Source organism: Thunnus thynnus, chromosome 18 (genome assembly GCF_963924715.1).
Source record: "Thunnus thynnus chromosome 18, fThuThy2.1, whole genome shotgun sequence".
In the NCBI taxonomy this organism is placed as follows: domain Eukaryota; kingdom Metazoa; phylum Chordata; class Actinopteri; order Scombriformes; family Scombridae; genus Thunnus; species Thunnus thynnus.
Window position 1 is genome coordinate 25,041,008 of NC_089534.1, and position 245,550 is coordinate 25,286,557.

General features: G+C 40.1%; 10 protein-coding genes, 1 long non-coding RNA gene and 5 other non-coding genes across 27 annotated transcripts in view; 7 read left to right on the top strand and 9 right to left on the bottom strand.

Annotated features, from left to right (window-relative positions):
• arv1 (ARV1 homolog, fatty acid homeostasis modulator) overlaps positions 1–2,559 on the bottom strand; it is a 6,953-nt gene extending 4,394 nt beyond the window's left edge. The window contains exons 1-4 of one of the 2 annotated variants that reach the window (XM_067572384.1): positions 2,381–2,557; positions 1,323–1,442; positions 939–1,092; positions 190–414 (exon numbers count right to left, since the gene is read on the bottom strand). In XM_067572384.1, coding sequence (XP_067428485.1) covers positions 190–414; positions 939–1,092; positions 1,323–1,442; positions 2,381–2,476 — 595 coding nt within the window. In that variant the 5' untranslated portion in view covers positions 2,477–2,557. Of the gene's footprint in view, positions 1–189; positions 415–938; positions 1,093–1,322; positions 1,443–2,380 lie in introns of both variants that reach the window. The other variant, XM_067572382.1, reaches the window with a different exon arrangement.
• Positions 2,560–4,859: 2,300 nt separating this feature from the next.
• Positions 4,860–5,738, bottom strand: LOC137169914 (trace amine-associated receptor 1-like). Its single transcript, XM_067573342.1, has 2 exons — positions 5,516–5,738; positions 4,860–5,443 (listed from the first exon to the last, which is right to left on the bottom strand). Exons 1-2 carry the CDS (start codon positions 5,736–5,738, stop codon positions 4,860–4,862), a joined length of 807 nt encoding a protein of 268 aa, XP_067429443.1.
• Positions 5,739–11,563: 5,825 nt separating this feature from the next.
• Positions 11,564–12,442, bottom strand: LOC137169915 (trace amine-associated receptor 1-like). The gene is made up of 2 exons (XM_067573343.1): positions 12,220–12,442; positions 11,564–12,147 (listed from the first exon to the last, which is right to left on the bottom strand). The coding sequence occupies exons 1-2, from the start codon at positions 12,440–12,442 to the stop codon at positions 11,564–11,566; spliced, it is 807 nt and encodes a 268-aa protein (XP_067429444.1).
• A 1,378-nt stretch (positions 12,443–13,820) lies between these two features.
• Positions 13,821–16,323, bottom strand: LOC137169614 (tripartite motif-containing protein 16-like). Its single transcript, XM_067572885.1, has one exon. It carries the CDS (start codon positions 16,277–16,279, stop codon positions 14,525–14,527), a length of 1,755 nt encoding a protein of 584 aa, XP_067428986.1. The 5' UTR covers positions 16,280–16,323; the 3' UTR covers positions 13,821–14,524.
• Positions 16,324–26,515: 10,192 nt separating this feature from the next.
• LOC137169563 (adhesion G protein-coupled receptor F5-like) lies at positions 26,516–50,429 on the top strand. 2 transcript variants are annotated; one of them, XM_067572833.1, is made up of 27 exons: positions 26,516–26,722; positions 32,930–33,036; positions 33,254–33,305; positions 33,679–33,822; positions 33,934–34,107; positions 35,346–35,384; positions 35,704–35,853; positions 35,945–36,112; positions 36,375–36,404; positions 38,413–38,451; positions 38,718–38,867; positions 38,959–39,126; positions 39,389–39,418; positions 41,947–42,492; positions 42,576–42,664; positions 42,793–42,854; positions 43,299–43,420; positions 43,564–43,782; positions 44,344–44,544; positions 44,720–44,848; positions 44,953–45,134; positions 46,367–46,543; positions 46,657–48,027; positions 48,166–48,207; positions 49,134–49,190; positions 49,294–49,360; positions 50,157–50,429. In XM_067572833.1, exons 2-27 carry the CDS (start codon positions 32,935–32,937, stop codon positions 50,213–50,215), a joined length of 4,569 nt encoding a protein of 1,522 aa, XP_067428934.1. In that variant the 5' UTR covers positions 26,516–26,722; positions 32,930–32,934; the 3' UTR covers positions 50,216–50,429. The 2 variants fall into 2 exon arrangements, with proteins under 2 accessions (XP_067428934.1, XP_067428935.1); XM_067572834.1 differs by lacking the exons at positions 38,413–38,451; positions 38,718–38,867; positions 38,959–39,126; positions 39,389–39,418.
• Positions 49,200–52,001, bottom strand: LOC137169564 (uncharacterized). Of its 2 annotated transcripts, none has more exons than XR_010924485.1 (3): positions 51,060–52,001; positions 50,070–50,216; positions 49,200–49,343 (listed from the first exon to the last, which is right to left on the bottom strand). It is a non-coding gene; the product is annotated as an uncharacterized lncRNA (long non-coding RNA). The 2 variants fall into 2 exon arrangements; XR_010924486.1 differs by lacking the exon at positions 51,060–52,001 and adding an exon at positions 50,954–51,037.
• A 3,528-nt stretch (positions 52,002–55,529) lies between these two features.
• Positions 55,530–55,601, bottom strand: trnad-guc (transfer RNA aspartic acid (anticodon GUC)). Its single transcript has one exon. It is a non-coding gene; the product is annotated as a tRNA-Asp (tRNA).
• Positions 55,602–58,410: 2,809 nt separating this feature from the next.
• Positions 58,411–58,483, top strand: trnav-aac (transfer RNA valine (anticodon AAC)). Its single transcript has one exon. It is a non-coding gene; the product is annotated as a tRNA-Val (tRNA).
• A 358-nt stretch (positions 58,484–58,841) lies between these two features.
• trnad-guc (transfer RNA aspartic acid (anticodon GUC)) lies at positions 58,842–58,913 on the bottom strand. The gene has a single exon. It is a non-coding gene; the product is annotated as a tRNA-Asp (tRNA).
• A 766-nt stretch (positions 58,914–59,679) lies between these two features.
• On the top strand, positions 59,680–59,751 carry trnad-guc (transfer RNA aspartic acid (anticodon GUC)). The gene has a single exon. It is a non-coding gene; the product is annotated as a tRNA-Asp (tRNA).
• A 571-nt stretch (positions 59,752–60,322) lies between these two features.
• trnav-cac (transfer RNA valine (anticodon CAC)) lies at positions 60,323–60,395 on the top strand. The gene has a single exon. It is a non-coding gene; the product is annotated as a tRNA-Val (tRNA).
• A 342-nt stretch (positions 60,396–60,737) lies between these two features.
• lbr (lamin B receptor) lies at positions 60,738–79,022 on the bottom strand. 2 transcript variants are annotated; one of them, XM_067571977.1, is made up of 14 exons: positions 78,863–79,021; positions 74,538–74,712; positions 73,637–73,858; positions 71,964–72,062; positions 70,125–70,314; positions 68,415–68,611; positions 67,664–67,718; positions 66,679–66,873; positions 66,432–66,535; positions 65,929–66,054; positions 65,562–65,730; positions 65,350–65,430; positions 64,828–64,950; positions 60,738–63,159 (listed from the first exon to the last, which is right to left on the bottom strand). In XM_067571977.1, the coding sequence occupies exons 2-14, from the start codon at positions 74,700–74,702 to the stop codon at positions 62,999–63,001; spliced, it is 1,887 nt and encodes a 628-aa protein (XP_067428078.1). In that variant the 5' UTR covers positions 74,703–74,712; positions 78,863–79,021; the 3' UTR covers positions 60,738–62,998. The 2 variants fall into 2 exon arrangements, with proteins under 2 accessions (XP_067428078.1, XP_067428079.1); XM_067571978.1 differs by lacking the exon at positions 71,964–72,062 and having other exon boundaries at positions 78,863–79,022.
• Positions 79,023–83,316: 4,294 nt separating this feature from the next.
• On the bottom strand, positions 83,317–213,803 carry enah (ENAH actin regulator). Of its 7 annotated transcripts, none has more exons than XM_067573169.1 (14): positions 213,413–213,803; positions 150,233–150,398; positions 146,120–146,297; positions 121,003–121,075; positions 107,309–107,616; positions 100,290–101,102; positions 97,582–97,916; positions 96,655–96,788; positions 96,367–96,415; positions 95,292–95,343; positions 94,938–95,004; positions 91,459–91,543; positions 88,537–88,594; positions 83,317–87,479 (listed from the first exon to the last, which is right to left on the bottom strand). In XM_067573169.1, the coding sequence occupies exons 1-14, from the start codon at positions 213,415–213,417 to the stop codon at positions 87,442–87,444; spliced, it is 2,361 nt and encodes a 786-aa protein (XP_067429270.1). In that variant the 5' UTR covers positions 213,418–213,803; the 3' UTR covers positions 83,317–87,441. The 7 variants fall into 7 exon arrangements, with proteins under 7 accessions (XP_067429270.1, XP_067429274.1, XP_067429271.1 ...); XM_067573173.1 differs by lacking the exon at positions 213,413–213,803 and adding an exon at positions 202,623–202,714 and having other exon boundaries at positions 100,290–100,442; XM_067573170.1 differs by lacking the exon at positions 213,413–213,803 and adding an exon at positions 192,483–192,619 and having other exon boundaries at positions 100,290–100,442.
• Positions 213,804–221,272: 7,469 nt separating this feature from the next.
• srp9 (signal recognition particle 9) lies at positions 221,273–224,820 on the top strand. The gene is made up of 3 exons (XM_067571494.1): positions 221,273–221,452; positions 221,587–221,655; positions 223,942–224,820. Exons 1-3 carry the CDS (start codon positions 221,381–221,383, stop codon positions 224,059–224,061), a joined length of 261 nt encoding a protein of 86 aa, XP_067427595.1. The 5' UTR covers positions 221,273–221,380; the 3' UTR covers positions 224,062–224,820.
• Positions 224,821–225,219: 399 nt separating this feature from the next.
• Positions 225,220–231,263, top strand: ephx1 (epoxide hydrolase 1, microsomal (xenobiotic)). 2 transcript variants are annotated; one of them, XM_067571492.1, is made up of 9 exons: positions 225,220–225,470; positions 226,910–227,124; positions 227,347–227,527; positions 227,650–227,868; positions 228,243–228,372; positions 228,558–228,772; positions 229,102–229,210; positions 229,327–229,449; positions 229,542–231,263. In XM_067571492.1, exons 2-9 carry the CDS (start codon positions 226,942–226,944, stop codon positions 229,753–229,755), a joined length of 1,374 nt encoding a protein of 457 aa, XP_067427593.1. In that variant the 5' UTR covers positions 225,220–225,470; positions 226,910–226,941; the 3' UTR covers positions 229,756–231,263. The 2 variants fall into 2 exon arrangements, with proteins under 2 accessions (XP_067427593.1, XP_067427592.1); XM_067571491.1 differs by having other exon boundaries at positions 225,221–225,490.
• Positions 231,264–232,466: 1,203 nt separating this feature from the next.
• Positions 232,467–239,327, top strand: LOC137168763 (transcription factor 24-like). The gene is made up of 4 exons (XM_067571493.1): positions 232,467–233,292; positions 234,150–234,302; positions 234,590–234,754; positions 237,393–239,327. The coding sequence occupies exons 1-4, from the start codon at positions 233,125–233,127 to the stop codon at positions 237,528–237,530; spliced, it is 624 nt and encodes a 207-aa protein (XP_067427594.1). The 5' UTR covers positions 232,467–233,124; the 3' UTR covers positions 237,531–239,327.
• Positions 239,328–245,550: the final 6,223 nt, after the last annotated feature.

Genomic DNA, 245,550 nt, shown 5'->3' on the forward strand with positions numbered 1-245,550 from the left:
TCATAGTGATCCATGGATTATCCAGAGTAAAATGGACTTTGTTTTAGGAAAAATGTTGCTGTTGAATATTTTAAATGTATTTTTCAATGCAGTAAGTGCCACAAACTAAACTCCACTGACCCCCGTCGTACTGAGGTGGATGCAGAACGTTGGATTTATCAAAACCTGAGCAAATAAAATAAAACTAACCTCTGATAGCCTGTGAGTTTGAGGTGAGCACAAACAGCTTGATGAAGCCCAGACAGAGCGGGGAGTAGTCGTGCTCCCAGATGACAGCAGGGATGAGGAGGACCTTGCCGTAGCAGGACAGCAGCAGGGCTCTGAGGAGCAGGCTGAGCTCTACGGTCCTACCCTGAAGACGACCCACCACCACCCAGAGGAACCACAGCACGCTGCAGCAGAACGCTGACAGCTCTGCAGGACCAACACAGACATTTGTGAAACTCACAAACCACATTAAACAGCATAGATAGATGTACTATATGTATACTGTACTCCTGTTCCAAAAGACATCAGATAAAGACAAAACTGTAACTCTATATGGATACGGAGCACTGCTGATAAGATTAGTCCATTAATAGAAAATGAATTAATTCAATTTTTTTTAATTTTACAAAGCTATTTAAACAAGCAGAAATGCTGAACTTTCTCTGGTTAATGTTAAGACATTACTTACTGCTCTGGGAACTTGTGATTGGATTTTTTAACTATTTTAGATTAGATTAGATTAATGTTCTATATTTTACTCAAAAATTATCAACAAATTAATGAATAATAAAAATAATCATTAGTTGGAGCCCTACTGCAGGTTTAACAAAAACCATAGATTGACAAAGACTATTCTGACATGATCAATTGTTCTATGCTAACAGCAGCGCACACTGTGACAGTGTAACAAACAGCATCTGTCTAACAGATCTGCGGTCTTATTCTCTTACCGAGGGCAGCCAATCCAAACATGCCGTAGAACTCCCATTCCTTGGTGTACCTGATGATGTCAGCGGGGTCGCTGCTCTGCTCAGAGCCATGGAGTGAAGACCACCTGAGGTAAGCCTCACACAGCAGGCAGAACACACACAACTTCCAGTGGATCTGGGGAGGTGGACAGAGAAAAAATGTACAATCACGCTTATATGTGAAATATATCTAAACGTATGTAAACAGCACATGTGTGAGTGTGATACAAACACTGACAGTATAAGATGATTTGTGCTTTTGATAACTTCCTCTAAAGGCCATGTTATGAACACAGAACAACCCTTTTGAAGTTGTAGTGACTAGGTTAGATGGGCAAGAAAGTTCAAATCATTGAGGATACTTACGTCCAAGCTTGTGTTGAACAAAATGTGTCTGAAAGCCTGCGTCTTGCACAAAATGGCATCAATCAGGATGATAACTGGATCATATTCTATGTACTTGTCCACTGGCTTCTGGCAAGACTCCTACAGAGAAGAAAAGACACACAGGCCAACGTCAACTGCAGCTACTAAATAATTAGTCCATCTGTAATTTCCATGTTGCTGCTTGGAGATTACACTAGTAGCATTTAAGTTATTGTCCTAATACTTTATGGGACTACTGACTATTAAAAGATCCCCTTCAAATGTGCTTTCATATAAGTGATGTGGGCAAAAATCCACAGTGTGTAATTTTGTGCAAAAATGTATTTCAAAGTTGATGTGAAGCTTATATGAGGCTTCAGCAGTCTGAGTTAGTCATATCAAGTGGATATCTGACACATTTACAGTCTTTTTAGCATCAAATTCTCTCTTTGTGTTTCCCTGTTGAGCTGCAGTGGAAGTAAAGTAACAAAAAGAGGGACTTTGGCACTAAAAAGACTGTAATGTTGAGAGACATCTACTTGATTTGACTCATTTGGATGCTGGAGCTTCATATTAGCTTCAGATAAACTTTTAAATAAAATACATGGTCTCAATCACTTACACTGTAAATGCATTATGAAGAGTTCTTCTAATGGTCAGTATGAACAGGAGGAATGATTTCAGCAAGAAAAACCTGTTTCAATGTTCATCTGGGCTCCTGGCTGTTTTTTTTTCTTTAAGACAGACTTGAAAAAATGTGAACTCGTCCTTTAAAGCATGTTGCCCAAGTTGCTTATTTCCTGTAAAGCTACCACATTTAACTACGCAATATTTTGACAACCCGGTGACCTCTGCAAGGAATTTCGCTGGACAATGACTACATAACAAAATGACAAAATTATGTATTACATGTTATGTACATTAACCTAGCTAGTTGTATAGCCACTAAAGGCATTTTGTTTTAAAAAGGCTTAACAAGAGACTTCGGCAGGTTCGGTACATCTTAGCTAGCATCCCTCTCATTAACAGTAATGTTACACAAAGCAACTCAAACTCACACATATAGTTATCTTCAGGATCCCGTTGCTGTAATCCCTGTGCAGCTCCGTCGCTTTTTCATTACATTCAACACACCTATAGACAACTTTCCCCATTCTTCCCTCTGCAAACAGCTACGAAAAGCATGCTAACCATGCTAACCTGTTTAGAAAGACTATCAAACAGGAAGCAGAACAGGTCACAGAATTCTGCCTCCAAAATTAAAGCACAGATGTGTCAGCTTTACTTCCAGCTCAACGTCTGGTGATTGAAGCTGATTTTATCTATTTCTTCTTTGCCGAACTCAGATATTGTACAGTATGTACGGTGAAAGGAACATTAATCCCTTTGCTATTTAATATATGTTTATTGTGGAGCTGTATTATCAGATTATTATACTGCTATGCTGCACAATACTATACTATACTATACTATACTATACTATACTATACTATACTATACTATAAGGCTACAGCTAATGATTTCTTACATTATTCATTAACCTGACAATTATATCCTCATTGCACTATTATTCATTTGGTTTATAAAAGGTCATAAAATAGTGAAACATGGCAATTTTATTTATATGACATATTTCAAGTTTTACAAGTAAGCTCAATGTGCCTTACATTGTAAAATAAAATATAAAAAATATAGGTATAAATATGACAACATAGGTAACATAAGCAGTATAAATATAAGAATACAAGCATGCATCATACACCCAATGTAAACATACTACAAAGCAATTAAAAACCCAAAAGCAAAAACACCACACAAACAAATAGAAAGTCCTGCCCTATCCTGTAACCAGCTGCATAAGAAACAAGTGCTACCATACAGGTGCACACACACACACACACACACACACACACACACACACACAGTAATTAACCATAAGCCTGGGAGAATAGGAAAGTTACTGAATGTAGACACAGCTGTGATGGACCTCAGGTCAGCAGGCAGCTTGTTCCAGAGAGCAGGACCACAGTGACTGAAGGCTCCCTCGCCGGATCTGGATCTAATTTTGGGTACAGCTAGAAGACCTCTGCTGATGACCTGAGTGGCAGGTTCTGTTGGTCTGCTGTACAGAGTTCCAGCTTTAGCTTGTTCATGTGCCTCTGAGCAAGACACAGTACACATTTTAAATAAAGAATACTGCTTTTTATTCATGTGCAGGTGTTTGTCAAACAAGTAACAGGCTGCAGAGAGAAAATACTGCTGCTCGGGTAGTGATAACTGCGTGCCTTTAGTATTAGAACAGAGCACATGTGTACAGACACAAACTCCATCAGAAGTCTCTGCAGCTGTGAAAGCCAACTGATAGCTGTGATCATCAGAAACGTACACCGCTTCTTGTGAAACTTCAGAGGAAAGGACATCTGATTTCTCTTAAAACATTTCCTTGTTTCCTCCTTCCTCGCCAGGAAAAGACACAAGTGAGGGAACAATGTGCTGAATCAATCCAGAAGATGGAGCTGTTCTCCACCATATAACTTAGAGCCTCTGACAGGTGAGGGAAATCTACCACCTCCGTTCACACTCAAAAACAGTGGCTGATCATACGGTTGGGCAGTGGTTTGTTGGTCCGTTGTAACAGTAACAGATGTCTCCGTGTCTCATACAAGGTTACAGTGTTCAAACGGAAAACAAAACAAGCGCTCCTAGAAGCTACAACAAAAACTGCTGAAGGAAACCGGTGTGAGCTATTAACAGCTGTAAAGTGATGAAAGTCTGCGTAAGTTAGACTATTTCTGAATTTGAGAGGTGAGGCTTACATGTAAATTATATGCGGGCCTGCACTCAAAACGTTCGGGGTTTAAGCCCTGGCAAAATTGACCTGGCGATGCCTATGACCCATCATGAAACACACCTGCTGCATCCTGGTCAATTAGATAGCTCAACGACCAGTATTGCTATGGGTTTAGGTTTTATTTTTAGAGTGGTTAGCACACACTGCCCTATCCATAAAACATAATCACAACTTGTATTTTGATTATCGTATTATTTTATTTGAATTTTATTTATTAATATATTTGAGACCAATCTTTTTGTCATCACTTTGGGCTAGTTTGTGACAAATGAGCACTGTTATGGAATTTCAGTAATAAAGGTGGATTCACAAAGAGCAGTTATTGTCAGTGTTTTATTGAACACATGCCAAGCAGTCATTCTTACACTTGTAGTCATGCCTGTCACTGTATGACCTGTCTGACCTGTCAGTTACATACTTTCCTGCTGCGCTCTTGTCTGTCACATCAGCAACATCAAACCACAAGATTAAGAGTTTTATCCTAAACACATGTGAGTACAGAACATCAACAGATATGGGAGTACACATCATCTTTCGTGTTAAAATTGTCCACACACATTTTCGTTCTAAACACATATATCAGAAAGTATTACCAGATAAGGAACTGATTTTCTAGGACAAGCATATACGGCACATTTCTCAGTATCGGTACATCCACAGACAAATTCAATACTCCAAAGAATCTGTCAATGCAGTTTTGAGTTGACAAAATCACCTTGGAATATTTTTCCTGAAATGATTATTCTGAGAGCTGATCTGAACCAGCTGTAAAAGAAAGCATAAATGAAAGGATTGAGCATTGAATTTAACAGTGCAAGCCAATAAACTGCTTCAGTCACAAGAACCATTGAATCATAACCAAGAGAATTAAACATAAAGCAAAGAAAGAATGGAGTCCAGCACATCAGAAAAACTCCCATAACTATAGCCAGAGTTTTGGTGGCCTTGCTCTCCATCTTACTGACAGTTGCTCCAGACTTTGTGCTCTGGATACTGCGTGCCTGTCTCTGTGCCACAAGGAAAATCTTCAAGTAGATACAGAGCATTATGATCAGCGGGAGATAGAATGAGAAAATCATTCCTATCATGATTGCCAGTGCAACATCAGTTAAACACTTTTCTTTACATTTATCTTGTATTGATCCTGCCATTAAAAAGCCAGTTGTAACAAGACCAGAAACACTCCAGCTCACCAAAATCATAATCACAGCAACACGACCATTTATCTTAGTTCTGTATGTCAGAGGCTGACATACCGCATAGTATCTGTCAATGGAAATACAACATAAATTCAGAACGGAAGATGCGGTCAGTGATATGTCAAAGCCGTTTCGTACCTTACAAAACAAATCATCATGATACAGACATGAGCTAAGAGAGAATGCCATGCTGAGGGGAAAGACTACAAGACCTACAAGCAGGTCAGCCACAGCCAGAGACAGGATGAGGTAGTTTGTAGGAGTGTGGAGCTGTTTGAAGTAAATGATGGAGATTATTACAAGAAGGTTTCCACATATTATGACAACAGATAAAGAGCTGAGGCAAATATAAAATAAAATACACATTGTGGAAGCGTTACTTGTCAGTATGTAAGAAACATTATCTATTCCATAGCAGGGATGTACATCATCAACATAAATCCTGTTGAAAGTAGATTCAGGTATCATACTCCTAAGATCCTGAAAATGAAATCATTATTTCAGATTAATGATACACTGGAATATATAATAATAATAACAATAATATAATAATAATAATAATATACATTCAGCAGTATTGGAAAAATACAGACATTATTTTTCTAAAAACAATGAATGTTTCGCCCATGTATACCTACCTCGTATACCCTCAGGTAGTCACTGTGGCGTTGCAGGATGTAGCCTTGACATTTATCTACACTTTTCTCATTACCATAATTTAGACAAACTTTAGTCATCCAATCAGATGTGGGGAAACTGCAGCATAACAAAGATGAATAAAGAAGTGTGTGTTTCTAAAAGATGATGTAAGATTTGATGTATACACTGCAGAGTGTGCTGTATTTCAGTGTTCATGTATTTTTGTTTGTTTTACAAAAACAATCTTTGACAGTGTTATAACTGTCAGATCACTTAACTTTTTATGTAAGCCTGCAAGACATTGTACATGTTTAGCTTCATATACGCACATATGAGGTTTGACTTCCAAATGGCCTCAACTGACCCAATGGGTTGTGCTGTAATTTCTTAGATAAGATAAGATAAGATAAGATAAGATAAGATAACATAAGATACAGAAAGATAAGATATTACTGCAGTGGTTCCCTGGCTTGTATTCTGTATTTCGAGATTAATCTTTTGTGCGTTTTTTGATAACATTTCCCCACATTACAAAAAAATGGCTACAATTACTTTTATGTTAGGTTTTTGAACATATTAAAACAGAATAAATAAGTAATAAATATCAAATATCACCATATTAAAAACTCTTTAATATAAAGGTAGTCACAGCTGACATGACAACTCACTGTTGCTGGTTGTCATAGTAACATAGTGGTGGAAAGTGACTAAGTACATTTACCCAAATACTGTACTTAAGTATAATTTTGAGGTACTTGTACTTTACTTGAGTATTTCCATGTGATGCTACTTTATACTTCCACTCCACCACATTTCAGAGGGAAATAGTGTACTTTCTACTCCACTACATTTATCTGACAGCTTTAGTTACCTATCAGATTAATATTTTACACATAAAATATTTGATCGGTGTGTTATATATGTATTGTTGCAGATTAGACTATTCAACAGTATAAGGTGTTAAAATTAGCTCCATCTTAAAATGCTTTAGTGAAGAAAGCTGAAAGTACAGAGACTGACTGACAAACATCTGCCTGCTCTGAACATGAACTCAGTACTTTGTGGTGTTTCAGGAGGAAAACTGCCTCAAATAAACTCTCGTTTTAGTTTCACAGGTTCTCCAAAAGCTTTGAATGAGATCCTAAGATGAAGACAGAAGAAAATACTTTGCTCATTGTTGAAAAAAACATCTTTATTGATTATGTAAAGCTTCAGTATTCTTATCATTTAGTATTAGCACAGTGCACATGTGTGCAGACACAAACACCATCAGAAGTCTCTACAGCTGTTAAAACCGACTGACAGCTGATCCAGCTGTGATCAGCTGCCACCATCATCAGAAACGTACACCACTTCTTGTGAAGGTCATCTGGCAGAGAGGAAAGGTCGCTACCCAGTGGAGGTTTGCAGAGGGAGTCTGGATTCCAAAAGAAGAGGATTCAAGTAACATCAAGCAGTTTCGCATCATCTCGCTGCTCAGTGTTGAGGGGAAGATCTTATTCAAGATTGTGTCCCAAAAGCTAACTGAATTCCTCTTGAGGAATGGCTACATAGACACCTCAGTACAAAAGGCTCCCCCCTTTTGTAGGAGTACCTGGATGCCTAGAGCACATCGGGGTGGTGACTCATTGATCCGCAAGGCAAGGGAGAGCAGAGGACATCTGGCAGCACTCTGGCTAGACCTAACCAACGCCTATGGATCCATCCCCCACAAGCTTGTCGAAACAGCCCTGACAAGACATCATGTGCCCGAGACCATCTGAAACCTCATTATGGACTACTACAACAACTTCCGCTTGAGGGTAACATCAGGCTCAATAGCATCTGCCTGGCAACACCTGGAGAAGGGTATAATCACAGGCTGCACAATCTCAGTGCTGCTCTTCTCCCTTGCCATGACACGGCAACCCCCTATAAGGGCATTTATGGATGACCTCACAGTGACGGCAACCTCTGTTCCTGGGTGCAGATGGCTCCTCCAGGGGCTCGAACGACTCATCTCATGGGCAAGGATGAGCTTTAAGACAGCCAAGTCCAGGTCTCTGGTCCTGAAGAAAGGCAGAGTGGCCGATCAGTTCTGCTTTGCCATAGGAGGGACACCAATTCCAATGGTGATCGAAAAACCTACCAAGAGCCTGGGCAAGATTTTTAACAGTTCCTTGAGGGATACAGACGCACTCCAACAAACCAAGAGCAACTTGACATCCTGGCTCACAGCAATAAAGTCGGGGCTCCCAGGAAAATTCAAAGCCTGGATGTACCAACATGGAGTCCTGCCGAGGCTCCTTTGGCCCCTGCTTATCTATGAGGTGCCTATGTCAACTGTGGAGACGCTGGAAAGAACCATCGGTCAGTCTCTGCAGAGGTGGCTTGGGCTCCCTCGGTCCCTTAGCAGCATTGCCCTCTATGGGCATTCCACCAAGCTTCAGCTTCCTATCAGCGGCTTGTCAGAGGAATTCAAGGTTACGCGTGCCAGGGAGGTGATGATAGCCTGACTCCTCTGATGCCAAAGTCGCTGCAGCGGGAATCCTGGTGAAAACTGGAAGGAAGTGGAAGGCACAGGAAGCTACAGCACAGCATCTTGGTCGGCAATGTGGCAGTGGGACGGGCAGGACTTGGTAGTTTTCCCAAACCCTGCTATGACAAAGCCAGAGGAAGGGAGAAACGTCAAATGTTGCAGGATGAGATACGAGCAGAGGTGGAGCAAGACCACCGGACAAAGATAGTCAGCATGTACCAGCAAGGCGCATGGACAAGGTGGGAGCACACTGAACAGCGTAAAATCACCTGGCCAGAGCTCTGGAGATTTGAACCCCAGCACATCAAGTTCCTCATCCAATCCGTATATGACGCTCTCCCAAGTCCAACCAACCTGCACCGTTGGGGCTTAGCAGACACTCTGGCATGCCAACTGTGCCAGAAGAGAGGCACCCTGGAACACATCCTCAGCTGCTGTCCGAAGGCATTGGGAGATGGTCGGTATCACTGGCGTCATGACCAGGTTCTCAGGGCCCTGGCAGACACAGTTAGTGCAGCGATCATCAGCAGCAAGTACCAGCACACCCCCAAGCAATCCATCACTTTCATCAGAGCTGGGGAGAAGGTACAACATCAGCCAAGTTCCTCCGGAGGGCTTCTCACCACTGCACGGGACTGGAAGCTCCAAGTCGACCTGGGAAGGCAGCTCAAGTTCCCAGAACACATCTCAGCCACGTCACTCCGCCCAGACATGGTGTTAACATCAGAGTCAACGAAGCAAGTGGTTCTAGTAGAGCTTACTGTCCCCTGGGAAGACCGGATTGAGGAGGCTAATGAGCGCAAGAGGGCCAAATACGCTGAGCTGGTGTCGGAGTGCAGGAGCAAAGGCTGGAAATCCTGCGGCGAACCAGTTGAGGTGGGGCGCCAGGGTTTCGCTGGCCAGTCATTACGTCGAACCCTCAAACTCCTTGGAGTAAAAGGCCAGCTGTGCAAAAGAGCCATCAAAAACATCATAGAGGCTGTGGAGAAAGCCTCAAGATGGCTGTGGATCCGGAGGGGGGATCCTTGGAGTAGTGGGCCATTTGGACACAAGTTGGGGGCTGATCACCCCTGACTGGGTCGCCGGGGCGAGGGTGTCTGATGATCTAAGACCCAAAACACCCTATGACCTCAGGTTCATCACTGATGATGTGTCCAAGTAGCACCAAGAGGTGTATTCTAGAACTGTGTTTCTCTTTCCTCCTTAATCTTTTTCTTTCAACCTTAAATCAGAAGCAGAACTTCAACTTGTATGGTGTTAATTACAGTATTTATGGACAAACAACACAGCAAGAATACATCAGCAGTCAAGCTATCCAAACTATCGAGCTACATTAACATTACTGTAACAGCAACACCAGGTAAACTGGACGGTTAAACAATAATATCAATTTAAAAGACTTTGGCTCCACTTAAGAGTTTTGCTAGCTACTTGTATTTTTGTTGTATTTTGTCTAACAGATTATTATTTGATGCCGTACATGTCAGTTAATACCATATATGATCCTCTGAACTGATTCATTCATCTGTCTCATGAAAGCAGCTCCAGTCTACCTGCTAGCTTCAGCACGGAGGATTCGTTTGTTTTATGACCTGCCTAGCACGTGTGAGCGGTGGTTTGTTGGTCCGTGGTAACAGTAACAGATGTCTCTGTGTCTCATACAAGGTTACAGTGTTCAAAAGGAAAACAAAACAAGCGCTCCTAGAAGCTACAACAGAAACTGCTGAAGGAAACCGGTGTGAGCTACTAACAGCTGTAAAGTGATGAAAGTCTGCGTAAGTTAGACTATTTCTAAATTTGAGAGGTGGCTAAATGGCATCAAACACATAAAGTTTTTTGTCGAGCTTCACATAGGCTTACATGTAAATTTTATGCAGGCCTACAATCAAAACATTCAGGGTTTAAACCCTGGCAAAATTGACCTATGACCCATCATGAAACACACCTGCTGCATTCTGGTCAATTAGATAACTCCACGACCAGTATTGCTATGGGTTTAGGTTTTATTTTTAGAGTGGTTAGCACACACTGCCCTATCCATAAAACATAATCACAACTTATATCTTGATTATCATATTATTTTTATTTGAACTTTATTTATTAATATATTTGTGACCAATCTTTTTGTCACTCACTTTGGGCTAGTTTATGACAAATGAGCACTGTTATGGAATTTCAGTAATAAAGGTGGATTCAGAAAGAGCAGTTATTGTCAGTGTTTTATTGAACACATGCCAAACAGTCATTCTTACACTTGTAGACACCTGTCACTGGATGACCTGTCTGACCTGTCAGTTACATACTTTCCTGCTGCGCTCTTGTCTGTCACATCAGCAACATCAAACCACAAGATTAAGAGTTTTATCGTAAACACATGTGAGTACAGAACATCAACAGATATAAGAGTACACCTCATCTTTCAAGTTAAAATTGTCCACACACATTTTGATACTAAACACGTATATCACAAAGTATTACCAGATAAGGAGCTGATTTTCCAGTACAAGCATATACGGCACATACAGTACATATATAAAGCAGCTTCTTCTGTTAGATACAATGCACAATATTGTCTCTGTTATAAAGTGTGTTTAAGCTATTTCCATGATTACATAAACTGAGAGCTCACTATGATGCACCTCTGTCGGTGACTCAGCCAATATTTCACTGCACAGAATACAGCCAGAATGTTAGGTGTTGCTTTCAGGTAGTGGAATCAACATATTTTTTAAATTAAAATTTGATATTTTTAAAGCTTCATTCACATGTAGAATTTTTGCAAATATTTCCTATAACATTCATTTGCCTTATTTATTCTTATTTAAACCAACTGTTGATATAATGACAAGAAAGCCTCTGTAAAGTAAAATTTCATTGGTAATTTTAACAATTCAATTATATATATGTATATATATTTATGTTTCTACAGTGATGATTACAAATAAACCACAATAAACAAACCATTTATTTACTTCCTTTTTTCAGATTTTTAATTGGTATATCCACAGACAAAGTCAATACTCCAAAGAATCTGTCAATGCAGTTTTGAGTTGGCAAAATCACCTTGGAATATTTTTCCTGAAATGATTATTCTGAAAGCTGATCTGAACCAGCTGTAAAAGAAAGCATAAATGAAAGGATTGAGCATTGAATTTAACAGTGCAAGCCAATAAACTGCTTCAGTCACAAGAACCATTGAATCATAACCAAGAGAATTAAACATCAAGTAAAGAAATAAAGGAGTCCAGCACATCAGAAAAACTCCCATAACTATAGCCAGAGTTTTGGTGGCCTTGCTCTCCATCTTACTGACAGTTGCTCCAGACTTTGTGCTCTGGATACTGCGTGCCTGTCTCTGTGCCACAAGGAAAATCTTCAAGTAGATACAGAGCATTATGATCAGCGGGAGATAGAATGAGAAAATCATTCCTATCATGATTGCCAGTGCAACATCAGTTAAACACTTTTCTTTACATTTATCTTGTATTGATCCTGCCATTAAAAAGCCAGTTGTAACAAGACCAGAAACACTCCAGCTCACCAAAATCATAATCACAGCAACACGACCATTTATCTTAGTTCTGTATGTCAGAGGCTGACATACCGCATAGTATCTGTCAATGGAAATACAACATAAATTCAGAACGGAAGATGCGGTCAGTGATATGTCAAAGCCGTTTCGTACCTTACAAAACAAATCATCATGATACAGACATGAGCTAAGAGAGAATGCCATGCTGAGGGGAAAGACTACAAGACCTACAAGCAGGTCAGCCACAGCCAGAGACAGGATGAGGTAGTTTGTAGGAGTGTGGAGCTGTTTGAAGTAAATGATGGAGATTATTACAAGAAGGTTTCCACATATTATGACAACAGATAAAGAGCTGAGGCAAATATAAAATAAAATACACATTGTGGAAGCGTTACTTGTCAGTATGTAAGAAACATTATCTATTCCATAGCAGGGATGTACATCATCAACATAAATCCTGTTGAAAGTAGATTCAGGTATCATACTCCTAAGATCCTGAAAATGAAATCATTATTTCAGATTAATGATACACTGGAATATATAATAATAATAACAATAATATAATAATAATAATAATATACATTCAGCAGTATTGGAAAAATACAGACATTATTTTTCTAAAAACAATGAATGTTTCGCCCATGTATACCTACCTCGTATACCCTCAGGTAGTCACTGTGGCGTTGCAGGATGTAGCCTTGACATTTATCTACACTTTTCTCATTACCATAATTTAGACAAACTTTAGTCATCCAATCAGATGTGGGGAAACTGCAGCATAACAAAGATGAATAAAGAAGTGTGTGTTTCTTAAAGATGATGTAAGATTTGATGTATACACTGCAGAGTGTGCTGTATTTCAGTGTTCATGTATTTTTGTTTGTTTTACAAAAACAATCTTTGACAGTGTTATAACTGTCAGATCACTTAACTTTTTATGTAAGCCTGCAAGACATTGTACATGTTTAGCTTCATATACGCACATATGAGGTTTGACTTCCAAATGGCCTCAACTGACCCAATGGGTTGTGCTGTAATTTCTTAGATAAGATAAGATAAGATAAGATAAGATAAGATAAGATAACATAAGATACAGAAAGATAAGATATTACTGCAGTGGTTCCCTGGCTTGTATTCTGTATTTCGAGATTAATCTATTGTGCGTTTTTTGATAACATTTCCCCACATTACAAAAAAATGGCTACAATTACTTTTATGTTAGGTTTTTGAACATATTAAAACAGAATAAATAAGTAATAAATATCAAATATCACCATATTAAAAACTCTTTAATATAAAGGTAGTCACAGCTGACATGACAACTCACTGTTGCTGGTTGTCATAGTAACATAGTGGTGGAAAGTGACTAAGTACATTTACCCAAATACTGTACTTAAGTATAATTTTGAGGTACTTGTACTTTACTTGAGTATTTCCATGTGATGCTACTTTATACTTCCACTCCACCACATTTCAGAGGGAAATAGTGTACTTTCTACTCCACTACATTTATCTGACAGCTTTAGTTACCTATACCTATTTTACACATAAAATATTTGATCGGTTTGTTATATATGTATTGTTACAGATTAGACTGTTCAACAGTATAAGGTGTTAAAATTAGCTCCATCTTAAAATGCTTTAGTGAAGAAAGCTGAAAGTACAGAGACTGACTGACAAACGTCTGTCTGCTCTGAACATGAACTCAGTACTTTGTGGTGTTTCAGGAGGAAAACTGCCTCAAATAAACTCTCGTTTTAGTTTCACAGGTTCTCCAAAAGCTTTGAATGAGATCCTCAGATGAAGACAGAAGAAAATACTTTGCTCATTGTTGAAAAAAACATCTTTATTGATTATGTAAAGCTTCAGATTGTTCCCACATCCAAACAGTAAAGTCTGTTAAATGACTCTTGATCAATGATTTCACGTACAGATTCACTTCATCCACACAATCAGTTTGTTTAACCCAGAATGTCAGCTATGTACAAGAACATAATAAATGATCCGCTCATTGATTATTATCATGATAATTACAGTTTGATTGTACATTTCCTCATGAATTTACAAAGTGGTGAAAACAAAACATCTATGATGAAGGAAGTTCTGCGGTTTTCTCTGTTTAAGAAACAACAGCACACAAATACATCAGTACAAATATGAAACTAACATTTAGAACAAAGAGAAGTTTACATTTTCATCTGAAGAAATGTCAGTGAAGGTTAAATACATCCTCATGAGCAGTGATAGCATCCATGGTTAAAAAAAACACAGGAAAAAGTGACATTTTAAGAAAATTATCAACATCAACAGAACAATAATTGAAAAGAAAACAAGCGTTAATAATCCCAGTTTGACTGACAGCTGATCTCTGTGCAGTTCAGAAACACCACATCAATGAGCTCTCAGGAACAATGGAGACAAAAAATGACGAATTACAACACAGAAGTCTGAAATGACTTCTGTCTATTTGAGTTTACACAACTCAGCTGTGTCTCCATCATAACAAAGCCAAAGTCCAGCATAGAGAGGCTGAGTGAATGTGGTCTGGACTCTGTGGAGGAGAGTCATGGTTTCAGAGACGCTGTAGAAGGACAGAATACCTGCTCTGTGATCCAGGTACACTCCTACTCTGGAGGAACCAGGACCTGAGACAGGAGTTTTGATGTTGTTGAACCAAAATTCATAACTGTCAGTACCACAATTTAACACCCAAGATTTGTCATTGTATCCAAATCCACATTTATCCGAGTATCCTGCTCTGCTGATATTCTTGTATGCGACTGCTACATGAACTCCTCTCCCTCTCCTCTCCACCTCCCAGTAACAGCGTCCAGTCAGACTCTCCCTACTCAGGACCTGACCATATACAGTGAATCTGTCTAGGTGACTAGAATAAGACTGTTGTTGACTCATTCGTTCTGCTTTTCTGTCCCCCTCAGACAGTAACAGCCATGTGTTTACTGTGTTTGGATCCAGAGTAATTTCACGTGAATATTTTAAGAATTCAGCTCTGGTCTTGGGCTCTGGTTGTGGCAGTAAAACCTCCACTTCAGTCACTGTCAGTGAGATGTTTGTCCATTTCTGTTTAAGGATGTCCTGTAGTTTATCTCTGAGCTCTGACACAGCTGCTGTCACATCCTCAAAGTAGCGCAGAGGACGGATATTGATGCTGAATGATTCTGTAGATGCACTTAGTTGTGATAGTGAGGGGTAGTTGTGTAGAAACTGGATGTGATCCTCCGTGTGTGAGAGCTGCTTCAGTTCAGCGTCTTTCCTCCTCAGCTCAGTGATCTCCTGCTCCAGCTTCTTCTGAAGCTGTTTGACTCGACTCACTTCAGTTTGCTGCTGGGATCTGATCTGCTGCTTCACATCAGAGCTTCTTTTCTGGATGAGACGGATCAGCTCAGTGAAGATCTTCTCACTGTCCTCCACTGCTTTATCAGCAGAGCGACTGACGACCTGCACCCTCTGTTGAAGCGCCCTCACATCTTTTTCTCTGCCCTGGATTCTCTGCTGGATTTGTCGTCGACTCACCTCAATCTCTCTCTGCCTCTCAGTCCTTTCTGCTGCAGCTGAGACTGTGTCATGGCCTTTATGTTCATCCGTAGTGCAGAGATAACAGATACTCTGCTGATCAGTACGGCAGAACATCTTCATCACCTCATCATGACGAGAGCAGATGTTCTCCTGGAGTTTCTCCGAGGGGTCAACCAGCTTGTGTTTCTTTAATGGAGCTGCATCATAATGAGGTTGAAGGTGATCCTCACAGTAAGAGGCCAGACACTGCAGGCAGGACTTGAAGGCTTTCTGCTTCCTCCCAGTGCAGACATCACAGGCCACATCTTCAGGTCCAGCAGAGCAGTGATCAGCAGGAGCAGCTTGGAGTCCAGTCTCCTTCAGCTGCTCCACTAAAGCTGCTAACATGGTGCTTTTCACCAGGACAGGCCTTGGTTTGAAGGTCTGTCTGCACTGAGGGCAGCTGTAGATCTTTCTCTGATCCTCTTCATCCCAGAAGCGTTTAATACAGCTCATGCAGTAGCTGTGTCCACAGGAAATAGTCACTGGATCCTTCAGTAGATCCAGACAGACTGAACAAGCGAAAGTTTCACGGTCCAGCGGATCTCCTTTCTGTGCCATTTCAGCTCTCAGTGGCAACGACTTTCGGAGTTTCACTTCCTTAGAAAGTGAAACAAGTTTGAACTCTGATCTGAACAACATGTGTTTCTGCAGTAAATGCAGCCTGACTGCTATTGTGCTACATTACATGTTGGTTACACCCATCTTCAAACTGTAGATCTAAAGGGGAGGGAACAAGGAAATAGGAGCACAGAGTGGAGCTTGTTGCCTTTGAGAGCAGGAAAAAGAAGGAGGGGTTATCAAGCACTGATTCACTTCAGGAAGAGGAGCAGTTTTAAAAGGATACTGGGTGCTTTTCATTTGGCTAATGTGGCTCCTCGGTTCCCTCACTCACATCTCAGCTCCTCCAAGCGAGGATGAAGGAATTTCATTCACCAAAAGGGACATCCTCACTCACCCCGGCATTATTTTGAGGAGAGGACAATGACACATAGCATCTCCACTGACAAATATGAAGAAGTCAGCTATCAATATGTAGAAATGATTAAGTAACAGTTTAAACTCTAAAGCTTAAAATTAAAATTCATGTACAGTTAATTAACTCTTTAAACTGTTACTTAATAATTTTTACATATTAATGGCTGGAAGGAAAACAGCTGATAACTGCTCCAATGTTTTATCATTTGATATAGATCTATAGCAGTGTCTGTCACAGAATAAGACATAAACTGTCTCTTTATAGGAGACAGTAATGTAATAAAAAATATAATGAAATTGCTTTATTTGATAACATTCTTCAAGTATTTGTGAAAAAATCAGGTCAAATTCAGAATGTAAATTTGAGTAAAAGGTTCATTTTTAATATTAGATGCATTTAAACAAATAGTTATTTTTTGCAGCTCTGAATCCCACAGAACATGAATGCATAAGATTATTTGGCTCTGTGGTTCGGTTGGTGAATGTTTTGGTGAATCTAGAATTAATCTGCTTTTTTGACATTATAATTTTCTAACTTTTGCCAACAACATGTGATTATCTCCATATCTTTCTTCCTAAATTAAATCATATATTCTATATGTGAATCATTGCAGCTCTGTCCTTTCACTGTTTACGTCTTTACAAATGTCCACAATTTATTGTGTCCAGTATGATTTTGTTGGAGTGATATGACATATAGATCAAATCAGATTTTAGATTTTACTTAACCATACCATAACAGTCTAGTTCATGAAAACTGTCTGTTTTACTGACATAAATATTTCTACTTGTATGGAAGGATCAGAGTTCTTGTTGCACCACTTCTTATGGACAGCAGGGTGAGTCTGGCTGCTAAAGACAAGTTAATATGACTCCAAACTCCTGAATGTGTTCAGTTTTCATGCATGGACACGTTTGTTTACATGTTAAGTAAATAAAACACTCAAAGTGCTCACAGTAGTTTTACTTTAATACTTTAAGAACACTTTGATACTTTGATGAATACTTTTTCATTTTTTCATGCAGGACTTTAACTTGTAATGGGGTATTTTTACATTGCTGTATTGGTACTTTTACTGAAGTAAAGGATCTGAGTAGTTGCCTCCATTTATTTTCCTGACAAACTATTGCCTGAACTGTACATACACTGCAGTGCTACGTTCACCAGCCTCACTATCACACTTTCTCTCTCTCCCTCTCCCACTCGATACGCACACAAAATACGTAATGAGCTGTTCCTTAAAGGAGCTATGCTACTCTTATAACAATGGACATCAGTTAGTATTATAGCATTGAACATGCATCATGTGATTTACCTTCAATGGACTGCATCGTCTCATCTGTTTACAACCCAGTGCCATGGCTTACAGAGAAGTGCCAGAGAAGGCCGGCCTGTGGCCCAAGAATGCATCAAGGGCGATCATACCGTCGGAGCTGTTTCTCCTATTGTGATACTTCTGGAATCTAGCTTGAGCTTTTTCAGCTTCTCCCAGCACTGTTTTACATTGTGATCAATGTTCAGCTCACCCAACCTAGATGAAATTTCCATGGAGACCTTTTTATTCTGCCTTTAAACACTCTTGTCCAATGCAGAACAACTGTTTGCTGACTACATCATATGCAACAGAAAAAAGATCAAAAACAGTGTTCTCTTTCATACAGACAACATCAGCACATGAAAGCAGGTAATTTGTAGTAACTACACACACATTGAGGTCATAGGTAAGACGTAAAACTGCATCCAGGCGTAGGAGTCTGCAAGAACTATGAGGAAAATGGAGTGCCTCTTAACTGCCACCAATACTTCCAGGCTCTGGATCTGAGGAACAGGGAAGAGCAGGTGTTGTGTTCATCTTGAAGCAAGCATAGCCAAAGCAGTACTTGACTACAACCCATTGAATGAATGACTAATGGCCATCCGCATACAGTGCAAGCCTTTCCCATTCACACTCATTGTTAACTATTCACTAACAAGCAATAAAGAGGCAGAAGAACTTGAGGGGCACCACAGCAACCTGCAAGGCCGAAACTGACGTTTGCTCTTTCTAGGTGATTTCAATGCAAAAGTAGGTCAAACATCAGGAAGTCATGGGAGACAACAGTCTAGAAATGCCAAATGAATGGCTAGTTGAATTCTGCCAAGAAAACCTCCTCTATATAATGAACACAATGTTTGATCAACACCCTCGACGCAAATACACATGAACAGCTCCTGATGGTAAAACCAGGAACCACATTGATTATATCCTCACCAACAAAAGTTGGAAATCAAATATTCTGAAATGCAGAACATATCCAGGAGCTGACTGTGGCACTGACCATCAACCGCTGATGGCCAAGATGAAGCTTAGAGTTTAGAATGTAAAACAATCAAAATCACCAGTCAGATATGATCTCTCAGATATACCAAACTCTTTCAACATATAGGTTTGCAACAGTTTTGAGGCCCTGCTGAATTCACAAGAAAGAGGTTGAACCAGAATAACTTTGTAATGCAACAAGAGATGCTCTGACAACAGCAGCAGAGAAACATATTTCAAAGCGATGTAGGCACAAAGGCACAGAATGGATCACAAATGAAACACTAGATGCAGTAGAAAAGAAGAGATTGGTGAGTGGTCAGAAAGGTCAACACTAGAACATGAACCAGAGCCACCACTGTCAGAAGTAGAAAGAGCAATGGAGAAGCTCAAAAAGAAAAAAGCACCTGGTCCAGACAACATACCAGCAAAACTGCTAAAAGCAACAGGATCCTCAGTGGCCCACATCTTGCACCGCATCGTCTGTGCCATCTGAAAGACTGGCAAATGGCCAACAGAATGGTGCAAATCTGTCTACATTCCAATATCCAAGAAATGCCAGCGAGGTTCTACTCATAATCATCTCTGGGAGTATAAAGAACTACGTTGAGAGAGAAACTGCACTTGAACTGGCTGGCTTCAGGAGTTGCCAAGGCACCAGGGACCAGCTCTTCAACATGTGTCTAATGATGGAGAAAATGAGAGAGGTCAACACCCCTTTGTACATTTGCTTCATCGACTACTCAAAAGCGTTTCACTGTGTTCAATACACCAAACTGTGGACGACAATGATTCAACTGGGCATGGCATCACACCTATTGGCTCTTCTAGAAACACTGTATGCTACGCAATCCTCCAGTCTTCAGACCACATCTGGTGAGACTGAATCATTCTGCATTGGGAAAGGAGTCCACCAAGGCTGCATCCTTTCTCCACACCTTTTTAACATCTACACTGAGATGTCCATGATCCGATCCTCAGGATAACATACATTGAAAGGAAATCCAATGATTTCATCCTACAAAAGATTGGCACGAAACCAATACCTCTGGAAATCGTTATCAAAAGGAAACTTCGCTATTTAGGATACAACTTAAGAACTGATGACACACTGGAACATATTGTGCATGAAGGCAAAGTAGAAGGAAGCTTCAGACAGAGAACAACCTGAATTGACAACATCAAGAAGTGGACCAACCTCACTGCCACAGATGTAAGATGTTTGACTGCCAACAGATCTCAGTTGAAGAAAGGGGTCGCCAAGGCTCTGGCAGAGTACAGCACATGATGATGATGAATGTGTGTTTCTTGTACGTTTGGTTCACAGATTGTAAACGCTGTTCATCTGAAAGTCAGAGGTATGAATACAGCTGACATATTTTTCCGAGTCTTCATTCCACTTCCCTCCTTTTTCTTGTAAAACTGTAGTTAACACAAATTTATAATCCCTGGTTACAAAAGGTTCAGAGATTAAAGCACACTTGAATTAACATTGTTTATAGAATTTTTTCTATGCACCTAGTATATGTACAAGCTAACCTTAGATTAGCGTAATTATTTTTTTAGTACTATTAAAGTTAATTTTTAAACACAAGCACAAATTTTTACTTAATCTAATTACTAATTACTAATCTGCACATTTGCACAAAACATAGGAAAAAAGTAAAAATTTAAAAGCAAAGGCACTCCAAGGCACAAATGTTTAGGAAACATTGTAGAGGAGCTCTCTACCACATGGAGAATTTCTTGCTGGCTCCTAACCAAATAATTACATGATCCTAGTCAATCAATCAAAATACAATTCACAGTAGGCCCTGCTTATATGCTAAATCACCACAAGGTGGTGCTAATACAACAAACTTGAAGGCTGTAGGAATAATGTTACAACACTTCTCCTTTCGTTATGTGTGCTTACATATGCTACCCAACAGTAGCTCATGAAAAATAGTTACATAGTTCCACCTTGACCAACTGCAACACTAAAATGCTGCTTACACATATGAATCAATAATAATAATCACAGGGGCCATTTTACTTTTGATACTTCAAGTACACTTACACTTACACTGCTATAATACTAAGAGACATTTTCACTGCAATTATGTGTACTACTGTATTGGTGTTTTACATCATTAAAAAATCTGAATATGTCCTCCATTAGTGCAGCTGTTGCATGTGTTAACATTTTGTCCACCTTTGTTTTCTTCCTGGTGACACTTCTCCCCTCTAGCTTGTAACTGTAAAGTGTCATCATTTTCAGATTTTTTCTTGTTCACAGTCGAAAAAATGTGCCCTGGTGTGTTTACTTCCTGTTTGCATTCGTGTGTGGTTTGCTACTATCTATTTCACCTTCTCATGAAACTCGTGGGTTATGGAATGCAGCACAGCAGGAACATTTAATCCACATGTTGGAAAATTATTTTACCGGAGTACTTATGTTCCCTGGAAGAGGGCACTGCCATGACTAAAGTCACGTAACAAAAGTCTCCTGCACACAGTTAATGTCACAGGCTATATGGCAGATTAAAACATGATTGTCCACAGTTTACTCTATAAATTGTGAACTGATGCATATCTGTGGATATTTTCATGGAGATATACACTGAAAAATTACAATATTTACATTGTACACATTCAAAATTATGGCATTTCTGAATGACCTAACTATTTTTAACCCTAACCCCATTGAGGGCTCAAAGGGTTAAAGTATCAGGCCTAAGGTGTTTAGTACTAGCCTAATCTCTTTACAAAGAATTCTCAAGCTGAAATACCTAAACTGAATCATCAGCATCACTGATTGTATCAGTCATTTTCTGCACCGGAACTCATGTCAGTGGTTACTGTGAGTGCCTTTGCCAGCTCAGTCGTGAAATACAATATATTACTTCCTGTTTAACAGTTTATTGAAAAGCTACAAAAGCCAGAGAAACTTAATACTAAACTGAAGACAGTCAGAAGTAGCATTGTAGTGTCACAGTGTCATGAACAGCAATGTGATCACTTACTAATGTGCATTCGAAGTGATAAGTAGGCTTAAAGACAATAAACCTATATAGCCAGTGACCAGATCAAATCAGCAAAGTAATTCATAATTATCATCTCCAGCAGGCCTGGAAGGCTAAAGTGGGTAACAAAAGTTCCCTCATTAAAATGACTCAGAACAGAACTTGAGACTATTCTTACAATGTAAGAAGGAAGACTGTAATAAAATATTAGGGGATAACAAAAACAGCATTAAAGGCATATGGAGTGTGTTAAACAGCATCCATAGAAATGGATCTAGAAACTCAAGTTACCCTCAGTATTGTATTAATAATGATAAGACCATAAATAACATGGATAATGTGGTTAACAGTTTCAATACATTTTTTGTAAGTGTTGGACCAAAATTGGCAGAAGAAAACTATGACCCAGAAACACCAGAAGGGGGGGCTGTTAATAATTATGGGGTTTGAAATCCAAGTTCAAATTTTCTTAGAGCAGTAGAGGAAAAGGGAATCATTGGTATTGTTAGCAAGTGTTAGAATAAAACGTCCACCGACTGGAATGACATTGATATAACAGTAGTCAAGAACGTCTTTGATGGTATTGCAAAACCACTAACTCACATTTGTAACTCGTCCTTCCAAACTGGTAAATTTCCAAGCAAAATGAAAAATGCGAAAGTAATACCATTATATAAAGCTGGGGATAGACACCACTTTACAAATTACAGGCCTGTTTCTTTACTTTCCCAATTCTCTAGGATAATGGAAAAAACCCTTTATTGAGAAGTTAGACAGTTTCATTGAGAAGCACAATTTGCTGACTGAAGAAGAATATGACTCAATAATATGTACAAAAAAATTTTTTAAGAGATTTGTTATTCTTGTTCTGTTTTTGTCTTCTTTTACTTATTTGTTACATGTTCGAAATAAACATAAACAATAACTTTGTTGACTCTATTGTTGTTTATTATTTAACTGGATCTGTATTTGTATGTTATGGCGTCACACTTTGTTTCCCTTTTCCCTTACTTACTTTTGTCACTATAATGTTTGTGTTAAAAAAAGCAACCTCACTATTTTTTTAAATCAAAAGTTTAATGTACATTAATCCAAATGCTCACTTAATGTCTTCTTAATTATGTCTCCAGTTAGATGATGTGATGCAACAGCCTTCAATTAGAGGTGTGAATGTATGGTGTGGTTATTGGTCCCTGGGCTACCTTTGTCACAAACACACACACACACACACACACACACACACACACACACACACACACACACACACACACACACACACGCACACACACACACATACATACATCCCTGTGCCTGCATCATCTCACCTCTTCAACCTGGGGCCTCATTGTTTTCTAGCAATAACAAAACTAATAGAGCAAAACATGATCAAGGCAATTTAATGACCTTAACAATAACACAATACACCCTTTGGAAAACACAGAGTCCAATTAAATGAAGAACAAAGAACAAACAAGAAATCTGAGCCATCTTTCCAGGGAATATCTAAACTCAAGTCAAAAATTACTTTGATAGTCTATGTTATAGTTATGAAAGCACATAGCTAAAATGATGCCATCTAGTCACATCAAAGCAGCATCATCCTTTACTGACCAGTTGACAATGAAAAAAGAGAGAAATGCAAAGAATTTTCATCACCAGTAATTAATAAGAACTAATCAGAGAAACATGTCAAAGTGTACATCTATATAAGATGTCAATGTCTATGTACAATAGAAGCCTGGGTTCAGATTGACATCAGCACTGCATAAAAAACCCTGATTTATTTCAGTGAGACCATGGCATAAATCTGTTGTCTCTCTTTAGGTAGGGAATCTTGCCCTTGAGTGAAAGTGTGGTTTCTCCAGTATGATTAACTATCTTTGGATCAAGTATACATTTGGATCAAGATCAAGTTCACGTATTTAACACATAAACTTAACAAGACCTAAGTAATCGACAATCAAGTTCAGTCCCAAATGAGACTTGTTGGAAATATACAGTAACCAACAAAAATTAGCCACATTGTTGCCCAGTACCTCCAGCTTTAGATCTTTAGACCTATAATACTATAATACTTTCTCACAGATCATTTTTTAATGTGTTGACTATAAATGGTGCATATAGTAAATTTTATATAGTAATTTTTATGGGGTAGAATGAAAGGCCTTGACGAATAAGTTAAGCACATTTACAAGTGACATTAGCATGATGTGTGTAGAATGTAAGATGAAAGCCCAGATTTCAGCATTATTTTCAATCATTAACAAATATAAAACTACACCAGGTGTTTTCCATCAGCTGTCAAGGATAAAACAGTTGTTGCGGCATCACTGATTATGGTGTGTCCAGAAGAACGTTCCTGAAAGTTTTAACCTTTGAAGGACAGTGTTTTCCCATGTGACCCAGTGTAGATTTTATCTTATTCCATAAAGCAATTTCCCATGATATTATGATTAACTTATAGAAGGGACTTGAATATTCAAATGAACTTTCAGATCCAGCACCGCAACGGTTTAAGTCTCATTAAGTTGAGGAAACTAAAAGAGCTTGGTGACAGTTATGGAAAGATTGTCTGCACGGTTCAAAGAAACCAACACTGAATGTAGATAAGAGGAGAAGGGACCTGAATCAACCATTAGCTAAACCTTTCCCTTTGATGGTCAATTATAACTTATCAGTGGTAACAAGACACAGGATTGCCCACCTTTGGATTTTTAAACAAGCCGAAGCATTGGAATGGGATCGTAATAAGAGTGATATTTTAGCCTAAAGTCAATCCCTCCAGGATTGCAATTGTAATAACTAATGCAAATTCAAGAAATGTCTGCAATATCTGTAAGAGCTTACAATTTTGCTGAATTACCACAACTTTTCCACATGAACTGGATAAATCAACAGACCGCTTGTAATTTGGACCAATTGTCGCATTTTCCTGTCATGGTAACTTGCGCCATCGCAGCACGCTTTCAGCAAGGATTCAAGGATTCATTCAAGTGGAAGATGGACAAATCTCACCTGCCAAACATTTCTGTCATAGACCGTGCAAACAGTTCCCAAATGTTCCCAAATGAGGTTTGTATTCAGTTAGTCAGAGACATACAAGTTGATGGATTGTTCAGACAGCAAAGATGGACATAATCTACCTCAAATATAAAAATGGGCATTTTAGAAATGAAACTATATTTTTTAATGGCTTTATTATAAAAGGCATTATTGACTGATTTTATTTGCTGCTAATGTTGAGGTGAAAGTTTATTTAAATAACTTTGAGCCTATGATTCTCATGCTCAGAAAGGACATTTAAAACTTAGCACTGAAATATAGTTGTTTCTGTGATATGCAGTATTTTTTTTATCCAGGAAAGTGATTACATATGACTCTTCATTGGTAGTGTTTTTTTTAAAAACACATTATTTTTCCTTTGCTAGCAATTTTCCAAATTCCTGCAATTTTACCGCATAACACATAAAACATTGCAAATTGTATTGCAGTTTTTGAGAAAAGCCACTGCAAAATCAATAATCACAAAAAAGCTCAGCAAAATTCTGGAGAGACAGTGAAAGCTCCAAAGTAAGCTGCAATCATTAGCATATCCAGCTAACTAACTAGCTTACTACGTAAAGTGGTGAGCTACTATCGGGAAACACATTGTTACAAATACAAATAGGTAACAGTTGTGGGATTACTGGTTGCATTGACAAACGATGTGTAGTATTTCCTTATTGTCTGTAAACAAGGAAGCTATCAGAGTTTAGGGTAATGTTAGCAGCTGTCCCACTCTTCATTGAATATGAGGAAGTTTACACTCTAGCAAGCCCAGCCAGACTCCATACCAGAGATGATGTAACACAGATGAAGATGCAGCTCTCTTTTGCCTGTTGTTGTATACAACAGTCCTTTCGCAGATGCACAAACATACTGTACACTGTCAGCACAAATGCCTTAAAGTTGTTCAGTACATCAAAAATAAAGGATATTTTAAAAAAGGATGTTATTTATACAATCACAAGTGGTGACATGTCTTGTAGCAATTGGAACAAATTACTAATGTTGTCATTTTCTGATGAAAACAGTTTCTTGCATGTTTATTGTGACACATGGTTACACTTTGATAAATATGTGTGTATGTATGTATATACATATATATATGTGTGTGTGTGTATATATATATATATATATATACACACACAGCAGGGTCCAAAAGTCTGACACCACTTTCCCAAATACTCTCACTTTTCTCAAGCCATCCCAGGCCTAGTTTCAGAGAAGGCCCAATATATAAAATGAAGCTTTTTGTTTGTTTGTTTGTTTGTTTTTCTTTTTAGTGGAAACAGTGACCAAAATGAGTCACCTTCAGAGATACAATACTGCTGACAATCTAGGTCATTACTACAGGCTTGGAGGAAGGCCTGAAGTGCTTGGGTTAGGGTTAGGATTAGGATTAGGTAGGTTTGGTTTGATAGGGACTCAGATAACTACACAATGCAAAGACAATGATTCAAACAACACAGCAACTATGTAGTTTCAGTAATAACAAAGTCCATAGCAACTATCATAACAACAGCCGAAAGCCTGGAAAAAATCTTTGTAATAACCGACAAACTAAACATCATAAATTCACTGAACAAAGATTATGAAAATAAAATGCAAATTTCTCGCTAGAAGAGTCAGATGCCGCCTACACCTTCAGAAACTGCAACAGAGACTGCTACATAAGAACTGGGCTGTTCAGCCACAGCAGACGCTGCAACTCAACCACAGACTAATCCTTGGCACGCACTCCATTGTCTTGTGAGACAGAAGTAAGCCAACCATTTTGTTTTGTTTGTTTACATTGCTTTTATTGTTGAGTGTCTGTTTCCACTTTATTTCTACTTGCTGTTTTCATGCTGTGTACTGTTATGCATTTTTATTATCAACAGTGTAGCACTTTAGAGTTGCTGTTTTGAATAGTGCTAAATAAATAAGGTTTACTTTTACTTACATGGAAAGAAAAATGCATATAAAACTTGGAGACCATGTGTCACATTTGTTTATGGGAGTATATGCCCTATTAAATTTTTAGTGTACCTAAAAGATCACCATGGTAAGCACTGTGTGAATACAAAAATGGGATTACAATATCTAAAATGCCCGCCTAACCCCACACTGACCACCTGTCAGCTTTTTTTGGATGCCAAACAAACTGAAACATAAATCCTTCCTTGTATATACACAAGGAAGATCATTCATAGCACTCTATGATACAATCTGGCAACAGTCAGGTCACTTAACTTGCCTGACAGGTGTGTGACTCAGTCAAAGTATTCCAGGAAGTTGACTGGCATATTCACATGTTTAATTACAGTACTGGTTCATGTTCTGGTCTATACATCTTTGACATTCAGTAAAATGACCTTGCTGCCTTGACAAAAGCTGTTTTAGGAAGCCAGAAGTCAGTGAAAGGTAAATAAATACAAATATCTTTTTAAAAATGTATTCTTATCTTATATCATATAGATTGTTACTACTTATTAGGCAACCTGTACCGGAGCATGTTACATATGAAAGAGAAAACTACATATTTATGTATTTATGTAAAGGAATGTTTTACACATTTATATTTAACCACTTTTACTGAAGAGATGGAAGCATTTGGGAGCTAATTGTGGATAAACTGGAATAATTGGAACATACTTTTTTCACATTATTCTTCATAAATACTAGAGATGTGTGCCTTTATAGCAGATTTTGTAAGAGAGACTTGTAAAAATGTAGTAACAGACAACATTGTGTTCTGCTATTGACTGTTGTCATTTTGCTGTGAATCTTAGTAATAAGTGTGGTCTCAAAATCTCACAGGAGCTGCAGATAAATGCTGACAAACAGTTGTTGTTTTAGCGTGGTTAAAATGATTAAATGTCTAGGTGCTAGGTTCATTTAGAATATGAATAGAAAAGCCCAGTAGCATTTTTAGCAGTTTTAGCTTTTTAGGATGTCTAGTGCATGCATCATGTGGCTGAGACAAGTGGAACAGAGAGTAGCTTAAAATGTAGCCAAACTTCAGCTGACTTGGAATGTACATTTGAAAATTTGCTTTTCGAGCTTAAAGTTAACTCATCCTTAAACTAAATTCATGTTAATTATATGTTATTAAGTCAAGTCAATTTTATTTGTATTGTACCACTATTGTACTAAAAGCGGAAAGGTTTTACGTTTTCTTTTAAAAGTGAAAACAGTAGTGACCATCTGGTAGTTTGTTCCAGAGAGCAGGACCAAAGTAACTTAAAGCTCCCTCTGAACACCTGGATCTTATTCTGGGTATATTAGGAGTGTTAATCTGTAAATATCTCTTTATTAACTGGAAACAAGAGAACGTTTACTTTGTGCTGTGTTGACTGCAGCTAGGTTTAACTAAACTCCTGGTCCTGGGCCAGTTTACCACACAGGTTATCAATTAGCAGTAGTAGTAGGAGACTTTAGTCTTGAAAAGATCCTGTCTTTAAAGATGGATCTCTCAAACACAATTGAAATCATTTGGATTACTTTTACTGGGAAAAATTACATTAATTTCAACTAAGTCATATACACACTGTAATTTTGAGGCTTCTCATATTTATTTATTTGGATCCCCATTAGCCATTACCATGGTAGCAACTACTCTTCCTGGGGTCCACACATAAATGAAGGAAAGGTCCACAAAAGGTGATAATTTGGTTGAACTGCAGGAATGAAGACAATGAAAACAGTAAATAAATAAATAAATAAATAAATGACAAGTTCAGAATATTTCAAGTCTGTCTTAAAACAACAGTCAGGAGCTCAAATGACCATCGAAACATGTTTTTCTTGCTGTAATCATTCCTCCTGTTCATACTGACCGTTAGAAGATCCCTTCATGATGCACTTACAATGTAAGTGATAGTGGCCAAATTCTACAGTCCTCCCTTTGGGCAAAAATGTATTTAAAAGTTTACTTGAAGCTAATACGAAGCTTCAGCATCCAAATTAGTCAAATCAAGTAGATATCTTTCAGCGTTACAGTCTTTTTAGTGCCAAAGTTCCTCTTTTTTTTACTATACTTCCACTGCAGCTCAACAGGGAAACACTGTCTGAGCAAACACAAAGAGAGAATTTGATGCTAAAAAGACTGTAAATGTGGCAGATATCCACTTGATATGACTAACTCAGACTGATGAAGCCTCATATAAGCTTCACATCAACTTTTAAATGCATGTTTGCACTAAATGACTGTGTGGACACACTGTGGATTTTGGCCTCCATCACTTACATTGAAAGTGAATTTGAAAGGGATCCTTTAATAGCCAGTATGAACAGGAGAAATGATTACAGTGTGGAAAACCTCTTTCACTGTTCCTATGGACACCTGACTGTTGTTTTCAAACACACTTGAAAAATTGTGAATGTGTCCTTTATAGTGATCAGAAACACCCTCTCATATGCAACAAATTGTAAATAACTTGCAGGAAGCAGTGCAATATTAAATGAAAATATTAATATAATAATAATTATCCTCTTTCATAAAAGGGCACTTTTCAAAAAACACAGTGCTTAACAAACTGAAAATATGGACAGAGATGAGATAAAACTGTAATCAAATAGAAATAAAATAAATAGAACGCACATTAAAATAGACAAGAAAATGGGATATAGGAGACAAAAAGGGCAAAGTATGCAAGTAAGTCTTTAAACAAGATTTAAAAGTATTAACAGAATCAACTATTCTATAATGATAGGGTAAGCTGTTCAAAAGTTTATGGGTCATACTTGCGGAGGCTCTGTCCCCTTTTAATTAGAGTTTAGTTTGAGGGCACTATTCTGATGACATAAGACATAATAAACAATTCCAGGAAGTAAATTAAAGAGTGTGGTCTAGACCTGCTCCATGTGCAAAGTGCCCTGAGATGACCTTTGTTGTGATGTGGCGCTATGTAAATAAAGTTGAATGGAATTGGATTGAATTCTGAAACAAACTGGGAGCCAGTGTAATGAGGCTAAAATAGCAATGTGAGCGACTGTCTGGCAGGAGAGTTTTAACAAGTTGGAGTGGATCAATTAGTAACATCATTCCAACTAAGACTTTATTAAGACTTTCTCAGTATCATGAGGTAAATGGAAATATGACTGAACCCAAGGGCGTAGGTTTGGTTTGGTAGTGACGTTTGTTGTCAGGCAGCCAAAATAAACAGAAATAAAGAGCCAGACTCTACTTTAATGAATATGTATGTGATGATTTGCGAACGTCAATATTTTTTGTTCTGGGGAGAATTTACAGCATCTTTTGGAGGTGATCGCAATGGAAATTAGTGAATTAAAATGATGGTTTGACATAAACAAATTATCATTAAATATAAACAAAATAAAGATTATGCTGTTTGGAAACTGTAAAACAAACTCATATAGTCTTACTTACGCATGTAAGTGATAATAGACAACGTTAACATAGAAAGAGTATATGACAATACATTTCTGGGTGTGATATTACAATTTACTTCTGGGTAACATACAAAAAATGCTCTTCGACAGAGAGGGGTTTTATAATTTTAGAGGAAAGTTTAATTCAAAAAAACATTGTGTTCGTACCACTTTGAACAGTATGTGTATTTCAATTTGTGGGGTAAGTTTGTGGAATGGTTTGTACATAGAACTCAAGCAAAATTTGGGTTGTACATAATAGCATTGGGGTAGTTGGTTGTGAGTTGTATATATGATAAATATTGAGTTAATTGTTTGAGTTATGGAGAAGAGGTAGGACCATATAGGTGTATACTTCTTCCTACTCCTTTTCATGTAATACATGTAATACTTATGTATGTTGTTTATTTATGTTTATGAGAATTTGTTTATTTAGTCTGAAGTATATGTTTTCTGATCATTTTATTTGTTATTCTTGTTTTATTTTTGTTTTTTTACTTATTTGTTACATGTTTGAAATGAACATAAACATACTTTCCTAAAACAGGATTTTTCATGATCTTGTCTGTAATATTAAACAGACACTTTTACATTTTAACTTATTGAGATAAATCTGAGACTAAAATTAATATTTAAAAATTGACATGATATTCTTTAAAATATGTATATATATTTATATGTAATGACATGTAGGTCATGTGCTCTGTTGATAATTGGCAGCTGTGGCTCAAGAGGTAGAGTGGGTCGTCAACTAATCGGAAGACTGGCATTTCGATTCCCACATGTCAAAGTATCCTTTGGCAAGACACTGAACCCCAAATTACTGAATGTGTGTGGGAATGATTAGATCCTACTGTGTTGCAGGTTGACACTTTGCATGGCAGTCCCCACCATCAGTATATGTGTATGAATGGGTGAATGTAGCTTGTAGTGTAAAGCTTTGAGTGGTCAGAAGACTAGAAAGGCACTATATAAATGCAGTCCATTTACCATTTACCATTTTAAACCTCACTTGAGATTCTGTAGCTCTGCCCTTCTTTCAGCTTGTGAATTTGGGCAAACACAACTCAGGACACTTCTGCTTGTATTATTTATGCCTCAAACTTTCACTATGACATCAGAGCTCACCTGACAGGCTGCAGCTCACCTGTCTGTGTGTCTCTGTGCTGCTCAGGCTGCTGCTGACAGGATTTTGATAATAAAATGATGCCTGACATTCACAAACAAAACAGTTAGATAAGCTGTGACTAATTTAGCTTATACATAACACCCATGTCATAATGATCCATATACAACTTGACTCTCCTCCTGATGCACTCATGGAAAAGGGGATGGATGGGTTTATATAAATTTATTTATTGCTCCTAATAATGTAATAGAGGATTAATGTATGTATTGATTACAGAACATTCTTAATTTAGGGGCAATTAGGCAACACTTAACCTACCATTCATACCCGAATCTATACCTGTGACTGAACCAGTTTTGTGATGTGACTAAAACACAGTCCTATGTCAGAGAATAGAATCCTAAACTCTTGCAAACAGACATTATGGCTAGATAAGGAAGGACTGAGGAACTGTTTTGACTATCTGAGTAGCAATGACTATTATCTCATTTTTGTTGACATTTAGCTTGGATGAGGTCAAGACATCAGGACTATTTAAAACAATGTCTCAACACATCAATATATGTTAATCTATTTTAAAAAGACACTTGTCTAAAACAAGACTTAATCTCTTTCTGGGAAACCAGCTGTTAGTCATATACTGCACACACACATAAAGGCAGTGCATTAGTGGCCAGTAATGTGATACGTTCCCCATGTTTAACGTCACATACTGCAAACTTTACTGTAGCTGCAAATCTAATTTCTAGTGATAGGCGTCAGTGTCATGTTGACACACACATTGAGAGAAAGAAAGAAAAAGTGGTTCACATAGACAAAGAAATAGTTCCTATAGCCGATAGTTAGATGAGAAGATTGATACCCTTGTTTGCAAGCCATCAAGCTAGCACCAGGAGATGGTTAGCTTGGCTTAGCATAAAGACTGGAAACAGGGGAACACAACTAGCCTTGCTCTGTCCAAAGATAACAAAGTTTACCTACCAGCACTTCCAAAGCCCACTAATAAATGCATTGTGTGCTGTTTGTTTAATCTTAAAAAAAAAATTTTTTAAAAAGTCTTTATGCTAAGATAAGCTTTTAGGGGAAGTTTCACATTTATCACACAGACAATAGATTGAAAGCAAATTTGTTTCTGTGCTGATATGTTGAACAATAAAGCCTGATAGAGGTTATATAAATGGAATGCCAGCAGGCCCTCAAACCTGAATAACAACCATGACTTTTCAAACCAGTAATCAGGAAGCTACTGCATGTTTAAATTGTGGACTTCCTTAAAGCATTTCGAGCAAAGCTTGAACCAGCATAAGATCCATGTACCAGCATAACTTTATATAACACCTTGTAGATTCAATACATCAAAATGTACAAGATTTTTTTTTACTATTAATACCTAAAAGGAATAAATGTATACATCACACCTGATTGACTGAATAATGAGAAATTGTTGTGTTGATTTTCCCTCTAGTTGGGATGGCATTACCAAAGGCAGTAGGGTACATGATCGTTCTTCTGGTTGTATGCTATGGTCTGGAGAATCAGGGATACAGGAAGTCTCTGAAAGTATTCTTTGAGGTAAGAATAAGAATTTATACCATGAGATACTGCAAGTGGTGTGATTTGATTGCATCACTAAACATTTTAAAGATAATATTGTAGTATGACTGATCAATAGTGAATTTGTATGAAGTTACAGTTGTTCTATGTAGGCAGCAATAAGGCTTACTGTGTTGATGCAGCTGATAATGAAAAACTGCAGAATTGAACTAATCAGATACAATTATTTTTCCAGGAATGGATGGGTACAAAACCGTCAAACAATAATGCAAGAGAAAAAAGAGCGAGTGAGTCACATTTTTTTATAGTATCAATAGATTGTATCAATTTTTAGTGAGAAGTCTATTGTTGAAGATCCCCTCCAGACATATTTAAACATACATACTGTGCTTTGAATAACAATTTGCCTTATATGGTTTTTGCACAAAGAAAAAGTCAGCAAATAAATATGCAAACTCTGCATATACATCATTCAGAGTGAAGCTCTGAACATCCAAGTTGAGGAACAAGAAGCAGGGGGACTTGAACTATTTACATCATCTACGTCTGTGTGCTCATTAAAGCAAAAATAATACTGACAACCGAATTTGTCCTGTATTGTCACTGAAGTATGATCTATCAATTCACTATACTGAGTATGTCTGTTTCATGTCTTCACAGTTACCTCAAATTCCTCTGAATATGTACTCCAAGCGGTTATGACCCTCTCTGACCTTGACAGTCTCAGATTGTTTTTGGACACACTTTCTCTTCCATTGCTAATCAACAGCACAGCTGAAATTACCAGCATTAACACCACAACAGGTATGATGTCCTTCCATTTTGGTGGAAAGTTCCAAAGTTAAATATACCTTATCCCTAACAGTAAACATTTCATTGAACCTTAATGCCGTGTGCTGCCATTTGTTCATATAGTGTGCTCATCAAATGTGACGGGATACCAGTGCAGATGTGAGGAGAGCTTTGCTTGGTCATATAACAGCTGCATTAACCATGGAGCATGCGATGCCATCATTGGTGACACATGTGGATGCATCAATGACCTTCCAGCTGATGACCAGTACTGTCAGCTAAACACCAGTCGAGCAGGTAGACTCAAGTGGTGTTTGCAACACAACCAGAAGAGACAATCGCTCATTCTATGTCATTTTATCATGCACTGAGGAAAAACATACATGTTGATTCAATGTTCATCAATAAATAAGTAACTTTTCTTTGCTCAAATACTGTTAAGAACAATTTTAAGGTATACGAGTATTACTTTTATATGATACTTTATACTTATACTTTGGAAACTGTACTTTCTACTCCACTACATTAATTTATTCATTGTACATACAGCTGTAGCTAATAGTTACTTACACATTCAGATACATTAAGGATCTGAATACTTCCATTCCACCATTCATTATTTGTAATCCTGCTGCAATAGAATCTAAATGAGGCCAAACTCTATCAGCTAAAGAAATGACTCTACTTAGGCTGAATTTAGACCAGCAATCACAATTACCATGATTTATAGATTTATTATTGAAATATTATTCTGGACACTGTTGATGGACTTAATCTCACCACTCATCAAAAATAAGGTTTGCTATAAATCAGGAACATTGGTGGGTAAATGTTTATTGTCTTCTATCAGTTTTTTAGGGCAATTTCCTCTTTTGGCCATCAAATCCCCAACCCAAATGCTCTGTTTGTGGCTATTTTATTGGCTGAAAGCATTTTAGTTTTAAGATTTTGATTTTTGCTTGAATGAGGAGCTTGCAGTCTTCTTCCATTCTTCCATTTTCAATCTTCCATTTTTGGCAAGAGGGTAAGAGTGAAGTTAATTCAATTCTCTGGTGAAAGGCAAGACAAACATGTGATTGCTTCTGCAATCATGTAAGAAGGAACCAGTGACAAAAAACTAAATGCTTCCTCACATTCTTCGGCATGAACTTTAATCAGATACGTAGTTGATTAAGGTCTTAAGAAAACATCTGTTACATCCAGACAGATAAAACTTCTACCATGTTTTTAGTAAGTGCATACTACAGCATTGAGTGAAAAGGTTACGACAGTTTTGCTTCATCCTAAAAGCCACCTCTTGGTAGGAGTAAAATCAAGTTTTGCTTTGCACTAATAAAGTACAATAGATTGCTTAGTTGTAGTGTAAAATATTAACATATAAGAGACATTTAAAAGCCTCTTCTATTGTCTAGCTCTTAGAGTTATCTGCTATAGAAACAGCACTTAATGTCTTCCATATACAGCATGTAACTGAAAATATAAAAATGCATTTAATTTTCATAAATGTGCTTCTGTTTTATTTTGTTTTTTTACAGTGACACCAACACCATCACCATCACCTACATCACCAATTGGTATGACACATGAAATGTAGAGATTGAAGCTTTGTGTGTTTCTGAAGATTACACTGGTACTGAAAAAACTGAGAAAAGTGCACAGCTCTTGAACTATCTGTTGCAACAAACAGCTATTTCAGTGGTTTGGAAATACATATATTTTTCTTTAGGCTCATACAGCCTCAAGCCATAGACATACATAGACCTTATAAACTCCCAATTCAAGCACCAACTGAAAAGTTAGCCAAAAAGTTTCAATTCATGTCATGATGACTGTATTACAGTGTTGTGAATATAGTTCTATGATGGTGATAGACTCTCCTGTTCTCCCCCACAGACCCGGTGAAAATGGATTTAGTCCTTGACTTGCGCATTCCAGTCTCCAGTGTGCCATCAAATTTCATTGATATATTAAGGAACACAAGTTACATCTTTCCACACAACATCACTCAGTCTTTAACAGTAATAAGTCTAAATTTGACCACAGGTAAGAATTACTGTTAATTTGAATAGCTGATTCAATGCTGTTTTATTGAATTGTGTATAATTTGACTACTGTGGCATGAATTTCTTTAAAGTCTGTTATCCAAACTCCACCGGAGGACTGCAGTGTCAGTGTGAGGAGCAGTTTGGTTGGTCGTGTGACAAGTGTAACACCTATGGCACATGCAGCAATACCACCACTCAAACCTGTGACTGCATAAACAGCCTTCCTTCTGATGGACAGTTCTGTGAATCGCTCACAAGTAAGCATGGATAGTGTTTGCATAGATAGTGTTTAGCAGTTCCTATTAAAGTTGTTGAAAGTGAAAGACAACAAAAAAATATCTGACATATCTGCCTCTCTACCCAGCATGTATTTACATATATTTGCTTTTGATTATGTTTAGTCATCCATTGAACATGAGGCTATATCTAAATTTATGTGATGTTGATTATTATTTAAAGTATACTGTTTTCCTGGGAAAAAACTGCAATAATAATTGAATCTCTGATGTTGCTCCACAGGTATCACGCCATGTCCGACCCCAAGTACTGGTATGAGAAAAAAGTTTGTTTGTATTTTGTAGCAACTGAAGACACTTAGAGTTTATTCAAGGAAGCAGGTTTAACAAACTCTGAGCCTAACTCTGACCTCTGAGTTGATGAAACCCAAGATGGGAAACTCTGAGTTTTATGTTCCAGAACAGCCAATCAGAGTCAGTTCAATCACCTCTGAGTATGTTCACTGTGAGATAAGAGTGTGCATGGTGAATGAAAAAAAAACTGTCACTAATGGAGCTCCGATACTACGATTCATTCACATTACCTATGATTGTAACTTCACTGTCCAGTCCAGTAGCCTAATATTGAGTTTGGTGATTTGCAGTTGAAGTTAGAACTAGTACATTTTCATTATACAGTATTTCAAATAAAGTACTTTGGCCAGAAAATTTAGACATCAGCATTGAAATGCTGTCAAAACCCATTAAGACCTGCAGCCTATTAAAAAACTCACTTTCAAACTACATTTAGTCCAGTTTTAAAATCTTAAATGCGACTGGACTCCCCATGCAGCTGCATTAACCATGGAGCCTGTGATGCCATCATTGGTGACACATCTGGATCCGTACTGCACAAAACGGCTATTTATTCACTGAATTAAAATGTGCTATATCGGGATAGGTATCGTTATCTGGATATGAGATTTTGGTCATATCGCCCAGTCCTAATGTGGATGCATTAATGACCTCCAGCTGATGACCAGTACTGTCGGCTAAACACCAGTCGAGCAGGTAGACTTAAGTGGTGTTTATAACACAACCAGAAGAGACGATCACTCATTCTATGTCATTTTATCATGCACTGAGGAAAAAGCACACGTTGATTCAGTGTTCATCAGTAAATAAGTGACTTTTTTTTGCTCAAATACTGCTGATAAGAACAATTTTAAGGTTTACAAGTATTACTTATATATATATATATATATATATATATATATATATATATATATATATATATATGCCTATACTTGAGAAACTGTACTTTCTACTCCACTACATTAATTTTTTTCATTGTACATACAGCTGTAGTTAATAGTTACTTACACATTCAGATACGTTTGTTAAGGATCTGAATACTTCCATTCCACCATTCATTATTTGTAATCCTGCTGCAATAGAGTCTAAATGAGGCCAAACTCTATCAGCTAAAGAAATGACTCTACTTAGGCTGAATTTAAATAGACCAGCAATCACAATTACCATGATTTATAGATTTATTATTGAAATATTATTCTGGACACTGTTGATGGACTTAATCTCACCACTCATCAAAAAAAAGGTTGGCTATAAATCAGGAACATTGGTGGGTAAATGTTTATTGTCTTCTATAAGTTTTTTAGGGCAATTTCCTCTTTTGGCCATCAAATCCCAAATCCAAATGCTCTGTTTGTGGCTATTTTATTGGCTGAAAGCATTTTAGTTTTAAGATTTTGATTTTTGCTTGAATGAGGAGCTTGCAGTCTTCTTCCATTCTTCCATTTTCAATCTTCCATTTTTGGCAAGAGGGTAAGAGTGAAGTTAATTCAATTCTCTGGTGAAAGGCAAGACAAACATGTGATTGCTTCTGCAATCATGTAAGAAGGAACCAGTGACAAAAAACTAAATGCTTCCTCACATTCTTCAGCATGAACTTTAATCAGATACGTAGTTGATTAAGGTCTTAAGAAAACATCTGTTACATCCAGACAGATAAAACTTCTACCGTGGTTTTTAGTAAATGAATGAAAAGGTTACAACAGTTTTGCTTCATCCTAAAAGCCACCTCTTGGTAGGAGTAAAATCAAGTTTTGCTTTGCACTAATAAAGTACAATAGATTGCTTAGTTGTAGTGTAAAATATTAACATATAAGAGACATTTAAAAGCCTCTTCTATTGTCTAGCTCTTAGAGTTATCTGCTATAGAAACAGCACTTAATGTCTTCCATATACAGCATGTAACTGAAAATATAAAAATGCATTTAATTTTCATAAATGTGCTTCTGTTTTATTTTGTTTTTTTACAGTGACACCAACACCATCACCATCACCTACATCATCACTTGGTATGACACATGAAATGTAGAGATTGAAGCTTTGTGTGTTTCTGAAGATTACACTAGTACTGAAAAAACTGAGAAAAGTGCACAGCTCTTGAACTATCTGTTGCAACAAACAGCTATTTCAGTGGTTTGGAAATACATATATTTTGCTTTCAAAGCACCAACTGAAAAGTTAGCCAAAAAGTTTCAATTCATGTCATGATGACTGTATTACAGTGTTGTGAATATAGTTCTATGATGGTGATAGACTCTCCTGTTCTCCCCCACAGACCCGGTGAAAATGGATTTAGTCCTTGACTTGCGCATTCCAGTCTCCAGTGTGCCATCAAATTTCATTGATATATTAAGGAACACAAGTTACATCTTTCCACACAACATCACTCAGTCTTTAACAGTAATAAGTCTAAATTTGACCACAGGTAAGAATTACTGTTAATTTGAATAGCTGATTCAATGCTGTTTTATTGAATTGTGTATAATTTGACTACTGTGGCATGAATTTCTTTAAAGTCTGTTATCCAAACTCCACCGGAGGACTGCAGTGTCAGTGTGAGGAGCAGTTTGGTTGGTCGTGTGACAAGTGTAACACCTATGGCACATGCAGCAATACCACCACTCAAACCTGTGACTGCATAAACAGCCTTCCTTCTGATGGACAGTTCTGTGAATCGCTCACAAGTAAGCATGGATAGTGTTTGCATAGATAGTGTTTAGCAGTTCCTATTAAAGTTGTTGAAAGTGAAAGACAACAAAAAAATATCTGACATATCTGCCTCACTACCCAGCATGTATTTACATATATTTGCTTTTGATTATGTTTAGTCATCCATTGAACATGAGGCTATATCTAAATGTATGTGATGTTGATTATTATTTAAAGTATACTGTTTTCCTGGGAAAAAACTGCAATAATAATTGAATCTCTGATGTTGCTCCACAGGTATCACGCCATGTCTGACCCCAAGTACTGGTATGAGAAAAAAGTTTGTTTGTATTTTGTAGTAACTGAAGACACTTAGAGTTTATTCAAGGAAGTAGGTTTAACAAACTCTGAGCCTAACTCTGACCTCTGAGTTGATGAAACCCAAGATGGGAAACTCTGAGTTTTATGTTCCAGAACAGCCAATCAGAGTCAGTTCAATCACCTCTGAATATGTTCGCTGTGAGATAAAAAAAAAAGAAAATGTCTACATTTGATTGTGAGTTGAGGGTGAGTTCAGGCTGTGTAATATCTGAATGTGAGGTCACAGATCGCTGTATAAAGAGATGACTGCACATAAAGGTCTGACATTAATAAAAGTGGTCTTTCAATAACTAGTATTTAAGTGGGATTTTAAATCTCCCTCTCTTGATGTCAACCCCTGCTGGTTAATGTGTTTTGAATATGCGCTTTATCAACTATAACAATGAGGAAATAAAAAACTTTGCCTGACAGCTGCTTCAGGCTCTACAGGACAGAAGAGACAGATAGAAACTCAGGGTTTGTCAAAGAATAATAATAATAATAATGATAATAAACTTTATTTATATAGCACTTTTCAAAAACAATTTTACTAAGTGCTTCACAGACATAAAGAGAGAAAATAAATTGCAAATTAGAATAAGTTCAATGCAATCAACAAATAGATAATAGACAATGGGGGCCGAGAGCAACAGCTGGGGTCCGTTTCACAAAGCAGGTTTGGTGAAAACTCAGGGTCTGTTAACCCTGAAATGAGGGAAACTCTTGAGTTTTCCGTTTCAAAAAGGGAGGTAACTCAAACCAGAGAAAGAGGGATAACTCTAGCCTGTTTCAGAGAGAGGGGTAACTTAAGCTCTCGGTCAGTTACCGTAGCAACAGACTCTATGAACCTAACCTGGTCGGGACCAGGTTTTTCTCAATGAACCTCGAGTTTCTCTCAGTCTCCGCCCTCTTTCAGAACCACACACTCCATTTGATTTCCTCATTCATTCAGTCAGCAGGCGAGTTTTGGCGTAGCCTAGTTCTGCCGTCTGTCATTTAAAAAAATAATTAAAAAGGAAAAAAAATCAGAGTCAGTATATTAGAAGTCCATTAGGCACAGTAACAGGCACAGTAACATTTTTCACTAACATGGCATGTCCTTTTGATAACGATCCCGTGGATGAAGGTGCAGAATTACTGCGCAGAGAATTAAATAGGCCTATTCGTTGAGAGATGGTTATCAGACCGTGCATAGATGTTCTAGCATTTCCAGACAATTATCTTTTTGAGCGGTACCGTTTCACGTCACAGTCCATCATCTACATACACAACCTAATCCGTCCTTACATTTGCAACATTACCAATCGTAGTCATGCTCTCACATCCCAGCAGATATTGTGTGTTGCGCTGCGTTTCTTTGCAAACGGAAGTTTTTTGTACAATGTCGGAGCCAGCCACTGGCCTTCCTATAGTCTGGCTTATGGCCAGCTCCTCTGCCTCCGTTAGAGGTGGCGGTGCTGGGCCACCACCCGTTTTATGGACATCTGCCTTCTTTCTGTTGGCTGAGTAGAAGTCTGTGTTAGTTTAAATAGGATTAATTATTTAACAGAACATGATGTAGATGAGAAGACATTTATGTGTGTGAAACCAGCATTATGTTGGGGATAAAACAACTGCACAGTCAAACAGCCACTTAATATTTACTTTACAATGTAAAACATGATCAAAATGAGGTACCCCCATGAGATTATGCCGAGGTCTCACCTGTTTGAACAATGTTTTTATATTTCACCCTAAACTGCTGCCAAGTGCGCTTCTCCCTCGCGGGATTGGACCTAAATTAAATAAATTAATAGGCGACCAATCAAGCAGTTTTCCTCTGTAATATTATTGTGATTGCAAAGGACTACATTTAAACTTACGCATTGACCCGAGCATCGATGTTCTCCCACGCCGTCTCCCTCTCTTTTGCAGCTGCAGCGGTGTTGCACTTCTTTTTGAAAACATGTTCAAACTCGCCGTATTATCGCATTAAGATTTCTAGTTCTAGTGGGGTGAAAAACGCAGCCCTCCGCTTCCCTGTTGCCATGGTGACTCGTTGAATCGGGGCTCCATTGATGCTGGCTTTTTATAGTTGTGGTGCACGCGCTTAACTCCAGGTGAAACTACTCCGAGTTGAATAAACTGACTCAAATCAGCTGTTCTGGAACCGGAAACTCAGAGTTTCCTATCTCAGAGTAGATCAACTCAGAGTTCAGGATTAGACTCGGAGTTTGTTGAACCTGCTTTGTGAAACGGACCCCTGGTCTGCTGTTCAGCTCACTGGCAGGTCAAAGAAGACCTGTCAGGAAGCAGGTTAGCTTCACAGAGTCAGTTACCACAGTAACTGGCCCAGAATTTAAATCATCTCTAAACCTGGAACGGATTCCCACATCTAACAACCTTAGAGTTTTCACTAAACCCACTTTCTGGAATAAACCCCTGTTGGAAAATAAACAAGCATTTATTGGCATTTAATGATGCCTAGTGTTGCTTTTTTTTTTTTTTTTTAACAGCAATAACGACAACACCAGCAATGACGACAACACAACCAATGACGACAACACCACCAATGACGACAACACCAGCAATGACGACGACAACACAAATGACGACGACAACGATGCCAGTGAGCATGACAACAACGCCAGTGATGACAACAGCACCCATGACAACACCAATGACGATGACAACACCAATGATGACGACAACAATGCCAGTGAACACGACGACAACGCTGATGACGACAACACCAATGACGACGACAACAACGCCAGTGAACACGACAACACCGCTGATGACGACGACAACACCAATGACGACGACAACAACGGCAAAGAACACGACAACACCGCTGATGACGACGACAACACCAATGACGACAACAACAATGGCAGTGAACACGACAAAAATGCCAGTGATGACAACGCCAGTGACGACAACGCCAGTGACGACAACAACAATGCCAGACAAGACGACAACAACGCCAATGATGACAACAACAAAACAAATGACTACAACAACAACAACAACAACAACAACAACAACCACAACAACAGAGGGTATTACACATTACAAGTAGAGAGTGAAGTTATGTATTTCACAGGATACTGCATTTTTGTGATAACAATTGTCTCTGTTGTAGTGAGACAATTGTCACTTACCATGGACATGGATTTTGACCCTGCATTCAGTAATACAGACAACGAAGTTTACATCGATACCAATCAAGCTGTAAGTCTTAATGTGTCTTCTGTGTCATTCAGTTTTGTCACGACGTTGATGCAATGAGTGTATGTAATATTTCATCTTGATTTCATTGTACAGACAATAACAAGCAGACTGTGTTCTGTCTCTAACAGATTCAAGAACAATGTATGAAGTTCATCACAAATCTAATATCAGCAACAATAACTGGGTTCAGGTAAGTTGATTCTTTTGATTTTACTCCTTCTTAAATCAGTTTAGGAAATGAAATACTTTTCTACTGAGAGTTTGACAGTTTTTAAGCATGCTATATTAGCATAGTGTCAGAGTAATTATTATTATTTTATTTAATTTGTAGAAGAGTGGTGGCACTGAAGTCTAGATGCCTCAGTCTGATATTTTGGGGGAATAGTTAGGGTGTGCATTTTCATTTTGGCCTAGTAATGTTCACTCACTTATTCCAAGTCAGAAGTGTGTTTCAAGCTTACATTGCCTTTGAGCAACAGATCTTAACTGAGCATTAACCAATAACCATACAGTATTCAAGACCCGTTTGTATGTAGATAGTTGACAGCAAGTTTCCAGAGCAGATATAATGTGGTCTTAAATGGATAATATGATACCTGCTGGTGGTTTATTGGGATCCATTTCTACATTACAGGGCCGGAAGCACCATCGCTGACTATTCTGTCAGAGCACCTGCTTTTAATAACGCGGAAATTGAAAACGTAAAAACAGGGATATTCGCAGATCTGGGAGAAAAATACCCTATGATATATGAGAGTAAGACAGTTTTACACATTTTTCAAAATAATTTAAGAGCCTTTTTTATTATTGTCATATTACCATCATTTGCCATATCTGGAAAATCATTGTGAATAGAAGATTGTCTAATAATTGTCTGACCTTTGTGTTCATTTTTAAAGGCACAGAATCCTTAACGTTTTCACGTTCTGAAGTATTTTCTGGGGAAAGCGTGACTTTGACATGTGGCCCTCCACCACCGAATCTCAATTTAGGTAGCGACTGGATTGCGGAGTGGAGACGTAACAACAACTTAATACACTCAGATGATGAACACAGCTTTTCAAATAATAATGGACAGGCCACACTAACTGTGTCAAAATCCTTTGCTACTGACAATGGTAAGAAAAACTGTAGATCTGCGACAGTGCAGTCAATTGGCGATTTGTATTCCTACATCATTTACACATTTCTCTCTGATGTCTTAAATCAACACTGTCACTACTTTCAATGTTTAGCCTGACCTACCAACAAAATATATGTGGTCATGGTTAAGGATTTTGACCAAAGAAGAAATGGTTTTACTCCACCTGGCTATAGTGAAGTATAAGGCTGAAATAGCGTCATAGAAGTGGTAACCTTTATTTTTGCACCAGTCTCTCAGGACAAAACTGAAAGTTAAAAGTGAAAAAAATGTAAGTGGAGAGGGGCAGAGAAATGATTTTTCTACTGACAGAAGCCTCAATAGACCATGATGCAGTGCAGCCTGTAGACGTTGCATTTTGAACAGTAGGAACAATTACAAAATTCTCCAAAGTTTACAGCACAAAATATTTTTGAAATTGTACAAGCATTTTTTTTTCCACTATGTAACAACTTATATGCTGACTGAGCTTGACACCTGATGGTGGTGTCATCCCATATATTTTCATACCTTAATTTATGATCACCTTTAATTTCAGGACGTTATGAATGTAAGCTGAAGAAAGGCAATTTGGCTTTCCGACAGAAATCCAAAGGAACATTTACAGTCAAAGAGACACCTGTGATCCAAGTGAAGCCAATCAGAATAAAGGTTAAGTGTGACGGTGGGAAAAAAGTGTTACTGCAGTGCTCTGTCCAAAGCCCTTACAAGGTTAAGTTTCAAGACACGCCTGATACAGGTATACCTCAAACAAACAAGCACCAAAAGACAGATCAGCTATTGTGAAATAATTTGTTAAATAATTTAGTTCTGCAATAACTGTTTGAAAAAATGTATGTGCCTATTGATTATTTTAAATGAATTACTCTCCTACTTTCTCCAAATTGAGTGCTGTTCTTTGTTTTTATGTTTAGGCTCAAGAAGGAATATCACCCATAATTTCACAATCCCCGACTGTGAAAACCCGAATGAGATATTCACTTGTCAAGTGGAAAACTATCCACAATTTAAGAAAGATATAACACTGGATTTGTCCACAGGGAGTAAGTATTGATCCAGACGTTACAGAGCATTTAATACAATTCAGTTTTAGATTTTTTTTTTCCTGTACCAGTGCAGAGGTAATTATCTACCTCTTTCTCTCCAGACTTTGACTGTAGTGATGATGAGTTTGGTGCTGGAAATGATGGTGACATGAGTGAAGCTCCCTGCGGAGCGGACAGGGTGGGAAAGAAGACAGCAGTTTGTAGAAAAAATGAGGGTCAATGGGTAGAGCAACAAGACACGTGCATCCTATTACCGGTTCAGCAGCTGTTCGAGCAGTCTGAGGTGACACCAAATGATTACTCTCTTAGGGCCTTAGGGCATTCAGGGGTGGCAAGAGAAATTACAAATTTGAATTAAAATTATGTAAGATAATTATGATTATTTGTTCAAAGTCAACCTACCATACATATGTAGACCTTACGTTTTTATGTGTTAATTATTTTGTAAAACTACAACGTCAAGAATGAACTTTCACACTTAAACACACTTGTATTTACTGTATAAGCATTATTTATTGATATTTGCGAATCTTTGGTGAAGGTGATCCTGTTTAATAGTTTAAAAACATGTAACCATTATAATAACTGGATCCATGCTTTTAAAAGAATGTATATGTACAGTACTGCAAAACACACAAAGCTGTCCATTATGTTCCAAATTTCAAGTTACTATAGGCAGTTACTATAGGTTTTTTTGATTCTGATTTCTTTTTACTTTGGCACCATCTGATGGTAACGTCTGTGTACAATTTATACACAGGTGGCCTGTAACTTCATTAGTTGTTCAAATCACCCAACATTGCAGCAGAATTGATCAGGATCTAAAAATAATAGACCTTCTAGGAAACAGTCAATAACAATGACTGATTGTAATATTAGTTACTATAGTTCTTCCCTCATTGCAGAGATCTATCATTCTCTATGTTTAGGAATTTCACTGTTTTCTGAAACACAAATGCAGCTAAAGGATGCATCTGCCACTGACAGCACATTTGGAGTGATACAGAATATTAATTAACATTTGGGAGGATGTACAGCACCAGTCAAAAATTTTGACACATTTTCCCATTCACTGAATGGGAAAATGTGTCCAAACTTTTGACTGGTACTGTATATCTGTGTTTTGAGACCTCTCTGTTCTTTGTATACTGTAGGTGGACTTTTTAAAGATAACCTGACATCTCTCCTCCCGCAGTATTTAATCTGCTTCTTTTAAAGGGGATGAGAGGAGCTCAAATGATTCATGAGTCATTATTTAAGCCTACCAGAGGATAATGTATTACTCCTTATAATAATGTCTTCAGCCTCACTTCCACACTTTATGTGTGGAAGTGTGCCAGGAATGTGCAACTGCCAATGACCAAATCTCAGCAGGATTGTTTGATTTCTATACAAACAAAAACTCTGCTGTGTGAATAAATTTAAAAATACTATAACTTAGTAACACTTAGTAACTTTAATTTGAACCTTAAATTATTGTGTAATTCTAATGTATTTTACTTTTAAATCTCACAGTCCTTGAATAACAATTCGCTGCCAGGATTCTTGGAGCAACTCAGCAATGTCACTAGTGTCTTCACGGCGGAAGTGGTTGAATCTCCCAATGACATTAATGCCATTGTTGACATACTCAACAATGTAGCAACCTTAACATCATCATCACACATCACAATAACTAAAGATTTAATGGAGGTATGTGTATTAGTCAGCTGAGGGTTACACCTGTCCAAAACAATTCATGTTAATAAAAATATTTACTGCATTTCATCTAATTTAATCATCTAACATCTTTCCTTTCAATTTAGGATGTTCTATTAACTGCAGGTGTCCTCACCACAGATGAGGCAAAACGTTCATGGGACAATCTAAACACAAACACACCCACCACAACCAGTACAGTAAGAAGAAGTAACAGCTCCGAAGCTCAAAGAGCCAGCTCAACATTTTTGTTCTCTATTGAGACTATAACAAAAGCCCTTGCCAATGACTCTTTTGACATTGTAACACCCTCTATTCTCTTGAACAAAACTGCAGTCACAGGCACTTTCAATGCCGACTTTAATTCTTCAGTGGTGGTAGACATACCTGATGGAGGAAGCAATAATATCACTGTGATTACATTTGCCTCTATGGATAATGTACTCCCTGCAAGAGACGAAAACAATTCAAACTTCACCGTCATCAATGGGAGAGTCGTACTTCTTCAGTCCGGTGACACCATCAATAATGTTTCATTCACATTTGATATCATAAATAAGACTATAGGGAACCCTCAGTGTGTTTTCTGGAACTTCAGCCTCTTCAATGGTCTCGGAGGATGGGACAATGAGGGCTGCGAGTTGGTATCCGATGGTAATGAAACCGTCACCTGCAACTGCAACCATCTGACCTCGTTCTCTATGCTAATGTCACCCAGCATTCCAAAGGACCCTGTGTTGGATTTTATAAGCTTCATTGGTGTTGGCATATCCATGGGTTCCTTGGTTATATGCCTCATCATTGAAGCTGTCATATGGAGAAAAATAAGGAGGAACAACACATCATACTTGCGCCATGTTTCCATTGTTAACATCGCAATGTCTCTCCTGATTGCAAATATTTGGTTTATTATTGGGGCCGCCATTTCAGATGCAAAGGAGGAAAACCCACCAGCCTGCAATGCAGCTACATTTTTTATCCATGTTTTCTACTTATCCCTGTTCTTCTGGATGTTAGCCTCAGGTCTGCTGTTGCTCTACCGCACAATCAGTGTCTTTGATGATGGTTTGACTAGAAAGTCTATGTTGGCTATTGGATTCTCTCTAGGCTATGGGGCACCACTAATTATCGCAACCATAACTATAGCTGTAACTGCACCCAAAGAAGCATACATCCGAGGAACGGGGGTCTGCTGGCTCAACTGGGACGAGTCCAAAGCTCTGCTGGCATTTGTGATCCCTGCGCTGCTAATAGTCCTGATAAACCTCATGATCCTGCTTGTGGTGATATACAAAATGTTGAGGAGAAGGGCAATGTCTGCACAGGCAGATGAGAGACATGTTCTGGTGGTTATTGCTAGGAGCTTGGCTGTCCTCACACCATTTTTTGGATTAACTTGGGGACTGGGAGTCGGAACCATGACCAACCCAAACAACAAAGGAATCCATATTTCATTTGCATTCTTCAATTCACTGCAGGTACAAATACAGTAGTTACTAATTATGTTTTGTATGTTATACTGTGTAACTTTAAATTATTTGACTGACTTTTGAACAATTAGTTTGCTTTTTGTCACTGAACCCCTCTTAGCTGTGCTACTCTGTGTCTTTATAAAGGGTTTCTTCATATTGGTTTTTGGAACACTGTTGGATAAAAAGGTATGTATGTCTAAACATTTAATATGTTATTATTCACATATGTTAATATGTGAAAGACAGCAAAGACTCTAGAGTGAGTAATGAAACAAATCCTAGGATGTTTCGGCTACCGTCATGATTTTTCAAACAAAAATCTGCACAATTAGCAACAAAAATCGCACTGCATTACAAAAAATGCAGGTAGCTGCTAGCTGGTTGTGTTGTCACACGTACTAGTGGAAAGGTCAAATACGATTCAGAAAGGCCATTTTGAATAATCCATTAATTTGTTTAAAGGTTTATGAGACACCAAAACATGGTTTACAATTCTATGAGACAGGACTTAACTCTGTAATGCTGTAATAGCAAAAAGCTTTTTATCCTCTGTCTTGATAAGGAGAGATAAATATTAGAGTTACATTGTTCATGTTACAAAGTAATCTACCAGGGATATGTGCTTGCAGGTATTAGACTAGCCAACACAATTCTTCTAACTGATCACTAATAATTTAAACGAGAATTAAGTACACCCTTAATCAACCATCTCCTATACCAGTGTGAATTGCAATAATGCTACTGCAGAACGTTCTCCTACCCAAGTCAAGCTTCCACATCTTTAAGTCATAGTTTCCTGTAATAATCATAAACAGTAATAATGAAATTAAATGGTATTTCAGCATACAGTAATACTACTGTCAGAGGCTGGCTTGATAGCTCGTGTGTTAGCACTTGTTGCTAGCTGTATTTATCTCTCTTTCACTGAGCTATTTCTAATGAAAGTAAATTGGTGATAGTGGTGAGTTTGGAACCTAGAACATTGGTAACAGTTCCTACCTCATATAACTACATAAAATAATACTCATTTTCCCTTTTAAACATGTTTTCATTTAGATAAATCTATTTGTATTTTAAAGCAGAGTGCTAACTTTTGCATATTAACTTTTCAGGTGCGGTCAGAAATTGCAATTAAGTCACAATTTTCCAGTGGAACCAGTGGAACAAAGGTAAGAGCAGTTTTCTTAATCATGTCATTTTTTGTAAGCAGGTCATCAGTCCCTTTTCAAATATTGTGGCAATTCATGTTTTCGCCTTTATTCTTGATATTAGACCACCAGCGCTGGAATCTCATCATCAAGTGGATTGGGCTTTTTCCGGAACTGGAAAAAAGGAAAAGGTATAACAACAGTTGAGAAAAGAAGGACAGAATAAAAAAACAAAGCCTTGATTTCTAAATGCTAGTGAAGAGGTTTTTTTTGCCTCTTTAGCAACTTATAGTCTATCAATAGTACTTCCACCACTTTAGTCCAGACAGAAATATCTCAACAACAATTTGATGGCTTATCATTAAATTTTGCACAGACATTCATATTCCTCAGAGAACAAATTCAAACAACTTTGGTAATCACTTGACTTTTCATCTAGTGCCCTCAAGATGTCAACATTTTCATAAGACTGAGCTTTATGGTTAGTGCTATTCAGCAAATGTTAGCATGCTAACACACTGAACTAAGATGGGGACTGTGCTTGACATTAAAAGAGTACTGACCTGATTAAGCATTGTACTCCTATGATTTTGTCAGCGTCAGGATAGACAGTTTTTTCATTATCAGTATCAAAAGCATTGTAAAACCAGGAATATCGTCTTTTTATGCCATGGATTTTTCGTCCTCGTCAAAACCTGGTGCCAACAGTTCAGTTGGAGATTTGGTTGTATTATTGTTATACTGTAGCGGCTAATGTAGCCTCAAGCGCCTAACCGAGGTCACTGCTTTCACACAAGACCTGTAAACTTTTGTCACTTTGGTCACTGCAGTTACCCTGTAAATACTAAATATCAGCATGTTCACATGATCATTGTGAGCATGTTAGCATTCTGACCTTACCATTTAAAAGTACAGCCTCTTCTTTTAGTATCAGTTGTTTTGTTTTGCCACTGACTGAATCATATTGTTTTGTCACTGTTTTTTCAGATGGTTACAATACGTCGTCCAATGCCTCCGGTGCATCTCAGTCCTTCATCAACACTTGATCTGTACACAACACAAAAGATATTTTTGAATATTGCACGCTGTATGTTGGATGTATATTAATTGTATTGTAGTAGTAATTGCATTTAAGTAACTAATTTCTTTCTTTTTTATTGTTTTTGGCAACAATCATGAAGTTATATGTACTTCCTATGAAGAGCACTTGCAGAGGATAGATTTTATATCTGATGTCATAAAAAAAGTGAATGGAACTATTATTATTAAATTGTTGTGTGTGTGCATGTGTCCGTGTGTGTTTGCTCACAGGAAGGGGCAAAGGCATATCAATAGATTCCTTTTAGATACTCATTCAAAACATAAGAAATGCTTTGTTTGACCATTTTTGACATTTAAAAGTATTCATCAGATCATTTTCAAACATCAAAATGGCCACAAAGTCAATGCAAAAGGGCTCTCGTTTTGCTTTACTTTGACAACTAAATCAGTTAGACATGACAAGACTGTCTTAAACAGATCAGTGAACTTGTTTACTCAGGGGGTGCATCATAATGACAAATTGACTTAGACAGGGCAAAAGAGTACCAGGAATTACACAGGTAAAGTATCAAAATCAGCTCTAGAGCCCTTTTTCACACCAGACATTTTGAGCTGTCATTGCAGGAAAGGTACGTGTTACTAATAACGTGACAGTGAGCCAGCATGCGCAGTGCCAGGACCCTGAAACTGAAGCAGCTAAATGGAATCCACACATAAATTATTTACACCTGTGCTTTTCTTACTGTGACATGTCAAAAAGTCTTCCATGAAAAAGTCCTATTGATTCAGTTTGTTTTACACATACAAGTTGTCACGATGAGCAGCAGGAACAGACCCAAATGCAGAGACCTAAGGTGAAGTGGGTCTGAAGAGAACTCTTTATTTGGAGTGAGCAGCATAAATGAAAGCTGACAGAACAGCAAACAAGAGTGCAGGCAGGCATCTAAACAGAACAAAACAGAGGATCCAACAGAGACTGAACAGAAAACCAGGGCTAAAATTGGAAATTTTTGTATCGTAAAATACAAACTGAGCTAATGAGCAAATGGGGAACAGGTGACTGGACACAAGGGCAGGCTGGGAGCTGATAGGCTGAGGGAAACACAGGGAGCAGGGCAGGACTGATGAGACTGATACAGGACAGGTGTGGGGAAGACAAAGAGCAGGATAGGGCTAACAAGGGTAATGCAGGTCAGGTGAGAGGAAGAGCACATGAACACAGGAGGAGTGAAGGAACACCCAAAACCCAGAAAACACAATAATCTTAATACAACCCAGTACATTAATGAGCAAAAACCATATGACTAAAAGGCAACCAAAGTCATACATATCAGTCCTTCAAAAAGTCCAACTCAAAATAAAATAAAATAAATATTCAGAAAACAGAAAAAGTCTGAGGGCATCTAGTGGACAATGGCAAGCAAGGAACCAAAAGACAGACCCATAAGAGTATCCAGAGTCAATGACACAGGGAGAAGAAGAGGCCTCAAACCTATCGTCCTACAACTAAGATCTCAGCAAAACTTTCTGGATGTGTGAAAAAAGAGAGCTGAAGACAGAAAAAAAAATCAAAAACTGAAAAAACACTTGGAGAGCACAACACCGAGGCAGCCATCCCTGCCACCAACTTGGTTGATTATAAAAGTTCTTTGGGGATGGAGCCACTGATGCTATTATTAGCATACCTGGCAACAGAAGTAAATCTCTCAAAATTGCTCAGATTTTCCACTCCATTAAGCCCCACAGTTAAACATATGGACATGTTTTTGCATATCCATAGTGCCAATATAAATCCCCATCCATGCACTGTAAAACTGAGTAAGTTCAAAATACTCAAAACATTTCTTGTAACTGATTATCTAAGAATATTTCAGTAGCTGTAATCATTTTATTATGTAAATGTTAAGTGCAAAAAATACTTTCAGTTAGCTTAATTTGTTTCCTTTTTAAAAAAAATCTTTAATCTATCTAAACTTAAATCTAATACTTAAATTGATTCATTGATAAAGTTCAATTCTACCGACTCATCCTTAACTCCTGCCTGGAGCCTGGAGCAAGTCTATTGAAAAGATTAAATTGTGATAAACTCAAACACTGATGGAAACTTACTCAATAGAATTACAACTAATCAACTAAATGAAAAAAAGATGTCATATTTTCAGTTAGTAATACTCATAAATATGAATACAATGGGACTGTTACAATACAAGTTTTCTTTATTAAATTATAAAGCAACATTCCTTTTCAAAGGCATTGATCATCAATCATTATCAGAGCTACTGTCTAAGCTACAGTTTTTTTCACAGGAGCAACCAAGTGGGGCTACAACTAACGATTATTTTCATTATCAGTTTTTTCAGATCAGTTTTCAGTTGTGAGATTTGCTACTTATCTTGTCTGTCCATCTTGTTTTTTAAATATCTTGGGGGTTTGGATTGCTGGTCAGACAAACAAGTTTGTGATAGCCATTTTTCTGACACTTTATAGACCAAACAATTAATTTATTAATCAGGGAAAAAATGGCAATTAATACTAAAAACAAATGTTAGTTGCAGCCTAATGAGTAGTTCCATTAGAATAAGAAATTAAAATTAAAATGTAGTAGCCTGATTTATTTTAACAACCAGATAAGAAACCATTTCCCTCCGTTTGTTAAACAAGAACTCAACATCTGTACATACCTACAATATCTACACTTTAAGTTCAACTTTAAGATTACAGCTGATCATAATTGAATACCAGCCACAACATCCAAGGAATTAAAACAGTTTGTGCATTTTCATAATACAGAAACACGTGGTCAACATCACCTAGTTAAATGAGCAGGTGCAGCAGGTGTGTTTTTATGATGAGTCACTTCTTCTGACATATGTGAGTGTGAACAGAGGTGGTAGATTTCTGTCACCTGTCAGAGGCTCTGAGTGGAAAACAGCTCCATCTTCTGGCAGCAGATCATGTCTAAATGATGGGATGGATTCAACACATATTGTTTTTTAACTCATTGAAAAAATAAGTTAACTGTTTATTTAGTGGCTCTTTATTCAAAAATGAAAGTGTCTGTATTTTTTATCACTTTATTATGTTTGTTATAAATATAGTACATCAACATATTGCAGTTTTTTGCAGTCAGAGGGAGGGTCAAATGAAAGTATTAATGCTGTGGAGGGTCTTGCTTTTTCATAAAATGAAATATATTTTGTTTCATTTCAATATAAGAGTGTTTCTGTATTTTCTGCAGTGGTGCCTTCAAGGGAGGTAACATGTGTTTCTCCCTGAACACTTCCATCCACCATGTTATACTAACGACAGAGAAAAGCAGACACAAAATATCATACTACTAAATACTTTAAAATATCAGTATATTTGGAAGAAAACTAGTTTCAAGGTACGAGGCCGAACATTGTGCTGCTGAACAGACACAACAGAGTCTGGAAGAAGAATCAACCACCAGAGCGACATTACAGTCGTGGCTAGCTGCTCAAGTTTCTCACCAACACAAAAAAACAAACAACGAACTTTTAAAAACACAATTAAGCTTCCATCCAGTCAAAGTGTTTTGTCCCATATAATAACTTATGACTAGATATTAATATGACTGACTGTTAATATTATTCAGGGATTATCCCAGCTTCTTTTTGTTTTAAATAAATCAGTTTTCACAGGACAAGATACAAGATAGAGATAGAGTGTGTTTGCATTTCTACTCAGTTTGGTTCAACCACAATATATTTATTATGATCTGTGTTGTGTCAAAACAATCATCTGGATTACTGTGCATATAACAAGAGGAATGGTAAATAATACAACTTACTGTCACACCTAATTTGAGTTAGTACTGCATACCCCAAAGTATGTTTAAAGTTTAAAGTAAGAACAAATGCAATAAAACGTGTCACTGTACCTGACGTATATAACTGCTGCAGGTAGTGTTTAAAGTAACAAAGCCATATATATAATTTTTTCAGTCCTCGTTAGTGTAGTGGACAGTATCTCCGCTTATCACCCACAGAAAGGTGCTGAATTTATATAGCGCTTTGCTAGTCTACCAATGGCTCAAAGCGCTTTACCCACAAACACAGAGTTGGGGCATCAGGAGCAATTTGGGGTCAGGGTTCAGCATCTTACTCAAGGACACTTCGACATGCAGACTGGAGGAGCTGGGGATCGAACCACCAACCTTCTGATAAGTGGACGACCCGCTCTACCTCCTGAGCCACAGTCGCCCATCAAGATGCTCACTTGATGAGAGCTCTTCAAAAAGAGACGATTCAAGTCCCACCTTAGCCAAAGAAACGTCCCATATTTATTTGAAAATATTTTGCTACATTATAATTGAATTATAAGTGTTCATGAGGATGTGTATTTGTTTGTTTATTTCTATTTACAGCCTGGCTAGATTCACAGACTTGTTAGCTTTCCTGTGCTGGTTGTAATAATGTGAATGTCAATTATATTCAGAGGAGTTCCACTGGGCAACATCCTGATCGTACCCTGGGACAGAGGCTGCAGGCTGGTGTGGGGTATGTGAGGGGACAGAGGCCTCAAGTTGCGCGACAGGAGGGGCTGGACATGGCAGAGCTGTAACACCACAAACACAATACAACACGAAACAAACGCTAAATATACAATGGAAAAAAAGACAACTCCATTGATTGATTAATTTGTGTTTTAAAGTTTTTGTCAGACTGCATGTTGTTCACTGATAAAAGATTTTACAAATCCTAATTCCTCATTATTAACTAAAGCTCCAAGGTGACTGAGCTGTCAACAATAATGGCTGCAGGATGTCAACAAGATGCTTTTATCTCACATCTCTTATAGTTTCATGCATGTCCTGCATTTGGTTGTGGTCTCACAATTGAAGTGAGACCAAAGTGGTTTCCATAGTGCACCAAAGTGGTTTCCATAGTACAGTGGTTATCACACCTAACACATTTCTGCCTGGTTTCAAACCGGGTTTGAAACCAGGCAGAAACACATTTCTTTGTCCATGTTCTGAGTAATAATAAGACAGTACAATTCCAAATTTGTAATAAACCAGACAGTGAACAACACTGATTAAAACAGTAGAATAAAACATGGTCACAGAGGCTAACAAATTTACTCAAACATTTAGGCTAATCATAACTTTTATCTGTTTTTCACTTATCTGCATATATTTGACCTATTTATTGATTTCTGCACGTGAACGAGGCAGGTTCACGCCCTCGCCGTATTACTCTGTTGGACAGGAGGAGGAGGAGGAGCACGCATGGTGTTGCTGGTGTATTGCTTTTGTCTGTCCCGATGAACAATCAGCAGCTGGCAGAAAAGTTAACTCTCCCCGTCGGGGAATCGAACCCCGGTCTTCCGCGTGACAGGCGGAGATACTGTCCACTATACTAACGAGGATTGGTACACAGAGAGGAATGGCACGTCAACAGGCCGGATAACGTGCCTCAATCTTCTAGTGTTCCTTTAAATACCAACCAAGGTGATTGTTGGCATGTACGTCTTGAATTTGGGACACTGACACTTTTTATTGCATATGTTCTGAACTCCAAACCTACTGGAAAATCCAACCTGCGTAAGTTGGATAACCAACTGGTAACCAGCTTTACCAGTTTGAGCTAGTTTTTTGACAGCTGCTAGGCCAGCTACTGGCTCCCATTCTTACCAATTACCAGCTTAGATTCTTACCTGTTACTATCTCAGATTCTAACGTGTTACTATCTCAGATTCTCACGTGTTACTATCTCAGATTCTCACCAGTTACCAGCTCATATTACCAGTTACCAGCTCTTGTTACCAGGCCCAGCTAATATTCTTACCAGTTAGCAGCTCCTATGGTTACCAACTGCCTGTTCCTATTGGTGAGATCAGCACCTGCTAAAATTCACCAGCTTGTAGGAACTAGTTTCTGGTTTGCAGTTGTTTACAAAGGAAGTGTAATGCCGAGCTTCTCAAATATCTTTAAAAATGTATTTAAAATACATTCTCTAACATACTAATTTGCAGCAAGATGCATGTTTTATCTACAATATACCACCTAATGTTATTTAGAAAAAAACACAAACTGTTGAAAATTCTTTGAAAATCTTTATTTTCTGTTTCAATTATTTCACTATCAAACATCTTAAGTAGAACAAGTGAAATTAATATAATGTTTGGTTCTGTTGTGGTTCTGTAGGTTTATGTACAAAATCATTTTTCAGGATTTTTAAGGACATATTCAGGACATATACATCTTAGTTGTTGCTCACAGAGGGTCATCTTAGAATGATTCAAACTGGACAAATTGGCTAAAAAGTTCTAAACTGTGAAGCATTTCTCTCAAATCAACTTTGTCAAGATGTTTTTGTGTTGTAGGCCAACAGAATTTTTGTATGTAGAAAAATGAACATGCTAACAACAGGCTAACAACTCACAAATATGTTGATTACGCACTGGTGCCGTGTCAATCAAAACATTGTTTTGCATGTTTTTGACCTGTTTGGCCTTCCATAAACATGACACTGTTTACTGGCATCAGTAGCTAAAAATGTACATGAGCTGAGGAAAATATTTGAATATGTAACCTCCTCTGAACTTTCCAGAATCTCTATAAATATATCCAGGACATTTTATCAGTTTTTGAGTTGTCCATGTGTTTTCCTTGACTGGAAAACTAGTCCATAAATTTCCAGGATTTCCAGGTTTTACAGTACACATAGGAACCCTGATGTAGGTTCAGTTAGGTGGACTTATTTTTGTTGTTGTTGATGTTCATAATTTTTTCCGTTAGGTATCTACCTGCCTTTTCAGTGTCTTTTTTTAAATTCCTATCCTGGCAGATTTCTGGCCTGTAGCTATTCCTGAAAACAACCTAGAGAGAGAGAGAGAGAGAGAGAGAGAGAGAGAGCGAGAGAGAGAGAGAGAGAGAGAGCATAAATGATATTTATTAGATAAATGAATAAGGTGCAGGTTTAAATGACCTTTAATTTTTGGTTTTAAATGAGGCAGATACTGAGACCTATCTGCATCCCTGTGAGAGGCACCTCTCAGCAGGAGGCCTTCCTCTTTCACCAAGCCTAGTGGGCGACAGGCAACCAGGTGTCTAGGGAACTTTTCCAGGTCCAGGTCATGACTGGAGTGGTGCGTTGGAACTTCCAGAGGCTTGTGGATCTGACGCAGCCTGGTGCTGCGGTATGCCAGCTGTGTTTGACCCTCTGTTAATCACATAACTGAACATGTCCTCTGTAAAAGCAACAGGGAAGGCAAAATATCCCACTCTAAATCAGAAATTAGCCAAGTATGCATACAAAGAATACAAAGAATTTGTCTTGGTGTTTCATCACAGGTTTCAAACAGGCACATGGGGGAGAGATTTGGACTTAAGGAGAGGAGAAGAACACCAGTTCAGATTTAATATTTATTTCTTTATAATATTTGTGTTCATTTTTTATTACTCAGCAGCTCACTGCAGACCTGGGCTACAAAGAACCTACATTCAATTTAGTAAAGCAATTTAAATATATTTTACAGCAGGACAACCTGCATTACAAGTTTGCTTTCATGGTTTTCTATCATACTCTGTGAAGTAAGCTAAAGTGTATCGGGGGAGAGGAGTGTCAGTGCGGATTTGCCATGGTGGGGAGCTTTAGCTTTAAGATTCAACCTGTTTCCATCTATAGCAAGAACAAAATACTTGAGTTTAGTTTAGATCTTTTTCAGCTAACAGCATAACTTTAGTGTTCAGGTTAACCTAAAACCACAGAAAAAGATGCAAAAAAGAAAAGAAAAAAGAAAAAGAAAAAGGAGAGCTAAGGGGCCTGTTGTCTCACAATCCATCCATGGACATTATTATAAACATGCTCACCTGCTGTTCATGCTTGCATATGACTACCAGTGCAGTGGGGTTGAGTGCAAGGAGGATGTGAATTACTAGCCAGGCACATCACTCCTCTGCAAAGGTTATAGTGTCACTTTTGCCAGACTAGATGCTGTTCAGTGATAAAAGATTAAAAAAAAACAACTAATTACTCATGGCCAACTAAACCTCACAGGTGACTGAGCTGTCAACAATAAGGGCTGTAGGATGTGAACAACATGCCTTTATATCGCTTATAATTCCGTGTATTTCCTGCGTTTGGATTTGGTCACACAATTGGACACACCTCTTGATTTCAATTTATATCAGTGATTTTTTTGTGTCCACGTGAATAGTATTGGATTCACAACAGTTTCCGTAGTGTAGTGGTTATCACGTTCGCCTAACACGCGAAAGGTCCCCGGTTCGAAACCGGGCGGAAACAATTATTTGTTTGTGTCCACGCTGAGCAATAATAAGATAATGCAAAGTCAAATTTGTACATAACAGTTAACACATAACACTGATTACAACAGTAGAGTAAAACATGACAGTGACATAATCGGTACAACAAAGAGATAAGCAAATTAAGTCATATAAACAATCAGGCCAATTATCTGTATTTTATTTCGACATTTATTTACTTATATTTGAGCTGGTTAATGATTTCTTTATGTGAATTATGCAGGTTCATATCCTCGCTGCATTGCTCTGTTGGACAGGATGAGCACGCATAATGTTGTTGATTGTTGCTTTAGTCTGTCTCGGTGAATAATCAGCAGCTGGTAGAAAAAAAAGCAACCCTCCCCGTCGGGGAATCGAACCCCGGTCTTCCGCGTGACAGGCGGAGATACTGTCCACTATACTAACGAGGATTGGTACACAGAGAAGAATGGCACATCAACGGGCCGGTGGCGCAGTCCTCATGTCTACAGTGATATTTAGGCGTTTTATTCATCTAGTTTTCCTTTAAGTACCAACCAAAGCGACATACACCTTCACCGACCTTACAGAGCTTTTTTCCCGTTTGTTACCAACTTCAGGTGTGATAGTAAATTGTATTTTTACCATTCCTATTGTCATTGGTTTGACATAATAAAAATAAAACTGAACCAAACTAGTCTTCTCATTCTGACTACAACTTCTCATATGGTCACTATGCTCTGATAAATGACACCTAATCAACAGTAAACCGCAGTGACTGAATCCTCTGTAAATCCCTCATCTGATTTCTAAGAGTCACGAATAATATGTGCTGAATCCGTCCCATCCCTGTTCCTGGCTCCAAATCCCACAAGACTGTCAGCCTCCGAGGCCGCTGGTGCTGCAGGCTGCCTGGAGAGTAGGTTTCCTAAAGTCTTCAATGTCCTTCCAATCTGGATTACTATAGTGCATATAAGAAGAGGAATGGTGAATAATACAATTTACTGTCAAACCTAAAGTTAGTGATAAATGGGAAAAAGCTCTAGAAGGTCACATCCACGGTGTGTTGGAGTTCAGAACATATGCAATAAAATGTGTCAGTGTCCTGAATTCAAGACGTATATGCCAACAACCACCTTGGTTAGTATTTAATGAAACACTAGAAGATTGAGGCACCTGGTTCTTCACATTGATGTGCCATTCCTCTCTGTGTGCCAATCCTCGTTAGTATAGTGGACAGTATCTCCGCCTGTCACGCGGAAGACCGGGGTTCGATTCCCCGACGGGGAGGAAAAACTTTTTCGGATTCCATGCTGAAAAGATGGGAAAAAAGACACAATACTGAACTGCTGAATGTACAGTTTGTTCGTTATTGTTTTTTTTAAATGATGAGAGGGGAGGGGACAAATGACAGACAATAGACTCGGTTCTGCCCTAACTACTAACTACTTGGCAACTACTACTACAGGACTTACTCTTCCCAGTCATGGCCTCTGTAGTGCTCATCATTACGGATATAATACGCTTGCTGGCCACAGTGTTGACTGAGTGGCGCTGTTGTTTTTGGGGTTTTTTTGGGGGGGGGTTGTTGACTTTCTGGAGAGAAGAGGCTTTAGGGCAGTAATGAGGCCACTTTTATTATGAGTAGAAATAATAATACATACCAAGCCATTTGAGACATGGCGCGGTTTTTATTGACGGTTTTTCTGAACATGGAGCGCTCACGATTGTTCAGGTGTGATGTGTGATCAATCGGAGCGATGTTTACGCATCTGCATGGATACAGGCTTGGGTCCATCAGTCAACACGTTTTCTGATCGTATACTGTAAAATAAAATTGTATGCAGAACTATGGCACAACGTTTCCGTAGTGTAGTGGTTATCACGTTCGCCTCACACGCGAAAGGTCCCCGGTTCGAAACCGGGCGGAAACATAATTTGTTTTCTCACATAGCAGTAGTGTTAAAGGAACTCTAGATGGCATTGTTTCTACACGGACCGACAGCAAAGCACCTTTCATGTGTGCATCAAGCACACCTTCCGAGAACCCATCATTTCTCCCATCATGGAGCTTTGGTGAGCAGGGAAACACCGTCTCATTACAGCTTCTGTCCCGTCTGATCCTCATACAGCCCCTTTCAGTCATAGTGACGTCATTAATATAAAGAGCCAATGGACACTGCGCCGTGTTCTGCACTCTCAACGTTGAGAAGCATTTTTCACCACAGGGCCCGTCAACAAGCCTACAGATGAACAAAATCCACAGAACACAGGAAAAGGAAATACTGTAAATCTTTATTTTATGCTGCGACATTTGTACAGATAAGCTCCTTCCAGCCACTGTCACACATTTGATCCATCCTCACTGACAGCCTGCTGGACCTGTTAACTTCTCATTCATTGTTGTCATAAATCAAAGTACATCCAACTTATTGCTTTCCACTGACAGACTGCCAACCTAAGGAGAGAAGTTTACCACCGTAATATTAAAGAAAGGGGGGGAAAAAATCATAATGTGTCCTGGTGGCATCTCAAGTATGAAACTGTTTTCTCTCTGATGAGGAAATGAGTGGCAGAACATTTTACATTTGTTTTAATATACTTTGAAGCACTGTCCAGAAACATGGCAGATCTAGAAACATGGTGTAAACATAACTACAGTGGTCAAAATTAGGTAGTTAACTTAAAAAAAAGAAAAAGCAACATTAAATATCTACTGAGAAACATTACTATAATTACTATTGTCACTTCTTTTACCCAAAATAACATGATTTAAAGATCCAGTGTGCAGTATTTAGTGTCATCTAGCGGAACGTACTTGGCAGAAATGGAATATAATATTCATAAATATGTTTTAATCGGTGTATAATCACCTGAAAATAAGAATTGTTGTATTTTCATTAGCTTAGAATGAGCCCTTTATATCTACACAGGGAGCAGGTTCTCTTCCATGGAGCCTGCCATGTGCTACGGTAGCCCAAAATGGACAAACCAAACACTGGCTCTAGAAAGGGCCTTTTGTGGCCACCGTAGGTTTTCCTAAATGCTTGGAAGAGGAGGGTGAGGGGATTCAGTTGGTTGCAATCAGCAACCTCACCGCTAGATGCCACTAAATCTTATACACTGCACCTTTAAAAAAAAAAAAAAAAAAAAAAAAAATCTGATATTTACATGGTATTCAGTCAGCACAGCATAAAAAAATGCTACCTAGTCTAGTTAATGAATTGCTACTTATGTACTCATCTACAGCTGCACAGGCATAAAAATACTGTTTTTGGGTTTGCAAATGCACTGGTTATAAATACTAACACAGTTAACAGCTCCGCATGTTGTCACAGTATAAACTTCATCAAAAGAGTCACTGTCATATGACCTGGCAAATTAAAGCTTAAATAGATGGAAACCAAATTCATGTGGCAGTGGTGGGAAAAATAAATTGATAATAAGAGAAATGTGCTCCTGAAACTAGCAGGACAAAATAAAGATGGTTTCGTCAGCGCCACAGAAATGCAGGAAACAATTGAGGCAAAAATACAAGCAGTAGGGAAATCCACTCTAATAGCATGACACATCTGTGATGTGGATGGGTGCCACTTGTTCATAACGGATACTAACATTATTGTGATGAAAAACAACTCATTTTGCTTTCTTCAGCAGTGACAGCACACTCATAATTACACACACTGCCTCCCAGAGGGCACAGAGGAGGAAGAACTGGACAGTGAGTGAACCTGAGGTAGCAAAGCCTAATCAAATACACTTTGGAATTGATAATGTAAGAAAAATATGCCTTACCACATTAGTGCATTTTTCTTTAAACCTCCAAAATCATTTTACACTCTCAAGTCAAAAACTAGATCTCTATATAAAATTATACACAACATACTGTAATTATTAAGACAAAACTTTTCTAATTTAACTTTCTGACAAAGTCCTAGGTCCTGAGAAAGAACATGAGTCCTAGTTCCACTGTACAAGTCATTTAAATTCCATCCTTCACAATATACACAAGCAGTATAATTATAGTAGGAAGGCGTACTTACAAAAATTATTTCATAACAACCAAGCTGATATTGTGACATCTTGAATATGGGAGCAAAGAGTAAAACTTAACAAAAGATTATGCAAGTGGTGAGTTTTTCTGGAAGTATAAAAACAAATGTGTATATACAAAAATATACATCCTAACAAGACATTCCTAGCAGAGGCTTTTTTCTGTTTTCTCCATTTTGTAAACTTTTGAAGTTTATATTTTTTAAGTATTTCGTATTAAAAAGGCAATTCTTCAAACAGTTCCTGATACCAATGAAAGTCCGTTTTTCTTCCATCGAAAAAAAAATTCATGAAATGTACCACAGCTCCTTCAGTCCTCAATCGAGATTTTTTAAATTCCTGGTTTAAAATAGTAAAATAAACAATTCATAAAAAGTCAAATCAGTCAGTCAATCCATTCATATTTGGGTTTGTTTGTGAGCCCTCACAGCCATATTATTGGGTCAAAAAAGGCCTCAGCTCGGGAGTGTCCAGCGTCGGTTCCTCAGTAGACGCGGGGAATGATCCGGTACCGAACAGTTCGGCAGTACTCGTCCCACGCCGAGCCGTACTTCCTTCTGCACTCGTTCATGTCGCGAGAGTCTCGGTGCACGAGCAGGATGATGAAGTAGATCATGTAGTACCACGGCAGGAGGTGGCTGAAGCCTGCAGGTGTGAGTGATAGAAGAGCAGAGAGAAAAAAATCATCTCAATTGCTCTAATGTTCATTCCATTTTTATCCCATTACACAAAGTAAATACAGACAACCTGCAAAAATCTAGACCACATTGTATTTGTGCTTATAGTAGATTTAACTTGTTGTACAGTATATGTTTGTAACTGCAAATGTGGTTGTTGTGATTCTAAATTAAATTGTCCATTAGGGCTGTGCAATTAATCAAATTTTATTTTCGATTACGATTTTGGCTTCCAATGATTATGAAAACAAGATAATCGAGATAAACGATTGTTTATTACTGTCATCTAATAAAGATGCTCTTGTTTTGTCTTGTGTTGCAAATCTAGCACACGCCTTTCCTTTACAGCGGCGCGCTTTCGCTCCTCCCTAAACGCCTCCGACAGGTGTTGGGCGTCTCTGTCCACAGAACCAGCCGGCTAACCTGCCTTCACCAGACTGACTGACAGCTGAAATTTACTGAACCAAAATAGTTTGCATGTCAGCTCCACAAGAAGAAATTAATAGTGTTTGTACTTATTGATTCATTGGTTTTATTTCCTCGCCCACTGTAGCGAGTGAATCTGCCTGTAGTGAAACCCGGGCGAACCGGTGTTTCCTCCACAGGCTCCACTTCACTCAGCTGCCCGTCAGACCCTAGCTAGCAGAGCGTTAGCCGCAGCATGACCGGAGGGAAGCACAGCCAATTAGCCTCCACTAGCTTCCCAACTAATGTTAGCCCCAGCTCTCCATTTGGATCCAACCGGACCACCGATCCCTGGTTTTTTATTCAGGTTAAAGTGGGAAGAAGCAGCGGGTCTGACGGGCAGCTGAGTGAAGACGAGCCTGCGGAGGAAACACCTGGACCATCAGGATGTAATAGTCTGTGGAGGTGCCGTGGTGTTCGGCTGCACAGATAGGAAACACCTCGGCTGACAGGATGTACCACTCTGTTTCTTCTTATTTTTAGTTTATAACAGCAGTTGACAACCAGCATATTAGGCGCATTATTGCCACCCTCTGCTTCAGACTGTGGACCAGAGATTAAATCCTACACATTAATCCTGTCTGTCTAATAAACTCAAAGAAAACTGCTGCTCCACCCACTTGGCAGGTTCATTAAAGTTTTAATGCTGAGCTGCTGAACTCCAGTCTTCAGAAGTTCTTCCCTCATATTTTATCTTTCTTGATCATTAGTACAATCTATGATTGAATGTGTAACAGTCTCTTCAGCCAGCTGGAAAAATAATATGTGCATATATTGGCAGTCAGCAAAAATGAGAGTCAAAAAGTAATCGTGTTAAATAATCATGATCTCAAAATTGACCAACATAATCATGATTATGATTTTTTCCATAATCGAGCAGCCCTACTGTCCATGTTACTCACAAAAAACAATGTAACCTCTCAAATGTCAATATATCCAGAGGAGAGAAGCTGATGTGAAGGGCATGATTGTTACCATCTACTATAATACTAACATATGATAACAGATTGTTCCTTTTCACACCATGTCTGCATGTGCACGCCTGTAGCCATGAAAAACACTAGAAGTACTTTGGGCGTACTTAGCTGTACTCTTCGTCCTGCGCCTTGATTTATGAAATAGGCACCTTTCATGTTTGATTACTTGAGGTGCAAATGTTAAGCCAACTCACCACAGGGTAGTGACCAGGCCAGAGCCATGATGAGGTCTCCCAGGTAGTTAGGATGGCGGACTACACCCCACCAGCCAGACACCAGCAGACTCTTCCCTGTAGCTGTGGGGATGGTCTTCAGATCTGAAGAGAACAGAAAAACAGATAACCAATGAGAGACAAAGAAATCTGATCTTGAAATATCATTTTAGCATCAAACATGGAAAAAATCAGTGTGGAAAAAAAGAGGATTGTGTGAATAAACAATATCTATAATTGAATTACTTAAAGATATAACAAACATGAGATATTAATGTGATGTAACGCATCTGGAGTTACACACAACATTAAACAACTAAATATTGTTCTTTATCAACATGTATTTGGTTTCCACCACTGTTGACATCTCACAGACATACTCTAACACTAGCCAGGAACCAAGTAGAAAGCTTTTATAATTTTTCCCTAATAGAGCAATAAATAAATCTGCTCGGAAAATCATAACCATGACATAAGCTGCTCTACGCCTGGAGGAGAACTTACGGGACAGTTTGGGGTCTGATGGGTTTCTCCTGAAGGCGTTTTTCTCAGAGTTGGATTTCCTGAAGATGTAGAAGCCGATGACTGAAAGACAGAAACCAAAGGAAACGTTTTACTATCACAACGTTTGAAATAAAATCACCACCAACATGTTGAAGGAATAAACGTCATCATCTGAAATAATCCGATCAGTGAGGATCTCTGCTCCTTCTTACGTTTGAGTGAGACGATGACTGAGAGTGCCAGCGGGCTCAGCGGGTTTGGGTGGTTGACAAGGTAATAGGCCTGCAGGGTGTAAGTAAAAGGAACCCACACCAGATCACCGAATGCCAGCATGAAGCCGAAACCATCGTGCATCAAGTCAATGGTGGTCAGGATGGCCTCCTGAGAGAAGAAGGAAAGAACGACATGTGCAGTCATCACTCGTTAGTCAGCTAAACCCATTTTTAAAAGATGGTTTAAGATGTATTTAATTGTTTTTCTTTGTCAATGTGTTTCATTAAATCCCCTTTGAATGACATTTGTGAGAAAAAGTCCAGGTTATAACACGTGTAACTGTTCATTATTGTCTTCTGAGCGTACCTCGTTCCACAGGCCGTCCACCACATAGAGCAGCTGGAAGAGGTTCACCAGGATCATCGCGTGGGATGGAGCATCCAGGTGCTGCTGCTTCATCTCTGCCAGCGCCATCGCAAAGTTGATCAAACACTGAACGACACACAACAAATCCAGGATCATTATGAAAACTTTCTCGTTTGTTTAAATACAGAATGTTTTATATCCTTTTACGGAAATATCAGCCAACTTTCATTCACAGCTTCAGAGAAACAAATCAGTGCAGCCCTGACAGCGCACCAGACCTCCACACGTCTAACGTTAAACCTGCAGAGCAAATTACATTAATTCCACATACGGCCACCAGAGAGCGCAATATGTATATAAAATAAGCACACTTGAAACAGATCAAGTGAGGACTGAAGTTATTTGTGTTATACAGCTAAGACCCAGAGGTCATTTTCAGTTACAGGTATTGTACAGAAAGAGAAGTAAATGAAGTCTGCCCTAGTTGTCCAATGACGACTCACCCAGCCAATCAGTCCAGGGCGCATCTCACAGAAGAACTTCAAATCAAAGTCTTTGATGCGAGGGTTGAGCTCATGTCCTTTGAAAAAGTCATAAATCACATTACCTGGAGAAACAGAAGGAGTGAAAATAAATCACACAACTGTGCAAATTTAAAGCAGACAACAATTAAAAACAATGACAGAACAAAAGAGGAACAACAGATTGCATCTGATCAGTGAGTCAATGACTGTGGACGTTCTCTCTTACCGGAGTTTCCCCCCAGTGCCAGCTGGTCTGGGGCAGCGTAGCGAGAGCGGACATACAGGTAGATGCTGAGCAGGACGGAGATGAGGAAGGTGGCCGCGGCTAGCTGCAGGAAGTTGCTGTGGATGTAGGTGAGGTCAACACCCTGATAGACCGCTGCTGCAACTGCTACAGCACTCACTGAGATGGCAAAGAAACCTGCAGGGACACAGACAGGTTTAAAGCCTCTGCAAATTTGGCTTGAAATAGTAAAAATGCATGTAAGATATCAAAGTTGAGCATCTCATTAAGCATCCACAAAAATCTGAGCAAAAATAAACATTCCTAACCATTAGAAAACCTAGTTAAAAAAACAGCTCATTTTACTGTTTAGACAATTTCTCAAGACTGTGGCAGATCACGTTTTGATTGACATCTCTCTGGCTACTTGGAGTTACTGTTAGTTGGGCGGAGCTTGGTTTTGGCTTGTCTGTTTTCAACATGGCAGCTGGGTCACAAACTTTCTCATATTACAGCTAAACAGTCCACGAAAGTAAGCTTCTGATTTGAGGTGAGGAATAGGCAATGCAGTAACAGAATTTTGATTCACATTTGATCAGCACTGCCTAGTTTGACAGTTTGATCTGAGTTTCATGAGCCATGTGTTCAGGAGCTGCTTTCTCTGTGAACACGTAACACGAAATAATTGGATTGCGGAATTAAAATGAATGAAATTAAATTTAAACTACAAAGAAAGGAAGTTGAAAGATAAATGTTTAATATGTCAAAACTAACAGCATTGTACCTTAATACCCCAAATAATCAGTTCAAGTAATAAATCTGCCAGCACTTCATGATCATTTGTCAGAATTGATGAATGGTAACGATAACATGATATCAATGCATCTGAGTTTACTTGACACAACAAAAAACACATTCATTCATTCAACTTTAGCTCAAGTGTGGTTACAGACACTAATTGATTGAAATGAAATAGGCGGAGACTCACCATTGGTTCTGTACTTCAGCTTCCCCCCAGACCTCAGTGGCATTCCTTCACTCAGCTAGAGAGAGAAACAGGAAAAAAAAAAAAAAAGGAGATTAACAGCTGACCAAGAGCACATTTTCCTTAACTGTGGGAGGAAAAGTCATGGTGGGAACAAGTCACTTACTCACAAGTAAACACATGCATGCTAAAACTTATGGACCCCACTGGATAATAATAATAATGCTGCCAGAGGGGGGCTCAGTCAGGAATAAACACCACTAACATTCTGTTCATAAGTTTAAGTTCAATTCAGATGCCAACTAAGATTTTTATAGTAAAGACACACATTGGACTGAAATACCGGACAGAAAATTGTAGATGATCTATCACTTAAAGAGTAATCTTAGATAGTGTTAGATATCAAGAGGCAGAGATTATGAATCAGGAGGGAAAGAACAAAGGCTTCCTATTTCCTGTGGAGTATCTCATTAACTGTTACTCCTGACCTATAATCTAATTTCTGCTTCCTGCCAGAGCTAACAAACAGAAAAAGTCATGTGCCAGTTCATGTGTGTCTTTCCAGTACTAGTGAATACAGAGAGCTAGCCAGTGACCACCTTACTGTAAGTGTTTGTACTGGGTTCAGGAGAATACTGTAGTATTACACGCTACTTTATAGAAGAGTAGGGGGAACATGCTGCATTTGTGTACAACTTCACTGATTTCTTTAATTTCTACAACTCATGCATGCATCTTTGTGTGTATAGTTCACCTTTCCAACAGGCAGGATGTAGAGCAGGGCCTGGAATAAGATCCACACGATGACACAGCCAAGAGCCTGAGCATCCCAGAAAGCCTCGAGAGGAGGCAGAGGAGGGGGGAAGTTGGTCAGTCTTGGGTCATCCTGTTTGACTTGGAGTATCAGGAGAAGAACGCAGACGGGCAGGAAGAGCAGCCAGAAGTACGCTCCTGGAGGCAGGGGAAGACACAGCAAGGTTAACAATGTCATCGGTTTATTACAACATGTATGCATGTCTAGATAAAAACCACATTGATATAGACAAACAAACACACAGATTCACTCACTGACTGGTTTTGCACTGACAACATACAAGGGAGTCTCATAGCTGAGCTAGTGATGCACATGTTTGAAAAATCAGCATTAACCGCGTTTCAACCACGTAAACTTTCCCCAGGGAACCTTCTGCGGAACTCACTTCTACTTGTATTTCCACTGGAGGGACCAGGGTCTAAATTAACACCTTGACCACACGTATACTTTTCTAAACTGATATTTTTTTAAAAAAATAAAAAACTTCTGCCCAAATTATCATAGTTCTACAAAATATTTCCATACAGACGAGAATGCACAAACAACTACAAACACTCAAACAAGCTTGTTGGGCCAGTAGGTGGCGACAAAGTCTACATCAATGATATGTCAAAAGCCAGAGTGGAACATTCTGAGCATGCGTATTGAGCTTATTTCCTTTGGCGGTAGTTGTTGTGTCAAGTGCATGCTCATTACACAAAGCAACAATGGGCACGTGCAAATTGAGGTGTGACATCATCGTTTCCTAAGTGCTCCGTCTTGCAGGGATGACCGTCACTGATTAGTCAAACACACACAATGCAGCTGCTCTCACTTGTGTAGCGCTTCATTCATAAAACAAGAAGGTATTCTAGTATCGATTTAGGACCAGTTTAGGATGAGGGGAGGATGTTTCTCTTCATTTGTTAACGTTAAAAGTAAAGTTAGATTTATTGTTGTCTGCTTCCTGACACGTTAAAAAATACCAAGAGAAAAAGAGAGAGAGCGTGAGCAAGCACGGGTCGAGCGAGCTAGAGATTGGATGAAGAGAGGGAGCGGTGGTAGGGAGAACACTCAGCACATGATTTACTGTGGAAACGCTCTTAGCTTCAGTTCCATTTTCCTCCTCTGCATTTCTCCTTTTCATTCATTCTTTACATCCAACTCACGCAGCAGTAAGTACAAAGAACAACAGGACAAACCCTTTCAAGCTGCTGTAATTTTTTAATTCCTCATGGGTCTAATTTGCATGATCTGGTTCCTCAGATGCAGTGGAAATGCAAACAGGACTGCCCTACTGGGACTTTTAGTTCCAAATTTAGTTCCTGGGATTAGTTCCTGTGGTTCCAAAGTGTCTGATCTTTTAGTCAAAACAGGGCAATTGTGTCATAACTAGATATAACTGTTAATTGTTTAGACTTTGTCAGACAGGCAATTCCAGCTCATACTGTCAAACTTTTTGCGATTTGGTGAGCAGACCCTTTAATATGTCAATGGAAAATGTATACATTAATTAACTGAAGTGTGACTAACAATAGTTTTGTGCACTTTAACAGCACTGGACTTGTACAAGGGTGTAACTGGTCTGGCCAAAAATCGAACTGTATGGAGACTTTGCTTTAAAGATCCTTCTCAGCCTACTAGCTGCATACTGCACATCCTGGAACCTACCTATCTTCCCTCCAAAGTCAAGAGGGGTGGAGAGAGCGGCAGCAGGAGCTGCAACCAGCTTGACCTTCTTCTCCTCCAGCTGCTCGGGTTTGGCCTCGACAGCTTTGGCATCTATGTCGTCCCTCCTGCGGCGCAGATTGTAGCGGCCCTGGTTCTTGTCTGGCTCTGCCTCTGTCTTAGCCTCAGACATCTGAAGAAAGATGTACATTTTTTGAGGATTATTAAAGCACATAAGTCAACAAGACAAACTCAAAATTTGTACACTAAATGGGGAGAAATTTTTAAAAATTCTGAAAAAAAAATAGCTTCATGTATGAATTGAGATTTTTCTTCAAGTGTTCTAAATTAGTTCTCCAATTCCAAAAACTAATTATTGCAAAGTAATACGTATGTAATGTCCTCACTAAATACATATATTTGATAGAAGAGAAAAGAAGTGAAGTGGAGTCAAGTGTGGCTGCTAACTACAATAATAATAAGGGGGGGGAAAATCAATTCAAACAGCCAGACCACCAACGCAGGTAAGCACTTTAACACATTTTTGATTGAAAAATCTTTGGGCAGTAAGGAGCTTGACTTGACTCACAATACACAGCTTTTATGGGTCATTAGTCATTTTCAGCTTTACTGAGGGCCTGTATTAACACTTTGCACTGATACATGATCCATTTACTGTGTTTACTCCACAACAATATAAAATATAAGCAGGACTTAAGATAGTTGTTCTTCATCAAAATCATTCTGACTAAAACATTAAAAAAAATAAAGCAGATAAAAGTCTATGAACGTTTTTTAAAATTTTGAAAAATTGCATACGGTACATATACTATACATTGCAAAGATAAGAAAAGTAAAAGGTCTTCTAATGAAAGAAAATCAATACATCAAATCACGAGTTCAAGATTCAAAGTCAAATCTAATACTTTAATAAATTACAGCAACTGCTGATGTATTCTGATTACTGAAGCTTTTTGTCACTCATCTGTTTAACTTCACTCAGCCAACTTTTACTTTGTATTTCAATCTGCTTACAATGTAACTTTACCTTCATAAGCCCTTACTGTTCCCATAAACTACAACACTTTCACAAAGCTATAACTGTGCTCCTGTTTGTTCTACAGAAAGCTTCTTACAGAGGGTATACCTATCCAGGATTAATGATTAAGCCACATAACCATACAGACTAACAGCAGCTTTGGGTTTGTAATCCTACTGAGGAACCTGATTTAAACAAAACAACAAAGATGGGAAAGTACACAAAACTAAGAGAAACTGAATATAACTTATCTGTACTATTGAAGGGAGTTTTGTATCTTAACTCATACAAGAAGCAAAGATGTCTACCATTCTAGGAATGTATGTGTCTGCACATAGACCCTGCAAAGCTATCAGAAAACTTTAAAAGCCGGGAAAGTAAAGAGGGAGCACATGTTGGTACGCCATGTGACTGGCTAAATGAAGCATGATCTTGTGAAGGGAGCCTCTCTCCGCTGGAAAACACACACGGCCCCCAACGTGCATGCATCATGACATTCCATTAGCTCCAACTTACCTCAAAGCCCATTCACAACTAGAAAGAGAGTAGCGCCTGGAACATCAGTTGTTTTTTTTGTAATACCGTCTACCTGACAAAACTCATTTGAACTCAAGAGAGATGCAATAGTAGAAATGTTTGTGCATAAATGCTTTCTAATGCAACAGTACAGATGTGTTGAGATGTCTGACACACTTTAAATTTCAAATGTTATTACTTTTTATTGAGTGCATTTAATGACTTCGGTCTGTGTTGATGTTCATGTGTGTATGAGTAGCTTTTTTTAATTGCAAGATGGAACTCACCTCATTTACTATGTTAGCAGTGTTATTCTCCTCTTTTTGTTTCTCCTCTCTCTTTTCATGCTTATTGTTGCTATTGTTCTCAGCTGCCTTTGTCTGTTGCTGCTCATGAAACAATAGAGGGAGAATGATGGAGATGGAGAGAGACAAAAAGGGGAAAAAAGCAATGTGAGGAATAGACAGAGGGAATGTGACGGTGTTATGGTCAAAATCCAGAATGACAGAAAAACAAAAACAGACATTTCCCCACGATGGTGAGGTCCTGATAATTATTGGACATTTGAAGATGAACTGATTCTTTCCAGAAGAATGTGTGCACTTTTTCAAAATAAATCAAAACGCACACCTTCAATTCAATATGTTGTACCTAAGCAAAACCAAAGGACAGTCTTTGCTATCATCATAATCATAAGTACATACATACATACAACTGACTTGGTGCTGGTGCCCTGAACTTATTGCACTGCACCGACTGCTGAATCCAGGGTATTTCTGCAATCCATTTAGTGCACAGGATCTTATATTTATCTTACGCGCAGAGTGCCACATTGTGATAACTACAACCCTGTAATGGAATATGTTGTTTGGAAAAAGACCAATATAACATTCAAGTGTGTGTGTGTGTGTGTGGAGGGGGTTGGGCACCCTGGTTGATTTCATCAGCTCTGACAAATTCTACTAGTCTGTGGTGAATGCAGGGTTTCCATACATTCATTTATTTATTTGTGGCGGCTCGCCACAACATCATCATTGCCCACCACATATTGATTTTCTATTGAGCTGGGCGCCCCGCCCTCATTCTCTCTGAATAGCATGATGTAACACACTCCGGTACAGTAGGTGGCGGTATGCACCTTTAACGGTGGTTTGTAACCTGCCAATAAAAATATATATATGGTTGTTGGCTATGACCTTTTCCTGCAGAGAAGACGGCTGGTTGAATCAATCCAGAGATCATGCATGGTTAGTATCATGAACACTTCTGCACAAATTTGTCCAAAACTGATACATTCAAGTTAACTCTGATGTTAGTCTATTTTCTTAACACAATCTCAGAAACCCAACTCTTCAAATAAGTTATTAGCAAGCATGCAGGGTTTGAGCGGACAAGAGTTGGAGAAAAAAAAAAAAAAAAAAAAAAAGGACAACACAATGTGCTTTACATAAAATGCCAATACAATTGCAACATAACTCATTCTGTTATTTATTTGTCTCAAAATACTTGGCAAATAAAATATTTGCAGTGGTGCACCTTATTTGCAGTATTATTTAATAATTATATGTATATATTTATTAATGATAGTGACACTCCATCTGCATAAAACAGTCATGTAGGTATAAGAGGTGAACAGTATCTCCATTATGAAATTTACTGCCAGTTCTTGTTATTACTTATCTGACCTGCATACATACACTTTTTCTTATGATATCTTTCTGTCTGTCTTACTGTACATCAGCTGACAAGAGAATGAAAAGTTGGAGCGCTCTGGTAGCTGAATGGTTACTACGTCCCTGGTTCGATTCCAGCCAGGGACCCTTGTTGCATGTCATACCTATCTCTCTCTCCCCTTGTTTCCTGTCTGCCTCTTCACTGCCTACTTTCCAATAAAAGGCAAAATGCCCAAAAAATAATCTTAAAAAAAGAGAGAGAATGCGAAGTCAGCTGGGCCACTCACCAGGGGACTGAGCCTGACTTCGAGCGCATCCTTCAGCTTTATATCCCTGCGGGAGGACGGTGCACTGTCTGTTGTAGTTGCAGCAGCGACAGCCGCCGCTGTGCGGGAGGAGGATCGCCGTGAGGTCCTTGCTGGGGAGCGTGACCGGCTGCGACGGCGGCCTGGTGATCGAGAACGAGAGCGGGAGCGGGAGCGTGAACGGGCCTGGAAACCAGCAGCACTCTGAGGGAAAACAGCAATTCAGGCAAAAGAGGAGATCGCAGTCATTAGTAACAATTGGTTCTCAAAAAATATATATGTATAAAAAATTTGACCATCTATCATGAGTATAATATAGTAAGCACACATAATGCAGAAACTGTACACAGCAAGGTAGTTTGCAATTCTTAAGTAACACAACAGCATTCAAAGTGTGTGTATTATTTCAGTGTTTCAGTCCTTCATCAGTCTTCCTGTTCACTGGCTATATGCCAGCCATATGGACTTAATAATGAAAGGAAAACTATTTTCTGACAGTATTTTTAATAGGAAAGATTAAAACTAGCTTCATATTTTTAAGCCAAAATGAGCAACTTTGAGATCTACTAGTATTTGGCTGAGTAGTCCACTTTGGCTTATCAATAGTTACACTAACATTAGCCATAGAGTGGCATGAAAATCTTGTGTCTTCACTTAACTATTCATAACACCCTTACTATCCACTTTTTTAAGGTTTAGTTCCATTTTAACCTTTCTGTAAACAATCTGTGAACTGATCAATAACTCCCATTGGTTGGAGCCTGTATTCTACAGATCCACTGGAGACTTACACCAAAATACTGCCAAAGAAATTATGATATAAAACTGTGTGGAGACCAAGATAAGATTCAGTTTGGAAGTCTCACTGTGACTCTGTTCCTACCTTGATGTCCTGCTCCTTGAGCTCCAGTTCAGTACCATCCTTGTAGATGACTGTGTAGAGCTGACTTTTGGTATCAAAGCGTAGCACCTTGACCTCATAATACAGGCTGCTGCCGGGCCAGCGGCCCATCACCTTGTCCCCTTTCTGGTACTTCACAGTAGGCATCCTAATTGACCTGAAAAATGGGTGACAACAAGAGATGAAGTGTGAGAGCAGGAAAAACGCTACAGAGAAGGAAGAAAGAGAAAGTGAAAGAGGGAGGACAGGAGGTGGAGGCGGGCGAAGACAACAGATTAGACAGATTGGAGATATGAGAGAGCAGAACAGGTAGGACAGGAAACAGAGTAAAGAACAACTACGGAATAAACAGCTTTCTGAACTAGAGTTTACTGGACCGTAAAATACTCTTCCCACTTTCATCCAAACTGTAGGCTGGGTTTTTCTTCTTTTTTTTTTTTAAGAATTACGGTTTTTTAAGAAAAGTAAAAGTAAAGAAGACACATACATTGGGCATCACATGTACTTGGATTTACAAAGAGAATTGTCACTCCAGTGCAAATCTACTTTGCTATTGGTAAGTACAGTGAAGAAGGATAATTTGATACAATGACAGCCATTGTGATCATATGCTGTCCTTTCTGTCTCTATACAGTACTGATGCACAGCATGAGCTCAAACTTCAACAGTCTGCTTGAGTGACAACAATAGTGGCATCTCAAAATCTCAAAGGGCTCATTGTCACTCACAGTGTTTTGGTGGTTCGTTGACTGCTACTTGACATACAACTTTCTGTCTGTCCGATGTGTTTACATACCGTTTAACTACAGCTGGACAGTACTCAGTGTTTACCATGTGATATCTTTCCAAAGAATCATGCAATACTGAAATTTTGACACCAGTTATAAACAGTAGTCTAATTAAAATGAATCACAAACTGAAACAATCTTACAAAATGTGTTTTCACAGATTTATAAAAAGCAAGCATGTACAGACGACCCCACTCTGTTGAGCGCTATGAAGCAGACGAGAAAAATCTCCCACTAACTCCTACGACATGACTAGAGATTAGTGGACTGTTCTGGCCACTCCCCCAGGCATTTACTCTTCAAAATAATTTACTAGAAATATGTTTTACCCCAGGACAACATGATACACTGCTACATCATCACAGCCAAAATCCCCTGGGGGGAATCCCTAAACAGCACACACACAAAAAGTCTGAACTGAATCTGTGCTTCCGATTTAATTTGCTTTGTTGATGTGTGAAACTAACTTGGCAGATGAGTGGCCCAGCGAGATAGGGTCATCCTTCCCCTTAAAAACCCAGGAAAATAGCTTTGGATTCATGTAGAAATTTAATTAGACCATTAAAAATTGCATTTGAATCATTAAAAGTATCAACCACCATCTGTGACTGTTTATCTTTGTAAATGGGTGTTCATGCTCCTGATCAAATTGTATACATTTTTAGGGTATGGATGGACCTACATTAGCAAATGCTACTTTAGAAAGGCGAAATCCTACTGCAGTGTGCACCACTGGGCACAATGAGGTGGGCCAGGCAAGGTCAGCATTATGGAACATTAGTGACCAGGGAGGCTCAGTGTCTAGAAAACCACCACACTACTGCAGAACTGCTGACAGGTCTGTCCCTGCTAGGTTTACCCAAAGCCATCTGTCTGAAAGAGTTGTGCCATTCAAGTCGCAGCCAACCAGGCAAGGAATTTAACACCAGCCACTGTACAAATAATCAAGTTTGCCAAATCTAGCAGAGACATTGAGGACAACCATAAAATTTAACTGGGATCATAAAATGGTGATAAGGTGGGCTGGTCAGTTTTATTAGTGAACACCCACTCAGTTCTGAGTTCCTGCTGCAGAAAGCAAAACCTTACAGTGTCCTGAAAAACTTATCAATGCAGTAATTGTCAGCTAAAAAAAAAATAATACAATGATATGAAGCCAAGCCCATATACAGGCATACACAGCTCATACTAAAATTAATATTTATGGATAAATAAAAGAATACTCCGAATCACTTCTCAATCACAACTTGCTACCACAAGCATAAGAATACAAAGAAAGAATTGCAATGTAAGTGATTTTTGATTAGCAACACTTTAACAAGAACATTAAATTACTGAAACTGGAAGGAAGGAAACAATTTAGAACATATTCTGAACAGGTTTTAGTTTCAGCACAGCAAGTTGGCTCCAGCACTCAACTGGTGACAATTTCAGCCACATACCCTAATGACAGCCTCCTGTCAGCAGTCTTGCTAATTAAATTTCCAGTGGTTACAGTGCCATGCTTCAGTAAATGGCAGGTAGCATACTGAAACTGCTTTGAGGTTAGGATAAGTGATTCAGGTTGTGCGTTTTGCCATAAATGGTCCGTCTAATGAGAAGTTAAGCATCACATAAATATCAAAGAGCCCCTTCAGGCTAAACTTGACAATCATAGAAGACTAAATGGGTACTAAACCTCTCTGCTGTACAATCAAATCCGATGTGTAACTCCTCAATCTCTTGTAAGCTTTTATAAACACAAAATAACTCCAGTGATTTACAGCAAACTCCAACAGTCCATTGAGAAGTTGGCTCAGTAGGATTACTACAAATAGAGGCAGGGAGAGTCAAACATATGTACTCAACTGCTAATCCTCTGGTAACTGATCTAATCTTGTAAAAACACAAAAATCCACAACATCTGAGGGAAACCCATCTCAATGTGACACACCCAAAGTTAGTCCCTGCGCTGGTCTCCTGGCTTGCCTGCAGAGTTCCATATGGGATGTGGAAGCCAGGGCTAAATCGTGACTGATGAGAGTTTCCCATCAGATCTGAGGCTGGGCTGATGAAAGGATACGAGCTGTGACGTGGGTGGAGTTTTAAACAGAAGTCAGGCTGACATCCCCCCATTGTGCTGAAAACTGCTGTTTAGCTCCACCTGGTATGTAGCCCCTTTGAAATGTAACGCGTGAATCAGATTGTAAACTCCCACCAAGGAGGCGATAACCAGATGTGTTGAGATAGCGTGTTTATGCACTTCATTTTTTATATGGGTAGGATACATCTGCAAGGTTGCCTTTAGTCCACAAAATAAATATGGAAAATAACTGACTACAACACAAACTTCAATCCATATAATGCGCCATCAAATGTCAAGTTACTTTACTATTAACTCGCAACTTCCACGAAAGCGATAATATAACGTTACTGTAACTTATAGTTAATGTACGTTGTAGCCATACGATTGTGTAATGTAAATATATATCTATATCACAATCTACAACTGTGAACTACAACTATACGTTAGTATAGTTAATATACGGTGAATTAACATTACGCTTTCAAACGAGCCAAATCAAAAGACTTTTCCAACCCGGGACAACCTATTTGGGCTTCACTTTTATAACGATGTGATTCAGCGTAGATTAATTATTAATAGCTTGGAGCATTTTTATTCATTGACGTTATATCGTTTAGTTTACCTTCCTGTTTTTGACTATTTTGAATCTAAATTTAGACTCTTTAAGTTAGTTGACACATCCGTCACTGTCACTGCTTGACACACGAATACGAAGTTGGTTGTCTTCTTCAATAACGTCGACACCGTAACGTTATCCTCTTTGTGCCATAACGTTAAACTCAGATGAAATGTGCAGTCCCTGTTTCTTTAACGGGATGCTCCTAATGTTAGCTTTGTTAGCTTCAACATCGCCCAGATGCAGCCTGAAGCGACAGAGAGGAAAGGAGGGAAAACGTCATGCATTCAAATACTGATGGCGAAGAAACCAAAACACATCCGCCAAACAGTCAAACCGGGAGTGCAAATGAATAAATTTGACAAAACTAATTTCAGCGTCTGTATCCCACCAAAATGTGTTTAAATATACGGTGCGAAGGCAACCGACAAGCCGACTGGGCTCAATGTTAGCGATACAATCATATAAAGTCTGTCATTGAGTGACGGCAGGCACCGTCTAATTTCTGAACACTATATAGTTGCGTATCTAGATGTTGGCGTATAGCACGTCCGCAATGTTATAGTTACACGTTAAAGAGCTACTGGAGGGCACTATCAAACACTTCTAATGGTTATACGAGCTACTCAGGGGAAAAGTTGCCAGCATAAGTATAATCCAACAGTTCCTTCAGCATTTTACTTCGACCAGCGGGAAGAAGTTAAGATTCCAGGAAGTAGTCGGAGCCTACAGTCTCCTTCAGTTAACGTCGGCTTAGCCCCAATTTCCCAACAAAGAGAAACGTAATGCGATTTGCTGTCTTGCACCATAAACATAAGCGTCGGACGAATGCACTTACCTTAATATTCCGCGAATAATTCCAGCGAGTAAAACTGATAAGATATTCCTTAATAAACGGAGGAATTAATACATTAAGCTTAATATTTTTAAAAACAGACTTCGCTAACGTTTGACGTAGCGCTCGTTCTCCCTCCCTCTCTGGACAAAACCCACCAGTAACTAGGAAGGCGCGAAGGCTGCTGATTGGCTAGCTCAGCGTTCATTTCAAACAGTTCTACGATCTCATTGGTCGTTGGTGGATTTTAACTGAGTTGGGATTGGCTATGAGGGAGTCACGACTACTTTGTTTACTGGTGTCAAATTACTGACAGACAAAATGGTAGGTTAGAGGAACAGACACCACATTAAAAAAAAAAAAAAAAACACTATTTTTACATGAATTACAAGTTATGCTTCATAATTTACACTTTCCATCATAACACAGGGGCTATGATAGAAAATAATTCATATTTAAATGGACATTATTGTGTAATAAGAAAATAGTCAAATATAAAACAACCTCAGTATGTTATTAAAATACTAACATTACATTTGATATTTTGTAGCATTATTATCAATATATCATCTTTTTACTTTTTTAAATTTTATTTAATAGTGTAGCCTATTATAAATAATTTCTTACATATTAATTTAAAGTATTTATACAACATAGGCCGCACAACACCTAGTGAAATTTAATGGAAATAAACAGAATTAGCCCAATGAAGTCTGTTTACATCCCTTTTTACATTTTATGCTCAAGGCAAAAGTGTTCTTTTTCAGTGTGTTAATATAAATTGACACAAAGAAGGGAGGAAATTGATATGTTTCTGAAGTGAAGCTGTCATCATAACTGTACTGAACTACCATTCTGTATTAATCAAGCTCATTAAATCCTTTGGTGGGGTCAGTTAGCCTGCACTCGTGTTGCACAGTGTTATGATCTGATGTATATTTGATCGAGCCCGCAAATGAAAATTCAAAACAAATATTAAAAAGACACATGAAAAATTTTGCATAATTCTGAATAATGCTATGAAGAGGAAAACATGCATTAAAAAGTGATCACAAGGTCATCTTAACTACAATTGGAGAGTGGAGCCTATACATCCAATATGTTCCCCACTAAAAACTACAAAAATGTAGATAAGTCTCACTGTATACTGAATATTTTCTCATTAATCTCTACCCTTAAAACCTTACTTTATTATATATCCATTTAATTTGTTATTAAGGAGCATCTCTGAGGGAAATTGCACCCTGAGCTGAGAGTAATTGCATCAAACAACCTTAGCTAAGTGAACCACACTTAAAGTTTGCACAGATGAGAATCAGTAAGCCATCTCCTATTTACATAAACGTATGTGCAAAGGAGACCTGACTGTTGTGATACATTTTTCACACCTGCCGTTCGAACCAAAATGTCATGAACTGATTTTTGAAAATTCAAATTCTCCAATCCAATTACAGCATCAATGTTTTCTCAGCTTCCTCCTCTGTCTCTCTGCAGCGCAGGGTGTTTTCCTGTCTTAGTGCAGCTTTCGCCACAGCACGGCCCCTTTCTGACTAGAAGTCAAACAAAACCTCAAATGAACTGCAGATGCACTGCCAGACCTCTTTCGCTCCACCCACAAGAAGTTCTGCTGCAAAGACACATTTTTACAACCAATAAAGTGCGGGAAGTTTTCTTTAACATTACACAGACTCGAACCGGTTTCTTCTGAAGTAGCTATAAGGATGTGTGTGTAGTGTCACCCAGAAACTTTTATTCAGGTTAAGACTATGTTGTGTCAAAAGTATCAGCTTTTTGGTTTTTAGAACTTTTGATGCAATCAAACAGAAAGAAATACACACAATTTAATATTTTATTGGCAATATACCATATTCACAAACCAAATTAAGAACTTTTATTCTCATTATTCATTAATTCAACAAAATATTGATGCAATCCCTTCTTCAAATAATAAGAATTTAAATTATTTTAAAAATACATTTATTTAAATACGTCACCCTGGCTGATGTATTTAAAGAAAGTACCTGCACGGAAACAGTCTCTACATCCTTTCTAGTGTATTTCACATTTCCCTTCTCTTTTCTCGCTGCTAATCTCTCTACTGTCTATATGTACATAGCTGAGTAAAAGGAGAACTGCATTGGATGGACAGCTGAGCAAAAACCGGAATCTTCTACAAGTCGCCCACTCAAAACCAGGGGTTCCTTTAAAAATAGGGTGTAACAAGTTGCAAAGCCTTCATTTTACACAATTAGAAAAGATTAAACGTTGTAAAAATGTGACATATCTGACTCTGGAGGGTTTGTAAAAAAAAAAAAGAAATGTAAATCCAAAGACTTGGCAGCAGTCAGCTCACTAACAGTCGCATTAGAAGGGAAGATGACAGAAACGGTACACGCATCAAGCAGGCTCAAAAAAATACGTTTCATGGCTTCGATTTCAGTTAGTCTTCCTCTTCCTGTTCTCCTCAGCTGAGGGTAAGCGTGGGGCACTGTGGAGCAGTCGGGCATGTTGTCACAGTTAATGGGCTGTGAAACAGAGGCTGACCTGGTGTAACAACAGATGTGGGCACACCAGGGAGGGAATTAGGTCTGCAGGGATCTCAGAGAGTCATTATTCACTTTAGATGAGACTATTTAACTTTTGAAAAAAAGAGATAACATAATTTTACAAATGAAAAGTTGAATTCATCAGAAAAAAACATATGACTCATTTCAGTACAGTCAGAGGGCTTGGTGAAACAGTCTGATTAGCTTATGATGGCTAATGTTAGCTGGCTTTCAATGGATATTGCTGTGTAGCTGATATAACTGAGTCAATTCAATGACTTTCAGTGGCTATAATTAATATTTTTGTATTAATAATGAATCACATGACTACTTGCAGGTGAAAGGGTGACACTTGACACACTTCCCCTCAGCTCTATGAAGCTTTATAGTTTCTTTCAGTTCTTTGTTTTGATTTCACAGCCCTTCTTTATGGTTCTTTATGGTTATGGCTAGTCTTTATGGTTTTGGAAAAAGCTCTGATAAACTAACTGTACACTATCTACCCAAAATCAAATTGCAGACAAAGTTCATGTCTTTAGCTAACTTGGCCTGCAATGGTTGGTTGCTAAGTTAGCGACAGGTGAATGATGTGAATGCTAATGTTGCTAATGTGTCTGTTTGCCGTTTGGTGCTGAGTAGGTAGGGTACAATGGGTTTTCAGAGCTTTTTCTCTGAAAAAAGCTGCCTGCTGCGGCCAAAAGCGACACTATGAGAGTTCTGAGAGTGAACCAGAACAGCCGGACAGCTAAACAATGAGCTGAATTTCGCTATAAAGCTCCATAAAGCCGAGAAGAGCTGCAGAGCCACTGATAATTCTCTGTAGGTTCATCACTACAAGCCTTGTCACTGTCATTTGATACATTGCTATTAAAAAATACAAAATTAAAGAAAAAATATCAATTAAAGCCACTTTAAGGATATAAAATTGGTCACTGCATGTCTATTACAGAGATATTTCCAGGATGTGGTTAGCCTAGCTTAGCACAAAGACTGGAAGTAGTGGGAAACTAAGCTAAGTGTTGCTTTGTCTGTAAGACTGTTGTTGTTAGCTAGCTAACTACTTATAAATACATCCCAGTGTGTTGTTTTTAGGGTACAACATGCATAAAAACAGGTTAAATGGAGGGACGTTGTAGATCTGTACTGTCAGATCTGTGAGGGGAAGGGAGATTTTAAAGCTTTTTTGAATATGTAGAAGGGTACGTCCAAGCTAAAACTATGTATTGATTTATTCTTAATGATCTTCTGGTTAGGCTACATTTGACATGGCATAGATAAACATTTTAAGAGTTTTATGATGAAAGTAAAATAAAATGTGAACACACCTAACCTCACCAGTAATGAAAGTAAAATTCCATGTCCCATCATCCTGTAATTGTTCTGCAAAAGTTATATAGTCTCACTTAAAAATAGAATTGATGCCTAAATAAAAATTATGTGAGGTGTTGCTATGATCTAAAGTAATTCAGTCAATACTTGTACACACATTCAAGACTCAAATCAGAAAACTGTACATGTTGGAGCCTTTAATATAATTGGCTTTATTTCTACCTAAAATTGGCAGGTTTCAGTCAGAAAAAAATCCTTTTCTTACAAACCAAACAATTCACCTGGAATATTAAAATGGTCCATAAAGTTGGTATTATATTTTTCATCAGTATCATTATTGAAGTCATCAAGTCTTGATTAAATGCTGGCCCTTCATGATCCTACTTAATTCTGTTTTTCAATCATTTTAATTATTGACTATACATTCCTGTGTGTGTATATTACTGTGTTTTATATTCATAATCAAAAGTCTGAAAAATGGATAATACAGTATGATAATGACAATAACAGATGATGTGTGAGACTTCAAGCTTTTTCAATGCTCAAAACAGTGAACATCATTTCAAAAGAAACAACTTCTGGTCTTGTATTGCAATTTTTATTTAATTTGCTCAAACAAAACAATATGTTAGCATGTAAGAAAAGACTAATTAACATGAGACAGTATGGTACAATGCAGATGATAAAAGAATAAGTCTGGAAACCCATCCTCGAAACTTGCTGCGCCTTTCAACAAATTCTGCTAATATTCCTGCAAACTCGCTATTCCTTCAGTTCCCTCATCTGAAAACCGGACAAAGATAAATGCTTCCACCAGCGACCTGACAACAACATGGGGCAGACCTCACTGCAGAGGACAGAACAGTTTTTATCTGACATTTCCAAGCGTGTAAAGAAAGCTAAGCTGCTGAACACAAACAGTCTTCTGCGACATTTAAATGGCATGAGGGAACACATAACACCGCAGCCAGACTCATCTGGACTTCCAAACAGGGCTAGGTTTAGAAAAATCATCTCAGAGCGAAGATCATCTTTGAACCCTTGTAGGCCTCATGTCTCAAAGGTTTGATTGTACTTCTGAGCTGTAAGAAAAGCAACCTCACAACTGTATGGAAAGAAATTATGTTTAAAAAAAAAAAAAAAAAAAGACGATCTTGGTGCAAAGGTGTTTTCTTGGTGGGGAACAGTACCAAAGTCACTGAACTCTCCCTTCAAAACATGATGGGAAAAAAAAAACAACTGCATGTGATCATAATGACAGTCCCTTGATATTATTACTAGTCATTTCTAAATCTTTGACATATTAAATGCAACTTCGGAACAAGGCACAAACCACATAGCTTTCACAAAGAGATAAACGTTTCTTGATCATAACATTTCACCTGCCATCACGTCCAAAGACTGAATATATAGACAGACATCTTTCTGTTTTTAGATCTCTTGACAAAAATGATACAAAAATAAGAAAGGCGACTTTGTTGAGAGAGATTATGTTTAGCAGGAGACTGCCGAGTTGAATCCTTTGGTGAGATAGCCACACTGTTGGCGACAGAGGCTCTGAGCAACTGTTGTCAGAGTATGTTGGATTGCTCTGTGGGTTGTTTTTTTTTTTTTTTTGTCATAAAGTGCAATCAATGCTGTGTAAACACTCAGTACAGGGAGCCTCTTGGCTGGATGTTTCCATTTAAAAAGGTGGATGAGAAGATGAGACAACTTTATCAACACAGACCTGAAATCTGACCTTGATGCCAAAACCTCCTGTCCACACTCAAACCAAAGGGTTATGGCATCTTGTACAACATTTTTCTCATCACAGTATTTTTATAACAAATGTGACCCAATCCCAAACAAATGATGAAAACATAATTTTCTCAAATCTGTTATTTCTCATCTTTTGTAGCAAAGCTGCAACATCCAAGCCCTTGGACATGAGATCCAACAGCCACCTATTAACAAACCTTTTGCTAGGATTCCAAGGTTTACAAGCAATGTATGACCAAAACTCCTTAGCCAGTTCTCCTCATCATAATTTAAAGGGGCACTCCACAGATTTTACCAATACGATCACTTTACTAGTCATGCTGAGCACTACTCAGCCTGTGAAAACAACTTCTCTGGTTGAAAATAACTCTGATGATGTCATAGTGATGTCATCAGGGTTATTTTATCTTGACTTTAGCTTGGAGACTACACATTTTTTTTAACAGAGAGCCTGCGTTACAAGCCTACATGGAGTTTTTCAGATGTAAGTCTTTATCAGACATGGGGGAATCTAATGAATCTTGTTGCATTATGGGAATTGTAGGACTGAGCTTTTTTAAAGCTTGACTCAGTCTAGGGACTAAAAGTCAGGATATCTTGGCGTTGGCTGCTTCAATTTTGAACATTCTTGTTTTAATCTGTCTTTTGTGAGTCCCCCAACACTATGAAAGTGTGATATAAAATTGCTGGAGTGTCCCTTTAAATTGCAAATACCTTCTTTTGCACTTGTGTTCTCTTATGAGGAAGCCAGAACAGTGACATCAAGGGTGGATATGTATGTTCAGTTCAATGCTTGTTAAAATCAATTGAATGTAAAATTTATACTGTGGATGCTAAAGAACAAAGCATCATTTTGAAAGGTCAAAAGGTTGTTTTTTAGGGCCATTAGTTTGTTCTACAAACCCCACTGTGGGTGGCTGTTAGAAGTCATGAAGTTTTATTGTATTAGTGGAGCTATCCTTCAGGACCTCATTTAGACAACAGGAGTACAGAACTGTATTGTGGACCTTTATCTGCTACCTTGACCTGCCATCAACAGCTACAGTATTTGGACATCAGTCTCAGCTCCCAACATATTCCTCTCAAGTTGATTGTACTTCGAGCTTTTAGAGAAACAAACTCAGCACTTAAATGAAAAATATTGAAAGAAAGGTGTTTTTAGAATAAAGTGACAGTTCTCTTGTGTAGGTCAAACCTCTGGGAAAATACAGTTTCTCATTTGAAGGATTTGACAGTGGCAGGAGGAAAAGGCAAAGAAAAAAAAACATGACACACACATGTCATCAGTAAGCACTGGTGAAAGAGTAAATGGCACATTCATGTCCTAATGGACACCATCTCTTACACACTTGGGTTATCCTGTGCACCTTTCAAAAGTTTTAGTTTTATAAATGTGCTAAAATAAAAAATAAGAACAGTTCAGCTCCAATGCAGCTAAAGATACAGTATCCTTGGATTTTATAGAAAAAAAAATCAAAAATAAAAAAAGAGTGTGGTGATTTAGAAATAGTGTTATTCCATGAAATCATGTCTTACAGTGTTGCTCTGATGTTCTTTCATGTCAGCCTTCAGTTTCACTGAAAATCTGCAAACAAGAGGTTGTGTTTTGTCACACAGTAACATTGTCCAAAGGGGGCTCAGGAGGGCCAAAAAGGACAGACAGACATTGAAAAATGTTTGGTGGGGTCGGGACTGGGGCATGGGGCCTTAAAATAGATGCTACACTTATTGCTTGTAATAAAACTTGTGACAGTTAATGCAATTTCGTGGCAAACTTGTGACCCTCACCGTATAAAGAAAACAACCGTTCATGCACCAAACGGAGTACCTAAACATGACAAACATGACAGAGACCGAGAGAGAAAGGAGGGAGAGAGTCAAATCAAAACATACAGGAAGGAAGAGTCAGTTCTATCTACATGTCTGGCCATGGTCAACTAGCATGACGGGTATTAGCGAATCAGCACTTTTTGTTGACAGGTAAAGTCTGCTAGAGAACTACGATGACTGCCGTCTGACAGGCAGCTACCCTTCATGTCTCGTCCACCTGCCACTCAACACTGATGAAGAAATAAATGAGGGTAAAACGTCTCAACAGAGCGATCACTTCAGGAGGTAAACATCAGTTCTGATTATGAGTCCACAGACGAAGAGACAGACGAGAGAGCATCCTGTTTAAAGACTGGATTATTGAGCTACTTGATATGGCCATAGATCTACGCTGAAACAGACATGGTTGATAGATACTTTTGTTTTTTTTCTGAATAACTTTTTCTCTCTTTTGTACATATTCAGGTTAAAATAGTATTTGAGGAAGACGAGCTTTACAGTGTCCTGCAGTGGTGGACTTCGCCAGAGACTGTCAGTCCCCCATACGTACTCACACACACCCAAACACACACGCACGCACGCACGCTACCCCTATGGCATTATGGGAAAAAAGTTTTTATTTTCAATCCCCACCTTCTTCCTGTCTCCAAACTCTCTTATTAAAACGTGCCTTTTGATAGTAAATCACAAGAACATGCTCAGAGTTCTGATTCTCTGTTCACTTATGCGCCAATAGTTAATACAGTATCACTGAAGAGTTCGATATTGGGGGTTTTTGTGTGTGTTTGTTCTTGTTGTTATAGGAAATCATCTTTGCATAAAGACATTTGCTTCTCTTTCAGACCGGGAACTGTCCTCCAGGATGCGATGCCCTCAGCGGGAGGGGTGGGGGAGGCTGGGGGGGGAGTCACAGCTATCAGAGTTACAAGCCTCCCACCATCACCCGCTCCTTTGTTGTTCAATAATGTCCCCTCTCAGTATTAATGTGATTATTATCATCATCGCCGTTATGTTGTTTTTTTGTTTTCCGCTGCTGTATTGTCATGTCTTAAAATGACCGAAGTTGTCTGTTGGCTCACGTGGGTGTAGATGTTGTGAACAGGGAGTATGGATCCTCTACGCCGTGCTGGACTTGCCCAGCTCCTCCCTGATCGCTGAGGACGCAGAGGGAAAGACAGAGAAAGAGAAACGTGTTATGAACACTTATTCACAAGATAAGCTCAACTTAATTGATCCCACGTATGGAAGGTTCAGAGCAGTGAAAGAACATGAACACATCCATAAATAAATAACTAAAAATTAGAATATTACTTTATATATGGCCATCTACAGTAAACAAGCAAGAAAAGAACTATAAATAAAATATAATATAAAATACACTGACATAAATAGTAAGTATAAAGTGTATTGAATCAGAATCAGATATGGGGGGAGGGGAGGCATATTGACAGCCTGCTCTGCCAGTATAAACTGCTCCACTTGGTTTGCAGTCAGTCATGAGTCGGGAGTCAATGGCACGTTTCTTGAACAAACTTTTATCTTGTTGTCTTTTTAACGACCAAGCTAGCTAGCTTAAAAGCTATCATTACAGGCTATTGTGGCTTGCGAGTTAGAGCATGTTAGCTTGCCGGCCACGGAAGCTCACCATTTGGTTGTGCTAATAGTCACCGAGCTTCCAGCATCACCTATTTTCCAAGGACACACAGGTGAAATTTGTTGTGTCACTCATAAACCATCTGCTATTACTTTTTTGTAATTTTGGGTGAATGTGTCAATGAGAGGAAGCAGCTCATAAAAACAGTTCACACATCTATATTCATTCAAGAGCTACGCAAGCACCAACTTCCCTCCAAAAAAGGATGGACCAACATAGGAACCTGCTCCCCAGTACAACACAGTCTGTGTGGGGCTCCAGACTGACTACAGACAATAAATGAAAACACTCAGGTTTTGCACATTTTTGTACAGAAGCACCTCGCACAGCTGAACATCCTGCCTACTGCAGGAACTACATTAGTGCTGCAGCAGGTTTCACTCTAACTACACTGATGCATGTGAATTGCTATTAGAGCTGTGAGTCATCACAAAACTGTACATATGACGTCAAGACACTGATTAGTGTATGTTTCTGAGACGAGTTTCTGCTATTAGTGTTATTTCACTTCCTTCATGGAAATAAAGAAATAGAGCGCAGGTTTGGGTGTGAATTACCATCAATGAGCTCTTCTTTTAGCTTCGACAGCTCCTTCCTCATCTCATCCAGAATGTCCTAAAAAGACAAAACCAAAACAAAGTCACTTTTCCAAACAAATGTGATACATGTCATTCAACCTCAGAGAAGAGACAAACCAGGCTGTTGCAACCTGGAAGCTTTCATTTCCACCCACAGTTTCATTTGGCGTTTTTGAGATGCTAAGCAGAGACATGTGTTGCACAGGGAGATTCTGCCTTCTTTACAAAGTAGCTAATCCATGTGAGATTAAGCTTTAAGACTTGCTTAATGACAGCCTGATGTAACCAAAGTGACAGAGTATGTGTGTAAATGAGCATACACAGTTCAATACTGTCAGCTACAGTCTTTTGATTTCCAAACACACTGAGTGAGACACTGACGGTGAGTGTGGTGGTGAGTTTGTACTGTAGGGTGTCATCTGACTCCCAGTGCTGCTGCTGTGCTGAACAGTTGTGGTGACAGATAGGCAGGACTCTGGGAGTCTAGTCTGTACTTATCTACCAGGCTCACTCACTGAGGTCAGAGGGAGGAGCTGCCTTACAGTAGGACTTGGTCACTGCCCACACCCACACTGTTCTACTACTAACAGGGCTGCATAATTAGTAATGAAAAATAAAATCGACCAATGAAAATTCCTGACTTCATTGTAAGCTAGGCCTTGTGCAGGACTCTATGTCACCATGATCACAATGAAATGTAAAACATGACCATTTCATATGTGCATCATTATTGAAATCAAATACTATCTCAGACTAGCATTACATTGAGACTTCATATTGTTTAGAAATGTATCCCCCACGTACTATGTGTCTCATGCAGCAAAATAGCAAAAACTAAACAAAGGCTGTTTCAGCTGAGTAGCACGCTGCTGAATCAGCACCCAAAATTGTTGAAGACTAAGACTCAGTCATTTTGGAAATGTCCACCACTCCAACCTTACTGGCTAGAGATAGTGACTGAAATGAAGTCAGTACAGTATATTTAGGTAATGTACCACCCAAACCTAAAGCTCATGACAAATATCTTATCAACTTGTGTCTCAAATGGATGGTTAAAGAACATCCAACTAAAGTGCAGCGGACATTGATTGTTAAACAAATGTATAAACTTGACTTTTTCTTTGAGAATCTGCATTGATATATTGATATATTAAGTACTGGACAAAATGGTTATTGTGAATATAGATATAGTACAATAAAGATGAAGAGTAACTTGTCTGTATTTCTTAAATGTATTTGTTGTGTTTAATAAACATGTAAAGTCATTTTCCAGATCTGTTCTGTTATTGTATTCCATGTATTTATTTTGCAGTCTCTACTGTATACTTAACTAAAAATAAAAAAGGTAAAATAAAGGTTGAAAAAAAAGAAAATGCAAAGTAGAAAAAAAAAAAAATGGTGAAAACATGAGACGTCCATTGTTTCTGACCCAAAAGAGGAAAAAAAAGCACTGAAAAAACACCACAAGTTATTCACGAGTCATTTCATAACAAGGATATCTTCAGATTAGCTCTGTGTTTGGGAAAACTCTGGAAGTTATTTGTACTTTACAAAATATGGACACTGTAGATTTTCACAGGATTAAGAACACGGACGACTTGTGCAATTATTATAAATCATATGAAAAACTCAGGCAGTAATAGTCCTCCGCAAATAGGTCCTTAAAGATTTAAAGAGCTTTAGAGGTTTATAAAAGAAATTAAGTACTTTATAGTCATTAAGTACTAAAAATACATTTAATGGAATTAAAATATGACTGACACTAAAAGATTCAATTAGAGACTACATTAACCATTTTTTATAACAATAACCTCCAACTGGGAAGCCAACCAATTCCATTCCCTCAATGGAGCAGTAAAGAGGTTCACACTCTGTGACATTTATGTTCCTGTGGGCCTCCGAGCATTTCAAGACATCCAGAAACATTTCAATCTACTTGGCACATCTTTCCTTTTCTATCCCCAACTCGGCGCAGTGCTGCGCACATCCATTTCATACGGCTCTGACCAGCCCCTGCGGACTGGTCTCAACAGTATATTCCATCTTGCATAAGGCCTCCTGTAAGCCCCTATCTAATGACAGACTGTGGAAGGCAGACCTCTCCTCAAATAGCTCCAACCCAAATTGGAAACTAATCTGGCAGAACATCCAACTATCTTCCAGGAACCCCAACCATCAAGTTACAGATTTTAATATCATAAACAGAACCTCCCTGCACATTGCAGAAAATGAAAACTTTACCGTCACTAAACTGCACCCTATGCACTCAAAAAACATTGGGCACATTTTTGGATATGGTGTGGGAGTGCCCAGTGGTTGCAGAGTTTTGGAAGAGGGTTTCAGAAATACCTCAAGCATATTGTCCAAAACAACTCCTTACTTGCCAGAAATCCTGTTACTTAATGACAGCTCCTACTTGGAACTCTGTGTTAAGCAGAGACGTCTCTGGCTAGCTCACCTTACAGCTGCCAAGCGACTAATAACTTGTAGATGGAAAGCTCCTCATTCTGTCAACATACAAAGATGGCGTCTTGACTTCATAGACATAACGAGCATGGAACTCTGGGCTGCCAACATGCACCAGGCGAAAATTGAAAATATTTCACGATCACTATATTAAAATCCTAGTAGTAGACCGCACTGACTGACAGAATGTACATGTCGGGAATGATCTCGATGCACTGGTTTGCAAATATTAATCTGGTTGGTTGACTTTTGTGCCTCAAAGAAAATTTGATATCACTGACGAAAAAGATCTGTTATATACTGACAATGACAGGTACAATTATGACAGTATAATATCCCACCTATCAAAACAACAATGACAAGAAAAAAAAAACATTTTCAAAGCCCTGAATATATCTTGAAATCTGCGAGCCGTTGTTCCAAGTGTTCACCTACCTGTTTCAATCTGTCATAGTCAATAGCTTCTGTTGGCACACCGTTGGCACTTAAGGATGCAGTAGGTGTTGGAGTGGATTTCGGTCTGTGAGGACAGATGAGTGAGAGAGTTAAACTCGGTGTAAAAAAAAGAATCAGGAATGAGGTGGAGAAAAACAGGAAGATCGAAGAGCAACACAGGTTACATTATTTTCATGTATGTGAAATCAATGCACGCTATGGATTTAGTAAGATCACTCAAAACCACATAGGATGGATTCATACTAGCACCACAAAACAGCATGAATTTCTACTAATATTATGATACAACATTAGACTGTACTTTCACTAGACCCTGACTGATGGAACACAACTAAACTAGTATAATTGGATGAATACAGCAAACTGTAGATCTAAAATTCACTAAAAATGTCACCATTGAGAGAGCATCTTGTTATACCAGCCACAAACTTGATATTTTTCCAGCCATGATCATCATCCCATCCAGGAAGGCTCTTTCCCAGATGTATTAGTTAGTTGCTGTGGTATCTTTGTTGTGGATTGTATCTTATTTCAATGTTGTTTTGGACAAAAGTGCCAAATAAATACAATCTGATGGCGCAAACCTGTTAAATTTACTAATTTGTTCAGTTATTCTAGGATTCTTTGGTATTCTGTGCACATATAAAAGATGTTGCCAAAAATTGCAGGTGCGAATGACATCCTGGTTAAAGCATGCACACGTATCTGGGGAAGTGCACGCACCTAGACATGCATGTAAACACACAGGAAAGCAAACACACACACACACAGAGGTCTTAATAAAGAAAACATTATTGTCAGGAGGTGAGATCACTCTAGGTCTGTTGATGATTCATCGCACCTTCTCTCACATAACAAAAGAGGATCCTGAACTACAGTTACTGTCCATCTGCAGTTTATTTCAAGTGTTATAATTCTATAGGATGAATCTTGTTGGGTGCAACCTTCTTGTAGCGCAGCGTGTCTGAAGAAAAGCGATAAGAGAGGAGGAAAGAGCACGTAGATCCAGCTACTATACACTGAGAGGGCTCTTTATTCAATGTGAGACGCATCAGAGGAAAAAAATTTCACAGAGAAGCCAATCACTTTCAAGAGAGGAAGTGTGACAGGAAGGAGAAGTGAAAGAAAAGGAAATGAGTTTGGCGGAAGGTCATTGAGTAGTTGTGGGTCGGAAAATACTTTACCGGCATACGGAAATTATGCTCGTGACCCTTAGGTTTTATTTTTCAGGGTGTTTCCGGTGTAAAAGGTAATGTGCACAATAGTGCAGAACAGTGAAAGTCTGATTGCATGTATATATTTGTAACTGCAAACATATAAAAGTCTACTAATGTAATATTCAGATGTTGAGTTGTATTTTAGGATTTAATCAAGATCCTTAGGAGTCAACAAAAAGTGTTAATTACTGTGAAAACATATGTTCACATGTGGTCTGATGAGCCCAAATATTTAAGCCACTTTTAATAAGCTGGAATCAAAAAACGCCCATCTGGTCTCCCCGCTTGTGAGTACACACACATACACACACAGGCCTTATCAGTGAGAGCCTGCTGGATCTGTTCTGGCTTTACAATGATAATACCGTGCCAAGTGTACGCTGCACTGGGCGGACACTCATTTTTGTGTCTGCGAGGATGTGTGTGTGTGTGTGTGTGTGTTTCTGTGTATGATAGGGTGGGTGTATGTGACGCACATATGGATTTCCCTGTTTAGAAAAAAAAAAGAAAAAAACTGTTTGGAGGGCAGCGAGCAGAGCAGCATGCAGAAACAGTGACTAGCTTTACATTAGAAATCCATCACACAGACAATGACTGGTTTAGAAAACACCGCATGACGTATTGCGCCACATGGCACGTATCAAACAACAGATGAACAGAGCTGGTCTCTGCATTTTGGGAATGAACACAGAGACAAAACAGGATTCATTCCAAACTTCCAATTCTTCCAAGCATTCAAAAGTAACCCCTCTCTGAAAAAAAACCACTTCCATCACAGCAAACTTTGCTTAAAAGAAACAGGAGATTGTTTTAAAGGAAAGGATTTCTCAAACTCTCCGGGGTCGTCTCTCTCTACCTGTTGGAGGAATCTGCTCCCATGGGATTTCTCCACGGAGACTCTCGTCTGTGTGAGCAGCAGAGACACTGACTTTACAAATTACAGCTTAGTATCTATCTATCTATCTATCTATCTATCTATCTATCTATGTCTGCTGCCTAATAAGATGAGCTTTAGGTTTGCTGACAGGTGAAAACTCCTGTTGAAAAGGCTATCATTAGCTAATCTTCCTACTTCCACAGGGCCAGAACCTTCATACTAAAGTATCTTTTCCAGACCTTACAGAGGAATTCCACCAATTTTACACATCAAAGTGTGTTTCCAGGTGTCGGGGAGTACTACAGCATGTATAAAAGTAGTATAAAGCCGTTTGTGTTTCCAGAGGGAGCTGTGTGAAATCTAATAAATTGTCTCACTTGAGGATAGGTTGGGTCGGAAGACTACAAGTTTGAAAAGTACAAAAATTCTGGTGGTGTGGAGTTAGAAAGAAGTGAGGTTACCAGACCTCTGTAGCCCGCTCCTCATCCCTGCTGGAGGCTAGCAGCTCCAGGCTACGTTAGCTGCTACTAACATGAAACAACAGAATCTCCGGCTGAACTGCCAGTGGTCAAGTTGCAATGTGGGTAATGTAGGTGCCAGGTTTTGGCAAGGGAGAAGAATACAGGGAATAAAAAAAATCTCTTTAAACTGTCCATCATGAGTCTGACATTGCTATAGGAGTGCAATGCTAAATCAGTGGAGTACTTGGTTAAAAATCAACCTAACTGATAGAAAAGTAGTGTTTGAAAGGCAAAAACTTTGCCTTAGCAGCAACAACACATGTTGCTGAGCTACAGTAATGGTGCATTATTGTCCAGATGAAGCAGTGAAGTTGCTGACACCACAATTTAAAATGTACATAATACACATATGGTGGTGATGCACTGACCCAACTACCGGTAAAGTTGTCGACAACATCCAAAAAGAACAGTAACCATGTCACTAAATTTGACAGCATCTATGTTTCTCCTCTCTTCTCCTGCTCATTCTCACACAGACGCCTCAGCAGCTGTAGTTCCCACAAAGTCACTGAGTGTGTTGAGTGTCTGTACATCAAACGTGCACATGAAGGCGACATAAGCTTTAGTGATGTTAGCTAGCGCTGAACGGCCCCAGCAGTGCATCATGCTAAAGCTAGCTGATGCTAATGCTTAAGTATGTTCCTGTAGTCGTTTTCACTAAGAAATGTACATTTAGTAGCATCACTGCTAGCATTCATGAATGATGTTGTAGGCAGAAAAATACTTTTTACTTTTGAATCAATTTATAAGATAAAATGTACTTTCAATGTAACAATACACCACAAATGACACAGTGAGATAAAGTAGAGAGACTCTACTTTTTCAACAGAGAAGATACCGTACCTTCCGATAACTGGAGATTTGCTACCGTTCATGGTGTTTGTTCTTTCCCATGGCTTCCTGGGCATGTCTGGAGAAAAAATATAAAAGAAATATAAAAAACAAGTTTCCTCCCATGTGATATGCAGTTCAGCTGTTGAATAAAGTAAATTCTCTTGTTATCCTGTAATCATCATAGGAAAAATTAAAAAGCTGACATCCAATAACAGTAACATTAAGCAGATTTGTAACTGGATCGATGCTAACTTGGATCCTCGTCGTCTGTGTTGGGAAGATGCATATTAATTCTTGTTGCTGCTGATGTTTTTTTGCCTCAGTCTTCAGACTTTGACTGCTGCTCAGAGGTCTGACACTCACCTGGTGTGCTACAGGCTGACACTTTAGGGGTCGTGTTTATCTCGCCCTCCTCCTGTTGACAGACAAACAGGGTTCAAAGGTCAAACATGAGTCAGACTCGGAGGGTCACAAATGTGACTTGTGGTGATAATCAGAGAGTTTCTACACAGAATCAGTGGATATCTTTTAGACAAAAACAGACAGATGTCATTGTCTGTTTCGCAGTTTTGAATTCTGTATTAATATAAACTGAAACCCCTTAGATGAACAAATAAAGGGACGAATGATGCACTGATAACATTTCTCATCATTTCTTTTCAGTGAGTTTTAAGTTAGAAATGTAAAAATGCTACTAATGTCACACACATTGGTGATTTGTGATGTCCTATAACTCAGAAAATATGCAAAATATGCAACGTGAAAAGTGAAAACTCCTAAATTTAATTGTTGTAAAGTAATGATCAGTGAAACTCAATACTTCCTACATATGTTTCACATTATAAGGTAAGGAATGTGTGCAGAAGCGTTGAGTTTCATTGACATTGGCTCAACAGCTATTAAACATTTACAGAAGACTGGAATTTATTAGTGAATGAAAACAGTATGTCTGTTACAAAAAAAGAAACTCAGCATAGTGAATATGACTGATGGTGTTGTAGAAACTTACATTATACTGAATTTATCAAGACAGCAAGTCAACAAGGAGGAAGTGTTGAGTTTGGATTAACAGCAAATTTAAAAAAAACATCTTACTAAAATACGATAAACATACTTTTAAAACAAGTGAAAGTACAAATCATCAGTTCTCTATCTAAGAACTTATGATAAATGAATATAGTGAGTACAGACTGGAATGTAGTGCAGGACATCCGTACAAGGCATGCAGAGTATCACACAGATAAAGCACTGAGTGATGGACGAGTCATTTCAGAGAGGAATGTACTGAATGTGGTGCATCATGTATGTGCATTATCACACAGAGGAGCTATTGTGTGATTGAGCAGTGGGGGAAAGGACTGATATTTTGGACCTGAATCAAACAAGATGTAGATATGGGAGATGTGAAGGAAGACAGAGCGGCTCTAATGACACTTACTGATCTCTGGTCGGGTTCAGGTGATGAGCCCTTCTCTGCAATTCTTCTCCTGTGAGGAACAGGTACAGTGAGGACATTGTCTATGTTTCTCAATGTCAAGAATCACTGACCACAGCTCAAAAGAGTTTCACAATCTGTGAAAAGCTTTAATCCAGAGCTCCCTTATTTTCATAGTTAAGGTGATTTGACAGCAACAAAATACAGCTCTTGAATCCATCAGAAACAGTATGTGAATCCATCTAGCTTGAGCTATACTAAAGCTAACTATAATATGTGATGTGACTCTACCTCCTAGCCAATAGAGCACTCATCTCCTCCATAAGCCCTCCTCCGCCGGGCAGAGGGCCGTTGCCTCTGGTCTCCGATTTGGCCCCTGCAGCCCCCGACAAGGCTGCTGCCAGAGCTGCCCCTGCATCATCACTCTGGAGGAACAAAAGCAACATCTCCAGTCAAACACAAACCAATGCGACCAGTACTTTATTCTGTGAGGGAAGCTTTTTTTAGGAAAACAATTCAATTGTTGAAAGTTTATTACTGTTGCTCTTTTATATCAGTAAAGTCATTTGTCAAAATCACTGAAACTCAAGCAGAACATGGATCTGTTTGGAATAAAAAAACAGCGACATGAGCAAAATATTTTCAAAACCGGTTAATTCCACTTTTCTTCACAACTTTTTTTATGAAACATGATGTCAGCTGATTCCCTCGTGTTTCTTACATCTTGCTGTAATCATGATATTAACAGTATAAGTAATACAACATGTTTTTTTGTGAAATGTGTAGTTGATTTCTGTGTTTTATCATTATGAACAACAGCAGACATACAGTTTTTCTCAGGGAGGATTTACATATAAACCTCCTCTGCATCTGAGATGAGATGTGACAGATGGCGACTGTGTGTGTGTGTGTGTGTGTGTGTGTGTGTGTGTGTGTGATCATGCGTGAACATGTCGTATGTGCGTGAATGTTTCAGTGACAGTGATTCTGTGTGATATATTAACATACTGTGTAAGTGGTGTGTGTACATCAACAGTGTTTGGACACAAAGGTTGACAGATAAGTATAATTGTGCTACGCAGCCACACTGGAAATAACTTACTAATACTTTTATATACTACCATCTTGTATAATTCAGATTTGGATATGAAGAGATGGCTCAGTGTGGGAATGGCCTGTCAAGCTTTCCATTGATCAAGTAACCAATCAGGCGCTCACCCTTGGCACTTTGCGCAGCTTGGCTCCGGCGAGGGCGGCGGCCAGGCCTGAGATCGGGCGGTCCTCTGCGGGAGAGAACAGGCCGACGGGAAGGGGAGGCGCTGGGGGAGGGGGTGGGGCTCCGGGAGGAGGAGGAGGGCCGGGTGGAGGAGGGGGGGTCCCGCCTGGAGTCAGTGTAGGAGGCAGGGGTGGAGGCGGAGGCGGGGGAGGGTGGCCGGCCGGGGTGGTGGGGGTGACGGCCGGGGTGGCGGCCAAGGAGGTCACAGTGGAGCCGGGTGGCAGGGGTGGAGGTGGGGGAGGGGTGGGGGTGGTCAACCCCGTTGTCTGCATCACGTCTGTTGAAGAGGGGGGGGGTGAGGGTGGGGGATGGGCAAAGACACAGGGAAGGAGAATAAAGATCAAACTGTCATTTTTCAAGAATCCATCATTGATGAAAACCTGTTGACTTCAGGCTCAGTTTGTATCATTTCATCATCTATAGATCTAACAGGCTCTACATGTTGGGGGACGTGTCTCTAGACTGGATTAGGATTATTCCATGACTGTGAAATTAGCTCACTAATTTCTCATGTATACACAGAATTCACATCAGTGGAGACTGATGACTATTGGAAAATAACGTTTTGGGGTTTTTTTTCCTCCCTATCCCAGGTTTGACAAACCTGCTACAACTTAAATAGCCTTCAGCAATGTTTTAGCCTGAGTAAGTCTTCTCGGGCCTATCAGCAGGCAACAACATCATTGAATCATTGAATCTGTAGAGCAATAACAGTGGATGTAATTTTTCATATGGGGCAAAACATGGAATACATATATTAGGTATGACAGCATGCCACAGCAAATCATGGAAAACTGTATTTTCTCCACATGCAGTGTTAGTGAGTAGTAGTGACGGGTTCATGGTTAGAAGTAGGGCTGGGCAAAATGAGCTGAGTCAGACATCTAAATTGCTGTTCATTGTTTATTATAATAAAGAAACACATACTGATTCAACTGAAAAACAATAAATATCAGTTTATTCATTGCCCAACCCTATGAGGAAGGTATACATGTAAATAAAGAGAGCCCAGACAAAGCAGTTGACATACAGCATTATATCGACAAGACGCACATATTGGTGCAATGACACACAAACATTCATAATAACACATAATGAGCTTTTGGTTAACACAGGAACTTGGGCAACAGTCGTATTTAGGTCAATACCATCTGCCTAAATATGACTTTATTCACAGACTGCCAAAAAGATGATCATATTTCTGATCTGGTCACTGTGAACTAGTTCTCTCCTCTACAGGAAGATATGATGATAAGATGGATAATAATTGTGTTGCTCATGTTCTCATCGCAGACCTAATGCCACGATCAATAATCTATGATGGAATGTGAACATACTGAGCTGTGATCAATATGACAGCAAGCAGTCCGGCAGTCCCTTCCAGTCAATCAGTTTGATGATCTCTGAGGTCAAAGGTCATTAGGACACCTCCTGCGGCTAATAAGAGAATTGCCAAAGGATAAAGGTCACTGGGGCGTATTTTCACTGAAATGCAAAGCTACTCTACTGTTTTAATTTAAGGCAAAATGACAACAGTGAAAGACGGAGCCAGGGACAACTGAGCTTACTTTTTTAATCACTTTTTCATTTTTATCATCATAAATCTAGACAAATGCATATTTTAAGTGAAATATTTGTTCTTGCATCCAAATTTCCTGACAAAAAAAAGCACCAACAGGTGAGAAAGGATGGATGCATATCATATTGTAATTTTACTGGTTGACTATGACTGTTGTTTTAAAACAACTAACAGGGAAGTGGATCGAATTGTGTTTGGATGGGGAGCTGTCGTGCCACTCTTACCTTTAAAATACCAAACGGCAAGACGGATGCACACTGAAACATTATTTTGGTAAATTATTCAATCAAGATAGGAATGAGAATTTGATTGAATCTAGGAGACAGCTGATGACTCAAACAGAGCGTCTCCTGAGTGACCGGATGCGGGAGGGGGGATAACAGTAAGTTTGACGGACTGCGCACTGACTAGAGGACACACAGTGAAGAATCAAATTGTGGGGGAAAAAAAAAACGTTGAAGTTTGGTTGAGCAATGTATTGACAAAAGAAAAACAACCAAGAAATGAAAGAGGCAGTGGTTCTCCACAGACTTAAGTCAGAGATCTGTATCCACGTACAGTAAGAACAGATTTCTATTTTAGCCAAGAGACAGACATGCCATGCTCAAAGACCAGACATAATTCATATCCAATGAACAGTCAGCCAGCCAGACCTTTAAGCAGCAAGCACATGGACGTACAGTACATGGAGTTTATGAGAAGACTGACAAAGAAGTTAGACAGGCCTGAGCTACAGTGACTACTACACCAGGAGATCCCACAATAGTCACCATAACAGCTGTTTTAAAGCCATAAACTGCGGCCAGGATTGGTGATGAGACTAAATCTGGAGTCAGGTTACAGCAGCCAGGACCGACGCTTTCCTCTACAGAAAGGTAAAACTCCTCTGAGGTCAGACTGTATTATGGGACTCATTTTGTGGTGCGGCCAGTTCAGTAGCAAAGTAACATATCCAACACTGTTGAACAGCCCCCCACGCCCCCCGATTAGTGTGTGAGTGGAAAAGCAGTGAAAGACAGAGGGGAGAGAGGCAGTGAGAAAGAGAGAAGAGTCCGGACTTGGAGGCCTTACCCTGGGGCTGGGGCTGAGAAGAGAAGCCCCCTTGAAGTGGGTAGGGCTCTGGGCCTGCGGCTGTGTCCGGCTCCCCCGGCCCCGACAGGCCCAGGCCCACAGGGAGGGAGAGGTGCTCAGCAGAGGCGGCGGCGGCTGCAGCAGCAGGGGGCGCTGTGGAGGGAGAGGGCACACCAGGAGCATGGGATGAGGAGGGGGGAGACGAGACGGAGGAGGAGGAGGAGGACGGAGGGGGAGCCACGGGGGAGGGGAGCGGGGGCGGGGTGGGCGGGGGAGGCGGGGTGGGGCAGGCGATGCCGATAGGGGTGTGGCTGTGTGAGATGGTGACCGGGGAAGGTGCGGGGAACATGGGTGGGCCGTTGGGGGACGGTGACGGTGGCTTCTGGGTGAGAGGGGAAGGTGCTGCGATGGGGATGAGCGGTCGCGGGCCTGTAGCCTTTCCTGGGGGACTGCTTATCATGACGGGGGGTGAGGGCGGCAAGGGCGTGAAGTTGGACGCGGACCACACCACGGACTTGGGTGGAGGCGGAGGGGCTGGGTTGGGTGCGGGGACAGGAGCAGGAGGCGGGGCTTGAGGAAAGGCCTGCTGTCGCCTGGGTACCGTGGCGTAGTGAGGGAGGACTGGGTGGAAGGCAGAACCGAGCGAGGTGGCGAATCGGGACGCCGAGTGCCTTAGAGGCGGGGTCGGGGGTGTGGTGGAGGAGGGCGATGGTGTCCCGGGAGCCGGGTAGTTGGGCGTGGATGGAGATGCGGGTGTGGAGGACGTCCTGCCGTACTCCTGTGGCGTGGGAGTGTACAGGGTGCTTTCGAAGGCTAACCGCACACCAACAGACAAACCAAAAGGTGAAGGACAAGACAGGACAGAAGGGAAGGAAGGAAGGAAAGAAGGCAGGAAGGAAGCAGCCGTCGTGCACACGGGAGAGAGAGACAGCAGGTCAGGAGAGAGAGAAGGAAGGAGGGAGGGAGGAAAAAAGAGAAGGGGGCAGATGAAGCAGGAAAAACCAGCACAGAGCTAAACCACAGTTTTATTCCAAGGGTGTGTGTGTTTTTGGTGGGTTGAGGTGATGCTACTATGTTAGTGGACAGGTGTTAGCGCTGTGGACAGAGCCAGAGACACAAAACTTTCACAGTCTTGCTCACTGAAAGAAGAGGGGAATGGACTGAGGAGGAAAATTCAGAGGAGCAAGAGTTAACCACACAGCACACACGCCCATTTTAACATCCAATGAGATGCACCTCATCCCCAACGTCAACGTCTGTTTAATGAGTAAAGGGCCATAACACCACAGAATGTCTAAACTGAACTAAACTCATCCAAAAACCCGACATGCATCAGTTATTGATTCACTTATCAAAATAAAATGAGCGCTTTAAACAGTTGAAGCTGTGTAAAGTATAACACAACCAACAAATCACCCTCGATGATGAAAACAAGCTCTTCATGTAAATCAAAGGTGGTGTGTTTCTGCTGCAAGGCTTCCAGTCTCTCAACACTCCAGTAGAACTCCTGGTATGTAGCAGGACTGACAGCCAGCACTTCAAGCTCATTTAACTACTTGCAGCTGATTTTTGACTTTTTGTTGGCCTTATTTTTACATTAATTGTCTATTTCGACAATGACGTTTATTGACGATACTGAGGATTCAATGCTAAAAGCTACTTCTAGTTTATTACAGCAGGGAGAAGAATTAAATTGAAGGTACAAGGTCTTACTTGTACAGATTTCAAAAAAGCTGCTCACTTACAAAATGCCACTAGCTGTATATTGAAAAAGATAGGAAAAACAAAAAGTCCAGGACCAACAAGTTTAGTCAAAGAATACATGCGTTTTCATTTGATAATCAACTTTTTAAAACCCCCCTTTACTATATTTCATAATCCTGGGAGCTGTGAAGACACACAAAGGCAGCAGCATGTTTCCTGCTGGCTATAGTTCCTCTTTGCTATCTCATGTAATGTTTTTAGTAACGTCAACCTTCTACAACAAGACCTATTAAAATAAAGTATGGATGCCATCTGTTGTCCTCTGTGTTTTTTCATACGAACTGGGTGTCCTCATCTTTTACTGTAACCTGCCAGTACAATGGCTCCAGTGTTAGAGCTGGTTACCAGTGTCAGGTTCTCATGCTGCCAGAGCCAGCTCTCTAAGGGATGAATAATTAAAGCTCTGTTTGGTTATGTTGATAGCAGCGTTGTTAGTTTGAATCTATTATAAACTCTTTTTGTTATGTGGCATTCTTGTGCCATTAAGCTACAGATCTTTAGAGTATTCAACAGTTCCTTGTTATTCTTTGTGATGAGGGTAACAGAAGACAACCTTGGGGTTATTTTGTCTTAAATCCTTGATCTGCTTTTTAATGTGTGTGTCATGGCTGAGTCTAACTCTCTAAGTAATTACCTTGATTGTGTTTGTTTAAGTGCTACTGAAGCGCTTAGCGTAGCCTGGATGGTGTTGTATTGGCCTGCCATATGTTTTCTGTGTGTTAAGTTGTTAATCCTCTCTTAACCTTCTGCTCCACTTCTCCTTGCGAGTGATGTAATGCTACACAATTTTTTTCAGACCTTATTCTCACACTGGATTTAATTTTTTTGTTCGGGGTTCAGTTTGACACTGTATGCTTTTTGGAGATAGAATATGTACATAACATTCCTTACAGACGTTGTATGGCTGCTTGTCTTTTTTCATTCCAATTAAAATAGTAAATTAGCCTCCGTGATCCAGACTATTGAGAAATGAATAGATTTTACTTGAAAGACTTTTTCAACAGCTAGAAAAGTGCCATTTCATTGATTTTCCCCTCTTGCAAGGGGAACCTAACATACATAAATCATACATTTACTCACAGACATGGGTCAAACGCACGCACACACACACATACACACATATAGCAGGAACACTACTGGAATGAACACCTAACCAACAGTCACGAGACAGTGAAACCGATGGATTGGTAAGACTGTCTGGCTCTTTTCCAGCTTCCTCTCCTCTGTGCGACTTCTTTTTTGCTTCTCCCAGCTGACATCTCATGCTGCATTTACCATTTATCCTCTTTAACTGGAATCAACGCTCATCCAGACTTCCACTCCACTACACACACAATCTCTCTCTTACCATCTGATTCATTAACCCTGACTTTCCCTTCACGCTTTGCTCTTTCCTCTGTCTTTCCTTTTCTCCTGCCAACTATTTCACTTTCATTTCCATCAGCTTCGCTCCTCCCTTTCCTCTCGTCCTCCGCATCTTCCACTCAACTTTGACCTTTTCCATCCTTCTCCGTACTTCTTCTTCATCATTCCACCACCCCCTCTTCTTTCATTCTCTCTTTCTCCTCATCCGTCTGTAGCTCTGGGCCGGTCATGTGACCGAGAGGCCCCAGCTTTGTTCTGCCATTCCACAATAATCAACACACGACCAGAACACACCGATTACACGGAGAGCTGGACACGTGCACACAAGAATATTAAGCGTACATGCACACACATGAGAAGACAATAAAGCCATAATGCAGCCAAGCTCCTATGTGCTAAACCGACTGGATTCTGGGACGACTTTAACATTTATATATATGAAAAAACAGCTAAAAAAAGCCAAACAGAAAGAGCCAGGTGGTCGAGTAGATCCACCTAAAAAACTTTCAAATTTAAAAATTTTAATTTTAAAAAAGTGACACCCGTGTGTGCCTGAAAACACTCTGTGCAGCAAAGGTGAAAAGTAACATAAATTCTCACAATTATGGGCCAAAAAACTAACACACACATACACACACACACACACACAGCTGCTGTGTGAAGCAGATGTTTGAAATGTTTGAAAAAGATTGAAAAATCCTTGAAAAGTGTCACTTTCCCATTTTCACTGAGCGGGAAAAATATGCTCAAGTTCCTTCTTTTCTCTCAATAACAAAGACAGTGAAAAATTTTGAGAATGTTAAACTACGACTGTGTTTCTAAAGGAAGATGCTAAAAATGCTAATTAGCATTCTCAGACAACAAAATGAAAAATAGAACAAAACAAGGAGTCGGTTCAGAAAAATGGAAAGTAGTGAAGACATGTTGAAAAAACACATTTGTCTGTTGATTTCTTGATTTGACGAATAAACAGCGAACGAGCAGCTTTCACAATTACTAAGACACTCAAGATCACCAGATGTTAGTAGCAAACACTTTTTCAGAGTAATGTGTTCAGTTGATTTATTGGTTTCCTCGTGCAGAACTTGTGAATGGCAAACACTGCATCTGCTGATGTTTGAAAGACACATACTGTAAAATACACACAGTTATCCTGCAAGAGAGAAACAGAGGACTAAAAAGTGTTACATGTTAAACATGACCTCACATCAAACCCCACAGCCTCATATGTTCAAACAGAACATGCATGTGAGTGTGTGTGTGTGTGTGTGTGCTCCTGCATTCCTGTGTGTTATTGTGTATGATGTGTGAAACAACCCCTCCCTTTAATCCTAAGGCTTTTGCATGCATGCGCACACACAAACACACACATTCATCCCTGGGGGTCTCACCAGCATTCTCCCTGATGATGTATTTTTAGTCTCTGAGTAACACCACCGAACTGTGTCTGCCTGCCTGTGTGTGTGTGTGTGTTTGTGTATGCGTGTGTGTGTGTGTGTGTGGTTATGCATGCATATGCTAATAAGCCGAACATGGCACTGAAGCGTGCCACACAACACGGCCTTCCCTACTGACCCAGTCCTGAAACCGACTTATTTTCCTATATAACCAAACCCTGATCCATGACAGCTCTGGTTTACAATCAGAGTGTCTTCCCACCTGCTGAATGCGGCTTGTGTGTTAATTACATTCTAAAATCTAGCATTCACTCATAAACTCATGTGCAAAGACTAATAACACATTCATTTCCCCCCAGTGCCTTAGCAATCTGTTCAGAGCTCTTGTCCAGCCTATGGGCAGAGGAGCAGAGTGCGGGCCATACTGTAGCTTAACAGGAGTAGCTGACAATGCTAGTGTGAACTGGAAAGGCTTTCCAGTCAGAGGGAAATACACCTGACATGCCTCCAGTCCTGCATCCACAGCTCTCTGTGTTGGAAGTACGTTGGTTGCTAATTCATGGTTTAACTAAACTGAGTGTGAGATCCTTATTTTACCCAAGTAGCACCTTCCTGAAATCATTATGCTCAGAGGGTTCACCAGACAAGGAATAAACTTAGATGTTTTTCATTTGATCTCAGTTGAATCTTGTCGTAGTTACGACTATTAAATAACTGACAACATTTTTAGAGTTCAAGTCCAACCTGCTGCCATAGACAGATGCTGTGTCCCAGTTCCATAATACACACTAGAGCTGAAACCATTAGTCGATAAGTCAGTCGACAGAAAATTAGTCGACAACTATTTTGATAATTCAATAAGCCTTTCATTTACTTTAGAAATGCCAAGAACTGGCTGGTTCCTTCAATGTGAGGATTTGTTTTATATCATTGTAAATAAATGTCTTTGGACTGTTGATTGAACAAAACAAGACATATGAAGACGTCACACTGAGCTCTGACAAACTGAGATAGAAATGTTTCACAATTTTATAAACGAATAATTGAATGAGAAATGAATCGAGAAAAAAAAAATCAGCAGATAATGGAAATAACTGAAAAAAACTCAGTATACAGACTAAAAACTAGGAATGCACCATATTGGATTTTTTGCTGATATCCCATATGCTGATATTCTCCAACTCATTTTTGCTGATTGCCGAATCTGATATATGCACATATTTAGTTTCCACTTGGCTGAGGAGACTATTACGCATGCGATCATAGATTGTACTAAGTATGATCTAGAAAGACAATATATGAAGGAAGAACTTAGGAGGACTGGAGTTCAGAAGCTCAGCATTAAAACTTTAATGAACCTGCCAAGTGGGTGGAGCAGCAGAGTTTTAATGGAGTTTATTAGACAGACAGGATTAATGTGTAGGATTTAATCTCTGTTCAACACGCCGAAGCAGAAGGTGGCGGTAATGCACCTGATACGCCTGTTACCACCTGCTGTCATAAACCAAAAAGAAGAAGAAGTTTCTCAAACAGCGGTACATCCTGTCAGCTGAGGTGTGCAGCTGAACACAGCAGCTCCTTCACGGACCGTTTCACCCTGATGGCCTCGATGCGTCTTTCACAGCTTCCACTTTATTCAGCTGCCCTACACACCTGCCGGGACCGTCAGGGTGAAACAGTCCAAGGAGGGAAGCGTAGTCAGGCGGTGGCGGAGGAGAAGGCGATGAAGCCACCTGTCATATCAGCAGAAATGTTCATTTCGGGCCGATATTTTGTTTTAAAGCCTTTATCAGCTGATACAGATGACGTGCCGATATTATCGTGCATCCCTACTAAAAACACTTGAGTGTGCTGGTGATGCACACTGTTGTCCCACATTACAAAGGAAATAGAGGAACTGATCACAGCTGCAAAGACATTAGAGCAAACTGTGCAAGGTGCTAAAACATCTAGATGGAATATCACAGAAAAAACAAAGTATTAAATTGTGTACCTGTTATTATAAAAATGTAAAGTTTGTGTACTAGCTGCAGAAACAGTCGACTAAAACAGTAAGTGTATAGTATGTACTGTACAGTCAGTATGTAGTATGGAGCTGGAACACACTGAAATTCAACTCAGTCCAAATTTCCACATCACAGTTTTTCCACAAGATTAATACCAGAAAATATCTCAAAGAGAAAATCAAGAAGGAATTAAGTTCCTAATTAAAACATTCAATAGTCACTAATGAGATTATTAACTGATACAGTCTTCATGGACCACACTAGTGAAGCTACTCTTCTTACAGGATCAGTAAAACAAGTCAAGCAAGCATTAAAGCCTTCTTATCATCCTTTTGCTTTATATTACAGATAAGATGCAAATCCTGAATTCAGTGCAATAGTCTCAGCACTGGCCTTCAAAAACCAACCAAAAAACCCCCAAACCCTGGTACATATGCAAGTGTGTGTGAATGTGTGTATAATCAGTAAACCAAAGTGCACCACTCACCGGCGTTGGAGATGCGTCTCCCTCTCTCCCAGTCCTGCTGCTCTCTGTCCAACTGCTCCTGCTGCTCCCTTTCCAACCGCTCTCTCTCCGCCTTCTCCCTCTCCATCAGTTCACGCTCGGTGCGCTCCTGCTGCTCCTGGCGCTCCCGCTCCAGTCGCTCCCTCTCCGCCTGCGCCTCCCTCTCCTGACGCTCCCGTTCCTGACGTTCACGCTCCTGTCGTTCACGCTCCTGCAGCTCTCGCTCCAGGCGCTCCCGCTCTAGACGCTCCCGCTCCATCTCCTTCTGCCTCTGCAGCTCCTGAAGCTGCCTGGAGGAGAGGAGAAGAGAGGAAAAGCAGAAGAAGAAGTGAGAACAATGTTGCGCAATTCACAACATATCAAGTATTTTGAAGATTCACATCAGTAAAACAGATCTTCATAAGTAGAAAACTAATAGTTGAGTAGGTTAAAGATTTTTTTTAAATGAAGTGGAGACAGAATTAGAACAAAAGAGGCAGAATAAATAAAAAGGAGTTCATTAATTTGGAGCCTGTCTTGACCTCCCTGACCTACAGGCAATTACTGTTGTCATTACATAAGACACATTATTATATAATAATTGCTGCTGGGCATAATAGCCACGCTGTTATGCAACCACAGCCAGCTTGGCTAAAATTTGGGCCCATTAAAAACACACACATTGAGTTGAGGACTGCCTGTGGCTTCCTCTGGCTGCAGTGAAAAAACAAATCAGCAAAGAGTGTGAGTACAACAAAATAGAGACAAGAAGAAAAACTTTCATTTGTTCTTTTTTTTTTAAATTTTATGCTAAATCATTCCATGTGATGCTAATTATCTTGACATATGGTGTGTTCATGGAGGTTTTTCCTGCAGGGGTTCAGCACAAATTATATGTGCAGTTCCGGGTTTGGTCACTAGGTGTCAGCAGGAGATAGAAGTGGACTGAGAAGTGTGTGAAACTGCACTAGCAGCAGTAGAGAGAGAGACAGAGAGAGAGATGAGAGGATACTGACAGTGTGAGCAGTATATCCAATTGTGTGTGTGTGTGTGTGTGCGAGTCGACATGTGTGACAATGACTTAAAGCATAATAGAGAGAGACATCCATTTCCAAGTACTGTAACGATCCCTGTGGGGAAACTGGGCTGTTGTTGCAGCAGTTTATATAAAAATACAAGAAAAAAAAAAGACATAAATAAGAATAACTGCCAACAGAGTTTATATCTGCAACAGACTATTCCATGGAGAGATGTAGGACTGACTGAATAAAAATGTGAGGACAGATTTCTGTCTTCACAGGAAAAATGGCGGCAAAACAGCAGAGCTTATAAATATACAATATATAGCAGAATAGTACACTTCCATACTCACATGAACAGATAGAGAAGTGTCTTGTAGATGTATAAATGAAAGCTACATGATCTGACTGTAATCATAACATCTGACAGGGAGTGTGAAGGGTTTTATGAACAAATGTAGTACAGAGAGGGTGTCTGTGTTGGTGTGAATGAGGGGGACACGAGAGAGAAATGAAACACGAGGGGGGGGGGGGGGGGGGGGATGATGCAGGTTATAATCTGTCAGGTTCACACAGACCGGGTTCCCAGGAAATCTTTCATTTAATTGGAAAGCATCAACTGTCTTGTCACATTCTGTGATTTACCGGCTCATAAATTGCACTGGCTGTAAATGAGGGAGCATTACATTCATAAATCACACAAACCAGGAGAGAGATGGTGGAAACTGTAGCCAACTTTCTCCCTCTCTCTCTCTCTCTCTCTCTCACACACACACACATACATACAGTGATATCATGGTGGTCACGGTGTGTTCAGGACATCACACTCATGAAGTTTATGTTAAAAACGCTTCAGAAATGCACTTTGCACAACATTTCATTGTCTTTTTGCAAATCAAAGACTGCAGGTGACTTAAAAACCAAGAAAGCACCACAGGTTTAATGCCAAATTTTAGCCCTAATTCAGCATGAAGGTGATTTTTAAGATTAGACAAAGTTGGCACCAGTTGGCACAAACTGGGTCATCATTGAAAGGTGGCACATAATGGGATAGTTTCCCATAGAGGGTATAAAATAAACCAGCAGTAGGACTTCATATGGACTTAATTCTGGTTTAAAAAGTGGCACCTGTAATGTATTATACATTTTTATTATTACTCGTTGACAGGGCTGGGAATCTAATCTAAATACTGTTCATGAACTGACCAAAATTCACCCAAATATCAAGTGTTGAAGTGTCGAAGGTTTGTATCAAATGCTTAGTCAGAGGCTTGTTTACTTCTCATTTGATCAGACAGCTCCTCATTTAAAGTAGGAATCTTTTATGACTTCAGACTATATTTATTTTGGTAAAGTTCATTGAGCAGTTTGGCATATTTTGTGTTATGTTTTTGACATAGTCCAAATAATCCATGTTTCTCCACTGACAGCATTAATCTGTAGTTGAATCTGACACACTGGTTTAAAGGTTGATTTTTTTAACAATTCAGTATTCTAACCAAAACACATCATGTACACATGTCCTTAATACCCAACAAACATATTGAATGCATTTCCTTCAAAAGAAAATATCTGCAAGGCCATTTTTAGAGAATCAATCCTGCATTGTTTACATCACTGCTTGTTAGCTTCACCACTCACAAAACACATTGATCCATATTGATTTAAGCCTTCAGTTAGTCCTGGAGTAACTCTGATCTTCCTTCAAGTTGATACAACTCTGAGTTTATTCTCTGGCTTTTCCAATTTCACTTCAAAATCAGTTACATTAAGAATACATTAAGATGTAAAAATGTGCATATTTTAGATCATATTTGCTTAACTGACATGAAAAGTCTTTTAGGATGTTACTTGCTCAGTACTCCTCAGCTCCATCCAGTCTACCTCTACTTTGTCTGAATTTGGATTTTCTGGCTGCAGAAACTTCCAAGATGGCAGTGAAGGATACAACAAAAACGTCCTTGGGATGTTTTTCTCTGGAATGAGTGTCAGATAAGTCTCAGCTATCACAAATATGTAAAAAATGTTTAATTTCTAGCACCACCAGAATCTAAACATAATCAAGTAGGTAATGATAGAATTCAGAACAAAGAAAAAGTCGGTCATTAAATCAGTCTTTTTACAATCAAGCAGCATTTTAAAAGCCACCTTTACACACTTTTCCCCCCGAGGAGAAGGATGTAATCAGTGAATTTACCTAACGCAGTGTTTGGTTGCATTATGACTCATTAAAGTGAATATAAGCAGCACTCAAGTTAATTCCCATAAAACCCAGGAGCTTAGCCGTGATATGGCTGCAGAGAGCTCAGAGGCTCAGATCCACCTATCTGCTCCACCAGATTATTCCAACCAATAAGATGCGAAAAAGGAGAGGTGTGAAGAACAACATTCTCTGTTTATGCCTGATACGCCTCGACCTCCCTCACTCTCATGTCCTATCTTTACTAGAGCGTATTCATCTAACTCTCTTCTTTCTGCATTGGCAGAGAGAGAGAGAGAGAGAGAGAGAATTCGTGAAAGCGTGAAAGAAATAAGAAATAACCTTCAACATTATCCACACCCTGGCACCGTCCTGACCCGATATACAGGGATTCCCATTGGTGTAATTACAGAAACGCAGGGTTAACCTGGATTCAGGGCCGATGGAGGCGCGGCAGGGCCATGCCTCTGTGGATTACAGCAGCTCCTCTGGGGGCTTCCCTCATCTACAGTAATATATTCTCTCTGATAGCAAATGAGTCTCTGCGGGATCCAACAGCAGCAGAACATCCTCATGATTAAATACAGCACATGATGTAATGGGGCGATGGAAGTAAAAATCAGTGTAATCGGGCTGATCAGAAGGGTTTCACATCCTTTATTCATTCAGATCGCTGTGCAAAGATGGCTTCACCGCCAACAGCCAGCAGCCAAATGCTGGCAGGCCGTAGCCGGGTGCAGCTGGTACGATTTGTCTACCAGCGACGTTGGCAGGTAACCCGCCATCTTCTCTGTTCAGAATCCATATGTGGTTTGTAAAACGGTGAAAGAGGCCGGTGGAGTTTACAACCACTCCATTGTGGTTGCTGGGGGATGAAAGAGGAGACGATTTTTCCGGTTAGGGAGTCGGTTGTTGTCTAAATGGAGTGAAATGGTTGTGGCAGCACACACACGAGTTGGGCGGAAGTTCACATGGGGCAGTGGTGATGCAATCTACAGGCAACGTAGACTTGTCTTTTACTTAAGAGCCCAGTAAATCTGTTGAGAGTAAACTACAGAGGAACTTCAGCTGTCAGAACTAAAACCAGAGCTCAATGTCCCAACCTGTGCTTTAACATCATCACTAACTCACTGTACTGCAATAGTTAGTTAAAAGTTAGATGCCAGTACTGAAGTCAGCAGTCATCTAAAGACTTCAATGTGTTGTATTTATTGAGAAATAATGAAATATTCCCTTAGCTTCAGGCATAATCTTTCAAAAATATCTATAGAACCAAGAGTATTTGTTCAGTGAGATAATCCCGTTTCCCTGTGTTTATATATTATGTATCTCACAGACATATAGAAATATTTTGACTTGATTACAAATCCTACTTGCATTTTACTGGTCTAATAAATCTAACCTGAGGGGTAATTGATGGGTTTAGGTGGAACAGAAAATTGGAGAATTGTGCAGCATTGGTGGAGGTTTATCATCATTAAATCAGTAATTGACTATTTCTTAAATTTTAGATTCTAATCGCAGGTTTAACATTCACAACTATTTTTCACCCTGGGCACAGTGAAAACAGATACAACTCAAATTCTTCCTATATAGGAGATACTGTAGTAAATCTGCTTACTTTGGTGTCCTACAGCTGGTGCTCTTCTTCAGAGCATCTTGTACTGAGACATGCTACCTTTCAGTCTCCTGAACACTTAAACTACCCTGCTGTTGATCTCCAGTGAGACTTTTGCTGTTGGAACAAATTCTGACAAAGAAATGTGAACTAACGCAGTCAGAGTAATTTGTCTTGTGCACCGTCTCATTTTTCTCATTACACCCGTGGGTGAAGTGGGTTTACTTGCTGAATCTGTCCTAATTAGAGTAGAGACCTCAGCTGTACTGTGATGTCTACTTGCACTGTTGTTTTCTGTGTTGTAACTTAATTTCTCAGCTGGCAATAAGGAAAGTCTTTCAGCTCGGAGGCTTTTTAAACCCTTGACTATTGGCCAAATTAGCACTGAAAGGACAACAGAGTTGTGAATCAGTTGTTTTGGGATTCCTGCTTAAATAAAAAATGTTCAGCACTGGTTGAACCATGTAATTCATGATGTAACACACACATACTGCATTCCCCTGAGCAGTAGATCATGACATTCCTAAACAATGTGAACACAAACTTAAAATAACCTGTCTGGAGTGACCTGTCGGTGTGTGTGTTTGTGTGTACTTGCAGATGACTTACAGTGGGACAGCCAGTCTGCAGTTGGGAGGGGGACATCTCTGAGCTTACAACACAGCGCAGCTTTTCAGGAGATGTCATGCGATAGTAATGCTCACCTTCACAGCGCTCGCATTACGCTCACATTCCTGTGCAGTGAGCGCAGCTTCTCTCACTGCCAAAACTTTACAACACACTTATATTAAAAATGGTACGTACATGAGAAACCTCCATCCTTACAACTCACACCAGCCTGAACATATGATGGGAATGAACCCTCCTGAAGTCACTTTCATTTATGTGTCCGTTATTTAAGATAGTAATAGTTTCTACTTCAGTTCTTATCAGACATACTGGCATATCTAATGCCAAGAAAGTCTCAACATTAGCACACAGTCTTAAAAGAATGTCTTCTTAAGGCTACTTGTTGTGTAATAATTCATTTATTGTTATAGCTGTGATCTTTATCATCCTCAAGTTTTTCAAGGACAAGTGCACTCAATTTAACAACTCAGACAGGCCAAATATGGAGGCCATTACAGGGGCTGCACACTTGACCTGGCAGAAGAATATGGAGTTGATTAGAACTTCTTCACGCAGACATTTTGACTTGACAAATACAGGTGTAAAGGTTCCGACACTCTAGCATTTCAAATGGTGACATTTCAAAGCAAATTCATTCCAACTGAATGGAATTCCAATCAAAAATGTTCAAATTGAGCTGTTCTTTGGTGAACTTTGACACGCAAATTTGATCTTTTGACCAATAGTAAACCGTCTAGACAGCGCTGACCTTCGAGGGAATGGAGAGCCGGCAGGTCCAAAATGGACAAAGCTACTGTGACGAATTAGCTGTGTTGCACCATCTACTTAAAGTCTACTAAAAAGTTAGTGAACAACTGAGAAAGGCTATTGCATGGTTGTAGAATGGTTTAATCAAGATGGTCAGTGTACATGAAATCCTGATAAAGTGATACTCCCCCTACAGGCTTTACAGACAGCTGTAAAAAGTTAGTGGAACAGCAGCTGTGGTCAGTTGGATTCACGTCACTTGCAAAGGAATCCAGTAGTGATCAGTCTCACCGTCTTTGTGTCCATAGAAACTTCTCTCTGCCGTCCACCTGTATGCTCAGTATACTTCTCACTGGGCTTCAGAGGTTTCAGAGGTAGTGGAGGTTTTGTATGGACATCACTTTTGTGCTCTTTTTTTGCACTTGCACATATGTCACCAATGGCATTCACCTTAACTGATAATGACAAATTACAAACTTGTAGTTAGGAGACACACTTGAGTGGAGGTTATCTTCTTATTAAAAAAAAAATCTTGTGTCTAATGACAATTCCAGAGCTGTGATTATGAACTATTGACAATAAGCATTTCCTGCCTCTCATGGGTGAAACTAAAACAGCTTTCTCTTCCTTCCACGTCCCTCTCTGCCTTGCAGGAAAACGTCACAGGATTCAAAGCTGTGAAAAGCCTCCTGCACCGTTTAACCCGCGTCTCACTCGCCTCCTGACAAGAGTTGCCGGGGAAACCGTTGCTATGGGAGCGTGGGTGGTGGCACAGCCTGAATCCTTGCACGCACATACACATACGTGCACTTGCATACATATTCCTTCCTCTTTGCAACAACTTACTATGACTGAGTTAAAGACACTGTGAGGCAGAGTCAGAGAGGATGTGGGGTAATATTGGAAGCACCAAATGGTTTAATGTCAAAATAAAGAGCCCTGAAACATCAGCAGAGGCAGAATGCAAATAACGTTACAATAGGATTTGCTGTCAGGGTATGATGATCAAAAGGTTTGGCAAAGGCACTTCATACTTGTTAATTCATTCAGTTTAACAGTTAAGAGTGTATTTTCAAGATACAAAAAATATACATAAAATGATAAACAAGAATTGAAGAAAACTGCAAATTGTGCAGTGAATATAAGCCTGGTGGATTTATCCAGCCAACCATTTGACTTAAAACAGTCATAATAAACCAAAATAAGACTGAATTAGATCTTAGAAACTAAATGATAACAAAACTCAACAAGGAGGAAAACAGTATCCCCCCCCCAAAAAAATAGACCAAGGGCATATGGAAAGAACGAAAATGAAACACCTTTTACAAGAAAGTGAGAATGTAGTGTGGTCAGTTTTAAAATACACCATCATGCTCAGCTGCAGTCTGGTTGGAGAGGTGTCTATATTGCAGTCACAGCCAGGAGAGGCTTTCCACGCTTGCATTGTGAGCCGCCATCGTCCCGTTTCCACCATCAACCCACCACTTATCAACACCACAAGAGCCTTGTATTTTTAACCAGCCAAGATTCTTACTGGCCTCTACTATTTCTAACATCCATCATTAGTTCTTATCAGCTATGGATGTCTGTTTCCAGTCAGTCCGATGTCATGAACACCATATCGACCAAGTCTTATTAGCAGGTACGTAGCATCAAACACTCAGAGAGTCCTGCACACTGTTTGTCACTTGTACTTTATTAACTGTGTTAGTCCAAAGACGTAAAAATGAAAGTTAGAAGACCAAAAAAATGTGACTAAAAAAGAACACAGGAAATATCAGTGTTACCGATTTTTCCCTACGTGAGACAGACGAGCTCGACTTCACGTCCACATTTTAATATTCGACGCGGGAACGCATTTCATACAAGTTTTTAAATATAACCTTTTTCACTGTGGACATTTTGACATGTCGCAGTATGAAAACGCACAGGTGTAAATAAAATGAATTATGTTTGGATTCCGTTTAGCTGCTTCAGTTTCAGGGTCCTCGTATTGCACACACTGGCTCACTGTCTCACTATCATGGTTTATGGGGACACTTGAATAGAACAGAGCTGTCGTTAAATGTTATTAGTAACACCTGTGCTTCTCCTACTAAATAAAAATGACTGAATAAAAAATGGAGTGCACATGTTGCTCCACTTCTGTGCCTATTGTTCATGAGTTTAAATAAAACAATAGTCACAAAAATATGAATTTATCGTTTACATTGAACACTTTAGTTGTTTTTGGTATGACTGGTGTTGTTCATCAGTTGTAAGGCTCATTCAATTCAGTGTAATATTATTTCTTTTATCATGAAATATCACAATGATTGCAATATACTCTTCAGTTCTATATGGATTGTTTTTCCTTGGGGCAAAAATTATGTCACATTCTGCTTTTGCTACTTTGCCACAAGTGACAACTGTGCTAAATCTCCAGGGACACCGAAGGCTGGCAAAATCTGTTGGCCAGCTGGACTCAGCGGCTCGCATGATTGGCTCGGAGAACCAGGAAATGTCGTCTGAATGGACAGGAGCCTAGATGGACCATATGGGCCTACTCTAGTGGGGATCCAGTCCAAGTGTGCGATATACACACTGTTACGCACACACACACACACTCCATGTGTCGTGTGTCCCACTAACATAAGACCTCAACCTTGTTATCAAAGCCAAGTAAGCATATTGGTTTTAGAGGCGTGTGTGTGTGTGTGTGTGTGTGTGTGTGTGTGTGTGTTCGTATCCACAACTGTGCCTCTCATTTGAGAATATATGCAGATGTCAACACGTGTTTGTGACAACAGAGCACATGTTGCCGTTAGCAGCTGCTGGTGTTTTCATCTTCATACCGGCAGCTAAATGCTAACAGCTGACAGAAAATTTAACATACACACTCGCTCACATCCGTCTTTACCACATCTACATCTTTCATTCAAGACGATGCGACACATTTCCTCTCTCCCTCTCGAACGTGCTCGCACACCCCGACGCACACTCCCTTGCTCCCACGCGCTGTGCGGCTATTTATACCACAGCCTATTATTTCCAGCTCATGTCTTTTTAATCTGAGGATAGCACCCTGCATTTCTGAACAGGTGGTTTATCCACACACACACACCCCCACCTCCCCACCTCCCCAGCCGTCGATGAATCCGCTCATACATGCAGTGAATATTTCCATCAATCACTCAATCATCCTCGAAGCATCGCGGCCAGGCTCAGCCTCTTCTTCCTCTATCCATGTTTCCATGAAAAGGAGGATTATAGGAAGAGATGGAGGAGGAAGAGGATGAATAAAGAGGTGGAGGACAGACTGAGAGAAAGAAAAGGGGATCATATTTTCCTACTGTCATGTGATCCTGTGGAAAATCCCATTCCAGAGACATTTAGATTTTCCAGCCTTCCCATAGATGAATGATCTCAATGTTTACTCCTCTCAGGGAAAGGAGGCCCACAAGTGAGCAAGAGGAGGCTACACACACACACACACACACACACACACACACACACACACACACACACACACACACACACACAGATGAGTGTGTGTTAAAGGAAAGAATGTGTTTGGGTGAACATGTGTGGTGACTGAGGTATGAGGTGGTCCACTCACTGGTTATTTGATCTTCTTTAATGAGCCATTGAGGAAGGAGGAGAAGAGGAAAGTTGCTCTCCCTCCCATTAGTAAACACTCATCCATATCACAGATTCTTTACTCTCTTCCTTTGTCTCCATTTCAGGCTACATAGTTCAGTATGACACACACTCCTGATAGAGAGCATTGCAACAAAATGATGTAAGACAGCTAAAACAATAGCTGAGTTCAAAATCGGAGTCAAAGGGCAGTTTAGAAGTTATTTTGTAAAACATCGGAGACGGAAAGACACATATTTTAGGCTGTTTCTCAGACTGTAGACCACATCAGAAATATACTTTTTACACATTAATGCATTTAAACAACAATGTGACCATTGGATGGATGGATGGATATTGCATGTCATAGTCCAGACGGCCAGAAACTAAAGCTGGTCTATCCTTACACTTTTGATGTAAATTAGTCTGTACAGAAATGACCGAGATCTGCTGAGATATTAACGTCAAAGACACGCAATGTCCTACAAAATCTGGATATGTGAAACCCCTCACCACAAGTTTCATTCATAAGTTAGAAACCGTGGAAAGGTGCAGTGCTATGAGCTGTTCTCCTCGACCGCACTGAGTAGGAGGTCTACAGTCTACTATGAAGGCTCGTTGCTGTAAACCAGGCACGGTGGGTGTACACACTGCACTTATTAACTGTCTCAGGCAGCCTGAGGCACGCAGAGCAGACCTGTTGAAGATTTTCTTAGCGCAGGTACAAAGGCGAGTGCCAGAATCTCTATACTACACTGCCAGAGACATCTTACCAGTTGTGTCAGCCAGTAGCTGGTGTACTAAAGAAAAGAGAGAAATTATCAGGGCTAATAATCATCAAGCCAGCTAGCTCTGACTAAGCGTTTGCAGCGAGGCTTGCAGGTACCGTTAGCTTGCTAGGTGTAATGAAACGTAAAGCCACAGCTAAGCGACCTTACCTACAGTGACGGTTGTCAGACAGTTGGAGTCAGAAATTCCAGCTAACTAACATCTGGTGGCTAAAGATAACTTTGCTTCTGAGGAGAAAAAAGGAGTTTAAATGATGAATGACATTGGTCGCTGCCTTTATATACATCAGATCACTACTGCTAGCCACTCAGCGCTAGCATAATGGAGTATGTGCTTCTGTGAATACGTGAGGAGGCATATTCCATAGTGCAAATATCAAAATGAATGTAAGAAAAGAGAACATGAAATGGTAAGACTAATTAGATGTGATTAGATGTGAAACAGCCGTCTGATGCTCAAAAATAAGATGAAAATGTTCGTTGGCCCAACAGACGTTCCGACGTCTTCCAAAGCTTATAGCATGTTAGCTTTCCTTTTAAAGAAGCAGAAGGCTTGATATGAGAGTGTGCTGCCAATTCATTTCTACTCTACTCTCTCCCTCCTCCGCTTCTTTCATCCCGCTCGCGCTCTGCTCCACACACCCCTCACTGGCTCCCCCCACCCCCCTCCCACCCTCTCTTCACACACTCCGGCTGGGCTGATATTGGACTGCGCATCAGCAGATGACCTCAGTCACTGATCCACTCGCTGCCTGTCTGTCATCCGCTGCTAAGTATGGATTCTGACCGGAACCGAGGGGGGAAGAGGGAGGGGACGGGAGGAGGGGTGAGAAGGAAAAGAAAGATGAATGAAGCCAGACAAAGACAAAAAGGTCGAAAGTGAGAAAGCACAAAAAAGGGAAGGAGGAGATCGGGGGAAAAAAAAGAAAGAAATGGAGAAGAAATGAGGGAGAGGGGTAGAGGGAGGAGGAGGAGGAGGAGGAAAGGCTGGCAGCCAGATCCATCAGACCAACAGAGTCTGTAAAATTCCTGGCAGATCCGAGTTCACCTTAAACAGAATTAGAAGCATTGACTCACACACGAAGAATGCTTTACTACTCATGTGAGAATGTCAAGAGAAAGACAGAAACAGAGCACACGGGTTGTATTTTAGAAAAATCTATATTTTAGTTTGCTGATCCAGAAGGAAATCTAACCTCTAACCCCGGCGGTGTCAGTGCTTTGTTCCAGTTCCATCATGAATCAACTATTGAGCAGGAGGGCAGGACAGGACAGAGGTACTAAACAACAGTGAGTGTGATGGTGCATGAGTTACAATATGTCTGATTAGTTGTTCATTTTCTCACAGGCACGCCAGAACAAACAAGGGGTCATCTTGCAAGGTGAAAACAAAACTCAGATGGCTGAAGCTTCATATCAACCTCAGAAATTAAAGATGTATTTTTGCACAGAAGGAGAATTGTAGATTTTGTCCCCCAGTCTCCCCTAGTGGGGATTCAGACTGTAAACATCTCTGCATTAAAACAATATAGGGGGCGTGCTGTACTGGCGTGACATGAATTATCAACCAGGAAGTCCAGACTGAGTTACACATATGTGACTTTTAAGGCTTATCAGTCTCCAAAAGGCTGTACAGCAGTTTATAATACTCAGACAGGTTATTACAACTCTGGAAAATTAGCACAGTGGCGACTATTTTATCTTTCACTGCAATGATGGTGCAGTAACCGGTAGAAATACAAAGTAATCCACCATGAAAGTGGACTTGCGTGTATGTGACTGGCCAACGCAGCGCCTTGCTCGATGATGTCACAACGCCTTGCAGCAAAAACTGAAACAGATTCAACTTTTTTGCCTCCGCGTTCACCGCACCCGCTGAGTCAATGCACTGCTCTCATTGCATGTCTCTCAAATATAAAAGATGACTGTTTATACAGTAACAGTTTGGGACTTTCCTCTTCATCATTATGAATCATTTTGATTTCTTCTTTCTATCCATTTACTTATCCAACGCTATTTTAGCACTAATAGTCCGATTTCAGGAGACTTTTAATGATTATTGTGATAATACCGTTTACATTCTCCAAGTCTGTGGACATTTACTTGGGGGGATGAACACCATTCCTCTAAGAGATATTCTCTCATTTGGAGTTTTAATGATGGTGCTTTTTGAGAGCACAAAATCTCCCATACTGTAGGTATTAGACTAGGTTGAGATCTTGATATGATTAAATGATTCAAATCATTTTTAGACTCATCAAACCATTCAGTGAGCCTTCATTCCCTGTATGGAAGAGATTTATTCAGATTGTTCCTTTAATTCGTCATCTGTCTGCATGTGGTAGACACTGATGTTGTGATATGACAGCGTGGTGTGCAGCAGCAGCAGCAGCCTCCCTTCATCTGAACGGCTGAGCAAAGCAGTTGTCATTGTTTGGCTCATGTAACTGATACTAAACTTAGCTATTTACGTCTGTGTGGAGTGATGTATTTGGATCGGGTGTGGGTGAATATTAAACGCAATGCTCATCACCCCCCCCCCCCCCCCCCCAACTGCCCCCACCAATGACATGGCCCTGCTGTACTGACATGTGTCACTGTGTGTAAGCACAGTCCAGTGTGTGTCTGTGTTCCTGTGTTTGCGTGAAGAAAATTCATTCTAATTAAATCCTTGAACAAGTGTTCTGGTCAACAGGTTATAAACCAACAGCTGGCCCCTATTAATACAGCTGTGTGTGTGTGTGTGTGTGTGTATGATTGCAAATATGTGTGTGATGTGTTTTCTAGCTGTTCCAGAGCTTCATGATTACCTGAGGGAGAGAGTGGCCTTGTAAGGGGAAGAAAAATAACTGCGAGTGTGCAGGATTTTGTCTGCATGAGTCTGGGTGAGATAGTCATAGATACAGTAGATGACTGAAAAAAGACTTTTTAGAAATGAATTCATTAAGAAAAAGAATGTAAGGAGAGGGAGAGACAGAAGAAACAATGGCGCCGAGACGAACAGACATTTAAATACTTTTAAACAAAGGTATTTAGATGTTATGTTTTGCTGTTACAAGTGTTTGTGTGGTCCTTACCTTCTCTGCAGGTCCATCTCCTCTGGTGTGGGGCCATTCTGGACCTGGGGGCCCTGTCTGGGCAATGTGGGGCCTGTAGAGGGCGACACACACACAGAGAGCTCCGGTTAGACATTCAGCTTACACCCTCATCCTGACTGGCATCCAGTTCCTCGTGCTCTGTTTTAATAGTCAAGGTGTCAAGGTGTCTGGTGGAATAAATGTGCAAATGTAACTTTATTATCTTTACAGCCATTCTTGGTAAAACCGCTTTCTCGTTTCTAACAGCTATCGCACTAGAAGATACTGAGATACTGCTGGTAGTCATGGCAACACAGTATTTGGACAGTATTTTTTACTCAGGTAAAATTATTTGCAGTGGTGGGAAATACTCACATCCTTTCCTTTAGTAAAAGTAGTAACAACCCTGTCAAAACCTTTGCAAGCATTAGCAGTAAAAAGCCTCGCAGTCGTTCAGGCAGGCGCTGAAGTTGTTCTGCAGTCACATGTTTCATATAAGGTCAAAACATATATGACCGTAACACTAACTAGGCCATATAATCAGATCTGGCATTCGGTCCAGCTGCACACACCACTGCCTGGCCTGCTACACTGCAGATCCTGCTCCTGCATTTGCATCTAGATTTATGTGAATGTTTCTCTTTATGTGTTCGTGTTCATTCAGATGTTTGTGAATCTCAGACTCTGCCCAGGGGGGCTGTTAGAGCTCAGGGACGCTCTGTGTCAAGCTTGCTAAGATTTGTTCCTGGAGCAATGCAGGAGCAAAGCCACGACACAACAAGCTCCAAATCAACAAATGTTTATGTTGCGATAAATGATTAAAAGAATGATTTGCGTGTCCTGATAGAACTTATTCATAAAAGTACTGCAGCCAAATCATTGATGCATTAACATGTAGGCAGTATTTCTGTAGGTTTTGCTTTCTTTTATGCTCATTTTTATGAACTTCAATACTTTTTGAGGACAGACTAAACTGTCCAAAGTGTCACAACTGATAAATACTGAAAGTTGCTATTATTTACTTATTGTTCAGCCAAATATGTCCTGATTTAAATCATAATTTTGTTAATTTCACACAGTATTGTATTAAGGCAAAGGATTTGTAAAGTTGTTTTTATTGACATTGATATATTTGAGAAGCTTTATTCTGCTAAATGGATAGAAACATGTTGGTGGTGCAGGTGGTGTAGGTGGTGGTGTTTTGTATGTACAGTAGACTGAAGACACCTACAGACACAGGATGGACTCCACACACATGCTCAGACAGCGTCTTGCCTGTGCATCCATCTGATTTCCATATCAAGCAGGTGGAACATCTCACATCAGAGCTTATAATAACCTATGAACCTGTAGTACCTGAGCAGTTGGTTTGAATTGAGGAAATTACAAATTGTTTATCCCCCTTAAACAAAATTCAACTAAGAGCAAGTTTTTGTTAAAAAAAAAAAAGTACAAATAAAAAAGCAAAGTCCTAGCATGAACTCTGAAACACTGACAACACACACTCACACACCCTCAGTAGCCTTTGGCACGAGAACAAGAGACAACCTGACATCACTGTCTAATTTACACTTGCTAATGAGCTAACGTTTCTACAAAACCTGAACAGAGCCAGATGGATCAACATGGTGCTCTTTCTCCCTGTGTGTCCCAAACAAGTACACACATTTACACACACACACATCAACCAGAGGCTTCTGGATCTGGATGCAGCTGAAAGAGAAGCAGCTTTCACTGCAATTAGTATTCAGCGTGGTGTAGACTGTCTGTAGAGACAGACAGACGCACAGACAGAGTCACAGAGAGATAAAACAGGCAGAATCTGGGCTGCAGCCAGGCTGACGACTGCTTCTGAATACCAACGTGCTCAGACACATTGCCCCCACTTAACACTATTATTGGTTTTGGCATTAGCTACTGTTTCACATGCATTATCTTGTTACTTTATTGAATTTCAAACATTTTAAACCTCAGTGGGAACACATTTATGTCACCGGTATTGAGCACCAAAAATGCTACGTTTTGCAGAATTTTCTCAAAGCATAAAAGACCTACATTACCCACAATGCAACTCAACTCACTCAACTATACAGATTTGCGTGTGTTATGGTAGAAGTGGCTCATGTAGCCTGGAGCTGCTAGCAAAGATGAAGAGCAGGCGACAGAGGTCTCACTTCTTTCTAACTACACACCCCCAGATTTTTTTTGATTTTTCAAACTTGTAGTCTTCATCCCCCACCGACGCCGACTTAAGCAACATCACTTTCATCTGATTTCACACAGCTCCCCCTGGAGACCAAAGATTTTACATAACTTTTGTTCACAACACCTGGACACACTTTGATATGTAAAATCAAACAAATATTGTGCTACAAGAAGTATGTAAGCAGGAAAAAATGAATTCCTGAAAGCTGAGTGACTGTCCAGACAAATGTAAGAAGATGAAAAGATGAACACAAAGTAATCTTGAATGGAAACAGAGTGACGAACAATAAAGACACAGGCTTTATAACCACCATTAAAAGGCGCCTGATGCATGAGTCAGCTTAGAGGTATCAAGGTTTCTTATATGATTTGACAAGAGTGTGAAAATACATTTTGAAGGGTAGTTTTTTTTTCATGGTTTTTGGTTACAATGACTTTGGAACTTTCTCTTGTGTTTCTTTAGTCTTTATTTTCTCTCATGTGATGTGGACCATCGGCCAGGAGAAACCAGCAAGAGCCAAAAAAATGAGCCAGTGACAGAAAAAGGCTGAGTCAGCAAAGAGTGGTCTGTCAGTGTTGATGGTAAACTAAATCAGTCTGTGGTTCCAGTATTTATGTAAGCACTTTTTTTTATCCCTGAGCAGCAAACATCATTAAGGAAAGCTGCGGATCAATGGAGCGTTCAGAAGGTACAAACCTGTGTGTGTGTGTGTGTGTGCTGACTGTAAACCATTTAGTGAGTGGGTGACTCACTGACACCACTTAACAGGTGCCTATCATGACACATAGACACACACACACACACACACCTTTGTACTTATATACTTGCGAGGACCCTGGATGACGTAATGTATTCCCTTGCCCCTTACCTTAAACTGAGCCTAAACCTCAGTTGAGGACAGTCCTCACTCCCGAGGTCTCAAACTCAAATTGGTCTTCACAAAGATAGACATACGAGTACACACACACACACACAAACCTGTCAGAGTAAAATAGCAAGTTTTCAAGTGTTTTTGCATCTTCATATGTGATCATATACAAGCTGTATATTTTCCAAGCGGCAACCTCTGGGGCTGTAAAATGAAGCCGATGCAGAAGTGTAAAAAAAAAAAAAAAACTGCAGTTCCTTGAATGGCCACTTGAGGCTCTAAAAGCGAGTCATTCCCGATAGACCCCCATGTTAAAATGCCCAACTTTACAGCAGAAATAAACATGTTTACAGCCTGGTTCAAAAAACGGTTTAGGTCTCTACAGCTAATTTCCCCTTTCATGACAACTGTACAGGGGGTGATTTTTTTTATAACTCACCCGTTTAAATTTTCCTACGCTGTAAAGTTATGCATAATGAAGGACATTGCTACTTTGAGTGACAGGTCCGCCAGACGCTAGGTGGCTTGTTTCAGCCATTTGGCCCGCTTCTAGGCCCATTTTCATTGGCTGGGAGTTAGGCAGCGTCACGTATTGCCAAGACGGCGACGGCCGGAGTGACTCACTTTGAGCTTCAAAACCGCTCTTCAGAAACCAACAGGTAACGTCACGGTAACTACATCCATATTTTTATACAGTCTATCTAATCAAATGAAAATGCATACAATTTATAGGTTACAGCCGCTTCAATGTGTGGATTTGCATTTTCATATCATTAGAATCCCTTTTTTGCTTTTTAACTGTTGTTCATATAAAATAACCAAATAGAAGACAACACCTTAAACTATGGGAACTTCTATGGGACATTTGTTCTTATTTTCTGAAATTTGATTGACTAAACAATCAATCTAGAAAAGTTATTCATAGATTAATTGATAACAACAGCCTTTTTGGCTTGTGACCCCTTAGAACAAATCTGTGTGTACTGTGTGTTGTCTTGTGGACATAAGAACAGTGATACTCAAAGGCCTGAAGAGAAAAGTGTCCAGTGTTTTACAAGAAAATAGCAACAAAAATAAAATAATCCACTGTGAAAGAATTTTGTTTTATCTTATTTTCTGCAGATTTATCTCAGGACACATTGGTGATATGAACAGTTTGACCTGAATATAAAGATCTGCGGTGTGAAAGGCAGAAAATAAAAACGCTGATGTACAGAATAGGTCACATATCCATGGAGCACAGAATTACCATCTCTACATCCAGCTCTCTGCCGTGATTATTCAAATCATCTCATCTTATTATCATCTTGATGGTTTCCTTCTTGTATCAGCTGAACTGAAATACTATTGAATCAAGACGAGTCCACAGGCAGTCTATATCTCCAGAATAAGAGTGTAATTGCTGACATGGTCTCTCGTCTCCATCTTCCGCTGCCTGTGGGTGTAATTGTGTTACTGTCTGCTCTAATACAGCTTATGTGTTAATGACAGAACACAGACAGCCGCATAGCAGGGCAGCAGCACTGAAAGCTGCTCAGGAGAAAAGTCTTGAGATTGGATCAGATCAGGAGGCCCGGTATGATTTTCTTATTAAACCAAGCTTTTATTACTCCATCTTTATTATTAAACAACATAAGGGACTGTGGGTTCGTGGCATTTTTAAATTTGAATGTCTAAACTCCTTACAGTAGTTCTCGAAACAGACATTCAGTCATTTCTCCCTTCTCGTCTTAAGAGATCTGAATTGATTCGATGACCCAAGAGGATAGCACTTATGCTTGGCCCGCTTCCAAAACCACTATCTGACACAATACTGGGAAAGAAAGCAAAAAAAAAAACAAAAAGAGAGGAGACAGAGACGGGGCAAGAGAGACGAAGAGAGTGAAGCTAAAGAGAGGTAGCCAACTATTCACAGACAAAAGCAGACAGAGAAAAAAAAGACTCCACTGTATTTGCTGCTCATGAGATCACTATCTGGTACTGAAATACACCTCAGCATGAAGACACGGAGAGAAAAAACAAGAGGAGAGAACCTTAAAAAGAGTATCTATGAATAACTCCTACCTCTACAACTTCTAATAAAGTTACTACATATTTTCCCACAAACAACTCAGGATATTTGTTCCCGTCTCCGTCGTGTACCTACATGAAGTCAGCGTAGGCCTCTTCTGGCAGCAAACGTAGCGCCACAGTCCATGTGGGGCCCCGTCTGACCCGTTGCCAGGTCTCAGCGCAACCGCCACCCCGCTGCCAGCTGCCCCCACCAGCCCAGCGCTTGCAGTACAATCCTCAGAGCTCACATACAAAACCATAGCTGAGCTTTCAATTTCCTGTGACTCAGCTCTGCATCATCCACACTGCTGCAGGTTTGTAAAGCTCACAAAGTTCCACCGAGAAAAAGATAAAGAAAAAAAAAGATTTCTTGATGAAATATCTAAGTCTTCTTGTTGCAGTAGCCGGTCTTCATCCTCCTGTGATCTGATGCCTCCATATCCTGATTGTACACCTTTAAAGATGACGCTGTAACGCCGGGCGTGGTTGTTCTTTGTGCTGCTTTCTTCAATAGATTATAATTGATGGAAACAAAGGGAGAGGAGGGAGAGGGATGGAGAGTGAGAGGGAGGGATGAATATACAGTAAGAGGAGGAGGGAGGGAGGGAGAGAGAGAAAGCTGGAGATTAAGACAGGGCTGAAGGAGAGAGGATGAGAGTCTGATAGAGATGAAGAATCAGGAGGAAACAACCTGACTAGAATAGAAGGCAGAGAAAGAGACAGAAAGAGAGATAGAGAGAGCTGTGTACAGGATGTGGTAGGACCCTACCTGATGGGCTGGCCGGCCCGTTTGTTACTTCCTGGATCCGATCTATTATTCATACGCTGGATACAGAGAAGGACACACCGTTGCTGCCCTCAATATCATTACCAGCATGTTCCAGATAGATGGAGCGGAGGGTGAAGCAGCTAAAACTCCAAAGTTTGACGTTTCATATAAATGTCTTTTACATAAATTATTCACAGGAAGAAGCATCAAACGTAAAGGCTCAGTTCACCCCAAGCAGATTTTCCAACCATGTAGCTTTCACCTCCAAACCGACGACAAAAAAAGACTACAAAGATCATATTTCCTGTATTACTAACCTCTACTCCAATACAATGAAGATGAAGAATGGAATTTGCTTCGTGGTTCTTGTGGCATTTTAAACTGTTTTTCCAGAAGCAGTGTCTGCTGTTCATTACAAAAGCAGTTCCTATGAAAACAGTTCGCAGTAAGGTGTGTGGATAATCCAGGGAGTCCCAGGGGTAACCAGGACAGTGTTTCTTCAATTTTCAATGCTGTGAGAACCACAAATGAAATAACAAAGAGGTAATTGTGTGCACATCCAACCTCATGTTTAGGCCAGAGGCAGGACAACAAGTTCAATAAAGTTGAGAAGAAGAGCGTTTGCACACTGGCTTTCAGGGGAAATAGCAATGTTTTGACACGACTTCAACAGGCGAGGTATATATAGACAGGGTTACATCATGCTGATGTCACTGTGTATATACAATTCATGATAGGACGCGATACATAACCAAGATATAATCTATTATCAGTCCCTGAAAATCTGAAAAAATATGTTTGAAATGATTTGTTGTGACAATTATATTCATGAGGAAAAGAGCTACAGCAGCTGTCATGTTGGCCAGCTGCCTGTTAAAGATCCAGTAATGTTGCTTTTTTCAGTCAAATACAGTTTTTGGGAACATCTAAGATCCAGTGCGAGGACACTCAACACCACATTTGAAATTCCATAACTCTCCATTGTATTAAAGTGGAGTCAGAAATTAATGACAGACATCTGAAAACCTGAACAAATACAACCAAAACTGTCTTAGACAGATACGACTTGGAGAAAGAGTGAGTTCAGACCAAAAATAGAAAAGTGTAAAAAATACTTCAATGGGCTGTGTGGGTGTGAGCCTGGTTCTACAGGTGGTGAGAAGATTAAACATGGTTCAAAAAGTCCAGTTTCAGTCACAGATCTATGAGTATAGAGCTGAAATGATTATTGGATTGACAGAAAAACATCATAATGGTAGCAGACGAATCATGTCAGTCATTTTTAAAGCAAAAATGCCAAATGTTCACTGGCTGCAGCCTCTCTTATGTTTTATATCATCATTAACTGGGTTTTGGACTGTTATGTAAATAATAAAAGTGGCATGTTTTCCATTTTTATCACATTTTATAGACAAAACAATTGTTTGAATAACCAAGAACTGACAAATTAATCAATAATTAAAGTAGTAGTCCTACTTATATTTACCAGTACACCACCACCTGTCTGTATAATCTATGTGTGAGAGCAGGTGGATGAAGACAGAACAAACAAAAGGAAAGAATCATGCAAAACCAAGAGGAGAAAAAAATAGAAAAGAAGTGACAAGAGGTGAAAAAGATGAAGTAAACACCAGAGGAACGATTGAGTGAGTGAAATGTGTGAAAGGAGGGTTAAAGGACGGGGTCATTCTCCTTCCTGCTACCTGCCCACCCATCCATTCCACCAGCAGAGAAACAACTTGTCATCAGAGCTGCCATCCATCTATGTTTGTGTATATGAGGAGTTGACGCTATCACCTGCCAAGAGGTCAAGGTGTTTCTCTGAGTGTGTGTCTGCGCTGTGTTGAGTGTATTCCTATACACACCATGTCCATCCATCATCCAGTTGGAGACGAACAGACTAAAAAACACACACGGGTTATAAATAATATATGAAGCTCATACTCTGTTTTGGTGGACGCTTAGAGCCGAAGAGTCTGACGGTATCATGAGTGTGTACATTTTTAGCATATGTGGCTCTGGTGGGAATTGCATCCAGTAACATACACTCGGCGGTCACAGAGAGACTCCTCTGGAAAAATGCAAAGGAAATTCCAACTGTCTACACTCTGTCAAAGCTGGACCTGGCTGGAAAGTAAATTCTCACATGCAGGTTTATTTAGACCGGCTAGCAAAAGGCTCTGATAGCTGGATTACAGTGTTAGCTTCCACATATCATATGTAACTCATGATGTCATGACCTCCCACACTTGTTGTCGGGTAAAAATGACACCATCTACAGCCGCTGCGTGTGATTGGCTACAAGCAGGAGAGGAAAAGGACATTCGATCTAAAGCCTGATAACCTTGATATGTATTATTCTGTGGATGAAAATAGTCCCAAACACACTATTTACTATGACGTTTGCTAAAAACAACAGTCCACTGCTTTATCTACTACTGAACCTTTTTTGGAATTAAACTATTTATCTGTGCTTTCATCAACCTCATCATGTAAAAAACTAAAACAAGTAATCAGCTGTGGGCCAAGATGAGATCAGTTTAAATCTAAGAGCCCCAGATACAAGAAAAACTTGTGACTTAATACCAACAGTGTAATTAAGAGAATTAATCAAGAAATACAAATGCAATTTTAGCAGAGTTGAGAATGTGCCTGCCTGATGGCTCATTTGCTGCTTTGTCTCCTTCTCCTGATTCCTGCTGAGCAAAGTTAAGGTCCATCAATAACCATTATATTAAATGGCTAAGGAAAATGAGCTACCTGGCACACATAGACCTACTTTAAACTCTCTATCTGGCTTCCAGCTCTCCCCATCAATTGTTATCTCTACCTCTGTTCTCTTTGTCTGCACTCTTACCTCTGTTAACCTTCTCCATGACTTCATTACTTTAAAACAATCTCGCAGGGCGCGCTGGTATGTGCATACACGGTTTGACTTGACTTGACTTTCGAGATTATGTTTAATGGGATTCATGGATGTTTTGGGGTAAGTCGTGTCCTTGATTACACTCAGATCTCACCCTTTAAAGTTCAGGAACAGAAGTCATTTCTGTTAAAAGCTGCTGCTCTGACAACGCAAACCTCCGACGTCCTGAGGCACACTGATGAATTCCAGTGCTGATTAACAAGAATTAAAAGTCAAGTACTTTTAGGGAAATCCACTCATTTTCAGAGAAAATACCTTATCATATTTTCTCAAATCCACAAATTCTAAGGAACTAAGGCCTTGGGGGACACTGTTAAATAATTTATGAGTTAATGAAATGATGAGGGAGCGTCTACATTTCTTGTATCGCAGGGTGATGAAATTATTTGAGTTTATTTCATTTCCCTGAATGCAGTTTTTTTGAGGTCAAGCTTAAAAAAAGTTGAAAAGTAACATTAAGAGAGAAATAATAGCCTCAAGTACAAAGAGTTAGATTCACACAGGATTTATCTTGTCACAGGAACTCTGTCTTGATCAAAGTACATTAATTAATATGTTAATTGGCACTGGAATTTGATGGTATTACAGAGAGATTTGTGTCTGTTTGTGCATCCATCTCTGACTCTTCCAGTGTGTCCTATATGTTGGTGGATTATTTTGGGGCTTGGAGGAGTCAGGATGTCTAGAAGGGCAGAAGGAGACCGACACCTCTGCTGGATATTTGACTCCAACCTACTGCCCTGTCGGATGAGGCGGATAATATGTCAGTGACATAACCTGCAAACATGCACTTATTATAGTTTAGGATCTGCCTGGCAACAAGTGGGCTGACCTATTAGACGGCCTTGAAGGGTTAATGTAAACACTGGGGTGTTCACGGGGGTATGAGGGGTTGGGAGGGGTTTGAGTTGACATGGGACAAACAACAACTGGGTCAAAAGCATCTCGACCAAACCAAATAAATATTAATAGAAGCCTTTCAAAGATTCCTAGAAGTCCAAGACTGTTTGGGTTTGGATCAGACAGTTAAATCTTCCAATATGACAAGACTTAGAGTCAGTTATGAAAAATGTTAACAAAAGCTCCTGTACTGTCATTTCACTGCCAATCCTTTAAGCATGGAAAACTGCATTATAGTGGGAACTGGACCTGAAATAATTATTTGATAAACTGATTAGTTGATAAACAGAAAATTGACCTGTAACTAGTAAGAATTACTGTGATTTTCGCATCATTTATCAAGGAAATGTAACACAAATTTGCTGCTTCCAGCCTCTAAAATGTGAAAATTTCATGTTTTTCTTTGTTTTATATGATTGTAAACTCAATCATCTGAATAACTTGGGGGTTTGAACAGTTGCTAAGAAAATATCACTTTGGGCTCTGGGAACTCGTGATGAGACAAAGACACATAGATCAAATAACTGATTGTGTTCAGTATATTAATCGACAATAAGAATAATTGTTGATAATCCCTACTGCAAGCTCTGATGGATAATTTGTGGATTAAAAATGTGCTGACAATTCACTCTGTAACATCCAGTTTTCCCTTTGAATTGTAAATATTTACTTATTCAACTCTGTCTGTCAAGCATCACAGATATTTTCAATCTAGTTGTTCGAGCTGTTTGTTGAAGCTATATGACGTGAAACCCAAGACTCCATGCGTGATGGAAATCTTGGAGCTGGAGACCTCGGACATCTTGAGCAAAAGGATTTAATGACAATCAATTTAGGAGACATCTGGGATACACAAAGTGGACACTGATGTAAAGATGTGAGCAACGCCTAGATAAAGTCCAGCACCGGTTCTCATGAGAATGACCATGAAGAGAGGTCGGCCTGACCAAAGAGAAGACAGCTGGCTTTCTCTCTGGCTGCTTTATTTCTTAGAGGTGACGCATGAATAGAACAATATGATATATATGAAAATTTCTTGGCTGAACCATTACATCAAATGGAAAAATTGTAGATGCATTGCACATCATTTAATACACATTCTCTGTTTTTCAGCCCGACATATTTGGTTTCTTCAAGAATGCTGGGATTAAGTTCTGCAAGCTTGAACAATGTTTGGCTGTACAGCATGAGTTTGTGCTGACTGGTGTGGTTTAGGTTGATAGGTTAGATTTAGGTGGATTATCATCATTTTATTTTTATTTTATTTCAATCACTTGGGCCAGAGTTAGAGTTATACATTGAGGGAAAGTTCTTTTCTCGAAATGTGCCATTTTCAGATGCAAAGGCCTCATTAACAAGAGGCTGCAGTGACTCAAAAACTAAATAACAAGGATTGTTTTTTTTGCAAAACGAAGAAAGAAGCTTAAGACTGCTCCATCCCTTAAGATGGCTTTGCGTTTGTTTTGTGTGTGTGTGTGTGTGTGTGAGGATGCATTGTATTTCCTTCAGTACACTGAAGATTCATCAGTGAATTAGAGTTGGCGCACTGAGATACAGGCAGCAAAAAGACTGTCCGGGATGTTCCTGTTTAGCTGCTACCTCCACTTCCCCCATAAGCATCTTTGAGACACACAAAACCAATACTGCCATGAATTATATATTACTGCATGACTCATCATCAGCTGGCCAAGCTAATGGTAAGGAAAAAAAAAAAGACGAAATCCTTTTGAAGAGTTTGTGAGATACGCAGCCAGACAACAACAAAGAGGAGGAGTACTGCAGACAGATGTAGCTTTCTCCACATAATCGTTAATACAAACAATGAAAAAAAGAGAAAAGATGAAGATGAACTGGGGAGGAAATGAGGACAGAAGCACAGGAGGAGGCAGCTGTGCACAAATCTGCCTCATCAGCTTCTCTAGTGAAATGAGTCTCTGATCATTCACGACTGCAAGTGAACGCTCAATAAATTGTGCCAGGCTCATTTTGTCAGCACTAAATTACAAGAGACAGCAGCAACATCATTTTAGATGGAGAGGATGGAGAGGAGGGAGCGTGCTACTAGTATATAATTCATCATCATCAAAGCTAAAAGAACATTTTATTTAGATATTTTATCTGTCAGAGCATTCTTGAAGCCTGCCTCCGGCTTCTACGGATCTCCGCAAACGTGTAATTATGGCCAGTGGCATGACATGCATGTAGTGTAGGTATGTTGGTTTTGGTTTGAGTCTTATGAGTTGGACAGACTTTTATGGGCAGAAAATTACAAAGTCTGCGATAGTAGCATTTTTAGCGGTGTTATTTGCTATTCAAATTTAGGAAACTACTGTCTTAACACACAACTTGCGGTTGTTTTTGTTTACATCTTTCCAAAAGATGACGTAGCAAATGAGATGGCTCGGTAATTGCTCTTTTAGAGATTGTTTCCAGCTATTTCTGACTGCTCAATAAAGTCTTTTTGTTAAAGAGCTCCATTAAAGGAGGTGTCAGGAAATACTTTGAAAGAGTGGAGGAAGCATTTGTTTGGTATATAATACGACATGATAATCAAAAAGTATTTTACTGGATCATGTGGTCAGGCTTGATGATTTCATGGCAGGATATTTAGGAGCATCAGTTTTATGATACCAATTTGGTTAGAACAAGAAATCAGTACATTCCACACAGACAGATAAAAAGCACAACTACTTTGTGGGAAAACAATGATAAGTTTGAGATTTTAGCATATGTGATGAATGGTTTGCCAAAGAATCAGCCAGAAGATGATGCTAGCCAAAATGATAGCTCTGTCTTGGCTCTTAAACTGAAGTGTTTTGTTTACTTCCTCTTGAGTTTTTGGAAAGGTTAAAGAGGTTTGAGGTTTGGTAAGTGTTTTTGCGGTGATAACAATCTTGTCACCACTTACTACTTGGCCTAAAACGCAGAAAACACAGTATTGAGGGATGTTTCTCATTAGCAAGTATCCTTCCATATTCTAGACTGAATATGAAACCGTCCGTCTTAAGTTTGCTGGCATTTTTGTAACATTTGTGGCGTTTTTCTTCCACACAGAAACCATTTTTTGAAACATTACTCGTCCGTCTCACAAATACATGTTCTTCCATTAAATCAAATAGAACTATCCATATTGACTCTGCATAATCTCCATAGGCAGCTGTTTATATCTCACAAATCTCAATTGATCAAGGCCCTTAGTGTTGCTATGAGCTCTCAGTTTGGACAGCTGGTGCAGTGATGACTGAAAAACAAGTTGGGAGTCGGTGTGGATTAAATGGACCGGATGCTTCAGCAGCCCTTACAGGTCCCACATATCTCACTTTCAATGTAGATTCCCAGTTAATCCTTCCTACACAGCTCTGACTGATAAGTTTTTCCAACTGGGAAACTGGCCCTCAGTAAGCACACCAGAAGTATTGGAATTATTGAAAAAGAATGATGAACGGCAACGATTTAGAGGGCAGGAACCAAGCTAGTACTTAGCTGTGGCATGCTTCCTAATGTTAAGAATGAACCGATTTCCTCAAAAGTTTGTTTTCTGTTAGTAGCTTCCCTTGTTGTTGTTGTTTGCTTGATTTTATTGTTCAGAATTCCAGAAGCCCTCCAGTCGCCCCATTAGTGACGTATTTTTTGTTTATGGCATTTTTGCTTTTGTGCACTCTTAAAAGCAGCAAATGCTTTTACGGCCTGCTTGAGAAATGTACACACAAAGCTGACGAACACAAAGATCAGGAGACCATGGCAACTGCGGTCAGTCGTCCCTCCAGCCATCCTACACTGTTGCTACATGACAACTAGAGCGCAGCTTAACCAGTGAAATTACAGAATGGCTCGGTAGCCAATGAGGGGTCCCCCATAGAGGCCTCGCTTCCGGCTGAAACGTGTCTGAGGCTTCTGGGACAGAATGGTTAAACGTTTAAACACACACTGGCACACACACTCATGGATTTTTCACTTGCATAATTACTTGTACAAGGAAGCAGCGGTGGAACATACAGTATTCATGTGTGATATTCAGTTTGTCTGCATGACACTAGCTAGAGAGGAACTGATTCTACCTTTTCTCTCCTGAAAGCAGCTCTTAAACCTGGACTCAAGAGTACTAGCTAATACTCAGCTCTTAACTGACGCACCCTTTTCTTCTTTCACAATGTCAAATGCATATACCTCACTGTGTGGACTGGGATGTATAAGGTACAAGTAACACGAGCTTGTTGCTATTTTACACAAAACATCTAAACTTTAAGAGATGTTCATACACCAACAGTCTTTTTAGGCTCCTGCTTTCAGCTGGTCTTGAAGATTTGTTGTTCTGTATTCCCACTGAAAATTCTGCAGTTTATTATGGTGAAGGACTCTAAGTGAACTCAAAATGCTTCATCTTTGCAGTTGGAAACAGAACATGGTGCCATAGTTGTTGAATTCCTTGAAAGTCGACCCAGAACTTCAAAGTGAATAGATTATCTGCAGATTCTGCTCAGCAAACATACAAACATCTTTCTTGTAATTTGGGAGTCACTAACATCTCACTTTAGGCTTATCTGTAGACAGTCTTTTAACTAATTAGTAGGCGTGTGGTTATTTTCAATAACAATTAATATGATAATTAATTAATAATTAATAAAAAAAATGTGTTATATTATATTGTATTCCTTGTCTTTAACAAATTGTGAAAAATGCCAAATATGTCATCTTGAAATAGCTTATTTTGTCCAACCATGAGCCCCAAAACCAGAGATATTGCATTCCATCATCTAAATTCATCAGATAAAACACAAAAAGGAACAAATCCTCACATTTAGAGGCTGGATTTGGTGATGTTTGGCATGCTCGCATGGAAAAAAACTCATCAAAAATGTGAATCAATCTTCTGTCGATCGAATAATCGACTGATTAACTTTTTCATCACCTTGTTATCTAAACTAAAAACTACATCTTCATGAATCCTGTGTATTTTCATGTAATGTCAAGCATTATCTACAACAAGAGATACACAAACACACATAAAACTTGCTGTTAAGGAAATAGATACAGTGCAATGTTGGAATATTGAGACGCAAAACAAAGCGGCACACAACCTTCCCCCCTCGAACAGTCCTGTCAGGTCATTCCTACTCACTCCTGAGGATGATTTGAGCGCGGCTGATCTTCTGTTGATCCCGGGGGAATCGTTGAACTCTTGCTGCTGCAGGCATGTCTGTGGATACCTCAGTGACGGGGTCCTCAGGATCCTCTGTTTACCAAAGCTACTAGTAGGACCTCTGTCTTCCCTTTCTGAGTTATCCTTCCTTTCTTCTTTTCTGTCTTTTTCTCTTTCACTTAATTCACTTGCTCTGTCCTGTTGCAAACTCTTTCCTTTTCTCTCTTACCTGCTTCTCCTTAAACACTTGTTCTCATTCACTTCTTGCCTCTCTTGTTTCTATCCAAACCTTTCTTTCTTAATCGTATTTCTTCTTCTTCCAGCGTCTGAAGTCTCTGCAGTTGTCCAGCTGTGTTGCAGCGTGTAGTCTGCCACTTTGCCAACCTGGGGTGTGATGCCAGAGACCGTGAGTTCACCAAGAAAAAGAAAAGTGGGGCAGGCGGACAAATGGCGGGGGCAGGGGCACTGATGCAATTCTGGTCACGCGCTGTCACGATCCCGAAGAGCACAAACACATGCCAGACTGATGTGGTGTGCTGTCAGCAGGGGTGTTGTACCCCTAAATGTTTACACCCTGGCCTCACCCGCATGACCTGCAAAAACAAACTCATTCCGTCCGGCTCACGTCGTCTGTTTCTATGGGATGCAGAGTCTCTCTATGTGTCTCTCTACCTCTCTGGACCTCCAGCTCTCTCTCAGGTTTCCACCCCTCCTTCTCCCCGCAAAGGTTTTACAAGATCGAGCGCCACATGGCGTACTGTTGGCAACGACCCTACAGACACTCAAAATAAATGATGATCTTCAGTTAGCAACTTTTCACAAGTCTCCGTGGAGACAAAATTCTGCCAAGTCTGGCTCCGGCAGACAAATAGAGCAGACGATTAGACTCTGCTTGTCTGGCAAAGACCTTTTGACTTTCAGACCATGATTAATTATTAGATCTATTCACATTTATAAAGTACATTTACTCAAGTACAGTCCTTATGTACAATTTTCAAGTGCTTGTGCTTTAATTGAGTATTTCAATTTTATACTACTTTATATTTCTGCTTCACTTCAATGAAATATTCAGTACTAGCAGATTCAGATTGAACACACAAAAACATATGACCTGTTTATAAAATATCATATGAATATAATAATAACAATAACAATAACAATAATAATAATAATAATAACAGTACATAAAGTACTCACCAATAACTATAATCCAATAATATAATATATAGAATATGTCTTTTTTGTACTATTCATATTTTAGTATTTTTTTGTATATTATTCATATTTTAAAATTGCTCTTATGCATTATGAGTACTTTAGCTTTTTATACTTTAAGTACAGTTTTGAATGCAGGACACAATGTTTACATAGTTGTAGTCATATTACTACTTTTACTAAAGTCAAGAATCTCAGTACTTCTTCAACCACTGGCTCTATTACAGCTTTTAACATATTGACATATTTAAAGTAGGGGTGTGAATCTCTGGGAATCTCACAATTCAATTCCAATTCTTGGTTGTCCAAATTGATTCAGAATTGTTTCTCAATTTAAAACCGATTCCTTAAATGAATAGAAAAGGTAGTATACTGTGTGCCAAACCATTCACTGATGTTCTTAGTCCACTGAAATACAATCTGAAACATAACTGGCAATTAAGATAAATGGTCCACAGCCTTTTTATTTTAAAAAATTAACTGCATTAATTAATTAATTAATTAATTTAGGAGGCAGAGTGCTCTGCTGTGTTAGTAACGTCATGTGTTGAGCAGCTGAGAGCAGCCTCTCTGCTGCACCGTTAGCTCTGGGGAAAGACATTTCTGCCCAAGACACTGAGCAGGCACAGGGTTTGAGGTGAAACAGACTAAGCACCGAGTTATTTTCGTCACCTCAGAGTTGATTTAATCTGTTTAATGCTGTAGTCTGTGCTGGTCAGCCAGTCTCGTTTGTTACAGCTGATCGCTGCTCTGCTCTGCTAGTGACAGCGTAGAAAGTTCACAATAACACTTCATGTTCGTCTTGCAATGGAAATTATTTAATCATTAAATCAAAGAATGCTTGCAAACGCTCCCTTTGTGAAGATGAACTACAAGATAACTCTTGCGTGTGCACTGTAGACTGTTGAGTTCTGCCTTTTTTGTTCCGTCAACATCACATCATAAACTAACATTTAGAACATCTATTTTTGACACTTGTGAATCAATTCAGAATCGTAGGAGATAAGAATCAAGATTCTTATGTGAATCGATTTTTTTCACCCAACCTGATTTAAAGTTGCCTTTATTTCTTTAGCCAAAAACAAGTACATATCTGTGCTTCTGAATAGCACTCTAAAGCACAGCTCACCTACTGAAACATAGGTTTAAACCTCTGTTTTGATAAAGCTCAGTTTATAATTTCAGTAAAATGCTGTGACATGTTTCATTCATGCAAGCAACCATTTTTAAAAATTCTATTTAAAATGTAATTAATTGAGGTATCACAGGTTAATATTTTTTTTAAATCTTCAGTTTGATCTGATGTTGCACAAACCATTGATCATACTGATCACTTACTTCAGAAGAGATCAGTAAGAAATATGCATGTAGTGTTGAAACACTTACTCTCATGATTAATTGATTAGTTGATAGAGGACAAGTTAATCAGCAACAATTTAGGTAACAGATTAATAATTTCAGTTATCCGTCTAGTAAAACTGCCAATACATTCTCTGGTTTCAGCTTCACCAGTGTGAGGATTTAGACTGTTGGTCTGACAAAATAAGCATATGAAGACATTACCTTATGGTATGTGAAACTGTGACAGACATTTTTTTGGACATTTTAGTGAGTAAAAAAATCTATCAATCACAAAACACATGATTAATCAATCATTTCTAGTTGCAGGAGTGTGAAGTTCACCGTCTCTGCTATAAAGAAATAAAAGGCACACAGACATAGAGCAGCTATATTAGCTGCAGGGGTGCTGCACTTCATCCATTCCTACCGATAGATGAGGCAATCATGCTGCTGGTCACATTCCTCCTGCAGCCTTTTCAACACAAACTGCTTTTATAAGCAGCAAACTGCTGGCACTCCGACACAACCACACAGGTCAGGCCAGGACAGCGTTGTTTTTCTCAGCCTTTATTCGACACGGCTATGGGTTTTAAAAAAGCTGCTGAGAACGTGGATGGACACGGTAAACACTTCCTTACACACTTCCTCTCCATCCTCTGCTCCTCATTCTACCTTTCTACATGTGATCATCTTTCTGTTCTTCACCTCTTTTCTTTTCTCCTCTGTTCCTCCTCCTCCTCCTCCTCCTCTCTGCCGTGACCTGATGGGAGAGGATTACTGGCCAGACCACAACACAGACAGACGTCCGGCGGCCTGTGACCCATCCCTCCCTCTCCTGATCCCCTGGCCCTCCATCCTGCTCTACTTTAGCCTTTTTAGGGAGAAAACAGTTACATAGAAAAACACAGTGTGTGTGTGTGACTGGATCTTCATTCATCCACGTGTGAGATCACAGTTTAGAAACTACGTCACATTAACAGAGTCAGAAGAGGAGACTGCTCTCCTTCTGACTCGGCACATAGCGATGAAGTGAGGACGTGGCTGGTTTCAGTGATGTCACACCAGGTGATGAAAGAAATAAACACACACATAATGTATACACACACACATCGTCCTAAAAGTCCTAAAAGCCATGAATGTGTGTCATGTAATAAAGAGGCACACACACACACACAGAGACACTTTCCAAGTGTCAGCAGTGGACCACATTCACTTGGCTTCCCTCAAGTGGAAACTATTCTGTGCTTTGTTCAATAGCTTCCTCACACATTCCTTTATATCTCTGATAAAGTACAAAGTAAAGTAAAATCATTCTAAAAGGCACAGCGATGTTAAACTGGTTTTCTGTGTCAACCAAACAAAGAAAACATACAATAGAAAATGCCCACTTGCACATTTTCCTATTTTTCCCCATTTTTTTCCTCCTCCAATAGCTGAAATTATGAAGAAGCGCTTCTTTGACTGTTCCCGTCACAACTGAACATCAAAGTCGAATATCAAAGCAGCTGCGATTCCAGATTAAATGAGGCATTTACCAGAGCGAGAAATCAGTTTTATCTGCAAGATGACCTATCACGTATCAAGTGTTCCCTTTTATTCATGCTTTTGTAGCATTTCTTTGCTGGGTTCAACATTGTGGAGGCAGATCAGAGTGAAGGAAATAGGTCGCTGAGGGTAAAGGTGGTGAGTTGGTTTCCGGGTGGTGTTGAAGCGCTACTGTATGAGCAAGTCTCAGGCTAAGCTAGCAAGACTTAGCTGTAACTTGCTTTATCACTGGTGTATATACAAACACAACTGTATGAGAGCATATTTATTCTGCCCTATGCAGCTTCTGTGCACCGTCTTCAAACACAGCAAAAATGACAGCTGAGCCCTCTAACCTCACGTACACACGTTTACTGTACACATGATTCTCACAGCCGGTGACAGCGGTCCACTGCAGCACGGAGTGTAGGGCTATATGAATCATGAAGCATTAAAACTAAATCTGCTACTGTAGAGACATTTGCTCTTCACAGGAGTGGAGGAGGAGAGAAAGTTGCTCTTGATTAAACACCATCCTGTGATGTGTTTGCCTGCAGTTTGTTTTGGGGGGAATGTTAATATTTTTTCTTTTGTAGAGGCGATTCTTTTATTTCTTTTTAAGTGAATACTGGATGGATTCTTCCTGTGTTTACGTTCTCACTCCCACCCCAGACACAGCTGACCAATGAGAGGAGAGAAGGTCCTCACGTGGCTTTTAGTGATACATTTCGGTTCACTTTATTTATTTATTTTTATGCATGAAAAGAAACTGAACCAAGAAGAAAATGCAACTCATCCACTGACCAGAGCAAACAAACTAAAGATTTTAAAATATCCTAAGAGATCCAAAGTGGACCTTGAACAGCCCTCCAACACAATCTAAATCAAACCTACACGTCCTACTGAGGACCAGTGTAAATGTCAAAGCAGCTGCAGAAATGATGCTCAGTGAGTGGACGCCATTACTGTACTCATCCAACAGTTAATCCTCATCCATTTAACTGTCTTCACAGGCAGGGCTGACCATGGTATACTATCTTATGATTTATGTCTCCATTGATTATTGAGCTAGGCTGCAGAGCGTGAACACTGTCTGGATAAGGTACTATAAACAACTTAAGATAAAAGCTTAGATAGAAGGACACACTGTAAATCAGCTCTTTATGACCATACGCTACTGAGAGAACCACAAAACATGTCAGACAGACGGCAACTCCATGTTTTGCTTCCTGATGTTCCTTTTGTCAAACACATACATTTAACATGGCGAAGATGTTGGCATTGAGCCCAAAAGGCCACATCACAACTCAGACATGAAAACAATCAATGGAGGTCTAGAATGAGTTATGTGACTCCGACGTTCTGTCATGTGCTGGGATTTTAACACTCACTGAGTGAGTGATGGAGAGTGAAGCCTGTGTATCGGGAGGATTGTCAGGTCCACAGATGCCTGCGACTGGAGCAGGTGCACCGAGAGCAGCTGTCAGGACAGAAATACAGAAGCAAAACAGTGGGGTGAAAGGGGAAACGCTGTCGCCTTCCTCCGGCTTCTGTATGCAGCTCGCTGCACCGCTGAGAGAGGGAGCGAGGGGAAGGCCACGAGGAAGGAGGGAGGGGAGGAAGGCAGTGTGTGTGTGTGTGTGTGTGTGAGAAGAATTAGAAAGTGACAGAGAGAGGAAGATGGGGGGGATATCAAGTGAGGTAAAAAATGGAAGTGTTGGAGAGGAAAGAAGGGAGGGAGAAGAGATGAGGGAGCATGGAAGGAGAAAATGAAAAGAGAAAATAATGGGAGCGAAAGAAAGCGCCTGAGGCTGAAGTCCGGCTGTGCTGTTCATCAGTAAGACTCTTCTTCCAAGGATAGTCCCTGACTAACCAATACTCCAGAGTAGGGCTGTGTATCTCTCCCTGGCATGCACATTCTACAATCGAATACAAAATATATACAGAAATATTCGTAATGATACACTGTGATTCCATACAATTTAATCCAGCAGTGATTTTAAATTTATTCAGATCAATCTTTTTACTTACTTGTACACCAAGTAATGTGGATTTGTTCTGAAAATAATTCATTCATTTCAATTTGATATTGTCAGTAACTCTCCAGTATATGGGTGGATGTCCTTGCCCTCTTAAATTAGCAAAAAAGTGTGTGGTGCCTCTGGAATATTATATGATGTAAAGATTTTAAGATTTAAAGCTGCAACAAATGATTTTGTTGCCACTTGGGGGCAGCTGAAACAAGCTGTAAACACAACCCCATCAATCACCTTTTAAGTTGATATGGTGAACACTAGTGCACAGCAGGTATTTACACATCCAACAGATACAGAGCAAATTCAGGATTATTTGGATAGATTTTCTGTCCACCTGAAGACTGTAAGTCTAATATTCACTCTGCTTTTAGCTCTGTTTGTGTTCTCCACCAACTCCTGATGGAAATATCTGGCTATTTAGCTGATAAACATTCCACTATGTTTACCAGCTAGTCGCTAACTGTGCTGTCTGCTGTTTAGTGCTGAGCAGGTAGTATACAATGGGATTTTAAAGCTTTTTTGCTGAAAATAACACTATGAGAGCTGTGAGAGTGAACCAAAACAAAAAAGTTGCAGGGAGGAAAACAAAAACAATGAGCTGAAAGACACTAAAAAGGAGGAACTGCAGAGTTGGTGATAATTCTCGGTGGATTCATCACTACAAGTGACACCTTTCACATACAAGTAGTCATGTGATCTATTGTTTATATAAAAATATTGATTATAGCTGAAGCTAGTTGTTCAAAGTGAGTATGTGTTTGGGGAACATACTGTAGCTAGCTAGCTAGCAGGAGAGAGGAACATCAGCACACAGAGAGAGAGGGTTACTTGAAATGTTTATTTGTGATGCATGTGGTTTAAACCCTGCTACAGATGCATGTTAATTACATATTTAAAATAAATTCATAATGGATTATGAATACATAATAGACTGCACTTGGAGCTTTAAATGCAGCTGCATGCTTGATTCATTTATCAAACACAGTTTTGCACCTTTTTATCATTAAAAATTAGATTTGTTTTTCGGCGTAAATAGAATGGGTGCAGGAAAAGAGGAGAACCCATTACCGTCTCGTTCTAATTAGTTTTGATGACAGTGCACATTATAAGCAAAACAAAGCACGCCTCTCACAATTCTAAACAATTATCCAGAGTTACATTTTGCTTTTATGTGGTCAAATCTGGGATGACAAGATGCTGGCACAAGTTCCCTTGAACTCTCTTTGAATGTTTTCGTCTCTCCTTCTGTCTCTGATTCTCCGCAAGTCTTTTCTGTCTCTCATCTTCTCACACACAAACACACCACACACACACACACACTCATCTTTGCACCATTAGCATGATGAGGCACATCAGTATCAGGTTAATTAGTGGATGGGATTAGAGTGTGATGAGAGGCTTGGTTTAGGGAGAGAGGAAGGGATGGGCACAATAGGAGAGGGAGAGGGAGAGAGAGAGGGAGAGTATGTGGCGCATGGCAGGTCATGTGGGGCAGCATCTGAATGCTGTGATTGCACAAACAAAAGGCAGCTGCAATTAAAACCTCTGCGTTGTCTTTGTTAGATTAAAAAATGAAAAGAGGGAAAAGAGAGGAGCCTCAAACTTGAGAGTTGAAGATTAGTCTTCACTCCAAATCAGAGCACAAATGCACTAAAAGATCTGGGTAACAATGCCCCCTCTCCATCCTCTCCGGCAGGCGGGCAAATGTAGATACACAGCCGGAGGACAGAGCTACATAATGAGTGCATGTTTCAGAAAACCAAGGTCGTGGTGTACCACTTGAAGTTACAGCCAGGGAATATTTGTGGCAAATTAAATAAGGGTCTGTGAATGTGCATGTGTGTGTGTGTGTGATGTGAATACTGCAGTCCTCTTGATGCTCCACATGTGAACCAGCAGCCTCTCACCATGAGGTCTTCCCTTTTATACTTGGATATACGGTCAATTGCAGGTTTTATAAATGATCTATAATTGGCGGCTGTGAGCACCAATTATTCTCAATGATGCTAAAAATATATCATCCCATTAACGGACGCTGTGACCAGGAGCCGTCTATCATTAACTGCCTCCCGAGCTTTCAGACTGTCAACTCTAAATGGAAGTTTTGATTAAGGAAAGTCCAGGCTGTCGAGATGTGAGTGGAAACTGCAGCCTCTCTTTCTTTCTGGTGAGCGGTCTGTGATGAATTAAGACGTTTCAGTCTAATCATTGTTTCTGGTAATGTAGCTCACTTAAAAACATTTTTATTGTTGACATGTGTCTTTAATTATCCTCCATTTTTTTAAGTAGGCTTCCCAACCCTGTGGGGAATATTTCATACCCATAAATTAATCTCAGCTCCCCCTGTGTTTCCCCCCCTGCTGTGAAGTTTACTGACACTAGGTTCTGGGGCTGACTACTTCAAACTGCAGCCACACTTTCTGTTTAATGCTCAATTACAGATACATGTAAATATGTCAAACCTTTGGTGTAAAAGCTTTGTGTTCTCTCTCTGTTATAAGCTCATCTGCTGCTCTGTTAGGAGAGTTGGATATTCTAGATAATATGCCAACAGGATAATCAAAATGGTGTTCAGGGTGTTCACTATGATATTCAACCTGTTCCTGGCTCAGTCTGTCATACCCATGTACTTCAAGAAGTCCACCATCATTCCTGTGCCTAAGAAACAAGTGATGAAGTGCTTTGAACAGCTGGTAAATGATAACATCTGCTCCTCACTACCCAGCACACTGGACCCATTACAGTTTGCTTATCTTCTCAACCAATCAATGGAAGACACCATAGCACACATCCTCCACATCACCCTATCTCACCTGGACAAGAAGGGGAACCATATGAGATTGCTGTTCATTGACTACAGCTCAGTGTTTAACACCATAGTTCCCTCCAGGCTCGTCACAAAGCTCAAGAACATGGGATTAAACACCGCATGTGTATCCTTAACTTCCTAACAGGCAGACCCCACGGTCTAGACACACCTCTTGTACCCTGCTCGTCCTTAAAACCGGAACACCCCAGGGCTGCGTTTTGAGCCCCCTGCTGTAGTCCCTGTACACACACAACTGTATAGCCATTTTCGACTCCAATACCATCATCAACTTTGCTGACGACACAGCTGTGGTGGGCCTGATCACAGATAACAATGAAAAGGCCTACCTGAAGGAAGTAGAGGACCTGACCCGCTGGTGTAAGGACACCAACCTACTCCTGAACATCAGCAAGACTAAGGAGCTGAGAGCGGACTTTGGGAAGAAGCAGGGAAGGAACAACGCCCCCCTAAATAGCAACGGGTCCTTGGTGGAGAGGGTGAACAGCTTCAAGTACCTTGGTGTCCACATCACAGGGTGCCTGACCTGGGTGCTGCATACTGACTCAGTGGTGAGCGAGGCAAGGCAGAGAGTATTTCACTTCAGACGCTTGAGGAAATTCCGGGTATCCTCTCAAATACTGAGGAATTCTACTCTTGCACCATTGAGAGCGTCCTGTGCACTTTGCATGCTGGAAAGTGATTAGTGAAATCAATAGCACTCATGTAGCTTTTCATTTTTTTCTATGCGAAAAGAAACAGAACTGAGGGGGAAATGCTACAAATTTACCAACTAATCCACTTATTTGAACCACCAGAACAAATCAACTATAGGTTTGATGCTGATGTAACTGCACTCTCCCTGGTTCAAGACTGGCTCTGGACATTTCCATTTCTCCAGCTCACTACTCTATACTGTCTGATAAATACTTAATATGCCTAAAAATACTTTTAAAAAACTACATGTGTACACTTTATGTCATGTCTTGGTATTAAGAAAAAAAAGGCAGATTGAGTACAACTGGCAGGATTTTCTCCAGACCACTTGAGCTTGAACTGCTTCCAACTGACATTAAAATTGGTACAAGACCCTTAATCGATATTCCTTCCCTATCAAGGAAATCCAATTCTAATGCTGCATGAAGAAATGAATCATGTAATGAGCAATGTTTTCCACGGAAAGACCGGTTTGACTAGCTGTCTCAACCTATGACGAGAGATCACAAGTCGACATTGCCTTGGTTGGAAGCCACGGGTTTACTCCATGAAGAGACAGACAGAAAACAATGTATTACATGGTTGTGGAACAGCACATACAGCACACAGCAGTGTACCTGCGTCCTGGGAGTTGAGCACCTCCAGGGCATGCATCATGGCACTGGCAAATACATTGGCGTCCTCCTTGCTGCCAAAGTTTAGGCCGTAGACCTGTCGGGCATCACGCCACTGATGGAAGGTCTGCGTGGCCTGGTTGTACTTCAGCCCCTTGGGAATGGCACAGTTTATCACCACCTGGAGACGCCCATGACCAAGAGAAAAGAGGGAGAAAAAAAGGAAACGTGATTGTGATTGTTGAGATAACTAGCAACTGCAGCCAATCAGGAAGTGTTCATAATACACCTCGGTACACTCAGCTGTCAAGTCCTTTATAGCTGTGTTTCTGAACAGCTGGGAGTTCAAACTGACAGAAAATAGCGCTCTGAAACAGGTTTGGAAAAGTGTATGTGACAGCATGTTGCCAGGCTGACCTGAGATTTATGGCTTAGCAACACAAATACAGACATAAAAACAAGAAGCAAAAGTATTGTGGTCTCATGTGGTCTATCCATCACATAGACTCTCAGTCACGACACTAACTCGGAAAACTGGAGCTCAGGAGTTGCCAAGATCACAAAAGATGATTCAGACAATCTCACACACTACTTTATCTTATTCCGCTAAAAAAAAAAAACCTCAGTCTAATTAAACACAACCTGAAAACAATGGGACACCGGAGCTTGTTAGGTGGTAAAAGGTCATTTTTACCTGGTTGTAAAGTGTCTTTACAATCCACTCACTCTGCGTTTAAGGTGCTTTCAATGCTAACATCAGGGTTTTTTACTGTTCTGGGCACACAGCCAAGCAGAAACGCCTCAAGCTACTCCTGTGTGAATTATTGAGACAGAAGTGGGTCTCAAAGCAGGAACCCCAGAACCTGATGGACTGTGACAAGAGCAGACTTGCCATCGTCCATACACAGAATATGAAAAGTGGTTTTTAATTGAAGGATCTTAATTTATGTCATAATCAGTGGGGGAGGGGGGGGGGGGGTTGGCACCGTGAAATGTGGGAATGTGGGGATGATGTACAACACACACATACGATTTTGTCAGTGTTCATCTGATATAGCCGAAATACCCTGAGAAGATGTGTAATGCGGTTTAATCTCATAATCACTGTGTCATCTCATGTCCAAACCAATAAGAGACTGAATTCAAAACATTCCCCAACAGGGGGAAAGCTTATCTTACTGGGTTGGTCAAGATTTCAGAAACCTCATGGTGAAACTGAGGGATTAAACTGCGCTGAGACAAGCCTTCAAACAGGTCGTATTTTCTCCTGAAGGCACAATATCGCTTTGGCTAATAAACAGCTCGACTAGCACTAAAACCTGTAACCAATCCGCTAGTTTATGGAAAACAAAGTCTAGCACTAGTACGGGTGAAATTTATTTTAACCTGGCGAGGAATAATCTAGTGTCAATTTCTGTGATTATCATAATGTCTCTCTGGCAGGCGGGAAATGATTCACATAAGCGCTCTTTTATTGTTGATGGACTGGGTAATAAAACAAACAGCCGTTAAATGTGAGAAGGAATTGCGATGGTGTAACTCGAGATGCTTATTGTAGATGGCAGTGAATAAAACAAATAGAGGGAATGTGTATCTTATGAAAGCAGTAACACACAAACTAACAATCAGTCTGGAGCTGTAAGTGTGAAATGTTAACATAAACACAGCCGGTCCCGCCACTGACTCCCCATCCCATCATTGGTTATAAAGATCACACTTCTTCTAGTGTTTGTGATTTCTGTTTGTCCTATATCATGGTTTCATGAAAAAGGAGGATACAAATTCTCAAAAAGTGATCGGGGTCTTTATCTCAACAGCAGACAGAACCAGAACTTTACTTAAGACAGATGTTTATTAGAGTGAGGGGTATTTTTCCACCATTTTATCGTTTCTATCATATTTATCTGGCCCGGGGACCTTTGTCTTTCCACTTGTTTCCTGTCTATATCTCTTTCTTTTCCTTTTGCCAAATATTATTTTCGCATTTTTTCCCCTTTGCTGGTCAAATTGACGACGAAGACACAAACAGGAAACATAAGAGAGAATGGTAGGACATGAAAAGCTGGAATCGAACCAGGGATGTTGCGGTTATGAGTTGCAGTCACACCGCTGGCTATTATTTGGCCGTTATTAAAAATCAACTTTTATTTGAGAATTTATGGTAAGACAGAGGAGTTAAGAATGAAGTAAACTAAGAGAGAGGAGCACTGAGGAGAAAGAAACATCATGACTTATTCTTCTCCCTCCCTGCAGCCTCACAGGAAAACTCAGACAATAAAACAGAGAGAATTGTGGGATTGCTGAGGCAGTGTGTACTGCCCCACAGGAGGGAATCACTCACATGCTGTCATCACACACACACACACACACACACACACGGTCTGTGTCCTCAGGTGGTCTCCGATCTACTCATTATCCTTTTTCTTCCAACAGCTGCTTGCTTTATTTTGGGTTAAGTTCTTGTATTGATACACTTGTGAACACACACAGTGTGTGTAAGTCCTGCTTGAGATGTTCCTACATAAATAGAGGATTATACTTGCCTTCACCCTGTGAGCCACGCAAGCTCATCTCAGCTACTTCCTGCCTCTTCTTCCTGCATCTTCCAGCATTTTGCTGTGTACATGTGCACGTGTTCATATATAAGCTCCTGTGTGTATGGCGTGCTTTGCTGTATGCTGTTTTTGTGTTCCTGGGAATAAGAGCTTAGCAGTCGGTGGGATGTGCTGACATTGGCAAGATTTACAGGAGCTGGGGAGTCGAGAAGAAAACAGTTCAAGACTCAAGGAAAAAGGTTCAGTGGAAGGTCAAGTTATGTGTGTAAGTGTTTGTTTCTGTATGATTTTGAAGAATGTTGGTGTGTAACCTCACTTCTACCATTTTTTATTTCCATGTTAGTTTCCTTTCCAAAACGTACCAACGCTGAATGTAAGAGAAACACTGTGTGTGTACTTTAACAAGCAGATGGCAAGAAAATACACTCATTTCTCTTAAAACTCCTGCAAGTGACTGAAAAAGAGTACGGGGCAAATACAGAAAGATTCTTATTCTTTTTGGCTCTTGGCTCATTTTATCCTTAGATGCTGCTGACAACTTTAAACTGTAGTAAGTTGTAAATTAGATTGAACAAGTTTGCATGTTAACATGAATTATTTGCAGGGCTTTGACAATCTGTAATATCTGATGCATATTTGTAGAACGGTGCTGAATAGCTGGTATCACGTGATGTAGTCCTTGCATGTGCTCACCACAGGATTCTCTGACAATGTAGTCATATGTTGACATCACTGGATACATGAAACTGAATATTTTGATATACCATATTTGGAAACAGTATGCTTTGCCATCCTCCTTTCATATCCAATAGTTTTAATAAACTTAGAAGACCTCTCTTTGTTTGGAGTGCAACACTATTTCTCCCTAACTCCTCACACTGTACGTCCTCCATGTTCAACATGTTCTGGGTTCAGTCTGCTACATGGGAGGTAACTTGAATGGGTCTAGTGGACTTTTTAATTACTGTATTTTATATCACATATATTCAGAGGATTTAATGTTAGGACTGCAAAGTGCTTCCCAGCTACTTAACATGTTGTCAGTCATAACTTAAACTTGAGAAAGCTTTTCAGGTCTGTCAATTGTTGTTTATGTATTAGACGTGTCAAGTGATATATTATTTGACCAGACAAATTACACACATATTCACTTATATGTACACAACTGAAGAACAATTTACAGATGAAAAATCCCAATTTTGTGTTTTCCAATTATCACTGGTTAAGAACTATAATTGAAAAACAGGAGAAGGAGTCAACAGCCATGCTAGCAGCTCTGTGAGGCTGTATCAAGGCATGGCAGCGCTTTGAGTAAAATGCTAATGTTTGCATGACAACATGCTAACAATGACAATGCTAACATGCTGATGCTTACTAAGTATAATGTTTACTGTACCTTCATTAAATTTTGACCTGATGTTGGCTGAGGTGGTTACAAGGAAAAAAAATACATACTGAGGAAGTGACGTACCAAACCGAGCATAGTGAAACCAACAGTTCGTACCGTTTCACCCCTAGTCTTTAGAACCCCCCCTCCCTCAGCCCCCTCTCATCCACTGACCTGATGATCTTGGATCTTGCGCCCCACTACGCGGAAGGCATTGTTGCCTGTGTGGTGGTAGATGTGGACTCTGCTGAAGCCCGTGGAGCCGCCGGCTGGGACCCACTTCTTATTGGCATCGTCGTACACCATGACAGCGGCTCGCGCCTGGCAGATACTCTGTTCACTGCAGGGAGAGGAGACACAAATACAGAAAATGTCATTTTACATCTAGTAGCTTCAGCCAAACAATCTGACTGGACGGTCAAACATGCACTGCTTGCTTTACTGATCCCAAATCATGTGCTTCCTCCTGCTTTTTTTTTTATTATTTTGTGGGTTTTCCTTTTGGAAGAAGACTTTTCAAACTCAACACATAAAATTCATAATATCCTAATGGATGTTCTGAACCGTAATTATAGGTGCAATGATGACGCAACAGGTATGCACTCAAGCCAAGTGGGAGTACAGGCTGCTCTGGCAGAACTACTGCTGTAATTAAAAAGACACATCAACATCTTTCCTCCGGTCAGTATGACCCTGCTACACAAAAAGACCCGCTGCAAAATGAATACCAATTAATCTTCTACTACAATATATATCAGTGTGTCCCCTGAAACTGCACAGGCCACCACCAGACCAACACAGTCTTTTTTTTTCTTCATTTTAATGGCACTATTAATGTCAAACGGCCATTCATCTGGAAACCACGGTGGCTTTCTTCTTTCACTGGAGGAAACAACACAAGTAAAAGTGTGATATTTAGTTTTTGTTAATGTAACTGCATTGTTACTCTTATTTGTTTGTGCTGTGAGCTCAGTCTCATGTAAAATGGTTAAACGTTAAATAACATAACTTTGGTAATCAAACACAGCGCTCTGGTGTTAACTAACAAATATATTGCCTTTCCTAGATTGCAAGCAAATGTCATCAGGGCTGTGATTAGTCTGTTTGAACAACTTCCCGTCTTACAAACCAGTGCAGTTCACCCTCATAAATCCACAGCCCTACACATCCTTCCATGTTCCTGAGGGAACTTCGGTGCACCAAAGCAACATTGCATCAGGCATTTTTCACAGTCTACACACTGACATCGCTATAATTCTAGTACAAAGAGGGATTTCATTTGAGATATCGGGCCAAAAAAATAGTGACATTTGCTTCATGGCTGGCTGTATTTTGTGTTTGTCACTATGTAATGAGTTTGGTGACAAGTCTTGGGAATTAGACAGCTGCAATGACATTGTTACTTTAGCTGTCCTTGTATTTTAATGTGGGAGTTATTTTTTAGTTCTTGAATTGTGATGACGTGTTTTTGGATTTCTTAACTGTATTGCTTGGTTTTTATGATGAATGTCTTGTGCTTCTTTGGGTTTCTTTGCCTTTTATAGAAATGTTGGAAATAAGTGGTCATGTTAACAACATGTTATCTCTTGGATTTTTGTTTTTTGTGTCTGATAATTCATAAATAAAATCAATCAATCAATCTTTGAGTTTGGGAAACAGTGAGACCGTTTTAATAATTAGTTGCAGCTCTTGTGTGAGTGCACCTATGTGAACACTGGGCAGGGAAGTGACAGACTGCAGGGAGGGAAAGAGTCAATTATTCATTACATGACTACAGCTACTAATACCAGAGAACCAAAGAGGGGGAAACAGAGAAGAAGAGAGCACTTCAGCGGTAGACATTTCTGTGTGCCGACGCGACACTTACAACCCGAACGCAAGCAGAGAGGAGATGGAGATGGAGGAGAGACGTGAGAAGTGTAAAAAAGTGGAGGAAATGACAGGCTAAAATGGCTTGGAGAGGAGAAAAAGGAGTGAAAAACAAGTGAAAAGAGTCAGAGGAAGGAAGTGATGAGGGGAGGAAAGATAGATTCCACTGAGACGCACGCTTTGTGTTTTTAAAAGTTGAAACTACATGAAAATGGAGGAAGGTCCTCAGTAACGAGCACAACTGTGTGGAAACAGTCTGCTGCACGTGCCAAAGCTACTTAACACTCCACGTTTGAAATGACTTGCTGTAAAATAACAAAATCACTGAAACATTTATCCTCTGTGTGTACTCACAAGTGTGCACTCTTTGGTACACACACACAAACAGCATGTACCCATATGCACAACTCCACACATAGCTCTCTCTCTCTCACACACACACACTTTAACATCTCTGCTAATGTGCTCCATTATGTCAACAGAAGCCTAACAGTGTTAACACTATACGGCAGCTGGTGAACTTACATTACTATCCGATCTCCGCTTTTGTTTTGTTTTTGTTTTTTTCTTTAAATCACAAATGTCTTAGAGCCTGCATCAAGAGTTAACACCTCGGTTTACAGCGTCTAACTAACTGGCTGCATGTGTGAGTAGAAACAAACCGAAGAGGACGACAGTAGATTATAAATGGATGCTTTTATACAGCACTTTCTAGTCTTATCAACCACTCAAAGCACTTTACATTACATTCCAACATTCACCCTTTCACACACACACACATTCCCGCACTGATGTCACAGCCATCAGGAGCAATTTGGGGTTCAGTATTTTGCCCAGAGAGCCGGGGATTGAACCACGGACGACCCCCCTCTACCTCCTGAACCACAGTCTCAGAAGGAAATTGAAGTCAGGATAATTAATTCATGACTTGCTGCTCTGGCTGCGGATTTTAACATATTCTACAGGCAAATTATGAAACTTTACATCTTCATTAAAACAGGAAAAATGACTAAGATCCATTTATTTTCAACAGGCTCAGAGGAGGAGTGCTTATATGCAGTCATGTAGTGGAGGGTAAACTCACATACATTTGTGCACTATATGTACAGTATACATATCAATAAGTTCCATGGCTGCTGATATTTATGAAAAAGAACACAGCGTTTCTGAAAATAGTGAAATGAGTTTTGGTGGTTGTTGAGGCGAGAGCTTCACTTCCCTGATTTTTCCGGCTGGTCTGCAGATTCAGATCCAGTATAATTTTGGTAAACAAGTAAATCCATCAAGCGCACAGCACGACCACTCTGAAGAAACCACTCGGTTTGAAAAAAAAAAAAAAACTGCAATACTGCGCCGAGGCTTTGATGTGTCAGCTGTAGTCAGTGTAAGTAGTGCAGCAGTGTGGTTCTTGTGCTTGTTTTGTCAAACTCTTCTGGTGGACTCATGTGAAGATGTAATGGGTTATTTGATGTTGTTGCTATGGTTTCTGCTGTTTGACAGTTGCGCATATTTCCCTGTCCACTGTCAAAAACTACAGTCTAGAGGTAGAAAGCTTCCACCATAATGAGCTGTAAACTAAGGCTTCAACTAGTTCACTTCAACTTTATCTGTCATTTGTGTTTTTGATTGATTCAATTAATTAAAATAAAATGTCAGAAAGTAGTCAAAAATGCCCCCCAAAGAGTCCAAGGTGACATTTTCTAATTGCTTGATTTGTCCAACCAACACCTCAAAAAACCCCAAATATTCTATAAATAATCATTAAAGCAGCAAAAAAGTCTGGAACAAATATGGATTTGGCTTAAAGGAATAGTTTGACATTTTTGGAACTATACTTATTCACATTCTTGGTGAGAGCTGGATGAGAAGATTGATACCACTTTCATGTCTGTATGGTTAGCCTAGCTTAGCATTAAGACTGGAAATAGAGAGACAGCTAGACTGGTTCTTTCCAAAGACAAATCAATCCCCCCATAAAACCCACTAAATAACATGTTATGGAACAAAAACAGAAGCGTAAAAAAAACATATAAAAAGTGTATAAATCATGTAAAAACGGCTATTTGTCAGTTTCTTGACCGGGTGTAGTGACTTCCAGGAGTTTTAGAGGTGCTGGTAGGCAGATTCTTTTTTTTTTACCTTTGGACAGATCAAGACCGGCTGTTTCCTCCTGTTGCTAAGCTAAGCCAACAGGCTGCTGACTGCTTCATTCTGAACATAAAGGTGTTAATCTTCTCGTCTCTTGGCAAGAAAGCACATAAGCCTTCTTCAAAAAATGTTGAATGACTCCTTTAAGAAATAATTCAAATAATTCAAATAACCACCAATAAATATATATTTTTTTTAGCAAAACTGCACACTGAAATCCAAGTTCCAGAGATGCTGTTTTATGTGTGACCCTGCAGATTGGAAAGTAAAAGGGACACATCAATAAATTTTCTTAACTACAGATTGAATCTGTTCCACGTTACATCCCAGAAGCTCCTCTCCAGTCTGACGGAGGACTGGGCAGCTCTGGATGCATGCAGCCAATCAAAGAGGGCTCTTTAAACAATCATATCTGAGTGGTTAAAAAATAATGATTGCATTGCTGCATGTTTTGCTGATTGTGGTCACTGCGGTTTGGTCAAAGTGTTCTCATACTACGAAAGAAATTGAAGTTCCGGACCACAGGAGAGACCGCAGCCTTCGCCTCCAGTAGTTTTTAGTCACAAACTCTCACCACAGTGTCAGGAAGTATACGGATCTTATATGCTTGCACGTTTCTGGACTGCACTGTTATTTGTGTGGGGGGGGATATACTTGTGGTTTGCATGCGTGTGGAGGATGGTTATATGTGTGCGTGATTCAGCTGAAGCCCTCCTGACGCTCTACTTCTTTGGAACCGCTGTGAGCTAAAAAGCCAGAGGAATCCATCCCGAAATCTGGAGAGGGAGAGAGAATGTGACGACTAAAAAGAACAAAAACCCAACCTCAGACATAAAGAGAAAATCCCCTTAAAACACATCTGTGGAGCGCACAGAGAGAAGCAGACACGACACAGTTGCTTTCTCAACTGATCGGTCCGATCGCCGCTGGTAGAATTGCTTTGACATTCGTTTCCCTCGGACACACATTGAATACATTACGGAGGAAAGAAAGTGTACAATAATCTGCCATTTACATTAATTGCGGCATTATTAACATTCCTCAACAGCTGTGTGCATTACGTGTTGCCCCTTTGTCTTTGCAGCTCTTTCGGGGGGAATTGTGTCAGAGACAAACAAGTGAAATGTGGATTTCCGCTCGTTAAGTACTTGACTGGTGTAATCCAGTCCTGTTGACCCTCCTCATCTCCTTGTTAACCCTTCTACTGAACTCAACTCAGCTGCTCTCTCCCTCCCTCTCTCTCCCTACCGAGCCAACACAACTCTACTTTCTGCCAATATCTACCGAATGTCTGCAGAAAGTGGCATTTCTTTCTCTTAAAGAGCCTTGGCCTTACCTCTACGGCTCGGATCTCTCGACACAATTCATCAAATATGCTTAATCTCTTAAGGGGAAGTGAACATTCTGCCTCTGACACGTCGTCACTGTTGCATTAGATCAACTGGGGAAAAAACTCGAACTCCTTCTGTGAGTCATAACTCAGTCAAATCTCAACACACAGACACGATAACACATATTTTTAGATTCAGTCTGTCTTAAAGTTTGTCAGGTTATGAAATCAACATCCATAAATCTGCTTGAGAAATCACAGAAGAAAAAAAAATTGCTCACTATAACTCCAGAACTTGCCTGAGAATCACGTTTTTAAAATTTCTTCAGTAACAAAGTAATCCAGTGATAGTCGTCTGTACATGCATGACTACATGCTCAAGACAGCAACCTACACATACCACAACATACCACATCATACTTGGGCTTCACAGACTTACTACATCAACCCTGTTCTCTGTTTCTATCAAAGACACATATGTGGACAGTACTTTCCTGTTAAAAGGTCTCTAATGGAGCAGAAGTACACACACACACACACACACACACTGAGGAAAAATATGCAGATCTGACAAGAATAGGAACGGAGAATGGGATATGAGATGAGAATATTTTCATCTCCTTCATTAATGTTAATGAGGCTCCGAGTTAAGAACGATTCTGACTTCAAAGAGGAACGGAGCAGCTCCAGGGGCTTCACCGCCATGATGTCACATCCTGCCAGGAGTGGAGAGGAGCAAGGTGGGGGGGGGGGGGGGCAGGGTTGTGGGTGTATAGAGAGAGCAACAGAGCAATGAAATGTAGATAAACAAGAAGCAGGGAGGTTACAAAAATGGTCCTGTGAAGGACAAAGCAGCTCAATCCAAGCAATCAACAACAAAAAAAGAAGATCCCAGCTGATTTGACCTCTCCTGATGCTCGGTTGTTAAATGAATTGCTGCTGAAAGTTGTGTTTACCAGCTTTTTATGTTGCTACAAAATAAGACAGATAGAGAAAAAGGGGAGAGTGGGCATCTCTGATTTATCCTCCGATTCTACTGACTCACTACATCACTACTACGGGTGGAAATTGTGACTAATTTCACTGCTGATAGACCAAAGTTACGTAACCAGCCAACTGACTTGTCTAAAAATAGAAACAAACCAAAAAGGGGTGTCTGAAATCTCATTCCTCGTGTCTGCCAAAAACAATCTGACAAACCCGGTCAAAGAATGATGATTTCATATTTGTCATGCCAGCTGCACTGCTCTTTCTTAACACTACATATGTGGAGAGGACTGTGGCTGTGTTTGTTTATTATTAAAGAAACACTGATCATTCATTCATTAATAACCTCTCTCACGTAGCTGATCATATATAATATAGTAATGATGATAGCAGGACTGCTGGCAGCTTGTTTTCTTCTTGTTGATCTACCAACATCTCTGCAACAATGTAACAAAGAGCTGAATGTTCAGTACAGCTGAAGGCCTTTCTAAAACCTTGACCTAGTAGAGCTAAGGGTTCATGTTTCCAACTATGTTAGATGAGACAGTTAAGAGTCCACAGCCATGCTAGCAGCTCTGTGCGGTGCTTTGAGCTAAATGCTAACGTCGGCATGCTTACATGATGATGTTTAGCAGGTATAACAATAAGCATGTTCACAGTTTTAGTGTTTTAGCATGCTAACATCTGCTAATTAGCACATTAGGCAAAGTACAGCTGAAGCTGATGGGAATGTTATTAGTTTTGAAGATATTTGGTCATAAACCAAACAGCTTTGTATTTTGTATGGTGTGTTCTGTGTTTTGTTTTGTTTTTTTTTTTGTTTTGTTGTGCTGTTGTATGTTTTGATTGTGGGGGACTATGGATGCAAATTAGCTTCGAGCTAACTCCAGTGCAGTGCACCTTTAATGTTTAAAACTGCACACTGTCCCAATCAATAAATCAAATCAAATTCAAATTTTGACCTGATAACGGGGCTACAGATCTAAAGTTAAGGGATCAGCAAAGATGTAGATTTACACTTGGCCACATACACTCACCGAACACTTTATTAGGAACACCTGTGCAATCTGATGTGATCCAATACAACAGCTCTGCCAGAAATTTTATGAAGCTTATACATTTTCATATTTTGTTGACATTGCCAGAAAGGTGATAACTCTATTTTTATTATTGAGGTCATAGTGGGTGAAAAGTGTTCCTGATATTTTGCCTACTTTATGTATGTTAATAGGGTGAACATAATATTAGGAACACTTTTCAATATAATGTACCTCAGTACACCACCACCAACTACTACCTCAAGAATAAACAAAATGTCAATGACAATGTCAACAAAAACTGATAATGTATAAGCTTCATAAAAGTAGAATTGATGTCAGAGCTGTTGTATTGGATTGCATTAGATTGCACAGGTGTTCCTAATAAAATGCTCGGTGAGGGTAGATGCGTCTGTTGGCCACATCACAGATATGACTGCAATCCTTCTTGGTTTTCTTGGGCTACATGTAACCAGAGGTTGGCTTTACTCCAGTGCAGAGGGCGGCGATAATGTAATGAAACTTTAGCAGTTTACTTTCAACTGCAGTTTATCTAGCTAACAACTATCCATAAACTTACACCAACATAAACATAAATCACATTTGTGAGCTACAAGCAAGACAAACATTTGAATGTCTTCCCAGGTTTTGCTCTGATCAGAAACTCTACACAGCTCGGTGTGTCTGACGTGATGATTGTTTGTGTTAAAATCGCTAGAGAGGCTTTTTCCTGTAGCTTCAGCTGCTATCATCACAGTAGACTCAGTAGAAGCTGTTTTCACACGCTGCTTCCTGGCGTAGTTAAAGATTATGCATGCATCTTAGAAACAAACACACCAGCTAGAATGTATCTCAAACCACCTACTGTATATCCTATGAATTTCTATCTGTTTGTTGTTGTTATATAAAGCATTCTTCACATTACAGACCACATGTGGAGATTTGCTCTACTGTAAAGACTTAGTGTTTGAGCGTCGAGAACATGACCAGCTTCCCCTCATTAACAAATAGCTGCTTGCTGAAACTAACTAAAACCAACAAAACCACATCTAAAAAGCTACAGTATTGATTTTGTGCAGTTCCTCATGTTGCGTATATATATTCCCATTCAAGCTACAGTTTATAGAGCACTCTAATGAAAGTCTTTGTTTTATGGCACTTTTCTGACATACAACTGTTTACGACATTTGTTAATTGCTCGGTTATGAGGGTAATTTTACTGAACTCTCGGGGGTATTTCTTTGGTTTCCTCTCATAGTTTCCTATGAAATCACAGACAGTAAACTTTTCAGCTGCCCAGACTCACTCAATCAGCTGTGTTCTATTATGGTAGGAATCTCTCTTTCACCTCTTCCATTTCCTGTGTTTCCCTCAAGACAGACAAATTATGAAAAAAGGTATATGTCGCTGCCACACACACACACACACACACACACACACACACACACACACACACACACACACACACACATACACACAGAGTACTCTGTCCTCTGGCTGAATTAGAATTAATTCATTACTAACCTGCCTCCCTGCAGAGGTATTTCTTCTTTCTGTCTGCTTCTCTGTCTCTATCTTTCTCTAAATCAACTCGCATTCTGCAGTTTGCCCTTTTCAGCTTTAAGCCATCTGACAAAAAACTGACGCCGTGCTCTGAAAAGCCAGACTCAGCTTCTTTCCAAGCTGGGGGAGCATGATAAATCCTGTGAAGCTGAAACAAAACATGCGAGTAGAACCATATAAATGTTAGATAAGGCTTTTGGGCGTGGAATCCAGGGAGAGACCCCGCTATGAAAGTGAACGAGAGGGGGGGGGGAAGAAAGACAGAGATAGAGGTATAGTGGGACTGGAGAGTGACCTGAAGGTTTGGTTAGGGAGGAGTGCAGCTGGGTTTGGACGGAAGGAAGGAGCTTCAGGATGGAAGAGCTCTGGGGAGCATCCCGGCCACATCTGCATCCTTCCTTCTCCTCTTCTACTCTTTTTCACTCAATGTCTGACTTTCTATAACTCTCACTGCCTTCCTCGAACCATTTTTTTTTCCCCTCGTCCGTCTCTTTCTTGCCAGACAGCCTCAGCCTCTTCGCTCTCCCTCTCTGTCCCTTCTTCTCTCTCATTAATCAGCCATCACTTATGGTGTGGTGCGGAGTATGCAGCGTGCTTCCAGCCCATATGGAAGTGATCAGGAGCAGGCAGGGAGGAACTGCAGAGGCCCCACAGACTAGAGAAAGTCTCTGTTAAACCGCTGCCTGCAGGTATTCTACCAATGTTTGTGGGCTCGAGGGACCATCAGATGTTTTTAATGGTTTCGGATTGTTCTTCAAAAAAAACTAAAATCGCTTCATTTCAGCCTTTCAATTCCTAGACATAACACACAAGCATTAATTCTTTGACAATTAGTGCCTCCCTATCGACAGTACACACCTCCTAAAGCCATACAAGTTCAACATAAATGCTGCAAGAATCAAGAATCTTTTCTCAGTTGAGTTCTCACAAACTAAAGTGACATCTTCAAATTGCCTGTTTTGTCCTACAAACAATCCAACACTGAAAGATATTAAATTGACCATTTGCTAAACCCCCTGCGGCCAAATCATCGCTTAGCAACTGTATCTAGGCACAAGTAGGTCTGTCAGTCTTCGGATTTCTCCACATGTTGAAGCGCTGTGCATGGAGCTGTGGTAGTGATGCTCTTTATATTACAAGTTTGGAGAGCGGTGGTAGGAATTAGTTAAATAGTGCGCTTATGTGCTCGTACGTAAGCTGGAATCGCCCGACTAACTAGCTTACTACCTACAGTTGTAGCCAAGCGCATCATTAACTGTGTCTAACTGTGTGAAAGCTGGTCCTGGATGCTATCAGAGTGTAGTAAATGTTAGAGGTGTCTGTCCTGCCCTTTATTGGATTTGAGTAGGTTTATATTCCAGCAACCAGTTTGAATATATGAGCTATAAAGCAGAAATCTAACCTTTGTCTTATTCGTCCGTGTACAGTATGTTGGCTAAGCAGCCAAACAGTGTCATTAGAATAAAATAAGTATAATGTTAAATTTTTCCTTATCATACTTATAATATTAGGAGTAACTAGCTCTACACTGCAGTACAAGAACAATGCTGTTTCTTTATTTCCATCATCTCGATGGATAATCAGCTGGTGAGGATGCTAACTTTGGAACAAGCAGCTTTAGCCTCAGTCTGTATAGTCTAGTACTATACTATATATTTAGCCATCTAGTGCATATTGAGACTACCTGGTTCAGGAAAGATTAAATAAATATAATATTTAACACCTTTCTGCAGGGGTTCTCATTTTAAAATGAATGAAGATTAAAAAGTCAGGGGGAGTTCGCTCCATGTGTTTTCAACAGCCTCACACTGTAAGCTAACATTAGCTTATCATTGCAGTCACTATAAAGCCAGAATCTACCTAGAGATGATAAACTGCTTTTGTCTGAAATCAAGGACCTATTGTTCCAAAAATTACCCGAAAATTTTGCATGGTATATCTGCTACTATTATCATTACAAGCTGCATATGTGTTGTGCATGAAAAGTGCATCTGCTACAAGCATGAACACTACAGAGCACAATGTGCCAACAGTCACATACATATCCGAGCACACAGAGGGAACACGTGTTAGTGCTGACTTGACTGTAAAACACAAGTTACATGTTGCACCAAACATGTAAACAGAAGCTTCAGGAGTAAAACAGACTCGGGGTGCATTCGTTCTCACAACCTGACATACTTTTCTTTCTTTAGTAAACATACGCGAATCCCTTCTCCCAACATAACACACGCATTTCACACGCATACGCTTAAACTCCTAAACTTACACCATTTCTCCTGAAATCCTCAGCCACACAGAACATTCTGGATTCTCCTCACTGCCACTGAACAAACACAGAAGAGGGAGGAGGGGAGAGGAGGGGAGGGGGGGGTGGAGGGTTGCAGTGTTTGTGCTCCGACATGGGAGAGAGACAGAGAGAGTAGTGAGAATGTGAAGGCAGAGATACGAGGGGAGAGTGTGCAGAAGAGGCAGATAGCAACAGATCACGCCATATTATGTACACGCCTATGTCCATATTTTCGCTCCATCTGTCGTGCTCTAATGCACTGAGATGATAAATCATGTTTATCTCGCTGCTGTGAACTTTTCTCTCGGACGGTCCGAAATCACACAGTGTGAAGGTGTTTACATGTCGCTCCGAAACGTGTTAAATGTGAGATCTAATGACTGTGAAGGCCAAAACATAACATAGAATTCAGACAAGAGCTGTCACTGCAAGGTGGTGATCAACAGTCCCACACTCCTACTGTACATCTTACTCCCCATCACCTGTAACTGTACACAGAGCGGTTACCCTAGCAACACAGCCGCACATGGACAGAGGTTTGTGCATTGGCTAAAAAGAGAGAGAGAGAGAGAGAGAGCGTGTGTGGAAAAGAGGGGTACAGATGTACACAGGTGTGCACGCATGTACCTGTGCATCATTCATTCATGAACAGCTGTAGTCTATGTCTGCATGGAGGTTACCTACTTTCCACTTTGATGATAGACACACACCCACATACATGATATGGTGTAGCCATGAGAAACTACCCTGCGCTCACGAGTATGAGTCATCCACTCTACCAGATGGTGGGAGAGAAAGAGACGGAGCAGGAGAGGATCGACATGTTGCGTGACGGCGGTAAAAACACCTGAGGTGTGACACGAGAGCCGTCACCACTAGTGGTTATACAGTATATAACACACAGGCCCCTCCAGCCAGAGGAACAGCCACAGAGACTTTAAGAGATGGAGCCATGATTCTCAGGTTCTCGGTTTCTGGGAGCAAAGGTCACAGTTTGGCCAATAACTTTAGCGGGATTCAATAAGGAGTTACACTTGTCATTTATATTTGGTGCAGTGCTTTTATCAGTCACAGTCTCAAAGGGCTTCACAACACCCACGCTGTAAAGCAGTGACTATAAATGACAAGCTACTACATTAAATTATCAATGAGAACCAGGAAAAAAACAGCTGATTAGGAGCAGTGAAAGAGAAAAAACATTGACGGAGCATCGCAGGGGCATTTACACTGACCTGCCATTAACATACTGTGTGGCTGCTTGCCAAAAATAAGGAATATAACAGCTCTAAGTGTACTTATGTAAGACAGCATTTCAGCAGTTATATCTTCACACCCATCAACATTCAACATATTCCTGTGCTGTGGTCAGAAAGGGTGGACGATACGGATAAAATCTTCTATCATGTATGTAATTTTTAACTATGACAGTGATATGTACTGTATTACATACAGTATTTCTGTGAATTCCAATGGGAAACAATAAATGGCAGAATAACCACATGGTTTTATGTGTTTTTGGCTAATCAAGTGAATAAAATCAGTATAAATCAGGGTTATTTTTTATCACATTTATACAAAGATGCTGAAATTCCAACATCGTCATAAAGCGGTGCTGCTTATAGACAAAGACTTAAATGCAAGTAGAAACATTAAAGAAATAGACACAGTGGTAGACAAATCTCTACTGTTTGATAAATCTTAACTCCCCCCGATTATAGCATCATTTTATATTACCAACTCTAGTGTAAATGTGTCAAATTTCAAAGTTTATGGCTGACACTGACTGCAGCATCTCATATTTGAGACAGATTATATTGTCCTTCACTGTACTTTGGGTGACTTTATTCTGTTTGGGTGGAATTGAGAGTCACAGTACTCAGCAAAACTGATGCATTTACACTTGTTTGCACTACTTCTGGACCAAATATTTGATTTGAGTGATGGAATCACCTTGTTTCTCGGTCTTCAAGGTGTCTTGGGTGCACTTCTGCCTGGGTTTATGACACACTTTCACTTGAAGGTTTTAAAGGCTATACTGAAATATTTGCAGTTCCACTGGTGATTGCTTTTCTTAATGTGAAAATAATGTCAAATGTGAATGTGTGAATTTTCTGTGACTGTCTATGCTTAAACTGAATATGTTTATTCTTCTACACAAGTCTCTCTTGAAAAAGAGATCCTTATCTCAATGAGACTACCTGTATAAATAAACAAACATGTTAAGTGTTTCATACTCCATCTATTTTATTGGAATACAATGATAAATTTAGCATTTTTTAGCTAACACATCCTTTGCAACCAGCAGTAAAGGATGCTGCATCTGAACTGCTGGGAAGCAACCAGAACAAAATGCTGACAACAAGCTTACTGTACAGTATATATCAAAACTGTATATCAGGGCTTCAAATGGCTTTTCCACAATTTAAAGTGTATCATCTGCATATACAGTACTGCAACAGCAAAAACAGTTTCACATGTGTGCTTGGTAAATTCTGAGATAAGAGAAAGTGGGAGGATATGAGAGGAAGTGACTGTTGGGAGAGAAGCTGTTCAACCATCAGCAGTTTCATTTTCAGATTTCAGAAAAACAAAAGTACAGCACCAAACATTTTGTTCAATGGTCTTTGCTTCTTCCACCATGTGTAAGTAATCAAACAAATAATTCTGTTCTTACCTTTAACAACTGTAATTAAGAAATGTTAACATTCCTCTAAGGCTTTTAAATATAGACTATTAAACACTGGCTTAAGATTCATGTTAAATGTTACTGAGAACAAAAGTTAACAAGAGTTCTACATTCAAATAGTGCCGCTTTGTTGTTCCCTAATCATTTCCTAGTCACCCATTGCAGGTCATTATGGTGTAAAACATTATTGCCCAGTAATTACCTGGACCATCGACTGGCCTATTCAAGCAACAGGCCTGTTTAATGAGTCGGCCCGATACACAGAATCCTCTTGGATTCAATTAGGCTGTGAGCAAGTCGCTCACAGAAACCATTAGCTGACTGAAGAGGCAGATCCCCAGAGGAAGGATCCACAGGTGGCTCCCCCTCTCTCTTAGCCTTTAATGACTCTGCCCTTTTCAGCGCCATGGTAACCAACATCATTGTGATCACCCCCTGGAGTGTAGAGTGTGAATCCTGACAACAAGCCCGTCTGACCTTTTACTAAATAAAATGGCACGCTTTGTCAAATGGATTACAAATGGGTCACAAACAATTCAAAGAGTAGGTGTAAGTCATGTTCGGCAGACTTTTACTGTTGACTTATCAGTGAAGAAAGCAGGAGGTGAAAGTGGAGGTAATTTCAAGCAGACAAGCAATAACCAGGTACAACTATCCTCCAAACTGAGAGTAAAAAAAGAAGTAAACAAAATGAGAAAAGTGAAGAATGAGGAGGGAAGATGGAGATAAGTTTCACCTGATGAAATTTTACTAAAAAAATACAAAAAAGTCTCCTAAAAACCTACCAGAGACTAATAAAAAGGTTGCATGCATCTCATTCACATATACTGTAAAAACCTATGGGACATGGCACCAGCACACTCCAGCTTCTGTTTTCTCTATGGACAGAGTGTGTGTGGCAGTGTGCATGCAAACGCATCAGGTCATCATGTATGTTAACGATGCATCAGCACCACACATACACTCATACACACAGTGGTGTTTGCAGGGTGTTCAGAGTGCAGCCTGCGTGTTTACTAGGAGCCTGGCACATTTTACAAGAGTCCAATCACGTTCCCATTCACATTGGGACAGGGGATACATTGACAGGAGAGCAGGTCTGGACTGGACCGAGCAGCAGTCAGCTTTCACTCCTCGTATATAACCATGGCGACCAACAATCGGAGCCTTCAGATGAATAACTGTACGGGCCTGTTTAAACCGCAGTTTGAACACAACAGTGGATTGAGGTAAAATTCCCTTCATAAAATAGCTGTGAAATTCTGTTCAGTTACCAAATATTCACATGTGAATGAAGCTGAGGTTTGTCCCTTGTGGGGAACCATAAGTGACTTGTGCCTTTGTTTTTTTTAAATCATTAAAAATGCTCTTGGATGTAACCTGAAGAATAGAATATGCCTTTGTCACACAAGATATTTCAACATCTCACAGTAAGAAAAGCACAGATGTAAATAATAAAATCAATGATGGTTGAATTCCATTTAGCTGCTTCAGTTTCAGAGTCCTTGTATAGCACATGCTGGCTCACTGTCTTCACTATCATGGTTTACGGGGACGCCTGAATAGGATAGAGCCGTACACACAGTCAAACCTATGCCTTTCATTAACACACACAAAAGAAAAAACATACTTATCAAATATGTGACTGGTTGATATCTGAAATTAAGTCTGTCCAGTCAAGTTGGTTTGATTAGTTTGATCATATAAGTATCATATAAGTCGATTAATTAGTTAGTTGCCAACTATCTGGTTTCTTTGGTCTTCTATGACAGTAAACGGAGTATCTTTAGGTTTTGGAGGACAAAACAAGACATTTGAAGACGTCACCTTGGGCTCTGCAAAACAGTGGACCATGGTCCAAACAACAAATTGATTAATCAAGAAAATAGTCGACAGTCGTTAGTTGCTGTTCTAATCCAGTTTAAAGAAATGTCAACAAATCTGAAAATCACTTTGTGTGTCAATATAAAATGATTTCCAAGGATTATTGTGAATTTTGTCATTGTAACTTGTTATAGTTGATATCTACATACATTCATAGCTTTTCAAAAGTTTAATTCTGCTATTTTTTCTGTTCAGTGTCCTCAAGTATCAATATTTTTCAAGTACAGTTTTACTGCGTTTTTATACTGTTTACATTCCTCTACAAAGAACACTTCTGCTTTTAATTTCAACCTTGTTTCATTGCTGCGTTTTTTAATGTTTAAAAAAAACACTGTTTTTTTCTAAGGGAATGAAATGAACATCTTTGGCGCTAATGAGTTTTGCTTAAATGTAGCCTGAGCTGCTTGTGTTTACATGTAAACACCGGCATGGGGTGGAAAGATTTGCAGATTATACTGTGAGTGTTTGTGTACGTTTGTGGTGGCGTTTTTTGATCCAAGGCAAACCACGTTAGCCATCCATCACCTCTCACTCTAGTACATAACACACACACACACACACACACACACACACACACACACACACACACACACACACACACAGAACACTGGTTTTCATTAGTCTGGGCATGAGACAGAATATGCTGTTCATGCAGAAAGACAGACAAACCGGGAAGGACTGACAAAGCTCACGTTATCCATCAAGCTAATAACAAAATGGCTAAGACTTAATGAAAGGGGATACAGAGTGTCTGGTGAAATATGAGATTTTGTTCTGATTTCCTAAGCAGTCTGGGTTGTTTTTTCAATATTAAGTCCATATAACAACGTATCATCTGTATGATTTATCCTTACAATAACCAAATGTACAAACATCCTACTTTCCTAATGTTTAAATCCCATTTTTCAGTTTTTGCTTGTACTCTCAGAGGATGTTGCTGAGTCTCCTACTTTCCTCTCTTCTCAGGAAAACATCTACTGAATTGATCACAGTTGCATTAGCCCAATTTGGCCAGTTTGGTTTTGGCTTGAAAAAAAAAGAGAAGGAAATTCAGGTGAAATGTCCCCTCCTTATAAATCAACAGAGAAATAAAAACAGTGAGATTGCCAATATCAAGCAGCCAAATGCTAGAGAAGGTTTTACAGTAAGTCTGATAATTCTACACCCCACACTGGCATGTAACCAGCCTCTATTTACCTAGAATTTGAGATACTAAATAGTGGTGGCTGCTCGGAAATATAGTCGCTTGATGAAATGCAACGCTTGACTAATCCTGCAGGGTTATTGTGTTGTTGTTGTTTTTTTTTTTTACTTTGTCCACAGGGAGGTCAGCAGTCAGCTACAGACAATCATCCCCGGAGCTGGTACATTCAGTAACTTGCTAAAGGACAGTGACGCAGTGAATCTGAACACAGGTCATCTGGCTGAAGGACGGTCTCATGCTCCAGCAGGCCGTTCAGACACGATGAGAGATTAGATTACGAGCGTACACCTTTTCTTTACTGAAGGCCATCCTTCAATTAGTTAAAGTGAACATTACGTTTGCCCCCCGCTAGGCGCAATAAAGATGTTTTATGACATTTAAGCGAAGTGCATCGATGATTAAGCAGCGTCTCCTTGTTTAACGTTATGTTACAGCAGCTAAATGTGGAAGTTAGTGATGCGGTTAGCTGTATCTTAACCCAGCCCTCAGGGAGACACAGGCACGCAGGCATGAGAAGGGAAATCCTTGAGAGAGTCGACTCAAAGTGGAACAACCTCCTCGCACAGTTAGAAAACAAAAAAAAACCCATGATTTAAATATGATACTGCCAGAAAACAAAAGTTTCTCCACTGTTAATAAATCTGATACAGTGTCTGAATCTTGTATTTGCAAGTAGGTTTTAAATAAAGAGCTCGGAGCATGAATCATGTGGAATGAGCAGCTATTATCCATATTGTACCTTTTTAGTACTTTGTAACTTTAAGTGCTGTGCATTAAGTTTATTAAATGCAGCAGATCCAGAATGACTCACACTTAATAATGATCACTACAGCCGTGGTTTTATATGTCTTGTAATACAAGTTTGTTTCCATTCTGCAACATTAATCTCACTGTTGCAATATTTAATCAATTAGTTGCCAGCTATTAAATTAATCACACACTGTTTTGATAATCGGTTTGAATCATTTTTTAAGAAAAAAAAATGTCTGTGTCCAATGTTCTTTGCCCTTCATACAAGTCATTTGGGCAGATCTGAACACAGCAATCATGTTCAGGTGCTGATCAAAACAACCGCACAAGACCCTTTAGAGGAAGCGGTTTGTTTGTGGTAAAAACATGATCCGACCTCGATCTGACACAACTAACAAGGCGTACTCTGCACAGGGACCGGGAAGCTCTCAGCTCAGCCAGGGCCAATGTGAGGAGGGGAATCTCACAGGCTAAACACAGTTACAAACAGCGGACTGAAGAGCAACTCCTCTGACCGCCAGCACATGTGGCGATACATACAGTCAATCACAGACATCAAACCATCCAGCACTGCACCCCAATCACTCTGCCACCCTCCCCGATGAGCTGAACTACTTCTATGCTCAATTTGGGGGGGAAATAAGGAGGCCATCCTCAAAGCAGATCTACTGCCCCATGAGCAGCCTCTCATACTCTCCACCTCAGATCTTTGCTCTACCCTGAGCAAGGTGAATACGCGGAGGGCAGCTGGCCCTGATGGAATACCTGCCCACGTGCTTAGAGCCCGTGCAGAGCAGCTGCCTGAGATCTTTATGGACATTTTCAGTCTGTCCCTGACCCAGGCAGTTGTCCCCACGAGTTTCAAGACCACCTCCATCCCGTGCCCGTGCCAAAGCACTCCACTGCTACAGCCCTGAATGACTTCTGTCCTGTCACACTCACCCCCATCATTGCCAAACGTTTCGAGAGATTGGTTCTTTCACACTTGAAATCCTGTCTGCCTGTTAGACTGGACTCACGCCGGTTTGCCTACCGCTGCAACAGGTCAACAGAGGACGCCATCTCCACGGCACTCCACTCTGCCCCGACCCGCCTGGACAGTCTCAACATACGTTAGAATGATGTTCATGGACTTTAGTTCAGCATTTAACTCCGAGCTGATCTGTTAGCTGAGCCAGCTTGGCATCAGCACATCCCTCTGCAACTGGACTCTGGACTTTCTGACTAACAGACCCCGATCTTTTACATTAGACAACCTCTCCTCCTCCACTACCACCCTGAATACTGGCGTGCCACAAAGCTAATCTAAGCATCTCCCATAGCCAGGTGTGCTTTGCATGCTGGGATGCAGATGATCAAAATCAACAGTTGCTAACAACCAGCTGGAGAATAATTGATGTCCAACCTGGACTAACAGCAAAGTATGTTGATTATGTAACTTCTTCCTGTTTGTGTTCGCGCTCCTGCCGCAGACACACATCTGACCAGTGAGCGGAGTGAACGTTCTCACTTGAGTTTCAGCGATACATTTTGGTTCGGTTTTGTTTGGTTGGTGTGAAAAGAAACTGAACCAAGTTTACCAACTCACTTTACCAACTGATCCGAACCAGAGCAAACACATTATAGGTTTGAAAACGCTCTTAGTTCTACGTGCAATATGTTACAGTTAATGCTGCAGAGGCAAGGCTGCTCCACAGCAGGCATGGTCAGGTCGGTCTATTTAAAATTTTATAGTGTAACACATCAGCTAAGAATAAAGAAAAGGCTCTACAATACTGTTTACATTTGAAAGGCTTGAGATTTCCTCCTTTTGTGGTCTGATAATAAAACACTACTATCGACATCAACAGAAAGACTACTTCGTGAGACGTGAGGCCTTGGAAGCTCATTGAAAAACAAGCAGTGATATAAACAGAAGTGGCAATTAAGAAACAAGGTTCCTATAGAATGAGCACAACAGAAGAAGAACCCACTTGAATGTCTCTTGACAGCAGGTACGTACCGGTGGATTTCCATTTTGGAGGCCAGCATACATCTCTGAGTGAGGATGAAGCTGGAGGCTTTGGACTGTGGACCAGAAGACTGGATCTGCATGGCTCCACACAGCCTGCTAGCTGTTACCTTCCCCCTTCCTGCTGAACTACCCCCCCCCCCCCCAGCCAGCCCCACTCCTCTCTCCCCTCTCAGCCTGCGTTACTTCTCCCCTTACAAAACCTTCCCTTCCTCGCCCTCGCTTGTGTTTGGCTCTCGTCTCCCTTAGCTTCCTCTCTCTTGCTCGGTAGCCAAGGTGATTTCTCTGGTTTCTCTCCCTCTCTACTAAACTGTTTTCTTCATCATCAAAGCAGTCACCCCCTCCCCTCCCCGCCCCCCGCCCCCCACCCCCTTGCTTCCCACCTCCTCTAGTCAAAGCCCCCGTATCAGGGTGATTCCTTCCTTATTCATACGTGCGATGTCAGCGAGTCAGCCAGCAAGCGAGAAAGCCAGTGAGCCATCCAGACAGTCAACCAGCTGTGTTTTTCCCATGGCAGCGGCACCAGCCAGCAAACACACACACACGCACACACACACACACACACACACGCTTCAATCCTGGCTTTTAGCCGTGGTGGCGACAGCAGGGGTATCCAGGCAACAGGCTCCCGCTCCTGCACGGCTCGCGCTCTCTGGGCTCCGTGGCGGAGGCTGTTGGGGGAGCTGTTAGGGGGGAAATCACCGCGGTGGTATCACGCAGCACGGCTCAGCTCAGGAAGGTTCAAGGAGGGGAGGGGAGGGAAGGGGAGGTGGTGGTGGGGGGGGGGTATTTCTCTTCTATTGCTCTCTGTGTCACCTTTCTTTCTCTCGCCTCGCTCCCTACAGTGCATCTATCTCACACCTTTTGTCTCCCACTTGATCTCTCCCTCTTCCATCTGTCCGTCGGCTCCCTCCTCCCTTCCTCCCTCCCAGCTCCTCGCTCCACTTTTATCTGTGCGACTCTCCATGCGCTCGCACTCTCTCTCTATTTCTAACTCGCCACACACCCACCCAACTCATCTCTCTCTCTCTCTCTCTCTCTCTCTCTCTCACTGGCTCTGAGATAAATATGCTAAGAGAGTTGGGAAGAATGAGCAGCCAGAATTAGTGATGTTTGGTGGCAGTGGAGCAGGGATTAGTTGAGCGTTTCCTGGCATCTGTCAAACATGCAGTAGTGACATGGGGGGGGGGGGGATTCTCCTTTTCAACAGCACACCGACACGTGTGGCAACATTGCAAGGCTTTAGATTCACTATCTATATATGGTGCGTTTGTGAGCATGTTGAGGGTTTGTTTGTGTGTGCCTACACTGCAATTCACTTTCATTCTTTCCATTTCAGATGTAATCAATCGCCACTGAGCTGAATAAAAACATACAGTACATACTGGAGTAGTCACACTTCAGTATGTTCCTCGGTTTCGGAGTCACCTGCTGACAGCTATTTATGCTGATTTATGGTTTAACTGTATATAAAGTAAGGCGGCACAGCAGGGCTGCTCCATTATGGAAAAAATCATAATCGTGATTGTTTTGGTCAATATTGAGATCACAATTATTTAACACGATTACTCACTTTGGAAACATCATGCATTCAGTGAACTTTTTAAAAAACTTGTCTTTTTAACAGTGGATTTCCTTCAACTTTAAATATAATTCAACTGAAAAACAAATTTAAAAAATAAATGTAAAAACTGAGATAAATAAGTAATATACACTATATAATATATATATAACTAAATTAATAATATAAACATAATAAATTAAATCAAAATAAATGAGATCAACTTATTCCACAACGTACTGAAAACTATTAAACATATATTCAATATATAAAAATAATAAATCTAAATAAATGAGATCCAAATAATTGAGATCATATTATTGCAGTGATTATTAAGATGCATGTTGTGTGGAGAGTGATCAATAATAAAATGATCATTCATCATGGTGCTCTGAGAAACAAGAGTTTTGACAGAAATCAGTGTGTTTACACGTATTTCAGTAACCAGGTTACAGCTGATTCCTTAACTGTCATATGAAGGAGAAACCTGCTTTCTGTAAGTAGTACGGGATCAGAGAAACCTGATTTCCACAAGTAGATTTTACTCCCTGGAGAACAGCGATTTCTCTGCCATGTGTTCGTGTAACCAGGTTTCTAATCAGCTTTGTTCAAGTAAACATGTGGCACAATAACACACTGCAGACGGAGAAAGCACAGCGCCGAGCAGCTGGAAGAAAGGAGAGATCGTTACACGGAGGGAAGCGTCCTCATATCTAAGATGATAGAATCCAAAGTCTGACTGAATCTAAAACAAAGTGGCCTGTAAATGTCGAAATAAGTCCGTTTCCACCACTGAACATTTGAGCTCTGCTCTGCCTGTATGTCTCACACTGCACCGCCCAGCTGCTCCGACACACAATGCACTGGATTTATGATGCAAAATGAGAGCATCATTGTGAAACCGAATGCGGCACAATAATCGTTTGATCTCGATTATCTTGTTTTCATAATCTTTGGAGGCCCAAATCATAACTGAAAATAAAATATGATTAATTGCCCTGCTCTAAAAACTTTCCCTCCCTCTACAGGTGGTGCAGTGGTTGGTTAGCACTGTCACCTCACAGCAAGAGGGTTCTGGGTTGGAACCCACCGGTCAGCTGGAGCCTTTCTGTGTTGACTGTGCATGTTCTCCTCATGCCTGTGTGGATTCCCTCCAGGTACTCCGGCTTCCTCCCACAGACCAAAACATGCTGCTCAGGTTAATGGGTAACTCTAAATTGCCCGTAGCTGTGAATGTGAGTGTGTCTCTATACTATATGTCAGCCCTGTGATTGACTGGTTACCTGTCCGGGGTTGTACCCGCCTCTCACCCAATGTTGGCTGAGATTGTCTCCAGCTCCCCCACAACCCTCTAGAGGATAAGCAGTAAAGGAAATGGATGGATGGATATAAAGTAGTTGAAACTAGCTGCACCTCCAGCAGCTACAACAGTAACATGCTGCTCTAACACTGATGCTTCACTATTAATAATCTAATGATGTCATATATAATAATACATCAGTCACTTTTACTGCAATACTTGAACTACATTTTTTAGGGTGTTGTCAGCTTAACATTTGGGCTTTTTCCCCACTGTGCTAATATTTACTGTGCTGCAACCCTTTCTGGGTTTTAGTGGTTGCTATGCCAACTCTTATGGTAATTTGGGGAGTTTGTCGGCCATTTTTTTCCCTCTGTTGTGTTTTGTTTTGTTTATGTCAAGGACTTTGAGCGAGCGTTTTTTAAAGCTTCACACGCTAGCTTTCAGCATGATCTAACTACAGCGACGATGACAGAGCAGCTTGTGAGGCGGTTTCACCTCGTCGCTGTTTTGTGTGCAGTGAAAATGTCATTGAGCGAGCGGGTGATGTGAAGGTGAAACGTATTAATTACTGAGAGATGAAGACAGAGCGCTGGTGGGTCGGATCCAACGAACCTGATGGATATTTCAGAGCATTCTAACCCTTCTGGAGAGCATCTACAAACAACCAACTTTGAGAATGAGGCGAATGATGAAGCAAACACGACACTATTAACAACCAAAGCGTGATGTGTAATATGCACACATCCTTAATACTAACAAGCCTGGTGACAGCCTAATAACTAGAATGTAGATGTACTATGCCTTCTGAAAACCAAATGAGGAAAAAACTAGTAATAAAAGTACATTTTTGTGGTGTCGCACATGATTTTTTCCGAGTCCGACGAATGCAACAGTGGTGCTGGTGTTTGCGTGTGTCTTTCCATGCAGCTGTCACTAACAAATAATCGACTTGTTGACCAGCACATGATTCTTCCAGGGTTTGAATTAAAACTTGTGATTCGCAGTGAAGGCTACTAACTAATTCACGGGTTGATGTAATTACTACGAATGTTCGACATAAAGGCTGGTTTTTTCCTCTTTCGCCGTTGGACAGCTGGCTGGATAGGCGTGAAATCAGATCAGGCATGTGCCAATGCTGGCGTGCACTGTGTTTTCAGGGTAGGGCACAGGATAGAGCAAACACACACACACATATACACACACACACAGGGCTGCGAGGGGAGGCTGTACCCAACTCTCAGAGGTCGGAACAACGAGGGCTTGAGGAGAGATATATATTTGTGTCTTTGCTCGGCACATTAACGTGCGCGCTGACAAACTGAGTCGACGCTGTGCTTAACTGAGACTTTGGCACAACACATTACTGACTGACACGTGTACACCTACACACACAAACACATTTCAATCACTCCGTCAGCGCTTAAATCATCATAAAGGGTAGTAGAGATAGTAGATAACGCCGCGGCTTTAAAAATGATTGCTATGGCTTGTTTGGAGGCATGTTTTACGACATATACATGACTTGCCAAACTGAATGAAATCTGGGCAAATACTAATGTGAACATTTTCCTCATTACTTTGCTTAATGATGTGATCATAATTATTAAACACAGCTACGAGACATTTGCAGGATTTGAGTTATTTTTAGTGACAATGCCTTACTTCTGCTAACACACATTCTACCCACAGTCAGAAATACACAGAGCTGCTCAACTAATGCACGGAACTATTAAAAAAAAAAAAGACTTTTTAAAAAGCAAGCGGAACGTGCCCCCCGGGGAAAACGGGCCGTGACGGATTAAAGGTCTGCGACGAGAGCGGTTTGTCACACTTGGGTTAAGCACACAGTCAAAAGCTGTCCAAACACTGCGCACACATCAAGAGCTATTACAATCAATTAGAGGGAAAGATGAGAGAGCGGTGTGAGGCACCTGTAATAAAGCTCCTGCCTGTTTTAGCGGCACAGATGATGCGAGGGAGGAGAGGAGGAAGAGATGGGGGGGGGAGAGGATGGAGAGACAGAAGGACAGAGAGAGAGAGAGCTGAGTCTTCAGATACTTCCATCATAACGTCTATTATAAATGCATAAGAGCTTGATTTGTGCCACAGTTTACTACTGGGCTCCATTTCTTCACAGTCACAGTCTGAGTTTTAAACTTGGCTTTGTAATTTGTACCAACAGAACCTGACTGACGGATCAATAGTTCTGTTAACTTGTGTTCTTTGGTTGTAGGATGCAGGAAAACTTGTTTTTTTAAAGTTCACTCCATGTTTTCTTTATATCAAGTGACAACTACAACAGCTTGGGGCTGAAGGCAGCGTGGAAGTAACTTAATGTGCCACCGATGGCCGCTGGATGCTCTAACTGACTTCTCTGTAGGAATACTGAATACTTTCAACGAGCCATTATGGTCTCAATCGCTTCATTCCAGTGTGCTGGTGGTCATTCACTAATAAGATTTGTTGTGTGGGCGTTGATTGACAGCTGTGATTGACAGTTGGCTCACCTGCTATTAAATACATGTAATTAGATACATTTGTAGTTTCACATTTAAATTGTCTGGTTATTACTTTCACAACGTCGGTCTTAAAATGAAATAATGAGTTGACTGAATGTCTAATGGATTTCTTAACTCATCAGATTAAGTTATTTATAAACATTGTTAACATATTAGCAGGCATTCCCAGCATGCACTGCATTAAAGTTAAGATGCTCCAGTAATCTTTCAGGGTATTTCATTGTGATTTTGCTATGAAATATTGTAAACAAGAGTCTACAGAGCAAACAATGTAAAGATGACACACAATTTATACTGGTCAATATACAGTCTATGTCAATACCCATACACCTGCAATAAGCTGATGATATCATCCAATATATCAGTCATGCTCTAATACTACAGCTAGCATCCCTTCTAACAAGACTAGGTCAAAACCTAGTATATAGCTGCAGCGTGTATGAAAGGCTAGAGGAAGTGCGCCAAGCTCTGACTGAAGCCAATTTGACAGAGAGCCTTTCTCAATACCAAGCACGCCAAGTTCAGACTTGGCAGGTTGGACTCAGGAGTACAAAGTTCTGAGGACGTGAGGACGTGGTACGGTCATTCTGCAATTGGAACAGCTGTGTACCTGCTGACAGCAGCAGCTCAGTTTCGACACAACTACCTGACTGTACTGTAACAAAATCATCTCACCTCAAAGCTCCACTGATGCTTGTTTTCCCTCACAAAAAAAAAATAACCTCACTGACAGAGAGACAGCCTGTAACGTAGCTATAATAAAAAATAAAAACTGTTATGTAGCTTAATAAAATAAAACATTTAATATAGACTGATCTTTTCATTTTAACGCATTTATATTTATTAAAATGTGCTGAATAGAAACAAAGGCAGCGGGAGGAGAGAGAGGTGGAGGTGAGCAGCGACATGTCCTCTCGCCCCTGAGGCCTGATGCCGTTTCAGGTTGTGTCTCTGCAGGAGGCTGCAGGGCACAGGTGGCTCAGATGCCACAGACACACGCACACTGTTCATATAGCATGAGCTAATATTCCCACACAACACATTCAAAAGCTCTGAATACAATACATAAAACAGCAACAACATTTTCATGCTTCCTGCTTTATTCAAATAGTGGTTTTAATTGAATAATTTAAATTTTGATTTGAATACTTTCACATACTGTATAGTGCAGTTATGGAGCATTTGCACTGGGTGATGATGTCTCTCAGGAAGCTATGAAAGAGCAAGAAAGTAGACCCTCTAACATGCTGCTAGTCAGTATCAAAAGTGCAAGTCACTTTTGACGGGTCACCATCGTAAGATCAACTCTGGACACTCAATTTGGCAGTCAAAGTGTTAAGACTCAGATCAAATACGCAAAGAGATTAAAATTAACATACGTAAAGATCACAATAAAGCCAGTATCTAATCAGAGACTTCCTCTCTCTGCGTTCTGATTCCTGCCAACACAAACATGACATCGTGTGTTATCAACACTGTCTTTAAACGGCCCCTGACCGAGTCCCGCTGAGAGGACGATAATTCACTGTCAGCCCTCCTCTTTAATTAAACTCCACAAACAGCCTCCTCTTCTTAATGTGTGTGTGTGTGTGTGTGTGTGTGTGTGGGTGTGTGGGTGGTAGTGAGGGATGGAGATGACATCATCAGACAAGTCAGCAGTCCTTTTTGAAACAGCAGGCAAGAAAAACAACAACTACAGCTGAGTAATCGGAGAGAGAGAGAGAGAGATGCCATTCTTTTCTTTGCCTGTTCAGCCACACTGGTGATAAGCAGTCAGTTTGTGGACTACACAAACATTTTCTGAAGAGTTTGCCATCTTCTAACATGACATTCTGTGATACCAGATTTCTTGGCCACTGAAGAGACAATGTGCAATTTCTGAGTTTAAGCCAATAAGTAACTCCTGTAGGATGGACTGGATTGGACATTTGGGGTCTGACTCACTGTGACTGTACACAGATAAGCAAAAACTTGTTAGCCTAGCAACGTCAACTCTACAAACAACACTCTCACTGTATCGAGTACTGTATCACTGTAAAGGTGTTCGGACTGCTTGAATTAATACAAATCATCTTGAATGACTACACTGACCACCTTAACCAAACTAGTAATGAGACAGAGGGATTTACTGAGAAAAGAAAAGAAAAAAAAAACAGATGGTCCAACAAAGATAGCCTTATTTTAGGCAAAGTGAGCATAGAGAAAGATGAATTGCCGCGGTGTCAGGTGGTTTCCTGCGATGACTGGAGAGCACGCAGGGACGACAGCGTAGAGAGACGAGATGAGCAGGCGGACCGGTGAGGCAGGGAGACAGCACGGCAGAACAGAGACAAAACAAACAGGAAGATGAAGGGAGGGCTGTGAAGAGGCAGAAAGAGAATGAGAAATGAAGAAGAAAAAAAAAAGAAAACATAAAGGACAGAAGAGAAGAATAGGAAGAAGAAAGTTGGACAACAAGACGGAGCCTGATTTCAAAAGAAAAGGCAGCTTATATACCGCCAAAGATTCTTTAATTAGGAGGATATAGTTTAATCTAAGTGTCTCCTGATAACTGGATGACCTTTAAACATGGACAAACACAAAGTAGATCATCAGGTGACAGTGATGTCACAGGCTGAGTCCATCATTTGTTGTCCCTGAGCAGGACAGTGGGGCCCTGTCTGCTCCAAGGTAACTGTGTGTCTCAGGGCACACGCATAGCTAATAAGTTCCCTATCAAGTGGCAGACAGGTGCAGCAAAACTGACAGGAAGGTGTGTCCATAAGACAGTGCCGGTGCTTTGACAATAATAGTGCATTTTATTCGAAACAAAGGGATCCTGATGATACATGATATGGTTACAGTTCTCACACAACAGGTAGTGTGAGAACACGATGGACAGAGAGCTTCTTATTACTGCCTACATAGCAAAACTGACCAGACTACCGTGCAAAACAAACAGCCTTTGTCCTTTCATAACTCCCACAGGATGCTTTCAGGTACACTGAAAGGCAGGCGGATCATTTTACATGAGAGCACACCAAGGAGAAAGACCTGAAACAGATATTACTCGGCAGAAGCTCATGTGCTGGTTTGGCTTTTGTTTCTCCTCATAATCTTTTTCACTTCTTCATCCGCGGCCTGAACGTGAAACGAAGGTGTGGCTCTAACCTTGACTTTCGCACAAGTGCTGGAACGCTTACACTGATGCAGCATCTGAGATAAAAAAAAGTAGCCTTGAATGTTGATCCCGTCGGGAGTGAAGCAGTTAAGCAAAGCAGCGTTTTCTGTTATCTCTTGTGCCAGCGATTCATCTTGTATGACATACTTCTCCTTGGATATGAGACTAAAAGGCGATACAACAAGACTGCCAACAGTCAGCTGGCAGGTGTGTCGGTGTCGGCGTAGCAGGTGAATCACTCAACAGAAAGAGACATGAGAAAGGAGAAGTGTGTTATTGGAATAAAATGTTACAAGCTGAGAAAATATGATTTGGAAAGGACTTGTGCTCTCTTCAATAAAAGCAGAAATTACAACTGTCATTACAAACATCTGGAGAGTAACACTTTGAGGGCACATGTGGTTATCAATTGCAATATTAAACTTTTTCACACAAATTTAGCATACAATACATATTGTTACACAAGCCTGTCTCTGTTAGAGTTTGGTTCTGATAGATGATTCTGTTTTGAATCAAGTTGCGGTTTATCAGCAAACACTCATATTTAGCTGGCACTGATATATATCGATACAGCATTGATATATATCAACTGCAGCTAGCTATTCTTAACCCTAGGGCCCACTGCAACATGCTAAAGCACAGTCCACAACCCAAAAATATTCAATTTACTATCATATAAAGTAGGCCCAAGATGCAAATTCTCACATTTCATAACCTAAAGCCATCAAATGGTTGGCATTTATGCTTGAAAAATGACTTATATTATCAAATTGTTTCATTTTCTTTCCATCAACTAACTGCTTGATCGTTAGCTCTAATCCAATAAGTTAAGCAAGAAAAGGCAAATGAAAACTGGCTGGCTGTTGTGTGGGTAATGTGCCTTCTGCCAGCATTAGTCTGTGTTTGGCCAAACATCATTTGTCATGTAAAAGAGACGTTGCTCTGCGACATCACTCTACAATTATGAGTGGATAATGTGTTTTTGTAGATAAACAAGACCAACAGAGTGGCGAGTTTTCTCTATTGAAACAATCTAGCCATGTCTGGTCATTTTCAGTTGTAACAATCTATCAATCAGTTTAAAAGTTCTGAATCTCCAGTAGTTCGAGCAAGTTGCTTTTTTTCTGATATGCTGTTCATCTCATTCTCAGGTTCCAGCGGTTCAAACATTTACCAGACTGCCACTCAAAACTGTGGTAGCACAGTTTTTGATTTTAGATACAAAAGTTGAAACCTGAACCTAAATTGATTCAATTCAGCTTCCAGTGACCTTCAGGGTGTTTTTGGCCATAGACCATCTGCTGTGGGTGTCCACTAGTGAGCAGGCCTATGGCCAGACACAACGGATATATGAGAAGCCTTTCAATACAAGTGAACATTGGAATAACTATCATTTTTGGTTCCATTGCTGATTGGTTCCATTTGTGTTTGTAGTCACTTGGAGGTTCAGGATGCTTTTCCAGGGTAGATAATTAGTGACAAGATGAGTGATGGTGGACTGATGACAAACTTGCTGCTTCAGCACAGGTGTCATTTATAACATTAACGATGGTTCCACCCCAGTAAGCCATGCAACTGTCAGTACACACGACAGGCCTTTTTTCACAGCAGACAGTTTGACTTAGTAGGAAAAGCACAGGTGTTACTAACAACATAAAACATGGCTCTGTTTATTCAAATATATTCAAGTGTCCCACAAAGCCAAGACAGTGTGACAGTGAGCAAGCATGTGCAATACCATGACCCTGAATCTGAAGCATCCAAATGGAATTCAGCTATCATTCATTTTATTAATTACACATCTGCTTTTCCTGCATCCAACCACAATAAAACAAGCTGATATAATGTACCCAAATACAGCATATTCAATATGAATATCTGTTTGTTTGTTTAGTTCTATCCAATCATTACGCTCCACAAATGAATACTATGAATAGAACACAACATTGTCTCAGAACAATCCGGGAAACATCGGACTAAAATCATCCTTCAAGACCACGGAGCACAGACAGCGAGACGCTTCAGTTCTCTCTGTGGGACAGCAGCATAACTCTGTGTTGCTGTCATTTGACCTGCACTGCTTCTGTTGTCCAGTCTGGACAATGATGTCATTGTTGCCGGGTGAACTCGCCCCGCGTGGCAGCAAGACCGACACAACAGGTGACATGGCAGACGGACGCTAAGTCAACACTGCAGTTTTATGAAGGAGGGGACGTCGTGCTGGACAAAGAATAACTGAAAACATAATTCAGCTACGGGAGAGACATGCTGGGATTGCAGATATTTACAGATCAGCATCGTCTATTTACATATGAAACACAAGGCAGAGAAAAAAATCTAGCAAACGGATTCCTTGACTCCTCTGTTGAGCTCACGCCGTTTCTAGCAGATGCTGAATTTGCTTACAGTAGGGAAATTACCTTCACAGACATAAACCACCCCCCATCATGAACATACACTTTTACAATAACTCAAGGGAGCAAGTCCACAAACATCCTCTTGGAGATACAACTGCAGCTCCAAAGGCAGCAAAAGGAAAAGTGTCCCATCACCTCATGGCGAGACGAATCATATCCTGTGACTGAGCTAGAGACTCCCTCTGATTGGACCCTGAGAAATTTACAGCCACTGCTGTTCTATAAATATAAACGCTAGCGAGAGAGGCTCTTTTAGGCAGGGGATTCGAATAATGAATGAATAGGCGAAAGGCGCTAAAAGCTAAAGCTAGTTTCTCATCTGAGTGGAAAGAGAGGCAAAAGAGATGAACAGTAGAGCAGATAGACGGGCAGAAAGGCAGGCAGGCGTACAGAAAGACAGGGCTAATCCTCAATCATAAGCCGGCTTCTAAGATCCCTCAGAGCCTGTATTGTAAATGCTAAACCTGCTTTGTAGGTGATAATACTGAAGTTAAGTGAAGGGAAGATATTTAATACAGACGATCAAGCCTCATTTCATTTGAATGACCTACTGCAATCTTTCTACCCCTAAATCCCACAGTAGCTCCCGCCAATCACATCCAGAAACTTACGAGTCACGAGTCATCTTGGCGTCAGTAACGGGTGAATCCGGCACCTCCACCTAAGAGAAAATCTGCGGTTGGAAGCGTTTGGTCTTATTCTTGAAGTCTCCACTTTCTCCGCAGAGTGACTGACTGAGCAGCTGTTTGGCTGGTTGGACCACTGACTGACTGACTGGCTGACTTCAGAGGGGGAAAGTGAACCGGCCTTTAGACGGACAGTGACAGTGGGAAGGCACACACCCACCCGCATGGCCTGCTGGAAGCAACCCCCCTGCCCATTTCCTCTTATGCACCCGCCCCCCACTCGCTCACCTCACTGGAGCCAGGGCTAAAAGTGGAGCAGCTGGGTGGGGGTGTGAAGGGGTGCAATGGGTCTACAAGTTGGGGGTCGTCGGGGAGGGCAGCCCCTTCCTGAGGAATGTCTCTCAGCACTGTCCTAAAATAGTTATTCTGACCTGTACGAGTCATCAGCCTGGATTATCCGGGGGATGGTTGGGGCTCTACCTTATCTCATTCCAATACAGATGTTACCATGTGGTACCAAAGAAGGAAATAAGTCATTTTGAACAAACGGTGTCATAGATGCTGGTTCTCCCATTCTGTAATCCGTACTCAGACCTTTCTTTAAACAATATCCTCATTGATAGTGAACACAGAAACAAAGGAATCTCCCAAACAATGAAACTATATTAACCCTATAGGTTTATGTTGTGGCCACCAGCTTTATCAATTTTAAATCAGTTTCTGAGAAAGCATGTCCTGTCCTGGTGGATGGGTCTAAATACTACTATACCAACTGTGAGCCACCTCACCTTGTCTATGGGAAAAATGAATGGGACTTTCATTTCCAGAACCAAGGACTCACAAAATAGCTCCTCCAACTGGCTGGCTCCAGCCAGTGGCACCTCACACCTCCAAAAACGTCTAATTTCCAAAAGATGTTATTGGATAAACTGACCACATATTAGGGATCTAAATGGTTACTTTCTTGCCTGAAAATATATTAAAACTTAATAAAGTGACAGATAAACAGTCCGACAGCGAGCCATGGATACACAGCATGCCTTGCAGTCTGACGAAGATAGCCGAGGGCCGAGCACCTGTCGGGATGGGTCAGGATGCTGAACGTGATGTAATTTCCCTGGCAAATCTGAGGGGAAACCAATCATTGCTGGGTGACACCAAGAACGTCTTCGTGGAAAGACCGTCTGAAAGTGCCGTTATCCGCAGAGACTGACTGACAGACGTGAGACTCTTTGAATGATCTAGTTTATTGGAAGCATACTGAGGCCTTTTCTCCATTGAATTACAATTAGTAGAAATGGAACCTGCCATAAGGTTGATGAATTTCTGGGTTGTAGTCAACAAATGTTTATCATTCAGTGTGTGAACAGTCACGTTTGACACTTCATAATGCTAAAACAAGAAAGCAAAGACCTTCAGAATGCATTTGATGTGAAAGTATATCAGTCTCGTCAGTTTGAATTACTGTACAGCGTCCTGTATATAGCCTGGCTGCACTCGAGTACAGGATTGATTTGAATCCCACTGGATCAATGGAACCACAGAATTAGAAATGTTTGCCTCCCGTGGGGAGATGGAAACACAGTTTGAGGGCCAGGGAATGAAGCACTCAATGGACCAATGCTATGGACAACATTCCAAGGTGTTTCAGGTCAATATGTAATATACTCATGGTCACTGTGTGAGTGCCAGTGGTGATTGGGTGCAGTGGTTGAGGGAACCTGAGGGGCTACATTGATCCTACATTCCTGATTTATCACTTCCCCGTTTGCATTTCAACTGCAATGGCATGTGCTGTTTTCACCTGACAAAAGGCATATATGTCACAGTATCAGTAACGCAAGTCTACCACTCATGTCACATATGGCCTTGACCCTAATAGGATATGTAGGTTAGAGGGTTCATCTAAAGGGCACCAAGGAGGTCAAAGGTCAAAGCTATCTGGTGTCTGTCTTTTCCAGATAAACCAGGAGTCACTTGTGCCCACTGCTACAGTATGTCAGCACTTAAATAGCCTGTGCTGTCTGCAGATTCCTCATCTGGAGGTTTCAAACTTCTAGCGCAAATAGATACAGTATGTCTTTCATCATTTTCATCTGTGACAAAATGTTGCCGTTTCAATTACATACAGAAAGTTAAGTGAGCTCAAAAGGAGAATAATCCCCTTCATGGTTGCTAAAATCCCAAAATTAAACCTATTAACCATGTAGTACTGTAGTTCAAGCCCACAAAGTGATACAGAGAAATTATTCTACTTACACTCATGCACCATTGTTTGCTTCTTTTCTTCTAAGTCTCTCTTAAAAGTCTAGTTCTAGTTCAGTCGACATGTAATGAAGTCCTGACCTTGTCCTTCTACTGTCAGAAATAATATTTCATCTGCTGTTGGAGTAGAAAAACAACAGCCACAAGGTTTCTCAGGGCTACTGGAAATACAGCAAAATATAGCTTTAGGCATATGCTGCATATGCTTGTACATTGTCTTAGTCATTTCCTGTACAACAAGGACACTTATTGATCACACGGACAGTGTTTACGTCATAATTTGTAAGACCTTCACCTGGTGTGTCTCTGGAAAGCACTGAAGGCTTTCTGGTCCTCATAGGTTTATAGATTACAGTCTTAACTTCAAAATGGAAGCTATTCTAGAAATTCCTCCATTGATCCATCAATACACTCTTGTACAGGGAGAGAAAAGCTGGTTTGTTGTAACACTTGTAGCAAATCTGACACTTAAAGGTCAATATGTACATTCTATTTTTCTGCTGTGAGTTGAAAAGTTTAATGACATGAAGGAAGAAGAGTTCACTGGTGGATTCTACAACTTATTTCACCGTTGAAGTTTGGGATTGGTTTGGATTGGATTAGATAAAGAATTCTTTATTCTGACAGTGCAGTGACAAGATGGATTCTTTAATTCCTGTTTGCTCACCTAACATATTCATTCAGTGTGTTTAAAGGATTACTACTGTCAAGTGACATCACTTCAGACAATTTATCAGATTTCACACAGCTCCCTCCGGGGCCAAAATAGACTACACAACTTTTTTCAGTTATGCAGTAGAACTCCCCAACACCTGGAAACCTGGTTCCCCTACAAAATGAGAAAGACAGCTTGTCTAATAATTACTGTGGTTAAGCTGAGTTGTTTTTGTTTTTTTTTTTACCTCTGTTACCACACACCACAAGGAGGAAAATGATTTCTATAGATTCATCTAACATGAATCACTAACTATGTTAAATCAGTTCATTCGTTGTGTTTCATGGTTTGGTGATTTATTTCATTTCACTGAGCTTAGGAGATGACATGTGAGAAACTGATTACAGTCAGTTAATCAGATAAACACGACATGCATCTTATTTTTCTCATGTATTTAACCTTTTTCAGGCTTGTGCCATGACGACAGTGATACGGACATGTTAGTAATAGTGTCATCATGACTGTCACATAAAAGTGCAGTGTTTCCCCTATATTCATTCTACATATGTTCCCCCATATATTCATAATTCTGCAGCAGTGAATTATGAGCACAGCTGCTGAAGTTTCACATGATCATTAATATCAAAGGGCTACTAAAGATTTTCACTCGCACACTGTGTAAGCACAATAACACCCTATGTTATCTTTGAATTGTTTTGAGTCATCAAGTAGTGCATCAAAATCCCAGAATCCTCCTTTTTATTCTTCAAAGTACTGTTATACAGGCTGTGTCAGTTAATAGATGCTGCAGCTTCTCAAGACCACAAAAAGTTTCATCTGTTTTGTCCCCAACTGCTGGAAAAGTCAAGGGGGTTAGCCCTTAGTTAGCGACAATGGGTTAGCCTAACCTGACCAGGCTCACTACAAATTCAAACTCACTTAAGGCGGACTGACCTTTAAGGTGGACCAGCTATTCTCATTTTAATGTCAATCTTAGCCGCTCCTGAGCAGAGAACAAGTTTTGCTCAGCAAAATGCAAATTCAGACATGAGACTGACATGTGAAATTGGCATCAGATCTATTTAAAAAGGGCAATCATTTTGCAGCAGGGGGTTGAGAAGCTTCCATTCTGTCGCTGTAGTTCTGCAGGAGCTCTACAAACAACCAGGAGAGAGAGACAGACAGCGAGGAAGAGAAAAGGGGAAGAGCTAGACGGGCAGTGGCAAGGAAACCAGAATTATCCATGGCAATAAACCTCCTCCTTGACTAAACAGAGAAAGAGCCAGTGTATCACTTCTTTTAAAGTTTCCCACTCCCCCTCTGCCCACTCTCAAACACACTCTCCATTCATTCACTCCTTTCCCTTCAGCCCATTCTCTCGCTCCATTCCTCCCTCAGCATCTCCTTCTTTCCCACTCTGTCTATCCTAAACTCTCTCTTCCTGATTCTCTCTCTCTCTTTCACTCCCTCTCCGCCTCTTCCTTCATTCACTGTCTCTCCCCTCGTCTCCTCAGCTCACCTCTCATGCTAATAGGCCATTCATGTGGTCTCTATGGTGATGTACTTTTCATTCCGTTGGAGAGGAACGGCCCAATGGACTGACAGGATTAGGGAGACACGGAGCAACCTGTGTGAATGTGTGTGTGTGTGTGTGTGTGTGTGTGTGTGTGTGTGTGAGCACATGGACGTGTTTGAGCTACACATGGTCAAAAACAGAAAAGAAGCAGATTATTTCGGGTTTTTCCATTTAAAGGTGCAGTGTGTAGGTTAGTGACATCTAGCGGTGAGGTTGCACATTGCAACAAACTGAATAACCCCCTCCCCTCCCCCTCCAAGCGTGCAGGAGAACCTACAGTGGCCACGAAACTTGCGAAAGGTCCTCTCTAGAGCCAGTGTTTGGTTTGTCTGTTCTGGGCTACCGTAGAAACATGGCGGTGCAGATTTTCTTTCTTTCTTTCTTTCAGTGGCCAATCAATCAATGCATCTCTACTTGAAATGGCATTAAACATACGGGAATCACTTGAGATGAGAGAAAATGAGGGGTCTCACAATGAGAGAAACAATCCATTAATAAGAAGAATCTACCTATCAGCCTGATATCCAAGTATTCACATTCCGAGCCTTCAGCTATGGTGACGAACAACTGGAAAGATGCAGCCTCCCCCTTGTGGTAAATGGCAATTCAAAATAAATCCAGAAATATATAGCTAGCTTCAAACCTCTTCATTTGTGCAGAGAGAAAGCTAAACAAACTACAACAACTACTACTACAACTTTATTCTATCTAAAACAGTAGCCTAGCATACCTTTGCTTAGTTAGCTCGTTTAAAGTCAAATAGCTTCTTGGACAGCGTTAAGTAAACATCAATATTATTTAATAATTAATTAAAAAATATGTTTTTCTTGTTGTTCCTACAGTTGGATGTAAGCTTCAATGTGCAGAATGATGTATGTGCAGAGTTTGTTTTCACATTCATCTAATGAAGAGGTAAAGTTTCTCTGTGCCCATTGAAAGTCTGATTTTAAGGGGCGTGGCCTAAGAGCAGGATTTGTGACATCACAACTAGTTTGGAATCCAATCCTGGTCCAATATTCAACTTACACAAGTGTGATGTGGAAACTTGAAGCCTCCAGTGCACAAACACTGAGAATGGACTTTACAGTGAAGTAGGAGACATCCTGTGTCCAGAAGTTAATCTTCTGAAATGAAATATATTTGCATATTAATAGATTCTGAATTTTTAATGAGAGAGAAGGAGTAGATGGAATTTTAAGGATTTTAATGTGGTAATTATACTTTTTTTGGAGAAAAACCATATCAGCACACATCATTGAAAACTGAATGATTAATCATCACAACACAATTCCTGAGAAGTGCAACAACAGCTCCATGTCATTTCACACACACACAATTTCAGCCCAGGATTTATTATGACTAAGCCCAAGCCTTACACATCACTGTCACAGCCTGACTGGTTAAACCTGCTGAAAGTGGGGACAATGCTTACAGCTCTGTGTGTGTGTGTGTGTGTGTGTGTGTGTGTGTGTGTACATGAAAAACATAAAAACATAGATCAGCCAGCATTGCAGTGCTGACTTGGCTATCTTAAGAACAGCAAACATTAGCTGTGTAGCTGTGTTTAGTAGCAACGCTCTGTTGCTACAATAAGCTCAGAGAGTCCCATCTATCAAACTCCAGTGTGGTTACACACAGGGGGGGTGAGAGTGAGATGGAAAGAGACGAAATTTCATGAAAGAATTTCCTGTCCACAATAAGAGTACTTATCAATTTTTCCATGATGTGAAAGCGACAGGAAGAAAATGAGATGAGATGCAAAATTGTTTTTTTATTGCGAGGATACGGCAAAAACTCCATAGTCAGCATGGTCCTGAGCCTGGCCCAGGTGAAGAGTCTCTTGACTCAAAGGTGAAACGGGGGGGGTTGGTGGTGGTGGGTGCCAGTGAGATGAGCTACGCAGATGCAAAGGTTGAAAGGGCTAGTTTATGAATGGAAATTGCACAATAGACAGAGATTGGATGAAGAGCTGAAGTGAGAGGCAGGAGAAGAAGAGGCTGGAATACAGTGGACAGTGAGCATGTAGCCTTAACTTAGTGTCATTACAGAAATGTCTGACTTGATAAACCTAGCATACCTCCCAATAAAAACATGCCAGTCCTAAGATGAGAGGTTTAGGAAGATAGCTAAAAACACACTATTCAGAGGGAAATGCATCTCTGTCCATTATTAAAAAATAATAAACATTTGTTTTTTTTACACCAGCTTTTATTTTCTGTCTAAAGAAACCTCTCATTCCTGCAGTATAATCCACTTCTCTGTTGTCCATATGCTCAGACACTATGCTCCAAACACTTTTTTTGTCCAAATATGGCTAAATCCACAGTTTCTGACAGAGCTTTGTAGGGTGAGTGCAACATGAGAGCTGTGTATTTAGCTGTATTTTGGCAAAACTATGATAGTTTGGAACATACTGAGCATTCACTGAGTCAAAAGTAAGTAACTTATCAAAGCCTGACCTCTGTTTCATTAGTGTTTTCTACAGGTTTGCAACTAACTAAGTCACAGAGAGTAGAGCCTTGCTCAAGGGCGGTAGCATTTTAAAAAGGGATGGACTCTGCAAACTCATTCTATTTATCAAGTCTACCAGGAATTTCAACTTTCTTGCTGAAATTTCTTTCTTTGCTGTCAACATTAAAGTAATTTTTTTATGTTAACAATGGATCTAACGACTGAACGTGCAATGTGAAAGTAGTCACTCATAGTGATGAACCTACAGAGAATTAATACCCCACTCTTCAGCTCCCCTCAGCTCGTGTGTGCGTTTTAGCGTCTTTCAGCTCATTGTTTTGGTTTTACAAACCAAAACTTTACTATTTTGGTTCACTCTCACCACTCTCATCAACCTTGTTTCCGGCCAGCTGTTTTCAGTGAAAAAAGCTGTGAGAAATATGCAGCGCACTAGCTACTCAGCACCAAACAGCAAACAGACACTAGCTGGTGAACACAGTGGAACGTTTAGCAGGTAAAGACTCAGATATTTCCCTCAGGAGTTGGTGGAGAACAAAACAGCACCTAAAAGAGAGTAAATATCGGACTTACATGTAGTCAATAACAATTTATAAGACGGAAATATATCAGTGTTGTGTTTATAGCTTGTTGCACTGCCCCCATGTGGCCAAAAAAAATGCATGCAGGTTTGATGATGGTGGACTTCCTAACTGGAATTATGCAAGTCTTTTAACTTGAAAAACTATGGTTAACTTGCTACCTTCTGCAAATGTATTCCAGTCCCACAATTCAAGTAGTCACCTGGTTTAGTTTACAGGTATTAAGCACTGGACTAACTTGTTCATGTGATTGACAGGTTGTAGGCGCTCCCACCAGCTGCAGACTAGACTGCATTGTGATTGGTCAGATACCAGAGGCACACAAAGCTTATATGAATGCACTTATCAGAACGTGCCGATCAGATTTGGATCTGTTATCTCACTCACCAAACCTCATTATTTCTTGTGTAAATTAAAATTAGTAGCATTTTATCCATGAAAAGGAGTTGAATACAGAGCAGCTTAAACGTCCCTGCTGAACCGCTCCGGCACACTCTCTCTTCCTCTCTCATTAATCTCTCTCTCTCTCTTCCTCTTCTTATATCAGACACAAAAGGTGTCTCAGGCAGCTCCTGCAAATGAATTTGAAGATAACAGGAGCCTTCATTATTTTCCAACCTGAAGTAATCTAACGCTTAGGTCTGACAGATGCTGACAAAGAAGTTATGTTGAGAGACTTGTGCCACATGAGTTGCAGTTTTATACAATAACAGCACCAGTGAATATCAGCCTGTTTCTAATCAAGCCGTAGAGAAATGCTGAGCTGCTGGTGGCGTGAGGACAATTTCAATGGCGTGCTCGTGTCAGATAGCGTGGTGGCCTGGTGATAACGCTGGCAGGTTATCGCAGCCGCGTTAATATTCTGTCATTGTTAATTTCTTTCTTATCCCGCCCGCGTACAGGAACGACCTCTTTACCCTTGCTGCTCGAAATCAACGTCAGGCAGTGAAAACCTGTAAAGCCGTGTCCCATTTCTCACAACAAAAACACAGCGCTGCCCGTCTTTTAGCTTCATCAGAGGAGGACTCTGATGCTGATGTTTACTCACAAGCACAGTCTTTAAAATCTCCCCCCCAAGCATCCATTAACAAAGTAAGTGTCCAGTTTTTCCACTGACTTTAAAGAAAAGAGGAGAGCTGTTTGTAAAAAAAAAAAAAAAAAAAAGGTTTTGTTGAGGCCGTTCCTACTCGGCCTCCTCTGCATCCAGTTTGTGCTGAGCCTGTGGAATTCCACTCACAGAGGGGTCTGTTTATGAGTGTGTTGGTGTTTTATTTAGGACTTTGACGGAGCGTTTGCGAATGTGCCTGTGTTTGTTGTACAGACTGCTGCCACTCTTCGACTGCCTTTACACGGCTGTGAGGGCTGCTGGCTGCTGCAGAGATGTGAGACGATGAGCTAAACAAAGTCTAAACTAGGGCTGCCCTCCGCCAGATTTTCCTAGTCGACTAGTAGTTGTCAGTTCAAGCCATTAGTCGACTAGTTGTCGCACGTTTGTGATATTAATTTAATCATTTAAATATATATTTTAGGGGGCATCAGAAAATGGTTTGAGTTCCAGTAACATTGATAACACTGTGCAACATTACAGAGAAATACAAAACCATAATAATGAGCCTTTAAAATATACATTTTACAAGCACACGCACAAAGTGAGCCGCCTGTTAACAACAATGCTAATGTCAAAAGTGGTAACAATTCTGAATGTGTCGGAACACTCACCAAGGAGACTGAGTTACCTTTTTCAGTCACGTGGGTCTGTTAGTTCCGTTAAATCCTCCTATATCTCATTTCAGGTGGTTTCCTGGCAGGAAAGTGCTGAAGCTGACAGATATTTCACAGCAGACCGGATCACTGACTGAGTGATAAAGTTAAACCATTGGTCTGCCTTCGGCAGTCTTCACTGGTCGCCTCAGCCTGGTGTCACTTCCTGTATCCGTTGTTTCAAATTAAAGCCCTCTGGCGTTTTTTACAAGGTCCAGCCATTAACCAGGTTCGGCGCAGCTCCAGAATTTTTTTTTTTTCCTGCGACTAACTGAGCAATGAAAACTTGGTTGACTACGACTTCTCATCAACTAAAGGTTGTTCGAGTGTAAGCTCCACGACAAGAAGTGGATGCACTCATTAAAAGTGGAGACATCCTTGATGGTTTTGCAACAGTCTGATGATCACATGAGATCCTAACTACATCTCAAGAATGCATTTTGCAGTCACACAGAATAGACTCCTGCAGCAATCTGGTCAGACTAGTCAGACATACATTCCAGATAATCATTTCCATAAATATTAGCAGAAGCTGAACAGGTTGCCATGCCAACCCATAATGGTAACCAGGGATCTAGTTTGCCATATTTCTTGTATTCACTGAGGAACTGTCAGAAAACATTGCACGTTGGGTATGCATTGGCAACTTAAAGCCATCTGCAATCCCCTTGTTCTTTACCTGTGATCTGTCATTTAACTACTGAGAGCACCATGATAACACTCATCATTACATTTAGATTGCCAATTAGATGGATGGAAGAACATGACAGAAATGCTTGATTATGGTTATTTTTCACATTACGTCTGAGTCTCTATCCTGGACTCCCTTTAAAAGGCCTCAACGGCTCCTTCTGTCCACAATATTACAAAGTCTCACAGACTATTAGTCAGATCAGGTGGCGGGGGGGGGGGGGGGGGGATGAGCGAGGGAATGAGAGAAAGAGTACAAAGCCTGTTAATAAGCTGAGTGATGGTGGAGAGGCAAAGAGGAATCTGGCCTGCAGAGAGGAAGAGAAGCTGTTGCAGGATTTACATGTTAGGCGTTTAGCTGACAGCATTTTCAAAGTCAGCAATGCAAGCCTTGATTAATTATCTTGTTAGGTCCTTTTATTATAGCTGACTGTTTTATAACTTTCATTTCATTCGCAACTTTTGGAAAAAACAAAAAGTGCAACACAAACACTATTATTAAATATAGCTGCAGCTCAAAAGTATTAGCACTTTAATCAGAGGGAGGATGTTTTTCTCGGTTTGATTAACAAAGTATTTCACTGCTGTGTAAAACCCTCAGGTCTACAGCTGAAGTCCCACTGGAGAAAAATCTTTAATTATTTTGAAATTAAGAAACAGTTTTTTTTACATCTTAGCATATCACCCCACCACCGATCAGTTTTCTGGGCATGCTTTCCACTGCAGAATAAGAACCCTTTGTCACACACAATCCAATCAGCCTTGAGGGCAAAAGGGTGAAAAACAGATTGATTCCTCTGGGCCTCTGTACCTGCTGTAGTTCACAGTGGTGCAGATGAGATGAGACCGAGCTGACGCGGTTGGAATCGAACATAAATCACCTGGGGAGCCATTAAACTTCAAGAAACTTCTTAAACTTAAAGTATGAATGTGTGCGTGTTCTACATTCCTTTATGAAGTTCCTGACGAGCTCTGGAAAGCTTGAAGTCCGTGTGACAAAACACAAGAGCTAGCTTCACTTATCCACCGCAGTGGAAAAATCCTACAATCAACTCATGAAACAACAGATGCCTTCTTTTTACTTTTCTCTGCTCCTTCTTTTCAGCAGATTCCAGTGAGTCGGTGAGGATGAACAGCCACAGCAGTGACTCCCTGCAACACAATATACCAGATACGATGCACATTCTTCAACATTTTCTGACATATTATAGACTAAAACAATTAAAAGACAAATGAATAATGAAAACAGTCATTAGCTGTGGTTCTATTTGACATGAATGCCAACAGCCAGGCCTATACTTGGCACCTAAAAGCTTCTTCAACCGACTATTTACACTCAAAACACACACCGACCACGCTAAGTACTATGAAGCATAATCAAAATAATTAATACCACATTCTTATCTCTGGTTTGTATGTGTGTGTGTATATATATGTCTCTCAGCTCATGAGCAGATAAGAGTTGCAGTCTCTCTATGTACTGTTGGTGTTTGCACAGAGGTCTTTTACTCAGTAAGGAATTTCACAAAGACAACAGGAGCTCAGCCAAAGCATCAGCAAAAGAAACAAAAAGCCCTGATGAAGCTGCCAGCTCCCCTCCTCTCACCTGGCTTTCCCTTTGCTTTGCGTTTTTCTCAATTACTGAAAATATTTATGGAACTCTAGATTATAGCCTCCCTCCCCTTCCTCCTATATTACTGCTTACTCTTTATTGCCACTGCTAATACACTGTCTGCCCATGACTTGGAGCTGCAGCTTAAGTTTGTTTACTTTGTCTCTCGTTTCCTACGGTGTAACGCCGGCACTCTGGCAGCCAGCCGGCTTCTGTCAATCAAACGCAGACACCGACAGCCTGGGCCAGAGAGTAACGTGAACAGTCAGCTGACGTTAGGTTGTTTAACTCATGTTTTTAGCAAAAAAACTTCAAAAAAGACACAGTTCTTGCTAACGTTTAAATGTCAAGATGGTACAGAGTGGTGTTTCTTTCTCTAAGAAATCATCCGTGTCAGTAGTCTAGTAGTTGTAGTAGTAGATTTTATGGGGGACAACTGGGCTCATGGAGGTTGTGACGCTACATTCTGGCTCAATCCCTATAAGAGAAACAGAAAAGCTAGTGTTAATATTCAGACAGTGCTACTAAACACCCAGACATTCTCAAGCCTGAGTGTGTTTGTACGTGTGTGTGCATGCGTTCCCACTTTTAAGTACTTTCTGTCAATGCCAGTGGTGCTGGATTCTCCAGCAGAGCTTTATGTATGTGATGAGCGTTGTAGCTTTAAACCCGGGTCGGTGTTGGACTTGCATACTGATGACTCCTAACGCTGAGCTGAGGAAGCTAGAAACTTCTCTCTCTCTCTCACACACACACGGACTCACAGATATAAACGCACTCGTCATAACTGCTGTCAGGGCCCTAATAAATTGGCCGTGTTCGCGGTGTGAAACAATAGCTCCGACCCATCTGTTGGTGTGGGTGTGAGAGAGAGACGGAGAGAAGCGAGAGAGGAGGTAGAGAGGTGGGGCGTTGGGAGAGAGAGAGAGAGATGATGATGATGAGAGGAACGACATGGGGATGAATGAAGAAGAGACAGCAAGAGAGAGAGAGAAATAGAGAGAGAGAGGTGAGACAGAAACAGAACAGCTGATGTATTTTTACAAGCCTCAAATATCTGCTAAAGAGCTGATAATGCCTCCTGCTGCTGCTCATTGCACGCATACATTTTAATGAGGAGGAATAACTGAGGAAAAAGAGATGAGATTTCAGCTTTTATCAATCTGATGAATGATTTTTACTCTATAAAAGCCGCATCAGCACAGAAAGTGGAATTTTTTTTTAACTGTGAAGAGGCTATGGCAGTTGAAAAGTTGAACTGAATTCAGAGAGCAATTAGAGAGGACGTTTCAAACCCAGTTTCTGTATTGTCAGAGAGAGAGAGAGATTTTTTTGTCACACTGATTAGAAATGAATAGAAAGATCTGCATTTTAACACTCACAAAAGATGGTTTATCTAACAGTTTTCAGAAAAAATGTCCTTCACAATTTGATGGGAATACAAACGGAAAATAGAACAAAGCTAGAAAATGAGGAGATGGAGAAAGACAGAGAGGATAAAACAAAAAAAAAAAAAAAGGAAGGAGGGAGAGAGAGAAAGCAAGAAGCCGGAGGGGGGGAGGAGAAAGAGAGAGAGAGAGAGAGAGGAGGAGATAAGCTGAATGGCCAGAGTGAAGTGTTTCTCTTTATCTTGAGCTGATAAGACCAGCCTTGGCTCACACAGTGGAAGATGTAGGACAGACACTGCTCCAGGTCTCTCTCGCTCTAACACATGCCACACACACACACACACACACACACACACACACACACACACACACACACACACACACACACACACACACATATAAATTCCCAGGCTGACTTTGAGGAAGTTTAAAGACATTCACAAACATATAAACAGATTTTTTTATTAAAGGATAAATCTGTAGTTATTTTATCCTTTCTTAACGTTCTTTCTTCATAACGTTCCAACTCTCTATATATGCACTGCAGTTTTTAGCAAATGTTACTCAAACTGGAGAAAATAGTGCATTTGTTAGGGACTAGTTTCAGCAGCGTATTAATACAAACTTGTAGAGATGAAATGATTAGCCAATTAATCTATTACTTAAAAGAAAATCAGCAATTGCATTTATCAATTAATCATTTAAATCTTTTTTTTTCCAAAAATCTCAAAAATTAACTGACTTCAACTTCTCAACTGTATAAATCTACTAGTTCTCATAGTCTTCTATGATAGTAAACTGAAGATCTAACTGCAGCTGACACATGCTTGCAACTACTAAAGGGCAACGCTGTTACTAAGTGACAACAAATGGGGTTTTTACGGGAAAGTATGGACTGACTGACTGACTGGTACAGATTGTAGTCTGTGACCTCCGACCTGAGAAAGAACAACACACAGTGGAGACAGGAGAAAGGACAGACAGCTGCTGTGGGTGAGAGGGGACAGATGGACAAACAGAGCAGCCACCTCTTTTTGGTCTTCACACACATTTACACTCAGACAATCAACCATCTTCACCTAAAAAAAAAAAAAAAATCACAGCATCTCATCACACCGGCCTCACAATGGCTTAGACAGGTCAAGCTTCACACATACACACATACACACACACATACACAAACACACACACACACACATTGAAATCCATAGAAAAAAGGCAGCATGTTTCAACAATTGGCAGTCTTTCCCACACAGAGAGGAGCCACAGCGAGTGAGAGGAAGCACAGCATCTAGTCTGGACTGGATCATCAGACAGCCCCCACCAAAAAACACACACACACAAATACAATTTACACACACACACACACATACACAGAGCCTGGCTGGCAGGGTAGGATATTGGGCATTAGGTTGGCAGAGGCATTACAGCCTGCCACATAAGCCTCTTCCAGTTTTTACTACCACTGACATCTGCTGCCTGAGGTTACATGTGTGGATACAGCACTTACAGCGTCGCTGACAGCAACACTGGGAATATGATCTGCACGACATAACACTCGTAGCGGAGACGCTGAAAAGCAAAACTGTGTGTGAATAATTGAGCTCATTTGATTCCTTCTGTGCAAATTACAAAAAAAAGAAGTGGACTGCAGGTGTAGGACACAGGAATTAACAACACGTCTTCAACCTTTAATACAAAACAGGTTGACAGGATGTCCACAGATAACTCATTTTAAATTGCATAATAAAAGCACACAGGTAGGTACCAGTGTCCTGCACATTGTGTCATTTTGCGATGGTTAAAACGCCGTCCGGAACAATGAGTTAAAATTACAGCAGAGCACAGTGGATATTTTATCCCTCAACCTTCCTGTAATGTTAATCCTGTCCAAATGGAGCTTTAAATAAAGATGAAACTCTACCAGTTAAATCATCACTCCAAAAGATGAACAACTGCATTCAAAAAATCATCTGGTTCTTTGATGAAAAGTCGAAGGACAAGCCAGTTTGCAAAGTTAACTACAATTCCCACGGTGCATTTGGGCAAGAAACATACAATCACCAAGCTTAAAACTCAGCTGTAAACTATTGGGAAAACTGATTTTACAGTTTTCAGATTCTGGGTTGATTTTAGATGAATTGAGAAACTTTGGCATCATGTTTTGTTTCCAACTGCAACAACCTGATTTGCGTAACTACAGCTTTGATTCATGCCTCTGATTGGCTGCTTCTCCACAGCAAATTTGTAGTCTCAAAACTTGAAAAGCTGTGGCACCCAGGTGATGTGACCTCAGACTTGACAAAGCTTCTCCAGAGCCACAGAAGTTATTAAAAAACTGTTTTCACAGGGTGAGAAGAACTCCATATAACTGCTAAACTGACTTTGATATGTTAAATTGGTGGAGTGCCACTTTAAAGGAAAGCTGTCACAGAAGCTTTACTCTGTTAATGCAACTTAATTGTCAAACATACCTAATCTAAACTGGACTGGCTCCAGTGTACTTTTAGCAAATTTTAAAACATGATCGGACATCCCTACTAAAACGTCCGAGACACTGAATCCCCGCCAGCTGCGGAGCTGCGGCTCAGTAACTGACCCTGAGCTCAAATATCAAGTATCAGTGACAGCGGAAGTGAAAAAACACATGGCCGTGTGCGGATCCGATGCTGGTATATCTTAAAATACAGCAGGCTGTGCGGTGGAAAGCAGGCCGGCGAGCGTCTGTCCGGGCTGTGGTAAAACAGATTAAGGTCTAGTCCAGGTCTCGCCCCTCTAATCTCACCTGACTGTCATCTTAACCCTGCCTCCTGCTGATTTGTTACACAATAGGCCAACGGCTAAGACACAAACGCAGCATGCAGTCACTGATGTGCTGCCGTACACAAACACTGCTGCACATGTAAGGAAGAAAAAAAAAAGAGCATTCCTGTTCGCCTAACATGTAATCCTGGGTGATTTGACAGTCCACTTGCCTTAATATCAAAGTTTAAAACATCTCTGTCACATGGGCTTAATAATTCATTTTGGGCCCAAAGACAAAGGTTACAAAAACCAATCAAGCCCTGTAGAGCTGGACTCTGAAGACCAGTGGAGAAAGCAGTAATCTGGTGTAATCTGACTAATGGCCAGTGAAGATTACTGTCTGACCTCCTCCGTCCCACGCCCAGGACACACTGACACACACACACACACATACACACACATACAGGTAGAATTCAAAAACAGCCTGTAATTGTATATAACCATAAAAGACAAGTTAAGGTGGAACCCAAAGGTGAGAACGGACAGAATAATTAGAACAGCAGAAGTCCTCGGTCAAGCGAACAACTAACATACACCCACAACTGTGTGCATACGTGTGTGTGTGTGCGTTCTCGAGTGTCGACAGGTGATAAGCAGGCTGCTTCTGAGCAGCAGCTGTGTGACTGTGGGCTGTCAGGGGCCGTGGAGAAAGAGAGTGGCAACAGAGACCTCTGAAAGTTTAATAAGTGTCTCGTTTTAGAGATGAGGGCTAGCTGCAACAAGAAACAGGATTTAAAGAGCTCAGCCAGCTGACTGTAACATCCAGCACTGTACACCGACTCTGTTCTGTTCAGCCAAGTGTGTTTCCTTGTGGATCAAAGGCAGCACACTGGGGCTTTACAAGGGACTTCCCTTCTGCTTATGACCTACTTCTATAGACAGATTTATACTAAAACTGACAAACATGGTAAAGGATGCAATTGTGATTATTATAAGATCAAACCGTCTGATCACACCGTCAGCTGTTAATAGCGTTCCGTAAGAGTTTTTTTCTACACATGAAACATGTATTATGGGAACATGAACATCATAAGCATCAATAAAAACAATAGCAGTCTGTCCTGAAACTATGCTTACATTGGGGATTATCAGCAAGTACATCACTAATCCCAACTCATCACAAATCAAATCTTGGACAAAAGCAGTTGGTAAACTGATAACTGGACCGTTCCTTGTCTAAATAGACACAGTCCTGTGTTTGACTCTATTAAAGCTTTTCCACCAGGAAAAGATGAAATACAGTAGTCACATTGTAAAACACAGAATTGTGGCACAGACTATCTGCTGTTAGCAACCTTCATCTACAAATTATACTTTTTTAAATACCTTGTTTTGAGGAATAAACTTGTTTTTGCACAGCACTTAAATGTTGTCAAAACACGAGAACTTGCCTGAATAAAATCTAAATTTGGCAAAATTATGATTTGAATCAGGAAGTAATTCTCTGATCAAAGAAAAAGTAAAAAAGATTATGAATCTGACTAGACAGCCAATGGCTGCTTTCAGCACTTGACAGTTTTTCGATTCTCGGACACACACATATCAGAAAACTACAGAGCTTCGATACCGGCAGCGCTGCATTCAGACGGTTCAACATGGTAGTCTCAACTACACAAGAAGCCAAAGTGATTCAGACAGATCATGAGATCACACACACATGTGAAACCAACCACTTAGAGCTGACCCAGTCGGTGCAAACATAACCCACTGATAGCTTTACTGTGTCAAAGGTCATGCGCCACTCAGTCAGGAACAGCTTCAGTAGATGACAAGCAGAGCCTTGTTCTCTAGTGGAACATTTAAAAATAAAAGAGGAGTAATGATAATTATGGACAACCAGGTGGGAAAAGGATGACAAGGGTGTGTGCGCGTGCATGTGCGTGTATGTGTTTGTGTCTGTGAGACTTATCCTACTTACGGGGACACAATTCAGTCTAAAGACCAGTTAATTGGGGACAAAAGCTGTGTGCCCAAGTGGGAAAAAGCTGATTTTTGGGTGAGTGGTTAGGGTTAGGCAAGTAGTGGTTATGGTTAGGGTTTGAGTAAGTCTCCAGGAAATGAATGTAAGTCTATGTAATGTCCCCAAAAATGACCTAAGTAAATGTGCGTGTGTGTGTGTGTGAATGTACATTATTCACTTCACCAATAAAGCAGCATTTAAACAAATGAGTAATAATTTAAAATGCTGCATCACACAGCCAAACCTACATCGAAGATCAAAGTAAACACAGAGCTGTTTTGAGCCGGGTGCAACCTGCTGCCCTACCCAGCCAAAATGAATTATTCAGTGCACACACACACACACACACACACACACACACACACACACACACACACAGTGCAGTTCTCATGCTGCAACAGGGACCTGAGGCGTGCCTTATTTTGACAATAAGTAATTAGAAAACCATTTCCTAGAATCGCCCCCAACCCTGCATTAAAGAGGGACGTGTGTGTGTGTGTGCATGTGTGTTTGTGTGTGTGTGTGTGTGTGTGTGTGTGTGTTGACTTTTGTAGACACCTAAAAAGTGAAGAAGTGATCTCTTTGGCTATCTAATAAGAATTTAATGAGCCAAGTCTGGCAGTTTTAAACGTTTAACAGCGTAATAGAATGGTGGAAACGCAACAGAATTGTTTATCATTTGAAAGCTTAAAGCGCTTCCTGAACAGAGCGAAGGATAAACCGTCTCTGCCGGGCCTGGGTCCGACCCCCCTCGGTCCAGCCTGGTGAGCACAACTGACCGCGGGGAGTTCATGTGATGATTCTCTCTCCCACTGCACAGCCATTGTCCGGGGGAACAAAGATGGAGAGGTTTGTCCGGGATTGCTTCATTATGGAGGACAAATGAGGCCTGACTGTGCTGTGGATGACCTGTTTCACAACTCACTCCTCCCTCCCTGCCAACCTCGCCTGTCTTTTGCCTTCTTCTTCGTCTTCCTGGAACTGCCACTCTTATTTCTCCTCTCCGTTCATTCAAGATCTAGGGAGGCTACAATTGGCCGAACAAAGAGTGTCATTTTGGCGGCGTTGTTGTGTTGCCGGGACGACCCCTTCTGATGACGGAACTATTTTGGGGGGGGGGGGTTGTTCGGTGGGTGCAGCATGGCAGAGTCATGATAGGTTGTTAAGGAGCTAAACTACAGGCCCATATGTTGTGTGTGTGTGTGTGTTTGTGTTTGTGTACATGGCCTGAACTTCACGAAAGAGAATGAAAACTAAAAATTAATTTGTTAGCTGCCTTTTTTTTTGATCCGGAGGCTGCTTTAAAATGATTGACAGGCCGAAGATTAGCTTATGTTATGGAAATATCAAGTATTCAAATGAAACATTTACAAACCTCCTATAATTATGAATTGTGCATCGGTAGGCTATAAGCTAACCCTTAGCTGTAAAACAACAAAGGCCTACGTTTCATGGCTATTAGAAACTTTAAGAAAAACTTTTAACAATGAACTTGGTCATCAGACAATAATGAATCGTAATTATGAAATCAACACCTTGGCTGTAATCCCATTTGTCTGATGCCCTGCTGTCCGCCTGGTTGCTATATGAAAAGCTGTAGATTACGTTACATAACATTCGCTAACAGGCTCAGAGTTAATTTAGTTAGGGTATTATGACAGTTTAGCTAACTTGCTAACGTTAGTCTGTCACTAACCTCAATCACGTATGCATAAGAAGCTCCAGTCTGTTATAAATCTAGCATAACATTACATAACTTACATGCAGATAAATTACTGAATCAACATACAAATCAAATGTACCTCGAAAACACATGAAACATTAGCTACATGACAACGCACCAAAATACCGGTGCCTCCATCACCCAGACTGGTAAGCTGTGAAACTGAGAGGGTCTGCCCGTTCACCATAGTGTCCTTGCATCCAAGCCGGCTAACTTCCAGTCAGACCTCTGTTAACTTGAATGGAGATAAAATAATTTAATCGTGCGGCTCTTCTAGTTTTATCAAATGTTATCAGACAGAATGGATCAAATTCTGATAGTGAAACAAGTCATTTTGCAGGGGTTGTTTGAGTTTTGTTACATGTGATGTAATGTAATGAGAGTTCAACAGGTTGTCTCTACAGCGGTGGCAGCAGGTTGGTTGGTTTCGGTCTCGTTTTCAGAACCGTTACATCCCTACTATCTATTGATTAATTATTGGTCTTAAAGTGCATTTTAGAGTGAAACTCTTCATACGAGCATTAATGATATCTACAACAGGTTCAACAGTAAAACAATAACAAAAGCTCAACATTTTTTTTACATATATATAGCGACGGCAGAGAGAGTCAACAGGAAACGCAAGGGGAGAGAGAGATGAGGTGGTGACATGCGACAAAAGTCCGCTGCCGGGATCGAACCATGGACGTTGCAGTTACGTGGCACACGTCACAACCAGTAGGCTACCAGGGTGCGCCGTCACACTTTGAGACAGAAGCTCAGAGAAGCACACTGGACAGTTTCTGCTTCAAACCTCTGAACGTGATCAACAACAATGAATCTCATGAAGTTCTTCTCTACAGTGCAACTACCACTGTACAAAAGTGTCCACATGTGAAGCAAGGTGTTACTTTGACACACAAATACACACTGAAGCAAAAGATAAGAATTCTTCCCTGTACTTTGATCCAAACTGTTTTGCCTGGTCGTAATTAGCTATAAAAGGGAGTTAAAGGTTATCTGCTCTCGGGGTGGAAGTGATGAATACAAAGAGCATGAAAAGACAACATTTACTTTTAAAAAAGGTAGTGGCAGACAAATGAGCAGCTGTCTTTAAAGTTTCCATGGAGGCTGACATTCACTACAGCTAGAGTGAGGTGTTTATTTGTGTTTGTGTGTTTTGCTGTTATGTAGTAAAAAAAAAAAGCAAATCTGCTTGTAGGAACAACAGGATTAAAACACATTTGTCAGCAGCAACCAGCAGAGCTCCATCCACGCTCACACACACACACACACACACACAAAGTTCAGCCATCATCATGAGTTTAAGTGAAAGTCATAACATAGCAAGTCATAACACCACAGTTGTACCACCATGACAATAAGAGTCTATTCTTAGCACAAAAATGTGTATTATTTCAATAAAGTGACTATGGAAACTCTGGTGAACTGATGTGTGTGTTGTATCTGTAGTCAGTGGTGACCTGATAGAAGGTTCAAAGGTTCAAGAAGTTAGCAGGCGCAAGGGAGCAACAATAATCCCTTTGACCAGCCCGACGCTATACAGCGTGTGCGTGTGCCAGTGTGTGTGTGTGTGTGTTCCTTCGCTCGTGTCTCTTGAAGAATGAATAAAATGTTGAAGTTTAGTAATCCATTTTAATGTGTTTCCTGACTGACTCTCCCTGCTGTATTTTCCAGTGTTCCTGGACGGCCGTGTTACAGAGAGAGAGAAAACGTGAGGAGAGGAAAACTCACTGCTTATTGATTTCTAGCTACTCAGCTGCTTGGTGCCTCAGACACGTCCAGCTTCTTTACAGCATCCTTTCTGCTGGGAGGATGTGCGGCAATGATGGAAAAGTGGTGTAATGTCAGTCCTCTAAGATCAATCAAATCAATCGAGACAGCGCCTGTGCGTGAGTTCAAAACGCTTCGTTTACAGCTCCTGCACACACACGTGATACGTCCACACAGAGCTTTTCTCAACGTCGTGGGTGTGTACGGACCAGTGAGTTATGTTGCAGCTGTTATAGTGAGACACCTTTATCCATCTTATTAGTGCATTAGTCTGGAGACTTCACATAGTAGGTCTTTTTCATGGAGGACGTTAAATAATAAAATGAATGATGGCTGACTTCCATTTAGCTGCTTCAGTTTCAGGGTCCTGGTATTACTGGCTCGCTGTCACACTGTCATGACTCACTGGGACGCTTGAACGGAACAGATCCATCGTTAATGTTATTAGTAACACCTGTGCTTGTCCTGCTACGGACACACAAGCTCCAGGTTGCAAGCATATTAGTCCAAGCGTAGCTCCGCCCGCCTCCAACCTGATCTAATCAGCCAGGATAATCGACATCACCTGAGTACATTAGCATCAACACCCACATTTTTTGTAGTTTATGTCGCTGTGTAATCGGATACTTTTTAGGTATGAGTTTTCAAGATGCATCCAGTTTCTTTGGTTCCTCTTTTTTCTTTCCAATAGTTTACATTGCATAATTTCTGCTACATTTATATGTTTTGCTTTAACCCAGAATGGATAGAGGTTTTGCTTTTCTTTGGTGTGAACAGACACAACTCAAAAAACTCAAGGTACACTTACCAGCTTCTTTGGCTAAGATGAGCTATCTCTATGACAACTGAGCAAACTCCATTCACTGATGAAGGCCGTGTGATGTGGTTGAAAGCTCCAGTGGATCTTGAGGTAAGACAGGTCAAGAGTGAACTTCGACTTTCAGCCAATGCTGTTAAGATTTTGAAGCATCATATTAAGTATAACGGTGTTCTGACCCCTCACTAAAAATGCCTCTGCATCACATTTGCTTTCTCTTCCTTGCCTGCTGACCAACAGAGCTGAAACGCCATAAACATGATCTCAGAAGAAGACAAGTGAGGCGGAGGCAGGGGAGGTTGGCAGGGTAAAGCAGAGAAATGCACATTCATGAGCTGTCGTGGCTCATCATGCTAGCCTGGCCTCCCGCTGGCAAATCACACAGATGAGCGCACCGTGGGCATGCAGCTGGTCAGAGCTGCGCTTCATGACGACCGACACGTACTGTTGACTGGCACTGTCCGAAACACTCAGGCGCAGGCCGAGGAGGCGCACAAACACACGGTGGCAGGACCTCTCATACACACACACACACACACACACTGGCACACAGGGAAAACAGGGTGTGTTACAACAATTTTCAATACCAATGTCAAATTCCAGAGATCAGCGATGACGAAGTTGAATCTGAGGATGTCCAGATGTTTCTTCCTGGAATCGAAGCTATCCATGATTGTAATTCATAATCATAATAGGACACACGAGTCAAGTTAGAGGTTTTTCCACCATGTTTTATGATTTATATATAATCAAAGACAGTGACTGCCAAGGCCCTATTTTTTTTCTCTCTTAAGCAACTAAAATGTATTTTCCATTCATGTCTCTACATTCAATGTACTTGTTAAAGTTGAATAGACTGCATTAAAAAAGATGCATTATCAACATCATCTTTCAGTCAAACCCTGGTTTTCTCCCCAATAATGTGCAAAGCATTAGCAGTAACACCTCTAATGGGCCCGTAAGAGTCATAAACAAGTTCAAATGTCTAAAGCCCTACAAGCAGAATCTGGATGCTGCTGTTAACTGTACGTCACGACACAAAAATGTTGGACAGAACAATTTACTGAAGATGTTACTTGCCTGTAAATTTCATTGCAGTCTGTCCGTTTGATTTCAGTATTTCATGCGTACGAGTTAAGGGTAAGGGAAGGGTCACCAAAATGATTCATCTTCTGGAGGCCTTTGAATATTCACACTAAGAGTCATGGCAATCTGGCCAGTGATTGTCTAAAGAAAGATGGATTCTTCAAACCACGCCAAAACAAAGACATTCGATCATTTTACAAGAGCTGTAGTCAACCAAAGAAAATCTTGGTCGACTGAAATCGTACACAATCTTCAACTAATCGATTAGTCGCGGAGGTGGGGGGGGGGGATTTTAATGGGACAGAGTGCACAGTGAACTCACATTTCTCCGTTTTGCCTCTTCAGGTTAGGCTAACCTATTGTTGCTAACTTAGGAGCTAACCCCATTCACTTTTGCAGCACTTGGAGACAACAGACCTGACTTTTTAGCATTTATTAACTGTTACACTGGAGTCTGTACTGTTCATTTATGGCCAGACTGAGAACTTACCGCTGACCTTTTCCTCTGCTCCGCTCGCATCCACCGTCACTTTCCTGCCGCTCTTTTCCACTCGCTACGCAAACATACTAAGCACTGCGCTATTCCTAAACGGAGTTACGCTCCCGATATTTAGCGTTATTTTTGGCATTAAAAAATATCTTTTGGCCTGGTGGGGGTTCGTGGATATTATTACAGGAGAAACGCTGATTCAGCAAACATTCAGTATGTTCAGTAAACACTCAGTAAACATTCAGTACAGTTAGACCCAGCAGTCTCCATTAGGTTGGGGCGAATTCAAAATTGTGAAAACAACGGGGGTGTTTTGAATACTAGCCCGTTTTCACAGGTAATTTGTTAGTCTGTCCCTCCCGCCGCAGGAAATAATGGATTAATCCTGGAAAGCTACTGATGTAGCACTTTTCTTCTTATGAAAATAACACGGAGATTATTCGACCAATGAGAATTTAGTCGGACTAAAGCTAAAATCAGCTAAAAAAAATTCTGGAAAAACACAATGTCGCTAAAATGAAGTTTTATTCTAAACATGCTGGCAAAACTTTATAATTTCATGGATCTGTTGCCATTTGTTTTTTTCCTAAAATATCTGTGCGTAACATTGTGGTTGTAGTTGAATATTAAAAAAGTCAACCCTGACTTGACATATAAGACGGGACACAAACTTCTGTCTCTGGTGTCCAACACTCTGTACATCAGGCCATCCAGTTCAACATCCTCCCTACAATCTTTCAGGACAGTCACACTACTTCCTGCTCTGGATCTTTAGCTCTCCTGTCAATGCAAATCCATACATCTAATCACATGTATATGAACTGAATTCTTAGCAGACAGGGTTGGTGTTAGGTGTGTGTGCACGAGTTGAAAGATGTATGGGCTGTCCTCATCCTGACAGCCATCTGTGTGCTCGGTCTGTCCCACACACACACACACACACACACACAGCATAGATCAACCTCGTCAGTGACAAATGTGTCCGAGCTAACCCTAGCCCAGGTGCAGACACCAAACTGTACGTTCACAGCATTCCACCTTTCCATACACAGTGAGTGATGTCAGTGGCAGGAACTCACCAAACCCACAGAATGGCAAAGATGATGCCTCACAGGTTAAACACACAACCCTGCTGTCAGTCACACACACTGATGGAAATATTTAGAGCTTAGCAGACACCTATTTCTATCAGTGCTGGTGGAAGGTGACCTCTATAAGTGAGCACAGAGATTATTGTCTTTCACTCTTGACCTTCACCTGTTTGGGAAGCAGACAGAAGTAACATCCTTTAATAATAAAATAAGACTGAAGTAGAGATGTGTTTTGGTCAACCGACATGCTAGGATTATATTACACAGAAGCACAATGTGAAAATACAAACAAGCGTGCAGCTTTAACAGGTGGGTGTAAGCTTGTGTGTGAAAAGTGAATCAGAAGTGTCAGCGGGACATTGCTGCTAGTCCAACATCACACCTTCATTTCTTTATGTAAAATAGAGGTGACAGTTGGTCATCCTGAGGTAAACACAACCCTGCAACTGTAGAGTGAGTCACTTTTCCAACATCCCTCTGTCACATCCGTCTGGACAGGTTTAGCCGTTTACAGGAGTAAACTTAAAGGAGACGTATCGTGCACATTTCCAAATCTATATTTTTAATCTGGGGCTCTAGCGAAATACCTTGGCATCTTATATTGGTCCTTTATGCTGCCCCACAGTTCAGCTCGTCTGGTACAGGCTGTTTCAGCTCCCTGTCTCTTGTTCTGATTGGTTACCTTCTGGAAGATGCATCTCAGCTGACTTCCAGCCGCTTGAAAGGCTAAGTCAACAAACCATGAAACAAACTATATTCTTTACTCTAAATGTCAGTTTCTCAAATACTTCTGTATATGTTGGAGATGAAATCCAATCCAAAATACTAGAGGGGACAACGTGAACAACACATGGAAAAACCTTAGCAACAAGGCTACAGAACGGACGGCTTGCGTGACATGTCGACATCAGCTGGGTAGAAAAAAACTGTTGTAAACAAAGTGTTCAGGGCAGGTTGAAGCCCTGGTTTTTGACTTGCAGGGAGAATCTCTACATATGTTAACCTTAAGTTTTGGAACTTTGACCATATTTAACATCCAACATCATAACAGGATAGAAATAACAGAAAATCACAAAAAGCATCATATGGACCCTTTAAACTATCAAAAAGCATTTAGGAGTTTTTAATGAATGTCATGCAAAACTACAAGGCTCATGTTACTTCAGGCTGAAGCAAATAAACACACTCTCTTAATTACTAAGCTGATGTCACTGCCTTCACCCAAAAGACAAAACTCCACACAGGCCTTTCTACAACATTTCAGTCAGCAGAGATATGATCAATGAGCTAGGCTTGACTTTCAATCCACCTGATCTCATTTGACTTATTGACCCTCCCTCCAGTTATTCATATTCTGTCAGTGAAGCGAGCTCAAACAGCCGCATGCGTGATTATGGAGTAAGGAAGACAACAGATGAGAGGGGGGAGAAGACAGATGTCAGCAGTGATTCACTGTTCAGACCACGGCCAGAAATGGGCACAAGCTCAGGGCAAAAGTACCCTTGAAATTACATAAATCAAGTGTAAAAATAAGCATGGTGCAGAATGTTCCAGTAATAGACCCGATTTCAATTTGCATTCCACTCTGTTAACACTTTAAGTGTTCAATTCTCATATTCGTCAATCAGGTTTGTTAAAGCCGGCTAAGGAATTCTTAAAAATGCATTCTGGGAAGAAAAAAAGACCTCATCACATAATGATGAGCACGATCCAAAGTGGTACAAATGTTTATTACATTACTGCCAACAGCCCCCTAACAGAGGCGCAAAATGCTCCTAAAATTACACATCAAGAGGGCAGCAAAACACCATGTGAGGGAAAGAGCAGGCGGTTTGTCAACCTGGTCTGTAATATTCTTAGTGTCCATGGAGTGACTCATCACAAATAGAGAGAAAAGGCACCGTAAATGTCACTAAACATACACACACACACACACACACACACACACACACACATAATGAGTCGGGTGGTGGCAGCCTAAAGATTAGAGAAGTGAGCTTGTGACAGGACGGTTGCTGGCTTGAATCACCGGGTCAGCTGGGACACTGTGTGATTAAAGTGAATGAGCAACGTTCCCCTTTGGAGCCGCTGTTGAGATGTTCTTGAGCAAGGCACTTAACCTTCAGCCGCATCACTGGCCAACAGCGGAGGACCGTGGTTGCACAGCTGCCAAGTGAGAATGTGCTGAAGTCAGACTAGTGCGCTGAAGGTATAAGAAGTTACTTTACAGAAGATGACTTTACTTGATCTTTTCTTTATTTATATACCATCTAATAAAAGTTTACAATCATGTCTTTCACTGTAGTGAATCTGAAATAATCCTGGTTGAATCGCGTTGCTTCGGGTTGACTTTACCTCCGCAAACAAGATCAAGACACGAGATGTGAGACTAAAAATCCTGTCTGAGAAGAAAAACTGCACACAGCATCCCCTTTTTGGAGGAGACAGAAGGGGAAACTGAGAGAATGAGATTAAGGCTGGATTGGCAGGGAGAGAGGCTGCAGAGGGAGGAGAGGAGAAGCGAGCGGAGATGAGGAGTGCGAGGAGCAGATGGTGGCGGGGAGCCAGTATGATCAAAATCTCCCCCGAAAAAACTTCAAAAGGAAATCACTGGAGCACAATAACTTCATTCTCCCGTCCTATTTGGTGTGCACTTAACGTTTTATGGTCCAATCTACCTTCAGATAAAGAACAGCAGGCAAAGAGGAGCAGTTTTAGTCGGAGGAAGAAAAAAGAGGAAAGGAGAGATTGTGTGGGTATGGTTCGATAGTCGGTTAGGTCAACTGAGACTATTCCCGTTGATTAGTCGGTTTTAATGATTTCTCTCTGACATTTTATATGAATTATTCAAGATTACACTCACATCTCCTGCATCAGAATGATATAAAGTCACATCAATGGCTCTGCATGGATTAACCGCAGATCTGGAGGGGAAACTTGGATCAGTCGCTGCACTTTGATGGGGATGATAATGCAGAAAATTATATTCAAGATTTATATACTTAATGGCCCGTTCAAAAAAAGTTCACAAAAAATCTCTTTGGCATCAAATGACATATAATTTTTCCAGTCTGGACACAACCTTGAGAGAACACTTTTCTGAGTCTACCAGACGAAAGCTGATGATCAGTTTGTATTATAAGAGGAGAAGGAGACGAATTCCGACTGCGGCGTTTGCTACCGATTCAACACACTCCTTTCAAGGGTAAATTTAGTTTCACAGCAAAGATGGAGACAAAGCCAGTAGTGTTATTGAGGAAATGTGGAGCTCTGGGAGTTATCAACAAAGACTGCTATATTGAAACTGACGGAGAATTAGGCTGGTATGCTCCCTGGTAATGAACTCTGCTTATAATGATATTACAGCTACATGATTAGGGCTGTGTGATATGACCGGGGTGCGATTTGCGACACAACGAAATAAACAATAGAGCTTGATATGAAACAATATTCTATTGTGTTGCTATATATATTATCATACTGCGCAGCCTTATAACAGTACATGATCTATTAATCTGTCCTGTAAAGAAGAACAACTCCCCCCTGACTGATTCCTTGCAGCTCATCCTCTGTCCGCACTCGATAAAAGCCGAGAAGCCACTCGAGTCTGTGACTATACTTTAAGCCTTTTAAAATCAATGTATGGGACAAATTTATTCTCATTTCCAATTAGCCTCCGTCTGACCTCATTAATAGCTCATTTGGATCGGATAACACGACTGGCTGCAATCCGGCTTAAACTCCTGAGTGACTGGGGGGAGTTTTTCTCCACGTCAACAGTTCCTCTAGTGCAGCGTTAGATAGATAAAAAAAAATTTAAAAAAAGTTCCAGGCTGCATGTGTCCTGTCCTGGCTTCAGCGCCTGTCATTCATCTGTGGCGTGAACCTGCAGCGCCTGGGAGGCACGAGGCCTTTCCGCAGATGTCAAGGCTTGTTACCATGACACTTAGCAGCCCCGTCACCCTGACGATGCCGCTTATCTAACGACTCCGGATAAGCTGACATCAGCGCTACGTGTGGCCTGACACAACGCAGGGAAACAAACCGGCTGCCATTATTTATACACAGTCGTCCTCATGGTTTAGGAATGTGCTCCGTCCAGGTACCTTTGACCTTAAGAGTCGGGATAAAACCACCAGACGTGTGCTACTAAATATCTGCTGCACCTAGGAGGTTAGTTCACAATACGAGCCACTTTTGTTGGTAAATTGCCATCAGTGTGTGGACATATATAGAAAACAACACTGCATGCAAGCTAATACACACAGACGGGTGACAAATTAAAGGAAAAAGCTGAATAAATGAGTAGAGAAACATAACAAAGGCAGATGCTTCCACACAGGTGCACTGCATGGTACAATTAACATCCAATCATGCTCTGTGGCATGTATAAAAATGCTGAGCAGTTGATTCTGATTTTGTATCAGGATGGCAAGAGGAAGAGACCTAAGATCTACAGAGATGTAGAAAAAAAGTGATATGGTCAGATGAGTCATCCTTCACCATACTCTCGACAAGTGGGCGAGCGCATGTGTGGCGTAGATCGAGACAACGGTACAGGCCTGAATGCTTGACCCCTGCAGTGACGGGATCTGGTGGCTCTGTTATGCTTTGCGGGGCATTTTGTAAATCAATACAAAGTCCTTCTGAGTCATCACCTTTATCCTATGATGAATCATTTCTATCCTGATGGGAGCAGTCTCTTCCAGGATGACAATGCTCCAATTTACATCCAAGGAGGGGTCAATGAATGGTTTGATGAGTATGAAAATGATGTGAATCATATGCTATGACCTTCACAGTCAGATTTCAACTAATTAAAGACAATTAAAGACAAATGGGAGATTTGGATCGACGTGTTAGAAGGCGCTCTCCACCTCCATCATCACAACACCAACTGAGGGAATATCATTTGGAAGAATGGTGTTCATCCCTCCAGTAGAGTTCAGAGACTTGTACAATCAATGCCTGTTAACTGTCTTTGGAGTGCAGCGGTGTGACTCAATGATGTGTTTTTAATAGCTTTTGGACAACATCGGAGGTCTACAGCACAGAAAAGGAACACAATACCAGACTTTGGATACACACACCATACTTGTAAGTAGGATGAGTTCATTGTTGGGTTGACTCTGCATGAGATTTGCTGACAATAAGAAGTCACACACAAATGATGTCAGATAGGGGACATCAGATCAGAAAACACTTATGTCATTCTGGAGAGCATGGACCCGGGCTGTATTTTGCCATTTAATTTAATTTGCCGTTTAATTTGAAGGACTTGTTGGGAATAAAAAAAGTGTTTACAGTCAAAATCAAGAGTGACTGCAATGGTTCTCCAAGCAAGATGTTTCAGTTATGTGCTACATTTGGTCTCCAACTATCTTAGACTTGCTTGACACAGCTACTGTACTGAAATCTGATTGGATGTAGAGCGCTGATGACCCTGAACAGTCAGTTGAGTGAACACATGACGCCGTGTAGGCTGGTGACAGACAGACTAGTTAACTGTCTAAACTTCGGCAGTATGGACGGTACAACTTTCTAGTTGTCACTGTAGCCACAACCTCATGACTCACAAGCACACAGCCACAAATGTCCTGCATGAGTCAGCTCTGAGCAGCTGGGACCACCACACACACACACACACACACACACACACACACCTGTTACACTCCACAGACACATCTCTAACTCCCTTCTGGATATACATTTCTCCCTTTGAATGACAGCGAGGAAAGACAACTTGTGTGTTAAAAGCTGAGTCTTCTCTGCTGCCATCAGTGGTTCAGTGATGTTCACTATCAAACTGTCTGAAAAGAGATTTGCTCCAAAAACACACACACACACACACAAGGTTCAAAACTACTAATGAGAGAGTTGTTAAAAAAAAAAGTATGAGGAAGAGGAGAGAAAAAATTAGAAACATGAAAGTGGACAGAAAAGTTAGCGGTTTCCATTCTGGGACATGGACACAACATGCGGCTCTTTTGAAACAACCAAAGCTATTGTTAACCGCAGTTTGGCCCACAGAGGGATTCCAACAGCTGGATTCAATTAGGGGCTTTCTTAAAGGGGGCCAGCCCCATCCACGCTGCATGTCTCACTTTTTAACACACATACACACAGAGTTAGATCACTGATTTCAAAAAAAAAAAAAAAAAATCAAGGTCAAACACTTCCAAGGAAGCTGTTTTGACACCTGAACGCAGAACATCACCGTGCAAAAGGAAATATGTGACAAAAACTGCTGCGCTGTGCTCGCCGTGTCGAATGAAATCAAGTAAAAGCCATGCTTTCTGCCTCATCAGCAACCTCTGGCATTTTTAAGGACGCATTCCTGCAGCTTAGGGTTATTCTTGCCCTTCAAAAAAAAAAAAAAAAAAAAAAGACACACTAAGAAACAAAGACTCCATCCATGTTACACAACAGCCATAAATGCATCGCCTTAGACTCAACATCTGATCCAATGTTAAAGAGCAACAGACTCGTCATTGGTGACAGATGGCTGCACCCTAACAGCTCCAGGTAGACTGTCAACATTAGTTTAAAAAAAAAAAAAGGTGTGTCCTCAATACACCTCTGACATGTGTCATGGAGTGTCTGTGAATGTGTGCTGCATGTCCTCTCATATGCATAATAATAAACATAGGCTTGGGTATCTACTGTATATTTAGAGGCAGAGACATTCATGGGTATTTGCCAACCGTTCTCCATGACATTTCCCAGCTGATTGAAGTGCAAGAGCTGCTTTGAGGACCTAGAAGCACCGACGAGCACACAGCCTGTGGTGGTCAAAGCTCTGTGGGTGTGTGTGTGTGTGTGTGTGTGTATGTGTGTGTGTGTGTGTAACAATCACAATGTGGCATCAAATAAATGCCACCCCATCACCAGTGCTGGAAGATAATCCCTCTTATGCAGTGTGGGAGTAGCAGCAGGAATGAGCAAGCGCCATTCCAAACCCATGCACGTCCTCAAATGCAGCACAAACTGTGTGTAACGTTGAAACGAGCCTGTCGGTGTTACACAGCTGACAGTATTTCACATATTAAAGCTAACATGGCACTGCAGACAGACACTGCGTAAAGCTGCTGAAATATAAGCTGTTGTTGGAGCACATTTTTGAGCCAGTGTTGCTGTCCTCCAGGCTGCTCTGTGCGCTGCCTCAACTCCCGACTTTCATCATGTTATCGCCCCCCCCTCCCCACCCCCCTCGAGCCGCCACTTCTCTGCTGTTATTTCATATTTAAGACCGTTAGGAGCTTCTTACCTCATGGCGAAAGTGTTGTCAGGCCAAATATATCACAGACTCCTTTGGGTAACGACGACGGGTGACTTGTTGTGTAGTTTTCACAAAAGTTCACCGCTTGGTTTCAAGGCTACAGGCGACGAGATGAATGGGACTCCGGCGGCGTGACGAGAGGTTTCACAGTTTGCAGGCTATCCGGTAAAAGTACAAAAAAAATAAAAGAAAAAAATAAAATGGAGATTTAAAAAAAGAAACAGTCGAATCCTACATGATCTAGAGCAACGCGGCTCCGCTGGTGGCGATGAGTCAAAGTGGAAAATCGCAGCGTTTCTCGGGTTTTTCTGACGCACTTGGGTCGGAGTGATGCGGCGCTGTGCCGCTCGGATGCCGGTCTGCTGCCGCTGCCTGCTGGCTGCAACGCGTGCTGCCTTCACGGACGCGCCATAAAGTCCCACTTTGAATATGCGCGGTCACAAATACGACTTAAAAAAACATTTCTAAATTACTATTATAAGACTTTGTTAAAGGAGGTATATTGGAGGATAAAACATACACGTTTGAAGCTAGTTAGACAGTGTGACGTTTTTACTATAAAAAAAGTCTCAAAGGATCCTTGGTACATTGACAAAAAGTTGATACAATAATTGACTGGCAAATTAGTACACAATTTGTCATGTTTTATTGGATTTAGTTTACAAAACTACCCCACGCAGTTTGATAAGAATTTACTGTGAAGTACAACATTTCAGTTATTTATTAAAGGTAGGCTATAGCTAATAGAGCTACTCATAATACTTTACATCTGTCAACTTGGGGAACAAGCTGAATCAACTTGACAATTACATCTAGGCTACTGTTCAATTTGTTGCATCTTTCCTCTGCGATGTAGATGTGGCTTTTTAATTTCCCACAGCGCCTGAAGGCAGCAATTGACGCAACTTGTGGGACGTAGCACGTACAGGTTGCCCCTGACAACTGAGCTGGGTCTCTTGTTGTGTGTTTTAATTGTGTGATGTTGAGCTGGGACCAAAGTAGACTGAAAATATTACAACACAGTCTGTTAAATTGGCTGTGTGTGCAGTTTATCTGTTTTCCATTGTTGAAAATAACTACAGTAATCCTAGAATCAATTTAAAGTCATGCTACAGAAATAAAACAGCAGGATTATAAAGCCCATGCGTATGCTAAAGGCCACAACATAAGTTCACTATAAATTCATATAGATTTGATGAGTTTTGTTAAAGTGTGATGAAGCTGTTGCCTATAGAGTTCACTTGGTGTTCATGTCTGTGGTTGCACTATATATGGGGAAAGTCTGGACCCCTGCAATGTACAATAACACTCTGTTATCCACATGGCATAGTGAAGTCAAGAATATGGCTTACTGCTCCCAATATTCAGTTTGTTCTCTAGCTTTTCCTCTGGTTTTATCTGCAAAAAAAGCTCATATATTGACTATGTTAATACCAAGTCTCCATTATCCTAAAAAAAAAAAAAATGGGCCTGATCTAAAGTGTGAGAAAATGTCATTTGCACATTTGCATTCCTTGCTGAAAAGGATAAAGTCCATTTTTCATTAACTTTATCCACAATATTACATTTTTGTAAACTTTTGACATCATTAATAAAGATGAAATATAAATGCCAGGAGGGGAGAAAACCTGCCAAATGAAATCAGCAGAGCTATTCATCACTGTCCTGATTGCATTTATACACAGTTCAGACTGAGGCTGGACCTGGTGGGGATTGGCCTTTATCTTACAGCGCTTTTATGACAGAATTTCAAAGGCACTTCATTTAAATGTGGTGACAGTGTTAGGGACAGCAGGATTTATGAAGAAAACTGTTCAAAGTAAATGAACTCAGTTGAAAACTTTTATCTTTGGACCTTTTCAATGAATGAATTAGGAAAAACTGCTTTATCACGAGGTGGCATTTGACACATAGGGTTTTGAAAATTCTATGCAAGCGTAAAATGTCATGAAAACTTAATTTAAACTAAAAACTCACACTTTAAAGTAATTATTTTAACAGAAGCAACAAAAATGTGCAACCATCCTCCACACAGACAAGAGCTGGTGTCACAGACAGGAGCTGATGTTCTGCCACAGGTGGCCCCCGACACCTGCTGTGTGATTTACTAGTGTGTGTGTGTGTGTGTGAGTGAGTGGGGGTGGGGTTTGTGCTGGTGTGGTAAAAATGTAGAACCTTGACTGTCGACGTCATCCCTCAGGATTTACGCTGCGTGTCAGCAAGAAACAAATTTGGCGATGTGATGTCGCCGCGAGGGTTCACGGCACCGGCGTGTAGGTCTGTTTCAAGTGTGTGTGGATATGTGATTGAGTGCGCGCCTACTGTATGTGTGTGCATGTCATGTGTCCATCATTACACAACAACATTACACATCACTATAATGGCACCACAGCAAATGAAGCCAGTACTATAAGCCACTTATCCACAGAGGGGCTAAAAGAAGCTTACCAAAGCCGAGGCCAACTCAAACTGTTTGCAGCCAAAAATTAAATGCAAAATTTCTTTATTTAGCTCAGAGGCATAAGCTACTATTCTCCGTCCATTGATTGTATTATATTAATCTGAGCGCAATGCAAAAAGCACCATGAGAATGGTGATTAGGGGAATAACATGAATAGCACAGACATGTCCTTCCCCGGCTTTGCAATGGAACCAGCTAAGGGAAAGGCTCTGGCTATCTGATGGATGCTGATGAGACATCTGGCTGTGTCTGTCATGTAAATATTTCAGTGAGAAAGACACTGATGCACAATAAAGAACATGACTGAACCCTTAAATTGCAGTGAATATGCACTAGTTATGTTTAAAGGAAGCTGGGCTACCCCTGCTGGTTGACTGATGTTCTGAAACAGGATTATGAAAGGGTTTTCTAAAAAATAAAGAGGTAGAGGCAAAGGTCAGGTTATGAGCTCTTTTCCTTTTATGTAATGCCGCTGCACTTTGTTGGAAAGGTTCGCCTCTGTGGAAAGGGCAAAGTGATTTTACCAAAACAAAACCATTACACTGTTTTAGCTTGCAATTCAGATTCCACGTGGACGCAGGTGTTTTGGGTTGTCAGGGGAACTTGTTAGCTCGGTGAAGCTCAGGACCTGTATTTATCAAACTGCTTTAAGTACATTTTTTAGCTTTATTGAAAGATAAAAGCAAAAACCTTCACTTTTACTCCTACTCACATACTTCAAACGATCAAGCTACTTTTGACTTGAAAATGCTTGTAAATTTAAGAGAGCCCCAGAGGTCTCTAACATTCAGAGTAGACTGCCGTACAGAAATAGATTTCTGTCTGATTGTACTAAATATCATTGATGTTCATTTCCAGTTTCAACTAAATGTTGCTGCTCTCTCTACATTAGTAATGGAACTGAGTAATTTTCAGCTATTTCTGGGCTGAAAGCTAACTATGATAAATGTATTGTGTTATGAATTGGATCTCTGAAGGGGACACATTTTGAGCTTTTGTTGCAATCTGCCTATAAAATGCACAAATGGCCTGATAGATGCTTTAGGTAAACATATCCCAAAAAATATGGAACATATTACAAAAGAAAATCTTGTTAGAAAGCTACAAATTGTTAACAGAAAATGAAATGCCTGGAAACTCTAAGTTTAGCTCAGTTCATCAGTTTATCTATATACTTGTGTTACTCCCTACCCCAGGAAAACAGATGTTTTAATTTTTTTATATATATATAAAGATTTGGTATGTTTTGCCTTTATTGGACAGTTATTGGCAAAAAGTCTGACAGGAAACAAGGGGAGAGAGAGATGGTATAACATGCAACAAGGGCCCCTCACTGGACTCAAACCAGGAACTTTCTGGACATGTGGCATGAGCAGTAAACATTCAGCTACTGGGACACTTTGCAAGATGTTTAAAAATTAACAATAAAGTGTATTTATGTTCTTATTTATGTTCTCTTATATAATGACTATAAATAAGTCGGACTCAAATTGTTAAATCTCGAGGCACTCAACTTTGCATTAAAAGCAGCCGTTATACCTAAATTTGTACTAAATCTGCAATGTTTCTCTGCAAAGTTATTGATGTTTGTTCATCATTTGTTCCATAAAGAAATCTATCCTATCTGCTTTTCAGTTTACTATGATAAAGAGAAAGTCACTCCCATACTTATCAGGCTTTTTATAGGATGTCATAATCAGCTGATTGCAACACCAATATCACTAACCAGAACCCAGTCATGAAATTCCAAACCACAATAAAAATATATTAATGGAGGATCAGCTCTTGTTTATTAAACCAATGTTTGAAGAAATAATATTGTTTATAAATGTTCCTTTGAATAGTAGGGGAGAACTCATGTCTTGTGATGACCTTAAAGTAGTATATGGTAATATTGGTGACTTTTATACATACAATCAACTCTGCACAGCCATACAACAGACTTGGAAAAGGAAGCTATCAATGTGTCCATATGCTGCCCTTACAATAGGAATACAACATGGCTGAGCAAGAGAAGATAAATAAAAACATGCACCAGTTATATACAGTATGTATTTCAATAAAAAGTCAACTGCTGTTCAGTCAAAGTAGTAGGATTTGTTAGACAATAATCCCATAGAGAGGTATTTACAAGCATTTACACAACTACCTTTTAGGTCTCCATTAGAATTTTACAATTAAAATACATTTTCAGATATTTACCTATTAGATTATTTACCTATGCTTAAAAACATGAAAATCAACAGTGTGGTTGATGTAGATTTTGTGAGGAGGAAGAAGAGTCTGATTTTCACTCGTTTTGGTTTTATAAGGAAGTGGCCATATTTTGGATCAAGATTAAAAAACGAATCTCTGTTTATAATTCAGATTTCTATAGCTGTCCTTTAATTATAATGCTAAGAGGATTTAAGGGTTACAAATGGAGGAGGAAGGAAAAAGCCTGAACGTCATCATTATGATGAGAAAAGCATATATATTTAAAGCCACTAAAATACAACCACTTAACACAGAATGCTTAAACACTGTTAAAGAGGATATTAGTAAGAATAAAGGACAAAAGTTCATTTTTCAACGTGGTGGGATATTTTGAGTCAGAGTAAAGGTTGGAGTTGAAATATCACAGAACATGATGAACTATAAACAGGATAAGAAGATTATATACTGTAAATAGATATATTTTTTTGTTGTTCTAGTTTTAAGCTGCTGATTAAGGTTACTAATGGGAGATGGAGTGATTTACTTTAATGTTTTTGTCTGTTTAGTTTAGGTTTGATGTATGCACCTGGCATTTGTTGTGCAGATGTACTTCCTGTTATCTTGCTATTTTATTTTGTATTTATAGGATATGTATTGTTATCTATGTTCATTTTGTGTTTTGTCCTTGTGAATATATATTTAATTTAAAAAAAAAGCTTATTATTTGCATTTGAACACTTGATAGGATGTTAGACCACTTTTTCTCATTTTTGGCAATTATCAGAGGTGCAACAAAAAACAAGAATAATCCTGCATTGATTTTGTTTGCAGTCACTTTCTCAGCATCTTCATTGTCTGCATTTGTCAGCGTCGTATTAAATTTGCCTTATTATAAGATTTCTCTGTACCTTGTCTCCCAACATCATTTTTTTTTTTCCATTTCAGCAAATTTCCTATATTATTTCAGCCTTGTTTATACATTATAAATATATTATATTGTTGTTAATTGTGCATGTTAATTATTCCTGAAAATTTGGAGATTTCAAACAAATAAAATATACTTATGATTATACAGGTCTTTGCAGAAAAACACACCACTGAATAAACCATAGGGATTTTTTAAAGAATGCACAATATGGCAATATATCTCAATCCAAATCTCTTGAGAGCTGATCTCAAAAGTGACTTTTACAGTTCGCTTTTAATAGGAGTGAGTCCCTTGATTCATTTGTCTTATTACTCACACTCAGTGAAGGACTCTCTAGACCTTAAGTACTCTTAAGTTCTTTAGAGTGTTCTTGAGTGTAATTCCTAGAAGTTTGATAAATACAGACCCTGAATTATAGCTCTATAGAGGAGAGGTGGTTATTTCCGATTGGGCCTATTCATCCTGAATCTAGCAGTTGATATATTTAAAATGCTCTAATTCCCAGGCTAAAGTAGGAAGCACTTTCTGGCAGTTCTAATGCCAAATGTAATCCAGCATACAGCATCTGACACTTGCTTTGTTGAAGTTCTAATTGCAGCTCAGACTGGTCTATGTATACTGTGTGTGTGTGTGTGTGTGTGTGTGTATGTGTGTTTGTGTGCATGATGTATTTGGTTCTAAAATATGAAATAGATTTGAGTCAGCCACTCGGATGACTGAGCTATGACTGACTCAGCTGATGATGAACGAGCTGTCACCACACCAGCCACTCCTCACCAGCTCTGTTGTGATGTCTAACACACTGAAGCAGTAAATGTCATTAGATCGGAGGGAAATGAAGCTTTCTCTACCGCTACATACACTGTATAATATTTCTCAGCAAAACAGCAACAGCCAAATGTTGACGTGAAGCTCCTAACTATAGCTTAGTGTGAAGTCAATTCCATTCATGGCTCATTCAGGCTTCTGGGTTCATCCAACACCCACAAATATCCAGCCATGAAAATAGCTGAACTTTGTCTGCCATCTAGTGTAGAAACCATGAAATACCACTTATATCCTCTTACTAGCTGGAGGGCTTCTCCCCAAAAGACCACCAGTGGTGAAAGTTAACTAAATACATAATTGAGTACTGTACTAATGTTCGATTTTGAGGGAGTTGTTCTTTCTTTGAGCATTTGCATTTTATGATGTTTTATCCTTTGGACTCCACTAAATGTTATTTGACAGCTGTAGTCACTAGCTACATTGCAGATTAAGAATTTGACATACAAAACCAATGATTAGTTTATAAAACGTTATAGAGTAATACCCAACATTAAGTAGATCACATTAGCCGCACCTCCACCAGCTGCTCACATGTTAATGCAGCAGGAGTTACTTTTGCTGATAATACTTCTTCATGTTTACCTAAAAAAATGTAATGCAACACTTTTACTAGTGTTTTTTACATTGTGGCATTGCTACTTTTACGTTATCTTCCCAAGTAAGCACTACACATCCTCCTCAATGTAAAAAAAAAAAAAAAGAAAGAAAAAAAAGCCTAGAACCTTGGAAGGAGAAAATGAAGGTTACAGGAACCTGAATACATAATATCAATTATGATAATAGATAATCAAAGACTGCAATAAATGAGTCATATTTCAAGCTTTGTGGACTTTGCGTTTGCAGTCTGCAACATACATCCATGATCTGCAACCACTAGAGGGAGACATAATGAAATTCCCTCACCATGTTTCACAGTATTATTTCCGGTTTAGCCACTGGGGATAGTTTCAAAACAAAAGTCTGTTGAGGGCTGTGCGCACCATTTCTAAAAATGAAGTGACTGGTAGTTGATTCAACCCAAGGTATTAAAAAGGAATCACAATGAACATCACTTTCTCTATTTTATTTATATAAAAAAAATGTCCCTAAAGACATGGATATTTGAGAATGGGAATACAAACAGCAATTGCAGCTGATCATTGGGAACTTCAATGCCTTTTCCTCTCTGGAGCATGCATTTAATGTGATATATTTTACACTTCATATGCTAATAATAAAATAGATTTTAGTTATCATTTAGCTCCCCAGAGACATGTAAAGTTCAGACATGTAAAGGAAGCAGTTTTAATCATGGAAAGGTTTTCAAATATAATAAAATATGAATTAAGTACGTTTGCTGTCTGTTCTGTTTTTGTTTTGTTTGTTTGTTTTTGATAATGACTTCATTACTTTGTATTTATTGAGTGGCGTGCTCTTGTTTTGAAAAGGTAACCCGGAACTACTAATCACATTGCTGCTGATGTGGTCTTCCGATGTTAGCAAACTTGGTCGAGCGATTCAGACAGATTGTTTGGTGTAAAAAGTGTTTTGCTTTGTTAGAATAATGCCTTACTATCAGACTTGGGAGGAATTCGCCCGCGCAGCAGAAAAACTGTATCTGACAGATCCCATGAAGGTAAAAACACCTTTTTTTACATGTATGTTAGCATGCTAGCCGCGTAGCTTGTTAGCCGGAGAGCTCGTCGGCGATGTGAACATGCAAACTGTATGGGTTTTTTTGTTTAACTGGAATTAATGTTCTGTTTTCAGGTCAGAGTGGTTCTCAAGTACAGACACTGCGACGGCAACCTGTGCATTAAAGTTACCGACAATGCCGTGGTAAGTGACACGAGGAGTCAGTTTCAGTCTAACTGTTAGCATCAAATCAGAGTTGTGAACATTTTTACATGGAAAACTTCCAACACTTTGCTTTCTCTGCCTGTTCTTCGCGTTTCAGTTTTTAATTTTCCCTGGAAAAGTAGTGTGTGTACAAACTGAGAATGGAAAACAGAATCCAATGTGACAGTGATGTGTAACATGGATATATAAACGAAATAATTCTTTACACATGTGTAGCTGTAACCAAACTACTTTGTATTTGTAAGATACTCAGCTGTACTCAGTAGTCCTCTGCTGATTGATTGTTTTATCGGCTCTGCTCCTCACAAGGCACCAGTGCTTTCATGCGAGTCTACAGCCATGCCAGCTTCTCTGAGAGGCTGTAAAGAAAAATTGTTTAATAGAAAATCAAAGTATTGGAAAAATTAAAATTTCGACCTGCTGATAGCATTAAATCTAAAGTCAAGTCAGAAAGACCAGTGCTTATTGTCATTATCCAATTAGTCAGATTATTTTCTCAATTAATCATGTCAACTATGAATGTCAGAAAATAGTGAAAAAATTGCATATCACAATTTTCTAAGGCCAAGGTGAAGTCAGTTCAAAACCCAAATATGCTCAGTTTAGTATCCCATAAGACAAACAAAAGTAACAAATCTCCACAATCAAGAAGCTGGAACTAGGAATGGATTGGCATTTTTTGTTTAAAAAATGGCTGAAACGATTGATTATCAAAGTGGTTGCCAATTATTTGCTGAGGATTGACTAATAGATTAATCATTTCAGCTCTAATGAAGACAATGAATTCATCCAGGAGTTGTTGACACAAGAGCTGGACCAATAAATCAGTCAGGCTGATATATTGGCAAATATCAGCTTATTGCAGATACTATATCAGTATAGATGAGTATATGTGAAACACAGTGTCACCATTACATAGACTAGTTTATCAACCGGAGAGCACTGACAAGTTGATTTTATTTATTTTTTTACAATGTAAAATATCTGACTAACTGTGTATCTTGGTCACAATTTTAAAAGTAAGAAATGATTTGTATTAAGATTGTGTGTTATGTGTGTGTTTAAAAAAAAAAAAACAACTATATGACCAAAAATATATCAGACTGTATCTCAAAAATCATGTATCGGTCTGGCTATAATGGAGACATTTTCCTCTGAACAACAAATATCATCCTGCAAGTGGCGCTAGAGGAAAACACAGGGCATCACCAAAATTAGCAAAATCATCCTCTGTCCTCCTCATGTCATTCTCTGAATATAAGTGAACATTTTGACCTGCTGGTTCTTGAGGAAAGACCAGGGGATCAGTCATCCTGTGGGCAACATGAATGTTTTTACAAAGTTTCATGACAGTGCATCCAACAGTTGATCTGTCTGTGGAAGCCTGACAGACAGAACAGCCCTAGCCTGAACAATCGCAGCAGACATTTTGATGTGACATAGCATGAAAGACATGGCTTCTTTACTTCATTTAACCTCCAGTAGGCCATACCATTGGACTGACAGTGACCTGGTGCTAGAACACTTACATAGCATGCTGTTGTTAATGTTAATACCTGTCAAAGTCAGAACAATTGATGTGTTTTCTAATAGTGGAGGTCCATGGTACAGAAGAATAAGCTAGCCAAGTGTGTTATTAGTGGGTTCAATTCATTGGTAGTTTTGATCTTTTCACTGTATTTTTTTGACAATAAGAAAAATATAGAGTCTCACCAGCTGTGTCCTTTAAATAAGTTCTACGGGTTGGTTTATGCTTGATCAGAACTAGTTCAACCAGACAGAATTTAAAGGTGCAGTGAAAAGCTGGCCGTCATAGAGAGGAGTGAGGCGAGATATTGTTTAATACAGGGAATTTCAGACTGTCTCTCCTGAAAGGCATTCATAGTGTTGCACTCGGGTCGTTCACGTGAAAAGTGACAACGTGAAATGGGTGTAAATGTCGGATTGACAGTTTCATAAAATTACAGAATGGTCAGACAATTGAGGGGGGGGCCCTCAATTCAACATCCGATAGGTATGGGATGAGGAGTTTTCAAAGTTGTTTGACCATCCGATAATACTGGCCCCTTAAGCCTAATATTGAATGATAAAGAACGATACCATTTCTCACCTTACTCGTACTGAGATTTGTCCCCAGTTGCTAATTGTAGTGTAGTGTACATTAATGGTTTCATTCTCCCAAATAGTTACTTAAAAGAAGGAAAAGTCAAGTTTAATGTAACTGTAGCTGTCATTGCCTCATGTAGCCTTTCTCCATCTCCACAGTGTTTACAGTACAAGACGGACCAGGCCCAGGACGTGAAGAAGATCGAGAAGCTCCACGGAAAACTGATGAGACTCATGGTGTCCAAGGAGACGCACAGTGGCGCCATGGAGACGGACTAAAATGCTCTAGAAGTGCTGACCTTCTAGAGCACCTGGACTGAGTTCAGTGTGGACGCAGTGGTTGTTGAGAGCACAGAACCACTGGGGGTGTGAATCTGAGAGATGTGCGATGGGGAAGACTTAGAGGGGATGTGGAGGGATTGATCAGGCTGCCTACACTGAGTTAATACTTTCAGAGATGTGATATAGATACTGTATATATTTTATTCTCTCAGGATTTTCTTTTAAGATACTTTCCACATCAGTAAAATTTTCATTACACTTCTTTTCAGCGTCAGGCATTTTAATCCCATCCCTGATTGTATTAATACAAAGTAAAGTCAGTGTAGGCAGCTGAGAGATTCAAGGAAATGTAAAGATGGGAAAATGAGAGCGGTTGGGGGAATATGGGGTGGGACAAAATGTACAAGGAGTACAAAATCCTCTGCTGCTGTGGAACCAGCTTTGGCACCTTCATTTTCTTAGAGGAGCTTGCATTTATTTTCAGTTTTAAAGGGGACAAAAAGGACAGGCAATGTCGCCTGTCTTGTCCATTTACATCTATGTAGCTGTGTTGGATTCGATTTCAGCACAGCGATCGGTTTCGTTTTGTTTTTCCTCATGGACTTGTGCCACATGAATGAAGCAGGACCTTCTGATTTCCAAACAATGGTGTGGAGAGTCCCACAATTTCTACGTAGAAACCCCCACACCTCCAAATGCCATTTCGTCTACTGAAAATAAATGCGTTACATGTTCAATAAATGTTTATTTACCCCAGTATCTCTTGTATTTATTTTGTGTTCATAGGCAGCAGAAATGTCTGCGTGATTAAGTACAGCAGGATGTGGTATGACGGATAAAGTTTGAAATAGAACAGGGTTCCTGGGAAAGACACTTATCAGAGGATTAAAAAATGTTTCTTCTGGTTACATGTGAGTTTCTTTTTAAAACTGACTTCTCAGAATTCAGGGTCATACAAATTCTGGTTAAGTCATATATTTTACATGTTTACAAATCTTTCTGTGGTGCGTCCTTTTTGTGTAGACATAGTTTTTCTTCATTCTCCCTTTTGAGTGAGACATTCCCTGAAACTGCAGTTTGGATTCTCCCTAAACCGACAATACTTGCAGTCACGGTGTTGGTCAGCCTTTTCCGTAGTATACTACATGTCCCATCATGCATTTCTGGTATGTCAACACTCCTCCAGTTTCCAGGACGAATCGTTCTATGCTCCCGTTTTCCTCTACCTGCACGTCGAATGATATAAACAATTGACATGCTTAATTATCTAAATGCTCCTTTCCTTGCAGCTAAATTAAAAAGTTGATTGTGTTATTAATTTTGAGGAGCAAGGACAAAGTGAAAGAAACGAAGTTTAGGAATTGAACGGGACCAGAGAAGCAGCGACCAGGACTCAACATCTGTCAGTAAGTTAGCACGACAGCAGGTAAAACAGCTCAAACTGCGTCCTTTCTGATTAAGAGACATTTCTGTTACTGTTAAATTATTTGGGCTAAGTTAACTATATCATTGGTGGCATGTATCAAGTAAAAGTTGCATGTTTGGGAAAAAAGTGGATACGTACGTGTGAATTTAACTGTGGTATTAACTTATCTCTGTCTAGCTGTGATTTACCTTACGTTAGCTAGCGATATATAAAAGTGACTGAATGATTTTAATGACCTTTCGCTCTAGGTGAATGTGCCGGTCAGGGTTTTGCACTTGATAGTTCCAGTCAAAAGTTGATCAGATTGTAGCGCGCATGTGTATTTAGCTGAATACAAATACCAGTTGCTATAGATAGATGTAGGTGAGGGGGCACAGCCTGGTTTGTTGATGCTGGACCCCCACAGACTGTTCGAGAAAACAGGTCTGTTTTGTCTGTATTGAGGCGAGCTCAGTTGACAGGTCGCTGAACTCACGCACAGTGCTCTCTTTTACGTCAATACGCCAAATCCTCTCTCTGTGAAGTCAGTGACATGCAAAGTTAGTCAAAACTTGTCTTCCAATGGGTGGTTATAGTAGCTACTAGTTTTATAATCAGACATAAACACAGTGTAATTATAGCGTGTGTGTGTGTGTGTGTGTGTGTGTTTCCATGCTTGCAGCCCTCCTGAATGAGAAAAGCTTTGTCATGCAGCTCTGAGCTGTGATCAGCCCTGTTCTCTGCCTATAATCCTATCAGCTGGTCACAACCACAGCAACAGTGACACTTTTGTTTGACTGGTCCCACTTTTTCCACTTTTACCCATAAACTCTACATTCATGAAATAGTTGAGCCTCAGACTCATATTGCATCACTGAGAGTCACAGAGAAAGGTATTGTGTCACGTCAGACTGTTGCTGTCAAATTACTCTGCTGTTTCCGATGCACACATTAGATTTCTTTTAGCTTAGTAAATCTGTTAAATTTTCACTTTTTCTTCTGGCTTATACAATATATCGTAGTAAATGGTCAGTTTAATCATTTAATTGCTTATAATTTAAAAAAAATCTCAGTTTCATCCTTCTCTGCTCGCCATCTTTGGCGTTTACTCATTTTTATTTCACTTGAATCTGAGTCCAATGACTTACATGTGCTTTAGTTTTTGTGACATCAAATTAGCTGTGCCATTTAATCAATTTATTTAGTGTTATTCAGTAAATCTGGATTTTGTCACATCCAGTCACACTTCTGAAGTCATAATTTCATTATTCTTTATTCTTATGTCTCTATCTGGTATAATAAGTCCACTTAAATAAAAAATGTGAGACAAGAAAAAATCTAAACTAATCTTTGTAGTCATGTCTTGGCCATGTAAACCATCTTTGGACAAATGCCTTGTGTTATGTTACTCTTTCCCTTGTCTGGTATTTCTCCATCCAGCCATCCCGGTCTCGGAGCAGACACTTGGCACCATGTTCACAGAGTTACTGCTTGTGCTGGTGATTGGAGGACTGATCTTCTTCCTGGTTCAGAGGAGCAGGACCCAGGTTCTGAAGACAGAGGATGGCTGGTGGGGGGCCGGAGCACCTTCTGATGGTGGGGAGGACGACACCATCCGCCCCTTTAAAGTTACCACCAACGAAGAGGAGCTGGAGGTTAGATTTTCTCAGTTTGTCACTCAGGATAGTCACTCCATAGCATTTACTGCTGAGTCAGCTTTGCAGGTGACATGATTCTCTTTTAATGTGAGATGGAAAGCCAAACCAACTACTGGAAACAGCCCTGAAGTATTTGTTGACTTCTTGATATCTAGTCAGTCACAGGAAAACGTAACATGAAGTAAATGTCCCCTCATGTCCTCTTTCCTTTCCTGTCAGGACCTCTACAGGAGGATAGACCACACTCGCCCTGTGGCCTCATTGGAGGACAGTCAGTTTAATTATGGCTTCAACTCCCAGTACCTGCAGAAAGTGGTCTCTTACTGGAGAAATGACTTTGACTGGAGGAGACAAGTAGACAAACTCAACCAGTACCCCCACTTCAAAACCAACATTGAAGGTTGGTTTCCACTGCTGACACATTTTGAAGATACTATCCTATGTGGGTTCCTCATTTTTCATCAGCCCATATTATATGTACTTGATCTCTAACTTTTTCTTACTTACTGAACTCCCGTCCAGGTATTGATGTTCACTATGTGCACGTGAAGCCCAGGAAGGTGCCTGAGGGGACCAGTGCTATTCCTCTGCTAATGGTTCACGGCTGGCCCGGCTCCTTCTATGAGTTCTACGGATTGATCCCGCTGCTAACAGAACCATCAGACCCAAATGAGCTTGTGTTTGAGGTGGTGTGCCCCTCCATACCTGGGTACGGCTTCTCGGAAGCACCGCATAAAAAAGGTGCGTCTGGGGTCTTGCACTGGACATTGTGTAAATTCCCAACATCACTGGAGTGTTTTAGGGTTGTGTAGTGCTGTGATGATTTGGTATTAAGGGATTTCCGATAAATCATGTTCCTTCCTGCCACAAAGAGGAGGTTGCTGTTCGGTGCAAATGTTTTTCTTTTTGTTTGAATAAAGAGGGCAAACATGTTCCAAGGGGTAAGGATGTTAGTTAAGTTTTTAGTGGTCTTAACCATAAGTTAAGTTTTTTGACACTTGAACCAGAACGCTGATTGCAATGAAATGTCTTAGTTCATTCAAATAAAATGCATATAGCAGAGTAAAAACTGCATGGAGTCTGTTATTCCTGTATCTGTCTGTGTCTGTGGACAGGTTTTGATTCAGTTTGTGCGGCACGTGTCTTCCATAAACTGATGAAGCGTCTGGGCTTCCAGCAGTTCTACGCTCATGGAGGAGACTGGGGCTGGCTGGTCACCACCAACATGGCTCAGCTGGAGCCCAAGTAAGACACAAAACAAAACACCTTCCCCAACACCTGAAAATAATCCTTGTACTTACAGTCAAACATCAGATTGTACAGTATTTCACATCATTTAAACATGAGACAGCTGAAGACATGTCTGTTAAGTCTGTATACTTTTGTCTGTAAAAGCCTAATGTATTGCTACATTTTTTTTCCATACTCAGGATAGTCAAAGGCTTGCATGTGAACTTTGCCCCACCTTCCAAGCCCGGGCTGCCCATGGCTTTATCCCTCATGCTCGGCCGTCGCTTCCCCAAGCTGTTCAGCTTCACTGACATAGACATTCAGCGTCTCTACCCCTGCATGGACAAACTGGTAGTGGAATCCATCAAAGAGTCTGGCTACATGCACATCCAGGCCACCAAGCCTGACACTGTCGGTAAGAACCAAGAGCAAGCAGATTTTACCTTTTATTTTTATATCTGAGGCACAGCAAGTTTAGCTGCCACTCAGCAATACACTTCACTCCTTTTATCAGGTTTTAAAGTGTACACAAGCATTAATGGTATCTTTAAGAGTCCTGTGGTTTGTTTGTTTTTACTGATTTGGGTGAACAGACCCTTTAAGGTAAGGAATTTTACAATCACAACAAATGCATTTTTATTCACTGACAAATCTATCAATCAAATAGCTTTGTTGACACAATTATAAGTTTATAAGTATTTTTAGCTATTATTTCATGCTCTGTCACTCTATATTTCACCTCAGGGCGAGGGCTGAATGATTCTCCAGTCGGTCTGGCTGCCTACATTCTGGAGAAGTTCTCCACATGGACAAGCCAGGACTTCAGGAACCTGGAGGATGGAGGACTCACCAGGTACAGAAAATAGAACTGGGCACGATGAAAAATGGCAGCTCCTGAAGTTGCCATTCCCATTAAATATAATCACTCAGGTCATGATGTGCTAAGCTTGTGTGTGCAACGCATTGCAGGAAGTTCTCTCTGGACGACCTGCTGACTAATGTGATGATCTACTGGACATCTGGCTGCATCATTTCTTCAATGAGGTTCTATAAGGAAAACTTTGGCAAAGGCCTCAATCAACCCCACTCTAAGTGAGTTACAAACACAGTGTTAGAATGCAGAGAAATATCTATACACAGCTCTTCCTCTCCGCCTTTGCTAACACATCATCATCTCTTCCCAGGATACCAGTGTACGTCCCCACTGGGTTTGCCTGCTTCCCCAACGAGCTGATGCACACACCCAAGCTGTGGGTCAAAGAGAAGTACCGTAAACTCATGACCTACACGCCCATGGCAAGTGGCGGCCATTTTGCTGCCATGGAAGAGCCCCAGCTGATGGCTGAGGACATCCAGAACTTCACCAAGATAGTGGAGAAGAAGAAGAAGAAGCAGTAGAGAGTGGACTGATGAACACCTGAATGAAGTGAAGTAAACAGTGTGTTTTTCAATGAGGTGGGGATGATAATATAACATAGCTCTATCAGCGAAAATCCTAATTATACTTCTTCATGATTGGGTCAGTCGTATGCAGTATTAGTACTGAAAGATAGAAAGAAGATACAGTAGCTCGCTTGGAACTCAGTGGATTCCACAGAAAGTATAAACTTCTGGTAACGGAATGCTTTTTATGAAACATTTGTAACATTGAGCAGTCAGAAGAAGCAAAACAAAGAATCAGAAACCAGCATCAATTTATTCTTTCTCCTGCTGTTGTTCATAGCCTCTTTCTTCCTCAAAAACTCCACTCAGCCTTGCAGTCGTGAGCACAGTTTACCAAGCAGCTGCAGATGGGAGGTCAGCGGGTAACTGGTGTTATTGTGTTGACAGCATGGAGAAGGTACCGGGCATTCCTTTAACTGATAACATGAAACCGCTTTACTTTAGCTAAACCTTCAAATTATATTTACATTTCTTCTTCCCATCGCACCCATTCACACTCATTTTATGTAGTTTCAAAGCTTTGATAAAGTCAGATTTTTAAGTATTTTTCTTTTTTTATTGAGGATAAACATTTTACATCTAACTACTGTACACTACTGTATTGAGTTTTTAACAAGCATCAACTTTACATTTTGTCTATTGGCTTTTATTTACTGTTTTCAAGCACTAACTCCTTAATTATTCCTATAGAGTCTTAACACCTTAAAAACTTTTGATATTTAGTATTTTGATGTATAATACTTAGAAATTCAGCAATGGAGTTGTATTGCTCTGAACTGAGAGTGACAATCCCGAAAAGAGAGTTAAATGATGATGAGTGCTCATCATTTAGATGTTGATTGAGTTGAATACAACCAGTAACGCTGTCAGACAAGTCTGAATATGATTTACTTACGACAAGCACACACTACATGACTTTGAAAGTCGTCCGATTGCTGTACTGTTCACACTACACAACTTTCTGTAATCTCTTGTAATCGGGAATCTTGAAGTCGTGGTTTGCACACTACATGACTGATTGGCAACAGGGGGTCACACATTACAAGGTCTTTCACCAGGAGGAATCCCTGACGAGTCTGTCTGGTCTCCGAAGTACGTTTTGTCACGAAAAACACATGAGAGAAGTGACACAGGAAATGACACAATACCGTGTGTGAGACAGGATTTTTTTGCTTCCAAAAATGGATGTCCACAAGAAACGAGTGATCCAAGTTGTGCACTAATTTGCAACAAAAAAACAAGGATCACTCGTTTATTGCGGACATCCATTTCTGGAAGAATAAAAACCCTGTCTCGCACATGGTGTTGTGTCATTTCCTGTGTCACTTCTCACGTTTGTTTTCATAGTAGTTCAGATTTTTATAGTTTGGTACTATTACAAGATGACCAGAATGACATTTGTATTTCAGATCATGACACAATGTTCTATTTCCGACCAAATAAAATTCATATGGAGAATTGCACACTCCCACTGTTCGTCTCTTATTCAAAACCATGGAACCCAGATCTTATTTAGGGTATGTTGGTACCTCTGACTGATAATCTTGCTATCTTGGGAGCAAGACCAGTTGGGAGCTATGACATCATCAGGGGGTCACTTTTTCAGGCTTGACAAATTTCCTCCAGAGCAACAGTAGACATTGTACAACTGTTTTCACAGGCTGAGTCGATCTCCGTGGAACGAGTGAACTGAATTTGTAAAAGTCATGTAAAATCTAAAATATGTAAAATCAGTAGAGAGCCCCTTTATGTATATTAACCTTGGAAATGGTAGACTGTCAAATAGTGATAGCATTATCACAATAAAATCATTTATCAGATCTGACCTACGACCTTTGCATAATGAGGTGAAGGACTGCCATGATGTAGAGACAATGCAGTGTTTCACTTGAGTGCCATTGTTAAGAGACTAGGGGTTAAGATGACACTAAGATGTTACACAGCAGGTTAGTTTCAGGCATTAGTTGCCATAGTAACAGGCACAGGCTTTCACTAAACTTGATTCTGGAAAAGGACCAGAAGTGAGTTCAATATTGGCTTGGGAAAATCAAATCCTGGAATTCCCTACATTTTGTTTTTACATAACTGGCTTATTTGCTTTTTTTTTTTCTTTGTTTAAGTTCTGTCCTGGAGTTGCACTGCATGTGCCCAATATGCTCGTAGTGTGTTGTGTTCTCAAGATAGATCGACATTAAGATAGACTTTATTTGTCCCCATGGGGAAATTAGTTTTAGACTCAGCACTGTAGTTTCACAATAAAATAACCAATAAACAGCACAGAGTAACAACAGGCAATAAGAACACACAACATAGAACCAGTAGCACAAACTGTGATGCCATCAATCATAAAAGAAAACAAACATAAACCAGCAGCATAAAAAACAGGATCTAATCTGCTCACATTAGTCACAAAATGATCAGGTCAACAGGACATTTTCTCTTTTCATCCGATCCTAGTAAAGCTTTACATGAAGGTCACAAATTCAGTCACACAGTGCTGAGATGCCCCAAATGTTGTTAACCAAACCAGGATCCAGTTCCGCCTCTCTTTGGTAATGTTCAATGTCGCACTGCCCCCGACCCTCCAATCCCACCCCTGTCCAGCTGTTACCACAGCTTTGAGTTTCCCAAGCTCCCCAGTGCCCTGGCTCGGGACACCCTCCCAGTCCTGCACTCCCCCAGGCCTGACTGCCTGCCTGCCTGCTCTTCTTGGCAGCCAAACAGCCAGGGGAGGATCAGGACGACCGGGCGGCTGAGATAAGGACCACATGAAGTTCCCCACATTACCTCACCCGATAAGGAAGCAAGCAGAGAGAGAGAGAGAGAGAGCAAGAGAGAGAGAGGGTCAGACTTGGAAGAATTCTCTGGATTGACGGTGATGCACAGAGAAGAAGAAGAAGAAGCTGGTGATTGTGGAGTTTTCACCAGTTGTTTGGGGGTCTGGGTGAAACTGGGGGTCCCACAGAGGCTTGGTGAACTCTGGAAAGGTGCTTTAGCAGAGCAGTCTGCAGTAGCTATTGAAAATTTTGAATGTTTATGCTTTTCTTGAGATCAAATGAGTAATTTCAGCTCTTCTTGAACCAGTATTTTTTTTTTAGTGGACTTTAAAGATGCTTTCAGACTAGATGTAAAAATGACCTCAGACTGTTTCCTGTTGCGTCTTTATGAAAGTACTTATTAAGTGAAAGCCAACTTCACAACAGTCTCCAACACTGGATAGCAAACTTCCACCCAGCTAATGAAAGTAGCCTGATTGATTCAAGTTCTCGACACCTCAGGACAGTCTGCAGCCGTCTTTGGGACTGTATCTGTTTGGCGGAATCCATGGCAGTGAATCCTCTGGAAGGTCTTATGTCAGTTGCAGTGAATCACCAGCTTGTGTCCAGCTCAACAGCAGAGCTGCAGAGCCAGCGTGCCTGTGCAGCTGGCAACCCAGCATCCCTGCACGGACACAGGCAGAGTGTACGCAGCAGCCGGGAGCCAAGGAAGTGGGTAAGTCCAGTTTGCATGACTGAAACCGAAGCATGACTCCGTTTTCAAAGACTGATTTGGCGATGCAGCGGCTAATAATTCTGGGCATCCGAGAGGATATTGCACAACATTCATCATAAATTGAAGATACCAGAATATAACAGGAAACAAAATAACATGGGAGCCACCCACCTAAATTTTGTTTATTCAGTTTCATTTTGTTGTTACACAAGAATGAAGCTGTGTTTTGTTTGCAGCAGAGTGTGTGTGTGTGTGTATGTGTGTTCATGATTTAATAACTTAATTTGACGTGTGGTACTCAGAAAATTGAGGCAATTTTTTAAAAAACAAAACTTGAACAGGGTTTTCAACAAGTTCTGTAAATTTGAACAAATAACTAATACATGTTTTCCAACCAGTTTATTGAGGTGGGCTGAAAAGCTCTTATCTCACAACAGAAACACTGTCAGTAGTGTTGCTAAAATGAAGAATGGAAAGCAGCTTCACCAAACCGTTATCTATCAGTTTATTCTCTGTTAATCTTAGTTTAGTAACATTCAGTTACTAAAGGCACAAATGATAATATTCATTAATCATTAATTAGTACTTTTGTACAGTGCAACAGGCAGAACAGACTTTTATATTGCTATAATGTAAAATCAATTGTTCACTAAATTACGCTCTCAAATGTTCTATATTAATGGATTCTCTAGTCTCTGTACACAGTAAGTATGCAAGAAATTGAGGTTCTATAATAACAGTTTTTTGTTTAGGATTTTGAACTCCCCCATTTGAACAAAAGAATCCATATCTTTCTATTTTTTTTATGGTCATGTTTGTGCAGAGATGTCAAGCTCCAAGCATGTCATTTGCTGCAGGTGCAGTCTGTGTGTGGGTCCAGGTCAAATTCTGGTTCTGGATGTGGGTCTGTGGTCCAGACCAGGACACTACGGAGTCAGCACTCCCCGGAGAACGCAGCGCGAGAGAGGAGCCGTGTACGCAACCTGCGACAGGCCTTCCACAGCCTGCAGGTAGACCGCACGCACACACATATATGTACAAAAAAATGTATAAATATACTGTATATATATACAAATACATGCACACACATACTATACATACACAATTTTTAAAAAGAAAAGCTAAAACAGTCTCTGTAATCAGTTATTTCCATACTGTATGTTGATTCTATATAGTAAAATCCAGAACTTGTAAATAAAAACTTTTAACCTTAGAATCATATTTGTATTAAATATGTCCAAGATCATTTTGAATTGGATGTCAGTTAATGCAACTCCTCGCCCTCCTCTGTCCACAGGCTGCTCTGCCATCAGTCCCACCTGACACCAAGCTGTCCAAGCTGGATGTTCTGGTTCTGGCTACCAACTACATAGCCCACCTGACAGAGACCCTGGACCAGGGAGGGATGCTGGCTGAGCACACCTTGCCCTCCCGGCCAGGTGGATACCTGCATCCTGTTAAAGTAAGTGCATTCCATTGACTGTTACTCATACATAGAACGTGACCTGCTGGATAATACTCTGTCCTCATGAACAAGTCAGGTGCTGCACCTGCTGTAGAGAGACTGATTAAACATTGTCAATCACAGGTCATGTGTCTGTAATCATGAAATATCATTATATATCTAAGTAGATAAAGCCACCATAATGACTTCTAGATAGCTAGCTATTTTGGCTCTGTAGCTAGAGCTAGCTACCTATCTGTAATAGTCACTGTAAATGAAAAGGCAATTGGCTAATTGCTGATAAATTACACCACTTTTTTATATTAACCACAATTTATTATGTCATTATTGTGGTTTTATGTACTTAAAATCTTGACCAGTAATTTAATGTACCAAATTAGAATAACAGCACTCATTAAATTGTTACATTGTTATATTGTTACATACATTGGTTGATACTGTTATTGATTATAATAGTTATAACATTATTACTATTGGTTATAACAGGTATCAGCCTTTTGGTTAATATAACAGTGTGACGTCATGTAAACATTTACATCTGTTCAGTTGGACATTTTATGACAAAAGTCACTGAATACTTTATCAGTTGCAAGACATACAGAAGGCCATGAGCTGTTCTCAATTAAACACAAAGCTTTCATCCAAACCCATTAAGAAGATTGGATCTTAAAGTTCACGGCTGCTTCAATGACCAACCGAAACAAATACTTTATTTTAAAAATATGATTTTAAAAAAAAGTTGCTGACCCACTAGACCTGACCAACAAAACAGGTCAAAAAGGGGAGTGAAATTACTTCATTCTAGTTTTTATTTAGCAGGATGTACCAAACATGTTAAGTGTTACCTCAAATAAATAAAGGTCCTCTCCACATGTTTTAAGACATGTAAAAATAGTCTTTGAATAGTAATTTGTGTCTGATATGTTTTTTCCACAAAAAAAGGTCTATTACCTTGTTAAAAATTCTTAAAACAACATCTACTCCTTCTTCCTCATTGAAAAATCCATAATCTAAGACTGCAAATATTTTTCATTTCAAAGTTTTAATGTCTCCTACTTCACTGTAAAGTCCATTCTTAGTGTATGTGCACTGGAGGCTTCAAGTTTCCACATCACACTTGTATAAGTGGCATACTGGACCACGATTGGCTCCAAATTAATTGTGATGTCACAAATCCTGCTTGTATGTACATACCTTAAAACTCAAATTTTCTGTGAGCACAGAGAAACTTTCTCCCCTCAGAATATTAATGTGAAAACAGCCTTCCAGCATCAAACTCTGCACACACATCATTCTTCATGGTGAAACTCAAACATCCAAGTATAATAACAAAACAAAACAGAAAAAACATATTTTTGCATGGTGGGGGGCTCTAATGTTTGAGTTACTGGCAGACACAGATAGACCGTTGGGAAGCCAATACCTACAAAAACATTGATGTTGACAAGAAATGTGACAAAGACAAAATTAAAAATGTTAAAAATGTTTATCTAAATTTTGATTTACAGTGTTTTTGTCAATGCAATTTCACATTGCATTTGCATTCTCATTTACATTTGAGTCCTTTATGACTAAAGAACTGTATTTGCATAATATGTTTCAGGTATATTATGCAGGATTTTCCTAATAAACAATTTATAGACTCATACAAAAGTAATCCCTCTAAATCATCACTTACGACCCACTAGACGTGTGTGGTGGTGTATGTATCTACAGAGACTCTGCCCTCTGCCTGTATTTTCTTATTCTCTTATTATTTTGCTGTGTTCGAGATGCTTCTGGGCATCAACCTTTGGGCAGTGGGTGTGTAGCCCCCAGCCAATAACAGCATGCAGGGTGTGAGGTCAGGACTTGTAGCATAGCGACCAGGTTACATCGCTGTCTCCGTCTCTCTCCTCTGCTCCGCTCTGCTCTCTGTCTCTGTGTCATGGATGTATAAAGAGATGCAGGTCTGTGTGTCTGCTTGACCGAGGGCGGGGCTGAGCTACACACACGCAGAGCAGAGAGACCACAGGGGACAGCATGAAGCTCTGCATTCACACCAAATCTGGCAATGCAGCACCTTCCTGCAGGGTTGTGCAGAGGTGTGGGCGTGTTTATTTGTGCTTTAGAACGTATCCACCATGAAACAATCAGAAAATAACGTTTTATTTATCTGATTCACGCCTTTGTTCTCGCCAGCGCTGCTCGCTCTCTTCATTTGCTCTCTATCTCACTCGACCACCGCTCTCGCTGTGTGTGTATATATATCTCTCTCTCTCTCTTTCTCTCTCTATCTCTCTCTCAGCTCGATCTGGTGTCATTGAGCCAAGGAGGAGGGGCCCACTTTGAATTCAATTCAACTTTATTTAAATCACAAATCACAACAAAAGTCATCTCAGGGGACTTTTCACATAGAGCAGGTCTAGACCATACTCTTTAATTTACATGTTGTGATGTTTAATTTGAATGTTGTGATAACAAACAGCAACCAACAAATCCTGCATAGCATGCCTTTAATGAATGACCAATAAAATTGAAATTTCAAAGTAGCATATTGTCACATTTTGCCAGATGATTTTTTGACTAAATTGTAGCTTCATCCAGGATATCCTGATCACAGATTAATCTTTAAGTGTATTGTCTCTCTCCTCAGAAGTGGCCCATGCGTTCCCTGCTCTACTGTGGCAGCGTGGGGGAGCTGCTATCAGGAGTCCCGACCAATCAGGTTCCTCCACCTGGACGGGACGGGACACACCCGCTGACCCCCGCCATAGAAGCAGACAAAGAGTGATAGTAGCACATGGGACGTAACTTTCACATTGTTTCTTATCTCTAATCTTAGCTTCTATTGACAGCAAAGGACAAGTCAAAGAAAAGTGTTCAACATCTATCTGGAGACACTGATCAGCAACTTGAAAGCAATTACAGAGTTACTGAATATTAAGCCAAAACTAATGGCAATACCTTTTGCCTTCCAAAAGCAAAAGGACAGCAGACATTTGTATACTTTGTATGGAGATAAAATGCATTCTTACAGTTTTTGTTTGTCTAAGTATGAAGGTTAGGCCTTAAATTAACCTGCAGCTACAAAGACATTTGCCATTTTTGGCTGCAGCTGTTGGAAAGGTCTGTAAATGTCACTAGTCAGTTTGTCCTCAGGATATTCATTTCATTCTTTAATTCAGAAACTGCTTGTCGTACCCTCAAAGTTAAAAAGACTGATGGTTTCCCGAAAAATCCAGCAGCTGTTTTATTGGCTGGGACCAGGCTGTTGTGTGTATGATAAGATACACATATCCAGGTTGACACAAACAGCACAGGAGAGGAGTTTAGATCCATTCTTGTGAGCATTAGACAGCAGCAGTGGTGGAAGAAGTACTCAAATCCATAACTTAAGTAAAAGTATCAATACCACAATGTAAAAATACTTAATTACAAGTAAAAGTCCTGCATTTAAAATCATACTTAAATAAAAAAATATATAAGAATTACCAGCTAAATTCACTTAAAGTACTAAAGTGAAAGTACTTGTTTTGCAGAAAATCGGGCTGTGGAGCTAGTTTGAACTACTTTGAAAGGTCACAAGATAAATCTGAGGGGTCTTTAGATGATAGATTGAGAAAGAACATGGCTCTGCTGCAAATTTGGATTAACTTTTAATAACCTTTCTTCAATATTTGATTGTTTTGTGAAATATTGGGGAGTTTTACCTCTTTGGGCCTCAAACTATTATTTACTTGAAACCATGTGAGGGGAAATGTCTCTTTGGTGGAACTGCATAGACATCTGAAACATGACAAAGAGAAACAAACACTGATTTTTTTGTAAAAGGGCCACACGTCAAGCAGTTTTGGAACCACTGGTTTAATCTTCAATAATGCAGTGTAATTTATAAGGTCATCATTATGTTATTTTATGTAAAAGTTTAATCCAAAGTGTAACTAATGCTGTCAAATAAATGTAGTGGAGTAAAAAGTAGAATATTTCCTTCTGAACTGTAGTGGAGTAGAAGTATCAAGTAGCATAAAATGAAAATACTCAAGTAAAGTATAAATACCATAAAGTTGTACTTAAGTACAGTACTTGAGTAAATGTACTTAGTTACATTCAACCATAGTCAGGAGCGGATTGAACATGAGGAGATGAAAAGGCTGCTGTTTCACTTGACTAATTACACCACAAATCACTACATGCAGGAACAGTGTGTAACCTTTTATCTTGATTTACAGGTTGTACAGTGTTTTAGTTTTAATGTTGTCAGATGTTACTTTCACTGTATGGAAGATTTCTGTCACCTGCTTTTTAAAAAAATGCATATTAATATGGATCTCCTTTTTTTTTATTAAGATGTTTGTAGTGTGTATGTGTGTGTATGTGTGTGTGTGTGTGTGTGTGTGTGTGTGTGTGTGTGTGTGTGTGTGGGTGTGTGTTTGTGTGTGTGTGGGGGAGTAAAAGGATGGACAGATAGATGATGAGCAGTAAGGGAGGGATTGTTGTGGGAACAAAGCAGCTGTCTGACCACTTAGTTCTCATTACAACTCTGCCACAGAATGTAACCTTTTACTTTGAGTAAAAGTTTCTACAGTAACAGCTTGTTTGTGTGTGTTAGTTATTAATCACTATTTACTTCAAACAAACACATTCTAGAGGCAAAAAGTAATCTCATTTGGTGTCATTAAACCTCAGGGGGTCAAACTGAACTCCCCAACTTTGGTCATGAGAGAATTATTTCATTGTAAAATTTAAATCTTCAAATATTTTGTGAGCTTAATATAGCCCAAATGATCTTCTCGTGATCCATTAATAAAAACATTGGATATTTATTAGTTAGTTAGCGTTAAACAGTCTGCTGCATATGTATATAAATAAGCTGTATTGCTCCTGTCGGAACTGATACTGTGCTAGTAGTCATCATCAGTTAGTTTACAGGATAGTGACTGTAGATAAGAAATAAGGCAATCCCAAGACTTATATATACTGTAATCTTTCAGTTATATTTTGGACAGGAATTTTAATGAATTAATGATCAGCATTAATCCCATTTTAAATCCAGGTGTCCAAACTGTTAAACTGTTAGACTCTGTAGCTTCCAGACACTTCACCTAGTTGATAACTTTGATAAAGTCAGCTCAGATATAAGTGCTTAAAATATATAGATATAGATATAGATATAAGGGTTTTTTAGTAATGTATTTGTCAACAACTATAAGTCCTCCAGTGGGCATCCTTTAGTTCTTCTATATAAACTCTTGTATAAACAGATAATTAAAGATAATATAGTGAAAGACAACTGTTATAATATAAAATATGTTTTCATAAGATGAGTTATAATTACTAACAAATACTGTAAATTATTGTCCATATATCTGCTTACAACTACATTATAGTGAGTTATTAACCATTTATTAAATGTTCATATGCTGCTTATAAATGCTAAATAAAAAGAATGAAAGTAGGCTAAAGTGTTATTGCTGTAAATTAATCAACATAATTAGTGCATAAATTAACAATTATGCAATTATTATTTTGTGCAAACTATAATAACGAAGTGTTGTGGCTCACTTGAACTACTGAATCTCTCCAGTTCTGGCATTGGCAAATTTTGTAACTAAGGCACTTTGCCATCCCATGACTATGATTGTTTGATTGTATTTATTTATTGGATCAGTGTACAGTTTTTAACATTAAAGATGCACTACACCGGAGTTAGCTCAAAGCTAATTTACAGCCGCAGTCCCCCACAATCAAAACATACAACAGCATAACAACAAACAGTACAAAGCGAAAAACACACAGAACACACCATACAAAATACAAAATACAAAGCTGCACACAACAGCACATCACATACACCCACAATGTCAATTAGGAATTAATAATGTAAACTTGTCAAATTAAAAGCAAGACCACCTGTGCTAATGAGACCATAGATGGAGTTAAGACTCAGTGGTCACACAGCTGATTGGTCTTAAGTAGATTTTTTAATTTGGTCTTGAATGTATTGATTGAACTGCAGCTCTTCATATCATCAGTTAGGGCATTCCACTGAGTTGTGGCTTTCACAGAGAAAGCTGACTGCCCAAATGCAGTGCGACAAAATGGTATGGTACAATCTTGTATAGAGGATATTCTGGAGGATCTAATAGAACGTACTGAGTGAGTGTACACAAAGTCACATAGTGGAGGAGGGGCCAAACCATTTAACATTTTATAAACTAGGCACAAATTTGAAAAAAATCTGAAATTCTCAAAGCTCCGTAAATTGTATTTCTCCACTACTCAACAGTGATGGAAATGCCTTGGCTTTTTGTCCAGAGTTTTTAGAGTTTGTTTGTATAAGGACCCAAGAGGTTTTATGGCTGTTACTCCAGCCTGCCCCCAACATGTGATGCAATAAGACATATGGAAAGAATCATAGCATGCATAAACATCTTGGCTGCGTCCAAAGAGAAACAGTTTCTAATATGTCTAAATTTTGCTAAGTTGTACTTTATGGTTTTAACCGTTTTTTTTTTTTACATGTTTCTTAAAGTTCAAATTTGGATCCAGTGTCACACCAAGATATTTAAAGTCAGTAACTATGTCAATCTTTTCACCTTTGATGAAAATATCAGTGTTAGGAGGTTGTACCATGGTTTTGGAGAAAAACATACCTTTTGTCTTGTTTAGTTTATTTTTATATTATAGCTGAATATTTATAATTATTTTTTCAGTTATGGTGAGATTAAATTTTATAATAATTTTACCAGCATTAGAGAAGTCAGAGGATCAAAGTTTTGCACGCTTAAATAATGTATGAACTGAATATCAATGTAGATTGATGCATACACATTTTACAAAGCTATATTCTGTCTTCAAGTTGTATGAAACCATGCAGCACTCATGGGACAATGTGAACTTAACACTACTTGAATCCCACAAAACCTAGAAGACATCCAGACATTTCACTTCATTTTCATATCATTTGTGTAAATAGGTTAAAAAAAACAAAAAAAAAAACAAATCCAAAAGTGCACCTTTCAAATAAATCCAACTCAGATAGTTAAAAGAGCTAAATTGCAGCAGCTTTAAGGGTATTTTATTCTTATAGAGCTTATTCCTTTATGAAAGGTAATGCATCTAGCTGCAATTTTAAAAGAAATCCCCTTGATGTCTGCCAGGATATTAGTACAGTTTGACTGAAGATACAAGAAAAATGAATACTTTTAAGTCTCTCCCTTTCACAGTATTTGTAGTTTCTGTATCTCCACTCGTAATTCACTTTGATTCGTATTTTGTTGCTGTATGATTACATTGTAACTGCAAAAATGAGAGCTCAACACTGAAATCCAACCCAATAAGTCATGTTGATATGTTTGTAGGGTGGATAAGAGAAGACTACAGACCTTCTCTCTCATCACGGATGAGATCCCAGACTTACTGAAATCATCTCCCCCTTGAACAAGATGGGCTCAGCTCCACGAGCAACAGCCCAGCGTTCAAGGCTACCTCTATAAATCTGTCCAGAGGGAGGGGGGGGTTAGCAGCCCCCATTTCCCGTGTGTAGTGATGACTAATTTGGGGCTGCTGGAGTCTTGAGTATGAAGGCGGAGGTTACAGCAGGACATGAGAAGCCAGACACTTTGTTAGAGCAACTACAAGCGAAACTGAGATTGTGACTGTGCAAACAGTGAAGTTAGAATGAAAAACGTTCACCATGTAAACACAAGTTCTGCAGGAAAGAAAGACAGAAGAGACTTCAGGCATGTGAAAATGAAATAAAGTGACACAGAGGAAAGTTGCTGCATATCTTCAAGTCAGGATAAATCAAGATTTGAATTCATAGTTGGATAATCTCCATAGATTACCTGAATCATACTACAGACGGGTGACAAATTGAAGCAAATACCAGTACAGGTCTGAATGCTTGACCCCTACAGTGAGGGGATCTGGTGGCTCTGTTATGCTGTGGGGGACATTTTGCTGACATGGTTTGAGTCCACTTAGAGGGAAGAGTCACTGCAAACCAATACAAAGTTGTTCTGAGTCATCACCTTTATCCTATGATGAAACATTTCTATCCTGATGGGAGTGGTCTCTTCCAGGATGACAATGCCTACATCCATGGGGCACAAGGGGTCACTGAATGGTTTGATGAGTATGAAGTCACAGTCACCAGATCTCAACCCAATTGAACACCTAGGGGAGATTTTGGACCAATGTGTTAGACAGCGCTCTCCACCACCATCATCAAAACACCAAATGAGGGAATATCTTTTTGAAGAATGGTGTTCCTCAGCCTTGGCATTGATTCTACAGATCTCTGAACTCTACTGGAGGGATAAACACTATTCTACCAAAAGATATTCCCTCATTTAGACCTGACCCTAAACAATTACTAAATGCTTTTCTTCACTTCCATTTAATTAAACGTTCAACATTTAAGTTACTTAATTTTACTGAGTGGTCTATGTTTTACTTTGAAGCTACATTAATACTTTTTTTGCCTCTCGATGGCAGCAGAACAAGCTATAAACACAACACTGATATTATCACTTTATGAAGTGTTGTATAATGTATTAACATATCTAGCAGACATGAAGCAATCATACGTTTTATTATGAGTTGTGTCCAAGTCCAATATTCACTCTCATTTTAGGTCTTTTTTGGTTTCAACCAACTTCTGAGGGAACTATCTGTCTCTTTAGCTGCTATAGTAAATGCTCCATTATGTTCACCAGCTAGTCGCTAACTTTGTTTGTCTGCTGTTTGGTGCTGAGCAGGTACTGCACAGTGGGTTTATCAAAGCTTTTTCAAAGAAAACAGCCTTCGGAGGCTGGAAATGAGGTTGATGAGAGCTGTGAGCCTCAATCAAAACAGTAAAATTGTGGGTTGGAAAACCAAAACAATGAGCTAAAAGAGGGTAAAAAGTACCATAGATCTGAGGGGAACTGTAGAACTGGGTGATAATTCTTTGTTGGTTCATCACTATCATTGAAACCTTTCACTTTATGCATTTTAATGCTGATCAATAATTTTAATAAAAATTATTGATCAGTGCAGCTTTCAATTAATGTCATGTTTTGTTTTGTTTTTAATAAAAGTGTGGCTTTTTTTATTTCAAGGAAGTCATATTTCAGCAGAAGGAATCAAAGCAGACATAACCTGTGAACAAAATGTGTCTTTGCACAGATGAAGAACACTGTATTGATTTTAATCCAACAATGCTTCAATTTTTACTGCCAAATAATTTAATAATTCAATTTGGATGTTATTTTAACAGAATATAGTTCCAGTTGTGGTCCATCAGAGATATCCACTTTTATATGTGCTTCATTGTTCAGTGTAATACAAAATAACCTTGTTATAATTTACAGTGCACACTATATGAGGACAGTTACTTGAGCCACAGGTGCACACAAAGGAGCATCTCCATCTACAGGCCAGCAGCTGCCTTTAAAGTGTATCTGTGTGTGTGTTTTCTCCCATGCTTCCATGTAAAGACAGCTATTTATGCCACTGGAACAACTTCAAGAAAGTGTGTATCCAAACTGTCTGCCCCCTCATCCCCTCATGTTTGGAGATAATCAACATATTTCCACTATCTCTCGCTCATTATGGCCGGTACACACTGATTACAGGCTGGATTTATGGAGCTCTGTGGCCACACTCCCCTTGCTCTGGCTGGGCCTCTTGCTGGAACTGGGTAGAAGTCGAGGGAGAGGATGACAGCGAGGAGGAGGAGGACTGGAGAGAAGGATGAAGAGGAAGAAGGGAGGGTGGAGAAGAGAGAGAGCATGACTGTGGAGAAAACAAATGCAGAAAGAGAATAAAGGAAAGGGAAAACATAGGAGGATGACGGAAAACAAATCATAGGACAGTGAGGAAGAGGATGATGAATGATTCATTTTTTTCATATCAGCCAAGACTCTACCGCAGCCTGAGATAAGATTTCACTTTACCGTCAGATTTCTCAGAAATTACATTACGCTAGTAAGATGAAGCTTTGCTTATCATTTCAAATATGAATAAGTACATCTTTTATTCACTTTGTTTCATCAGTTTACCTCAATGGCAAATGGTCACTGCTGCTAGTTTACTCTTGAAAGGAAAGCTCAGTATGGCATTTCAATGAGTAGCAAGAGTGCTAAGCTGCTAATAATGTTAGCTTCTTACCTCTCTGACGTTGTTTGCTGGGCTGCAGCCAAACAAAAACTGTGTTCTAAGATTTTGAGATTCTGGAAAAATGTCTGTAAAATTGAAATCTTAAATTAAAGAGAAATGTTACTTTGCAGTTTCTTCTGTTGTGTCTATTGTTATCTATGTGCTTTCTATGTGTCTGTTTCATTGCACTCAGAATATCTGTGCTCTTAAGTGTGAACAACCAGAATGATGGTGGAAACAGGCTGAAGCCTACACAATGCCTACACTATTATTATACTTTTACAATACACTGTAAAACATTTTAAGCTGTTTTAAAATGTTAAGCTTTAAAAATGTGAGTTAACTGAACTTCAGTTGAATTAATTAGAGAGTTCAATCAACAACTGTTTAGTCAAACTGAACAATGTCACAGTCAGATTTACTTCCCATTTATATTTTCACAGTTCACTTGTTCCTGTTGGAACCAGAGTCAGTACAAAGACAAGTAGCAAGTTTGTTCTCAATTAATTTACTCAACTTTGAGTGTATGGTGGTAAGGATTGAATTCAATACTAACCATCATGGATTACATTTTTATGAAAAGAGGCAACTCATCTTAACATGTGTTAGAGACACACAGCAAGTTTCAACCAACAGTTTCCATCATGTTTTCTTCAAATTATAAAACA

Bases quoted from the DNA above. Each gene is read 5' to 3' on its own strand.
- LOC137169914 (XM_067573342.1), bottom strand. From the start codon at position 5,738: ATGTGTATTTTATTTTATATTTGCCTCAGCTCTTTATCTGTTGTCATA. The intron at 5,444-5,515 runs GTAAGGTACGAA...GTATTTCCATTG, and splicing joins GTATCATGATGATTTGTTTT to ACAGATACTATGCGGTATGT.
- LOC137169915 (XM_067573343.1), bottom strand. From the start codon at position 12,442: ATGTGTATTTTATTTTATATTTGCCTCAGCTCTTTATCTGTTGTCATA. The intron at 12,148-12,219 runs GTAAGGTACGAA...GTATTTCCATTG, and splicing joins GTATCATGATGATTTGTTTT to ACAGATACTATGCGGTATGT.
- LOC137169614 (XM_067572885.1), bottom strand. From the start codon at position 16,279: ATGTTGTTCAGATCAGAGTTCAAACTTGTTTCACTTTCTAAGGAAGTG.
- LOC137169563 (XM_067572833.1), top strand. From the start codon at position 32,935: ATGGCATTACCAAAGGCAGTAGGGTACATGATCGTTCTTCTGGTTGTA. The intron at 33,306-33,678 runs GTGAGTCACATT...ATGTCTTCACAG, and splicing joins TGCAAGAGAAAAAAGAGCGA to TTACCTCAAATTCCTCTGAA. The intron at 39,419-41,946 runs GTATGAGAAAAA...TTTTTTTAACAG, and splicing joins ATGTCTGACCCCAAGTACTG to CAATAACGACAACACCAGCA.
- lbr (XM_067571977.1), bottom strand. From the start codon at position 74,702: ATGCCTACTGTGAAGTACCAGAAAGGGGACAAGGTGATGGGCCGCTGG. The intron at 72,063-73,636 runs GTGAGTGGCCCA...TTTCATGAGCAG, and splicing joins AAGTCAGGCTCAGTCCCCTG to CAACAGACAAAGGCAGCTGA. The intron at 65,731-65,928 runs GTACGCTCAGAA...TTCTTCTCTCAG, and splicing joins TGGACGGCCTGTGGAACGAG to GAGGCCATCCTGACCACCAT.
- enah (XM_067573167.1), bottom strand. From the start codon at position 169,900: ATGCAGATCCAGTCTTCTGGTCCACAGTCCAAAGCCTCCAGCTTCATC. The intron at 121,076-146,119 runs GTACACTGCTGT...CGCCCTCTACAG, and splicing joins GCTCAACTCCCAGGACGCAG to GCCCCACATTGCCCAGACAG. The intron at 97,917-100,289 runs GTAAGGCCTCCA...CCTCTTCAACAG, and splicing joins TTCTCAGCCCCAGCCCCAGG to ACGTGATGCAGACAACGGGG.
- srp9 (XM_067571494.1), top strand. From the start codon at position 221,381: ATGCCTTACTATCAGACTTGGGAGGAATTCGCCCGCGCAGCAGAAAAA. The intron at 221,453-221,586 runs GTAAAAACACCT...TTCTGTTTTCAG, and splicing joins ATCTGACAGATCCCATGAAG to GTCAGAGTGGTTCTCAAGTA. The intron at 221,656-223,941 runs GTAAGTGACACG...CCATCTCCACAG, and splicing joins AAGTTACCGACAATGCCGTG to TGTTTACAGTACAAGACGGA.
- ephx1 (XM_067571492.1), top strand. From the start codon at position 226,942: ATGTTCACAGAGTTACTGCTTGTGCTGGTGATTGGAGGACTGATCTTC. The intron at 227,528-227,649 runs GTTGGTTTCCAC...ACTCCCGTCCAG, and splicing joins CTTCAAAACCAACATTGAAG to GTATTGATGTTCACTATGTG. The intron at 229,211-229,326 runs GTACAGAAAATA...AACGCATTGCAG, and splicing joins GAGGATGGAGGACTCACCAG to GAAGTTCTCTCTGGACGACC.
- LOC137168763 (XM_067571493.1), top strand. From the start codon at position 233,125: ATGGCAGTGAATCCTCTGGAAGGTCTTATGTCAGTTGCAGTGAATCAC. The intron at 233,293-234,149 runs GTAAGTCCAGTT...CATTTGCTGCAG, and splicing joins GCCGGGAGCCAAGGAAGTGG to GTGCAGTCTGTGTGTGGGTC. The intron at 234,755-237,392 runs GTAAGTGCATTC...CTCTCTCCTCAG, and splicing joins GATACCTGCATCCTGTTAAA to AAGTGGCCCATGCGTTCCCT.